The sequence below is a fragment of the Peromyscus californicus genome, unplaced genomic scaffold (genome assembly GCF_007827085.1).
Source record: "Peromyscus californicus insignis strain IS unplaced genomic scaffold, ASM782708v3 Scaffold_6__1_contigs__length_162567912, whole genome shotgun sequence".
Taxonomy (NCBI): domain Eukaryota; kingdom Metazoa; phylum Chordata; class Mammalia; order Rodentia; family Cricetidae; genus Peromyscus; species Peromyscus californicus.
The window spans coordinates 82,806,040-83,038,437 of record NW_026294584.1 but is presented as its reverse complement, the minus strand read 5'-3'; the positions used below and the strand labels follow the sequence as shown (position 1 = coordinate 83,038,437).

Sequence of the window (232,398 nt, the reverse complement as noted above, 5' to 3'; positions counted from 1 at the left end):
CCCTAGAGGCTGTATGGCTCTTGGATACCAACATGGCCGCAGATCTCAGGCATCCATGTGGCCTTTGGTGGCAACATGGTCTGCAGACATCAACACTGACCCCAGTTGTGGTAGAACTATGGACTTGGACATGATCCTCGACAGAAGCCCGGCCTTAGATGTCACCATGGCCTCAGACGGCAACACAGGCCACTCCGATCAGCATGGCCCAGTGGCAGCATGGCCATTGGGCGCTGACTTGGCCCTATGGCATTGGCATAGCCTTCAATGGTATCAGGAGCCACCTTCGATGGTATCAGAGCCACGGACATCAACAAAGACCTTGGCTGCAACATGGCTATGGACCCAGATATGGTCCTTGACAGCAGCTCAGGCCTGATGTCATTGGGGTCCTGGGTGGTAGAACAGGCCACTCAGATTGGCATGGACCCAGTGGTGGCATGGACCTTGGACACCCACATGGCCACAGGTGGCAGCCCAGACTCCTGTCGTCCTTGTGGACTTTGGTGGCAACATAGGCCATGTATGTCAACACAGACCCTGGGTGCGGTAGGACCATGGGCCCAGACATGCCCTTGGCAGCAGCATCCCAGGCCCAGATATCAACCTGTCCCCAACTGGCAAGCCAGCCACACACATCAGCCTGCTCCTCATCTCTTTGCTTCTTCAGTCCTGCCTCTCTCTACAGCACATGAACTGTTCTGATTCTCTTCCTCTCCCATTTTTTCCACCATACAGTTGCTCATCATAATGGCACCTACCTACCTGGCGCCACAAGCCAGCCTGGGCCAAACGGTGCCAGATGGGCCTATGGATGTCTCCAGTCAGCCTGAACTGTGAGGACCCAGGCTGCAGAATCTCAAAGTTTTAATTTGCACTTCCCTGATATATAGTGATTTTGAGCACTTAAAAAAAAAAAAAACACTTACTCTTTGAAGAACTCTGTTAACTCCCTAAGCTTGTTTTTAAAAATCAAGTTGTTTGTATTCTTTTCAGGTATATTTACGTGTATGGGTATTTTGCACACATGCATGTCTGTACACCATGTGCATATAGTGCCCACAGAGGCTAGAAGAGGGTCTTGGATCCTCCTGGACTGGAGTTGCAAATGGTTGTGAGTCACCATGTGGCTGCTGGGAATTGAACCCAGGTCCTCCGAAAGAGCAGCCGGTGCTCTGAACCACTGGCTAGCCTCTCCAGCCCCTTGTTTGTTTTCTTGTTGTTTAGCTATTTTAGTTCTTTTAATATTCTAGACATCAATCCTCTGCCAGAAGTACAGCTGCCAAAGATGTTTCCCACATTCTGTAAGATGTCTCTTCACTTGATTAACTACTTCTTGTGCCATACAGAAACTTTCTAATTTCATGAGGTCCCATTCCAGGCCTTGTTTCCTAAGCAACTAGGGTATCCTATTCGAAAAGTTCTTCCCCATAGAAGAACTCAAGAAACAAAAGAAAGAGGAAGAAAGGAGGGAGGGAGGGTGGGAGGGAGGGAGGGAGAGGGAGAGAGAGAGGGAGAGGGAGAGGGAGACCTTGGAATAAATCTAATGAAGGAAATGAAAGGCCTCTATCATGAAAACTGAAGCTATTTTTTCCTGTAGAACTTTCATGGTTTCAGCCCTCACACTGAGGGATTTGATCCATTTGAGTTGATCTTGTGTGGTGTAAGAGATAAGGACGTTGTTTTATTCTTGTACATGAGGACATTGGATTTTCCCAACACCTTCTGTTGAAGAGGCTGTCTTTTATCCGGTGTATTTTGGCATCTTTATCAAAAATTGCATTACTCTAGCTAGTTTAGGTCAGGATTCTCCATTCTATTCCACTGGTCTATATAACTATTTTTGTGTCAGCACCATACTGTTTTTATTACAATAGCTCTGTAGTACAACTTAAAATCAGGTACAATGATACCTCCATTACCCTTTTTGCTCAGAATTGCTTTAGCTATCTGGAGTCTTTTGTGCTTCCATATGAATTTTAAGACCGTTTTCTCTATTTTTATGAAGAATGGCATTGGGATTTTGATTTTGATTTCTTTGGTAAGAAGGCCATTTTCACAATATTAATTCTTCCAATTTAGAAGTATGTAACATTTTTCCATCTTCTGGAGCCTTCCTTGATGTTTTTTCCTCCAGTTTTTAAGTTTGTTGCAGAGGGCTTTCACTTTGGTTAGATTTATTCCAAGGTGGTTTGCTTGTTTGTTTTTTAATCTGTTGTAAAGGGGATTATTTCCTTGGTTGTTTTCTCAGGATACCTGTGGTTGGTATATAAGAAGCTCACTAGCTTGTGTCTGGTCACCTTGCTGAAAGTGTTCATCAGCTAGAAGTTTTCTGGTGGGTTCTTTTTTTCTCTTATGTAGAGGATCATGCCATCTGCAAACAGAGATACATTGACTTCTTCCTTTCCTGTATTTATCCTATTTACTTGCTTGTGTTACTGCTCTAGCTAAGACTGCCAGTTCTACACTGACCACAAATGAAAAAAGTCTTGTTCCTTTTTTTTTGTTTTGTTTTGTTTTGTTTTTTCAAGACAGAGTCTCTCTGCGTAGCCGGGCATTGATGGCGCACACCTTTAATCCCAGCACTCGGGAGGCAGAGCCAGGCGAATCTTTGTGAGTTCAAGGCCAGTCTGGTCTACAAAGTGAGATCCAGGACAGGCTCCAAAACTACACAGAGAAACCCTGTCTCGAAGAAAAAAAAAAAGCAAAACAAAACAAAACAAAAAAACAGAATATGTAAGCCAAATAAACCCTTTCCTCCTCAAATTGCTCTTGATCATGACATTTCATCACAGCAATATTAACTCTGCCTAAGACACCAGGGAAGAGCACACCAATTGATCATCAAATACCAAATGATCAGCCCTAAAAGCATATATATGAATAACATTATATGAATTGAGTCAGTTGTGCTGATGTATTTAGAAATGTGTGTATGTCCTGTGAGTGTGTGTAATAAAAATTAGAGAAAAAGAGGTCATGAATTTGAAAGAAAGCAAGGGGGGATGTTGGTTAGGAGAGACATTTTTATTGCATATTTTCTTTTGGTCTTTTTGATCCCCAATAAACTGGAAATTGAGAGTATGCCTGCAACATAGACAACATATTTACAACTGCCCCACTTCTCAGGGAAACTTCAACTCTGTTTCTACAATGCTATTTTGGCAAAAAGTCAAGTGTTTTCTTTCTACAATTCTTTTGACCAGTGCTAATTGAATTGTTACACGGAATTATTATTATTTATACTTAATACTTATTACATTAGAAGTGCCATCACCATTGCTATACAAATCTCAGGTCTGAGTCAGCACAGAAAAATTCGTGAGTGGTTCCAGTCATACTTTTCTCCCCCGCCTTGTTGTTCCTACCCACTTCACCTCCCATCTTTGACTCTTTCATCCTGTATTTTCTGAACTTTCTGGGAACAAGTCTGAACCATGACATCTACCCATTTTGCTCTTAAGTATGTTGTTAACTTCATTTCCTTGAGTCTCACAGTATTGTAAGTTGCTGATCCTAAGTGGAAATATCTTCCCTTTTAGTATGGTTTAGAAGAAGGGTTTAGGAGAAGGGAGAAAATAAGAAAGTGGTTCTCAAGATACCACTAAGAAAGAGTAAGGGGAGAGATGCTGACACACAGTGGAGTACCTGCTCTGTACACTACAAGCTGGTAAGAAGAATAAGCAACAAAACAGAGGCAGACCCTGCCCCTCACCTGGGAGCGAGAAAGAGCTGGCCCCCATTGCTTGGGTGAGGGAGAGCTGACAGGCTGATCAACTCAGCTACCACCCAGGCTCAGATTCAGGGCTTTGAGTTGGCCCACCCCGACATCTTCCCCAGCTATAAGCTGTTGGAGCACCTGAAGGGGCCGGTCCTGTGGAGCCATAGCTGCAGGATCTCCATGACTCAAGACAACAGCAGGATATCCGAGATGAGTCTCAGTGAGGGTCCTGTACTGATGGTCTAACGGAAGCCAGAGGCCTTGAACCAGACTCATTGCGATACACAAAAGGGTATACTGCATGCCACACGCTTCCAACGCCACTGCAACGAATGAACATGTGATGGAGTGGTGAGAAAGACAGAGGTGCAGAATGGCGCATGCGCAGCACAGCTAGAGACGTGACAGCTGTGATGGGAGAGAGAAAAGGCTGCGGCTGATAGAACAGGTTGTGCACAGATGGGTGGGTGAGATGGTTTTGGTTTTTTGTTTGATTGGTTGGTTGCTTTTTGTTTTGTTTTAATTTTAATTTTTTATTTTCTTTGGCGGTACAGGGGAGGTTACAAGGGTGGAGGGTGGTTATGGAAAGACTGGGAAAGGAGTGGGATGATATGGAAAGACTGGGAAATGAGTGGGATGATATTGGGGTGCATGTTGTGAAATTCCCAAAGAATAAATCAAAAATTATGTTAAAAATAATGGAGGCACAGATGAAGTACAGTGGGGCCATTTCCTAGAGCAGGTTTTGTGTGTGTGTGTGTGTGTGTGTGTGTGTGTGTGTGTGTGTGTGTGTGTGTGTGTCTTTCCGTCTGTCTGTCCGTGTACTTTATTTAAAGTAGAATTGTTGTAGCCAGAGTTAAAAATATTGTGGAAGATACAATAAGGGATGTGGCTCCCGGCAGCATGGGTTGCTGGGTTGCACTCCCTGCACATCCCCAGCTTATTCTTTTCTTATATTTTCAGTCATCCTTTTTCTGACAGAGGGACTGCACGTGGCTGCATAGAGAAGAGGTTTTTCTAAGATGTGCTTCAGCAAATTTACCCCTTTCTCAAGCACAATAAGTTGTAGCATTCCAAAGAGTAAAGATGAGGAAGGCAGACTTCCTACTGAGAAGGTGCTGGAGACCTATCTGAGGCTTCCTTTCTCCATGTCTCCCTGCAGCTGCCTCTGAAGCAGCATGGAGAACCCAGACTGAACATCTCTCTCCCTTCCTGTGCACTGAGCCTGGCCTGGAGAAGCCTGAACCTCAGGACCAAACAGAATTTTTCATCCGATACCAAGTGGGCCAGCCCAGAAGGTTGATCCAGAACATTCCTAAACTTCTCTGCGCCATGACTGGGCCCAGGGGCTCCTCCCTCAGACAGCTGAGAGAGGCAGTCGGGCCAACGATGACCTAGCTGCTCTCTGGTTAATGTGGGATTTGTCTGGGCTGTGTTCACATTTGGGCTCTGAGAGCAGTGAAAATAAAATAGTGTATTGTGAACGTAATTAGATTTTATAAAGCTGGAGATTATGGAATCCTACTGCGGCTTCTCTCCATGTGAGGTAATTGTACCAATTACAGAGGGCTTCACCTTAAAGGGAATTGTTACCCACTTGGCAGACACTATTGATTTAACATGCAAGAGGTGATTAAAAATAAACCATGGCTCTCTCTGAGGTAAAAGCATGAAACTAATACAAAGTAATTAGATTCAGATTCATGAATAGATTGTGTACAATTCTATTTAAGTTAAGGTAAATTACAGAGGGCTACCAGAGGCTGGACAGAGCGTTACTATGTCTCTTCCCCACTACCAAGATTAACCATTAAATTCCAATTAATGTTTCATGTTAGTGCTCTTTTAGCCATTTTACTAGTTCCACTCAGCCTAACTCAGGATAATGACTCTACACACCTTGCATGTGTAGAATTCCCATAATTGCTCTGAAGACACATTCCGTTCGCTCCTATGTTCAGAAATACAAGCCCCTGTCTTTTCTCATAATTCACATTTAGCAAATATTAAGAATGTGATTTTAATTGGTCCGCTTTTACTCGGAGCAGTGAGCATGTTCTGGTTGAGTTGTGTAGCAGGAAAAGAAGATGAACAAAGCAGCATCAGGCTAGGCAGCAGTTTGTAGAACCGCTTTCTTTTTTTATACATTTATCAATTTTAGTATATAAGAAAAGAATGGTGAACATTCTTTCCTTAGCTCATTGTCTCAAGCAAAACAAAATACTTCCTTTAACCACAAAGACAAACTTAAAATTAGTTGCTCTCTCGGAGCACAGGAAGGAAATCATAAACAGCCCAACACGGGACCCGAGTGTGAGGTGCAAAAGTCAACGAGCTTTCTCTTCCGCTTTTCTTTGCTTCCTGCCTAAAAGTTTGTTTTTCCAAATTTTGTAATGGATAAAGAAAACTCAGCCTTTAAGACGTCCTTAAAGTCTTATTTGCTTCTGTGCCATTTAGTGCACAGGTCAATCCAAAATCAGTTCCTTGAAAATCTTTTTTTTAATTTTAATTTTTTATTTTATTTTTTTTTAATTTTTAATTTAACTTTATTTTATGTGCATTGGCATGAGGGTGTTGGATCCCCTGGAACTGGAGTTACAGATAGTTATGAGCTGCCATGTGGAATTGAACCACGGTCCTCTATAAGAGCAGCCAGTGCTCTAAACCGCTGAGCCATCTCTCCAGCTCCAATTTTTTATTATTTTATATTTATTATGTGCATGGGTATTTTGCTTGCATGTATGTATACGCACCATATACGTGTCTGGTGCCCAAGGAGGTCAGAAAAGGCCATAAGATCCCCTGGGACTGGAGTTACATATGGTTGTGAACTGTCATTAGGTGCAAGGAATTGCTGTGGAATGTCCTGTATGCTGTGAATATATGTTGCTATGATTGATTGATAAATAAAATGCTGATTGGCCAGTAGCCAGGCAGGAAGGATAGTGCAGGCAGGACAAGGAGAGAGGAGAATGCTGGGTGGAAGAAGGCTGAGGCAGGGAGACCCTGCCAGCCACCACAAGGAGAAGCATGATGTAAGATACCAGTAAGCCATGAGCCACGTGGCAAGGTATAGAATTATAGAAATGGGTTAATTTAAGATATAAGAACAGATAGCAAGAAGCCTGCCATGGCCATACAGTTTATAAGTAATATAAGTCTCTGTGTGTTTACTTGAGGGACACAAGTGGGAGAGATTTGTCCCAACTGCCGGCAGGACACAGGAAAACTTCAGCTACAAGGAATCATACCCACATCCTCTGCAAGAAGAAGTTCTCTGAACTACTGCACCAACTCTCCAGTCCCTCCCTGAAAATATTTAACGCTAAGAACAGTGTCCCATAAGTAGGCACTTAAAATTTCTGTTAGAAGGAACACATAGACAATGGCATAGACTATTAATTTCTTTATCTTCCTGTGAAAGAAAACATTCCTACCTGGAACCATTGGCAAGTTTTCAGACCTGTGTAATCTGAGGTTGCTGGTGGTAGTGGTGTTTTGTTTTCATAATACCCTTATGTTACATCTCCATCACAGATGTTTCTCTAGTTGCCCGTCACGTGATTGGTGTGAAAGCAACAATACAATGCACTTCATACGTTTTCCTTATCTACTCAGTTTTATTTTCTTGAGTAACTCCAATGTTGTAGCTAGAGTTTTCCTGGTCCTGCCTGGCCTACAGTCAGGATAAATCTCTCTTACCCGCCAGTCCCACAGCTGCTGAGACCCAACCAAGTAAACACACAGAGACTTAATTTACTTAAACTGTTTGGCCTAATGGCTCAGGCTTCTTGCTAGCTGTTCTTATATCTTAAATTAACCCATTTCTATTAATCTATAAGTTGCCATGTGGCTCATGGCTTACCGGTACCTTACATCTCACTTTCCATGGCAGCGGCTAGCAGCGTCTCTCTGCCTCAGCCTTCCACTTCCCCAAATTCTCCTCTCCATTTCCTGCCTATACTTCCTGCCTGGCTACTGGCCAATCAGTGTTTTATTTATTAACCAATCAGAGCAACACATTTAACATACAGAACATCCCACAGCACAATGTCACAGTCATTTTCAATGGATTTCTTGGCTTTTGACCCAAACCCTTTTTTTCAGGTGGATTCATTTGATAGAAATAAGACCCCACCAAGCAAACAATGTCCCTCACTGGGGAAGAAATCTGTCCAGCTCCCACACTAATTAGATAGCCATCCACCTCATGATAAGGCACAGGCAAGCAGTGCACTAAATAAAAGAAAATGAGTGAGCAAACCTACATGATCACCTTCCAGAACATTAATTAAATATCCTTTAACAGCTAAATTATAAAAGACAAAGCATTATTACAGCTGATAGGAAGTTTGGCATAAAGAAATATGTTGCTTCCATATATGAATTTGTAATTAGTGATAAAAACCTTGCCTTCATGCATGCCAAGCATGTATTCTACCACTGAGCTACAGCCTCAGCGTATAAGTTGCAAATCCTTTACTTCTAACAGTCATTTATTTTATATTACTGTTTGTGGTGGTTTGAAATAAAATGATCTCATAGGGAGTGGCACTATTAGGAGGTATGGCCTTGTTGGAGGAAGTATGTCACTGGACTTTGAGGTTTCAGATGCTCAAGCAGATCCAGTGTGTCTCTTCCTGCTGCCTTCTGATCTCTCCAGCACCATGTCGGCCTATATACCACCAAGCTTCCCACCATGACAGCAATGGACAAAACTTCTGAACTGTAAGCCAGGCCCAATTAAATATTTTCCTTTATAAGGGTTGCATGGGCTGGGCAATAGTGGTGCATGCCTTCAATCCCAGCACTTGGGAGGCAGAGCTAGGTGGATCTCTGTGAGTTCGAGGTCAGCCTGGTCTACAGAGTGAGATCCAAGACAGGTACCAAAACTACACAAGAGAAACCCTGTCTTGAAAAAAAAAAAAAAAAAAAAAAAAGAGTTGCCATGGTCATGGTGTCTCTTCACAGCAAAAAAAAAAAAAACAAAAAAAAAAAAACAAAAAAAAAACCCTAAGAGTTTTACTAAGACCAAGAGTTTTAATAAGATTTTATTTACTAAGATACTATTATAGATGACATCTAATTTGTTTAGATTCAATCCATTCATTTTCTGAATGAAGCTGAGCTTAGCCTGATGATTTACATATGGTTTGCTGGGCCAGACCCTCTCCCTCACTCCAGTCCAGGACTCTATTACAGCTCACACCAGATTAATGTGCTCACAAATAGATCCATGGTTCTCATTCTGTTTCAATTACCCAGAATCCATTTCAGAAAAAAATAGGGGGAAAAACCTTAATTTTTCCCAAACTCCTGGGAGCTCTGTTGGAACTTTCTAAAGGTTTGCTAGAGGTATTTTATACACTTCCAGGAACTAAGTTTCTGCCTCATGAGAAGGGGCTTTTTTACCTTTATTGACTATTGCTTGTCAGTGCCTTCCTTATCAAAGTTACAGATGACAAGCCATGAGGGCTTTATCATGCCACCACCAGTCCATCTACAAACTCAACTCCTTGTACCTTCTTGCCTTCCATAAAGCATAAGAAGCACACCCCTGCCATCAAATTTTGTCTCCACCTGCCCTGAATTCTCTCTACAACTGGTCTTCTGCAGAGACTGCCTGTGATTATGTGTTTATGACACACTTACCATGCTCCCAGAATTTACCACAATATTGGATTCTAATTAACTATAACAGGGACTATTAAGTTTCTGTCAATATTCTACCTAATGGAAGTGGCACACTCAGTTAAAACATACAGTGTTCAGCCTCTCTTGCAGCCAGGTTTGGCCATAATGGGATATGCATAGAAACTATTGAGAAAGGTTCTAGGAAATGTTGTTAAAGCAGTGGAGAGGTATGAGGATAGACAAAGAAAGAAGCCTTTTTTTTCCCTTTATCATTTTTGTTGACTGGAAAGTTGGCAGGACAGCTACAACTACAACCATCATCTAAATCCATAAGGTGACCTGGAAATTAGAAGCCGTACACCAAAGATGCTTGAGCAGAGGTAGTGAGATGGCACAGTAGGAAAAGGGAGTTGTTGCCAAGCCTTATAACCTGAGTTTGATCCCCAGAACCCACATGGTGGAGGGAAAGAATTGACTCCTGCAAGTTATCTTTTGACTTACATACCATACATGCAATGGCATACACACACACACACACACACACACACACACACACACACACACACACTAAAAATTTTAAGGTGGCGGGACAAAAAGAAACAGAGTTTCTCTGGACCAACTTCCTTAACCCTAACTAATATTTTGAACTTTTAATTTTTAAAAATTCCTTTTGTTTCTTTTTATTTATCTCCATGCATCCTGTGTGTGTGTGTGTGTGTGTGTGTGTGTGTGTGTGTGTGTGTGTACATGTTGTGGTAGTGTAACAGTGGAAGGTGACCTTGGCAGCTTGGAGCCAAGAGGCACCACAAAGCCACACCATGCAGCAGAGCTCATGTGAGAGGTTTATCTGGGGTGGGTTGGAGGGAGTGCAGAGGTGAGGTGGCCTCTGAGCAAGAGCAGAAGGAAGAGAGAAAGTGGAGAGAAGGACTTGCCTTTTATAAAGGGATGTAGCACATGCGCATCAAAGAGAGCTCTACCCAGTGGCTGCAATAGTCACAGTAACGCATCTTGGAGATTTGCTTACTTTCCTTCATCCATGCCAAGTACAAGGCTGTCTTAGTTACTGTTTTATTGCTGTGAAGAGACACCATGACCAAGGAAACTCTTTTTTTTAAAAAAAAGCATTTAATTGAGGGCTTGCTTACAGTTTCAGAAAGTTATCATCATGGCATAAAGCACACAGGCATGGTGCTGGAGCAATAAGTGAGAGGTTTACATCCTGATCCACATACAGCAGGGAGAGAGAGAGAGAGAGAGAGAGAGAGAGAGAGAGAGAGAGAGAGAGAGAGAGAGAGAGAGATTGGGCCTGGTGTGGGCTTTTGAAACCTCAAAGCCCACCCCTAATGATATATCTCCTCCAACAAGGTCACACCTCCAAATCCTTCACAAACAGTTCCACCCCCTGGTGATTAAGCTTTCAAATATATGAGCCTATGGGAGCCATTCTTATTCAGATTGCTACAGTGGCTTAAATGCAAATTGTCTTTGTTATGGAAAGGGAATCTTCCTTCCATAGGGCTGGTCAATTCTGGTGAACATTTATATCCAACAGCCTAATATTTGCTTGTCTCTAACAAGCCTGGCTAGCATAGTTCTTATCTTTGGGATATTTTAGAGGCAGTGTTCTTTTTGTTAAATTCCACTTGTGTGACTTCATTGTCTCCCAAGCAAATCTATTAGAAAATCCTTTGTAACACCAATTTTATTACTTTGGGTTTCTTCTATATCATTGAGACCAATTTTCTAAATAGTCTGTGCTAGCCTCAAACTTATGACTCTCCTGCCTCAGCCTTAGGAGTTCTGGAATTACACAAACAAGCCCCTATACCCAGCAATAATTAACAAAATTAAATATTCAAGCCATTTACATTTTTTACATTTTCTATATATCCATTTACCCTTGCTTGATAATTGCAGGGCCTACTTCTTCTATTCTGGCCATATGAATAAAAACAAGACTGACAAACAGCTTTGGAACTAGATCTCTAGTGTGTCACTGGGGAGCTTCTCTCTCACACACCGGACTCCAAACTTTCTAAGGAGAACCTTGATGCATCTAGCATGGGGCAAATGTACACAATTGTTAATGAAAGTCCTGGGAGAGGGCTTTGATAAGCTTATCTTGAAGCATATGTATACCCCGTGCCAGTCAACAGAAGCTAGCTGATTGGCTGACACTGATGGGAATGTGGGTAGGTAAGAGGGAACCAGAAAAGGGGAACTATAGAAACAGCACATCACCAGTATTGTGGACAGAACTGCTTCTCTTGAATGCATACACTGAAGCTCTAACTTCCCATATGAGAAATTTGAAGAATGGGCCTTCATGCTAGGGAATTAAAATTAAGTGCCATCATGGGGCTGAAGAGATGGCTCAGCAGTTGAAAGTGTGTACTGTTCTTTCATAGTTCCTAAGTTTGGTTCCTGGCACCCGTGGGGGCCCATAGTCATCAGTAACTTCAACTCCAAGGGTATCCAATGCCTCTAGTCTTCTTGGACACCAGAACTTACATACACATAACATCTCCCTGAAGTAGAAGAAACCCAAAGGTAATGAAACTGATGTTATAAAGGCTTTACTAGTAGATTTGCTTAGAGACATGAAGTCTCACAAGTGGAATTTAGCTAAGAGAGCACTGTCTCAAAAATATCCCAAAGTTAAGTAATAAGCTAATCAGGCCTATTGGCAACAAGGGAAATTTGGGATGCTAGGATGTAAATGTTCACCAGGATTGACCAGCCATTAGGCCCTGATTTCCATACAAAGGAATACCTCTAAAGGGCAGCTCAGGGGGCAGGCCGTGTAGTCACAATCACCAATAAGTTCAGGTCTGCCATTAAGACTGCTGTACTCTTATCAAGAAAAACACGATTCTACCAGGTGACCCTGGGTAACAACTATTGGTTGTTACACTGGCATACTTAAAATAATTCTGTCAATATGTAAAGTCTTTGTGGTGTAAATCTGCCTAATCGGCCAGACTTGCAGTTTCCTGTCCCTATTTAAATTGTTTGGAAGTGTAACCTGGGACCAAGCCCGAAAGAAATTTAAAACGACGTGTAAAATATATAAGCCTAAGGTAGATAAAAAACTAATGAAATCTTCTGTTGGGGCTCTTATTTGGTTGTTAGCCCCAGTTGGTCAAGGCCTAAAGTAAAGAACTTTTCCTTCATCTCTAAGCATGTGGAGTAATCCTCACTGAGAAGACATATTATTTTTATTACATAAAAAAATAAAATAAAACAAAGTTTGATTACAGGACTGGAGAGATGGCTCAGCAGTTAGGAGTACTTGATGCTCTTCTAGAGGACAGGGATTTGACTGCCAACATCCACATGGCAGTTAACAACCATTTGTATCTCCAGCCCCAAGGGTCTGACACCCTCTTCCAGCCTCTGTGGGTACTTCACACACATGATACATAGATATACATGTAGACAGAACACCCATATTCATAAAAACAAATATATAATTTTTTGAGACACTATCTCACTGTGTATCCATGGCTAGCCTGGAGCTTGCTGTGTAGACCAGGCTGCCCTTGAGTTCACACAAACCCTCCTGCCTCTATCCATCAAGTGCTGGGATTGGAGGTCAGCTATAAATACTTCCTTCAAGTTCAATCATGCTCATAACTGACAGTTCATCCTTCCATCATATGGTCTATTTTCCTTTGCTACTTAGAATCGAGCTTCTGTTATTTACAAGTGAGATTCTCAGCCATTTCCCATTTCCCAGGGAAAAAGAATTAAAGGAAAACTTCATGTTTGTCTTCTAGAATGTACATGATTTTGTGTTAATGATGGTTAGCAATAATTTGCAGTGTTTGCTTTGCCTTGTACTCTAAAGTGCCTGAACTTGAACAGGGACCACAGCCTAAGGAAACAGGATGCTGGGGGTTAAACCTGAAGCGACCCTCACATCTCCTCTTCCATTGACATCTTTGCAATTGAACAAGTGAAATCACACTGAGAAGCAATGAAAACACCACAGACTTACAGGCCCTCGAGAAGACACTAGCTCATGTTAGCAACTCACCGAACATCCTGCTTGGAAATCTGAAACCGACTGAAAGCCCTGTTGTTTTTATGGTTATAAATGACCCTACTCAGACCTTTATGTCTCTGGTTAAAACACTGTTCTTGGATAAAGATATCAAGCATCAAGTAAGAGGAAACCACCACCACCCCTAAAACACACAGCTAACTTTCAGAATGTAAAAAAATATGGTTAAACAAAATTGTCAAGCCAACTGATGCAAGTTTTCTTTCCTGTGACTACATAAGCAAAATTCTTTTGCATGATACTGAGTTTGATGTGGTATAGCACATAAAAGAGAAAGCATTGTATTTGCACAGAAACCAGGTAACTCTTCCTACAAACTGAGGAAGAAATTACCTACGTGTCAGCTCCTGCACCCCCTGGTGTAAATAAGCTTACTGGGGTACCAGGCATTATTATTACTAATACATAAACTTGACAGAAACTAAATCTCAGTGCACACGTTCATTCACACCAGATTCTTCACCTCCGTTGTTTAATTACTCTTCCTAACAACCTCTGAGGTATGTGTTGTCACCACCATTTGATGGCTAAGGCAACCAAGTATTGCCCAGCATCACCTACTAGGGTGTGGTAGCAGATAGATAGGGCTTTTGAAGACATGCCCCTTCATTCCTACCCATGTGCCTAATTCGGCAGTGCACCAGAAGTTCCTCGGTGAATCCCAGGGGCTGCTGTTTAAATTGTTTCTTGAAGTAGGCATGCAAATCTGGATCCTTCTTTCTAGTAGTAATAATAAATAGATCACAAAAAATAAGAAAGTTATACCAAGACAACATGAACATCAGCAGGAGTGTGAGTGAGTGTGTGTGTGTGTGTGTGTGTGTGTGTGTGTGTGTGTGTGTGTGTGTGTGGTGTGTGACATGTCCTGGAAAAGTTACTAAAGGCTCACCTGTGACACATTTCCAGATTGAGCCACAATAGATCATTAAAAAGAAAACAGTCCACCACTGAATAAAACACTTGAATTGGGACCAAATCCTGCACACAAGGAAGCATGACAGACTTTTCTGTCAGGTGCTTTTTGGGACAGTCACCGAAATTATGATGCCTTAGATTATAAAAAGAAGTGTAGAACAATGTTAAGTTTGTTTCATTTGATGCTATACTGTGAGCATTCAAAGGCATATTTTTATTTATATTAAAGCATATACAGGTTTTACAGCTGACTGTAACAGGCTGCTATGTCTGCAAGCACCCTCTTTTGAAGGTTCAGGGGAAAGAAAAAAGAGAGAATAATAAGGAATCACCCCCACAAAAATACAGCTCTCAACTCAAAGAGAATAAAAGAAAGTTTATTCTAGAACCAAAATTTAAATAACCATGCCCTGGGACACAATGTTCCAAATGGAAGCAGTTTCATGGAGCTTTATGGTAACAGAAGGAAGAAAGTTATAAATCAAGGCATTTTTTTCTTTCCTTCCTTCCTTTCTTTCTTTCTTTCTTTCTTTCTTTCTTTTTTTTTTTTTTTTTTTTGTGTGTGTGTGTGTGTGTGTGTGTGTGTGTGTATTGGTAGAAGCACCTGGGAGGTAATTTCTGCAAAATGGGAGAATCTCAACTATAGGCCTTAGATGTTATCTCCTGGCATTTTTCGCCCTTCCCTGCCCTTCCCTTGGTAGAAGATAAGGCTTTGTTAAGTAAATACATCCCAAGGGTTTTTTTTAATCTGTTTATCAGGATATTAGATCTGACACTGATGTGGGCAAGGAATGGCTCTTTGCGGGGCTAAAGATAGAGAAATTGTAGTTATACTCTGGGAGCTGCAATAGTCCAAACTCTCCATAGTCACTGAAGTTTTAGTAAATATTTGTGGACAGAGCTTCTTTTCCAGAACTCTGGTACACAGGATGAAGCAAATGTGACAAAATCTTTAAAAAACAGGTAATGGGGAAATGCAGAAATTATTTACATGGCCTTCACATTTGTTTTGGCTATTTGAATTATTTCAAAAAATGATGATTATGGTTGGCTAACCCAGGAACCCTGGTTTCAGGTTCAGCTTTCTCATCATCCCTCTATGACATGTATAATGGTCAAAATGAAAATGGCCCCTATAGATTCATGGGGAGAATTAAATGTTTCCCTTATAAGAGTTGCCAGCCGGGCGGTGGTGGTGCACACCTTTAATCCCAGCACTCGGGAGGCAGAGCCAGGCGGATCTCTGTGAGTTTGAGGCCAGCCTGGACTACCAAGTGAGTTCCAGGAAAGGCGCAAAGCTACACAGAGAAACCCTGTCTCGAAAAACCAAAAAAAAAAAAAAAGAGTTGCCATAGTCGTGGTGTCTCTTCACACCAATAGAAACCTAAGAGTCGAGAGAACTGGACCTGCCTGGACTGAATCTACCAGGTTGAACTCAATCCCCAGGGGAGTCTTTGCCCTGGAGGAGATGGGAATGGGGGGAGGGGCTGGGGGGAAAGGGGGGGGGGCGGAAGGGGGAAAAACAAAGGAATCCATGGCTGATATGTAAAATTAAATTAAATTATAAAATTAAAAAAAAAGAAACCTAAGAGTAATGTTTGTTCTTCCATATAACCTCTTTGGACCGTCCCTCTCTGGGCATCAAATACACACCTCTTTTTGAACTGTGACTTGTCATTCAATTATGCAAATAAACCTCTTTGTACAGGGTATTGAGTCACCTACAGAGTATTCAGGTGAGACTCCTTAAGGAGCACATTAAATTGGTGAGGATTATGACTACTCTTAGCAGCAGACTGGATCTGCTATGTAATACATGCACCATGAAAATGGGGGACTCTGTGCAAAAATTATTTACAGTTTCAGGAAGGTGGTAGTGGAGCATTAAAATGAGCATGGTGTTCCTGGAAGCCGGGAGCTGGCAACTTTCACATGAAGCCAACCTGGACTGCAGCCTTCTGTGTTGCTGAGCTAGAGTTGGGGCCAGAACTGGATCACCCTGAAGGGGAAGAGAGGAGAATACCCTGGAGGGCCTTCTGTCTTTTCAAACACATTGGGTCTCACCTTTCAGTAACGTCAATCAGTTATTTGAGCAGCATCTCTGCAGTAACACCAGTTACTCATCTGTTTGTGAAGCCGTGTGTCTCAGTCCTATTCTGTCAAAAAAGGCCTGCCACGCTCTCCCTTCTCTTTAATTATCATTGATGTTGCCTTTAATCTAGGCTAGATCATATTGCTGTGTGTTCCCAAAGTCACCTTCACAATGACAGTGCTTAGATCAGATTTTTTTCTTTTGACTGGTCTAGTCGCCTTTCCTCCTTCAGGGTCCATAAGTTCAAGGAAGGTAGGGCAGCCTTTGTTTTCTTTATCTCTGTGATGCATTTCTCTAGAACAGTGCCAAAGACAACCTATTGTAAGTATCTATTGAGCATAGCAATAATTATAGTAGTAGCTAAAATTTTTTACACCATCAGATATTTTAATTATAACCATTGTAGTAGGTGGGGAATGGTAGCTTGTTGTGGTTTTAATTTGAATTTTTCCGATGACTAATAAGTACCTTTTCATGTACTATTGGCCTTTAAGAAACCCTGGAAGTTGGGGTGGTAGGGTTGTCACAACAAAGTCCTACCACAAATGGGGTGGCTGAAATAGCAGAAATTTATTTTTCCCCCAGTTCTGGAGGTTGGAAGTCAGGCATCAAGATGTCTGAGCACTCTTTGACATCCAAATGGCACCCTTCCTGCATGTTCACAAGATTCCCTATAAATGTCTGTGTCTTTCAAAAAAAATAAATAAGGATAACCCTTCTTGGTGTACTCAATCCTCCTCCTTCACACCATCCCTTTGTATCAGCCACCAAGACCTAGAGGCATTCTGTACCTGGAAACCCACCGGACACACTAGCCTGGGAATCAGGTAGGTGATCCGGACTCTCCTTCCTGTCCTCCATTACTAAATCTCCAGTGTCATTCCCAGCCCTGTAGAAGACTACTTGCAGGAGACTATCCTCCCTCTCTGCCACCATTCCCTGGGACTTCACCACACCTCATGACAGACTCAGCTTTCCCCCTTCCTATGGAACCTCTCAGTCCCCTCTTCTAGCCTATCTCCATTCCTTCATGTCAACCACCAATATCTAGAAAACATTCTACCCCAGAACTCTGGGGGCCATACCTGGCAGAGACTCAGAAGCTCTCCTTATCAGGCAACCCACAGTCACCACACATTCCTAAGATCCAGAGAAAGCAGCAGAAACCAAGGAACAGAACATCTACCCAACAAAGACAAGACCATGTATCAACATCTAGAATTAGAATCATTCAAAATCCAGATGCCTAGATACCAGCGCAAAAACACAATTATACTCAAGACAATATGGCTCCACCAGAACCACACAACCCTAATATAGTAGGCCCTGAGAAATGCAATACAGCTGAAGCTCAAGAAAAGGACTTAAACGCTATTATGAATATGTTCAAGTGTTATGGAATATTAATTAAAGATGTTAATTCTTTTATGCTGTGGAATATTGATTTAATGATGAAAAGATGTGTTGCATTCTTTGATATTGCATTTGTTTAACTCTGCTAAGCTGTGTTACTTTGCCTGTCTGAAACACCTGATTGGGCTAATAAAGAGCTAAATGGCCAATAGCTAGACAGGAGAGAGAAATAGGCAGGGCTGTCAGAGAGAATAAAAAGAGAGAAGAGGAGGAAATGAGAAAAGGAGAGGAAGACACCAAAGGTCAGCCACCCAGCTATACAGTCAGCCACAGAGTAAGAAGGAATGAACGACATATAGAATTGAGAAAGGTAAAAGCCCAGAGGTAAAAGATAAACAGCACAATTTAAGAAAAGCTGGCTGGAAATAAGCCAAGCCCAGGCCAGGCATTCATAAGTAAAAATAAGTCTCTGTGTATTTATTTGGGAGCTGGGTAGTGGCCCCCAAAAAAGCAAAGAGTAAAAAGAGTTAGAAAAATAAAAACCCATCAATATTCAAGACCTTAAAGAGAATACGAATAGATCCATTAATGAAGTCTGTGAAAATACAAATGAACAGTGGAACGAAATGATGAATACCAGAGAGGGAAGAGAGAAACTTAGGCATTGAAGACAAGATAGAAGAAATAGATACCTCAGTCAAAGAAAATATTAAACCTTCAAAATTTCATGCACAAAACATCCAGGAAGTATGGGACACTATGAAAAGAAAAAAATCTATGAATAATAGAAAAGAGAGAAAGGAGAAGAAACCCAGATTAATGGCACAGAAAATATTTTCAACAAAATGAAAGAAAATCTCCCCAACCTAAATAAAAAGACACCTATCAAGGTCCAAAAAGCATGCAGAACACCAAATAGGCTGGACCTAAAAAGAAAGTCCCCTTGGCATGTAAGAATCAAAACACTGAACATACAGAACAAAGAAAGAATAGTAAAAGCTGAAAGGGAAAAAGACCAAGTATTACATAAAGGCAGACCCATTAGAATAACACCTGACTTCTCAATGGATACTCTGAAAGCTAGAAGGAGCTGGATGAATGTTCTACAAACTCTAAGAGACCACGTAGGCCAGCTCAGATCTCTTTATTCAGCAAGACTTTAGATCACAATGGATGGAAGAAAAAATCCATAATAACAGCAAATTTAAGCAGTATCTATCTATAAAGCCAGCTCTATAGAAGATGCTATACAGAAACTTCAACCTGAAGAGGTTTACCATACCCAAGAAAACACAAGGAATAAATAATCCCAGAGCAGCATATGAAAAGGGTGGGGGGCCCACACTGTAACAACAAAATATCAGGAGTCAACAAAGACCGTTCTTTGATAATCCTCAACATCAGTGGTCTCAACTCCAAATAAAAAGTCACAAATTAACAGACTGAATACTAAAACAGGATCTATCTTTCTGCTGCATCCAATATACACACCTTAACATCAAGGATAGACATCACCCAAGCGTAAAAGGATGGAAAAAGTATTCCAATCAGATAGACCCAGGAAGCAAGCTTGAATAGCCACTTTCATATATGACAAAATAGACTTCAAAATAAAGCTAATCAGAAGAGATAGGGAAGGCTACTACATACTGATCAAAGGGGGAAAAAATCCCCCAAGAGGATATTATAATTCTAAGCAATCATGCACCGAACACAAGGGCACCCAGTGTTTCTTTGAAAGAAACACTGCTACAGCTTCAATCACATACTGACCCTCACACAGCGATAGTGTGTGACTTCAGTACAGTTTCACCAATAGACATGTTATCCAGATAAAAACTAAACAGAGAAATTCTGGCACTAAACGACATCATAAACCAAATGGATCTGATAAATTGCAGGTGTCCATGTCAGAGGAGCACCAGTTGGCAATTGAAGTTCAAGGTGTCAGCCCACCAGGGGGCAAATCCCTGATGGGTGAATCTCAGATAGGCAAGGCCCCCGAGACCACATACTCCAGAATGTCTTTTGCTTCTGCTGTGCCTTTACATGCTGCTGCCATCTTTCTCTGGTACCTAGCATGGTCTGAATGGGTATGGGGAGATCCCCACTGCCTATAAAGTAGTGTGTTTATCTCATGGAAACATCATGTTCTACTGGGCATTTTTACCTGTGGATTATTATGAAGATAATTTCCTCTTAAGCTGTACTGTCTAATTTTTGATGATTAAAGATATATATAAGGAATTGTCACACAGCTAGGGTCTGTGAGTTTCACCTAAGGAGCTGAATGAATCATAGTTCAGGTTAATGATTAAGGAAAACAATTGAGTCCCAGGAGCCAAACAGGCACAAATTCTTTTAATCTTAATGTTAAAAGATGCTTTTGCAGGTTTCAGTGTGCATCATAGCTGAAACAAATCCTCAAAATAACACCAAGTTTGATTAGATGTTTTTGATAATAGCTTTGAGATGGAAAAACCCTAGAAAACAATCTAAAGTTCACAAGGATCCATAGCTGTGTTGTGGGTAGCCATTCCAACCTTGATCTGCAAGTTCCAACCCCCATTGAGGCTTCAGTAACTGTCATGCCTACAAGGCGGGGCCAAGAGAGGACCCTGAAGACCCAAGATCCAGATGCACCATCTCTCTTGGTTCCTGGACCCTGGACACTGGAGGTAGAAACCAGCAGAGTTCTCCAGAGAACACCACCGGACTGTGCCATGCCTTTCCTAGACCCTGCAACCTACCTATCCCTTCATTTGTAAGTTATGCCACTAAATAAACCTCCCTTTTAACTACGTGGAGTGGCCTTAATATTTCAACCAGTATCTGGCGCCCAACATGGGGCATGAACCTACGACCCTGAGATTAAGAGTCTCATGCTCTACTGACTGAACTAGCAGGGCTTTCTATAGCATTTGAGCTGAAGAGAGGAGAGTACCACAGACACAGAGGAGGCTGCCATGGCCGCTGAACCCATCCATGGCTGCCAGATGATGCCAATGGGCATGAAGACACCTGCGGCAATAGGTATTCCAACCATGTTATAAATCAGTGCCAGCACCAGATTGACCCGGATCCTCCCGACAGTCCTCTTGGAGAGATGAATGCTGGACACCACATCCAATAGGTCATTTCTGATAAGAACCACATCTGCTGCTTCGATGGCAACATCTGTGCCAGTTCCAATAGCAATTTCCACATCGGCCTGGGCCAAGGCTGGGGAGTCGTTCACCCCATCTCCCACCATGGCTACTTTCTTCCCCTCATTCTGGAGCTCCTGGACCTTGGCCACCTTGTAAGAAGGCAGTACCTTAGCGAAGACTTTGTTGATGCCAACCTAAGAGGCAATGGCTCTGACTGTCTTCTGGTTGTCCCCTGTGATCAGAAATATTTGATAACCTTTCCTTGCATATAGTCTTGTATTAAGTTAGAACCTTCTTATTTAGACAAAAGGGGGAGATGTAGTGAGTAGCCATTCCAACCTTGCTCTCGAAGTTCCAACCCCCATTGAGGCTTCGGTAACTGTCACACCTACAAGGCAGGGCCAAGAGAGGACCCTGAAGACCTGAGATCCAGATGCTCCATCTCTTTTGGTTCCTGGACCCTGGACGCTGGAGGTAAACCCAGCAGAGTTCTCCAGAGAACACCACCGGACTGTGCCATGCCTTAATATTTCAACCAATAAGTGGGTATGTACCCTAAAGATTTAATATAAAGCTGACTAATTGTTTTTCATGTATGAAAGTTTAGATTTGTGATTCCTTTAAGATTTCTTATAAGATTACCTTTCAAAAATAGCAGTAAAGGGAATGACTTTTTCCTTATAACCACAATATGCAGCCTGCCAGTAAAAGAAATGGCTGAGAAAAATACCCTGATTGCTCACACTCTGCTAATCTATAACAAGTTACTTAGATGTAAATTTATATGGGTTCTTGAGATCACTTTGTTTTAATCATGTAAGGGAAGTGAAAAACATGCTTTTACCCGTGTTCATTTATAATCATTTACTTGTAAAATAGAATGTAACTACATTGTAATTTTTATATTGCTTGAAAGATGCAAGCTGTAAAGGAAGAATAAAGATAGAGTTAGGCCGGTAGTGGTGCATGCCTTTAACCCCAACACTCGGGAGGCAGAGCCAGTCGGATCTCTGTGAGTTCAAGGCCAGCCTGGTCTACAGAGCAAGATCCAGGACAGGCACCAAAACTACACAGAGAAATCCTGTCTCTAAAAACAAACAACAACAAAAAGAGTTAGAAGGAAAGCTTCAAGAGAGACAGCAGGGACATTTCTGGGTAGGGATAAGAAAGAGAATATAGAACACAGAATAAAGAATACAAAAGAAGGAAACCATCAAGAGGGTGTGTGAGTGTCTTTTTCCTTGCCCCTTCAGATAAAAAAGTCACAGTACACTGACTCCATTGATTCCCCTTTGAGTCCTGCATTGCTGGAAGCTGGTCTCCCAGGCAGCGAAAACAAATATTTACAGAACATTTCACCCCAACACAAAAGAATATACCTTATTCTCTGCACCTCATGGAACTTTCCCCAAAATTGACCACATACTCATTCACAAAGCAAGTCTTAAAAAATACAAGAAAATCAAAATAACTCCCTACATACTATCAAACCATCACAGATTAAAACTAGATATCAACAGCAACAGAAACGAAAGAAAGTTTACAAACTCCTAAAAACTGGACAGTTCTCTACTGAATGAAAAATTGATCAAGACAAAAATAAAGAAAGAAATTAAAGACTGTCTAGAATTCAATGAAAATAAATACACAGCATACCCAAACTTATGGGACACAATAAAAGCAGTGCTGAAAAAAGTTTATAGTACTAAGTAACTACATTTAAAAAAATGGATCTTTCTCATGCTCATGGATCAGTAGGATTAAAATAATAAAAATGGCCATCCTACCAAAAGCAATCTACAGATTCAATGCAATCCCCATCAAAATTCCAACACAATTCTTCAGATATTGAAAGGACAATTTTCAGCATCATATGGAAACACAAAAAAAACAGGATAACTGAAACAATCCTGAGTTATAAAATAACTGCAGGAAGTATTATCATCCCCTTCAGGTTGTACTACAGAGCTATAGTAATGAAAACTGAATGGTATTGACACAAAAAAAAACAGACAACTTGGTCAATGGAATCAAACTGAAGACTCAGACATTAATCCACACACCACCTATGAACATCTGATTTTTTATAAAGAAACAAGAAATACACACTGAAAAAAAGAAAAACAAAATGCAGAAAAGAATGTCAATGCTCATCAAACTGTTCAACAGAGCTCTGAGAGGGGAGAAATGAACAGGGAGGGAAGAAGAGAAGGGGAAGGGAAGGAGAGAGGAGACCAGAAGGGACAAGGGAATATAAAAGGAGGTAATGAAAGAGGAAGGGGAGGACAGGGAGGGAAGAGGAAGAAAGGTGAGAGAGAAGGAAAGTGTGTGTGGTGGGGGGACCTAAACAGGGGATGCAGGTCAGTAGTAGAAAACATGCCTAGCATGCACTTGGCCCTAGGTTTGATCTTCAGCACTAGAAAACTATACAAACAAAGCCAACACATATAGAACATACTTTTTTAAAATTTTTTTAGTTTTCTGATACAAGGTTTCTCTGTGTAGCAACCCTGGCTGTCCTGGAACTCCATTTGTAGACCAAGCTGGCCTTGAACTCATGGAGATCCACCTGTCTTTGTCCCCTGAGTGTTGGGATTAAAGACAGGCACCATTATATCTGTTTGTGAAAATTTTTCCTTTTATGTGACTAGTTACCTCTCCTCTTCATAAAAACTTCTTAATGTTTTATGTCACCAACATGTCTGCTCCTGAGGACTGGGTAAGCAGCCTTTATATGGGGGGTGAAGGGGCACAAATCCAGTAATTCCTATGTCTAGACTTAACTGTTGAGACTAGCAGAGCCAGTGTGTAAACAAAGTTTCTACTGTATAGGGCCTTGTGCCATCAGCATTGAAATTGGTCTTAATCTCAGTTTACTCTTTAACCTCTATTTTCATTCAGTGTGGCCTTTAGCAACCTAAATACCTCTAGACAACCATTGCTCCTCTCTAAGCCATAAATTTTCTATGTGGTTTGTTCTTCCATAGACAATGTCTATTCTTACTAAATGTTATAATGCTGGGGTTATTCTCTTGTGGGAAGTTATAACTTGGGCTGGTGAGATGACTCAGCAGGTAAAAGAACTTGCCACTTGAGGCAGTGTAAATCTGAAGACCTAAGTTCAGTTCCCAGGACTCAGATAAAGGCAGAAGAGGAAAACTAACTTGACAAAATTACACTGTGACATGCAAGCCCCATCCCCCATGCCCAAACACAAATAAGAATATAATACTAAATAAAATTTTAAAAGAAATTATGACAACAAGCCACACTGACTATTTGAGGCCACACCAGCTACCAGAAATCAAGCCCTCCCGTGGCCCTCCCTCACTCTCTTGGTGGCCACCCACCCCACTCCAATTCCCCCTCCCCTCCTAGGCACTATGTCCCAACTCCCAACTTGAGTGAAGACCCCCTGCTCAACCAGAGGCCACACAAGTCAGAAGACAAGAGATGAAACAGAAACCAAGGAACAAAACACACATCCAAAGAGACCAACTCAGAAATTGGCACCTAGACCTAAAATCACCCCAAATCCAGATGTCTATTTGCCAACATAAGAATGTAATCAACAACAGTCAAGGCAATATGTCACCACCAGAACCAGCTATCCTACTACAGGAAGCCCTGAATATTCCAACACAGCTGAAGCACAAAAGAAACACCTTAAAACCAACTTTATGAAGATGATAAAGTTCCTTAAAGAGGAAATGAATAAATCCCTTAAAGAAAGCCAAGAAAATGAACAAACTGTTAAAAAAAAAAAGTAATAAAACTGTTCAAGACATGGTAATGGAAATAGAAGCAATAAAAAAAACTACACACACAAACAGGTAATTATGAAAATAAAAGAAATCTAGACAAGCAAAGAAGAATTGCAAGAGGCAAACATCACCAACAGAATGCAAGAGGCGGAAGACAGAATCTCAGACACTGAAGATATGATAGAAGAAATGATACATTGGTCAAAGAAAATGTTAAATCTAAAAAATTCCTAAAATGAAACATCCAGAAAATCTGGGACACTACGAAAAGACAAAACCTAAGAATAATAGGAATAGAAGCAGGAGAAAAATCCCAGCTCAAAGACCCAGAAAATACATTCAACAAAATCATAGAAGAAAATTTTCCTAACCTAAAGAAGGAGCTGCCTATCCAAGTACAAAGAGTTTACAGAACACCAATTAGATTGGATCAGAAAAGAAAGTCCCCTCAACACATAATTATCAAAACACTAAACATGCCAAACAAAGAAGGAATACTAAAAGTTGTAGCTGAAGTTTTCCTGTGTCCTGCCTGGCCCTCAGTCAGGACAAATCTCTCACCTGCCAGTCCCTCAGCCACTCAGACCCAAGTAAACATACAGAGGCTTATATTATTTATGAACTGTATGACCATTAGCTCAAGCTTATTACTGACTAGTTCTTACATTTAAATTACGCATATTTATTTATTTATGTTTAGTCACGTGGCTTGGTACCTTTTCTCAGTTCGGTCTTCACATATTGCTTCCTCTGTGTCTGGCTGGCGACTCCTGACTCTGCCTTCCTCTTCCCAGAATTCTTCTTGTCTGTTTATCCCACCTATACTTCCTGCCTGGCTACTGGCCAGTCAGCATTTTATTTATCAACCAATCAGAGCAACACACATTCACAGCATACAGAATGACATTCCACAGAAAAAAAGCTGCATGGGAAAAGGATCAAGTAACATATAAAGGCAGACCTATTAGAATTATATCTGACTTTTCAGTGGAGACTCTAAAAGTCAAAAGGATCTGGACAGATGTCCTACATACTCTAAGAGACCACAGATGTCAGCCCAAACTACTATACCCAGCAAAATTTTCAATCACCAATGGAGAAAACAAGATACTCCATGATAAATTCAAATTTAAACAATATCTATCCACAAACCCAGCCCTACAGACGGTACTAGAAAAAAAAACTCCAACACAAGGAGGTTAACTACACCCATAAAAACATACAAATTGGCCGGGCGGTGGTGGCGCACACCTTTAATCCCAGCACTCAGGAGGCAGAGCCAGGCAGATCTCTGTGAGTTCGAGGCCAGCCTGGACTACCAAGTGAGTTCCAAGAAAAGGCGCAAAGCTACACAGAGAAACCCTGTCTCGAAAAACCAAAAAAAAAAAAAAAAAATACAAATTGGAAAGGAAGAAGTCAAAGTATCATTATTTGCAGATGATATGATAGTATACATAAGTGACCCCAAAAACTTTACCAGAAAACTCCTACAGCTGATAAACACCTTCAGTGAAGTGGCTGGATACAAGATAAACTCAAAAAAATTAGTAGCCCAACTATATACAGATGACAAATGAACTGAGAAAGAAATTAGGGAAATAACCCCCTTCACAACAGACATAAATAACATAAAATATCTTGGGGTAACTTTAACAAAGCAGAAGAAAGACTTGTATGATAAAAGCTTCAAGTCTTTGAGGAAAGAAATTGAAGAAGGTATCAGAAGATGAAAAGATCTCCCATGCTCATGGATCAGTAGAATCAACATAGTAAAAATCGCCATCCTCTGAGGGGTCACCAACTGGATCAGGCCCTCTGAATGGGTGAGACAGTTGATTGGCTTGATCTGTTTGGGAGGCATCCAGGCAGTGGTACCGGGTCCTGTGCTCATTGCATAAGTTGGCTGCTTGAAACCTGGGGCCTATGCAGGATTGCTTGGCTCAGCCTGGGAGGAGGGGACTGGACCTACCTGGACTGAGTCTACCAGGTTGATCTCAGTCTGTGGGGAAGGCTTTGCCCTGGAGGAGATGGGAATGGGGGGTGCTGGGGGAAAGGTGAGGGGTGCGGAAGGGGTGAGAACAAGGGAATCCGTGGCTGAAATGTAGAACTGAATTGTATTGCAAAATAAAAATAAAAAAAAAGAAATTAAAAAAATTTAGGAGGAAGATAAAAAAAAAATCGCCATCCTACCAAAAACAATCTACAGATTCAGTGAAATCCCCATAAAAATTCCAGCACAATTCTTCATAGATCTTGAAAGGACAATTTTCTGCTTCATGTGGAAACACACAGACACACACAGAGAAAAGCAAAATAACTAAAACAATCCTGAATCATAAAAGAACTTCCAGAGTTATCACCATCCTGATTTCAAGTTGCACTACAGAGCTGTAGTAATAAAAACTTCATGGTATTAGCATAAAAATAAACACACTCATCAAAGGAATTGAATCAAAGACCCAGACATAAATCCACATCCCAATGAACATCTGATTTTTGATAAAGGAGCCAGAAAGAAACAATGGGAAAAAAAAGAAAGCATCTTCAACAAATGGTACTGGTTTCAATGGCTGTCTGCATATAGAAGAATGAAAATAGATCCATATGTATCACCCTATCCAAAACTCAAGTTCAAGTAGATCAAAGACCTCAACATAAAATCAGATACACTGAACCTGACAGAAGAGAAAGTAGGGAATAGCCTTGAATGTGTTGGCACAGGAGACAACTTCCTGAACAGAACACCAATAGCTCAGGCACTAAGGTAGATAGGCAATAAATGAGATCTCATGAAACTGAAAAGCTTCTGTAAGGCAAAGAACACTGTCAATAGGACAAAACAGCAGCCTATAGAATGGGAAAAGATTTTCACCAACCTCATCCCATAGAAGGTTAATATACAAAGTATATTAAAAAAAAACTCAAGAAAGTAGACATCAATAAACCAAATAATCCAATTTAAAAATGGGTACAGATCTAAACAGAAAATTCTCAATACAAGAATCTCAAATAGCTGAGAAACACTTTAAAAATGTTCAACATCCTTATCCATTAGGGAAATGTAGATCGAAACTACTTTTAGATTCCAACTTATACCTGTCAGAATGACTAAGATCAATAACACAAGTGAAAATTCATTCTGGGGAGGATGTGGAGCAAGGAGAATACTCCTCCATTGCTGGTGGGAATGCAATCTTGTTGAGCCACTATGGAAATCAATATGTGTTTCCTCAGAAAATTGGGAATCAATCTACTTCAAGACCTAGCTATACCATTCTTAGGCATATACCCAAAGGACACTCCATCCTACCACAAGGAAACTTGCTCAATTATGTTCATAGTAGCTTTATTCATAATAGCCCCAAACTGTAAACAACATAGATGTCCTTCAACCAGAGAATGGATTAAAAAAAAAGTGGCACATTTACACAATGGAGTATTACTTAGCTGTTAAAAATAAAGATATCATGAAATTTGCATGCATCTAGAACTATAAAAAAGCATCCTGAATGAGGTTACCCAGACCCAGAAAGACAAACATGGTATGTACTCATTAACAAGTGGATATTAGCTGTTAAGTAAATGATAATCATGCTACAATCCACAGACCCAGAAAGGCTAAGTAATGAGGGCTTAAGGGGGGATGCAAGAATCTCCCTGGGAAGGAGAAATAGAATAGATTTTGCTTGTAGGTAGACTGAGGGTGGGTGGAAATGGGATCGTTCCCAAGAGGGATCAGGTTTGGGGGGGGGGGGATTGGAAGTAGATGGTATGGGGAGAGATGACTGGAATTGGAGGACATCGGGAGAGACAATGTGGAAACCTAGTGCAGTAGAAACACCCAGGATTCTATGAGGATGACCCTATTGAGGACTCTGTCTTTGGATTTCTATTGCTGTGAAGAGACACCATGACCATGACAACTCTTACAAAGGAAAACATTTAATTGGGGCTGTCTTACAGTTCAGAGGTAAACCTGAATTATCATCATGGTGGGAAACATGGCAACATGCAGGCAGATATGGTGCTAGAGAGGTAGCTGAGAGCTCTACATATTGATCCACAGGCAGCAGAAGGAGACTGTGTGCCACACTAGGCATAACTTGAGCATATGAGACTTTAAATCCTGCCTCCACAGTGACACACTTCCTCCAACAAGGCCACATCTCCTAATAGTGCCACTCCCTATAGACCAAGCATTCAAACACATGAGTCTATGGGAGCCATTCCTATTCAAACCACCACAGATTCCTAGTAAAGGATACAGAGACTGAACCGGCCATCTTCTGTAACCAGGCAAAGCTTCCAGTGGTGGGACTGGGACACTAACGCAGCCACAAAACCTTCCTCTTATAATCTATCCTGCTGTCTGCAAGATGTGCTGGGGCAATGGAGCTGCAGAACTTGTGAGGGTGGCCAACCAATGACTAATCTAATTTGAGGCCCAGACATGAGTGAGAGCCCATGCTCTACTGTGCCTGGATGACCAGGAATGGGGGTGGGAACTGGATAGCCCAGAGACCTTGGAGCTTGGGAAACCCCAGGGAAGAAGGGGAGGAAGAATTGTAGGAGCCAGAGGACTCAAGGACACCAGAAGAACATGGCCCACAGAATCAACTAAGCAGGGCTCATATGGCTCACAGAGACTGAAGCGACAATCACCAGAGCCTACGTGGGTCTGCACTAGGTCTTTGTTTATATGTTAGTTAGGGTTGTTAGCTTAGTAGCTTTGAGGGACTCCTAACAGTGGGAGTGGAGGTGTCTCTGACTCTTTTGCCTGCTCTTGGGACCCTTTTCCTCTTACTGGATTGCCTTGCCCAGCTTTGATATGAGGGTTTGTGCCCAGTCTTACTATATCTTGTTTATCTGAGTTTGGCTGATATCTGTGGGAGGCCTGCTCTTTTCTGGAGGGAAACAGAGGAGGAGTGGCTCTGGGGATTAGGGAAGGTGGGGGCGGGAGGTGCTGGGGGTAAAGGGAAAGAGGAAACTGCTGTCAGGAGATATGAGAGAATAATAAATAAAAAGTAAATAAATAAACAAACAAATAAAAGGTTATGACTGTATTTTAAGAATGGAATTTATTAGACTCTAAGGTTGTTCCTGTATATATATGTAAGATTGCATATATTAGCCGAGCATTAGTGGTGCACACCTTTAAACCCAGCACTTAGGAGGCAGAGGCAGGCAGATCTCTGTGAGTTTGAGGCCAGCCTGGTCTACAGAGTGAGTTCCTGGACAGCCAAAGAAACCCTGCCCCCCAAAAAAAAATTTAAAAAAAGAAAGGAAGGAAGATATATATATATACCCTTTCCAACATTTGATAACCACAAGCATATTGAGGCGTTACGTTGATTTAGCACATTGGAGTGGTGAGTGAAACAAATAATTCAATGAGTACTGTTAAAAATAAAACTTTTTGAAAGCAAGGCAACAAGAAGGAGTGATTAATTTTAGATCTGGGTCTCATTGTTTGTAAAATGTTAAACTGGTGTTGACACCTTCTCTGGTGGTTTGAATGAGAATGGCCTCCTATCATAGGGGTACTTATTTGAATGTTTGGTTCCCTAAGGGGGCATTCTCATTCAAACCACCACACCTTCTTACCTCACTTAATGAGTAGCAGCACTAGCTAAGACTTCTTACCATGTTTAACTAACAGCAGCAAGCCGGGCGGTGGTGGCGCACGCCTTTAATCCCAGCACTCGGGAGGCAGAGCCAGGCGGATCTCTGTGAGTTCGAGGCCAGCCTGGTCTCCAGAGCGAGTTCCAGGAAAGGCGCAAAGCTACACAGAGAAACCCTGTCTCGAAAAACCAAAAAAAAAAAAAAAAAAAAAAAACTAACAGCAGCACTCTCTAATACCTGCAATCTCCATGTTGGCAAGCACATCTTAATATTTATCCTAGGGGCATTTTAAGCAGAGGACTCCATTACTCATAGAATGTCCAAGTAAGAACATTCAAGAAGCTTAGTGTCATCAGTGAGCCAAAGTAGACATTTGAAGGAATACAAATGCGCCAGAAATGGAAACTGAGCTAGTGTTTCCTAGAAAAGCCTCTGATGGTGTCACTGTGGTTATGCCCGTAGCTGAGTTTCTCATTTGCAGAAGGCCATGTCGCAGGCATAGGCTGACATTTGGGTTCACATGTTGGGCTCCTGCTGCCTTGCACGAACCGCCTCCTCTGCCTTAGGCTTGCTCTTTAGAAAGCACACCAGCAAGCCTCCCTCTCCTCTCTAACTAGACAGGCAGCCATCTACAATGAGGAGGGAGAGAAGGAGACTGGAGGGAGACAAAGAGAGAGCTCTGCATTGATGAAAGGGCCCCAGACTCGCTAAGAATATTGTCATTTTCCAACAACTTTGTAACTCTGTTGAAAGTTTTGAAAATTCTAAATACCTGTCATTTTGGTTGACCAAAGAGAGTGAGCTCTTTTGAAAAAGGGCTAATTTAACTCAAAAAAACTTTATTGAGCTTCCTGTCCTCTGCCCTCCATTATGCCATGTGCTAGAGGCAAGAGAGCAAGCAGGTGTGGCACACAGGATCCCTGGGCTCTAGGAACTTAAAACCTAGGGTGCAAGTAGGATCAGAGAGGCACTCTTACGTATAATCAGTAGCACAAGTTCTAGCTGACCTGAACCCTGAGTTAAATGACAGGGAACATTCTTCTATGCTATGGAAGAAAGGCCGTCTGATGGATTTGCCTCTGGAGAAAGAGAAAAACCAAAGAAAGTTGTATTGTCACAATTTGATGTACTTGCTTCACAATCTTTAAACTTGCTTCACAAAACTCTCATGTCTTACTCTGAGGTAAATAAAATGCCTCAGGGGCATTGAAAGAAATGGGCATCTGATAGTAATGCTGTAAGGTAGATGGAGGTCAGTAACCAGTGGTCTTTGGGCATTTTAGACTACACTCCTTCAGAAAAGAAAAAGGGATTTCTAAGACCTCAGTTCCAATATATGTTCAGCTGCTTTTCATTTTATATGCATAGATGAATAATTAATAAGCTAAATAAAATTATTGAAAAGCAACCTAACCCACAAAGCACAGAGTTTATCATCAATATTTGGCCACCATAGCTTTTATATCATATCATCTCTGATATCACCAGCCGTCCTTTCAACTAACCAGAAGCTACTGTGTACTTGCTTATTCATTATTAATTTAGTTTATTCTCACTTGGTGTTAGCAAAACCTATAAATTTGGGTTTTTTAGTGTTTTGAAGAAAAAAATAGATACCATATTATGGACAATCTTACAGAGAAATGAGCAAATTTGAAATATTTATTTCTATAAAAATAATTAGTGATTTCATTCTATCGCTCAGGCGGGCCTGGAATTTACTGAAGCCCTCCTGCCTAGGATCACAGCTGAGAAACGCTACACCTGGTTTACATCACCTACTTTAGACTGAGACAATTCTGTTAACTTTGTTACAAAAGATTTCCACAACTCTGAGCCATCTTGTTACAAAGCAGTGTTGATTCTGAAATTTAAAAGCTGTATTTGTGGCCCTCACGTAACTTACTAGAGAATGTAAATCACATGCGGCACAATCTATTTGCAAGTCGTAGATTCTAGATATACACCTTTCCCAACTTTAACTCTGGGCAAAGTAGAAGGCAGAAAAGCTGAAGTCCTAGATCAGCTAGTGGCCTGGGCGGGGCGGGAGGTGGGGGAGCAGGGGACTTGGGACCACACTGGGACAGCAGCAGCAGCAGCACACACACACACACACACACACACACACACACACACACACACACACACACACACATTCTTCTGAAGTTCTGCTTTGTTCATCCGCTGATAATGAGGGAAAGAAAAAACTTTAGTTAGGCGTGTTAAAATCTCAATGTGAACACAGATAAGAAATATTTTACCCAGTGTATTTTGTTTTGAGCCCCGCTTCTGTTTTGTGTCCTTAAAGGGACGTTTAAATAAATGGGATGTTAGTTAATGAGTTGCTAAGTGGCCCTGGGTCGGGTCGCGCGTCAGCCTTGTCATTTTCTGGCACACGCCGCCCTGCACTGGGCGGTTTCCCTCTGTTCTCAGAACCGCACTAAGCACGCGGGGCGCTCGCTGCTGGGGTCACACGCCCAGGTTCCTTTCTCACTTAAGTTTTAAACCCTCCCTCTGCGGCTCGCGGCGGGCGTGGTGAGAGCGCAGGAGGTACTTCCCCAAGGGTCGGGCACCCCCGCCGGGGCTCTTGCCGTGGCCACAGCAAGGGAGGACCACGCTGTCGCGCGGGCTCCCGCGGGTGGCGCGGCGCGGCCAGCGGGGGCCGGAATCCCTCTCCGCGTCCTGTGCGCGGGAAGAACTGGTGAGTGGCGGTAGCGGGCGAGCACCGAGCAACCCGGTAAGGCGGCCTCGCGACTCCCGGGTTCAGTGTCGGACTTCCCTTCACCCTCAGGTTCTGGCTGGTCCTCAGACTGAGCCTTAGCAGACTTCCCTGGGATAAGAATAGTGGTTGGCGCCCTTGACGAAGGTCTGGAGGGGAGCCACACCTCGGGACCAGCCGTGACCCTGGCCCACACTTAGGAGACTGAGGCAGAGCATCACTGCTTCCTTACAGAGTGAGGTGCTGTCTTAGAGAAGAGAGGGAAAGAGAGACTGGGTTCCCCGTTCTCAATCTGTCAGGAATGGGTACAGCGCCAGTTTCGCTGTGCATCCCCCACTCCTGATTCAGTGAGTCGTCCGCTACCCCGTTGCTAGGCACAGCAGTCCGCTCAGATTTGTGCCTCATGGCTCTTCAATGTCACCGTGGTTAGTTAGATAGGATGACAAACTCTGAACCTCAGTCTGACTTTAGAGGAGAAGAATCGTCTAAGTAAGTGTTGCAAATAGTTTTTCAGTAATGGGCTGGCTTTCCTGCTCCTGCACCTGGCTTGTTCTCTAGCAAAATTTTGCCGTCACTGCTTTTAATATGTAACCACCAAATCTCAGAAGAGATCTGGAACAACGGTTTCTAGTACTCTTCGCATATGGCAACAACGTTTTTTGTTGTTTTTAAGATAAAAATATGAATTGAACGTCCATTTTTCTCACTGCATTTGTGGGCACTGTAACCAATAGAAGACCTACTACATTCCTTCGAAGTTAAAACTAGAGATATAGTTAAGAGGATAGCAAACGAAGAGATGGCATCTAGCTTTAATCCAATTAATCTTTCAGTGGCACTAGATGAATGCTTAAAGAGGGAAATCAGAAGTTCAGGCTACCTACCTGAATTTTAACAATGTCCTTGAAAAAAAATTGGTGTTCTTTTTCTTTTCAGCATTGGAACAGGAGGGTTATTTACTGAGCACTTGCTGTATGCTGGATCCAGTGTTTAAGAGCATCTCATTTTAACCCCAAAATAGTCTCGTGACTAAGCAGGGACCATTTTATTTCTCATTCCATAGATAGGCCACACAGCTAGAATCATCAGCTGGGACTGCTTTTTTTTTCCCCCAGGTCTGCTGCTCAATTCTTGACTAGCCCAGTTGTTCAGGGGGCTCTTTTGAAAGCTTGATTAAAGTGTGAAGAGCAAACATTGCCCTATGCAGCTGTGAATTAGCTACTTTGTGGCATTGACTTGGGAGCACTGAGGATCACTGAAAATAGATGAGCTATATAGGCCAGTTCCCACAGAACTGCAAGAGGCAGCCTAAGAGGAATTGCTGCTGGCTAGCAAGCATCCAGAGTGATGGAGGAGTGAGAGGAAAGCATGGAACATGTTCAAGTGTGGTTCTGAATCTGCTCCTAAGTTTCCCATGCCATCTTGATCACTGCACGTTTCACCACAGTATAGAAATGATAATAGTTACTTTGTGTAGTCAAGCAAGGATTAAAAACTAAATTATACGCTCTGAAATATGTAAAATTGTTAACCAAGGCCAGAAAAGACGATCAACATTAGGTTAATCAGAATGTATTTTGTCATTGCAATGTCAAGGAAAGGAACTGGTTAAGCAAACGTCAGGCAGAGATGTTGAATGTGGGTTGTGAGGGCAGAAACTTCAGCTGAACTCTCTATATGAGAAACCCTGTAGGGTGGCTGTTCGTCTTGAGTTCACCCCACTTTATGAAAAGGCAGAGGGTGATGTCACAAGATGAAGCGAACTTGTCAGGATTTCCCAGTGCTCAAGAGGCAGAAATAAACCTCCTGCCTCCACGCTTGATCACACACAGAGACATCGGCACTGAGGTATCAGACAGAGGCCTGTCCAATAAACTGAGGAAGAAACATCTTGTAGGAGATTTGATGTTCTTTTTTAAAAGGATTTATTATTACTGTTTTTAATTATGTGTATAGGTGGTGGTGAGGAGTGGGTATGTACACGGGAGTGCAGATGCCCATGGAGGCCAGAGGTATTCAGTGCCCTGGAACTAGACAGAGTTCCAGGTTTTTGTGAGCTGCCTGGTGTGGGTGCTGGGAACTGAACTCAGGTTCACTGCAAGAGTGATTCCCACTCTTAACCACTAAGCCATTTCCCCAGCCTTATGGTTTAATTATCTCACTAAATGTTGGTTGCATTTGGTTTCATCTGGGGTCATTTCCCTTTGTTCTTTGTTTTGTATTCCTTGAGTTTTTGGTTGTCTTCTGTTTTGTTTGATTTGTTTCACCTTGTTCGCTTTTATTTTTACACCCAAACCAAAGTTTCCCCTCCCTCCCTTCTTCCCAGTTCCTCCCCTCACCTCCCCCACCCATCCACTGTTTCTCTTCAGATACAGGTGGGCACCCCATGGATATCAGCCAGCCATGGCATATCAAGCTGCAGTGAGACTAGGCACCTCCTCTTCTATTAAGGCTGAATAAGGCAATCCAGTAGGAGGAATGGGTCCCAAAAGCAGACAACAGAGTCACAAACAGTCCCTCCTCTCACTGTTAGGAGTCTCACATGAAGACCAAGTTACACAAATGTAACATATATGCAGAGGGGTCTAGGTCAGTCCCATACAGGCCCCCTGGTTGTCAGCTCAGTCTCTGTGAGCCCCTGTGAGCCCAGGTTAGTTGGTTCTGTGGATTTTCTTGTGATGCCCTTGACACCTCTTGGTCCTACAATCCTTCTTACCCCTCTTCCACAGGATTCTCCAAGCTCCGCCTAATGTTTGGCTGTGGGTCTCTGCATCTGTTTCCATCAGCTGCTGGGTGAAGCCTCTCTGATGATAGCTTGGCTAGGCACCTATCTATGAGTATAGCGGGTTTTCATTAGGAATCATTTCCTTTACTTTTTTTTTTTAGATGGACTTCTTGGCTGTGTTTCCCAGGCTGGCCTTGAACTCCTATGCTGTAGTGATCTGCCAATTTCAGCTTCCTGAGTGCTGAAGTTACATGTCTATACCACCTTACCTAGTTTGGCCATTTAAATCTTTTAGTAGTTGTAGTATGTGTTTATGTGTACCCTTGTGCACACCTGCTACAGTTAGCATGTGGAGGTCAGGGGAAATGTGTAGGCGTTAGTTGTTGGCTTCCACTTTGGGACCCAAGAATCAAACTCAGGTCATCAGGCTTGCACAACAAGTACTTTTAACCTCTGCACAACTTGCTAGCTCCCCTTGTTATTTGGTTTTGGTTTTGTTTGTTTGCTTTTTCCTTATGCCATCCTGGCTCAGTGATGATGGAATCTCAATGTGGTTTTTATTTGCATTTAACTGGTATCTGGAAATGTTAGGCACTTGTATATGCTTGTTAGCTATTTACACTTCATCTTTTCAGAACTGTCTGTTCTTTTCATTAGCCCATTTATTGGCTGAGTTGTTTGATTTCTTGTTGCTTAGGTTTCTTTTTTATTTTTATATATTCTACATACTAATCCTCTGGTGTATGATTGGCAAAGATTTCTGAGGACTATCTCTTCAGTTGATTGACTATTTCTTTTTCTATGCAGAAGCTTTTACATTTCATTAGGTCCAATTTGTCAATTAGGGTTATTTCTTGCATGACTAGAATCCAGTTGAGGAAGTCCCTGTCTATGCCTATGTCTGGAAGTATGCTTCTTACCTTTTCCTTAACAATTGTAAAGTTCCTGGTCTTTCATTCAGGCCTTGGCTCTGTTTGGAGGTGATTTTTTTTACAGGTCCTTGTTTCATTCCTCAACATGTGGATATCCAGTTTTCCCAGGACCACTTGTTGAAAACGCTGTCTTTTCAACATTATGTACTTTTAGCATCTTTGTTAAAAGAAAAAAAAATAGGTGGCTGTAGCTATGTGAGTTATAATCTATGTCTTTAGCTCCATAGATGTCTGTTTTGCGTGAATACTGTGCTCTTTTAGTTACATAGTCCTGTAGTACAACTTGAAATCAGGTGTGTAGCACAGCTAGCATTATTCTTTTTTGCTCAGGATTACTTTGGCTATCTGGGATCTCCTGTGCTTACAAACTAATTTCAAGATTTTTTTTGTTCTATTCTTTGAAGAATGTCGATGGAATTTGATTCATGGCTTTGTTGAATCTGAAGCTTGCTTTTGGAAGTGTCACCATTTTCCCAATATTGATTCTTCTAGTCCATGAACATGGGATGTCTTCCCATCTTCTAGTGGTTCTTTCTTGAGTGTTTTAAGGTTTTCATTGAAGAGGTCTTTCACCTCTTTACTTGGGCTTATTCTAAGGTGTTTATTTTGTTTTGTTTTGGTTGTGTGTGTGTGTGTGTGTGTGTGTGTGTGTGTGTGTGTGTGTGTGTGGATATGTGTGTTGAATGGGATTGTTTCCCCAATTTCTTTGTATGTTTGCCACAGGTATATAGGAAGGTTACTAATTTTTGTACATTAATTTTGTATCCTGCCAGATTGCTGAAGGTGTTCATCAGTTCTGAGCTGTCTGGTGGAGTCTATGCTTGTTTGGTTGTTTGGTTGTTTGGTTGTTTGGTTGGTTGGTTGGTTGGTTGGCTGGCTGGCTGGTTGGTTGGTTGGTTGGTTGGTTGGCTGGTTGGTTGGTTGGCTGGTTGATTGGTTGGTTGGTTGGTTGGCTGGTTGGTTGGTTGGCTGGTTGGTTGGCTGGTTGGTTGGCTGGTTAGTTTGAGATAAGGTCTCACTGTTTAGTCCTGACTGGGCTGTAACTGTCAAGTAGACGAGGCTGACCTCTAACTCACACAAATCAGCCTGCCTCTGCCTCCCCAGTGTAAGGACTGTCCCACTGAGCTATATTCCCTTAAGTATAGAAAGACGTCTTCTGCAAACAAGTATGCCTTGACTTCTTGCTGTCTTATTTGCTTCCCTGTTATTTCCTTCTCATGTCTTATTGCTCTAGCTAAGACTTTAAATACTTTATTGAGTAAGAATGGAGACAGTAAAAACCCTTGTCTTATTCCTGATCTTAAAGGAAATGCTTTGAGTTTTTTTTCCCATTTAGCATAATGTTGGCAATAAGTTTGTTGTATATAGCCTTTATTATGTTGAAATATATTCCTTCCATTTCTAATCTCTTTAAGGATTTTTATCATGAAAGGATGTTGGATTTTGTTTAAATGCCTTTTATGTATCTGTTGAAAAGATCAAGTTATTTCTGTCCTTGAGTTCATTAATGTGCTGTATTACATTTATTGACTTGTGTGTGGTAAGCCATCTGTGTATCATAGGAATGAATTGGCAAGACTTTTTTTAAGGATAAATGATAAAGAGATCCTAAAAGAGCTGAAAATAAGCAAGCAAGCAAACAAACAAATAAAAAGCAAACAGTACCGAGTCCTAAACTCAAGCAAGAAAGGAAAGTCCCTATCCTTGGGTAAAAGCTAAGGAGAAGCACAGAACTGGAAACAGTGAGATGAGCAGGAATCCAATGATGCCTCAGCAGCTGCACACAGATAGAAGACAGGTGTGTGTGCCAAATTTGGTTCACATCAGTGGTGTTTCAGCTATTGGGTAGAAAGAGAAAACTCTAAAGAAGGGTTGCTGGCTACATGGTGGTTTTAGAAACTGCCTACTAATTTCAGAAGAAGGTAGGAAAGTCTAGCTCTCTCAATTTTACTTAGCTGAAAAGCTTGGTTTGCTAAAGCTTGTGACACCATATGGAAAATTATAAAAGAACACACTAAAAGAATAGATATTGGGGTATCACAGCAGTTAACTATCATGTGATTGGAGCAGACCACCCTCATCAAACAGTGCAAGCATACATACCCTTCGCAAAAGGCCCCAAGGGTGTGTCAAACAGGAGCTATTGCCGCAAAGAAAAGGCCAGATCAGCTTTTTAAAGCAATATTTCTGTGCCAGACAAGAACATAACAAAGAAGGTTCCCCAGGTGTTCAGCTTTTGCCAGGTAAGAGGCAGGGATGACATACAAATTGCAAACTTAGACGAAGCTGCACAGATTGGTTCCAGTTCCCAGCAGGAAATGTTCACCATCCTCTTGCTGTTACAGCAGAGGTGAAACAAAATGCTAGAGCAACCTCCCACGGCTTGTAAGCCTTTGAGAGGCAAGCAAAGAGAACACAGGTGACGGTAATTTTTAGTACCTGTAATAGAAAGATTCCTGCCCCCATCACTTTCTTCTAGTGATATGAAAATGATATCATCTCTATCTTCTCCTCCAAAGAGAGGCAGATTTTTTTTTTTCAGTAGTGACTAGAGAAAACTTTACACTACCAAGGTTCAACCTTCGGTATCTGCAAATGTTAAAAGAAGAATATCAGAGAACTTTCGAGAATCTAAACTTTTGGATTATATATGCAGGAGGAGAGGGACGGACTGAAAAGAAGGCAGCAGCCAGAGGAAGGGCTGAAAGTGGGTGACTTGCAGCACAATGCACCTGGATAGTATCATATCTGTATGTGTTTCTCTTTCAGTTGTGTGATTTCATCATTTCATTATTTTATGTGTATGGATGTTTTGCCTGCATGTATGCCTGTGCATCATCATATCCATGCCTGGGGCCTGTGAAGGCCAGAAGATGGTATGAGATCCCCTGGAATTGGAGTTATAGATGATTGTGAGCCACCATGTGGATTCCAGGAATCAAATCCAAGTCCTCTAGAAAAACAGCCAGTACTCTTAACTGCTGAATCATCTCTCTTGCCCCAATTTGATAATTTTAATGTTGGTAAAAAAAATTATTTTAGGCCGGGCGGTGGTGGCACACGCCTTTAATCCCAGCACTCGGGAGGCAGAGGCAGGTGGATCTCTGTGGGTTTGGAGCCAGCCTGGACTGCAGAGTGAGTGCCAGGACAGCCAGGGATACACAGAGAAACCCTGTCTCAAAAAACAAACAAAAAAATTATTTTATGAGAGGCCAGGTGTGGCACATGCCTTTAATTCCATCACTTGGGAGGCAGAGGCAGGGAGATCTTTATGAGTTCGAGGCCAGCCTAGTCTACAAAGTGAATTCCAGGACAGCTAGGCCTACATAGAGAAACCCTACCTCAAAAAAAAGTTTTTTTTAATCTGGGAATATCTTAGAACTGAACATATGTTCCATAAACATATGTTTCTATTATGGAAAAACTTTTGACATGGCTTTCTTTCCTTTCTAACTCCCTCCTTTTTTGAGCATAATTTTCTAGTTATCTAATTCTTACTTAGATATTAAATTTTTCTGATTGGTTAGCATGCTAAGATTTCTCATTGTCTTTCCTTCTTTTTTTCTAAGCTATTTAAGTATTGGTTTTATAAAAGGTTTAGTATTTTGATTATTTAAAAGCACACAACTAGAGTATGATGTAGTGACTCAGGCCTATAATCCTAGCACTTGGAAGGGGGAGGTAAGAAGATAAAGAGCTCAAAATCAGGACTGATGAGATGGCTCAGTGGGTTAAGGAACTTGCCACCAGGCCTGGCCACCTGAGTTCAGTCCTGAGACCCACAAACTGGGAGAAGAGAACCAACTTCCACAAGAAGTCCTCTGACCTCCACACAATTGCCATGGCACAGGTGCACATGCACAAATAGATAAGTAGATAATAGACAGACAAACAATAGATAGATAGATAGATAGATAGATAGATAGATAGATAGATAGATAGAATTTTAAAGTTTAAACAAAGAGTCCAAGATCATCCTCAATGTATAGTGAGTACAAAACTAGCTTGGATTATACATGACCTTGTCTCAAAATTTTTTCTAATTACACAAAAATATTTGTATTCTTTCAAAGTTTCGAGTCATTGAACTTTTGTATTAGAACCTTGAAAGTTATAAAAGATTTGGTTTGGTTTTAATTTTTTATGACAAGCTTCCTTGACTCTACTGTTAATTTACAGCATGACTTTGTAACACAGCAAGCCCTGTACACATTCAGAGACAGTTCAGTGGTGAACAGAAATGTCACCTATCAAGAAGGTGGGGGGGGGGGGGACAGACAGAAGCCCATAACAGATATCTGTCAACCTTTGAGAGGCCTTCTTTCAATGCCTAACATACAATATTTTACCTCGTTCAGAAAAATGTACAATTCCCCTACACTGAAAGTGATTCGGAAAGCAACACAACCCAGGACTGAAGAGCAAATGAAATAGACAGTGGCCTCGGTGGACAGCTCACTTGGTAAGTCATGGGCCTGAGACACTACCACATTGATCTTCATGACACCTTTGTATGGGCAGGCATTACTAATGCCCACTGCAGGGATGAGGAAATGAGGCTCTCACACATAGCAGCACACAACAGAACTGAGATGTACTAGCCTTTTTTCCCTCACAATACCACCTTTTTCCTTCAACTCACTACAGTGCTACAGAGGAAAACAAATGTGGACATACAAAGTGTTCCTGTCTGGGTGAAATTATCACCTGTGGAAGACCAAGTGTTTGGGGTTTTTCCATAGTCTGCTGAAGGACAGCTTCAAAGAAGTTGCGTGTTTGGTGTTTGTCTCTGAGGTGACTGGGCAGAGACTGGCTGGGAGTAGCCGCTGTACCTTCCTGCCTCTGCGGGGTGGTGCTGCTTGGGGTCCTTCCCTGGCCTCCCTCTGCGCATTGTTTTCACTGTCTGGAAGCTGTGGAGTGAGGAGTCAGGGACAGAGTCTGTCATTCTGTGATTCATGATAGAGCTGTAGTTTTGATATTGACCTTAGAGGCAGGCTATGTGAAGGATGTTTACAGCCCGTATGAGGTTTCGTTTTATTGGAAGATGCCTCATTTACTTGAAGGTTGTTGAGGGGTTTTCACGTGGCTTTCAGGGACAGTCAATGCTTATGTTTACATCACTGTGTTATACTGCTTACTGGATTGTTCCCCCTGACTTGCTTAGCTTGCTCTCTTATACCAGCCAGTACCACTTGCCCAGGGGTGACACTGCCCTCAGTGACCTTGGGACCCCCTACATTAATCATTATACCAGTCATGACCTCCTGCCCAGAATTAGCACTGCCCCCAGTGACCTGGAACAACCTGTATTAACCATTAATCAAGAAGAAGAACCACAGACTTGCCTACAGACAAATTTTTTTCTTTTTTCTTTTGTTCACTGAAAATTTATACAATATATTCTGATCACAATTTCCCCTTCCTCATCTCCTTCCAGACCCTCCTTACCCTCCCACCCATCCAATTCAGCACCTTCTTTTTCTGACCAGAAAACAAACAGGCAAATAAAAAACAGAATTTTTAAAAATGAAAAATCATAAGAAACACACAGATACGAAAAAATTTAAACATATAATCAGAATCCATAACATACAAGCAAAAGGCCAATAAGATTTTTTTAATGCCCAAACAAAGCAACATGAAACAAACAAACAAACAAATCTACAAAAACACCTTTGAGTTCATTTTGTGTTAGCCATGCTGGGCATGCAGTCTACCCTTATATACCCAGTGAGATTCCATTGGAGAAAATAAATCTGTCCTTTGCAAATGGGGTCAGTTGGGGATCGCTTCTTGAGTAGGGATGGGAAGTGATGTCCACTTCCCCGTCTCAGCATTGGAACCTTGTCCAGCTTGAACCTGTGCTGGCCCTCTGTGAGTTCATATGTGCATCCTTCCTTCTGTGTCTGGAAGACACTGTCTCCTTTCTGTCCTCCATCACTCTTACAATCGTTTACCTCCTCTTCCTCGTAGCCCCAGAGCCCTTAGGGGAAGGGGATTGATGAAGACATTTCATTTAGGAGTGAGTGTTCCTCAGTCTCTCACTCTTTGCACATTGTCCAGTTGTGGGTCTCTGTATTAGTTTCCATCTACTGAAAGAGAAACCTTCTCTGACAATGACTAAGCAGGGCACTGATCTACAGGTACAGCAAAATGTCATTAGATGTCATTTTATTGTTGTGTTCCTTTAACAGAACAATTGTAACACGAATCTTAAAAGGTCTTATTAATAAAAACAAACCTGGAGCCAGGAATTGGGGTGAACGCTGAAAGATCAGAGAAGCACAACAAGCCACAGCTAACCTCACATTGCCAACTTCTCAGCCGATCCTGTTTCCTCAAACTGGAAACCTCTGTGTCCTCATCCAAATGGATCAGCTGAACTGCTGCTAAAAGCCTAAAAGCTTAACAAGCCTAGTTCCTGGTCCTCACGTGTTATATACCTTTCTGCTTCCTGCCATCACTTCCTGAGATTAAAGGTGTGTGTCACCATGCCTGGTGGTTTTCAGTGTGACCTGGAACTCGAAGAGATCCTGATGAATCTCTGCCTCCCAAGTAATAGGATTAAAGGCATGTGCTACCACTGCCTAAACCTATGTTTAATATAGTGGCTGTTCTTTCCTGTGACCCCCAGATAAGTTTATTGGGGTGTACAATATATCGACCACAAACAATAGTATGTTGTTTTCCCCTAGGTACATGCCCTATGTAATCTCAGGTCTTTGGCATCCCAAGCAGTGTTGGGCATGGGTTCCATCTCATGGAGTGGGCCTTAAATCCAAACACAGAGTGGTTGTTTACTCTCATAACATTTGCACCCTTATTGCACAAGAATATTTTGCAGTCAGGTCACCATTGTGATCGCAGGGTTTACTTTTTTCTCCTCTGGTACCATGCAGAATGCCTTCTAGTACCCTGAACACCAGACAGTAGGGGTAAAGTCTATAGTTAGACACCAGTTCAACTTCTTCATGTTTAATGAGATAGGTAAGTGTTGTCTTCAGCAATAAAGCCTTACAATTAGTTTGTGGAGAGCCACCAATAGCCTTGGCCTGAGTTGTTTGAGTGTTCCCATGGGGCCCCTTTGGCCAACAATTCAATTAGATGTAACCCATTCCTGTCACTTGAGTTACACTTGGTGCCAAAAGGTGTGTAGTTGGTGCATTGTCTTCCCTGTTATTTGATGACTCCCTTTAGAGTTACTTTATGTGTGTATATCATTTAAGAAACTTATATACAGTAGGTTTCCATGTACTCCAGCAAATAGCCCTTAGTGTTGACCCTCTCACTATTCCCTCCCTTACCCCCTCTTCTCCCCTCCTCCCCATTTAATCTTCCTGTTCCATTCTTCCCACTGTCTCTCCATAACTATATATTTTATTTCCTCTTCCTTGGGAAACCCTCCTCTGCCCCCCAAGTCCCTTACCTAGCCTCTGTGGGTATGTGAACTGTAGGATGCCTGGTGAAGGCTTAAAAGCCAACATCCACTTATAGGAGAATATATACTATATTTGTGTTTTGGAGTCTGGGCTACCTCACTCTGTATGAATTTTTCTAGCTCCATCCATTTACCTGTGAAATTTATGCTTTTATTTTTAACAGCTGAATAATAATTCCACTGTGTAAATGTATCACATTTTCTTTGTTCATTCATCAGTTGATGGACATCCAGGCCATTTCCAATATTTGGCTACTATGGATAGAGCACATGGATAAGCAAGTGTCTCTGTAGTAGGATGTGGAGCCCCTTGTGTATAGGCCCAAGAGTAGTGTAGGTGGATCTTGAGGAAGATCTAGTCCTAGTTTCTTGAGGAACTGAAGCTGCTCAAGTTTGCACTCCCACCCGCAATGGATAAATGTCCCCCTTCCCTACATCCTTGCCAACATGAGTTATGTTATGGGGGAATTTTCTCAGTTGAGAGTCTCTCTTTCCAAATGACTCAAGCCTGTAGATGTAATTCTGAATGGTCTTATTAAATAAGAAACACAGAGCCAAATGCAGAGTTAAAAGCCCAAGAGGTCAGAGCAGCAGCCAAGAACTAAGACCAAGACCGCCTTCTTACCCATCGCTGTCACTGTCGTCCTTCCCCTCAGAAAGAGACCTGCTTCCTGTGTGTCTGTCTTTTTATTGACTTTCTGTTCTGCCTTCTCATTGGCTGTAAACCCAACCACATGACCTCCTCGTCACTGCCTGTCTATGCAGACCTCCAGGTCTCTAGGGTTGGTACTGAGATGAAAGACGTGTGTCTCCATGCTGGCTGTGTCCTTGAACACACAGAGATTCTGTCTGTCATGTGATTGGGATTAAGGGCGTGTGCTACCACTACCAGACTTCTGCTTAATAGCTTGCTCTTAGCTCTGATCTCAGGCAACTTTATTAACATACAAATAAAATCACATTTCAGCACAAATAAAATATCACCATACTAGCCTGTCTCAAGTCAACATAAAACTAACCAGGACAATTGACCCCAGTCAACTTCATAAATAAACACGTCACTGTTAAACCATAACCTTCCTTTTCTTGCTCCTCCAGATTATCTCAATATTCATATTACAATATAAAACTTTAAAAATCTCACAGTCTAAAAATTCAAACACTTGAAAGTTAAGTCTCTTTAAAATATCCAAACTCTGTAAAATTCCAAAGTCTCTTTGCTGTGAGCTCCTGTAAAATCAAAAATAAGTTTAATACTTTCTTACTCTGAGGGAAAAATCGGGGCAGTCACAATCAGATCAAAGCAAAACCAAAATCCAACAGTGTAAATCACAGTGTCAGACTCTGAGACTCACAGTCTTCCAGGCTTTAAAGGACTTGCCGCAGGACACACTGTGCCCTATAGATTCAGGCTGACTTCACACACAGTCCCTGCTGTCCTTGCTCATCATCCCATGGTGCTAGCATCTCCACTGAAACTGGGCTACACCTTCACCAACAGCCTCTTCTGAGCTCTCTTCAGAGACCCTATGTCAAGCCTCAACTTTTCTCCATGACCCCTTCAACCCTAGGGCTTCGATTGCAACTGAGGGCACCGTCACTAATGAACTCTTCTGCCTCTCTTCAGGGACCCCTGCTCTGCCACACAGTGACAAGTCTCAGATGTTCACTGTGACCTCTTCATGCCTTCAAAACCAGTACCACCTAGGTGACTCTTACGTATTACCAAGTTCAGCTGCCAGCATGAGATACAGCCTTGGACCCTCTGGACCACAGCTTCTGTGTGCTTATCCTGAAGAAATACTCCCAGAAGATTTTACCTAAATGATGTTGGCCTCTTCTTAATCACAGCTGATTGTACTGATTGCCCAACAAAGCAAAGGTTTCCTCTTACTGGTTCTTAATTCAAAATATCATTCAAACAATACTGATAGAGTCTTTCCTTCCCTCTGAACCTTCACAAGCTAGCTCTTCATCATCTGGACTGCCTTCAGGTTTATCTTCTTAGCTCCCACAATAGTTGTCTAAACTCTAGATGCTCAATGACTTTTCCAGTACAAAGTTCCAAAATCCTTCCACAATCCTCCCCAAAACAACATGGTCAGGTCTGTCGAAGCAATATCCTGCTTCTGTTCCCAATTTTTATCTTAGTTAGGATTTCTATTGCTGTGATAAAACACCATGACTAAAAGCAATTTGGGGAGGAACGGATTTGTTTCATCTTACACTTGCACATCATAGTCCATTATTGAAAGAAGCTATGGCAGAAACTGGAGCAGGAACCATGAAAGAATAATGTTTGCTGACTTTCTCTACTTGGCTTGCTCAGCTTGATTTTTTTTTCCCCAATAGCACCCAGAACCACCTACCCAGAAGTGGCCCTGCTCCCAGTGAGCTTGGACCACCTACACCAATCATGAATTAAGAAAATGTCCCCATAGAGTCACCTACAGACAGATCTTATGGGGGCATTTTCTCAATTGAAAGTCCCTCTCCTCAAATGACTCTAGTGTATGCTAAGTTGACATAAAACTAACCAAGACAAAATCAAAATGACGCTCTGTTGTTGTTGAAATTTTGAGACAGGGGTTTGCCCAGGCTGGCTTCAAACCTGTGAAACTCCTGCCTCAGGCTCCAGAGTGCTGGGGTTGCCCACTTGTGCCACCATATTCAGTACAAAAATGACCTTCTTGTCGCTGACGTCTTTCCAGTGCTTGTAGTATTGCTGGCTAATGTCCTATGATAGTGTATTTTATTTAACCTTTTAACTACAATAATGAAAACCCACTAAAGATGCCAATCACAGTGTAGCAAAAATAAGCAGAATAAAATATAATGCAGTGTTAATGCTACCACACCAATGTCAGCCATTTTTAATCTGTTTTCAGAGCTACAATGAGATTAGAAATTCTCCCCCAATCAAAAGCTCCATTTAATTGTGATGATGCAGCCCCTTTTTAATAGAAAAACAAATTTTATGTATGGTAGAGTATGGACAAGTTAAGTAATTTCCATATGGTCACAAAGTATTTAAACCCATATTTTTAAATGACTTCAGAGTTTGCTTTGTTCGTGTTCCCTCAAAACCCACGTGTTTAAATGTTAATCCCCAACGATTGGGGAGATGGAGCCTTTGGGAGATGATCATATCCTAGAGCTCGGCACACATGGATGGGATTAGTGCCCCAGCTGCCTTGCTCCTATACCGTGGGAAAGCAAGCCCAGAAGTGTTGTCTATGAACTGAGAAGCAGGTCCTCATCAGACACTGAAGCTTCTGCCTTCTTGATCTGATGCTTCCAGTTGCTCCCCAGTGTCACTCTGGAGCTGTTGCAGCAGCCTGCACACAATGAGAAAGCCAGCCCCTTCCCAGTGTCTTCCCATTGTATCTTACACTTGTGCATCACAATTCATCATTGAAAGAAATTATGGCAGAACCAAGGTGGTTCACAGAGATGGGGGTAGGGGAGGGGCGCAGAAAGTGGCTATGATTCTTCAGTTTCCTGGTTTGGCAGTCTTAAGAACATGGGGAAACAGTAGTGCTTGAATTGTTCTGGAAAGTGGTGGTTCTGGTATTTTCTGAATGTACTTAACATGAATGAATTTGTCTTCTTTTACAAGGAGAACTTGAGTTGTATTCTGGAGTTGATGACTCATGGCGCACACTGTTAGAGAATGCTTGTTGGGACTTATTTTTTTATTCATGTGGCTGTTGGTTAAAGCAAATATAGGTAAGATATTTCTGTAAACCAATCTGTGGAAGGAATTGCAGTTTAAATTCTCAGGTACAAATGAACCATGCGTTGTGGTAAGTGTTGTAAGTGAATTTTGTGGTCAGTCTTTTACCATTTAATGGGTAAGTCAGGCTCTGTAGTATTCCCTTATTTATTTTAATAATTAATATAAGGATACACTCATGCATTTACTCTTGAGAAACTGGCTAAGAAACATAAAGCGTAATGGAAGCATATTTTACATTAAAATGCATCTTAGGACCAGAAAGAATGCTCAGCAGGTAAAGGCACTTGCTGTGCAAACCTGACCATTTGAGGTTGATCCTGTGAGCTCACACTCTAGCCTCCATAGGTGTGCTGTGCAGATGTGCACACACACATAAATAATTGATAGAATAAAAAGGTACAGTGTATTTTAGCAGGGGTATTCATGGTTGAATTCAGCTATCATACACACACACACACACACACACACACACATAAATACATACATATATATTGTGTGTGTCTACATTTTCCTGGCTTTATGACTAAGAGTTTGATTTTGGCTTTCTGGCCCATTATATTGAAAAAATTCAAAGAAACCAAGACCAAACATAGAAGAAAAATAGGAGAGGGCGATAGGCTCCATTTAGCTTTGAAAATAAAAAGGAGTGTTTTATTTTAAAGGATTGTTCAGTATTTCATCTACTTGATGTAAATAGTTTCTTTGCCAGTTCCTCCTGATGCACATTGATCCTATCGCAGAATTATCCCCAAAAAAGACTTCCAGTGGTGACTTTACATCACCTCTGAGAGTGAGAATGAATCTGGATTTTGTAGTTCCTTTTACTGAAGTGTGTCAGTGGAAGGCTTTGGGAGTGAGTTAAATGGGAGTTCAAGGAGGCACACACATGTCATTTACTTCAACCACACCACCCAGGGTCCTACAACTTGAAGAAATACCAAAATGCAGATTATTGGACCCACTCTGCGTTGTTTCTGTTTGTTTCTTTGGTACATTCTCTGACTACGTAGCCTGGTCTGTCCTCTAATTCATAATGCCTCATCTCAGCCTCCTAAGTGCTGGGATCATAGAACCGGTTACACCTGGCTTCTGGCTTCTGATTTTCACCCTGATGCCAATTAAAAGCACCCTTGAACCTTGGAATATTTTATCTTGGTTATAAAATGATATTACAAGCTATACTTATTTAATACAACTGATAAATTAAGAGAAGAAATTATTTCTAGATATGACTCTAAAGTCTTGTAACATTGTCTTTCTTTTTTCTTAATATGAGTATTAAAATAAGCATTTTAAATTACAAAGACAATGATAAACATGCAATTTATCATGGGAAGCTCTCTTTAAGTGCTCTGGTGTGAAATCTGCATGAAAGTCCCATGAGAGATTTAAGAACTGCATTCCAGAATGTTCTTTCAATGCTGCTTTCTTGATATTTTCCTCTTGTGGTTATTATTATATATAATATATATTATTATTATCTTGTGGTTATTAGCACGGATGTTTTGAGAAGAACATATATTTAATTCAAACACGTTAGTATGGCTGTCTTTTGTTCTCCAGCATCGCCAATACTGCTGGAGCAATGTAGGTTATTAATAGTTCTGTGATCTGATGAGTTTTGATTTCACCCTGCTGTGGGGGTTGAACAAACCCTCCATCTCGAAATGGATGTCTTCCTCCTAGCTGATTTTTGCGTTTGTCTCTTCCTGCAGATGTGTGCAAGCGAGGCACAGTGACTGTGAAGCCTTCCCCTGTGATTCCCCTTGGGTCAGCTGCCAATATTTCCTGCTCTTTGAATCCCAAACATGGCTGTTCTCCTCCTTCCAATTCTCAAACTTTAATCCTCTTCAAGTTTGACAGAAAGGTCCATTTCCACTATGGTAACTCCTCCACTTTTCAAGTCACCAACCTTCCCCTTGGTGTGACCTTATTTGTCTGCAAACTGGACTGTCGCAGGAGCCAGCACCGAGTGTGTGGGGTGGAGATCTCAGTTGGTGGTAAGCACTCCTTTCTGAACTCTTAGGAAGTAGTGTGTGTGTGTGTGTGTGTGTGTGTGTGTGTGTGTGTGTGTGTGTGTGTGTGTATTTGACATAACGTAAATAGAACCCAAACATCAGACAGATTTCTTTGTTCTTCCATAACATTAAGTATTTTATTGTGAGAGCAGCATCAGAATCTTGGTGTGAAAAGGCCAGAAATCATCAGAATTAGGATCTTATTTAGCAGCTCACAGTCTCTCCCCAGCTCTGGACCTTCACTCTCTCTCACTTCTTCTCCTTCTTCCTTTCCTCTTTCTCTGGCCATTGGGAGAATTTGCTTACTCTCTGCCCTTGGTTCTGCGGCTAGATTGCCACACCCTCTTGATTTAGGGAAACTGATTCAAAGGTACAAGCTTCTGAAGAGATGGGAGAGTGTCTCTTCCAACTTGCATCCCAGGCAGGCAGCACACTGGGGAGCACCTCCTCTTCCCTCACTTACTGCACAGCAAGTAGTTTTTCCATCTCCACTCACCCACGAGGAGTGGCTGTCACACGCCTGGAAATTTGCCCAATGCAAAACTGATAGGCTAATACTTCAAGAAGGGACCTGAGAGTGAGGAAAGGAGCTAGGAAATATAGTTAATGCATCATTTAGTATTGGAATGGTTCTAGAAAACGTGTCATTAATTTCACCGTTGTGCAAGCAGCATAAAGTAATCTTAAGCTAAAATGGCATCACCAGGTGACAACATCTCACAGAAACACTGTTACAAACGTGATCTGTAGACTGAAACACCATGATGTGTACGTGATGGTATATCATGGTGATGTTACTAAGCTGACAAGGCCTTGGCAGAAAATACTGCTAACTGTTTGGTCACTTAAGGACATTTCCGGGAAAAGCATATGGAAACACACTAGCAAGAAAAGGGGAAAAGCCTTTACCTAGCTCCTTATTGGTCCAAGTTTTCCCCATAGGAACTCTTTTACGCTACTGGATTGTGTAGTTTGACACTCCAGGCAACTGCTAAGAGGAAAAAACTAAAACATCACAACTGGCCTCTGCTGCATGAGCACAGGGAAGCCCGCAGACCCCTGCCTGCTGTTCCCAGCCAGCAGCCCACAGCTTCTCGGGTCCAGCTAGGCAAGCTGCTGAACATGGTTGTGCCCTGAAGGATTCTATAGCTCTTTAGTCTCCATTATTCTAGAGGTATATATGCCTAAATACATGTATGCAAGGAAATGCTTATTATTTTAGCAAAAGGAATAATTTATTATTTTATTAAATAGAACCATGAGTGCTATATATCATTATACCCAGTCAATAGACAGAACTAAATGCTGAGATGTTAACTTGTCCAAAACCACCCAACGAACACTACTGTGTACATATCTGTGGTGGATGCTAGCAAAAAAAAAAAAAAAAAGAAAGAAAAGAAAAAATGATATTTTCCCCATCAGTTACAGCTTTGGAAGAGATGGGGAGGATTTTGCAGTGTGCACTTTTTAATCTTGCCAAAGGCACATTTATCTGCATGGGAGTCTGAGTACAGTATTAGAATAGGGTGGCTGTTCAACTCAGTGTTTTCTTAAAGCCCTCTGTTAATTCTCTTCTTGCAGAGGACCTGGGTTCAATTTCCAGCACCCACATGGAGGTTCCTAACATCTATAACTCCAGTTCCAAGGAATTTGACACCCTCTTCTGTACTCTGTGACATGCAAATGGTGCCTGGATACACACACAGGCAAAACACCCATGCTCACTTTAAAAATATGTTGTTTGAAAATAGACCCCCTTTGCCTTGTATAACTTTGTTTCAACAGCCAGGCCTGTGTCTGGGGACTGGAAGCTGTGAACATCTGTATGCATAAGCTGTACCTGCTCATAAAGTGCTCCGAGCGATACAGTGTCTCAGCAGCCCATTTCATGTGCATGGAGACAAAGACAATCGTTGTTGTTGTCTTTTAATTTGTCACTGATGATAGAGATTTATTTTTGTTTGTTTGTTTTTGTTTCTTTGTTGAGAGGGGGTTGATCTATGCAGCTCAGGCTGCTCTTGAATTCCCAGTCCTCCTGCATCAGTCTCCTGAGTGAGAAAATTAGAGGTGTGTGCCACCATGCCTGGCTGAAAACTTCTTATAATTAGCTGCTATTCCTCTGGCATTGTGGGTCTCCCTGGGGTAATAGATGTTTGTCTTTCCACACACACAAAAAAAGGTAGAATTATGGCTTACCAGCCACACCTGAACTAGACCCCTGATTCTGCCCTTCATAGTTTTGTAGTCTGGGCCAGATGTTTTGCCTAAGTCTTAGTTTCTTCTTTGATAAAGTGAAAAATAATCTTACCTACTTTATGGAGTTCTCTGGCAGGGAGCTGCCTGTAAGACACTTGGCACAGGGCTTAGACTATAAGAAGTGATCAATATCCATCACTATTGCTTTAATTATTAGAGAAAAGTCATGCTTTGGAAGCAAGTATGAACATGTTAGAATATGACTTCATGTAGATTTGCGGGCATGTGGAAAGCATTATCAACATACTGCAAATAATAATAATGTGATCTTGAAATCACCTACAGAATGTTTCAAACTCCAAGTCTTGCTCTTCCTTTTTAAAGTTGCTCCAGAGCCACCTCGAAACATATCATGCATCCAGAAAGGAGAGCATGGGACTGTGACCTGCGCCTGGGACCCTGGACAAGACACTCATCTGAAAACCCACTACACGTTACAGTGAGTCAGGGACTATGTGGCTGTTTTGTGTATGTTCTATCTTACATGGCTTTCATCAGTATCAAACATTTTGTTATGTGCCAAGGAGAAGCAGCAATGACTTCCTCCCCTAGAGTTTAAATATTGTTCCCAGTGTCTGTCAGTGAGAGCTGCCCCAGTCATTTGAAATATGAGGCCTGATATCTTGGTCCTACATTCTCATTTAAGGTTTTCTTTGGGTCATCCAAGACCTCGGTTAAGATGGTCTCCCTGCAGTCGGGTTAAGCTGGCTGTGTAAAACCCCACCTCCTCTGAAATCTTACACTCTTGGGCATCTTGATACATAAATGGACTCCTCCTTGGAGGAATTACATTTTAAAATACAGTTGGCTGATGTGAGAGTCCACAAGAAGAGGGGATATGAGGAGCCTCCCTTCCTGGAATATATCCCACAATCCCATCACAAGTCCAGCTGTGCCTAGGTGGACAGAAGATAGAAAAGACAATGGGGCCGGGATTGGAGTCTTCCTACCATCACACTGTGAGCTCACGCCGTACTTCCATCCAATGGAGGTCAGATGCTCAAAGGTCCTTTGGATTAAGGTTGGACCTGCCTTGAGGAGCTGAGATGACAGCCAGTTTTGGGGGAATTGAACAGTGTAGGCAAATACCCCTCTACAAGAGCATTCATTTAAAAAGATTTCAGTTGTACCAAAAAAGGGGAAAGGAGGAGACATGGTCTTATACATAAGAACAGGATTCAAGTATATCCCCTAGTAATAAGACCAGCCTTGAAATGTGTCTGGAATTTTTGATGTTACAACATTGTATTCTTTTGTAGTAATTTCAGGAAGCAGCATGTAAAGTATATTGCTAAACAGCCTTGTGTTTGGATTACAGGTTAACTGGACCAAACAATGTGACCTGTCAGGGCCTATGCAGCTGTCAGAATTGTAGTCATTTGAATCTTGGAACCACTCTAACTTCTGATTTAGCTGAATCCACGTTCACAGTCAGTGTCACTGCCATCAATGACCTTGGAAACTCTTCTTCATTTCCATTTACATTCACATTCTTGGACATAGGTAAATTTGCAGTTTCTCAGGTTCGTTCACTGGCACGTGAAAAGTACCTTAAAGCTCACTCAAATCTTCTATGTGTAGTTGTTTTAAAGGAGACAGGAGCTGATGGAAAACAACCAATGGGTACAGACAAAGTTCATGGCTTTTTGATGCATGAGAAAGAAGGACTGGCCTGTGGCCGTGTAGGGGTGGCTGCAGAATGGGACCTTCAACTTCATTCTCTTAGAGAAGTCATGAGTTTCTGACTTCTTCCCATGACAGAAGCAGCTGCCAGTGACACCACTAACTGAAGAGTGTCCCGGGAGGTCTTACAGGTGTCCTTTTATCCCATTGGCTACCCTCACTGTGCACACTCTGCATACAATGTGCCAAGATGCAGATGTATCTGCTCTGAGAATGCTAGCCTCTAGTCCTGGTCCCTGAAAACTGTAACGAACCAGTCCCAGCACATGTGTGAACAATAGAACTGGCCTAGCTAAATTAGAGGCCAAGTTCAAGTATCCCAACTGGCAACCATCCAGATGGACCTGCCTGTCTGTCCTGCCTATAGTTCCTACTCACACTGTGTCTCTCTCCCTTCCTGTGGTATCTCTTTGCTATTTGCATACCTATTTGCTCTCCACCATTCTCCTCATCCTTCTGTCTCTTGAAAAACTGTTTGTGTCTACACCACCATCTTTCCCTGTGCTTTTCTGGTTTTCCTGTATTTTTTGCTTTGCTTTGAATTTTCCTAACATTTTTTTCTCCTGAAGTGGTCACTACTCGCCACCTCTGCCTTTGCAGTCCTTGGCATACTGGTTTTCTTTAAATCCAGTAAGTGGGGTCAACACATCCACTACTTGGTAAAGATGAGGTTGGGTTAAGGGCAATTATCTCAATGGCTGAGAAGTGAAACCAACATTTTAAATAGCTCATGTCAGTCCTTAAAGCAATAGCCGATCATAAAGCCTGACTTGAACATTTTGATTTGTTTCGGTTACCAGTGAGGCCTCTTCCTCCGTGGGACATCAGAATCAATTTTCTAAATGCTTCTGGGAGCAGATGTATCCTGCAGTGGAAAGATGAGCAGCAAGTGGTGTGCAATCGACTCAGATACCGGCCTCGGAACAGCCGGTCCTGGAATATGGTAAGAGTGTTCAAAGGGAAGGGAGAGAATCAGTAAGGGCCTCAACATTGCTGCACAGACTTGTCATGTCAACAAAGCAGGGAGTTTAAGAACTTCAAGCCTGGAAACACATATTGGAAACCCATCAGAAAGTTGTTCATACTTCCGTGTGCTTTTTAAAAATTTTGTGTGTACAAGCGTTTCCCTTGCATATATGTGTGCCTTGTGCCCCCAGAGGCCCGAAGAGAGCATCAGATCCCCTGAGGCTGGAGTTGCAGGTCGTTCTGAGATACCATATGGGTGCTAGGAACCAAAACTTGGCCCTCTGCAAAGGCAACACGTGCTCTGAATCACTGAGCCATCTCTCTGTTTATTTAGAAACACTGGAGGGGCTGGAGAGATGGCTCAGTGGTTGAGGGCATTGGCTGCTCTTCCAGAGGACCTGGGTTCAATTCCCAAGCAACCACATGGCAGCTCACAACTGTCTGTAACTCCAGGTCCGGAGGATCTGGCACCCTTGCACAGACATACGTGCAGGCAAAATACCACTGTACATAAAATAAAAATAAATCATTAAAATTTGATAAATTCTAAGAAAGAAAGAAAGAAAGAAAGAAAGAAAGAAAGAAAGAAAGAAAGGAAGGAAGGAAGGAAGGAAGGAAGGAAGGAAGGAAGGAAGGAAGGAAGAAAGAAAGAAAGAAAGAAAGAAAGAAAGAAAGAAAGAAAGAAAGAAAGAAAGAAAGAAAAAGAGAGAATGTGAGCCAAGCAGTGGTGGCACATGCCTTTAATCCCAGCACTTGGGAGGCAGAGGCAGAGGGATATCTGTGAGTTCAAGGCCAGCCTGGTCTACATAGTGAGTTCCAAGACAGCCAGAGCTACACAGAGAAACCCTGTCTTGAAACAAACAGAAAAAGAAAAGAAAGAAAGATTGGGGTAGGGGAGATGGGTCCGTGAGTAAAGAGCTTGCTGAGCAAGTGTGAGGACCTGACTTTGGATCCTCAGAACCCTCACTAAAAAGTGGGGCGTGGCAGCATATGCATGTGATCCTAGCACTGACACAGAGACAGGGGGACATCTGGAGGGCACTGGTCAGCTCTCCCAGTCAGTCAGTGAGAGCCACCTTCAGTGAGAAACTTTCCTCAAAAAAAAAAAAGAAGAAGAAGAAGAAAAGAAATACAGTGGAGAAGCAGTTGAGGAAGACACTTAACAATGACCTCGGGTCTCACGGGTACATATACATGCAAAGACACATGTATGCCCCCCACACAATGCACACTTATGAACAAGTATACACACACACACACACACACACACACACACACACACACACACACACAAGAAATATCTTGATCCCTGATCTTGAATTTTATTTTCATTGTTCATTTTTGTTTATTTACTTATTTATGTGGTGGTGTGTGTATATATGTGTGCGTGTGCGTGTGCGTGTGCGTGTGTGTGTGTGTGTGTGTGTGTGTGTGTGTGTGTGTGTGTGTGTGTATGTGTGAGAGAGAGAGAGAGAGAGGCATGGAGCAAGGAGTGGGAGGCATGTAGAGGTCAAAGGACAGCTGATGGGAGTTGGCTCTACCATAAAGATCTTGGGGATCAAAATCAAGATGTCAGACTTGTCAGCAAGCCCCTTTACCCACGGAGCAATCTCAAGACATCCTTAAAGTCTTTTCTTTAAACAGCAGGTTTGGTCGGTTGATTGGTTGTTTGGTTTTAGGGGTGCTGGGAATTGAACCCAAAGCCTTGCCTGTATCAGACAGGTGTTCTGCCACTGTGCTACTTCCCAACCCTTACATTTTATTTTACTGTTGTTGTTGGTGGTGGTGGTGGTGGTGTGTGTGTGCGCGCGCGCACGCGTGCGTGTGTGTATGTGTGTGTGTGTGTGTGTGTGTGTGTGTGTGTGTGTGTGTGTGTGTGTGTACATGTGTGCTGCAGTATATACGTGGAGGTCAGAGGTCAACTTTTGGGAGTCCATCCTCTCCTCCCACAGTGAGTCCTGGGTGTGGAACTCAGGTCATGAGGCATACCCAGCAAGTACCTTTACCTGCTGAGTGATCTCACAGGTCCTTATTCTGACTGTTTTAAGCCAAGGGCTTTTATAAACCTATTTTTAATAAATAATTTGTTTCTCCTTATTCTTCTATCCCCTTTCTTGTTTTTCTTTTTTAACATTAAGAACATATTGGAGGGGCTGGAGAGATGGCTCAGAGGTTAAGAGCACTGACTGCTCTTCCAGAGGTCCTGAGTTCAATTCCCAGCAACCACATGGTGGCTCACAACCATCTGTAATGAGATCTGGCACCCTCTTCTGTATACATAATAAATAAATAAAAAAAAAAAAAAGTAGGTTAAAAAAAAAAAAAAGAACATATTGGAAAGAAATATTAGAGTATGTACTCAAAGGCTTATATGGAACTAGATATTCCCAAGGAAAGGATTGCAGTTTGATATATTAGGCACTACACTGTGTGTATGTTGGGGGGGGGGGGTGTTGGGAGTGCATATGTGTCATGTGGAGGTCAGAGAACAACCTTGAGTGTCAGTCCCCACCTTTCAATTACACCTCATTTGAGACAGGGTGTGTTTCTGGTTCTCAGATGCATATAACAGGTGAGTGGTCCATGAGTTGTAGCATTCTCCGGTCTCCTGAACTACCTCACTGCTGGAGCCTGGTGTTACAAGTGCCTGTGCCTGAATTTACACATGTGCTGGAGATTTGACTCGGGCCCTCACATTTGATCAGCAAGAACTTTACCCACTGAGCCGTTTTCCCAACCTGGCACTACCATTTTTTATAATAATAATTAAAAAAAAACGTAGGATTATGATTCCTTCAAGAATTTTTGTAAAGTACAGTGGCTTATGATAATACAAAAGGATTGGCTCCACATATAGTTGAGACTCAAGAGAACATGAAGGCGCACGCCTTCAATCCCAGCATTAGGAGGCAGAGGCAGGCGGATCTCAGTGAGTTCAAGGCCAGCCTGGCCTACAAAGTGAGTTCCAGGACAGCTAGGACTATTACACAGAGAAACTCTGTCTTGAAAAAAACAAAGAACAAAGAGAGAGAGAGAGAGAGAGAGAGAAAACAGGACTAACATTTTTTTCCTGAAACCAGTTTTATGTCTATGGTGTAGAAATTTTCCACGTGGCTTTAAAAACAGATTTTTGGACTAGTGTGATGGCACACGCCTATAATCCCAGTACTCTGAAGGCTGAGAGAAAGGGTAGAGTTCAGGCCCGTCTGCGCTGTGGACTGTGTGTGCCTGTTGCTCATGGAAGCCGGAAGAGGGAGGATCCCATGAGACTGGAGTTACAGACAGTTGTGAGCCACCATGTGGTACTGGAAATTGGACCCTGGTCATCTGCAAGAATATCCAATGCTCTTAACCAGTGAGACATCTCTCCAGCCCCCAACAGACAGACTCTTAATCTCTAGAGATTTTTTTTAAGAGAAACTACTATATTAGATTAACATCTCATATTCAGTAACCTTACAATTATTCATTCTCATTGAATGGTAGATCCAGAGAATTAAAAGGTCATCTCATCTAGATTGTCCTTTCAAGTTGAAATTCTCTGTATCAGGCTGGAGAAATACCTCAGCAGCAGAGAACCTAGCTTTGGTTCCCAGCACCCACACTGGGTGACTTACAACTGCATGTAATGTCAGTTCCAAGGGATCTGATGCCCTCTTCTGACTGGCCTCCTCGGACCTCCTGTGCACACATGGTGCACAACCAAACACTCAGGCATATATATACATGCATGCATACATACATGCATACATACATACATCAATCAATCTAAAAATTCTTTGTATTATCCTTTCTGTATATGAGCTTTGTACTTGCTGAGGACACGCTGCACCACTGAGCTGTCTCCTCTTTACGTCCATTTGCTAAATGGGCACTTTAGTGACCTTGTCTATTCTGCTGTTCTATTCTGTCCTACAAGATTGCCTTAATGAGTAAGAGCATGTATTTGTCACTAGAGCCTGTGGAGGGTAGAGTGGAAGGAGGAGACTGAGGAAAGGAGTGACATCAGGCTCGCCCTTAGCATGTTAACACCTAAACAGCTGGAGTGACCTATGATGTACTTCAAAGCAATCAAAAGAGTGTGAAAATGCTTACTATTTTCAGATTTTTTTAATGTCTATGGTTGTTGTGCACAATTTATTTCTGTATACCACATGCATGTTTGGTGCCTACAGAGGCCAGAAGAGGGCATCTGATTGGATCCCCAGGAACTGGAGTTACAGATGGTTGTGAGCTGCCATGCGAGTCCTGGGAATGGAAACCAGGTCCCCTGCAAGAGCAGCCAGTGCTCTTAATCACTGAGCCATCTCTCCGGTCACCATGCTTACTGTTTTGTGAGGAGAGGAGCCTTATCTCCTTGCCTTGGCCATTGCATACCCTCTGCCCATACTAGACTGGCACAATACACAATCCACTCTCTAAAAATGCACAAGCATTGTCTCTCAGTGAAACAAATCTCATCTGATTCAAGGTTAACACTACAAATGCCAAAGGAAGACACAGCCTACAAGATCTGACACCGTTTACAGACTATGAATTTCAGATTTCCTCCAAGCTACATCTCTCTAAAGGAAGCTGGAGCGACTGGAGTAAGTCACTGACAACGCGAACACCCGAGGAAGGTAGGCATCCAGCCAAAAATGAGGTGGAGGAAGCAGAAAAAGGGGGCGGGAAGAGGCAAAGTCTCCCTTGGAGTAGACTCTTCCGGGGCATGGGCTACAGAAACTGCCCAAGAAGGTACGTTTATGGTGCTAAGCAGTTGAGCATGAGACTGGTCCTACCCCTGTTCTCCATCAGTCAAACCATGGCTTTGTTAGTGTCCAATTAAGTGTGTTCTTATTCCTCTTTCTGTCTCAGTACCTGTTATTCCCCAAAGCTGTAGCCAGTAATTGATCTCATTTCTTTGATGTATTTTATCTCTTTGGTTCTTTGAAAATTATAAATGATTATTTAGAAACTATAAACCATACTAAAAGTTTGAAAGAATTTCTGAAGACAGTATCCTGAAATAAAAGGATTGTCCAACAATCCTCTTTCTTCAAATGCTGCATTGCACTTCTTCAAGCCTGTGATGTTATCCTGCTTAAAGGAGCCCGTTGTGCCAGGACTAGGAGCAGCATAACCAGTTCAAGTCTTTATCTAATTAGTGGGCTTTTCCTTTCGATAATTATTGAGAAGTCAATTTCATTGAAATATGAGCAAACATTTTATTGAAACAGAAATTCTTACATAATCTTTCTGTCATATTAACAAATTGTTCTCATTTTTATTAGTTCCTTAAGAGTTTTGTGTAATATATTTTGATCATATATATTACTCCCTCCCCCAACTCCTTCCAGATTCATAACTAACCCACACAATTATGTCTTCTTTTTCCTGTTTGTTTGTTTTAAAAACCCATGAAGCTCCATTCGTGCTGCCCATATACTCTAGGATGTGTGGCCTTCACTGGAGAGTGGTCAACCCACTGAGAGCCACACACCTTTAGAGAAACCTGACTCTCCCTCTCCCAGCAGTTATCAATTGCCAAGAGCTCCTCAGCAGGAGACGGGACTCCATGCTTGCCTCCCCTCTCCATGCTGGAACTTTGTCTGGCTTGAGCTTGTACAGCTCTTGTGCATGCTGTCTCAACCACTGTGAATTCAAATGGGCACTGGCCCTGCTGTGTCTGGAAAACACTTCCTTCCCGATATTAACAACCCTTGAATACACAAGAATCCTGTTTCGTTTTGTTTCTTTAAGCACTCGGTAGTGGCATAGTATAGAACTTTTCATACTCTTGTGGGTATTCACTCACCAGAGAAGATTGCTCGGACATGGGTTTAAGCCAAGAGAAACTCTATTAGCTGGCCAGCGACAACACTGCATGTTCAGGATCCCAGTGCAGCCCTGAGCCTTTTTCAGGGTGAGCTCTTAAGCACAAAAACCATGTTCTGGGTTGACACAGTTCAGTTAACATGAACAGTTAGCCAGAAGCAGAACTACAGAAGCTAAAAAGCAAGGCCAAAACATTTTGAGACTTTCCCAGAACTATATGGGCTTTGATGGATTAGGTCTTTGTTTTAGTTGTGGCCGGTGGTGCTGAGTTTAACAGCCTGAATGGTACTTCCATCATGGAGTCAGTTGTGCTAAGGTTTGGGGGCCTAATCAGGTCTGAGGCACTGTTATGATACTTCATGTAAATTTAAATCAAAGAAAAAATTACAGGAATGTAGTCAATTGCTTATTACTATCTAGAGTTTTGTTTTGTGAGACAAATTCTTAATGGATGGCTTAGAACTCACTGTGTAGACCTGGGTGGCCTTGAACTCACAGAAATCTGCCTGCTTCTGCTTCCCAAGTGCTAGGATTAAAAATGTGCACTGCCACACCCAGCTGGAGTTTTTATAATACTGATGTGAACAACTAAGTGATTATTTATGAAGGTGGGAGTATGTGTATATGGGAAGCAACCTTGTGATTGAGCTGCACTCTTTGAGCTCCTAATAGTTGGGGGTTTTGTTGGTTTTGTTTGTTTGTTTTAAGACAGTGTCTCACTCTGTAGTTCTGTCTAGCCTGGAACTCAATATGTAGACCAGGCTGACCTCGAACTCAGAGACCACCCCACTGCCTCTGCCTCCTGAGTGCTAGGATTAAAGGTATGTGCCACCACAGCCCATTTCTTAATAGTCTTTTGGTAATTGATGATCTATCAGTGATGAGCTGGTGGCATCCAAGGCCCCAGAGAGGCCTGATACCTACTATGAGACTATTACACCCAATATAGAGTTTGGATAATAATCTTCATGTCTTTTGGTAATTGCATTTCTCCATGTAAGAAAATATTTAAAATGGATTTATCTAGTGAGTGATAATACCTCGTTTTCTGACTAAAGATCACATTAGTGACCCACGTGCCCCTCTGTAGTCTAGAGATTTTTCTTTGCACTCTTTAATGTAGTTGGAGTAATTTTGGTTTGTTTTTTTGTTTGTTTCAATACATGGTTTCCCCGTGTGGTCCTGGCTGTCCTGGAACTTGCTCTTTAGACCAGGCTGGCCTCAAACTCAGAGATCTGCCCCGGCCAGCAGGGTGTCAACGGGGGTGACCCACCTGCGGAGAGAATGAAAGGGACAGGGATACATGAGAGAAGACAGCAAGACAGTGTTCTGATCAAGCTGCAAATTTTATTCTCCTCAGCAAGGCTTATATAGCATGGGAGGGGGAGGGGGCAGGAAGGAGGGAAGGGGTGCACGACGTGCCCTACGTGCAGGTGAAGGGAGACGTGCAAGTCATGAGGGTGTTGTGCTAGGTGGTAAGGTCACTGGTCAGGGCCCATTGTTCTGTTGCTATGCTACCTGACCTACCTGACCTGTTCTTTATCTTTGGGAGCATCTGGTTTAGGGCAGGGGCTTGTTCTCTGGCCTAGCTAGTACTTTTCCATGGTCTATGTTTGGTCCCTGACAGAGATCCATCTGCCTCTGCCTCCTGAGTGCTGCGATTAAAGGCATGCACCACTCCCCTCAGTGTGAAGTAATATTTTTTAAATACTTCATAGACTTGATTTTGTTTGGACAATGCAGATAAGATTTTTCAAATGTGTCATATTTGATATTCAAATCCAAAAGAAAATATGGGTCTAGACATCTGTAAGCTACATTATTACATCACATGGGTCTGAGCTATAAACTACAGAACCTCAAGGCTTATGAATCCTTGTCATTTATACACAGATTAATGGCTTACTTAGATGTATTGAAAAGGATTTATTTTTTTTTAGCACTTACCTGATAAATTCAGACTTCTCCAAGGCAAGCTAGTAACTCTAATATACTATAAATAAGCCCCCAGTCACTGTGAGGCTTATGTGTGTTCAGAGCAGGGCAGACACTCAGAGAACTGAGGCGTGGTTTACCTCAGCCTGTAGGCTTCCTTTCGACGTCTGCGTCTTGCTTCTCTGTGTTTGATCTTTCTGTGGGTACTCGCTGCTCTTACTTTAAGCTCTGTGGTTGACACCCCTTACCACTCTTTTCTGTCATCAGTTTCTTTTTGAAACACCAACTGACGTAAACCTAAACGTGTGAAAATTTTTTTTAATACTTCTTCCTTTTAACCCTTCTAAGTGTCTAGTCATACGTAACTCGCTTTACTCTCTGAAACTGTGAATGATTTGTGAGAGGGTTCTTTTTCTGAGGGCTAAACTTCTAAAACCTGGGAGGAGCATGGTGTCCCCCGGTGGCCCAGGTGTGGCTATTTGTGTCGTTCCAACTGAGTGAAGACTCTCTTCACTGCACGTGGGCCCCTTCCTTTGGTGTTAAATTTGACTCCTGTCCTGGTCTTCAGAGAAATGACCACTAAGGAAGGGGAGGAGGAAGGAAACCATGTCACTTTCTGAGAAACAGTTTCTCATTCAACATCCATCAAAAGCAGTGTTGACTCTGGGGACTTGAAGCCAAATTTTCTTTCTAGTGAAAGAACATTCATAAATTTGAGCTCAAAAGTATGCAGACCTGTGCACACGCAACACTCACAACACCTAGCAGAAGGCTCCACTAAGATGAATAGGCCTCCTTTTATGTACGTGACTCTCTGTGTACAGGTTTGAGTGCTACTCGCCTCAATGAATTTGGGGGATTAATTATGGAGGCATGGCATGCTTATCTTCAGATCAGAGTGGCAAAGAAGTGCCTCATGTTGTTCTGACAGCACAGATGAGTGAAAGATGCCCAAGAGAGAGAGATTTAGCAGCCCATTACAGCCACCCTTCCTCACATTGAGAAGCCAGGAAATTCATTCATTCATGTGTTATACTAAACTATTATCACCATTAGGGTAGATGTAAACAATTAAATACCAGAGTTATTCTAACATCTTAGAAAACAAGCCTTTCATCACAATGAAGCGTGGGAGTTAGCAATCAGTTTATCTGCAGATCCAGGAAGTTAATACTTGTAGCTTTGTAGACCATGTAGTCTCTGCAATTATTAAAAGTCATTCTTGAAGCAACTAAGTAGCATTGGCATCGATCAGAGATGTGACTGGATTCCAAAAAACTCCATATATGAGTACCAACATTTGAACTTTACATAATTTCCATGTAAATTGATATTTCTGATGTTATAACCACTTAAAAATGCCAAGCAACTATTATTGTTTACAACTTTACAAAAATGAGAATCAGGCTGGAATTGGCTCACAAGCCGCGGTTGTCAACCCCTAGAATAAGCTCAGAGATTATCATGCTTCTATCTCTTTGCCTAAGGTTGGAGAAAATGAGAATGAAGGTCTTAGTATACTACTAAAAGGATTCACATGCAAACATTTCATTGGGGAAGTCATTTTTGATCTAGCCAGAGTCCAGACCTTTGCCTCTTTTTCAGTCTTCCCTAAGGTTGTCCCTGTCTCTAAGGAAATAAATGCCTGTGCTCAGTTATTTGATACACGATGGCCACCCCAGTACTGGAAAGTGCTTTCTGTTGTAATTGAAAGCATGGCCTACAAGAAATGTGTTTGCATCAGGAGCTACAGCTTGTGCTGGGACATAACAACAACCAGTCAGAACTTCAGACTCCAGGAGCTGCAATTTATCTTTCAAGGATATAGCAAAATTCCTGGGGGAGGCAACGCCAAGGTTAAGCATAACCCCAAGAGGAATCTGGTAGCCTTTTTACATTTCTTCACTGCTAAAAACTAAAGTTCATGTTCCCATAAAATTCATATAATGAAGCTCTGCTCTGATCCCTGATAGGATAGAATTAGGAGGTGAGACTTTTGCTGGTAACTGGATTATGAGTATGAAGATGTCAAAAGGAGAGGAAAACATATCTGTCTCCTACTCACCCACTTCCTGTGTGAGGATTCAGCAAGAAGACAGCCACACCAAGCAGGCTCTCACTAGGTTCAGATCTAATAGCACCTTGATTTTCACTTCCCAGCCTCTAGAACCATACAAACAGACGTATGTTGTTCAAGCCATCCATTCTATAGATTCAGTTAACAGCAGTCTGACACAAGGTGTTTTGTCTGGGATTTACAGTCTTCAAGGTCTTGCAGTGAGGAAAGGAGCAATTGCCCTCTTGAAATGTGTAATGTGCTTGAGTTCTCGGAAATCTCATGGTCTTGGTTTTTTGTTGGTCTCTTGCGCTATCTTTCTCTTCTCATTCTCATCCGTGATCTCATCACAAGTAGGACAACATTAGCACTTCCAGATTCAACACCTGTCATGTCTTCCCACTGGTCGCACTCTCCCGGGCTGTGTATTTCTCATCCATGTGTCTCTAAACAACATCTAGCGTTCCTTGTTTGAGCTTTCTGAAAGTTGCACTCTCTGTATTACCTACAACCTGCTTTTCCCATCATTACTCTAATTCCTTCATAGTAGAGTGGATGAAGCAGCAGGAGAGAACTCGAAACCCTGGTTCCCTCAGCACTTTCTCACACATAATCATGTCTCCAGAAAAATCCTTGCATCGGAAAAATAGAATAGAAACAACTTCTTGACTTGGGATGCTAAGAAATGCAACGAAATGAGAGCGGAGAAGTATCCACTAGACCTGGTGACTGGGACAGCCTGTAGCTGTGCGATCAGTGTGCATGGAGGAAGCGATGTCACATAACATGGGCGGAGAGTGCATGTGTAGTGCGGGAATGAAGGCAGCCACAATGTTCAACTCCTTCCAAAAAGTTCTGTGAAAGACAGAGATGGGAGCAATATCGAAAAAGTATATGCTATTAAGAAATTCCTTGTTTTTCTCTTGGGGATCAGACCCAATGCAGTACATTTGCAAGAGAATGATGAGGGTCTGAGGGAGGGGCCGCTGGTGATCCAGGGAAGGCAGTCTGAGTCCTGTGCTGGAGAGCACCACTAAAACTTCATTTACATTTGTTCTGGAGTTTGTAGAGGGAGCATCAGTGCAGAATTTGATTCCCAGTCTGTAATAATCTGTTAGGTGCTAGATCTTTAACAAGCAATCTAGTGAGCAATACCTTTAAATCTGTTGCCAATATGTAATTAGTTGAAGGTGTTATTGCTGTGAACAAGCCAACTGATTTGATACTGAACACACCCAATCCTAATTACATGGTCAATGCCTGGACGATGTAATTTGTGGAATGTTCAATACAGATCTTTGTTCAGTATAGCAAACTGCAAGGGGAAAAGCAGGCTCTTTGGAGATAGCAAGAGCTGGCCGCAGCTCTCAGCTTTGTCAGGTATCAGCTCTGAGTCTTTTGTCGATCTGGTCTTTGCCAAGCTCCTTGTCCACAGCTGTACAGCAGATGTCATCATGCGAGTCTGCTATATCAGAAGAGGGCTCAGTGAGACCATGTACACGGCAGTGTCTAAACTTTCCCTTGCACTTCGCAGTGGTTAGTGTCAGTTGCCTGTACTTTTTAATTCTTGGGACATGAACTCTCAGATACAAGGCCCAGGCTCAGTTCCTGTGGCACTCTTTCATGTCCTGAAGAACTGAAAGCATTTCAGAATGCTTTATGAAAGCTTTTCTCATTTTGTTGTCTTTGCTGAAAGAGCAATGTTACCCCTAATAGGAAGAGAGAAGGGAGAAAGGGGCTTTAGATAAATAAAATAAATAAAAAAAGCAAAACAAACACACACACACAAGTAGAAGACAGAAGAGAGAGAGAAGAACCACAGAAGAGGTCCACCGGAAGGGGAATGTGAATTTCATAGAGAAGTCACAAGCTTTTTCAGAGCCAAGTCACTGCCTGCTGCAAAGCCCAGACCGGGAGATAGGATCAAATAGACCCATGCTCAGAGCCTGACTTCCATAACTATTAATTGTTAAGTTTCTTAACCACTCAGCCGCTCAGTCTTCAAATGAGAAAAATGGCAACAGCTAAACACCCCGTGGAGGCACTCTTCCTCTAAGTCCTCAAAACAGCCCCCATGATAGAGAGCCATCAACACCATCTGACAGCTGAGGAAACCTGCTAAAGGGCGTGTCTGTTAAAGGTCACACAGCAGGGTTCTGTGGTAGACAGCCTGGTTCCCTGGTACCCCTTGCGCTCCATCTTCAGTCCCAGCAGGACATGAGGAAGGTGGTGCTGCGAAGAGCCCTGAAGAGCCCGGCAGGCCCTTGAAGGGTGCTGGCACAGGGCTGCCCGCTTTGCCTTCCCTTTCCCACTGCTAGTCTCTCCCCAGCTGTGTAGCTTTTGTTACTATGGTTACTGCCCAGGTAGCAGGCGTTACTATGCTAGAAAGTTCGTTCAGGGCTGAGAGGAGCTACACTCCAGAAGGAACCCCAGTGCGGCCTCACCTCAAACATACTGCAAGTTCCCTGTGAAGGAAGATGGGTTGGGGTGACAGCAGATAACTTCAGTGGTTGTTTGTACCGGTTGTACACCTGGCTAAAAGCAAATCTGTCAAGTTGGAGAGAAACACACACACACACACACACACACACACACACACACACACACACACACAGACATACACACACACACACACACACATACACACACACCCGCACACAGACACACACACACACACATACACACACACATACACACACATACACACAGACACACATACACACACACATACACACAGACACACATACACACACACATACACACAGACACACACGTACACACACACAGACACACACACGCACACCCACACACGCTCTGCACAGGGCTGATTATTCTCTTTTTCAAGTGTGTTTGCTTTTCTCAAGTTCAGTTGTACTATATTCAACCATTGTCTTGTGGCTTGAAGCTTATTTCTTCTATTTGTTCGGCTTGTGTTTTGACATCAAATGAATAACATTGCCTGGTTTGTACCTTCATCACTGAACAACACTTACTACGTCCTAAATACTCTACTCAGCATTGTGGCTTCTAAGTAAAGGAGATGTGCCTTTGCTCCAAGTAGATCACACCAAATAACCACGCTTCGGTCTAAGTTTAGGACTGGAGTAAAGATAAGGCTTGCTATTTGTACTTGTGTTTTGTGTTCTTACAATACCTTGGTTTCCTTTACATCCTTGCTTTCCCACATTCCAATAAAAAAAAATAATCACACATACCTTGAGTTTTTTTTAACTTAAATACTTATGAACAAATGAAATGTGAGTTAATATATTTTAAAGGTAAGTGAGGAAATAAATTTTCTTAGTATTTTTAATTTTTTTCTCTTCAAAGTATCCATCTTTTCTTTTTTTTTACTTTTGTGCCAAAGGTATACATGTTTGCTTTTAAATAAAACAGGAAATACTAGATTACAGTGAAAATTGAAATTAGCCTATAATCCTATTTCCAGAATTATCTATTGACTTCTAAAGGTTTTCTACTGTGTATATATCTATATTTACGTGAATATGTGCTTTTCACCCCTCCCTCCATCAGAGCCTGTTGGGACATTAGACATCTGGTACATGAAACAGAACATCGGCTCTAACAAACAACAGATCTCTCTTTTCTGGAAGGTAAGCTTTCAATTTAAAACTCAAGGAGAGTATATACTTAATAGAGTATGAGAACATGTCCTTCTGCTTCCATTGTGGCTTCGATGTGGCACTTTAGGGACATGGGAGCTCAGACGATTCCGTGATACCTGACTTAATGTCATCAGCACTCCATTTGAGTTCCCTCTTCCAATGTTCGCATCCTTGCTTCATCCCACTTCCGTGACCAGCATTTCTGTCTCTAAACTATACCCTCCCCTTAGCCACCACTCCTCCAAAACTGTGCTCCGCAGAGACTTTCTGTCTTATTGAGTCATCCTCAGGGAAGAAAAGATGAGAAAATTGAGAGTGTGGATGTTTAGGAATTTTTCCCACAGTTATTCAAAGAGAAAAGGTTTTAAGAAGTTGAAAATAACCTAAGTGGTAATGGAAAGCGACCCTCCTCAGCAGGAACAACAGAACACTAGAACCCGCCTTTCTTATGAAGAAGCAAAGTTGCATCTGGGCTGAAAGCCAGTATCACTACCTCATTTAATTCTCTCAACCGCCGTGGGTTAGGTACCAGATAGGAATATCTGAAAAACCAGAGAAAGGTAGTGCATGCCTAGGGTCATCCAGTCACTAGGTGGAGACGGGGACTTGAGAGCCTCTCTAAATCTTTTTCTACTACTTGATGAGTCATCTTGGTTGAGTCAAAATACTGTTTGAATTCAGCTATGACTGCATGCTCACAGGACAAGGTTTCCAGGTGAGGTGTACTATATTTTATTTCTCAAAGCTCCTTCCCACCTCCCCCTACCACACACACACACACACACACACACACACACACACACACACACACACACACACACACACACACACAGTGTCTGGTACAAGAGAATCTCTTAAAAATAACTTGTTGCATCATGACCAAGCCCTTCACTTTGAAACTAACATTGCAGTTCAAAATGAAGCTGCTTCCAAGAACAATGTTCAAAGTAAGATATGCTGAGAGCCATAATTTGTAAATGAAAAATCCAGATTGGATGCTTTATAATAAGGCCCAAGTGGTACTGCACTGGAGGGAGGGCTCAAGGGCATGCATATGAGGGTTCTTTAACAACACTGGAACACCCCATAACTGCAAACAGGGGTACCCAGGAAGTTCAAAGCAGAACTCCACCAGCCTGTGAAGACAATAACAGAGTGTTATTCTTGAATGAAAGGAAATGTGAAATTGGTCTTATACTTTTATAGGGTGTTTATGTTGAGTGGGTGCAACCCCTGTAGGGAGAGAGTGTGTGTGGGTGCAGGTGTAAGTGTACTCCCATGAATATCTGTGGGTGCGTGGGTGGGTGGGTGCATTATGAGATTGTGTCACGTATGTGTGAATGTGTCTGTATGGATATAAGGATGAGTGTGTACATAGGAGTTTGTATATATAAGGGAGTGACTTGTGAGCCTATATGTAGGAATGAATGTGTGCATGCAGGTAAGTGTGTATATGAGTGAGGATGTGAGTGGGTAGAAGGTAGCATAAAGTGTGTAGATGTGTGTCTATGTGAATGTGTGGAGTGCTAAGTTGAAGAAGACTTTACTTCACTCTTACGTTTCCACAGTTCATCATTTTCTCGTATTTCAGTTTCTCCTGAAAACTCCACTTCCTTAAGAAATATCTGTCCTTTGTAATACTTTTATTATTGTCGCATGTGTGCACATGCGCAGATGTGTGCAGAAGTCAGAAGACTTGGGGGGATCAGTTCTTCCCTTCCACCATGTGGGTCGCAGGGATCAAGCTCAGTTCATCAGCCGTGGCGGTAGTGCCTTTTCCTGCTTCCACCATCTCACTGGCCCAATAACCTGTCCTTTTTCTTAATTCATAACTATTTTTAAAAGTAGGCCCTATCTTGAAGCCCAAAAGTTTTAGGTAATCTAAGAAATGGAAGAAATGCAGTACAGAAGAAATGCTGTTGAATCTGCGGCAGGTTCTGCACTTGTGTGGCCCTACACCAGGAGCATCCCGTAAGCCACTTCCTATTGTCCAAGGCTTCATGCCATTTGCTCTGACTGCACACCTGTTTGAACCCATGACTCCTGTGTGCCTTTCTTCCAGAGCACACATCCTTTAAAGGAAAGCTCTCTTCAAAGTGTGGGTTTAGATGGAGCCCGAAAGAAACATGGCAATGTGTTAAAGTCACATTGGCCTTTGTACTTGCCTCTTAATTTCCTCAGTATTGACCACAAAAATTATGGTTGAGGCCCACTGATATGGGAAAGCAATATCTGTGTCCAGATGAAGCTCTTTCGCTGCCTGGAGGGCCAGCATCCAGCAGCACAGGGGATGCCAAAAAAAAAAAATCCATGAAAGTGGTGAGAGCTAAATCTTTCTATCTGAGGGGGTAATAAGAAAGAAAACACACTCTTTCTGGTGGTGACTGTCTCTTCTAGTTCATCTTGAAAAAAATCTTCTCTCCTCTCCTGATGATCTCTCTGTCTCCACACGGCTACATCTCTCTTCTACACAGCTACACACCTCTCTTCACACATGTCTCTTCTACATATCTCTCTCCTATACATCTATCTTCATCTCTCTCACAGGAGAAACTCTGGACAAATATATGAGTTACATTTTGAGGGTCAAATAACATTTTTTTGAGTAAACAATAAAGAAACAGAGCCATTTTTGTAACACATGAGAAATCACAGACTAGAGAAGTCACACTGACTGGGCATGGTGAGTAACCATGGCAACTCTTAGCTATTAGCCAAGTTCCCTGATGCACACTCTGTAAAGCAAGCATGTAAAGTTGAGTGGTCAGTGTTCCTTGAAAGAGAGTGACATTTCACTGGGCGGTGGTGGCGTACGCCTTTAATCCCAGCACTCAGGAGGCAGAGTCAGGTGGATCTCTGTGAGTTCGAGGCCAGCCTGGGCTACCAAGTGAGTTCCAGGAAAGGCGCAAAGCTACACAGAGAAACCTTGTCTCAAAAAACCAAAAAAAAAAAAAAAAAAAAAAAGAGAGAGAGAGAGAGAGAGAGAGAGTGACATTGAAATTCGGGACCTAAACAATAAACAGTTAGTTGGCTGAACCTTAAGCCTCGTATCACAAAAGTGAGATTAGGAGTGTGTGCAGAGTCAGTTGCCGAGAGAATCTGTGCAGGGAGTTATGTCATTAATGTTATTAGCCAGGCTTTTGCAAGCAAAGCAGTGGCACTAAAGTTGTTTCATGCCTGACCTTGGGAGCTTGTCCTTGTGCATTTCATTTGCAGGGGCAACGAGTCTGCTTTGAATTTGCTCTGAGGTCTTAAATCAGCTAATTGTGTAAAATCTACAACTGTCTTTGTAGCTGAGAATATTGTCATTTTCCTATGTCAGTCTGAGCTATGAAAAATATCCTGGTATTATTTCAATTCATCAAAATTATATAGCTTAAGAAGAAATAATCTTCCTGACCATCCACAGATATATGTGTGCCCAGTAGATGGAACATGTATATGAGATAAACACACAGGCAATGGGGAAAATAACCATAGCTGTTTTTAGGGAAGAAATGTAGTGGCACATGAAAAAAAAATAACAGACAGAAGCAATCAGTTTTCAGAGGTTCCTCCATCACAGAGTTATTCATCTGGTGGGTCGACACCTGAATTACTGATTGCCATCTGTTGTATTTATGTCATAGCCCACGAAAAAGCTCTGCTTGCTCAAGAGCTCATCCATTCTGCCATCCAAACAAGTGAGCAAGCAACTCAGAGCTAGACATTTGCTGCCTGATAGAATATGGAAGCTCCACCCAGGCCTTGCATCCCAAAGTTCACAGACCATCAGGGGAACAGACATAGGAGCAGGGTGATAAGGATATTTGTGGGCTAAGGAAGAGTTCAAGTGTGATCAGAAAGGCATTCTTGTCCATCACCCAATAGATCAGGAATAAACAGTGAGAAGCAGGGAAAGGATGTCACAGCCAGTAAGACTAGAGCTAGACCCAGAAGCATGAGTTCCCAGGACAAGGGTGACATTTGTTGGGAGACCTGAGACTGAAACTTCATTATGGAAAGCACCACCTTGGTGAAACATTGCCCTGTGGAAATGGAAGACAGACAAGCCACTTAACTTATTTAGAGATTGTTTTTAGTTTCAGGGATTGTATTATTGTTCATTATTTGAGACAAGGCTTCACTGTGCATCCCAGGTTGACTTTGAACTCACTATGGAGTCCAGGCAGCTTAGAACTTGCAGCAGTCCACCTGCCTCGGGTTCCTAAGTGCTGAGATTACAGGCCTTCTCTAAACAACAATGACAACAAACAAAAAGCAGCAACAAGAGTGCCCTGGGGTTTCCATTGCTGCTACAAACACAATGACCAAAAGACAAGTTAGGGAGGACAAGATTTATTTGGCTTATACTTCAACATTGCTCTTCATCACTGAAGAACGGGACAGGAACTCAAACAAAGCAGATCCTGGAGGCAGCAGCTGATGCAGAGGCCATGGAGAAGCGCTGCTTATTAGCTTGCTTCCCCCTGACTTGCTTAGCCTGCTCTCTTATAGAACCTAGGACCACCAGCCCAGGGATGGCATCACCCACCATACGTTGGACTCTCCCCCATTGATCACTAATTGAGAAAATGCCTTACATCTGGATCACATGGAGGCACTTCCTCAACTGAGGCTCCTTCCTCTCTGATGACTCTAGCTTGTTTCAAGTTGACACATAAAACCAGCCAGGACAACTGGCCCCTTGTCAACTTGCCACGCAAACCCATCACTATTGAGCCACAACTCTTCCTTTCTTATTTATCCCCAAGTTCTCACATTAAAAATCATAAATAATTTTAAAAGTCCCACAGTCTTTACAAATTCAAACACATTAAAATTTCAGCCTCTTTAAAATATACAATGTCTTTTAAAAGTTCAAGTCTTTCAGTTGTGAGCTCTTTTAAAAATCAAAATTAAATTAAATACCTTCTTCAAGAGGGAAGAACCAGGGCACCATCACAATCTGAATCAAGTCAAATCAAACTCAAACAGTATAAATAACTTAATGTCCAATTATCTGGGATTCATTCATGATCTTCTAGACTCCTGAAAAGGGCTATGGTCACCTCTCTAGCCCTACCCTCTGCAGCACACACAGGTTGTTTTCTAGGCTCCGGCTGGCTCCACTCCACTGCTGCTACTGCTCTTAATGGTCTTCCCATGATACTGGCATCTCCAAAACACTGGGATCTTCTGATGCAACTGGGCTGCACTTTCACCAATAGCCTCTCATAGGCTTTCCTCATGGTGCCAAGTGTCAACGTCCTGGGCCTTCAACTGCCATCAAGGCTGCACCTGCACCAAAGGCCTCTCCTGGCCTCTCACAGTGACAAAGCCTCAGAAGCTCTCCAATGACCCCTTCATACCTTTAAAACTAGTACCACTTTTGACTCTTATACATTACCAAGTCCAGCTGCCAGCACAAGATACAACCTTGGCCACCCCTGGAACACACCTTCTCTGTGCTCTCAGGAAATACTTCTCAGATTTCACCTCAGTGATGCTAGTCTCTTCTTAATCACCACCAATTTCTTAGCTCCAGCCAACCAGCATCAAGTATCCCAGCAAAGCAAAATATTGCTTTAGTAGTTCTGGTATCTTGTTGATTACAGCTGATTCTTCAGCCCCAGCTAACCAGAAACACAGGATCTTAATTAAAAATAACAAATGACCCTAAAAGAGTCTTTAAACTTCCCTCTGAAACTTCACAATCCAGGCCTCCATCTTCTGCACTGCTCTCAGCGTCTTACCTTCCAAGCTCCTAAAGAACATCCCAGAGAGTTTTTAACACTCAATGGTTCTTCTAGTCCCAAGTCACAAAGTCCTTCCACAATCTTCCCCAAAACATGGTTAGGTCTGTCACAGCAATACCCCACTCCTGGTACCAAATTGTCTTAGGGTTTCTATTGCTGCTACAAAACACAATGACCAAAAAGCAAGTTGGAGAAGAAAGTGTTTATTTGACTTACACTTCCACATTGTTGTTCATCACTGAAGGAAGTCAGAACAAGAACTCAAACAGGGCAGGATCCTGGAGGCAGGAGCTGATGCAGAGGACAGGGAGGAATACTGCTTACTGGCTTGCTTCCCTGGCTTGCTCAGCCTACTTTCTTATAGAACTCAGGACCACTAGTGCAGGGGTGGCACCACTCACCATGGGCTGGGCCCTCTCCCCCTGATCACTAATTGAGAAAATGCCTTACAGTTGGATCTCATGAGGCATTCTCTCAACTGAGGCCCCTTCCTCTCTGATGACTCTAGCTTGTGTCAAGTTGACACATAAAACTAGCCAGTACAAAAAGCAACAGTAAAATATTGATGGTTTGTTGTAAGATTCATGCTCTCTTCTTTCTTTTCCAGTCCTTGCCCTATCACAGACGGACACAACATTTCCAAAGACAGTTATTTGTGAGAAGAAAGGTTGCTCTTCTCCAACTGCTAATTATCCATTATTTCATCTGAAAGGTAGAGGGTTCTGGTTAGGGAGCAGAATGTAGCCAATGACAGAAAAAAGAGAGTCAGGGGAAGAGAGTTACCAAATTAGAAAGCAGAAACAGAAGGGAAAATAGAGTTTTGCTTTCATAAAAGTCTCCCTTATTTTACAGCATTTCTAGTTGCAAATTGAGATAGAAATTATGATTCCAGGGCAACACTCATGAGATTTCATTCTTGGTTCAATCAGCACAGAAGCAGAGCCCCTAGGGAAGAGCTCAGGTAAGTGCAAACTTGTCCAGCTAAGAGTCCACCCTCTAGTCTAGATAGAGCTGTGCTATCTGGTTCAAGTTCTGTTTCTATCATGTGATCCATGTGTTTTTGTGTGTCCATCCATATGTGTCTGTATGAACTTGCATGTGTATGAGTGTGTGTGTGTGTGTGTTACATGTGTGTATGTTTGTGTTACAATTTTTTAATTTATTTTTGAAAATTTCATACAAATATTTAATGTGGGGGTTTTTATGTCATATATGCACATACTGTATTATGCTGAGACTCACACCCATTATTGTCCGTTGCCAATCCACTCCGCTAAACTCCTTTTTTCACGTGTATGTGACCCATTGGATTTAATTGAGGTTGCATGCATAAGCATGGGTAGTGTTATTTACTGAAGGTCGAGCAATTTCCCAGGGGAAATTTCCCACTAAAGAAAATGACTCCCCTGCCACAGCAACCCACTATCAACTGCTCCTTAAGGAGGGGTAAGTACTCATGAGTCCCTGCCCTGTCCTTGAGGGAATGTTGATGGGCCTAATCTCACACAAATCTTGTTCAGGTAACCACAGCTACTGTCTCATGATTGCATTTGCCATGTCATTCCAGTGTTTTACTGCACTCTCCCTCATCCTACATTCTTTCTGCTCCCTCTTCCCCATTTTCACTGGGCCTTGAAGGGAATGATATAGCTGTCCTGTTTAAGACTGATTTTTTTCTTTTTATTTTTTTATTAAGAAAATTTTTATTTGTTTTACATACCAACCACAGATCCCCTTCTCATCCCTCCTCCTGCTCCCTCACAGCCTTCCCCCGAAACCACCCCTCATCCCCTCCTCCAAAGTGGCAAAACCTGGTACATTCAGTTGAGGTAGGTCCAAGCCCCTCCCCCCTGCATCAAGGGTGAGCAAGGTATCCGACCATAGGTAATTGACTCTAAAAAGCCAGCTCATACACCAGGAATAGATCCTGATCTCACTGCCAGGGTCCCTTAAACAGACCAAGCTACACAAATGTCTCGCCTACGCAGAGGGCCTAGTCTAGTCCCATGTAGGTTCCACAGCTGTTGGTCTAAAGTTTGTGAGTTCTTAGGAGCTTGGTTCGTTTGTCTCTGTAGATTTCCCCATCATGATCTTGATGCCTCCAGCTCATAAAATCCTTCTTCCCTGTCTTTGAATGGACTCCTGGAACTCGGCCTGGTGCTTGGCTGTGGATCTCTGCATCTGCTTCCATCAGTTACTGGATGAAGGCTCTATGATGGCAGTTAGGATATTCAGCAATCTGATTACTGGTGTAGGCCAGCTCAGGCACCCTCTCCACTATTGCTAGTAGTCTAAGCTGGGGTTGTCCTTGTGGATTCCTGGGAACTTCCCTAGCACCCAGTTTCTCCCTATCCCCATGATGTCTCCCTCTATCAAGATATCTCTTTCATTGCTCTCCCACTCTGTAGGACTGATTTTTATATATTTATTTCATATCTTGCCACTTGGTTGAAAACGCTTATCAGCTCCTGGAGTTTTTCTGGTAGAGTCTTTATCTTATGCACTAAATCATATTATCTGCAAATAGGGAAACCAAATTCTTCCTTTCCTATTCAAATTTACTTTCATTTCCTTCTCTTGTCTTATTACTCTAGCTATGACTTTATATTGAATAAGGGTGGGAAAATGACACCCTTGTCTTGTTCATGATCTTAATAAGTTTGCATATATAGCATTTGTTATGTTCAGAGATTTTTTTTCTTCATCCCAATATTCTCCTGGACTTTTAAGGCCATTTCTGTATCTATTGCAATGACCACGTGATTTCTTTCCTTTGCATGTGTTGAACAATCCCTGAACCACTGGTGTAAAGCCAACTTGATCATTAAGAATGATATTTTTATTGTGTTCCTGTGTTCTGTTTGCAAATATTTTGTTGAAAATTTTGTTCATTTATGTTCTTCAGAGAGATTGGTCTATAGTTGGCATATACTTTTCTTTTGTTGTTATTTTTATCTGCTTTTGGTATTAGAGTAAATTGGCTTTGTAAAGAGTTTGGAATCCTCCTTTCTCTTCCATTTTTCAGAATAATTTAAGAAACATTGGTTGTAGTTCTTTAAAGACCTTGTAGAATTCTGCAATGAGTCCATATGGACGTGGGCTTTTTTTTATTACTGCTCCAATTTCATTGCTTGTTATAGGTCTGTTTAACTTAATTCTCTCATCTGGGTTTAACTTTTGTAGGTCACAGAAATCTAGAAATGCATCCATTTCCCTTAGGTTTTTCCAATCTAGTAGGATATAGCTTTTAAAGATGTGTCCTTATGATTTTATGCATATCATCGGTATTTCTTGCAATGTCTTCTTTTCTTCTCCAATGTTATTATTTGAGTCTTTTCTTTCTTTTGGTTAATTTAGCTAATGATTTGTTACTATTGTTTATCTTTTCAACTAACCTGTTCTACTGATTCATTTTCTTAAAATCTCAATTTTAAAATTTGTTAGATGTTGAAGTAATAGTTGACTATATTAGGCTAAAGAAAACACAGCTTAAGATTAATCTCACCAATTTTCCTTTTTTTAATAGAATATTTTTTATTTATACTTTGAAAATTTCTTACATGTTGTGGTTGTTTGAATAGGAATGGTCCCCATGAACTGATGTGCTTAAATGGTTAGTCATAGGGAATAGAATTATTAGGAGGTGTGGCCTTATTAGAGTAGATGTTTCTTTGTTGGAAGAGGTGTGTCACTACACAACAGGTTTTGAGGTCTCAAGTCAGGGCCAGTTTGGCAGTCTCTTCCTGCTGACTTCACATCCGGACATAGAACTCTCAACTACCTCTCCAGCACCATGTCTGCCTGCATGCCACCATGCTTCCCATCATGATGACAATGGACTCTGAACTGTAAGCCAGTCCAATTAAATGTCTTCCTTTATAAGAGTTGCTGTGGTCATGTTATCTCTTCACAACAATAGAAACCCTAAGACAAGTTGGTACCAGGGACTGGGGTACTGTTGTGATATGCCTGACCATGGTTTTTTTTGGAGGAATATGGATTTGGGGACTTTTGATTAGAAAAGCAGTTGAACACTTTAAATGGGACTTAATGGGCCATAATAATAGGAACATGGAAGACAGTGGTGCTGAGGGTGACTTGAACTCTGACAACCAGGCTCAAGAGGTTTCAGAGGAGAAGAATTTTAGTATGTGGCCTAGAGATGTTCTTGTGATATTTTGGAAAAGAATGTGGCTACTTTTTGCTCTTATTCCAAAAGTCTGCCTGAGGCTAAAGTGAAGAATTCTGGATTAGTTCCATTAGCAGAAGAAATTTCAAAACAGCCTATTATTGACACTATCATGTGGTTACTAGTGTTTACTCTTACAAAGATCTATAATGAAAAAGAGCAAGCTGAGCAAGTGAAAATACAAAATGGACAGTTCAAAGGGAAAGGGGGCACCAGAAAGTGAAATGGAGCTAAATCCTGTGTTCAAGGAGACAAACAGATGAAAGAAAAGCCTGATATTAGATAGAATAAAGAGAGTGGTGACTTTAGGGCAAGACCCCATCCAGCTAAGTTTACAACTTGAGAAAAAGAATTAAAGAAAAACTTAGGGCCAGGTCAGATGATCCAGACCCTTAATCCCAGCACTCCAGAAGCAGAGGCAAGTGGATCTCTACATTCAAGGCCAGCCTGGTCTACAGAGTGAGTTCCAGGACAGCCATGCTTAGGCAATAAAGGAAACCATCAGAAACAAAAAGCTGGTGAAGACATAATTGAGCAAGGTGACCACGTTCCAGCCCCAGCAAAGCAGCAACAGCTTTGGCCATGTGTTTCTGAGTTTAGAGACAAGGATAGAAGAAAGGGGTTATGGAATCTCCCTCTGCAACTAAGGAAAGCCACTGAGGCCAGATATGTGCCAGGGGTGTCCCTGCATGGAGGCCTAGAGAGACCATGAGTGAAACTGTGAAGGTGAAGCTTGGATTGTGTTTGAGACCCCAAGATGTTGGAGATGCCAGAACTGTGGGAAACCTGCTGAGGAAAGCTGCTAACAGGGAGTGGAACCATCCCAAGAGAAAGAAATATGTTGCAGTCAACAAAGCTGAAAGGAGTTGGAGATCCAAAGAGCTCTTTGACACCAGACATGGAGATGCAGGGTTTGAAGTCTGCCCAGCTGGTTTTTGGTCCTGTTTTGGTCAAGTATTTCCTCACTGTGCTCCCTTTTAGAATGGCAATATATATCCGGTGCCATTATATGTTGGAAGTATGTGATCCGCTTTTTTATTTTGCTTTTACAGAGATTACAGTAAAAAGATTGCATGAATCTCGGGAGTCTTTGAACTTTGGACTTTCAAATGAGTTTGAGACTGGTATAGATGATGGAGACTTTTGAAGCTGAACTGAATACATTCTGCATTATGTTATGGCTACAAGCTTATGGGAGTCAAGGAGGGTAATGTGGTAGCTTGAATAGGAATGGCCCCCATAGACTCATGTGCTTGAATGCACAGGGGGTGGCACTATTAGGAGGTGTAGCCTTTTTGGAGTAGGCGTGGCTTTGTTGGAGGAGGTGTGTCACTAGATGGCAGGCTTTGAGGTCTCAGATGCTCAAGCCAGGCCAGGTATGGCAGTCTCTTCCTGCTGCCTTCAGATCCAGATATAAAACTCTCAGCTACCTCTCCAGCACCATCTTCCCACCAGGATAACAATGGACTAAACCTCTGAACTGTAAGTCAGCCCCAATTAAGTGTTTTCCTTTATAAGAGTTTCTGTGGTCATGGTATCTCTTCACATCAATAGAAACCCTAACTAAGACACATGTAAACAGTGTATCTTGATTTTATCTGTCCTTAAGTCCCCTTTCCTACTTCCCCCAGGCACCCATCACATCTCCCTCCCCACTTCATGTCCTCTCCTTTTTTTTTTTTTTTTTTTTTTTTTGGTTTTTCGAGACAGGGTTTCTCTGTGTAGCTTTGCGCCTTTCCTGGAACTTGCTTTGGAGACCAGGCTGGCCTCGAACTCACAGAGATCCGCCTGGCTCTGCCTCCCGAGTGCTGGGATTAAAGGCGTGCGCCATCCTTTTTTTTTTAAATAATGCAGTGAATCCACTATTGACTTACATTGTTGGCTTGATCTTGTGCAGGTCTTGTGCAGATCACTACAATGAGTACATGAGTGCAATGGCCATGTTGTAGTCAGAAGACAGCATTTCACAGTATTTATTCCCATCCTCTAGCTCTTACATTCTTTCTACCTCCTCTTCTGCAGTGTTTACTGAGTCTTGAGCATGTGGTTGATACAGATGTCCCACTTAGATCTGAGTACTCAATATTTTCAGTACTTTGACCAGTTATGAAGCTTTGCTTTAACTGATGACCACTGCAGAGAGATGCTTCTCTAGACAAGGCTGAGATAGCACTAATATGTATATAAATATTTAGAAGCCAGTTTAACAACATGTTCATTTATCAAGACAACAGTAGTAGGGTCCCTCTAGGGCCTTTGACCTCCCTTAACCATGGGCTTTTGACCAGGTTAACAGTACCAGGCATAAATTCACTCCCATGGAGCAGGCTTCAAATCAAATCCCCATAAACTTCAAGTCACTGTTTCATCAGTGGATATGTCACACCAGCAGGTCAGCATTGTAACATGCAGGGTTTGCCGTAAGTAAACAGCATGGATGGCATTTCTCCAAAGCTGTGTGCTTAGCACCTTCCAACACTAGAACACTGGCCAACAGAGAGGAAGTTTTGGAGTCAATTCCAGCTTGATTTCTCTATGTCCCATAATCAAAGTATTGTATGTTTTCCCATTTCGTTCTGGTGGGCAACCAAGAGCAATGACAACAGCCTTCCTTGTTTTGGAAACATCTGGGGCCTCCCTATCCAATAACTCATAGGGAAGAATCCTATAACTGGCACTGAGATTTTCATTTAATAAATGTCTTCTATGGAAGCATTGCCACCCATGCAGGGCACCTGTGTTCAAGCTCCTTTTAAAAATTACTGTAGATGTAATGGTCTTACTAAATAAGAAACACAGAGCCAAATGCAGAGTTAAAAGCCTAAGAGGTCGGAGCAGTAGCTAAGAGCTGAGACTAAAACTGCCTTTTTACCCTTCACTGTCACTGCCGTCCTTCCCCTGAGAAAGAGGCATACTTCCTGTGTGTCTGTCTTTTTATTGACTTTCTGTTCTTCCTTCTCATTGGTTGTAAACCCAACCACATGACTTCCTCGTCACTGTCTGTCTATACAGACCTCCAGGTCTCTATGGTTGGTATTGAGATTAAAGGCGTGTGTCTCCATGCTGGCTGTATCCTTGAACACACAGACTCTGCCTGCCATGTGATCGGATCAAGGGCATGCACCACCACCGCCCAGTTTCTGCTATGGCTTGCTATTAGCTCTGACCCCAGGCAACTTTATTAATTAACATACAAATAAAATCACATTTCAGCACAAATAAAATATCACCATAAATTACTATATTTTTCAATTGCCTACAAAGTAGTGGGCTTCCATGAGAGCTCTTCATACATCTTTAGTTTTAGCTAACCTGCACAAACTTGCTGCTCTCCTCTGTTCCTCTGGTACTATCCCTGCTTAAATCTTTAACCCCAGTATTCTCCCTTCTGCCTCTAGATTATATATGCTCTATTCTTCCCATCTCCCTCACATAGACCCTTTTCAGCTTCTGGAGATCTACAGATACTCCAGACTAAGCATATAAATCTAAAATTTCAAAGCTAAGATTCACATATAAGAAATAATAGGCCGGGCGGTGGTGGTGCACGCCTTTAATCCCAGCACTCGGGAGGCAGAGCCAGGCGGATCTCTGTGAGTTCGAGGCCAGCCTGGGCTACCAAGTAAGTTCCAGGACAGGCGCAAAGCTACACAGAGAAACCCTGTCTGGAAAAACCAAAAAAAAAAAAAAGAAAGAAAGAAAGAAAGAAATAATAGGCAGTATTTTTCTCTCTGGGCTTACTTTACTTAGTATATTTTTTAGCTCCATCCATTTTCCTACCAATTTCATTTTTCTTTATAGCTGAATAAAATTCCGTTATGCATTTGTACCACATTTTCATTATCCATTCATCAGTTAATAGACATCTATTCCATTTTCTAGCTATTGTAAATAGCACAGCAATGAATATGTATGCGCAAGTTTCTCCACAGGACAAAGAACCTTTTGAATCTGTGTCCAGGAGTGGTACTAATGGATCATATAGTATTTCTATATTTAGCTCTTTGAGAAACCTCCATGTAGACTTCCATAATAGCTGGACAAATTTACACTCCACCATCAGTGAATAAGCATCCCTTTTACCTACATCCCCCCCCAACATTGGTCAAGTTTATGGTTGTTGTTGTTGTTATTTTCATGATCACAGCCATTCTGAGTAGAAGGGATAGAATCACATAGTACTTTTAGTTGGCATTTCTCTGATAGCCAATGATATTAAATATGCTTATTAGCCATTTGTTTATCTTCTTTTAAGAACTCTCATGGTTCTATTGTTGAGTTGTTCATTTTCTTAATGTTTAGTTTCTTTTTGTTTTATTTTGGTTTGTTTTGTTTTTTCAGGTAGAGTCTCTCTATGGAGCCTTGGCTAGCCTGTAACTTGCTCTGTAGACCAGGCTGGCCTCAAATTCATAGAAATCCACCTGCCCCTGCCTTCCAAGTGTTAGAGTTAAAGGGGTGCAATACCACACCCCATTCAATGTTGAGTTTCTTGAGTTTTTTTATATATTCTAGATACTAATCTTCTGTCAGACATATGACTAGCAAACATTTTCTCCAATTAGATTATCTGCATTTTCACTTGTTTGACAGCTGCACAAAGCTTTTTAATTTCATGAAATCCTAGTTATTTATCATTGGCCATATCTCCTGGGCAACTGGAGTCTTACTCGGAAAATCCTAACCTATGCCTATATCTTGAAGTTTGTTTCTTATTTTCTCCTCTAACATTTTCAGAGTTTTAGGACTTGAGGTCCTTGATCCATTTGATGTTAATATTTGTACAAGGTGAGACAAGAATTTAGTTGTTTTTCTTCTGCACATCCAGTTTTCTTAGACTATTGAAGAGGCTGTCTTTTTTTCCAATGTGTATGTATTTTTGGCATCTTAGTCAAAATCTAGGTGATTGTACTTACATGGACTTGTGCCTGGGTCCTCTATTCTTTTTCTTATAAAAAAAATTATTTTTAATTATTTATATGTGTGTGTGTGTATGTGAGAGGGGGGAGGGGGAGGGAGAGAGGACTATAATGTTCACAGAGGCCAGAAAAAAAGCTTCAGATCCCTTGGAGCTAGAGTTACAGGTGGTTGTAAGCTACCCACATGAGTGCTAGAAATAGAACTTGGGTCTTTTGCAAGAGAAGTATGTGCTATTGTCTACTGGCATCTACTTGGATCCTCTATTCTGTTGATATATATGCCTGGTTTTGTGTCAACACCATGCTGTTTTTATTAGTATGGCTCTATAATATAGCTTAAAATCAGATACAGTGATGCCTTGAGCAGTCTTCTTTTTGCCTAGGATTGTTTTGGCTGTCCAAGGTCTCTTGTACTTCCATAAGAATTCCAAGATTTTTTTTTCTATTTCTGTGAAGAATGTGAATGGAATTTTTATTGGGATTGCATTTAATCTGTAGGTTGCTTTTGGGAAGATGACCATTTTTACATCATTGGCTCTTCTAACTCATGAGCATGGGAAGCCTATCCATCTTCTAGATCAGTGGTTCTCAACCTTCCTAAGGCTGTGACCCTTTAATACAATTCCTTATGTTGTGGTGACCCCCAACCATTAAATTATTTTTGTTGCTATTTCACAACTGCAATTTTGCTACTGTTATGTATCATAATGTAAATATCTGATATGCAAGATATCTGATATGTAACCCATGTGAAAGGGTCTTTTGGTCCCAGGGGGTCATTACCCATGTGTTGAGAACCACTGCTCGGTGTCCTTTTCAATCCCTTTCTTAAGTGTTTTAAAGTTTCTTCTATGGGGCCAATGAGGTGGCTTTAGAGGGTGCCTATTGCTAAGCCTGATGGCTTTAGTTTAATCCCTGGAACCCCATGTTAGAGAAAAAACTGACGTCTACAAGTTGAGCTCTGGCCACCACACATAAACTGTGGTATGCTCAACCAATACTACACAGGCTTGTACATACACAGACACACAATAAATAAATAAAATGTAATCTAAAAAAAATGTAGTCAAGCAGTGGTGGCACACACCTTTAACCCTAGCACTCGGGAGGCAGAGGCGAGCAGATCTCTAGGAGTTCGAGGCTAGCCTGGTCTACAGAGTTCCTGGACATTCAGGTCTGCTACACAGAGAAACCCTGTTTAAAAAATATCAAGGGAAAAAAATTAAAGTTTTCATTATAGAAATCTTTCATATACTTAGTTTATTCCTTAGTTTTAGAATATCGTGAGCGAGATTATTCCCATTATTTCTTTTTCAGTTTACTCATCTTTGATACAGAGGAAATGTAATGACTTTTGTGTGTTACTTTTGTATCCTGCCAATTTGATGAGTGTTTATCAGTTCTGAATGTCTTCTGGTAAGATCTTTAGGGTCTCTATGCAAACAGTTGTATCATCTGCAAATAGAGATACCTTGACTTCTTCCTTTCCTATTTGTACCCCTTTTATTCCTTCTCTTGTCCTATTGTTTTAGCTAGTACTTCTAGTACTATGCCAAATAAGAGCGGATTAAGTAGACACACTTACTTGTTCCTGTTAGTGGGAAACTTTGGATCTTTCTCACTTTGAATACAATGCTGTTTATGGGTATGTCTTACATAAACCCTGCATTATGTTAGATATGTCATTTCCATTTCAAATTTCTTCAGAGCTTCCAACATGAAAGGATGCTGGATTTTGTCAACGCTTTTTTTGCCTTCATGGAAGTGACTTATGGTTTCTGTCCTCAACTCCTTTTATATAATTTATAACAGTTATTGAACCATTCCTGAATTTCTAGAATAAATTGTAATTGATCAAGGTAAATGCTCTTTTTTATATGTTCTTGAATTTGATTTGCAACATAGTTTCTTTGTATTGTGCTTATTTTTATTTTATTAACTTTTGCACCACTCCAAATTATTTCTTCCTATCTGCTGCTTGAGGTTTGGTTTGTTCTTATTATTCTAAATCCTTGAAATTTATTGTTAAATTATATATTTCAATATCTCCGATTTTTTAATGTGGGCATTTAAAACTACAAACTTCCCTCTTAGGATCACCTTCATTGTATTCTATACATTTTGGTGTGTTTTATTTGTGTGTGTGTGTGTGTGTGTTTGTATGTGTGTATACATATATATGTATATATGTGTGTATGTATGCATGTATATATTTGTTGTTTTATTTTAATATTTATTCATTCATTTAACATCCCAACCACAGTTTCCTCTCCCTCCTCTCCTTTCTGTCTCTCCCCCCCCCCTCTGCACCCACCATCCACTCCTCCTCTGTTTCTATTCAGAAATGGGCAGATATTCCATAGATATTGACAAAAGATGTCATATCAAGTTGAAGTTAGACTAAGCACCTCACCTTTTATTAAGGCTGGGCAAGGCAGTATGAGGAATAGGGTCCCAAAAGTCAGCAAAAGAGTCAGATACAGTCCCTGCTCCCAATTAGAAGTCCCACAAGAAGACAAAGCTTCACAACTGTCACATATACGCAGAGGGCCTGGGTCAGTCCCATGCAGCCTTCCTGGTCATCATTCAGTCTCTGTGAGCTCCTGTGAGCCCAGATTAGTTGAAACTGTGGGTTTTCTTATGATGTCCTTAACTCCTCTGGTTCCCACAATCCTTCCTTCCTCTCTTCAGCAGAATTCCCCAAGTTCAGCCTAATGTTTGGCTGTGGATCTCTGCATCTGATTCCATCAGTTGCTGGATGAAGCCTGTCTGAATACTGGGTTAGGCACTAATCTACGAGCATAGCAGAGTATCATTAGGCATCATTACATTGACTTTTTTTCTCTAGTCATGTTTGGTTCTAGTCTAGGTCTCTGGATCATCCAGCCTCTGGGTCCTGGTGCTTCAGGCAGTGTCAGGGGTGGTCTTACTCTTGTGGCATGGGTCTCAGGGTGGACCAGTCTTTGGTGGGCCACTCCCACAATTTCTGCACCACTGTTACCCCAGCACACCCCATAGGCAGGACAGACTGTAGGTCGAAGGCTATGTGGCTGGGTGGGTGTCCCAATCCCTCCAATGGAAGTCCTTCCTGGTCACAGGAGATGGCCAGTTTAGGCTATGTGTCTACTATTGCTAGGAGTCTTAGCTGGGGTCACCCTTGTAGACTCCTCGGAGTTTCCCTTGCACCAGGTTTCTACCTCACCCCGAAATGCTCCCCTTTCCAATTGACTCTTTCAGTATTCTTCCCTCATCCCACCCTACCTGATCCCTTGTGCTCCCATCTCCACCCACTCCCAGTCCACCTATGAAATCTCTTCTATAATTTGAAATATATCTTTACAAGTTTTTCAGGCTTTTTTTTCTTGTTTTGTTTTGTTTCAAGACAGGCTTTCGGGCTGGAGAGATGGCTAGTGGTTAAGGGCACTGGCTGCTCTTCCAGAGGTCTTGAGTTCAATTCCTAGCAATCACATGGTGGCTCACAGCCATCTATAATGAGATCTGGTGCCCTCTTCTGGCTTGTAGGCATACATGCAGGACATATACATATATATATAATTTTTAAAAGGTCTAGGATTTAAAAAAAAAAAAAAAAGACAAAGTTTCTCTGATTAGCCCTGGCTATCCTGGAACTCGCTCTGTAGATCAGGCTGACCTCAAACTCAGATTTTCCTGCCTCTGACTCCCAAGTGCTGGGATTAAAGGCATGCACTACCACTGCCTGGCTCTTGTTTCTGGTTTTTAAAGTTTCTATGTTTGCTATGCCTTTGGCACAGCATTCTTCTCCTTCCTTTATTCCCATAGTGCATAATTTGGCCATCTGAAAGTGTCACAAAGATCTCACATGTCTGTTCTTATGTTTGTAAAAGTTTACCAATAGGGCTGAAGACATGGTTCAGTCTTTTTAAGAGTACTTGTTGCTCTTGCAGAGGAAATGGGTTCAGTTCCCAGCACCCACGTGGTGGCTTACAACCATCTGTAACTACAGTTTCAGGGGATCCATACCCTCTTCTGACCTCCCTGGGCACCAGGCATGCATGTGATATACATAGTGTACGTACACACATGCAAGCAAACACTCACAGTAAAATAAATGAACCAGTCTTTAAAATGTCAGTGATTTCTTTAATTGAAGGATCCAGTCCTTTCATTGTCTTCTAACCCTGATACTCCATTCTCTACATAGTCCATTTTACTGGTGAGGTTTTTCCACTTGAATTTCTTTTTATCTGACTTACTTAACTTTTCATTTTTATACATTTCAGGTTGCTTCTTTCCCAGTATTTCTATTTCTTCAATGAACTTATTTTTGTATCCTGAATTGACTTCTTTATTTTATTCAAGCTGTTTGTACAAACAAGTTCTCTTGGAATTCATTTAGGAGTTTATTTCAGTCCTCTTCAAGTTAATTTTGGAGTTGATTTATGTCCTCTTTGAATCCTTTGAACATATCAATAATTCTTTGGACCACTTTGTCTGGAAATTCACCGAAGTTGCTCTCACTAGGGACCATCACTATGTGATTGGCCGTTTGGAGAGGAGACATATTGTCTTGGTTTTCTGAGTTGGGATTTCTACATCTGGAACTGTTCACTGGTTTTCTTTTTGTTTGAGTGTCTAGCCTACCTGTGTGGGTGACTGTTTGGATCCATGCTTGGAATTAACCCAGCTTCTCTGGTTGGGGTCAGCTGTGCTCCTTCAAGTCCGTTCATGGAAACACACAGCACTGGTATGTGGTAGGGTAGCTGAGGTGGCACCAGCTTGTCTAGAAGGGGCCCGACCTCTGACCTCAGAAGTGGATAACCTGTGTAAGTTGGCAAGGGAGATGCCTGAGTAGTGGGAGTGACCTCTGACCTCATGAGCTAGCACTCAATGTGATTCTGCAGTATCAAAGAGACAGGGTGCCAGAGTCAGCTGTGATGCTCGCCTTTCACCTGATGAACCCATGGGATCCCTATGCAGTTCTGTGGTAGGGTGGTGGGGTGTCAGGGTCATCAGAAGTGCTGGCCTTTGATCTGATGAACAAGTTCACTCGCTGCATGGTTCTAGGGCAGCTGAGGATGAGATGCTAGAGTGTCAGCTTCTGACCTGAAAAGCAGGCCAGATCTCCATGTGGTGTCTGGGGAGATGCTGAAGTTTTGGGTCAGAAGGGGCACTGGCCACTGACCAGACAAGCACATGGCTTCTCTACATGGTTTCGCATGGCTGGGGGTTGGGGTTCTGGGAACAACAAGGGTGCTGGCTGCTGACCTAATGAACTAGGTTCTCCACTCAGTTCTGTGGCGGTAGAGGGGCATGCCAGGGCTGGCAGGAGTGCTCACCTCTGACCTCATGAGCAAGCAGGACTCTCTGTGTGGTTCTGTTACAGCTTGGTGGGGTACCTCACGTGTTCTTGGGCAAGGTGTTTAGCCTCCCTGGACATACTTTCCTCATAAGCAAACTTAAGATAATACTAGTGTATAGCACATGAGGCTACCATAAAGATTCACAAGGTAATTATGAAAGTCAGGGCCACATTCCTGTTACTAGGCACACATTGTGCAAACCCGTGAGGATACAAAGGTGAACTGATAGTCTTCAGGGGAAGGGAGAATAAAAAACATCAAAGATTTCAGTGGAGTGATGTTTAAAACTTGAAATCAAAATTAGAACACAGTTGTCATGTGCCTGTAGTCCCAACTACTAACGAGGCTGCAGTAGGGGGATCATTAAGCCTCAGAACTTAAGGCTAGCCTTGGTAATGTAGAGAGGCCATCTCAGGAAAGCAAACAAACAATGAGCACTTCTTGCTATTTCTCCACTTTGTACTGGGGTTGATGAATGTAAGCCATGATTCCAAAATGAAATACTCAGTTTGTGAGGGGTTGTTGTTTTGTTGTTGTTTTACATTTATTTATTTTTTGTCATGTGCATGTGACATTGACAGTATGGATATCTGTTCTCTCCTTCGACCATGTGTATTTCAAAAATTGAACTCAAGTCATCAGGCTTTCCAGCAAATGCCTTTACCCACTGGGCTGTCCTGCCAGCCCAGTATTCTGTTTTCAACTCACAAACTGTATGAACTTTGTGATCAGGTCGGACATTAGAAATTTCATAGAGAGCTAAAGGATAAGCCAGGAGTTTTTATTATCCTTATTTTGAAAATAGGGATATTATGTCTCAGAGTGATAAAATATCTCTGTGCAATAGATGCTACACAGAGAAGTGAGAAAATCAAAGGTCCTTCCTACTAAGAATCGAGGGTGGGGATACAGTTCAGGGCAAAAAGCACGTAGTAGCATGCACAGGACCTGTATTCAATCCCCAGCATCAACCATGCACAAACCCAGCAACAATCCAAAGCTGAAAGGAAAGGAAAGGAGAGCTGTGACTAACACATTGAATGTCTGAGCTTCCAAAGGGGTCTTGATGACTGCTGCTCTTCTTTGACATAAGCAAAACTCTAGTGGCCTTCCCTTTCTCTCATTAGAGGCAGTGTTCTGGCTGCCGTACCACATAGCCACGCAGTATTTCTTCTTTTCATTGTTTGTACTCAGTGCTACTAGAAGGGATCCAAATGTCAGAAACCCTGCCAGGATCGGCAACTGCACCTTCCAGATAACACCCCTCCCTGACATCCCCCAGGGGGCGCTCTATAAACTCATCGGTCTTCTCTGGGGTATGGCTTGAGCTAGTTACTCAGCTGCTCGAAGACTGGGCTCACACCTCAGAAAGGGAAGAGAGAAGAGCTACACATGACAAGGAACGTAAAGCACATGATTAACAAACTGTTATTTTCTCCCTTATCACCTTCTCAAATGAGTAGCACTGGACTACGACTGTTTATCTGCAGTCAGTCGCTTGGTCAGGATGGCTATCTTCAGAGTTCACTGCTTGTCTCCCGTGACTCAGAGCCTTCTGGCTCTTGGAGAAAAACTCCTGTCTCCACCCTTCCCAAATTGCTAAAGTCATGCCTTCTGTTGACGCTGTGTGTCAGAATGCATCATAACCCCACGGCTGGAGAAGGTGCTTTGCAACATTGAGCTGAGAGGGTGACTGGGATTCCATCTGTAAATTGCAGCAGCCCGAACCTCCTCCCTGCCTCAGGCCTGAGGAGCACCACACATCACGGCAGAGGGAGAAAAACACTATAGATAAAAAAGCAGGTACTGGTTACAGAAAGGCATCCCCTCAGCTGTCTCTCACTCCATCTTTCCCTGACAGCCTTACAGGTTCAGCGATAAATGTATCTAACATAGACTGTCCCAAGTTCTCCCCACCGAGTTACTCCTCAGAAGTTAACTGCTCACATTGCCCCCCATTCCTGCCAGAAGATGGCTTCCCTGACAAGTGTTTGGTCCATCTATGTTGTTTTTCTCCTTTGATGAAGGCCACGTTTATTAATATGATGTTTGTTAGAACATCAGACTTGAAAAAACATTTGTGTAGCTGGGTGTAGTGGCACGTACCTATAATCCCAGGGGCAGGGGCACTAACAAAAGTTTGAGGTCAGCCTGCTTTATGTAATTAGTTCTAAGCCAGATGGAGCTTCACAGTGAGATCCTGTCTCAAAAAAAAAAAAAAAAAAAAACCGGGGAACATAATAAAAAAGAAGAAAAAAAGCAAATACTTAAGTAACCCTCACAAGAGTCAATGAGATTGATTGTAATGAATGTAATGGACATCTGAAAAGATAACTTCAGGGACTTGCTGAGTATTCTCCCAAGGTTCCACAGCAGCACCGTACACTGGACCTGGCTAAGATCTAGTTTAGGACTCGTGGACCAAAAGTTTCCCCCAACAGACTTGCATTAACTAAGCTCTAGAAGTGGCAATATACAGAGCTGAGAGCTCAATGATTAACTACAGTAAGAATGTAGCTATTGGTCCAATCAGAAGACTTGACTCAGCAAATCAAAACATTCTCTCTCCGGTACTAAATGTCTCAGAATCCAAATTATAATCAGGAAGGCAGCTTATTCACTTAAAGTTAAAGAATTGAAGTGTGCCAGATGTTCATGTCCAAATTCTTCTGATAGATAAACCACATAGGAAACCAAATTATTCAGCCTCTTGGTAATCAAGGAACCAGAACAAGGGCACTTGCTGGTCCTCAGGGGATCTCCCAGTAAACAGTTTCCTGCCGTGAACAAATGGCTGTGCCCAGAAAACTATGCCACTTAAACATGTTAGCCAAGCCTTCTTAATGCAGTAGGCAGGGATGGGCACTGCCAGGGTTAGGCCTCACAACTCTTCAGGTCTGTGCTTGCGCTTGCCATGGCCATTGTACAAAACAAGAGAAAAATAACAGATGCCTAATTGAAGTCCCCAAGGATCATTTTACTAGTTTAGCTCCTGAAAGTGGTAGTTTTGATGTTTTAAGCAGCCTTGCACTTTCTATATTTAAGAAGGCACCCTCACCAGGTGGTAGTGGAACACATCTTTAATCCCAGCATTCAGGAGGCAGAGACAGGTGGATCTCTGAGTCTGGGGTCAGTCTAGGGCGACACAGAGAAACCCTGTCTCAAAAACAAACGAACAACAAGGTACCCTCTCCCTATCCCCCCACCCACGCCCATGCCTTCTCTGAAAGCGTGTCTCTCTGTGAGTCTCTCTCTGCGAATGTGTCTTTCTGTGTGTCCCTCTGAGTGTCTCTGTGACTAGGTCTCTGTGACGTGTCTCTCTCTGAGTATATTTCAGAAGTTTAAAAACAAAAACCCAGAGGAACTGAGTGCCTGTTCCAAGATCTGAGTGATGGTAAATTCGAAGCTCAGAGCCAGCGCTTCTACAGTCAGATTCCACAGTTCTCTCATTAGTTTTATTTACCATGGGTAAGCTTCGTTCTGAAGAAAGAAAAATCAATGTGTTTTGAAGAGTTATCCTTTTAAAGTGTTAACCTTTTAAAAAAAATACTAAATAGAAGGTGTGAGGATGTGAATCACTGAATGAAAGTGTGGAGTGGAGATGGGAAGACATAAATTAAAAACTCACTAAGATAGAGTGACCTGCAGCCGGGACAGGTGGTCTAGGCATTAAGAGCATCCAAGATCTTGTCTGGGAGCAAGGGTATGTGCATATGCTTTCTTGCAGAGTCTGAGTCCATCAGAGGCAAGGGGGGAAATCCTCTGCTATCAGGTGACCTTACAGGAGGTGACAGGGGAAATGACACTGGAGAACAGTACAAATCACACCTCCTGGACTGGGGTCATTCCTGGAACTGGGGCTTGGACTGCATCCGTGTCTGCAGCCAATTCGAAAGGCACTTCTGCGCCCACTCGAATTACCATCGTGGACCTGTGCGGCACCGGTAAGTACCCAGTCGCCTTAACACTGCCCGTGGGAAACTGTCTCCCTCACCTTTTGTCTCTGGCAGCTGCAGGCCAGAGTCTGGTGTGAGTAGCCAAGAGTTTACACTTTGGAGTCAACAGCTCTCTTTTCCTGTTACCCTGGGGATGACCTTGAGCAAGTGAATTAAAATGAACCCTCTGTGCTTCAATTTCTTTCTAAGATGGAAATTATAGTTACTGTCTTCCAAATCACTATAAGATTATAATCTTACATATAAGTGTTGGAAAACATTACTCTAATGTAACTTTACTAATTAGACTAACTTTTACAGATTCAATAATAATATACATTGTTAAATTCTAGACAAAAAATTTAGACTTATATTTAAAAGCTGAGTATTAAAATGAAATTCTGACCTTAGTGAAACTGTGATAAAATTTTCTTTATTACATACATTTAAATATGTATCTAATTGTCTTCAGTAAAATAATCCCAACTAGATGTAAAGTCTCACATTTATAATCATATCTTCTAAAATTATCTCCTCAAAGAAAAGACCATAATTAGCTAAGAAAATGGATCTTATGCTATGTCTCAAGGTCTGAACTATTAAAAAAAAAGTCTAAGCAAGATAAAACACTGTAATTGGACCCTCTCTTATAACTTAGGGTCATAATGTTGTATATACATGAGTCCAGCAATCATCAATTTGAAGAAATTTCTGACAAAAGATTGTTGTTTTTAAGATTTATTTATTATTTTATGTGTATAGGTCTTTTGCCAGCATGGATGTCTATGTACCATTTGCATGCAGTGTCTATGGAGGCTGGAAGAGGGCATCAGATCCCCTAGAAACAGGGTTACTAATGGTTGTGAGCCGCCATGTGGGTGCTGAGACCCATCGAACATGGGTCCTCTGGAAGAACAGCCAGTGCTTTTAATGGCTGAGTCATCTCTCCAGTCCTAAAACATTATTGTTTTAGATGCACCATTAAATCTTGGTTATATTTTAAGAGCACATGATGAAAACAGCTAGAAGAAAATACCAGTAAACGTGGGTATCACCTCAATTTAGCCTCTGAGTTAGGAATTGCTCCTCAGAGTCAAGTCGGACTACTGTGGCTCATTTGCCCTCTAAGTAAAGGAGATTCACAGACAGATAGCTCCGGGTGGTGACATCAGCACTCCAAGCTCCTCTCTCTTTCCGCTGCCGACGTTGACGTTCACCCTCACATGGAAATGGCCCAAAAGGCTGCGAGAGCTCTAGCTGCTTCTCTGTAGGCAGCAGAACAGAGAGGAGGCAGAAGGGAGTGACCCCAGTCTGCAGGAGTCTCTAAAAACCTATTAATTAATTAGTGGTAGATGTGATAGTGCACACCTGTAACCCAAACAGGAGGTCTAGGCAAGATGTTTGCAAGCTAGAAGCCAGTGTAGGCTCTGTAGTAAGATGCTGTCTCAAAAAGAAGAAAAAATGCAAGCAAAGCTTAAAATGCAAATAAGAGCTTAAATATATATATATATATATATGTATCATATATATTATACAATTGTGTGATTATATATCACATTTTAGTATAAAGAGAGTTGATATTGCCTATATGTCTATGTTAATCTTTTTAAATTAATTTTTAATTAATCTATACTTTTTTTTTCAAATACATGGGATATCGAGGATATGAACACACAACTCAAAAAAAGAAACTATGAGAGCCCAGCCTGTATACAGACTGAGCTATAGCTCAGAGAGTGCTTTATAATATACACAAGACCCTAAGTTTGACCCCCATTGCATCTCCATGACCCCACCCACCAATTATGAGAGGAGCAATAAAGATATGAAAATGTTTAACTTAGCTAGCAATTAATGAGATGTAAATTTTGAAAAAGCATGGAAAAATCAAGTCAGTCTGACAGAATGAGAAGAATGAGTGTGCTCCAATTCGGTGAAACTGTTTTTGTGTGTTGTTCGTAGGTATGTAAATCAGTACAACTTTCTGGAAAACTATTTGGCAATATATAAAAAATGCTAAATATGATCATGCCTTTTGTCCATAGAATTTCACAAGTCAATATGTATTGTCAGGCCAGGTGTGTTGTTTCCTGCCTGTAATCTCAGCATTCAAGGCCAGTCTGGGCTACATAGTGAATTCCAGACCAGCCTGGGATACAGAGTGAGACTAACCTCAAAAATAAATAAGACGAAAAGAAGAAAGGGAGGGAGGGAGGGAGGGAGGGAGGAAGGAAGGAAGGAAGGAAGGAAGGAGAAGTGTATCTTCAGGAAATAATAGCATAAATATTAGAAATGTAAATGCAGATGTTTGTTGAATAACTGCTTGGGGGCTGGAGAGATGGCTCAGCAGGTAAAGGACTTGCCCCAAGCCTGATAACCCGAGTTCAATCCCCACGATACTACAAGGTAGAAGGAGAGAACTGACTCCCTCAACTTGTCCTCTGACCTTCAAACCTGTGCTGTGGTACACACATATGCACAAGTAAATAAATAAATATTATGTTTTGTAAAAAAAAAATTTTTCTTGAAGCAGTATAACACTATAGCTGACCTAAATGTCCAATAGAGAACAGACTCTTAAATACGTCTGACCTTTGCCTGTCTTAATCACACATAGCATGCCATTAACTATTCAGTGGGAAGATTTACATTACAAGCAACAAAGTAGTCTTTGAAAGTATACATGGTCCCAGCATTTGGGAGGCAGAGGCAAGCAGAACCTCATGAGTTCAAAGCCAGCCTGGTCCACACAGGGAACTCTAGGCCATTCAGGAATACATAGAGAGACACCTCACACACACACCAATAAATAAATAAATAAATAAATAAATACATAAATACATAAATACATAAATACATAAATAAATACATAAATAGATAAGTAAATAAATAAATAAGTAAATAAATAAATAAGTAAATAAATAAATAAATAATTTTTTTTAAAAGATATATATTGGATAATTCCATTTAAATCTATATTTATATGAGCAGATTTTTTTCTATAGTTAAAAACACAGGTCGGGCGGTGGTGGCGCACGCCTTTAATCCCAGCACTCGGGAGGCAGAGCCAGGCGGATCTCTGTGAGTTCGAGGCCAGCCTGGACTACAGAGTGAGATCCAGGAAAGGCGCAAAGCTACACAGAGAAACCCTGTCTCGAAAAACCAAAAAAAAAAAAAAAAAAAAAAAAAAAACACAAAGACTAGTAGAAGCCATGTAAATATTAGCAGGGATCATCTTTGCCTCATATGAATTACAGGTTATTTTTCTTCAACCCCCCCAAACACACTTTTTGGTACATTCTTTCCTTTAAAAAATCTTTTTTAAGATGGGCATCGTGATCCATGCCTTTAATCCCAGCTCTTAGAAGGATCTCTGAACCAACCCAATCTACAGAGCGAGATCCAATACAGCCAGAGCACCACGGAGAAAACTTGCCTTGAAAAACCAAAAAGAATAAATAAGTATTTTATTTTATGTTTTCCATTTATTGATTTAGCATGTGTGTTTATGTTCATGTCACAGTGTGCCTGTAGGTCAGAGGACAACTTTGGGGAGTAAGTTCCCTGCTTCTACCAAGTGATCCTAGGGATCAAACTCAGCTTAACAGCCAGCATCCTGCATGCTTAGCCATCCTACAACCTCCTGGTTATTTTTTTTAATATTTCTTCTCTGTGGATAAGTATTACACATAGACTTTTTAAAGACTTATTTTTATTTCACTTGAATATGTGTTTTGCCTATGTAAAACATTCATATATATGCACACCCCAAGGGACAGACACACATACAGATACAGTCAGATAGACACCATTCACACACGGAGACACACACAGTACATACAGACACATACAAGTCATGCAGCAGACAGACACAGAGACACATTCAGCTCATGTGACAGACACACACAAAACTCACAAAACAGACAGACACACAGGGACAGACAGAGGACAGAAGACAGAGAACATGAAGTAGAGAATTCAAATCTGTTCTCTTGGTTAAATGACTCCAAGAGGAAGTGTTTTATTTCTTTCGATACTGATGCATTACTGGTGACTTAAAGTGAACCACTAATGAGAATAATCCGAGCAATCCGAGATCAGACATCCAGTAAGCAACAGAGCAGAATAGAAAAGGTCGCCTCCTTTCTCTTAGGTGGTACCTTACAAGCATCAGAACGCCACAGAGTGGTTCTCGGGAAACAAGGAGATAGGATATTCTGATTGAAGTAATTTTGTTTTGTTTTTGTTTTCTGACACAAGGGCTCACTCTGTAGCCCAACCTGTCCTTGAACTCACAGAGCTCCACCTGCTTCTGCCTCCCAAGTGCTGGGATTAAAGGTGTGCATCACCATGCCTGACATAAAGGGATGATTCTGGAAGGTGACTGAGAGAAGGTGCATTATTAGCAGGGTCCTGAAGGGAAGAATGCGGTCTGGCAGACATCCTAGAGAAGGAAATTCCAGACTGGTGCCTGGCAAGAACAGCGACCTAGAGGTTGAAGGAGTACTGAAAGGTGCAAGCTGATTTGCTTGGCAAATTCCGGATAAAGTAGAGATGAAAAGGGCTTTTTGGAGATTTTAGCACAACCTCAGACAAAGAGTCTTGCAAACTGTAGCACTCAGTATCTATGGAATGAATAAATTTCATTCTAAAAAAAAATACCCTTGGGGGGGGGCTGGAGAGATGGCTCAGAGGTTAAGAGCACTGGCTGGTCTTTCAGAGGTCCTGAGTTCAAGTCCCAGCATCCACATGGTGGCTCACGACCACCTACAATAAGATATGGTGCCCACTTCTGGCCTGCAGTCATACATGCAGACAGAACACTGTATACATAATAAATAAATAAATTAATTAATTAATTAATTTAAAAAAATACCCTCAGGCTGACAAGATGAGTCGCAGGAAAGGGCTTATGCTGCCAAGCCTGACGACCTGAGCTCTAGGCCTGAGATCACATGGTGAAAGGAGAGACCCAGCTCCTGCAAGGTGTCCTCTCACCTCCATGCATATGCTTCGACACTAGCGTGTAAGTACACACACACACACACACACACACACACACACACACACACACACACACACAAAATAAAACACACACATAAAATAAAGGCAGCCACAGTAACCATTTTGAAAACGAAAGCTACCTTACTCCCACCTCTATGCTTTTTAAAATATGCCCAGGCACAAACTACTTTACAACTGAACCCTGAAAAAATACATAACCTTATTTTATTAAAGTTCCTATAGAAAATAGAAAACAAGGAAAGCTGTCCAATCTGTTTTATGGGATAAATTGTTTTATGATCAATTTTATTTTATTAATAAAGGCAAATAAAGACAGTACAGGAAAGATTATTGTTTAAATCATTTGTGCATACAGACACAAAATCTAAATTAATTATTGGCAATTTAAATCTATATAGACGTATATTAAAAATTAGTGCCAATAGTTCCAACTTCCAGGTAAGCATATACAGCATTTGAAAATTATTACTCTGTCCTCAAACAAGTAAAGAATAGACAAACTAAAAAGGCAATAATCCTCTTCCTCCTCCCTCCCTCCTTCCTGACCCCCACTGCAGATAGAAATAAATGTCTGCACATAGGAAACTTCTTTTGTTGTCATTAAGTGCCTTTTGCTTTATAGTTTTCTATTGTTCTTCAAGTAAATGCTTCATTCTTAGGGTATGAAGGCTTTTTTTTCTAGCTAGTAATATTTCTACTTGTAACTGGAGGGCTAGCATAAAATATCTTTCTTTCCTTTCTACTTAAGAAGAATTTTTCTGCTATTTTTATTAGTGTATATTCATAGGTTTCATTGTGACATTTTCATACATATTTACCATGTACTTTCACCATACTCTTCCCATTACCCAATTCTTCTTTTACCCATCAGAGAAGTAAAACCCCAGGGAAGCCACTACCCCCAGAATTGAAAGGAAAAGCGAATATCTAAGGACCAGCAGGTGAGGTATGTCTGTGCAGTTTACCACACAGACTCACAGGCCCTGGAAATCATAAAGAAATAATAGCATTTCCCTTTTAAAAAATAACCCTTTTAGCTTATACTTTGGACTGAAAACCTAAGCATAAGAAGCAGAAGTAAAGGCCAATAGAAGACAATGTAGTTGAATGTGTTTATAGCCCCAGGGTGGTGGAATTTTACAAACAAGACTCAAAATCAAAACTGAGGTAAATTTACCAGCACCACTGTAGATAACAAAGTTGTCAGAGAACTAACTGACTGTATTGAGAGTAGAAAACTGAAAAGTAATTAGGATCATCAGAGCTACCTGTCAATCATAAAAAGGCAGACTCACAGAGAAAAATGAGCCAAGTCCACAAATTGTCACAGAAGGAAGGTCAATGAGAAGCTTGGCCTTATGAAACCACAAACATGAAAATCAAACCTCTAATCACATATCATTTTATGTATATCAAATTGATAAACATAGAAAGTAGGGAAATACAAAGTGTAGGTGAAGTGAGAGTCCTCCGGCTAGCTACTTTTGGCGAAGTGTCAACATGCTGTTAATTTTTTTACCTTCTGGGCATGTGTCCAGCGCCTTCCTCAGGCTGGGCAAGAGCTTCACCCTCCTCTCATCCATCTGTTTTGGAGATCAAGCAGAAGGACACTCCCTAAGCAAGCAGTTTGGCGCATGTTCATCCAGAATGGTCTTGGATGTGCACAAGAGGGACTGCAGAGACCGGTCACTGTGTCTTTGTGTCAGCACACTCCTGCTGGCCACTGGAAAGCAGATGAGAAAAGGGTGTAGGCAGAAGTGTGAGGGAGTGAGCTAGGTTTACAGAGAAGGAGGATGAATCTATCCCAGAAACAGAAAGCTAAGCGAAAAGGTTTGACAAAATAATCCGTTGTGTAAAAACATAACAGCCAAGCAAAGGGTCATACTACATTTCAGTGATACATTTCCGTCTAAGGAGACAGATGGGAGGTCATTAAAAGGGTGTATATTACATTTAACGGAGTAAGCACTTTGAGGAAATGAAGTAAGTGAAGACAAAGAGGAAATAAATCCACAAAGAAAGCTACACAGGATTATAGGACAAGCTGCTGAGGCTAATCCTCCATGAACTGAAAAGCATAAACTTAATCCTTGACCTGGAAGTCCCAAAAGAGAGATTGATGGTTTCTAAGACTGAGCTGGGATAAGCTGTCGTGTGTGTGTGTGTGTGTGTGTGTGTGTGTGTGTGTGTGTGTGTGTGTGTGTTCATGCATGAACAGATGCATGTGTGCATATATAGGCACAGGATAACCTTAGGTAGATGTCATTCCTCAGGCACTATCTACCTTGTTTTTTGTTTGTTGTTGTAAAAAAAAAAAAAAAAAAAAAAGGTCTCTCACTGGCTGGAGCTTGCTAAGTAGGCTAGTCTGCCTGGCTGGAGATGCCCAGGGATCTTCCTGGCCCACTTCCCCAGGACTAGGAGTACCAACGTGCACCACCATGCCAACCACGTCTAGCCCAGTGGGATATGGGGACTGAACCCGTGTCCTCAAACACTTGACCGACTGAGATGTCCCCCCAGTTCCTGTTTTCATCTTTATCCATTCTCATTTTGTCCTTCCTCTTCCTCACCCCCAAAGGGTTGCTGGCTCCTTCCCGGGTATCTGCAAGGTCAGCGGACATGAACAACATTGTGGTGACCTGGCAGCCTCCCCGGAAAGCTGCCTCTGCTGTTCAGGAGTTCATAGTGGAGTGGAGGGCTCTACAGCCAGGAAACACCAGGAGGTCTCCCCCACACTGGTTGCGGATCCCTCCCTACAACATGTCTGCTCTGATTTCAGGTACCTCACTGCTCACGTTCCTTCTAGAGAGCCACCAAGTTCCTTTTTTTTTTTTTTTTTGGTGTGCTGGCTAGTTTTGTGTCAACCCGATAACAAGAGTTATCTGAGAAGAGGAAACCACAATGGAGAAAATGCCTCCATAAGATTGGCCTGTAGGCAAGACTATGTCTAAACAATTGATGAGGGAGGTCCTATCCCACAGAGGGTGGTGGCACCCCTGGGCATGTGGTTCTGGTTGCTATAAGAAAGCAGGCTGAGCAAGCTGTAGGGAGCAAGCTAATGAGCAGCATTTCTTCATGGCCTCTGCGTCAGATACTGCTTCAAGAATCACACCTTGAGTCCTGCCCTGACTTCCAAGGATGGCAGAGTACAAGCTATAATAAGATGGAGTAGGCCCTTTCCTCTCCGTGTTGCCTTTGGCCATGGTGTTTTATCACAGTAATAGAAACCCTAAGACATGTGGGGAGATTTCAGGAAATTTTGCCTTCAGTTACAGAGGGTTACATGGTACACTACAATCCTAAACAGTGGGAACCTGGAGTCCATCAAGACTGCCCTGTAAGGCAGATGTGGTGGTGCATGCCCTTAATCCCAGCACTTGGGAGGCAGAGGCAGGCAAATTTCTGTGAGTTCAAGGCCAGACTGGCCTATATAGTGAATTCCAGAACAGTAAAAGCTATATAGTGAGACTTTGTCTTGAAAAAGCAAAGACTGTCCTTAGGACTAATTTGAGGACCAACTAACTGAAGAAGTCTTATGTTTATGGAATAACTATGTCCCCTAGCACCATACCCAGTAAGATGAAATAATAATTGAACCAAATAAGCATGGCAGAAACCTAAATTAACTTGTCGATGTAACAAATACCTTTATCTTTGCAAAGTCATTTAACTCAAAATAATTTTGTGCATTGAGTCATTATTTTAAACCCATGATACAGATAACAAAACCAGGAGATTCTCATTCCCAATCCTGCTATTTGTCATTTGAACTATTATATCATAATTGGGATCTCTATTCCTAAGTGAGGTTTCTGTCGGGGGTTGCAATAAAGTGAGAGAAAGTCTCTGAAAACATATTAAAAGGACTAGAGAACCTAATGTCATATTAAATGTAAGCTCAGCATTGTGGCTCACAGTCTGGCTATACAGACAACCTACGCAGGTCTGAGTCATGGCTCCCTCACTAACACTTGTGAGATCTTAGGCAGATTTCTGCTATGCCCCTCTTTTCTCATCTGAGTGGTGATGAGGACTGACTGCATTAATATATGGAAGATGTTCTGAACAGTGCTTAGCATATTTCAAGTACTGAATAATATAGCGAACAAGTGATTATTATTAAATGTGTCAGAAATAAGAACTGAATAGGTTTACAAGCTCCAAACATTAAACTATGTTATTGTTCCACCATGAAAATCATTCCACCTCTCCAGAGGGATGTATACAATCTGCTTAAGATAAGCTTTACTTGGAGAAAAATGTATTATACAATAACATATGAGCTGGTCCTTAAATGTGTGCTTCTATGACCTGCCTGCCCAAACTTTAATGGGTTACGATCTCCTTACTAACCCTTAAGGAGGAGGCCAAGTAAAGTGAGTATCCAGAAAAAGAAAAGCAAGACACAGAGAATCTAGAACTTTTCATTTGGAAACCATTTAGCCCATAGAAGAGATTTTAGAAGGGATGAGGCAGCAGTTTGATTATTGTTGCTGGTTTCAATATATGTATACATCCAAAAGTATGTGTGTATTTCCTTGGTTGCTCAAGAAAGCAAGATTCAAATCCTGGAGTGAAATGGTAAGAAAAGAAAGCATCAAGTTTTGGTGTTGTTTGAAATAGGGTCTCACTCTAGTCCTGACTGCCATAGAACTCACAGAGACCCTCCTGCCTCTGACTGCTGAGTGGTGGAATTGAAGGCTTGTATTCATTACTACACCCCAGAAGGAGGCATCAAATTTGAGAGCAGCTTTGTGACTTTCTTCTGGGATAGCTGGAGGCTTTGCAGTAGTACCAGTCTCCCTGGAGGGTGAGGGGGGTGATATCACACCCACCAAATTAAATGGCATACAGATAGGAAAAGCAGTAATTCATCTGTGAGGTAATATCAAAATTCATCCCTCATGGACAATTTGAACCTTGCCTTTCTTTTGGAAATCAGATAATTCTATACAAATACCATAAAGTAGATGACAAGCATGCTCTCCATACTTAGTAAAATAAAATATTCTGAGTCACTTTTGAATTATGCATTTGAATAAAACCAACTTAATAAAGTTACAAAATAACTGATTATGATTGTTCTGCCACTTGGGAAATATTTTAGTTTGCTATCACTTTCTGTTGAATTGAAAATTTCACTAATTCACGAATTCAAATGTTATTCCTAATGCCACTGGATCCTTACAAGCTTTTTCTTACTCTGGCTGTATGGACAGTGTCAGATGTCCTGGAATGAGTCAGAATAAACCTGATTCCTAGACTGTGGGACAGTGGAACTAGAGACTACCAGCCCCATCCTGTCTGTCCACTGTATCTCAGTGTCTGGAAGTTTTCCCAAGACCTAGGGTAGCTGTGTCCCTCACAAGTTAGTCTTGGTATGTACAGAATGACTCTTGGGTACATTATTCATGGAAGAGTTGCTTATATTCTCCCACACCTGACGTGAAACTAAATCTCTGCAGAGAAAAAAAAAAAGTCTGTAGATTAGCTTATAAACAAAGACAAGGCCTTTGCCCAAGGGTGTTGAGCATATAGGTCAGCATAGTAACATGAAATGAGCTTGGAAACTGGGCCATATTGCAAAGGAAATGAGAGTCTTCCGCTGGTGGGCTTCCTCCACTGAAGGTTCTTAAAGTGGGGAATAGATACCCATGGGGGGGGGGGGGGGGGGGGCAGGGAGTGTTCATACAAAATGATCCAAAAAAAAATGTGTCTCCTTAAGGCCAAAATCAGTAAAAAGTTTGCTAGGAATGTCAATGAAGATGCACAGCCACATATCTTTCCTCCTTGACTAAGGGCAGGCAATTCACAAGGGGAAAAAAAACCCAGCTTCTGATCAGTATAGTAGTGCCCTCACTCACATTTTGCTTTGCAAGGCTCATCAGGAACTCACAGATCTCCACACGGCAGTGGGTGGGTTGGCTCTTCTCAAGACATGAGACAGGAAAGTAAACCAAACACGGAAATGAGAGCCACTTGCCAGACCCTTCCCAAGAAAGTGTGATTCCATACCCTCTGTCGCCTTCAGCATGGATCCCATGGCCCTCTACAGACTAAGGTGGCAAGTGTCTTCTCCACTTTCTCTGGTTTATGAACTCAAGTTGGCACCCACTCTCATGTGAATCTGATCTTGTCAGGCTCGCTTCCAACAATGGTTGTGTAATGATTTAATGGGCTTTCATGTAAACACACACACACACACACACACACACACACACACACACACACACACACACAAATTTAATCAATAATTGTGTGAGGTAAAATTCCTCTGCACCCCAAAAAGACATTAAGTCCTAGTCAATTATCAGAGTGGAGGTACCCAAGTAAGCCATCAGGCAGCATTAAGCACCTGATACTGTAGTTACCTAGTGAGAATCATCTCTCTCGTGCCTTCAAGATTTGGAGTTTAGGAGCTAGAGATAGCTCAAAAGTTAAGAGCACTTCCTGCTCTCCCAAAGGAACCATATCAGGCAGCTTACAACAGCCTGCAACTCTAGCTCTAAGGGATCTGATGCCTTTCTTATTCTGGTTTCCTTGGATACACCAAGCCACCCCCCATCCCCACCCCCCCCACCCCCCACCCCCACACACACACAAAACTAAAAATAAGCTGGGGTGGGGAGATTTGGAATTTGTGGGGGGGTGTTTTTGGGTTTTTTTGGTTTTTTTGTTTTGTTTTGTTTTGTTTTGTTGGTTTTTTTGAGACAGGGTTCTCTGTGTAGCTTTGGAGCCCTTCCTGGAAGGGCTCCATTCTGTAGCCCAGGCTGGCCTTGAACTCACAGAGGTCCACCTGCTTCTGCCTCCTGAGTGTTGGGATTAAAGGTGTGCACCACCACCACCCGGCAAATTTGGGAATTGTTTGGTTGGATGGTTTGGTTTGGTTTTTCAAGACAGGGTTTCTCTGTGTAGCCCTAGCTATACTGGAACTCACTTTGTAGACCAGGCTAGCCTCAAACTCACAGGGACCCATCTGCCTCTGCCTCCCCAGTGCTGGGATTAAAGGTGTGTGCTACCAGGCCCAGCAAGATTTGGAATTTTAAAGGCACATCATGGGCAGTGTTATAAGGACTTTACCATCCTTCACAGGCAGTACAATAAGGACTTTGGGTGGGAAAGAGGCACTGACTTTTCCTCATGACTGACAAAAAATTGCAGAATATAGCATTTCAAAGCTAGAAAGGAGCATTAACATTCCTGGAAATCACCAATATTTGAGGCTGTAAGACAACTGAGATCTAACTGGAGAGGAGTCGAGAGCAGGAACCAGGGGCTGGCTTGCACTGCATATACCCCTTAGTCACAAACCAGTGTGCCATATGAAAGCCACTGAGGTGCTATGCCTGCAAAAATCCAATAACTCCATATAAACAAGTGACTCATCTGTAGAATCCAATATTCGGTATGCTTGTATGGATATGTTTAAATCCTCATTAGAGCTTTTTAAAGGCCTTTATCTCCTTTTTAAGAGCAGCTACTCTGGTCACTTAAATGAAGAAACTAGACATAGTAATGTATGTCTGAACTCTTGGCCTACGAAGGCTGAGGCAGGGCGACTGCTGTGGATTTGAAGACAGTTTGGGCTACACAGAAAGAATTTATTACAAAAATAAATAAAATCCCTTATGTTTCCTGGAAGTGGTACCTAGAAGCTTGCATCATGGACATAAGATGCTGGGAAATTCTAACTTAGGCCATCCCTTTATTCTCAGTCCAGACTGCTCTTCAATCTTCAAACTAAAGAAAACTAAAAATGACTTAGATGCAGGTATTAACATGACTTTTTCTCGTGCAGAGAACATCTGTCCCTACACCTGTTATGAAATCTGGGTGCATGCACTGTCAGAGGACCAAGGGGGTTGCAGCTCCACCCTGGGTGACTCCAGCCACAAAGGTGACCTTTAGGATCTTTCACTCAAGCTTCGTTCGGTTAGTGGTTTGGATTTGGAGGGTGACAGAAACCTCTTGTGTCCTTTTCCCCAGCACCACTGACTGGCCCTCAGATCACTGACATCATAGAGAAAAAGGAGAGCCTTTTGATTTCCTGGTCCCATATCCCAGTCCAGGAGTCAGTGGGCTGTATCCTCCATTACAGAATATACTGGAAAGAACGAAACTCGACTGTGCAGCCTGAGCTCTGTGGTATGTGTGAAAACCAAGTGCTGTGGGGCCTCCTGTTTAGATATTGGAAAAGCACAGATTAGGCATGTCTCCACTCTACACAAGTGCTAGCACTAAGTCAGCACTTGTGAAATGAGCTGAATTATGAAAAATAAAACACACTTAAATGCACACATGAAAAGTTATTGAATATGTGTTACATGCTAAGCAAACTGTTAAAAATACAGAAATGAAATGAGTGGACTAGGTTCTCACAGCGCCTGCTCACAAAGACCAAACTAGGATAGCTAAGGCAAGACAAGGTGGGCCTGGGCTACACAGTGAGACTCTGTCTCAAAGCAGATGACAAATAATAACACTTGTGTATTTGTTGAACTGGTTAAAAAAAAAAAAAACATAAAGACAGGTAAAAGGTAAAAAGAAATCCAGTTTTACAACCCAAAACTCCTGGGTTAGCATGAGTTTTTAAACAAGAGGAATATGACACTCAAGAAAGTTCAGACTTATAATGTCATTGATGATGTTGATTGTCAAAGTAGAGCTGGCAATTTAATGAAACAGTTAAGGCACTTCAGTGCTAATCATATACGTCCTCGAGGCTCAAAACATTCAGGCACTTCTTAACTCTTCACATTTGTAATTATCATATTATTTTCTTCTTGGAATAGATAAAATACAGCACAATTTAGATAACTTTTTATGACCTATAATTGTTCTATAGCTGGAAAAGCAAACACAATTACAATAAATTCTGGCTGCAGCATTATCTCAAATGGTTTCATGAATCATTCCTTCAAGTAACTAGTCACTTGAGTTCTGCTCTTCAGATCTTTGATCTAATCAGAACTGCTTTGTTTTTATTTTTGTTGTTTCTTGGGTTGGCCCTCTCTGTTTCATAAGCAGTTGGCTTTCTTTCAAGAGCATTTGTTAGAAAGAAGGGGCATTTTCATCCCTTCATTGGAATTATTGGCTCAGAAATATAAGACTACTTGAGTGGTAGGCTCCAGAGTGTTGCCACGGGAGAGCTTTTTGCCTAGGAACCTTAAGAAGAGTTGTCTTCTCTGTTGACCTTTCTCTCAGTTATGACTCTCACTGTTAATTTTTACATTAGTTCTGAGAGAAAATAAAAGTTCTCAGGCTGCTCTGTGTATATTCCTCTGGGGGGAAAATAACGCACACACAAAAATGTGCTTGGGATCTTTTTTTATAGGACCTGCACTTTCGATGATCTTTCCACATCTATCTCTGTGAGTTGATTCATTCTTAATTAACAGCTCTGTAGACTTTCTGTCATTTGTTAGCTAATCTGTCACCAGGCCTGTCAGAGTAAGACAGTTCTGAGGCCTCCTGAAGGCTGGTCAATCAACTGGCCTTTTCATGGGGTATTTGGGATCCTTCCTGTAATATTTGCCCCAGAAATGATTTTCCTTTTGGCAAAATTTAAGCCAATGCCTATTTACAACCACAAAGATCAGTGTGGTTAAGTTGGTCCTTGTAGCTGTTGCTGTAGATGTTGAAAATAACCTACTATATTTTCTCACAGATCTGATGCATGTAGAGCCTACACAAGGGTATTTTTAAATAAGCTAAAAGGCAAGATTCACAGTCTGATTTTTTACTAGTCTAGATTAAATTCCCACTTATTCCAGTAAGCACACATTAGTGACTAAGCCCCATTCCCTATCCTCACAGCCTTCAGTGTGCAGAGGAACTAGAAAAGTCTAGTGGTATTTACTCCACCCATGACCTTGGGCTATAGGGTGCATTGTACAAGAGATGGCTCTATGGTTAAGAGCACTGACTGATGTTCCAGAGGACCCAGGTTCAGTTCCCAGACCTGCTGGTGTCTGATCATGCCAGAGTTAAAGAACATGTGACCCTTCTCCCTCTCCTTTTAAGAGGTTGTGTACGGACAGGAAACACCACCTCCTTCAGGCCCTACAGCCCAAGGTCATGGGCGGAGCAAATACCACTACATTACTCAGTCCCCAAGTGCAATGCAAACGCATGTGGAAGTATCAGTTCTTTGTCACTACACTAGCTTTACAGGGACAGGTGAGGTGAAGAATTAAGAGTGCCCTGGCATCAGTGCACAGCCTGCTGTCAGGATATCTGCTGGCATGGCCACATGCACTGGTGCTCCAACAGCAAAAACCTCCCTTCTGCAGGACACTTGCCTCTGCTTGCCTGTTTTTGCCAACAAGTTCTGAGCATTCAAGGACACAAGCTATAGCAATTCAATCACCATTTCTCTCCTCTAGAACACAACCAGAGAGATGGTAGGTGTACTTACTAAGTAAGCCAGGTATCCATTGAATAACAAATGGTTGAATTCATTCCCAGAATCAGTGTAACTGTTCAAGTCTACTCTTCTTGACCTTCATAGGCACATTCTTTCAGAGAGTTGGCAGCGATCACATCCTTCTAAATTCATCCCTTTATCACTGAACCACCTGAGTTTAAATTTCCATCCACTGAGGCTTGAAGGGACCCCTTTATCTCTCCTGGGATCACAGCCCAGAGGCAGCAGGACCAGTCTTTCTTGTTTGACTTCTCTCATTACACAACTCAGCCTATTTTCCCAACAAAACTGCTGACTCTGCCACTCTCACCTCCCCACATCAGCTGCTATTTTTGTTCTTCAAATAGGCATGTGCGAACCAGCCCAGCAAACCATAGAAATCCCTTCCTTTCTGTTCCAGTGTCTCATCTCGCTTCCTCAGCTCAGGACACCTCACACAGTTGGACAGCTGACTCCCTGGTGCCTGCAAGATGAACAGAAGCGCTTCCTAAAAGAACGTTTTTTTAAAATCCCCTCCTTTAGGAATAGGGATCCCCACACACCCACTTAATCATCTCTGTAAGCAATTATAGCAGACCTTGGAATTTTCCACAAGATATTTTTCTCAACAGGTTGTAAAATACAGTTTATAAAAGACAAAAAAAAAAAAGTTGTAAAATACAGCCTATGAAATGATCTGCTCATGCCTCAACCCTTTTTAGTGGGGCAGAGGGAATATTCCAGGGCTCCTTCTTACTATCTACCCATAGTTAAGTAGAACAGAAGAGTGGACAAAGTCTGTTCTTCCTGTTACATGGTGAATTCTCTGAGGTGATGCTGTGTGTTCAGAGCAGGCAACACGCATCTGTGACTGTTCATGGGCCATTGATGAAGTTGGACCCAGTCCTAAGTTCCAGTTTCCACTATTGTCCTCAGCATAGGCACAGACTGGCTGAGTGAGCCAGCAGCTACTGCTATTCACATTCTAGCTTGACAGATGCTGAGGATGCAACCCAGGAGATTGTACATAGGAGGCAAATATGCTTCTCTCTCAAATTAAATGATGCATTAAAAATAGAAATAGGTGAGTACCTACATTGGCTATTTTCTTTACACAGCCTTCTTTTCCTTTGTCTTCCTTTCAGAAATTCCGTACAGACACTCCCAAAATTCATATCCAATAAGCAGCCTGCAGCCTGGAGTGACATACGTCCTATGGATGACAGCTCTGACTGCTGCTGGTGAAAGTCCCCAAGGAAACGAAAGGGAATTTTGTCCACAGGGTAAGAAACTGAAGACAGCCAGTCCACTGTGGACTCTAACATAGACACATTCCTACTCGATTTTTCTTACCTCACTGCTGACTTTCTTGCAGGCACTTCACACTTGTTGTTAATCTCTACGTTGCCCTCCCACCACACTGTCTACTTGAAGACTGTCAACTCATTTTTCAAAATGCAGTAGAAATATTACCCCTCATCCAGGAAGCCCTGTGAGGCTTATATCCACCACTGAATACTCTTTCCACATCTGTGAGCTGGGGGAGCCCTTGCAGGGCTGGATGCCTCTTAGAATATATACAGCTGGGTCCCCATAGTGTCCTTCTAACTGAATAGTCAAAAATGAGTTGACTTTGTTCCTAAACCCAACTACCCAGGCACTGTGGGTTAAGGTCTAGAGGATTCACGAAAGTCAGACTTTTGAAGTCTTTCCTGACGATAACACCGTAACAAGATTTGCTAACTTTGCAGGCAAAGCCAACTGGAAAGCATTTGTGGCATCAAGCATTTGCATTGCTATCATCACGGTGGGTCTTTTCTCAATCCGTTCCTTCCGGCAAAAGTGAGTTGAGTTTGTTACATCCCCCAATTTAATACGTGCGTGCGTGTGTGTGTGTGTGTGTGTGTGTGTGTGTGTGTGTGTGTGTGTGTGTTATACATATGTGTATGCACATACGGGGAAATTATGCATAGGTATGTGGAGGGCAGGGAAGGATGTTGGGTGTCTTACTATTTATCCACTAAAGATAATATTGAAGTTAGAGGTAATGAATGCTATTAGTTTTTAAATTTTGCAAACCGTATTTACATTTTGAAATAATCCATACACAGAAACATGTCACATACACAGTTGAGGTGAGCAGGCAATCTGACATCTGACACTCCACTAATCACCAGGGTGACTAAGCTCATCTGACTAACTAGGAAGAGGTAGGTCCCCTTCCTCTCTCATCATTCTATGCAGTGCCTCCCAAAGGAACACACCAAGAGTCATTTTCCAAGGTAGAGGACTGTTCTTCCATCAAGGGTATGTGAGTAGTTGTGTTCCTGTTACAACCTCCAAATAAGCTCTCAATACGCAGTTGGTTGTGTGTACTCTATCAGCTTGAATCTATATAAGCTGTGTAGCACGTTCTCACCTGGGTAAAGGGCTGCTTTGGTAGCTCCACAGTTGACAGCAACAAATTTTCTATCCTGATTTGGATGATATATTGCACTCTATTATCCTACAGCTTCTGCATGACCTTTCACCCTGTGATCTCACAGCTGTGGGAACTACCGATATTGTATTCTACAATGGGGTAAAAAGGAAAAGGTGTCAATTCTTTCCTTTTAAGGAGCTTGAAAGTTGCATATGATACTTTCAGTTTTATCTCAAAAGACATAACTCAGTGAGGCAAGAGTGGCCAACATTATGGTCTTTTAGCTGCATTCACTGTCATTTCAATAAATCAAGATCCTGAATTGAGGAAAAAGGAGGAAATAAAATATTAAGTGGCAATGAACACTCTGCTCCAAAGATACACAACACAGAATTAAATGGTGGTTATATTTGGGAACCATAGGTGAATTTATTTCTACTTATTTTATAAAAATTGGGCCGACAAGACAGATGTCTCAGTGGGTTAGGCACTTGTCACCAAGTCTGATGACAGATTGATCCCTGGAACCCACTACACCAAGTTGTCCTTTGACTTCACATGCATGATAACACATGTGCACCCACACCAATACAAAATAATACTTTAAATCATTTTTTAAAAATTAACTTTAAAATATACTATTTTGCAAAGGAAAAATAATCAGTTCATTTTTCAACACAAAGCTTTCTTTAGATGCCAAGTAATACAACTTGGCATTCAAATATAACAAACTTGACATTCTGCCAGACGGTGCACTTTGTCTGGCAGATCTACCCAAAGATCACCAAAGCAGAGCTCTTTAGACTTTGTAAGGGGCTGGAGACATGGTTCAGCAGTTAAAAGCACCAGTTGCCCTTGTAGTGGGCTCAGGTTCATTTCCTAGCACCCACATGGTGGCTCACAACTGTCTGTTACTCTAGTTCCAGGAGATCCAGTGCCCTCTTCTGGCCTCTGTGGGCACCAGGCAAAACATTCATACACATAAAAAGACAAAAACAAATAACTTTTAAAAATACTTTGATAAAGTTTATCTCAGTAGTAAAAGAGAATCATATCCAAGCTATCACTACCCACCATTGCCACATAGCATATCTAGTTATCTAACATAGTGGTCCTCAACCTGTGAGTTAGCAACCCTTTCACAGAAGTTGCTTATCAGATATCCTGTGTATCAGATATTTACATTAAGATTCATAACAGTAGCAAAATTAGTTATGAAGTAGCGATGAAAATAATTTTATGGCTGAAGTTATCACAACATGAGCAACTATATGGAAAGGCTACAGCATTAGAAAGGTTGAGAATCCCTAATTTAACAGTTAAATCATAGCTGGCCTTTCTTCATCAAAGCTTATCAGTCTTTGAACAATACTTTATATTGGGTTTGATTTTTTTTTTCCTTTTTTTTTTCTGTGACAGGGTTTCTCTGTGTAACCACCATGGCTGTCCTAGAACTCACTCTGTAGACCAGGCTGGCCTCAAACTCACAGAGATCCACCTGACCCTGCCTCACAAGTGCTGCGATTAAAGGCATGTGCCACCACTGCCTGACTGGTTTTAATTCTTTAATGGCCAATAGTTTTAAGTCATGTGCACTTAATAAGCTTCTTGAATTTTTTTCTCATCACATTAAGACCTCCAATTTCCTCTGATCACAAAGTGTAATCACCGTTAACAGATATTTCTCTAAAATACCCTTTTCTTGGTATTTTAAACATGATTATAATCAAGATATTACACTATTCTATATCCTATTTTAAATCTTCATTATAATAATTATTTTAATTAGCTCACTAGCAAGATCCCCAAGCATATGAACAATATCTTGTTTTGCTCTTCTATTTCCAGCATGTGCCACTGTACTGATCACATATTTAATGTTACTTGCTGAATTAATGCATGGCTAAATAGTGAGGGACTACTAAAAATTTAGTGGAACAAAAATTTTTAGTTTATTTAGCAAACTCTAAGTGGTTGTATCCTGACTTATTGTCATCAATCCAAAGAACTCCTGCCTTGGACAATGTTTCTTTCAGGGTTTGTCTTTTACTCGTTTCATACAAAAGAATCCTCTCCCCTAAAATAACTGCACTGAGAGCCTGTGAGACTGTGCCTTTGTACACACATTTAATTGTCACTGTTTTCTTATTTATAGGTTATTTGCTTTCCTTTCTACTCTCAGACCTCAATGGTACAGCAGAACCATTCCAGATCCAGCAAATAGCACATGGGTAAAGAAGTACCCCATTGCAGAGGTAAGGTACAAAGTCACATTGCAGCTAGTATAGTGCTAGTGAATGACCACATCTAAAGAAATCCTCCCAGGAATAAGATGCTGTGGATGAGCTGAGTTGATAATGAGTTATCAGTTTTCTTCTGGACTCAAGAGCAGTCCATGCATGAGAACTTCTGAAGCCCATGAACATAAGACCTACCAAACTTTATGACTCCATGAGCTTTAATGCCCCTCACTTCAACTTATTTCAAAAGAAGATAATATGTATTTTTGGTTGTTTTTTGTCATTTGGAATAGTACCCTGATAATTAACTGATCCAAATTCAAGCAACTGAATTTAACTTTCCCAATCCTGTTGGAGGACAGAACAAAGTAAAAGCAACCCTTAGTTTTGATTTTTGTGGGAAGCCATTATGTATATAAAGGAAAGGCTTTATGGAAGAGATGGCTCAACATACAAATGAGAGAGCACTGGGGATAAAGAAGCAAAGGGACTTTGGCACGGAAGGGGGCAAGATGGGATATCTCTGGAGGAGGTCAGAAAGTTGTGGCATCTGAAGAACAAGAGGGAAAGGAAGCCACATGCCAATCTTTCCTGTTGCTGTGAGTCCTGAAAGCCTTTTTTTCAAGATTCTTTTGATTCACTTCCTTAAGCCAGAAGCCAGTGGCCTTGCCTCTGCTTAGAGGAACTGCTCCTAGTCACCTCTGCTTTAGGAATTGAAATCACTGCAGTTCGGCATCTTTGCAGTTGGTTCTGGAAGAGCCTGCTGCTGTTGTTTACCAGTGTGCATCTTGGATAACTTGCCCGACTATCTGAGTACCAAGTGCCATCGTTTCACATTTTATTACTAAGAGTAAGAAGATACCCTGTGAAGCAAATGCTTTTTACTTTTTTGTTGCAGTTTGTTTTTGAGATAGCTTTTCACTCTATAGCTCAGATTGGCCTCAAACTCATCTTCCTGCCTCAGACTCCCAAGTGCTGGGATTATAGGCATCATCCACCATGTCCACTTCTTTTCAGTTTTCATTTCTTCCCAAGAACAACCATACTTGGAGACTTCTCTCTATTGAGGGATTTTTGTTTACAATAGCAAGAGTAGTGACAATGATAGACGTACATTCACCATATACTATACTATGTACTAGTCAAGTACATAATTAGAGTGAATCAACATTATATTTATACATAACCTACATATTACTTCCTATGTAGCAGGCACTTTTAATTTCATGTATCAGCAATTTATTGGCAGCTACAAGTCAGTATTATCTTGATTTTTCAGATGAGGAAACTGAAGCAGAGGACCAAATAACTTGCCCAATACTAGTGATAAACAATGGATGCTAAATTCATTTCCAAGCAGGATATGAAGACATTACACCTTACAACAGACCTTTAAGCACAGTATGAGGAGTGTTTCTAGTGTCCCATACTGCAGAGCTGAACACTCACTAGGGAGGTATCCACACACTGGCCCTCACTGGATGACCATAATCTACGGGAGTATATAATGAGCCACAAGGCCTTAGAAGTTGCCTTGCTGGCATAAGAGTATTCAAGTACCAGGATTTGAACCAATTAAGCTTGACAATCTAAGGCTAAAACACAGTGGAAGGCAGCTCTGTGCTGGGTGAAAACACTGGCCTTCACACCATGGACTCTGACCAGGAAATAGAGGCACACAGAGATGCTACAGGCTGGACAAAACCTCAAATAAGATGCACAAAAGTTTAGAGATAGTACAGCAGCAAAAACTGGCATATAAATAGATGCCCAAAGCCACATGGCAAAAGTACACTAGTCATAGCAATAAAACAACACGCATAAAGAAAAGTGAGACCAGCCGGGCGGTGGTGGCGCACGCCTTTAATCCCAGCACTCGGGAGGCAGAGCCAGGCGGATCTCTGTGAGTTCGAGGCCAGTCTGGGCTACCAAGTGAGTTCCAGGAGAGGCGCAAAGCTACACAGAGAAACCCTGTCTCGAAAAACCAAAAAAAAAAAAAAAAAAAAAAGAAAAAAGAAAAGTGAGACCTGTATGTGCTTAAAGGTTTTTAAACCACTTACAAGTGGGAGGTAAAAGGTACATGCATATCTCTGTACTGGGGAGGCTAAAGCAGGAGCACTGTGAGCTATCAGGAGTCTCACAAAAAAGTCAAGTTTGTAACAAGTGCTTAATTTAGTTTTCATGGGTATGAAGGAGATGGCTTTTACAGAAGTCTGCCAAATACATAAGCCCATTATGGTGGCTGCTTCTGAAGAAAAGTTGAAAATAGGAAGCCTTTTGATTTTTATTGCATATTCTTTTTGACCTCTGAATTATTACTTTGTAAAAATAGTCCATTGGGGGAAAAAATTAAGTAGCTTTTAGTGGCTGGAAAGATGAATCAATGGTCAAAAGCACACATTTTTGCTTAGGAGGACCTAGGTTGTTACTGGCACCCAAAAGGTGGCTCACAACCACCTCTGGGGTCCGATGTCCTCTTCTGACTTCTGCAGGTACTTCACACATGTGGTACAGAACATACATGAAGGCAAAACACTCATATACACAAAGAATAAATAGCCTTTAAGGTTTTTTTAAATTTATTTGTTATGTGTAGTGTTCTGTCTGCATTTATGGCTGCACACCAGAAGACGGCACTATATTTCATTAGATGGTTGTGAACCACCATGTGGTTGCTGGGAATTGAACTCAGGACCTCTGGAAGAGCTGCCAGTGCTCTTAACCTCTGAGCCATCTTTCCAGGCCATAAACAGCCTTTAAAAATTTAGTTGAGCCGGGCGGTGGTGGCGCACGCCTTTAATCCCAGCACTCGGGAGGCAGAGGCAGGCGGATCTCTGTGAGTTCGAGGCCAGCCTGGTCTCCAAAGCGAGTACCAGGAAAGGCGCAAAGCTACACAGAGAAACCCTGTCTCGAAAAACCAAAAAAAAAAAAATTTAGTTGAAGACTTTGAGGCAACCCCACAGCCTGGATGGTTTGACTTCTTAAGTACATAGGTAGTCTGTTTCTAAAAAACTATATTATGCACTTTGTGCCCGACTGAGGCAGAAAATAGATTAGAAATAAAGATATACCTTAAAACTCTGAAGGAAAAGGCCAAACTACACAGAAGATCACTAAAATCAGTGCCCATGGTGTTCCTGAACCATAAGGTTAAAGGAACTTTCCCTGGGCTTTCTAGAAGCCAGCCCCAAGAAGTGCTGGAGAGGTCTGTCAGTACTGTCCCACAGAGGCAGAACAGCTCATCTAGTGAAAACAGCTTCTCCCATCCTGTTAATCTCTCCCACATGGTAGCCTTGCTTTGGCACAGCTGCCATGCATGTTCCAAGACAAACATACACGCCAGGACCAGCTTGAGGATGACCATGGGAGAACCAACTTTTAAGAGAATGGAAGCCTTTCATGGAATTCTTGACATTGTCATCATTCCTTTCTTGACACTTGTCATGCCCTCACAAAAGGTGACCATATCAGAGGCTAATTATACCAAGAAGTGCAACTTGTCATTTAATAAGTGAGAAAAACAAGGCAGAGATTGATCAAAAATTCCCAAAGACTATCAAAGCTGGGACTCATCCTCAGAATTTGCCTATTCTCAAAGATCCTCCTGGGTGGTCTGAATGCACTGCTTGAGTGGAGTGCAAATAGGGAACTAATGGAAATGTCAGATGCCAAACAGATGTGTTGATCCCACTGAGAAACTATGTGGAAGTAAAATGGGAAATAGATGCAGAAAGGAGCAGACTAGGGGCTGAAATCTTTTCATATAAGCCTAGTTGTTAACAGCTCTACCTTGGGAAGCCCAAGCAAACTGTGGAACAGAATAAGATGTAAGAACTCAACTAAAGCCTGGTAGGAGAAATGTTAATCAAGTGCCAAGGACTTGAACTTGAGAACTGGCAGTAAACTTATTAAGACATGGTAGAGCTGGTGACCAAAGAAATGCTGAAAAAGTTAACAGAAAAATTTAGTAATGCATTATCAAGACTAGCTAAAGGGGAAGATGAAAATCTGTTACAGAAAAGCTATTCAAATACTTTTTTAAATCCCAATCTGACAAGAACATTGCCTTAACTGAAATCATCTAATTCCATCAAAGCCCAAACTCCTTAGCATGCTTTTAAAGGGCCTTAATGACACGATGCACACCTTTAATCCCAGCACTCAGGAGGCAGAGATCCAGGCTGGTCAGGACTACATAGTGATGATGCGGTCTTTAGTAGAAGTCCTTCATGAGTAGTCTCGCCCATTTCTAAACTCTGTTTTTTTTTCCCCCAGTACTAACAAGTAACAGGGTTAGGGATGTGACTCAGTAGTAAAGCACTTGCCTTAGCACGTATAATCCCCTGGATTTGATTCTCAGCAATGAATGGTAGAAGACAACAAACCAGCAGGCTCAATACACTAATTTCCCTCTACCACCTCCAACCTGGAAAATATTCCATCTCTCCAGACTCCGCTCTAGCTTTCCCGTTCTGTCTCCAGGCCTATGCCACTAGAAAAAAGCAAATGGTATAGCTTGATTCAGAGACTGAAGGTTAAGCTCATCAATCTGTCCTTAGTTGGAGATTGGCAATGATGAGCAGGGCATGGATATCTGGCTCTAGTGCCTCCAAAATTTAAAGGTCCAGCTTCTCATCTGAGGCTGAGACGAGGCAGGGTGCAAGGTTTTGGAAACTCAGAGATACAGGTTGTCAAAGTGACCTACATACCCATTCTTTCTTCTCCCAGGCCATGGACAGTCTCCTAATGGCCTGGCCCACTCCCGAAGAGCCTGAGCCCCTGATCATCAATGAGGTCCTTTACCAAATGACCCCAATCTTCAGACAACCCTATTGCCCCAAAAGAGGACAAGGGTTCCAAGATCAATCTACCCCCAAGGAAGACACAATATACATTGCCTCCAGTCTACAACCTACAGGAACTCTCACAGCCAACACAAGACTAGTTCATCTATACAAGGTGCTGGGAAGCAGGGAACCTGACTCAAAACTGGGCAACCTGACCAATTCCTTGACAGTCACCCCAGTGGACTACCTTCCCAGCCATGAAGGCTATATACCCTCCAACATAGAAGACTTCTCTCCACATGAGGCTCCTTCAACTGATTCTTTGGAACTGGAGCACCAACACATCTCTCTTTCCATTTTTGCATCAAGTTCTCTTCGCCCACTCACCTTCTGTGGCGAGAGGCTGACTCTGGATCAGTTAAAGATGGGGTATGACTCCCTCATGAGTAATGAGGCTTGATACCTAGAAAGTCAGTGTGCCCATTAATTATAATCACAAGAGCAGCACAACATATCTAGTTACCCAGTTCCTACTCCAGTGGTCACCATCTTTGGTAGTAGAAGACCTGGCTGTAGCTTCAGGACAGTGCAGACCAGACAGCTATCTCTGGACTGTTAGTTTCACCATAGGGACTTCCTGCCTTTAACACCAGTTCCCTCTGGGTCTAAAAGCTCAAGCCACAAGAACCTGGACCTTGCTGTTTTGCTTCTTTATCTATTGTAAATTTGTACTTCCTTTTCTAACCTACTAAATTAGCAATGTGTCATATAGCCTAGTCTTGTAAACTGTTCTCAGCCTGTTTCCTATGCAGCTCTAGAAACTGAACATATCTGGTCAGTTTGCTCATAAACATCGTTTCCTGCTGCTATTCCAGACTTAATCTGCACAGTCCTTTTCAAAGTATGAGGCTTTCCATTACATTTCTATTCTACCCTAACTACTGTATAGCTTTGGCATCTCTGCACACATCAAGTTTCCTTAGTTGATTGCCATGACAAGGTTCTATCTAAGGCTGACCGTCTCTTCCATGCTTTTCCCTCATCAAGATTCTCATGTTACTTTAATCTACAACCTTGGAAAGGTCTTCCAAGTATAGTTCCTGGTCATGTCACCTGTTATCATTTCCGTTGGCCGATCCAACTTGCTTCCCACCCACCGGCTATTATAGCACAAGCTTTACAAAAAAAACAAAATCACATTAAGAGACTTACATTACTTTTCAGGTACATTAAGCATGTCTCTCTTTGCCTGATAGATTTGACAGATCTTGATGAATGTCAAAGCCAACAGGTAACCTTTGCCCACTACTACAAGTAGTTGTTCTTCCCCAAGTAAAACTCCAAATAGTTAAGTCTTTCATTCCTTGGTATTTTTAAAGTCTAAAATATATTCCACCAACACCAACTAAATCTACTTTCTAACTCGTAAAATTCCACAATTCTCCGGAACCTAAATACCATAGTGTACAACACTAAAGGTCAGGGAAATCTTCTTGGGTTTCTTTTGAAAGTGTGGGGGTAGGATCCATGATTCTGTTAGACAAACTCTACTGTGTCCAGACCTCAAGTTCAGGTAGGGATTCTCACAGTGCCCTGAAAATGTCCTTTCCCAGAAGCCAGGGATTTTTTTGTTTTTTTTTCCTAGTCCTCTCGCAGGCAAGTGGGATATCAAACTTAATCTCTCATTCCCCCACACCGAACCCCCGAGTCCTAACCCTATCATCACTTTTCATCTCCCACTAATAGCTGCAACCACAGCTCACCCATGTCCTGGAGCCAGGAAAAAAAAAATGCCACTAGCTACTCTCTGTGTTCCATTCTTCTAAGTAGGATCTGTTCTTGAGTCACCTGAAACTTGCCTCCAGTCCCAATATCAAAGATCAAGCCCTCTCAAAGTTTATTTTTCTTCTATCCTGCACTGTCCACTTTAAAACTTCCAGAACAAAGCACTTTCAAAGAGCTTCAAATAAAGACCTTCCTTCTTCCCTCAAATAGAAAAGCAATTCAGACTAAAAGGCATAGCTCTATGAGAAGCAATAGCCTACCACTTGGATTTCCAAGTTCTTATATGTGGTAGAACTTTTCAATCTGAGTGATTGAAAGAAGTCAAATTGGAATTTATAGCTTATACCAAAATAAATTTCTAATAAAACGAGTTCCTTTAATAAGGCACTTGAACAGGTACCCCGGAAAGACTGCACTTCAATGACACAAAGTACATAATTAACTGTGGTCAACTGTAATTGAAGAAATGCAAACCAAGTACTATCTAAGTAATTCCACCAGTTTAGCAGCGATTACAGAACAAATTAGCCAGTATTAATCAAGAGAAACTGGTGTTAGTAGACAATTCTGAGGGGCAGCTAGACAATGTTCAACAAAATTCTAATAGCCAACTCAATTCTCATCAACATAGCTAAGAGCAGCTTAGTATCTTAGGAACACAGGATTTCTCATCAGTGAATTGAAATGGTGGCCCTTCAAAAACTAGTAGTGCCTATCTGTACAATAAAAATACTGTGGCGTTCAAGGAATTCGACTCTACATGATTCTGAATTCTAAGCAAAACCCTAATTAAACTGTATTGTGCCATTGGTCTCAGTGTTTTCTTTTTAGTGGTGGTAAGAATAAAACTGGCCTTGTGCATGTTAGAGGCATGTAGGACTTAGCCTTTCACATTTTGATATCCCTAAAATTAAGATAGGGCATAAAACTGATGATAAAGAATACTATAAAGACAACTCAGTGGCTTAGAGCAATTTGCTTTTGCAAAGGATACAGGTTCCACTCCCAACACCAAGTTGGTAGTTGTTTCTCCATGGCTACAGCATGCACAGTGCGCACTTAACATGCAAAATACTCATACACATAAAATGAAGTCTTATTAAAGCATGGAGTGCTACTATAGGGGACCAGAGTTTAATTTGCAGCATCCACACAGGATGGCTTAAAACTGCCTATTAAGTCTAGCTGGGGGGTGGGGGAGCACAATGCAATGCCTCTGCTTTCCACACTTAAGTGAACATGCTCATACAAGTACATTGGACCTATCTATGTAGATTCAAACTCTACTACTGGTACCAACTTCTGTATGATTGCTTTATTGGTATGATAAAACATCATGGACCACTACTGAGAAGCCATGGCAGGAATAGAAGTGGAGACCATGAAAGAAAGCTGCTTTCTGGGCTTTTTCTCAGCACTTCCAAGCTCCCACACAACAGCCCATTTAGCTTTGAGCCATGTCTACAATATTCCCCAAAGCAACAAGGTCAGGTCTGTCTGTCACAGCATTATTACACTCCTGGTACCAACTTGTGTCCTAGTTTACTTTGTTGTTATGGTAAAACCCTGAAAGCAGACTGGAGAGTAAATGGAGAGTATATGATTTGTCACACACATTTCAATCACTGTTCATCCATTACGGAGGAAAGTCACAACAGGAACCTGGAGGCAGGAACTGAAGCAAGACACCATGAAAACTGTTCACTGGCATGCTCAGCTTGCTTTTTGTAATACAACCCAGAGATACAGGGGTGGCACCTCTTCCTGTAGATTAGGACAATGTTCCCATAGATTTGACAACATACAGGCCAATCTAATAGGTGCAATTCCCCTCTTCCCAGACAACTCTGACTGTGACAAGTTGACAAAACCAAAAAAATCTATCACACTGATAAACAAAATAAAACATGCTTTTCTTGGGAGGTGTAGAGAAATGGGTTTTAAGGTAGGTCCTTCTATGCAAGAAGACTGACCTTCAGCTTGTAACTTTAAACTCAGCCTCAAGAACCACCAAGCCTAGCACGCCTTTTAAACACTGAGAATAATCTTCTACCTACTAATTCTACCCAATTTATACATTTTGAAGTGTGGCTTAAGTTATTTAAGTCAAAAAAGGATGCCTGAATCTTGTGCCATGAATAATTTTTTCAGTCATTAAAAAAATGTCTTTTACTTCACTCTAGATATCATGAGCTATACTTTGCAGTAACATTTCCAGAAAAAATGGGTAACCAATTATGAAGACTGATTCTCATGAACTTATCAAAAATCATCAAGAATATTTTCACTAAAACACTAAATCCAGTGCAGTGGCTCATGCTTTCAATGCCACCACTCAAGGCTGGTCTGGTCTTCATCTACACAGTTCCTGGTTTTAAAAACTGTAAAAATACCTTCAAAACTGAATATAAGCAATGAAGTTCATTATTCACTTGCTAAACTTCAGATTTAATCAAACCTTTCATTAATACGTGGGATTCTCTAAGATGTCACTTGGAAACAGAAGTTACAACTTTTTTTTTTTTTTTTTTTTTTTGGTTTTTCGAGACAGGGTTTCTCTGTGTAGTTTTGCGCCTTTCTTGGAACTCACTTGGTAGCCCAGGCTGGCCTCGAACTCAGAGATCCACCTGGCTCTGCCTCCCGAGTGCTGGGATTAAAGGCGTGCGCCACCACCGCCCAGCTAGAAGTTGCAACTTTTATTCCATCACAACAAATTAAAGACTACTGACCATCTGTTTTCTTTACCTAAAACTATAGTAAAACACTAGTTTCCCTCAACATTGGACAATTTTTAGATTCTTTTCAGTTCCTGTAAACAATCAGAAAAGTGTCTTTCTCAGGAAAGTGATACTTTAAAATTGCAATAAACTCTAAATATCAAGAGACTGATTGATGAAGCTGAAAAAAGAAAGCATCCGTGCTCTCCTGTAACTAGGAAGTGCTAGTAAAGCTTTGCAGCTGTTTACTGGCAACATCCTCGACTTCAGGAAAAATTACCTCTACTTCTCGACTCTTAAAATGAGATGCATGGAAGCTAGGCCTATCACCAATAAAAAAAATTAACTTAGAGCTTTCTGATACAGTGACAAAGTGTCATCGGCTTTTAAAGGCATAGTAAGTATACTGTTAAGAGAAAAAATTAATGTGAGGCACATACGACATAACTGAGAATATGAATTCACCATAACTTCACATCATATTGCAGCACACTGATAAGAGGGCAATGAACTACCCAGGTCTCCCACATAGCAAAGTTGTCTTACTTGATGTTAGATGTTAACACCCAAGTAAACCCTTCATAAATACATAAAGAAAACACTTACAAAGGTATATAGAATAAAGTTGAAGTTAGTAGAAATTCTGAAAATCGGGAAGAATATGCAAAAGAACTGCCAGGCATGGTACTGCCTATCTATAACCCACTCAGAAAACCCAGGCTGGAGATCCCCAGTTTCAGGCCAGCTTGCAATCCTGAGCAAAGCACTGCCTCTAGAAAAACAAAACACTCAAATCCCACTCAATTGCCTATCTCTAAAAATACATTTAACTTCACATCATGGAGACATAAGCATGTTCATGTATGTGATGGGAGAACACTAAAACATCTTCTTGAACGTATTTTTTAAATTCATTACTAAATACTGAATTACTAAAAGAGCCCTGTCAAGAACTTCCACAGAAACTGTCATCCAAACCAAACATTAGGTCTCTGTGGATTACAGGTATAAAAGAACCTTTGTATGTGCTCTAAAATTTAGTGAAAAATTAAATAAAATTAAATTGTCTCAGTACTGACTAGAAGCATTTAGTCCCTAACAAAATCCTAGTCAAATAAATTAATCTGGAGTTTACAGATTTTTATGTGTATGTAAATAAATTTCTACAAATTAGACATCACTACTAAATTTTAGAAATAACTGTAAACCAAGTATTGTAATGCAAACCAATTCAACTAATGCAAGCTATAATATATTGTTTTAAAATAGCAAAATCAGAGGCCAGAGTTCTAATTACAGATCTAGGGGATCTAATGTCCTCTTCTGGACTTAATGGGCATCTGCAGTCTCACATGCTCAAAGACACACAGACACACACCACTCTTCTCTCTCACACACATAAATCTTTAAAAAAAAAACAAAAAACTAAAAACTAACAGATACTGCCTCTATAGTTTTTTGACTATGGGCAAGTTAAGTGGCTACCAGATAGACACTGTACCCAACCCCACACTTTGGATTAAAGTGACAGATTGTTTTAAGAGTAGCATGACTTAATGGATACATAGAGGTAAACTTTTATTTTAAAGGAGCGTTTACATTCTGGCCTGGGATGATCAGTAACAGCACACAGTCAGGAAGGACATAGCTAGCAAACCCCACTCACACTTCAGAAAGCAGCCAACTAATTTATCCCAACAAAACCTGGCAACTCATGTTAAGGAATGCTTGGTGGCAAAACATGTGCCTAGAATACACAAATCCCTAGCACTTCAAATCAACCTTGAAAAATACCCGACAACTGGTTTTGCCGATGCAGATAAATTACTAAGGGTGTTCAATAAGGTAATACTTTACTGTCTTGTTATTAGTCATACTCTTCAAAGCATACTAGTAGTCTGGTTTCTGGGCTTTGAGTTACTGTGAAGATATGACATTCAGATTTAACATTTACATATTAATCTCACTATAATCACAAAGGTTTGGGCTAGAATATATTCACTAAACTTTTCCTTTACTGTGGTACTGTGGTTATAGCTCAGCATACTTGCCCAGCAGATACCCAGCACCAAAGTAGTCGGGGAGGGGAAGCAAAACGGCATGCATCATAGGTATACTATACCAGTTAGTTCAGTGTTGGGCCACCTGTCCAGAAGATGTGCCTGCATTGTCTTACCTTTAGAGTCAACATGGGTAAGGTTCTGGCAGCTTCTCATTTTTAACTTTTAATACCTGGTTTCTTCCACCTGCTAATGCTCTGAAGACGTTTTTAAAAATTTAACACAAAATACTTACACTTCACTTGCAAACTAAGTATAACATTTTCTCTATTTCATCAATCATCTCTAGTAATTATAAAAATAACAATCAGAAGGAATATGTAATAATCTCTCCAAACCCATACCCAAAATAAACGAAATACATTCACAACTCTGGATATTACGTGTCTTGAACTGAATAAAATGAACTGTAGTACCTGCTGGTACATTTAAGATCTCTGGACAACTCCAAATAGTATTCAACTAATAAATTTCATTCTCCCATCAATCCAAGCTGGAACTATACTAAAAATTTCAACTGACACCATTTATATTTAAAAGCATTTAGGCCAACTATTATATCCACTCTTGAAATTATTGTACTAACTTTCCCAACTTTGTCATTAAGTATTCCTCGCATAGGAGTCAGCGGTTCATTTAAAACCTCACATGATATCTAAACATTCAAAATCTTAAAAGTAGCATTATCTTGACAGTGCACAGAGATCAGAAAATGGGAAGCCAAGAAACATATATAAAGGGGCTCCCACTTGATTGCTTTTTTATCTTTCAGGAAGTGAACATGCAAATAAATTGTCATTTTCAATAAACAAAGTCTACGTTCAGTTCTTCACATAAAAGTGAACCTGAAAGCAAACTCACAGGTTATCAGAAAGAATAGACCTACCTCTTCAAATTCAACCTACTTTGAAAGTTGCAACAATGTTACAAATGCCACTGTGTTTTCTGGTGACAGTGACTCAGTAAAACCTTTGTTTCTAAGAGAAGGTGTTTTCTGCAATATGTTGCTGGAAATCTGAATTTATAAAGGTGTTACTATTAAAAAGCCAATTAAGATACTTGAAAGTTTAAACATACTGACTTATGGGTGCATATGCTGCACTCTCAAAGGGCCAACAAGTCCACATGGGCTAACCCTTACCTCTGGAGAGGTGTCTTAACATGTGAAAAGTCAGGTATCGGCATTAGTACAGAACTTGTGCAGCAAGTTCTATTAAAAAAAAAAACCTTCTTTTCAAGCTGTCAGACTTGCTGGCAACCAGATAAGTAAATGCAATTAAATGAATAACTAAATGTACTATACAATATCATTTAGATGTGTACATAAAAACCAACCATCTAACTAGCAAATGTAAGATTTAAGATCTCCACTATTTCTAAAATTACAACAGATTTAAAAAAACTGACAACTGACAAGTCTTAAAAGCTTTGAATAAAATTCCTTCCCTGGTTAATTAATAAATGTGAATAAAAATATCCTAGAATACTTGTTTTTTAATAATTCTGTGTACATACTTTTTAATAAGCAGTGATGCTTCTATTCAAAAATCCATTAATTACCTAATTTTCTAATGGAGGAAATGGAAACTTATAGCACTTTCTGAGAAACATTTGTCTATCAACCCAGGGCAAAATCATAATATATAAGAAGTTCATAAACAAGATATTGTTTTGTATTTTATGTATGGTGTTGCTGTTCCAAACTAAGTAAAGCTGGTTTTGAAATACTACAAGATAGTTTTCCATCTCAGCATAGTAACCAATGAGTGCCCTTTGGTTTATATAAATCAAAAATAAAGATTATTAATTACAGATAACCACCTTGATTTGGGGACCTTTCGCACACAAATATCAAATGGCTAGGCTCTTATTTTACACAAGTCTAACTGTTAGGCATTATCAAACTAACTTACTCTGCCCACACCCACAAAACTATTTTACTGAACACAGGCTGTATCTGTAAAGTAGTAGCTTACACAAGTTCCAAAAGCAGTGTTTAGTTTTACTTTTAAAATGGGGAAGCCACACATTTTAAAAGTAAATATAGGTGAATCAGATGTAATTTGAACCTAATAAACCATGCATGAGCCAAGAGTTAATAAACCAATGTGTTTTGAATTCATTCAAGTACTGATAATTCTGTATAAAGATTTAGTATATATCAGCTATCATAAGTTGTGGAAAAAAAAATTCAACTCCCAAATAAAAATATATAGTTAAAATACATAGTGGTTAGTATTTCACGCAGCATAAAATCTGGTAAATCAGAAGTTTACATGTCCCAGCTGACCATGTGTGAAAATGCAAAGCAGATATTAAAACCAGTCTTGTGTCTAATATTTAAAACCGGCTTGTAATTGAGGGAACATCTAAAATCCTTAATTAAAAAACACAAATGAAGTGAAAGCTTTAAACTGGTACACACTGTTCACACCTATATTTCAAGTTTGGAAATGCATATTTGCAAGCAGCAATACAAAAGTATTCATGAAGAATGCATAATCTCTGAAAATTATGAAAACATCCCTGCTACCAATACATTTCTAAATACAAAACTGACTAACATATTTGTTACTTCTGTGTAGCTAGAGAAGTTCATTTTCAAAACAGATAAAATTCAGTCTTTAGGTGTGAATGGTATGAATGACAGTCTTTTCTTTTTTAATTCTTAGTTGTTTGGGATCCTTAAGCATGCAAAAGCTTTGAACAGGAGGGTCCACAAAGGAACCAGTGTTGTATTATGGCATCCAGTTAGGCCAGAGCTGGGAATGCCTCTGGGTCATCTACATCAGGAGCAGAAGCACTTGACTGAGGAGGGAAAAAAAAAGAAACAAAAAATTAACCACAATTCTCAAATATTAAAAATAGGCTGTTAGTGTCTATATTTAGACACTGAATTCTATAAAGTCTTCAGGTTAAAACACTACATAAAATCGATTGAAGCTTTTAGACACAAAATTATACATCAAAATGAAACTATACATACACCAGCAACAAGTCTATTTCTCCAATGAAATACTTTAATTATCTGATGTGCTAGGTCTCATGTACAGAGCTTGTATATTGCTAAGTTAAGTGTTCTACCACTGATTGATACGTTCCCTGACCCCCTCCCCATCCTGTTTCGGACAAGATTTTGCCAATCCCAGCACTTGGAAGGCAAAGGCCACTTGGTCTACAGTGAGTTTCAGGACAGCCAAGGCTATGAAGTGAGACCCAGTCTCAAAACAAAAAAGCTCCAAAAATAAAATAAATATGGTTTGTTTTTCAAACTGGACATTAAAGTTATCCCTAATACTTTGTCAACAGACAATTCTGAATTCAAAATCAACTCCTTGAGCATCTATCAAAATTCTCATTAAGAACTTGTTTTAGAGCTGGATGTGGTATAAAGGACCTTTGGGAGGGTGAGGCCTGACTGCAAGTTTGGGAACAGCCTAACATAGCACCCATAAACAAATTAATATTGTATCCCACTCTTAAAAATCACAGCATAGAGTATGTTCCATGGAAACTTTAGCAATCCTAAGAATTTTCTATGCCTCAATTTACTCAGCAGTAAGGATAAACACCCCAGAGTAAAAGGAAATTATGCCAGCATGCAAAAAGCCTAACACAGCACCCTGACAAGCATAAAATAAGAATTCAACAGTATGCTTAATTCAACTCAATGGCAGCACTACTATAATCATTAAAGTCCTTTAAACAGAAATAAAACTAATGCCTGGTGTGACAGTGCGTTATGTTTACCAGCACTTCACAGCAGATCAAAGAGTTCAAAGATAGCCTGGTCAGCACAGATCAGTTCCAGGCAGGCTGGAGCCATAGTGGAACTGTTGCAAATTGTTGTTTCTTGAAAATAAGTCACTTCTTTCTTTAGTTCTGTATCCCCCACCCTCCAGAATATCCAGCCAGTAATCTCTTACAAGTCCTAAATTGCTTAAGACAGAAAAAAAGCATCTTAAAATCACCTTATCAGTCCTGCTGCCACGGTTTGGACGTCCACCACGGCCACGGCCACCACGTCCTCCCCTGCCACCACGTCCTGGGCGGCCTAGGTCTCCGAAATTGATCTCCAATTGAGACGTTATATCATTTGCTGGCTTCCGGAAATGATGGTCCATAACTGAATCTTCAGCATGAGCCTAAAATGGTAAGTGAAGGCCCTTGGGTTAATTAATATAAAAGAAATGCTGCAAAATTTCTAAATGTACTTTCTCTCTAAAGACTCAATTATTAATCCCGTACTTTGTGTGAATGAATACATCCACTTGTGGCTAAAGTTTTCCTGTGTCCCAGCCTGCCGGTGGTCAGGACAAATTCCTCTCACCCGCCAGTCCCGCAGCCGCTCAGACCCAAGTAAACACACAGAGGCTTATATTATTACAAACTGTATGGCCATTAGCTCAAGCTTATTACTGACTAGCTCTTACATTTAAACTAACCCATAATTCTTATTTATGTTTAGCCACGTGGCTTGGTACCTTTTCTCAGTTCTGCCTTTACATCTTGCTTCTCATGGGGCAGCTGACAGTCTCCTGACTCAGCCTTCCACTTCCCCAGAATTCTCTTCTCTCCTTATCCCGCCTACACTATACTTCCTGCCTGGCTACTGGCCAATCAGTGTTTTATTTATCAATCAATCAATCAGAGCAACACTTTCACAGCATACAGAAAGATACTCCACAGCATCCACTTCTAGCTCTACAGGTAGTACAGTTCACTTGGGGGTCAGGTAGTGACTTTGTTGTGGAATTCTTTTAACTTTCCTTTATCATCAATTTCTCTGAATTGCAGGTGATAATCCAAGTGACAAGTTCCCACTCTACTAAATCTTCAGCACTTAAATCTATGTGACATTCACAACAGGTCCTTAAAATTGGAATGCCAATGTGAATCCCTGATGATCTTTGGATAGAAGACATATAGTTTTTACTAGTGATAAATCTGAGGTTTTTGTTAATCTATACTCTTCCAAACTAGACCCTCCTACCCAAGAATGAATATACACATTTAAGTTTTGTTGTTTACATACAATTGTAAATTGAGCAAGCATGCCTACCTCAAATACTAAATTTTTTGTGCACAACTTTCAAATTAGCAATGTTCTGCACAAATCTCCCAAAACCTGAAACATGTTTGGTTTCAGCAATTCTGACAAGGATTACTCACTCAGCCTTCATTGCTCCTCCACATAAATTGCCAACTTCAAAAGTCAAACAATATAAACTTTATGTAAGAGATTCTTAGAACTATACGTAAGTCCACACCTTAAATGCACTAAAAGCACTTTACTAATAAATGAGACATTACAAAAGTATGATGTCTCAGCCTGGAAGGAGGAATTAATAGAATTTAATACTGCTTAATGCCTCTAGTTTTATATATTCTGGATAAAATTAGTTATACTCCTTGGCTGAAAAGTTTGCTTTATGCTAGTAAGTCTACTTTTTATTTATTCTTAATACATATAAAATCTATTTTGAAGGATAACAAGTACACTGTCCTTTATAGCCTGTATCACAGCTGCTAATAACTACTTTAAAAACACAAATGAACATTGTTCACATTAATGTTTCTATATACTGATACCCAAATTAAATTCTATCCCTTTAGTTATGACAACTCAATTTAAAGACAATAGTTTCTCAAATATAAATTTTAAGGAAATCTAAAAATCATTAAATATAAATCTACAAAAGCACTAGGAAAATTAAAAAATCATTTTTATAGCTTGTCTTTTATCTGGGTTTAAATGTTTGGCATTTCAAACCATCGATGTCAATAACTTTCTAGAGCACAAAACAAAACAAACTTAAATCTGGATGGTTTACTAAAAAAAAAGTTTTGATGTTTAGGGCACATTTCTAACTTTTAGGTTGACTTCTAGAATGTGATGAAACCAGACAGATTTACTTATCTCTCTAGAGCATTTAGGATGTCAACTTGCTCTGACCTCACATCTGTCAGTACAATGACTCAGTCTACCATTCCCCAAACCACATTTCTTCCTTCTCAGAACCACCCCATTATTTGTCATACAGGTAATATCAGTGTTAAATAAATCAGTAAGCCCATATTTGTGTAAGTATTCACATCACAAAGGCACAATAAATATATGAACCCAAATATAAGTGATTTGATAAATAAGAATGTCAAAGTTCCAAATTTTTTCAGAAGCAATTTTCAAAAATTTCTTACACCTTACCTTGCATGATACAGCAGTCCCTAGGATTTGCAGGACATTAAACTCAGGAGACGCCTGAAACCACAGCACCAAACCCTACACTATGCTTTTACCTATATATGAGCTATTAGTTAACGAGTGGGCAAATAGTATACACAATGCAGATACAGTTGTAAATCGGTAATTCATACATTCAGAGAGTACAAGATATTGCTAAGCTTCTACAACACTATTTAGAATGGCGTGCAATGTAAAATTATGGATTTCTACAGTTTTCCACTTACTATTTTTGGACCGTAGTTAACTATAGGTTAACTGAAAACAAGGTACAAAACAAAAAATCAAACAAACAACACACAGCAAAATAGGACTGCTATCAGAATAAAACATTTCAAATTGGGAAACATCTTAACATGCATGTAACACACAAAGACTTCAATACATTAATGAATTACCTAATATTTCAGCTAGATTTTAATGGGAAAAGCCAGAGCCTAGGTAAATCTTTTTCATATTAACATAGGCCACTTATTATTCTAAATGGAAACTCCTACATTAATTTTCACTGTTCAATCAATAACACTAACAATTTTATCTGTAAGAACTGGGATAAAAATGTTTTTTAAGACCTGACATCTAAGACAATTTTCTCATTTATATTTTTATGGAGTAAATATTAAAAACCATGCCTTCTCTAAACTTAGAAAACCAACCATATCTAACCTCAACTTTATCGAACAGTGTTTCCTATATTGGTCTCAGCCATTTGTAAACCAAAATGTATTAAGAAATTGAGTGACAGAAGTTATGACTCAATGGCAGAGCATGTGCACGTTAGCATGTTCCTGGGTTCAATTCCCAATTTCAAAAATAAGTGACACAGCCCAATTTATTACATGAATGAATACATGTATCAAAAAAGCCAGCAAAGGCTGCTAGAAAAAAATTTAAGAAATAATTTGGTTAAATTCATATTCAATATAAGCCCCTATCAGCATGACTTTCTGAAGTATTTACATTAATTTCCATGTTTCTTACATAAGAAACTCTAATCAGTCTTTATAAGAAAGACACCATTCCATAACAAGGAAAAATACTAACATTTTCTAAGTCCTGAATATTCTTTCTTTCTTTCTGAGCAAGTTTTCTACACCAAATAAGTCTAAAATAAAGCTTAAAAGTTATCTGTATTAGCTGGGCTGTGGTGGTGCACGCACTTGGGAGGCAGAGGCAGGTGGATCTACGTGAGTGTGAGGCCAGTCTAGTATACAGAGCAAGTTTCAGGACAGCTAGAGCTAAATAAAGAAATCCTGTCTCAAAAAACCAAACAAAACAAGTTATCCATATGAAATTTAAAACAAAAATTATAATTCAAGGCACAAATGAACAAATTCAAACAATTTTACCTCTTCACTTTTTGATTTATGCAGAACAAATCCCTTTTTCCATTGTCCATCAGCACCTTCATTTGGTTTTCGGATATTAAATTCTACTTTCGCTCGGTCTTTATTTTGAATAGCTTTCCACTCATCCAAAGTCATCTCTTTTGGACCCTCTTCCTTAACCTCTTCAACTTCATTCTCCCTGTGAAAAAGATATTTAAATTTTATGCCTGATGGTTCTTACAAATTTGTAGAAAAAATTCTGGGGGACTGAAGAGATGGCTAAGAGTTTAAGAGCACTGGGTACTCTCCCGAAGAACTGAAATTGAAGTTCAGTTCCCAGCACACATGGCTGCCTAAAAACCCCGTGACTCCCGTTCCAGGAGATATGGAACCCACTTCTGAACTCCATAGGCAACAGGCAAGCAAATGGTACACATACATACAAATAGGCAAAACACCTATATACATTAAAAAAAATTTTTAAATATACACACACATATATATATTTCAAATTACAATAAGGAAAATGACCCTGACTCTTAGTATCTGTTAAAAAGACTATTGGAGAAGAATTGCACCTTTCTGTTATAACCCAGCAACCAACTCCAAGAATGGTAGAGACCAGCTCATTTGCATATTGATGTGAATACAGATTACTTTACAACTTGCTTTCTTAAATGATTATACCATGAATTGGCCTTATCAACCCGTAATACACATTTCTTTGAAGCTATATTTTAAACTGCACCCTCTCGTGTAATTGATTTCATGTTCTACTTTCTCCTAAACTGCATATGGTGCATGCATGCATGTGCATGCAAAGGTATGCCAAAGGTCAATGTTGGTATTTTCCATGATCACTCTCTGCTCTATTTTTTGAGACCAGATCTTTCACTGAACCTGAAGCTCACCAACTAGCTAGGTTGGATGGCTCTAGAAAATCTTCCCACCCACACTGGGAGGGTTAAGGTTGGTCAGGTGTGCACCCACGCCTGGCTTTTATGTGAGTGCTAGACCTAACTTCGGTCTTAAAGCTGGAGCAGCAGGCGATTTACTGACTGAAACACCTCCATAACCCCACCGTTTTCATTTTATATATAAAGATCATTATCTGCTGCTCTTCTACTTCAGTTACTAGCATTCTAGCAAAGTATACAAGCCTGATTCCTACAAATCTGAAACTATGTAACTCCAACTCTCAAATCAACCTCTAACATATGGGCAGAAGACTGAGGTTTCATCAGTAATGGAACTGTCCACAAAACAAATTGCTTTCAATATTTATATCAAAATATTATCTGTCCTCCTTTCTACATAAAGCACTGGCCTAGGAATCCATTATCTTAGTCCAATTCCAAATGTCACCAAACAAATCATTTGCTATTTTGAGAGCTCTGCTTTCTTCCAAAGATAGCAAGTGATTTAGTTTAGCATCATTGCTAAAATATCTTTATGTAATTCTTTATATCTCGACAGATTCTATCTTACAACTTCCTGAAACAAATTTACATTCGCTCTTGATAAGACATTGGACATCAAATCTGTCAAGTCACTTTTACATATGACAGAACTAAAGCTCTGGAAAACTGTCCTCGTGACTCACCAGTCGACAGTCCGTGATACCTACCTTTAAAGACCACTTTGCTTCTTAAACTTATCCTGCAAATAAAAAATTATAATCCATTTCCCCCTACTTTCTAAGAATAGACTGCTCTGAAATGGTGACCATCATCTTTGTTAGAACAATTATCCCCAACTGCTCCTAGGTCCCAAGTAGAAGAATCCTTTCTAATACCCCATGAATATATCATTTCCTTCTGAGAAACACAATCTTTGAGGATCACCCTGAAAGCAACAAAGCGACTCAAATATGTTTAATAAAAGAAAAGGATGTGCTGAGTATTGTGAGGTACCATTAATCCCCATTATGCTTACCCCTCCAAAGTAAAACACACACACACCCCAATTCTTAATGCAAGAGACCATCTAATTCCATTACTTTGATATACTCTAGTGATTGTTTCCTTAGCTCAACAAGCCCACAAAATACAATGCTTCCTCTCATCATTAAGAGTTGTTCACCAAAACAGCATTTCACATTTCTAATTTTTTTTTATGTAGTCTCAGAGGTTCCAATTCAATCAACAGTTAAAAATTTTAAATAGGGTTGGAGAGATGGCTCAGAGGTTAAGAGCACTGACTGCTCTTCCAGAGGTCCTGAGTTCAATTCCCAGCATCCACATGGTGGCTCACAACCATCTGTAATGAGAGCTGGCACCTTCTTCTGTATACATAATAAATAAATAAATCTTAAAAAAAAAAAATTTTAAATGACTTGAACAGGGAGTGGCAGCACATGCCTTTAATCCCAGCACTAGAGACAGTTAAGCAGATAGATCTTCTTGTGAACTAAAGACAGTCTGGTCTAGAGAGTTCTAGGCCAGCACTACAACATAGTGGACCCTGTCTCAAAAACCAAACAGGACTGGACAAATGGTACAGCAGTTAAGAGCACTAGCCAGTCTTCCCAATGACCTACATTCAAACACCTACATACAGGCTATCATCTACAACTCCAGACCCAGATCCAATAACTTCCTCTGGCCTCCATGGATACCACATGCATGTAGGCAAAACATTCATACACGTAAAATTAAAAATAATGAAGTTTAAATGGAGGGTGTCCTTCAGGGAACTGGCTGGCCAAAGAAACCCCAAAGGCAAGTTAACAAAAGCAAAATCTGACTAATGGAATTACATCAAACTAAAAGACAATGAGCACAGATGGAAAAAAAATACCTGTAACCCATTCAAGTGACTAATAGAAAGTATGTAACAAATCCAAAACAGCCCAAAAGACCCCCCCAAAAAAACCACCCACATAATCTAACTTAAAAAAGGGGGGGGGGAATGTGGGTGGGCCAGCAGAGTTCAAGGCCAGCCTGCTCTACAAAGTGAGTTCTAGGGCAGCCAAGGCTGTTACACAAAGTAAATGAAAACTATGGTCCTGGGGATGTAACTCACATGATAGTGCATACCTAGCATGTATGAGGTCCTGAGGTAAGTCTTAGCAATGCAAAACAGACATGACTGAGCACACCCACAATCCCAGTACTTGGAAAGAATCATACATAAGTAATAATCCTCCACTACATAGTTCAAGGGCAGTCAGACTACTTAAGACCCTGACTAAAAACAAAACAAAACAACATCAAAATCACAATGAGATCATCTCACCCTTGTCACAAATGGCTATTAACAGAGAAATAAATGCTAGTGAGGATGCTGAGAAAATACCCTCAGAAATGTCATCAATACAACCACAAAGGAAATCAAAGATTCTCAAAAGAACAAAAACTAGAAACAGATCAAAAATTTTATCATTGGGCATATATTGTGCTGAGCTTAACTTTTCCTGGGTAGACATGAATAAACATGTATTCACTCCAGACAAGCACACACACCAGTTAAGAAAATTATTCCACCTGCTTGGTGGACCAATGAGTTTCATTAGTTATTTATAGGAGCATGGGTGAGTGGTTATTTACAGGAACACAGAAAACCAATGAGCAGTAACACCAACAGAGAAGAGCCCCCCCAACCCCTTAGCAATCATTAAAGACTTATGCATACATACTCAAAGTAGGGGTCCTCAGACCACCTGCAAGCCCATAAATAAATGTTAGTTTAGCAACAGGTGCCACTATTTCAGGACAGCAATGCTCATGTTATGCCCCAGTAGATTGAGTTCCACAACATACCCAAAGGAAATAAAATCAGTATGCCAAAAATACACCCACACCCCGTTGTTTACTTGTAGCATTACTTAACAGTCCAGTTCCAGGGGATCCAACACCCTCTTCTGGCCTCTGTAGATACTGCATGAATGCAATACACTTAACACACATGCAGGCAGACACTCATACACATGAACTTTTTTAAAAGAATGCTAATGAGCATTCTCATCATTGCTTTTCAGTCTGAGCCTAATTTTTTACAAAGCTGTTTTTCAAGTTTTAAGATATAGTATTTAAAACTGATAATGTTGAGATTGCATTGAACTAAACACTACAAACACCTCTTATACCAACAATTTGGTTAAGTTTGGTTTTTTCTCTTTTCTTTTTGTTTTTTTGACACAGGGTTTCTCTGTGCAGCTTTGGCTGTCCTAAAATTCACTTTGTAGCCCAGGCTGGCCTTGCACTTAGAGATCCACCTGCTTCTGCCTCTCGAGTGCTGGGATTAAGAGGAGTGATCCACCACTGCCCAGCTTAGTTCAGTTTACCACACTCCACCTATTCAGAATCTCAGCGTAGTACAGCTATCATTAGAATTACCCTTCCTAAATTCAAATGCAAAATACTTTGCTCCTTTCCTTCATACCTGGGTAACAACAGCTGATTTTTACGATCAGGGCTTAAAGATTTTACTTAAAATACATATATTCCTTAATTTTTCTAAGGTGTATAAAAACAGTAAAATTATCATATCAACACTTAGTCAGGCATGGTATTACACACCTGTACTCCCAGGACTGAGAAGGTAACACAAGAGAATACTGAGTTCCAGGTCATCCTGAACTACACAGCAAGACAATGTCTCAAAGCAAGAAAGTCTCATGACTGTGCCATCAAATGAGTTACTTTATTGGTAAAAATCCAGACAAATTCCCGGGTTGGAGCATTACATCTCCACACATAACCACTTACTTATTTTCAGTGTCTGCCACTGGGTGCTCTTCACCTTCAGGTGTTTCCTCAGTCACATTTGATTGATCCAAATCACTGCAATTATAAGATATTTGTTTCTGAATGTATTTGGGAGACTCTCTAAGGAAAGAAAGAAAAAGAAAGGCATCTAGGTCCATTTACATGTAGCCAAAAGTCCATCATAACAAAGTAAAAACTTTTACATTCTTTATGTATTTTATTACTAATTTTATTCTATTCTATTCATTTTACACTTCAGTAGACGTCTAAGAGAAAACAAATTATTAAATTAGTTTACACACTTTTAAAACAAGATTTTGTAAGTCAGATGCAATAGTAGATACCTGTAATTAACTACACAGCAAGTTCAAGGCTGGTCTGGAGTATCTAAGACCCATTTCAAAAATACAAAAATGGGGGTGGGGGGGGCCTTACCAAATTTTGTAAGGAAGACTACGATAACTAGAGTTCAAACAATTAAAGTCATAATACTCCCAGTATCTTTATCATGGGGCTTCAGAAAAACTACGTACATCCATCACTAAAATAAAATTATTCATATATTTAATTATTTTTATTTAAATATAAACTTCCTGTAAGACATTATAAGGCTATAGCTTTGAGACAGAACATCCATTCTTATCTCCAGAACAAAATTTAAGTACTGACAAGCCTCTAGTAAGTTAAGCGTTTTGGTTTCAAATTATTTAACTTTAAAAAAAAATCAGAATACCAACGTTAATTCATCTTTGACAGTTCCCCAGTTGTGAGATCCGCTACCTCCACGTTTGTCCTCATGCTTCAGGCCACTGTAATGCGAAAAAGAACTAACAAAACTGAGTTAACATTATACTCTTTAGTTCTAGAAATTCAAATTTTGTTTTTATTAAATAAGCACATTTAAATTTAAAACATACAACAATCAGTGAGACTTACGATCTATCACTTCCACTATGCCTATCAAATTCACGTTTGCCACGAGAATCAAATCCATCGCCTCGGCCCATTCCACGTCCACGGCCTCCTCGACCCCTTCCAAGACCACCTCGGCCTCGGATAGGCCGTTCAATAATCGGTCTACAAAACAAATTTAAAAATTATACCTCTGATGTTTCTAGAAAAAGGAACAGGGAAAATCCACTCCAAGGCTCAAAAATATAGACTATGCTTACTGGCTTATAACTCAACAAATAAATATATGTAATTCCAAGTTTATTTCTACACATAAAGGAAGAATTAGAAAGAATTAGAAACTTTTACTATTCTTTAAAGCATTGCTGCCAGTATACTTTTTCACTTACTGACTCACTGCATCAGTCATACTTGTATTCACCAATACTCTTAACTACAATTATCATATCTAACTTGCACGATGAGTGACAGACAATACCACTATCCTTTTAAACTCAGTATCTGGACAAAGGGAGGAAAAGAAACTGGCCATTGACTCAAAATATTTACTATTAAGAGATTAGAACATGTTATCCATAAATATAAATGCAACAACATATACTCACTTTTCTCTGAAATACACCTAAGTAACCACCCCAACTACTACCTGGCAATTATGCTCAATTTACAGCTTTACATTAAGATCTAACTATAAGAGAACAAAGCGGGAAAAGCTTGTTTAAAGCTTACCTATCAACTGAAAATTCACCACCTTCAGAACCCTTTTCTTCAAGTGGCTTTTCAAATCTTCTTTCCCGAGGTGTTCGCCTTTCTGGTCTCCTATCAGTTATTTTCCCTTCTCCCTGAAGTTGTTGATCAGGTCTTCTTCCAACTCGCCTTATTCCTTATGACAAATAACCAGCATAAGCAAATCACTTTTACAACACAAAAGTTTAGGCTAGACTATTAAGGCTGATGGGCATCACCCATGTGTAACAAACTGCTTTAGGACATTTTTATTCAACAGTAAACATCTCAAACTTCATCTACAACCTAGAACTGACTTGGAAATCACTGGGCACCATCACACCTTTACTTTCCAAGAAGTCAAAAGTCTACTACAAAATTTTAAACTTACAGATATTTCAGTCCTGTATTATATTTTTGGCTTTAAAGACATCAAAGCTAATACCAGTAGCCAGTAATAAATAACCAAGCACTGAACATTCACTAAATATGCCCCTTAGAAAACACTGAAATTCACACTATTATTTTTCTATATAATCTGCAGGGGGGAAGGCAGTAAAGAACTCTTAAATCTAGAGAATTATAATTCTGAAAGAAAAATAAAAGACATTTATGAGCTCTAGGGAAAAAAGCCCTAATTTAAAATAGCTATTTGAGCTAGACATGGTGCATACAATATTAACACTAGAAAAGAGTGGGGCACAAGGCAGGTTTGGAAGTTCAAGGCCAATCTGGATTACAGAGACCATGTCCCAACTCCACCTCAAGCAAGCAAATAGAGCTATTTAATAAAAAAAAAAAAAAAAAAAAATCACCACTTTCCTCATTAACATTGAAAGTCCAAGTATGTATACACAAATCTATATACATATTCCCAATTCTAACTTTTAACACTATTATGTAACCATTAGGAAATACTACATAATTAGTATGGATAGAAAGCTTTTTCTATGTCTGCTCTTTCAAGTATCTGTTTTCAAAGCATCTTCACAAATCACACACAGAAAGATCCTCATTTAACAATTATGTACTAAGAAGGCTGCAACCATCCAGAATGATAGTACCATGGGAAGGCCTGAGTTCAGTCACAGTACCCAGCCTCAAAAAACAAAACAGAATTTTCTTTAAGTGACACTTAAAGCCTAAACTAATTTTTCTACCTTCATTTTTCTTTCTGATAACATAGGAAACTCACAAAAAGAACCAATATGAATTGAATTATTGGTAGTCTTAAGGATAAGTTGATGGTAAATTTCAGGTATGCTCTAATTACCAAACCACAGGTTTTGACAGTCAAAAAACTGCTCAGAAATTGTTTTTTAAGTTATGTGACTTAGTTTAAGAAAATGGAACACCATCAGGATATACCTATTTGTTCAGATATCCCTAACTAGTCATACAGTAAAGATGAAATTAATATTTAAACTTCATTCTCTGTAAATTCTCTGGACAAGACCTAAATGTAGACCTTATACCAAGACTTTTACATAAATTTCATCAGAGGTACAGTGTGTTAGGGTGGAGCTATGGAACCTGCTCAGTCCTTGTAATGATAACCAAGCTAAACACACCCAAGGAACAATGGCTTGCTTCCCCACCCAATATTCAATGAGGCCTACATAATCAGAAAAACTTATTAAACTCATTATGGGGTTGGGAGTGTTGCTCAGTGAGAGCTACTATAGCCGAGTGTGCAAAACGCTGGGCTCTACCAATATCACCACAAAAAGTAAATTCATCTAATGAAAAATTATTGATACTTTTTAAAACACGCAACATTTTTTTGATGTACTTACCTATACTTGAATTGTAACTGCAGTAGAATCCTGGTGTTTTTTTAAATCCAAAAACCTGGTCTACACTTAACATTTTGCCAACTCTCAAGTTCTTCAAACAGACACCATTACATTCCAGCATTATGTTATCGAGACACGGGACACACCATAGGTTAACAATTCTTTCCTTTCTTAGAGGTACCAACTACCACCCAATACACAGACCTGACATGTTTATTCAAAATTTCCCCTTATGTATACCCTTGTTTTAAGAAACTCTGGTTTTAGAGTGATCTAAGAATTGGGGATGTAGGAAACAGCTTTTCCCCAGCATGGACAAAGTCCCGAGTTCAATCCCCAATACCAAAATAAAATTGAAATACTAATGCTGATAATGTCGACCAGCAATGTGAATACGTTTTCCAAAGGACTGAAGTAAATGACAAACAATCCTGGCTATAATAAAAATTCCCTACATTTATGACTTACAATGTTAGTTTCCAGATAAGACCATAGATTGGATTCGTGGTGAAAACTGAGTAATTTCAATTAAGCTTCATGCTTTGAACATTTTAATGAGTGAGCGCATCTACCTGGCGTGTTTTAGACACAACTTTTTTTTAATTAGTGCACTTTCTTTTAATTAGTGTCATCAAAGAAGTAAACAGTTTAAAATAAATACACCAGCCAATTTCTTAACACAAGAATTAAATGCCTTATTCAACTGTGTGATGTCAAGAAGCTTAATCGGCTGGGTACTTTTGCCCAGGTGATATTTCCTAACACTCCAGACTATGCTGCCCTTCCAAATCTCTCATTTCAGCACAAGAATTCTTCCTTTTATTCAACCAACTAGGTTTACTCCAAGCCCTACAGAGAGAGAGAGAGAGAGAGAGAGAGAGAGAGAGAGAGAGAGAGAGAGAGATCCCCCCCCCGCGCCCAAAAAGATACCTTAAACCAAAACCTAAACAATTCCTTTCATGAGCACGTGGCAGGCAGTAAGAGGCAACTTTAACATATAATGGCAATTATAAAGACTCACAGCTTAGATTCTATACCTACCTGCTATTGATTTTGCACTTTCTTAACCCTTAATTGCTTTGCCTTTCCACCCACAATAAGCCGGTATTGGGGAAGAATGCTACAAGAAAATCAAAACAACTACGAAACTTTCAGCGCCCTGGAAGGCACTATTAACCGCCAATGAAGACCTGACCACGCTTCACGCACGTGCGGAGGCAAAGCTGCAGACTCCAAGGAGCTCGGCTGCCGGGACGTGACAGGCTGGGCACTCATTTTACCCACCAAGCCAAAAGCAGGAAAAGCCCTATGACCTGGGGGCTTCAGGGAGTTGGAAGAAGGGATCGCGACATGAGAAGGGACCTGCTCATGACCGGTCTTCATTCAGAGCTCCCTCTAAAAAGAGTGGGGCCAAATCCCTCTCCTTCCCAACAGTTTCATTCACGCCAGGAAGTTACAGTAAGTTTAACGCGAGAGCGAAAAGGGGTGCAACAAAAAGCGCACGTGGGACCCAAACAGCACCTCCCTCCCCCTAGAACGGTGCCCCCAAACTGAGACGCAGCCCGAGTGGGAAACTCCAAGCTCCCCCCGGCCTTTCCTTGAAGGTCCGCGCCATTGTGGGACAAGATGGCAGGGCAGGAGCCCAGAGCGGGCAGCAGCAGCCCCCAGGAGCACGCCGGGCAGGAAACGTGCCCGCGCTGCTCCCGGGCACCGAGAGGCAGGCGGCGAACGCCCGGCCCGAATCGGCGGGAACGCCCGGGCCGCCCTCTCCCAGCACGCTCAGCCAGCCCGAGGCGGGAAGGCTCCCACCGAGCCTGCGAGCGGCGGCGTGGGCTCGGGGTCAGCCACGCTCCGGGCACCGGCAAGGGACCGTGAGGCGGGCTCCGCGGGCTCCGCGGGCCCTCCCGCTGCACAAGCAAAGCGGCGGCGCACGCCCCCGTCCTGCCCGCCAGCCCGGGGCTCCCCACCGCCTCGCCCGGCTTTACCTTCTTTCTTAAGCGCCACCGGCGGCTGCGTCTCCTCCTTTTTGTCAGGCACGCCGACGCTGGGGGGCAGCGGGTTCTTGCGGTCCTTCTGGGACTCTTTCCGCAACTGTTTGCCCGCCGCGTTGGAGTTGGTCTGGGCCGCGGCCTGAGCCGCGCTCTTGGCCCCAGGGCCCCCAACGCCGCCCCCGCCGGCTTCTTTTTTCTTGTTCTCTGCTGCCTTCAGTACCTCGAAAGGGTCCGATTCGTCGTCAAATAGCTGGTCGAATCGGTTGGTGACCACGCAGCCGAAGCCTTCCTGTAGGTGCCCAGGCATGATGGTGGCTCGGCGGCGCGTTCCTCCACGGATTGCAGCGGACCGCGCCGAGCCAAAAGCGCCTGCTTCAGCTCTTCCCACAAGATGGCCGGGCCGAGAGAGGGGGGCCGCCTTCTCTTCCGGCGCTAGGCACACATCCGGGAGCGGCCTGCGCCGCACAGCACCATGGGGCGTGTAGGCCACACCCGATCATCCTGAGACGGCTGTGCGCTCCTGAACCACAACCCCCAGCGTGCACCGCGCAGCAGCTCTTCGCGCGCGCCTGGGAGGCGGGATCTCACGCAGAGAGTGAAGCGTGCTCGCTGAAGGTGGAGAAGCGTGTGCTGGGCGGAGTTCTGCCACCTGCTCTTGTCACCCTTAAACTCTCTCGGTCTTTAGCTACCCCTGAAAACAGGAAAACGTGAGCGTGTGTTCTGCTCACGAAAGTGTTCTCTGTCTTTGGTTTCGCCCACCCCGCCCTTCTCCGGCCGAGGACTTTCTCCACCTTTCTGAGAGGGTCAAGGTGACTCCCAGACCTAGTAACTGGAGCCTCAAAAACTTCCGGGGGGGTGGGGGGGGTGAGGTGTCACACTACCCTCCCGTAGGTTGCAGGTTGCGGCCGCTCGGCTGCACGTCCCTAGCGTTTGGGGTTCGGAGCTATCATCCTCCACCTTCGCAGCGAATCGAAGCACTTGGGTTTAATGTGGAACGGAACTCGGAGTTTGCTCTCACCGAGACGTGAATTTAGGTGGCAGAACGAATCAAAAAGACGAGTTGAACTATCTGGGTTGCGCGCCTTTTCCGGTCATTGCGACCATGCTTTGAGAGCTGTTAACTCCGGACTACCGCACTGGACGCCCGGCCAGCCTCCAAAAGGCAGTGCTTGGAAACGCTTTCTAGAATCAATCCGATTAACGGATCCATCAGTATCTGGCCACCCAAGGCTTAAGAGGCAGCGGTATTAGTAAAATGTACTGGAGAGCCTGGAGGTGGTGGCGCATGCCTTTAATCCCAGCACTCCAGAGGCAGAGGTAGGCAAATCTCTGAGTTTGAGGCCACCCTGGCCTACAGAGCAAGTTCAGGGAAAGCAGGGGCTACACAGCGAAACCCCCCCTCCCTCAAAAAAAAAAAAAAAATGTGCTCAAGAAGAAATAAGTATAATGCATTGAGTATTATGTGTGAAGGGAGGAAAATTAATCTAGTAACCACTTGAAAACACTGACATTAGTTGGGTACTTTAAATCCCATTAAGGCAATCCAGTGCCAATACATGTTATAGTTTTTAAACCTTTTCCATTGACACAGAATGTAATAGAAAACGTATCTCTCAAGTAGCAGGTGCTAGGAAATGTTCGGTCCCCACATCTTTTTAGGTAAATAATTGTCCCCTTTCCGCAAGCGATGAAATCATGTCAGAGGTGCTATGACTTGTCAAGTTCGCACTTATGTTAAGTGCCAGTGGCAGTCTTCTAACTGCACTATGAGATTGTTGACATCAATTCTGTAAACCAATTTCTGTCCTGACAAGTGTTGAAATTCTGATAACGAAATCAAGTTTAAACAACATGGTTGAAGGTAATAATTTCTGAGCATAGTTTGAGTCAATGCCTTGAGGAAATTAGCATACAGAGTTTTATTACAGCATCAGCAGCATGCCTCCTCCTTTTCTTATCTTCCATCCTCCCAAATGGCACAAAATCATTTATCTCTCCATTGCTTCATTCTGCCCCCACATCCACACCTTCTCTCTCTCCCACAGCCTGTGGCTCTTACCCACTACTAAACAAGCAGCTCTGGGCCCCAGACCTTAGCACCACTGACTCCATGGTGGAAATACCATTCAGGCTGTAAAACTCAGCACGCAGACAGCACCACCTGACAAAACTAAAACAAAGACCTAATCCATCAAAGCCCATATAGTTCTGGGAAAGTCTCTAAATGTTCTAACCTTGCTTTTTAGCTTCTGTAGTTCTGCTTCTGGCTAACTGTTCTTGTTAACTGAATGTGTCAACCCAGAACATGGTTTTTGTGCTTAAGAGCTCACCCTGAGAAAGACTCAGGGCTGCACTGGGATCCCGACCACCCAGTGTTGTGGACAGACGTCTAATAAAGACTTTCTATTGGCTTAACCTGTGTCCGATCAGTCTTCTCTGGTGAATACAACACTCTTTCCACCCTTTGAAAAGAGCTCAAGTACAATTTGCAAGATCATACTTTAACAAATGCTTCCTCTTCACAAAGTATAGTAACTATCTATAGTTCTGAGGCATCTCCAGAAACTCTGACCTTTCTGACCACTGCCACAATAACAATATTAATAACTAAAACAATATTTTACTATGTGCCTAATGCACTTTCAATATGGGATCCCATTTAATCCCATTGGCTCTGTCCCTAAGTAATACTCTCATCTTAAGATGAAGAAAATGGGGACTGGGGATATGGCTCAGTAGTAGAGCACTAGCATGTGTGAGATGCTTCAGTCCCCGGAGGAGTGGGGGAGGGGAGGAGAAAAGTGAAGAAAATGAGGCACAATGAGGTTAAGTTACTCCTTAACCACATACCCTGGGATAGGAAACCAGAGGGCCTCTGCTTGGTCTGTTTTCATTGACAGTTCATTACTTTCCTTAAACAGATCTTCACAGGTGCCAAGCATTGTTTATCCTAAGAACATAGATTATACATAGAAATGGCTACCTAGAAATATATAAGATTGACCTACTCCAGAGAACTTACCTATTGTGATAACTTCAAAATGTTAGGAATAAACATTTAGAGAATGGTGAGAGCCTTCAAAGAACCTGTCAATCTAGAATTTAGTTAATCCAGAGAAAAAGCCCATTTCTAAAGTGTACAAATAAAGCCCAGGGTGTTAAATCTTTTACAACTTAAGATCTATTATTGAGATATTATTTCACAACTATTAGCACTAATTTTGCCTTTATCCTAAGAAATTAAGGTGGTCTTTAGAGCTAAGTATATAAGCTTAGTGATAGACCATTTAGTTAGTAGGTAGAAGATGCTAGGTTTGATTCCCAACACCATACATCCACAAAGTATACACACATATAGACTTTAAAATATTAAAATACTGGGCTGGCAGGGTTACTCAGCAGGTAAAGATGTTTGCCACCAAGTCTGACATCCTGACTTCTGTCTCCTGTACCCACAGGATGGGAGGAGAAAAGGGACTCCCATAAGTTGTTCTCTGTTCTCCACGCTCATGCTGTGGCACACACACACACACACACACACACACACACACACACACACACACACACACACACAAAATGTTTTTTAAAAAAAAAAAACTTCTAGAAAAAAAGTGGTTGCTTGTATCACTAAGAATATTGGTGGGACAATCCTCACAGGAAAAGCAGGGGAGACTCTCCAACACTCCCATTCAGATTCCAGGATCTGCAGCATTACTGGAGCCACATTATAGTCTCTTTAAAACACTCATGCGGCATCACAGTTTACACACAGCAAGCTTCTCTCAAGAATATTCTATCCATAAATGTGAAAACTCTCCAAATACCTTGACTAAATATATAGCATATTTGTCTAACACTGGCCTAATAGTAAAACTCAGAAGTACTTGCTTTTTTGATGCTAATACTCAATTCTCAGCCACACTGCAATTTTGTTTTCACTCATTTTTGTGTGTGCACATGCGTGCACGTGCCTTCGTGCATTCGCACATGGAGGCAGAGGTTGATGCTGGGGATTTTCCCCATTCGATTCTCCACCTTATTTTTTGAGATAAGAGCTCTTGCTGAACCTGAAGTTGTCCTATTGGCTAGACTGGCTTGCTAGCAAGCCCCAGGGGTTCTCCGTTTCCCTCCTTTTCAGTGCTGGGGTACCAGGTGCACTCCGCTTTTACATGGGTGCTGGTGATCGAATTCAGGTCCTCATGCTTCTGCGGCAAGCTCTTTACTGATAGCCATCTCCCTGGCTCTGCTCACACATTTCTTAATAACCTCAATCCTTTGTCACTGTTCCTATAATTAATAACTAAGGACAATTATTACTTTAGCATTCACCATGTTCTAGACACTGTGCTAAGTATGCTGTATGCCTCATTTCCTTTAGTTCTCAGAATAACATGAAATAATACTACTACCTCTATCGGTTTTTTTATTTTAATTATTATTTATTTTACATGTATCGGTGTTTTGCCTGCATGTATGCCTCTGCACCACCTGTGTGTCTGGTGCCTTTGGAGGGGAGAAGACAGCATCAGATCCCCTAGTACTGGAGTGACTGAGTTTGTGAGCCTTCATGTGGCTGCTAACAATTGAACACATACACACCCCTCCTCTGGAAGAGCAGCAAGGGCTCTCAACTGCTGAGCCATCTCTCCAGCCCCTCCCTCTTCTTTTATGTTTAGTGAATTTAAGTACTCCCATAAATTCACATTGACTAAGAGCCCAAGCAGTCTGATTTTTTTTTTTAGATTTATTTCTTTTTATTTTATGTGTATTGATGTTTGCCTGCATATATGCATGTGCACCACATGTGTGCCTAGAGGCTAGAAGAGGGCACTGGAGCCCTTGGAACTGGAATTATAGATGTTGTGAGCCAACATGGGTACTGGGAACTGAACCCTGTTCGCTTGGAAGACAAGTGCTCCTAACTGCTGAGCCATCTCTCCAATCCCAAGCAGTCTGGGCTTATAACTTGGTAGAACCCAATCTTTATCATTGTGAGGGCCGTGGTCCAGGAAAACGTTTATCTTTACATTGTTACCACGAGTACCAAAATAAAACTATAATTCTAATTTAGTAGAACACATTGGGGAAACAGGCATCACGTAAAAAGTAAGTAGGAAACCGATAAATTTTAGTATTTACCTAATGTATAATTCATTTTTTAAAAGCAAATACATTGAAGATGGTTTTTATGAAAAGGACCAATCTAATGTGTATGAGGATGGAACGCTTTCAGCATAGTACTGCAAGTCTGAGTTCTCGCTAAAATTAGGGACCTCAGAGCTGAAAACAGAAACATTGTACTCCCTGTTTTGCTACGGTAAACTTACTTTTGACTTAAACTTCAGGTTTTTATTTTTCTTCCATTTTGCTCTTAAAACAGAATTAAGAATATTGTTGACCAGACCCACAAAGCTAGTGTTCTAGTCACACCTGCAGTCCCAGCACTCAAGAAGTTAAGGTAGGGGTGCCGCCGTGAGTTCAAGGCCAGCCTGGGCTAGAGAGTGATACTTTGTTTCAAAAGAATGAAACAACAGGGGCTGAAGAGACGTCTCAGAGGTTAAGAGCATCGACCGCTCTTCCAGAGGTCCTGAGTTCAATTCCCAGCACCCACGTGGTGGCTCACAACCATCTGTAATGAGATCTGGCACCCTCTTCTGTGTACATAATAAATAAATCTTTAAAAAGAAAAAAAGAATGAAACAAACAAAGAACGGAAAAGCAACTTTACTGAGATATAATTCGTTAACTATATAATTCATTCATCTAAAGGGTGTTGTTGTGTAGTTATTTCATGCATTTTTAGTATATTCACACAACTGAGACCATCCATCCCCAGCCTTAGGCAATCACTAGGGTGCTTTTCTTAGTGTGTATCCATTCTCTCTGTATAAATAGAATCATACAGTGTGTGTCTTTTTATGACTGGCTGCCTTCTCTCATGTAATGTTTTCAAGGTTCACACTTACTGTAGCACAAATCAATACTTCATTGCTTCTTATGACTGAATAATGTTCCACCGCAAGAACAGACCTATTTTATTTATCTCCTTTTCAAGTTGGCAGAAATTTAGGTATTCTCACTCCTTGTCATTTATGAGTAATGCTGTAAGAATGATGGTTTACAGATTTTGTGTGACTATATTTATTCAGTTCTCTGGATATTTCACTGGATATACCAGGTAAGAATTTCTAGGTCATACAGTAACACTGTGCTTAACATTTTTGAGAAACTGTTCAACTATTTTCCCAAAAGGCCGCTCCGTTTAAGGCTCCACCAACAATGAGAGGAGCCCCAGACCTTCATGCCCTTATCGTGCCTTGTTCTGTCCTTGGTCATGGCCATCCTGCTGGATGTGACATGGGGTCTGTGGGTCTTGGATTTGCACTTTCCTTAAAGCTGATGGAACTGAGTACCTTTGCTCCTGCTTATTGGCCTTTTTACATGGCCTTTGGGAAATGTCTACTCAGATTATTTGCCTTTTAATAATTTCTGTGTTTATCTTTTTATTGTTGTCTTGTAGGACTTCTTCATATGCTTTAGATGATTGTTCTATCAGATATAATATCTGTGAATATTTTCTCCTAGTCTATGGGCTGATTTTTCACTTTCTTTTCACTTTCTTTTTTCACATAAAGTCTTTTATTTAAGAAACCATTCAAGGCCCAACAAGATGGGTAAAGGTACTTGGTTAAAGTGGGCAAAGGCACTTGCTGTCAAAATTTACAAGTTGAGTTTGATTTCCAGGACCCACAAGATAGGAGACAATTGACTGACAAGTTGTCTTCTGACCTACACACATTTATAAATAAATAAATGTAGTAAAATTAGATTTTAAAATTCCAAGGGTAGCCACAAAATTCCATATCCTTAGGTTTACTTCGGCTTTGTTTTGGTTTTTTTTTTTTCTTTTCTTCTTCTTGTTTTTGTTTTTGTTTTGCTTTTGGTTTTTGGAGACAGAGTTTCTCTATGTAGCCCTGGTTGTCTTGGAACCAACTCTGGTAGACCAGGCCACAAACTCACAGAGACCGTTTGCCTCTGCCTCCCATGTGCTGGGATTACAGGCGTGCGCCACCACTGCCTGACTTAGATTTACTTTCTGTATTAAAGCTGGATATTTGTGTTTAGAATTCTACTACGTTTAAAAATAAGGAACATTTCCCAAATCTGCATGCTGTCCTTGTGCCTGGGTAATTCTGATCTTTCCATGTTTTGTTTTTGTTTTGTTTTGTTTTGTTGATCTTCTTCTTCTTCTTCTTCTTCTTCTTCTTCTTCTTCTTCTTCTCCTCCTCCTCCTCCTCCTCCTCCTCCTCCTCCTCCTCCTCCTCCTCGTTCTTCTTCTTCTTGTTGTTTTTGTTTTGTTTTTTGTTTTTCAAGACAGGCTTTCTCTCTGTAGCCTTAGCTGTTCTTACATGTCCTGGAACTCACTCTGTAAACCAGGCTGGTCTTGAACTCACGGAGGTTTACCTGCTTCTGCCTCCTGAGTGCTGGGATTAAAGGTGTGTGTCACCACTGCCCAGCATCCTTTTTTTTTTTTAGTCATACTTTATATGCTGTTGAAGCTAATGTTTACTTTTGACTTTCTCTGTAGTATCCTTTGCAGCATAGAAGGATTTTTATGATGAAGTCCTATTATCTTTATTTTGTTGTTTATGCTTCTGTTGTCACACTTAACAAGGCTTTGCCCAAACCAAGTTTAGATGTTTTCTTCTATGTTTCCTGCTATATTGCCTGTAAGGCCACTCAAGAGACAGGCACAAGGAGCCACACATTCCATACTGTTTCAAAACACCAGGGGTTGTGAATATAACACAGTGGGTGTATGCTTGCCTTTAAAAAAAACTTATTAATTTTACATCTTGGGATTCTAGGGATCAAACTCAAGTTATCAGGCTTTTTACATGGCAAACACTTTAGCCATTGACTCATCTCCCAGCTCAAGTTTTTCAGTTTAAACGCATCCAATAATGTTTCCATTGTGCTTATAGAAAGCATTTTGAAAGTAGGTAATAGATTTCATACTTCCCGCTCTTAGGTATTCTCATAGTTATTCAACAACTATTATTAACAACAAGTTATTTAATTCAACAGCTGCTGCACATAGTCCAGGGTATTGATCTGATTTGACAGATTCTGTGGGGAACATTACAAACAAGGCCTTTGTTTTCTATTTGTTTTCATACAATATCTTCTGATTATGGTTCTCCCTCTCCCAGCTCCTCCTAGCTCCTCCCCACCTCCTTGGTCACCCAAATCCACACCTTTCCTTGTTCTCTCTCATTAGAAAACAAGTAAGCATACAATAATAATGATAATAATGATAATAGATAAAATCTTGGGTTGAGGATTTAGCTCAGTGGTAGAGATCTTGCCTAGCAAGTGCAAGGACCTGGGTTCGGTCCTCAGCTCCAAAAAAAAAAAAAAAAAAAAAAAAAAAAAAAAAAAAAAAAAACATAATAGATAAAATAAACACCAAACCTGAGTAGAACAAAACAAACAAACAGAAGAGTAAAGAGAAAAGAAAAGCTCAAGAAACCCATATAGACACAGAGACACATTGGCAAACAGAAATTCCACAAAAATACAAAATAGGAAATCCTAATATGTAAGCAAAAGACCAGTAGGATAAAAAATAAAAATAAATAACAAACAAACAAACAAAATGAAAAAAACCATTGAGTTCATTTTGATTTGGCCATCTACTGTTGGGTATGGGGCCTGGCCTTACGAGTAGTTGGTATCCCAAGTGAGATTCCATTGGAGAAAAATAATTTTTCACTTGCTAGTGGTTATCAGTTAAAGATAGCTTCTGGGTTATGGATGCGGGCTTCTGTCCATGTCCACACTCAGCACTGAGGCCCCATCAGCCCCAAGTCTGTGCAAGCCCTGAGCATGCTTCCGCAGTCTCTACATTCCTATGTGCACCAATCCTGCTATGTTTAGGAAGGCCTTGTTTCCTTGGTTTCTTCCATCCCCTCTGGCTCTTAAAATCTTTCTGCTATCTCTTCCACAGGGTTCCCTGAGCCCTGAGGGGAGGGATTTGATGGAGACATCCCATTAGAGACCAAGTGTTCCAAAGTCTCTTCCTCTATGCACATTGTCTAGCTGTAGGTCTCTGTATTTATTCCCATCTACTGGGGGAGGACGCTTCTCTGATGGTGGCTGAGCAAGACACTGATCAATGGGTATGGCAGAAATTTGCTAGCCAGTTTGTTGCTACATTCCATTAGCAGAATAGTAATATCTGGTTTTCCTCTAGTTTCCTGGGCTATCTAGTCTCAGGTTCTTGGCCATCTGAGAAGTTTACAGGTGTTAAATTCTCCCTCCCCCAGCAGCTATCAACTGCTGGTAGCTCTTAGTAATGAATGGGGCCTGGAATCATCTACCCCATCTATGCTGGAATTTTGGCCAGATTGATGTTATGCCAGAACCGCCACAGCTGGTGTGAGTTTCTGAGTGCTACAGCTATGTCAACTACAGAAATTTGCATTTTGAAACACCCCCTCCCCCACCTTCAGCTCTTACATTCTTCCCACTTTCTTTTTGAGCTGTCCCCTGAGCCTTGGTGCCAGGACTTATTTTCGAATCTCAGAACATTCACAAATACCACACTCTGAGTGTTTACTATGTGTCAGGCACTGTATTAGACACTTTACATATAGTTAATCAACGGTCGTAACAAACTATGAAGTTTGTTGTCTATGCAGAAACATGAAAAATATAAAAAGAAAAAAATATGGCTGGTTAGAATTAATTCGAGATAGCAGATGGCTTTTTGTCTTTTGACTATATTAAACGTTGTAATGCATTTTCAATCAAGATAGAAATCAGGTTTTGGTGCCTGCCCTGGATCTCACTCTGTAGACCAGGCTGGCCTCGAACTCAGAGAGATCCACCTGGCTCTGCCTCCCGAGTGCTGGGATTAAAGGCATGTGCCACCGCCATCCGGTGATGTACTTTTGAGGGTATCTGTTCTTACATGTGCATGGACACATACACATAAGTAAAAATAAAATAAAAAATTTAAAAGAATAAAAAATAAGTAAATGAAGTAAGAAATGGGATAGCATGTTAAATTTAGTCATACCACAATGTATATATTTCAAAATACTGAAAATCATAATTGTACATCCATTTTATTTGTCTTTTTAAAAAATGAAATAGTGGGCAAGCAAATGACTTGTTAGATAAAGATGATCGCTGCCAAGCTTGACAACCTGAATTTGAAGCCCAGGCACCACATGGTGGGAAGAGAGAACCACAAGCTGTCCTCTGACTTACACACACACACACACACACACACACACACACACACACACACACACTTAAATGATGTAAATTTTTAAAGTTTCAGATGGACAGGTAATCTTCAAACACTTCATAGACCTAGAGAATATGGCATTTAAATAACTTAGAATTCTGTTGATGTGAGACATAATTGCTCCTGGCTGCACCAATTTGATCCCGAGAGAATGTTGGGCTTCTAAGACATTTCCATTTGGAAGTTTGTCTTCTTGGCACAAAATGGCCTACTGGGCAAAGAACTGCCCTTGCCTCGACGGCTGACAGTACTAATGCAATGCTATCCTTTCTGGACAAGCGGGACACAAGGAAAGCGACCACTGTACTCTGCCAAGACAGGGTAAGATGGTCTTTCAGAATTCCTGCTTCTGAAAATGGTCTGTCAGATACTTTAGGCCTGTAGCCAATTTGAATGCACCAACAATGCTGAGAAACATTAGGTGACTGTCCAGGCTGCCAGCTGTCTCCGTCTACTCTCGCAAGATTCCCGAAAGTTGCTTACATCCATCTACCATTTCTCAGGTACCATTATATTCCTTCTCAGGTCTTTGATGGGATTGAAGACTAGCAGTTATACTTACAACCTAGTAGATAGAACATATTAAGTATTAGATTCAGGTTCTTTAGGATAGGACACCTTTTGGAATGATCTTTGTAACATGCCATTTACCTATGCTCTATACTTCTCTGGATTATAGTATGTGTTTCTTGCTTGATATTGTTTGCATTGGTTGTAGTTCCATCTTATCTAGGTCATTATCCCTCAGTATTCCTGGACTATATTTGATAACCATTCCTTTGTATATAGTCTTGTATTAGGTTAGAACTTTCTTATTTAGACAAAAAGGGGGAGATGTAGTGGGTAGCCATTCCAGCTTTGATCTGTAAGTTCCAACCCCCATTGAGACTTCGGCAACTGTCACGCCTACAAGGCGGGGCGAAAGGAGGCGCCTGGGGACCTGAGATCTGGATCGGCGGGCTCTCTCTCTCTGTTGCGGGACCCTGGACTGGAGAGGTGTACCAAGCAGAGCTCCAGAGAACACCGCTGGACTGCGATACACCTTCCCCAGACTCCGCGACCTACCTATCCCTTAATTTGTAAGTTACGCCATTAAATAAATCTCCTTTTATCTACGTGGAGTGGCCTTAATAATTTCACCAATAGAAAACAATGATAAAGCCTAATTTTCTTAACTTAGAACCTGGCTTAGTCCTCAGAGATTTCCAGATCTAAAGAATATGCTGTGAATGACTTTCTGGGTCTCCTGAGAAGGCCCATGGGAGTGGCTCAGCTTCTCCAGAGATTTCTCCAATCACTTATTCTTGAGATACTCTTTCTGATAAACCTAAGCAACACAGAGAAGTCATGTGCAGTGACTCCGGATGACAACCACAGTGAGCTTCCAGTCAATAGCAAGCCTTATCTGCCACCTATGTGAAGGGGACATCTTGGAGGCACAGACTAGTCACACTTTCAGAGAAGAACAGCTACAGCAGAGACCAACAATATAATTACTTGCCCCAGCAAAAAAAGAAAAGTCACAGATCTGCCTTCAAAAATTTGAAGAAATGGCCAGATGATGGTGGCACACACCTTTAATTAGGAGTCAGAGGCAGGTGGATCTCTGTGAGTTCAAGACCAGCATGGTCTACAGAGCAAGTTCCAGGACAGGCAACACTACCCTGAGAAACTCTGTCTCCAAAATAATTTTTTTTGAAGAAATAAATGTAAAACAGCAAGACCAGACCTCTGAGCTGAGCCTGAGACCCTTCTAAACAGAAGGTCCTGTACATGGCCCAGGTGATGGGCTGTGAAACCAGCCCCGGCCCAAGTGGACTGACTAAAAGGACTCAAGACACCTGGACTGAGAACTTGCCAGGCCAATCAAGCTATAGAATCATAAGACTCAATGATAAATTGTTTGGAAAAAGCATGATAGAATAGGTTGTGAACTACTAAAGGAACAAATATTGATCACAAAGCTTATTCACTGGGAATAAATTATGGAAGACACAATCATACAGAGGAAATAAGTCTCCTCTTGGAGTTCTTACTCATTAATAACAAAATTTGAAAATAGACTCAAATGTCAACACAACAATTTTATTAGAGTTTAAAAGAAGACCTGCAGGGTAGGAAGACTCTAAAACCTAAGCTTCTGCCCCAAGAAGGAGAATAGAGGGGAAAAGGAAAAAGAAAAAGCCATGCCATTTTAGCTGCCGAAGAGGTCAGATATGTGGCCCACAAGCAGCCATAAGGCAGGGAGAGAAGCTTCAGAGAGAGTAAGGAAGCCTAAAATTTGAAGAAAAGCCCAAAGTGTCACAAAAATATGCAGTGTTCTATTCTGTTCTGTTTTGTTTTGTTTTCCCAACTAAACGCAAGCTAGAGTTATTTGGGAAGAGGAACATCTACTGAGAAAATGCCTCCATCATATTGCCAGTTGGCAATTCTGTAGGGCATTTTCTTGATTATTGACTGATGTGGGAGCGTCCAACACATTGTGGGTGGTGCCATTCTTGGGCTGGTGGTCCTGGGTGGTATAAGAAAGCAGGCCGAGCAAGCTAGTTAACGGCTTTCCTCCATGACTCCCTGCCTCCAGATTCTCATCTTAAATTCTGCATTTGCTTCCCTCAATGGACTTCGACTCAGGATATGGAGGCCAAATAAACCTTCCTTCCCCCACTGCTTTGGTCAGGTGTTTATCATAGCAACAGAAGCCTAATTAGGACACATGCTTAGAAAATTCATAGAAGGAAGAAAAGGTAATGTTATACTTTTCTGAATAGTTCAGAAATGCAAGCATATTTATGACCCCACATGGCTGTGGCCCGTAAGATTCTGTACTAGGGGTGGGGATTCTGGGAAGGAACAGTACAGTATCTCATCAAGGAGCTAATTATTCCATCTATCTCTTTAGCTTAAGTTAAGCCCACCTTCCTAGGGGCAATCTCTTAGCAAAAGTAAATGAACCAGCCCAACCGGAATTTTGGGTCTCCACCCAGGCCAGAGATTCCATTCTCTTGACACGGAACTGTTTTCTACTCTAACAACAGGGTACCCAAAGAAAAAATTCTCTGAGTTAGTTTCTTTATCTTCTTCGTGTGTGTGTGTGTGTGTGTGTGTGTGTGTGTGTGTGTGTGTGTGTGTGTGCCTATACAAATGCATAGAGGACAGAGAAGGACGTAGGTTGTCCTGCACTATCACTCTACTTTGAGACGGGATCTGTCACTGAATCTGGAGGTAGGCCATTAAAAAACAGTGATCCCCTCTCTCAGCCCACCACAACATTGCGGGTGCCCATAGCCAAATCCAGCCTTATGTGCGGGTGCTGGGGTTTGAACTCAGGTTCTCAGGCTTGTGCAGCAAACGTTCTTAACCAGAGACCCTCCTTTTCTGCTTGTTTGTTTGCCTGACTTCCTTCCCTTCCTTCCTGTCTTCTATTTTTGTTGAGACAGGTCTCACTATGTTAAGTGCAGTCTGGCCTCAAACTCATGATGCTCCTGTCCGTGAGTCTCCATAGTGCTGGGATTCTAGACATCTACCTCCTTGGCCGTATTTCTTTTTACCGATGAAATTGCCACACATTTCATAAGACATTCAAGGCATTTACCAAAAACTTTATGAATTCACTGAGGAAAAGAAAAAGATGTTGCTCTGTTCTGATGAATTGTGAACCAATAGCTGAGGAGCCCCCATGGAACTGGACCAGGCCCTCTGGATAAGTGAGACAGTTGATTAGCTTAAACTGTTTAGGAGGCCCCTAGGCAGTGGAACCGGGACCTGTCCTTAGTGCATGAGCTGGCTGTTTGGAAACTGGGGCCTATGCTGAGACACTTTGCTCAGCCTTGGTGTAGGAAGGAGGGGACTGGACTTGCCTCAGCTGAATCTACCAAGCTGGGCTGACTCCCCAGGGGAGACCTTGCCTTGGAGGAGGTGGGAATGGGGGGGTGGATGGGGGGGAAGGCTGGGGGGTGGGAGAAGGGAGGACAGGGGAATCCGTGGCTGATATGTAAAATTAAGTTAATTATAAAATAAAAATATTAAAAAAGAAAAAGATATTGGCTCCTGGCTGATAGAGTTAGGTGTTTTGTAGTTTAAGTTTTTCAACAATTACAAACACTGTAAAAGTCAGAAGGACCAGGCCACCAAGACAAACTATTCATAGGTGTTTGATCAAGGGTCCTTTCCACAGACTTGCTGCTTTTACCGTTTTCCCAGTCAAGGGTAGCTGCAGTCATTTTGTGGGAATGTTCTCATTATTCCTACATAATAAATTTACCCCTAAACTTAGTGAACTCCCTAGCCCAGTAGAATGAAGAGTAGCTTTGAGTGAAGGTACTCTGCAGTTTGCTAGCAGTAACAATCATTTCCCATATAGGATGGTCGTGAAGTAGTTCAGCAGGAAATCTGAAGCTAATTAATTGCCTATATCCAACTCCCAGAGATCCAAGACAAGCGGTTCCTCTATCAAGGGAACGGTTGCAGTGAGAGGCAAAAAGAAGCCCACAAGGAAAGGGATTTTAAGTGAGAGGAGAGCTTTTAAAGCAGCACCTGGCCCAGAAGATGGCCTTTTGTCCAACAGACTCATTTTTTTTTTCCTTTCAAACCCAGGGATTGTACATGGCAGGCAAATGCTCTGCCACTGAAGCGCACCCCAACACTTGATTTTTGTGACATGGTCTTAGGCAGCTAAGGCTGGCCTTGAGCTCTAGACACCCCTGTTTAGCCTCATTGTCAATGTAAATAATATAAATTCAGCACTAGAAATATATACTACAAAGAAAGCCTATGCTTGAAGGAATCAGCTTGGGACAGCTTCAGCAGAGTTCTGCCAGATTAGCATTAGGACAGCAAAGCAAAAAATTCCAGGACAGTATCACTTAGAGACTAGACTGGAGCAGCCAAAGACTGCCCTGGAGCCCAGCCTCCTTGGCAGACTTGGACGTGATCGCAAGTGAGGTTGTATATTTGTTGTCAGGACATGCAAGAAGAAGTTCATATTCATCATGCAGTTGGAAACTTGTGCTCCACACCTCCTGTAAGGCATAATCAATCAATATTGTGGGTTAACAAAGCAATCATCAAATTATTCCATATATAGACAGGTATATTGCTTTTATGAAATTTTAACAAAAAAGTTTCTGAAATCTGAGGTTCCCCTACTTCCCCACGGTCCATTGGCCATTGGGCCATGAGGGCAAAGGGCGTAAAAGCAGAAGGTGGGGCCTCATCCAGCCTGTGAGCACGATGGAAATAGCCTTCTGGGAGACTGCTTCAGTGTTACAGCTCAGCTTTATTCCAGAGTAAGGGGAGATGTAAAGGTTGGGGACAGTGGCTGGAACACCACTTAATTTGCATTATACATCACGCTCCTATCCTAAGGCTCCCTGTGTGGCAGCAGGGTGCATTCATAAAGCTCCTAACATGATGTCTGCTTACCATATGGACAGCAGGGGGAAACTGTGTCAGGGATCACACTAGAGATAAGTTAGGCATTGGGGCCTAGAGACATTCTCCAGATAATATCAGGTAGAGAGTAGGAAGTCCTCTGCTGCGGGGGGCAGGAGTCCTCCGTGCTGCTGAGCTCAGCGAGAGCTGCCAGGCCATGGTAGACTGCAACCTCTGACTAGCAGGGCCTCCCAACATAAATCCACTTAATACCACAGATGTGTGTGTGTGTGTGTGTGTGTGTGTGTGTGTGTGTGTGTGTGTGTGTGTGTGTGCGTGTGTTCATGTGTACACACAAGGTCACACATGACCTAGACTTCTCTCTGCTTCTGAGAGAAGGTAGACAAAACCTAGGCCTGAGCTACAAAATTGTTCAGAATAAGACATCATAAGAGTTCTTAGCTGAATTTCTCCAGAATCTGTGGGTGGCAGTTTCCTGCTGAAAGACTACACTTCCCTGTTGTTATTTGTTTTTTGGTCTTCTGGGGTGGTCTGCCACCCAACTCCCAAATAAATCACACATGGAGGCTTATAATTATAAATGCACAACCTTAGCTTGACTTGTTTCTTGCCATCTTTCCTTAACTTTGAATTAGCCCCATCTATCTTTTGCCTCTGGACTTTTCCCATTCTCTTACTTCTGTAAATCTAATTCCTACTCCATGGTTTGCTGTGTAGCTGGGTGGCTGGGTGGCTGGCCCCTGGAGTCCTCTTCCTCCTCTTGCTCCTTCTTCCTTCTTCCCAGATTTCTCCATCTATTTATTCTCTTTGCCTGCCAGCTCCACCTATCCTTTCTCCTGATGATATTGGCTATTCAGTTCTTTATTAGACCATCAGATGTTTTAGACAGACACAGTAACAAAGCTTCACAGAGTTAAACAAATACAACATAAACAAAAGTAACATACCTTAAAATAATATTCTACAACATGTCCCAGCTTCCCTGTTAGACTATGGAAGTCATTTCTGCCCCTATAAGGTGCAGCATCCCATCTTCTGTAGGCATTTGGCCATCTATACTCAGGGGTGAAAAAAGTGACCCCTTGCCATGAATAAACATGGTCCTGCCTGAGATCAAGCCAGGCTTCTCTTCCCACCTTCCATCTCTGTAGCTACTTTAAAATAATCTGACATAAGGTCTGAAACCCAGGATGGGAAATCTGAGCCTACTAGGGGCTCAAGCCCACCCACAGAAAACCTCCATGGCTCTCATATGAGCCTTGGCCAACCCCAGAAGGCTAGACAGGGTCACCCATTTCTCTCAGAAAGCCTTTTCTTTCCACTCTCTTTCCCTGCCCTTTCTCTCTCATCTCACCGCCTTACACTGACACATTCAGACTTTCTAGGTGTAAGCCCATGCTGCATTCAACCAGAACACACATGCGCACAGCAAAATGTCGGGACAAGGTAATCCATTGGACCTAACTCAGAGACAACCTAGTTAGGTCTGGGAGGTCACTGGAGCTTTCCTCTGTCTTTTTTAAGACCATCTCAGTTGATAGCACTGGAGACTTCCCACTGGCTGTTGTAACAGGGCCCGAGACCTTAGCACAACTGACTCCATAATGGAAGTACCATTCAGGCTGTTAAAACTCAGCATGTAGACAGTACCACCTACCAAAACAAAAACAAAGATCTAATCCATAAAAGTCTAGAGAAATCTTTAAATGTACTAACGTTGCCTTTTGGCTTCTGTAGTTCCAACTCTGGCTACCTGTTCTCGTTAACTGAGGTATGGCAACCCAGGATATGATTTGTGTGCTTAAAAGCCTATCCTGAGGAAGGCTCAGTGCTTCACTGGGATCCTGAATGCCAAATGTAGTTGCCAGCCAGCTAATAAAGAGTTTCTTTTGGCTTAAACCCATGTCCAAGCAGTCCCCTCTGATGGATACCACCCAACAATATGAGAGAGTTTGGCTGAGAATTCTAAATCTGAGAGTTCTCCCCTGTCCTATTACTCCATCAGCTGAAAGTCCTGAGTACCGTCCACTGGCCCGGTAGCTAATTAACCCTGGAGTTGTAATGGTTTGGGGGTGTTCACTTGTTCAAATCTGTCCAAATCTGGCCTCAATACATACTGGACAAATGGCCACTCCTCGCCCAAATTCAGAGCTTTTGATTTTTAATAACTAAATTGATGTAGGTAACTCTTCAAGAAGGAATGTGAGTGTGGTTGAGGCCCCTCCCCCTTCTGACTCATAGTTCACACCAGTCTTTCTCAAGGCTCTGGCTTACAATCACACCCAGAGCTGGAATGCCCATCTTTTCTGCTGGGCCTCCAAATTTGAATCTTTACAATTATTCCTAGATGCGGTAATATAGAATCTTTTTTTCTTTATACCTCTTTGGCCTTATGCTTTTGGCCTACTTGTGTTTCTGGTTCTCCAAATCTGGAAAAATCCTGCTTGTATCTTTATCAGCTAAGAGGTAAAAGCATTTCGGATTATCTGCTCCCATCTGCAGACACACACACACTGTTTACAGATACGTTGATCACTGGGTTCAGTCTTACAGAGATTCAAATGTCTTTGGGGTATGGATAATACTGAAAAATTATTTCATGCTGTTCTACTCTACTGAGAAGGCTGGCTCTTCTGGAGTGGGAATTTGGCCTATCTGCCCCAGACTCAAGCATGTTTGTTTAAAAGTTTCCTCCAAAGTCTCTATTCTGGGTCACACTGGCCAGCTGACTCTGTGACAGGGAGAAGGAGAGCAAAACAGAAGATCCTAGGAAAGGACACTTTGTGCATAGAGGTTGCAAATGGCAAGGTGTTTAACTCTCTGAATTCTTCCCACTTTCCCTTGGTTTTGTTTACTATCTTTAGAACTTGGGTAAAACTTTAACTTTCTGTATTTTAGGATTTGTAAGCTCATTGAGCTTGATTTTAAAAGGATGTATATATAATTTAAATTTGTTATAACATACGATGTATGTAACTTGGTGTCAGCTCTTGTTTAGAAAAAGTGTGTGTGCATGACAGGCTCACCTTAGGGTACCATCTTGGCTGATGGAGTAGCAACCACATGGCTTGTCACCATCTTGACTGATGACCTCATCAGGATGGGAACATGCCATGTAACTTTACCATCATCTCGGTGGAGGTGATCACATGGTATCCCTATGCTTCTCATTGTATCTCCAAATGGTTTATTTTAGAACTGGTTCATATAAAAACTGTGATTTTTTTTTTTGCTATCTTTGTTAAGCTTTAGCTATTTGATGAAACTGAGTCATATAAAAAAACTATGATATTTTTGCTCTTCATTAAAGCTTTAGCTATTTGGTAAAACTGAGTCATAAAAAATGGATATTTTTGCTATCTTTGTTAAGCTTTAGTTACTTGGAGAAACTAAATCACATAAAAAAATGGCATTTTGTAAAAATACACTATAAAAGGATCATAAAAATGAGGTTCCTAGTCTCTCTGTGGATTATAAATTATGGTTTAAAGTTTATTTTAATACTAAAGGCTCTTTAAGAATTATAATTTTTTAAGGCTCAAATTTAACAGGGATAAAAGGGCAAAATCTTAATCGTGTAAAAGATACCAACTTGTTGTAAACTTTTAAAGATAATTAAGATATACAAGTTAATGATTAGCCATGCTAAGTGCAAATGTAATTTATTTACAGAGACAAGCTTAGAAGGTGAGACCAATTTATATTTCCTATTATATAGCTTTCTTATATATTGTCAAAGCAAGTAACTCAAAAACAAGTTTAAAGTAAACTTATCTTGTTTAATGTAGAATAATATTAAAAATCAGGTATATAAAAGCTGGTTATGAGACACTGAATGCCTGAGTAAAATGTGTTAAAAGTACAATACCCTTGAATAACCAGCAACCCCCAGGCTCAAAGAGTCCCCTTGGGTGGAGTTCCATCCCACCAGAGTAAGTTTCATGCTAGCCTCATTACAGGACAAGATTGCATGGGAAATAAGATCTCCCGCAAGTCTGCTGCTTCTGCCTCTGGCTGTGTAGGCCTGGCCATTTCTGGCTCAGTGGGCTTGACCAGCTCTAGCCATGAAGACTCAACCAGAAAGAAACCTCCTTATCCAAAGATGAGGTACATGATAGCAGGATGGATTCTCTTGCCCAGTGGAGGACCTCAGTCTTCACCCACACCCTAAATGCCTCAAACAATAGAGAGGCAAATAATAACTACTCTGTCCTCAGTGTCTCCCAAACTGACATATGAGACTGCTGTGAACAGGAGAAACTTGTATCAAAGCGTACCACAACTGGGATGGGACCTGTATCCTAGTTCAATTGGCTATTCCCTTTACCTTGGCTTTCAGTTCTTCCTCTTAGCAAAAGCTAATTCTAGGGTTCACTCCCTAGCCACCCATATTCCCTGATTAAAGGAGGATGCCAGACACTCTGTCATCAAACTCACAGCTTCGGAAAGTTATTCAGAATACCCAAGCGGTGTCTTTGACCATTGGTTTTATATCTGTAGAGTCAACAAATGATTCTATTAAATGATGTCCCGAGCTCTCAGATTCCTCAGGAGGAGGTGACTTAGATGAAGGAGATTCTCTCCAACCTGCACTCACCTGTGGTGCTGTGGGAATATGAACTAGTCTCTACCCAGAGGGAGAGCTCCAGGGCCAGTGGCTGAACTCTCACCTTGAAGCATACAAGGAGTATACAGGCTTTGGTAGTGATGCTTGGGATGCTTTCTAAGAAATTTTAAAAGTCAGTATTTGTTAAAGTTCAGTGAATTGTGTTATCTTGCTTTAAAAATTATGCCTCTAAACAATTAGTCTATTTTAAAATAGAATCATATTAAGTAATGTCAGTATGTGGTGACCTAAAGATTTGTCCAGAGACAAAAGGAGTAGAGTTGGCTTCAGCCTTCTTTGCAAAGTCCATGTTACATGTAAATTATTTGTTACAGACTCGACAGGACTGCCTGCTTTCATCTCTCATCTGTTGGCTGAGTGTATGGGATAAAATGTTGTAGAGCATTTTTTAAAGTTTCTATTACTAGAGTTAATTTTAGAAAGCGTAAATTGAATCGTTTACTCTTGACAAGGCAGTCATCTCTGGGAGTATATTTTTTAAATTGGAAGATGAAAATCACTTCTTTTGGGGGGAATATAACTTCATGTAGATTGCTATTTACAATCTTGGAATACAGGTATAACAATTTGATGTTAACAAAAATATGTATTAAGTCATGTTTTCAAATACTAGATATGGTCATTTAAAGTAATAGTTCAATTTTTTAAAAAAAAATTTACCTTAGCAAATTGTTTCTAACCAAAAATTATATTTAACTTGAGATTCTCTGTTTTTGTTCCATAAATAACAGCTGGGATTGTTAACATCTGGAACAAATATAGAAAGTGTATCCCACGTGGAAGCGAGAGATACCACTTGGACACTTTCTGTTCGGATTCATCCCTTGGATGCTGACTTGGACTTCTTTCACAAAGCTTCCACCTGCTTGTTCCTTATGCAGGAGTCTGATGTAAACAAACAGCTGATCACAGTCACCTTACTCTTCTCCAGAGCTCCGGTGTATGCTCCAGCCAGTTGGACAATTGCATTTAACCCACGTTAATGTTGGTACAGAAGTTTTCCTCATGTGATTTCATCTATTAACAAAGTGCTACAGTTAATAGGCCCGGCTCATGTTCTGAATTTTGCCAACTGTTCAGTTTTATCATAGCCCCTTGGGTGGACTCTCTTCTGAGGCACTCTACCTGCTGCTCCCCTGTCACTCTTCTGTCAGCCTTGAAGCAGTTATCAAGAGATCAATGGCCCCAGACCCCTAAAAGCAGTTCAGTGACTAATGGGCCATGGGCTATCCAATTCAATCCTCTTCTGACTATTCTAGACGTTGTTTGGGGAACTCAGAACTTAAACAGCTGGACTGAAGCCTTCTTTGCATCAGCTAACCTTTCTGTCTCACCAGCTCAGATCAGCTTAACATCCTTCAGGATCAGCTCAACTCCTTGACTCCTGCAGTACTCCAAGATTTTCACTCTCCTCCTCAAACAATACTGCTTCCATGCCAACAAATCCTAACTGGTTTAAGATGGTGCCTAGAGACATGAGCCAGACAAAGATGCAACCACAAGTCTCCTCCTATGTATGGGCTTCTGGCTCCCTACTACTCTAGGTCTTTCCATGGTTCATTTTTTTTCTTACTTATTATCCTCATAATTATGTTTTTACCCTGTCCTTTAAATACTTTACTTACAGAATTTCACCCTATATCCAAACAAAACGTTCCACACAAGCTCTCCCAATAGCTTTCACCCTACAATAGCTTCCACCATTTGTTCTTGATAGAGCTACAAACAGGCCTTTTAGACGATGTGAAGAAACTCTGGCTAAAAGGAGCCTCCACCTCTTTCACTGCAGGTCAGCTACAATTCTTTACATTAGTCCTCTGTTTTCTCCTGTTCCCTTCCTTCGATGCTCTGTAGCTCTCTGCTACTTCTGCCAGCTCATGTCCATGCAGCAGTTTGGCAATGGGACCAGTCATTGTCATTCTGAATCAACTCAATGCCCACTTTCTCTCACTGGCCTATTTTGTTTCTCCCAGCTCCACTCCTCTCCCTCCCCTATCCTCCCCCCCCTAAAATCTCTCAGTTCTACTGTGTAGTCAAATCATCTGCTTACAGGCCTCTAATAATTATTTTCCATGTCTGTTCATGAACACAAGGCAGCAATGGCCTGATTCGTCAAAGCCGATCAAATTAGGACTTATCCCTTGCTACATACATGACCAGAGGACACTCCCTTCAATGAACCCAGAACTACACCCTCTGACAAAGACTCAACAGAGAAGAGCTGTAACACCCCTGCCCTGAATTTTTTGTCCTCTCAGAGTTAGGAATGATAGTTTTCTGCTAAAAGACTGTTGTACCCAGAGTTCCCCAAAGACCACCAAGAGACCGAATCTGATGCAAAAGCAAAGAGTCTTTGTATTTTTATGAGTTAAATTTGGACTCTCCATCCATCTGATGAAGCAGCAGAGCAGAAGAGACCCCAAGTAACAATGGGGTAGGGTTTTTAAAGCAAAGGGGGCTTGGGGTCTACAGACTTCATAGGAACAGACTCAGGATTGGTTTATGTGAGTGGCAATCATGTAACTTTTAATTGGCTCGGGTTAGCTGGGGACTACAGTTATCCATTTTTGGGCAGTCCCTGGACAAGTCCCAGACTTTGTCCTTGAGCTGCCATGGAGGCTGGCTGGCCTTGCACATTCACATTGACCCATGCACATAGCTCTAAGTTTGGTGAGGGGTCCAAGGCAGTAAACAATTGACTGAACCTTGAGCGGTCAGAGTATGTGCAGAAAGAGAGCTACCGTGAGGACCATGTCTTTTGTTCATGGCCCTCCCAGAAACCGCTTGCTCAAGTCTCAGGAAACTGAAATTGAGGCCTGATCTCTGAGAGAAGACTGAGCAGCCTGTTATGGCATCTGCCTGGTTCTTTTAAGACTACATTTCCCAACTTCCCTTGGGGGCTATGGAAGTTACTTCCACCCCTATAAGGTGCTGCATCCCATCTTCTTCTGTAGGTGTTTTTCCCACAAGGAGAAAAGCATCCCATCCACATTCGTGGGTGACAAAAGTGTCCCCTTGCAGTGAGTAAATAGTCCTGCCTAAGGTCAGACCAAGCCTCTCTTTCCACCTTCCATATCTCTACAGCTGCTTTAAATAACCTAACAGTGGGGATGCTGGCAAACATTTGTGAGTTTGAATGTCAGTGGACACAATCAAACATTATTTCTGCAGTGAAGTGTGTGAAGGTTCCTGTGAGGTGAGAAATCAAAGACTATATATATATAGTCTAAAACATGTGAGCCCAGCTGAGTGCCTTTTAATGACACTGGTCAGGTTGTGTCTAGCCACCAAATGACTTCTAAAGAAACCAGAAACTATCAGCCAACTTTCAGTTGAGAATTCTTCACATCCTTGAGTTAATGCAGCTAATCCCAGCGCACCCTTAAATGCATACCTTCTATCAAATGAAATTTAGGCTTACCTAAGTTGTTTGTGATTGTGTGCCTTGCCCATTGCGGTTTCTTCACTGACCATTTTTATTTGTTTGCTCTCAAGAAGCACCATGCTAGGTGAGGTCCTTCTGAGATACAGAAAGGCATATGGTACCTACAAAACCAGTTTTCTGTTTACAGTGATACAGCACTGTGCCAGGAGCAGCACACCTGTGACTGTTGCCTTCCCTCGCCACTCCTAGAACTTCCAGGGTGTCCTTTTCTCATGCTGACTCGACTACATTCTAGGATCATTTATTTTAGTAGTGAACCTTCTTCCCTAGGCAAGAACCTCCTCCCTGGAGAGAGAGCAAAGCTTTGAGGACTGAGGAAATCTGGCCCTGAACCCTGCTCTTTCCCCACAAGGAGAAGCATTGTAGGTCAAAGTGTCCAAGAGGAAGCAGATATTTGACCTCTTGATTATTAGTTTTCTACAAAACGCCAGTTTAAAATACTTGCTGCTCACTCGGGAGAGTGGTCCTTACACCTCGACTGGGCAACACAGTAGGGCTGGCCCTGAAGGTGTGGGAGCGCCGACCCTGAGGATGTGAAAGTGGGAGAACTGGCCCACCGCCCCTTGCTCACTGCTGCAAGGGGTGAGCTAGCCAGGGCAGTGCTGGAGAACTCACACTGGTGGTGAAGACAGGGGAGAGCTGGCGGGCTGACCAGCCCTGTAACTACCCAGGCCCAGAACCAGGGTTAAGTGTTGGCCCACCCCAACGTCCACCCAGCCTGTGATCCACTGGAACACAGGTGTGACGGGCACGGGGGGGGGGGGGGAGCGAGGAGAGTGTCTGTGGACACAGGGCTACAGGATCTCCACGACACAGGGCAGCAACAGTATGTCCAGGAGGAATCCCAGTGAGGGCCCAGTGTCCAAAGTGTAGAAGAGACCAGGGACCTCGAAACAAACCAGCGATTCTTTGCGATGAACGCCTGCGTGTAAAGATGTGTGGATAAAGGGCTTTACTGGGTGTTTTAACTGTGCCACACTGCAACTTCCAGGACGAAGTGTTCCCTCTCTCCCTTTTTTCTTTTCCTTTTTTCTTTTGTTTTATTTTGGGGGAGGACATTGCAGGGGCAGACAGGAGATGCGAGGGGACTGGAGTTGGGTGGGATCAGGATGCTCACTGAAAGACACAAAGAATAAATTAAAAAGAAAGTTAAAAAAAATACTTGCTGCTAGTAACTTCACCCATGAGTAGTGGAGATAAAGGATGAAGCATCCTAAGGCAGGGAGCTGCATATCCATTTTCTCCTTACTGGAACTGTGACATCCACAAGTGAATAGAGAAATTACAGAAGGTTGGCAAAGCAGGCAAGAGATGGTGGAGCCCTGACATTTCCTACCTAGTCTTCTTAGACCCAAGGAGAAGGTTGTCTGGGGTACTTTTTGTTTCTGTTTTTTGTTACTCTCTTTTCTCTTGAACCATTTCATGCATACATATACACAGTCCATCTTGAACACGGCGACAACTTTTTAGGTGTGAAAAGCATCAGAAGGGAAGAAAAGGACAATTTACTAGAATATACTTACTTCATCCAAATTGTCTGACACATTAGACACAGCTGTGGCTTTTATTTGTTCCTCATTGCCATCACGACTCTTCTAACAGAAACACACCATGGCTATCAAGTGTCATCTCTATGATCTTCCCTGAAGGCAGTGGGGTATGAGGTCAGTGTTAGACTTTTTAGCCCAGCTCAGCCACATTTTTTATGCCTATGAGCACATCTCAAACCTTGCATTTGATCAAAACAAAATGGTATCAATGCTACCTCATTTACAGGACCATTCATTCACTCATAAATGTTTGGGTGTGCCTTTCAAGCATCAGGCATAGTGTTAGACATTGGGGATAGAGAGGAAACAAAACGAAATCCCTCCCTATAGTTTTTGTATTCTGATGGAAGAGCAGAGAATAAGCCAAGCACTGTAAATATGGCAGATGTAACTAATACTATGGAGAAAGACAAATAAAGTCAGGTGGGATGACTGGGATTCAGGGAACAATCTATCTTTTTCGTAGGGAGCTCTAAAAAGCCTCCATAATTAGCTGCCCTCTATGTTGAGTTTGAAATGAGAGTGAAGAGTACCCAGGCTGGCCTGAGAAATCTACAAAATAATGAGGGAAATTTAGCATAACGTTGGAATACACTAGATGCTGTATCCGTATTGTATATATAAATCTAGGAGGTATTCTGTGTCATTATAGAGAAGGCTGTAGGTGTTAGAAGTAAGTTTGGGGTGGCAAAGAAAGAGATGGCCATTCCAATTGATGTGTCTGGACAAGGCAAATGTATTCTTAATCAAGTGGGTGTACTCACAAGGGTGCACTTGGTTTTTATTCTAAGGAAGGTGGTGATCATTTCCTTTCCCCATTGGCTGATGTTTTCACAGTCTTTTTCAGTTGAGTATTCTGAACAGAATTGGTGCCTAGGAAATGCAAGTGACATCATGGAGTCACTGCTCTGAGGAGAAAAAGGTCACTGCTCCAAGCCATCAAATTTCTAGAATAGAGAGCAGTGGACATTTGAATAAACAAAAGTTTTACTGGGTGCAGAAGATTAAAACATTTGCAAGTATTACAAAATGGGAGAGACTAAAGGGTCTTAATTCCTTGTCCAAAACACAAGTTTTATAGTAGTTGATAGAAAACTCATATTTGATGTCTCTTACATAGATACATGGAAATAATTCTAGTTCCACAAAAGATTCTCCTAAAAGAACTTCAACCATTGTGAAAAAGAGATGACTCAGGGAACTTGGTATGCACTCATTTTGTTGCAGTTTATAGGCAAAAGCACCTCTGTGGGAGAGATATGTTTTCATACGGCACAAAGAGGCTGGAGAAATGTTCCCCAGAAGTTCAAGCTTCCAGTTCTCTGTAGCCAATGTTCCCAACTCTGAAGTCGCCATGTGCATTGAACTATTTCTCATCAACAACCATAATAATGCTAGTGAGGATATTAATCATGCTGTTTATAGGTTTGTAAATGCAGTTCTTCCAAAGACCTCGAGTGTTTAATGGACATGACCTAATTTAAACTCACAGGTCTAGCTTCATTTAATAGATGAGGAAACCAAGGCATAAAGAAGCTGAGTAACTTCTTCAAGGTCAAGCATGTACCCTGGGAACTGATCCAACTGCCAGACCTCTGCTATTTCTGTCTAGCTCAGTCTCTGTAGCTCTCAAAGATGATGTGTGTGCAACCCATGGCACTGGGTGTTTCTGTGTCTACCCCTTGCCCAACGCATAGTCGGTGATCAGGAAATGCTGTCTGGTTATTTTATGTTCCTTGAGGAAGAATTTTCTTTAGTATTACTAAGATATTAACTATGTAGCACATTTCTCTGAGAGATGCTTCTTACTTATATGTCAAGATGATATAAATAAATACAAATCTTGGTTGAGGATGGAAGCATAGTTTGGTAATATCTTTTTCTCAGTAAAAGTTAACAGGAGCTCCCAGCAAAGGAAGACATTTGAGTTGATTGTCTTTTCTATGCTCAGCATTGGACATACTTAGATGTTATTTAATCCTGACAACAAACTGCTGCAGGGAAAATGTTCAACTATACTCTATAAATTAGAAAACAAGTTATTCAAAATTTAAGCTAGTTATCTAATGCCACAGAGCTAATCAGTGACAAAGCTGAGAGTCAACCCCACATTTTTGTGATTCCTGAATCTCCACATCCTTCAGAAAGCCAGATGACCCAGTTCATGCATCTCATGTGATCTGATGATCTAGGGTGAGTCATAATCTATTTCTTCCCTGGCAGAAAATATTAGCAAAATTTTTAAAAATAAAATCATCATGCAAAATTTGAATACTTCAATTTTGCTGTTGCTAAACCTTCCTCCTAAAATGTTTCACAAGTTTAAAAGTTATACAGTTAAATATGGAACTTTGGAATTTTTGTCTAGGTTTTAATGATCTAATTTATCCCTTTCTCATTGGAATGGATAATGGACATCTTTCTACGTGGAAATTTCAGAGCATCTTTTTATATTTATTTATTTTTTGTGTGTATAGATAGTTGGCCTGCATGTATGTCTGTGTACCATGAACATGCTGGTACTCGTGGAAGGTGTCAGATTCCCTGGAACTGGAGTTACAGACAATTGTGAGCTGTAGGTGCTGGGAATTGAACCCAAGTTCTCCAGAAGAATAGTAAGTGCTTTTAACACTGAGCCATCTCTTCAGCCCCTTGGAGAATAGAGTTGCCAGAAGGGACCTCTGAGACCTAAGAGAGCTCTGAATCCTGCACCAATATGGCATCCCATCCTTCTCAGAAGCAGTCATATACTAAAATGCTAGACTTTGAACACCACTTATAAATTTGACTGTTCACATCATTCAAACTGATCGAATGATGACATAAGACAATTATGGGGTTGGGTGTGGTGGTACACACCTTTAGTCCCAGCACTTAGGAGGCAGACGCAGGTGGATCCATGTGAATTCTGCCTAGCCTGGTCTACATGGCAAATTCCAGACCAGCCAGAGTTACATGGTAAAACCCTGTCTCAAAAAGACAACAACAAAAAAAGGTGAATTATGTGTATATAGTCTAATAACTCAAGAAACCACACCCATGTGCATGAATACATGCACACACAAAGCTATACAAAAGCTACACTCAAAACACTATATGTAAACAAAATGAAATTATAAAAAATGCTCAACTACTGGACATTATGGTACACACCTGTAATTCCAGCATTCAGGAAGCTGAAGCAGGAAGACTATGAAGTTGAGGCCAGCCTGGGCTACACAGTGAGATCCTGTCTCAAAACCAGCAAGCAAACAAACAAAAATAACAAAAGTTTTTAACTAACTCACAGGAAAGCAGGGCAGAGAAAAAAAAAACTAAAAAGTAAAAGCATTTCAACCAGGCGTGGTGGTACATCCCATAGTCCCATCACTATAGAGGCCAGGATGGGAGGATCTTAAATCAGAGGCTAGTCTCACCCGCGGATTGAATTCAAAGCCAGCCTGGGCTGCATCACAGTGTCTTCTCCAACCACGGCGAAATAAAATAGCATAACAGAAAGACAACAAGCATCTCTAAACACATAAATGTCTGCATAAACAATTCCTGGATAAAAAAAAAAAGGAAGTCTCGAGAAATTTTCAAGAAGGCATTAGAAGAAACGGCAGTGCTAAATATTGACATGTGTAAGCTGTAGCTGAGACAGATCTTGGAGGCTCTGCTCTGTCCTCTGAATTCCCTAGTAGCTTGCCTTTCTCGGGAACAAAGGTTTCTGCTTTCAAACCATTTCCTCTGCATCCTCTTAGCTCCTGGGTGGCAATGTCTTACTCTTCCTACTGCAGTTGTCTCTGTCACTTTAGCAGGTTAATGACTAGACACAGCAAGCTGCTTAGCTACCTGGGGTGGAGACGAAATCAGTTCCTGGGTAGAGTTGGACAGTGTTTAGGGCTCTCCAGTGAGCGGTGGACCCTTCTGCACCGGGAAGCACTGCCCAGGCACCAGTCTAAGCAACGGCCTAGCCTGTCCCAGGACAGCTTCCTCAGCGGATAGCAGCTAAGGGTGCATTTTGGAAGTGAACAGTTAGAGGAGAAAATACTCAACACGCATAGTTCAGCATTTCTCTCCTCAGCAGAAAATAATTTCATTAGTTAAGTCATGTCCAAGGCCAAAGATCTAGCTCAATGAAGGGTTTGTCTAGCAGCATGAGGAACAGGGGTCAACCCAGCTCTTACAGAAAAATCGGGTTCACCTCTTCTCATTTACCTGCCTCAAGTCTCTAACCTTTCCCATGCCTCCTTCCTGCCCTTGCTCTATCCGTGGAACCATAAACCTTACCTTCAAAAGGACCATAAAGGCCATTTATTACAGTTTCCCATTCAATAACTGGATACACTGTAGTCAGGGAAGCATTAAGCTGCAACCTTATTTGGGAATGACTGGACTGAGGTTACTCTGAGAAAAGCATTTAGTATGAATCAAAATCTAAAGCATAAGTATGCTCAGTAAGTATGGAAATGACCCTGAACATGTAAAGACAGACTGAACATATATCTGTCTTCAAAAACTAAACAGGTCCCCAAAAGTGAGTATGCCCAAATCTGCTTAGAGTACCTCAAGAATGAGAAAACCCTGACTTGACAGTCTTGATACTCCATCTCTAAGGTCCTGTGGATGCTGTGACTTTTTAATCTATGTTTATCCAGAATTTAAAAATTTATTAATTTTTATCCATATAGGTGTTTGCCTGCATGTATGTGTGTGTACCATGTGTGTGTGGCACCTACGGAGGCCGAGAGTGTGGGATCCCCCAGAACTGGAGTTACAGATGGTTGTGAGCTGCCATGTGGGTGCTGGGAATTGAATTCAGGTCTGAAATAGCAGCCAGTGCTCTTAACTGCTGAGTCATCTCTCTAACCACTCCCCAACCTTTAAACAATGACATTTATTTGTGTATTCGTATGCGGATGTGCCACGGCGTCCATGTGGAGGTCAGGGGACAACTGCTGGAGTTTAATTCTCTCTTTGTACCATGTGGATCTTGGGGGATTCAACTCAGGTTACCAGACTTGGCAGCAGCGACTGAGCCTTCTCTCTGGTTCCTGAAGGCTTATTCTTTTCCTTCACAGTTGGTAATGCGTTCAATGATCTGATGCATCTTGTCCACTGCAGTGATGTTCTCAATGAGAATAAGTAAAAGGCTGTCTAGGGTGTGTGTGTGTGTGTGTGTGTGTGTGTGTGTGTGTGTGTGTGTGTGTGTGTGTGTGTTGACTCTGGTAAGTTTAATCCCTTAGTGTCTGATCTTTTCATGGTACATTTATAATTCAAGATATGAGATGCCAGAGTGGAAAAAAAAATCTGTCGAGAATATGCAAGTGATGTCTCTCTGGTATAATTTTGAGATTCTCAGCCACCTTGCTTTGCCCAAGCTTTATCCCGATTGCATCTAATAACAGGTCACACTGACTTCATTTGACTCCTGCTAGAGAGAAAAGGACCTTGGGAGTCCTGAAGTTGCTCTTTGGCTCTCTCTCTGTGTCTAATAAGGAAAAGCATTGACAAATAGTAGGCACAAATATCAGTCTTTTATTTATTATTGTCATGATCACTATTTCACAGTAATTTATTTATTGTGTATGTGTATGGTAGTCAGAGGACAACTGATAGGTATTGGCTCCACCATATGGGCCCTGGAGTTTCAAGGTTAGGTCATCAGGCTTGATGGTAGGTACCCTTATCCATGAGCCATCTCACTGGCCAATGCTTCATTCTCCTCGTGTTTTCCTTTTTATTGTCGTTGTTAATTAGATCCAGAGACTTGTGACCCTTAGATATTCCCTCTACCTCTGAGTTACATCATCAGCCACCCTTTCGTTTAGTCTTTGACTGACATCTTTAGAAATACTAAAATTTGCCTCTTTTTCCTTTTTTTTTTCCCTCCTCAATCTACCCTCGTTCTATTCCTTGGATGATGGTGAGAAAATTTAAACTTTGGTTGAATTAAACCTGCATTAAAAACCTAAATTGTCAAATTAAACTGAAATAAAATAACTATACAGCAGCAAGCACAAACAGTGGGTTTTGCTTTTCTTCCGTAATCATTGCAAAGCAAGAAAAGTGCAGACACTTCAATCATCACCCCATCAAAAAACTCGAAGGAGGCACAATCCCGGTAAACCAGGATCTCGAGGGAGTCTGGGCTGTAAACCCGCAGCAATTACCTTTCTTTTCTGAAGTCAGCAGGACTGGAGGCTGACTGCTTCCCTAGCCTCCCTCCAGGTGTCGGGGAGCTGGTGTTAGTATCGCCAAGTCAGTGCAGCCTGTCAGATTCTGCGCATGGACAGAGAAAAACCCGTGGGACTTGTTATTCAGGTGCCCGGCTACAGTTTTCCACAGAGCCATGAGTGAAGCAGCAACATCAGCAGCATTGAATGGTGGCAAGAGAGACTGGATCAAAAGTGTGGCTGGAGCAGGGTGTGGTGGTGCAGGTTTGTGGGATGGCTAGGCTAGCCTGAACTACTCTGGCGGCGGCTGGGGTGGGGGAGGGGGAGCTCCTGTTTCAAAACTCAAAACACAAAAGCGAAACAAGTCTATCTCTTTCCTCGGTCTTAAGGCACGCGCGCGCGCACACACACACACACACACACACACACACACACACACCGTTATTTGTTTGTTGTGTATGTGTTCACGCACGTGCCAGGGTGCAACTGTGGAGGACAGGGGACAGCCTGCAGGAGTCAGTTCTCTCCTTCCACCATGTGGGACCTGGGCAGTAACTCAGGTCTTTAGGCCTATTGACAAGTCCATTTCTTCTAGGTGAAATTTCTCAGCTGCTGAGATGCTTAAAGTGCCTGAGTTTGGGATCTGTGAGGCTGTCTCAGGGCTTTCAAGCATTTGTAACTGTGACTCCGAGAACGCTGATGACCCGCACTAGCTGGCTATCGATGTTAGCAGAGGAGGAAACACCTTTCCCAGTTCTGTGTCTCAGCCCAGACTCCCTGTGAGAACTCTCCTCCCCCGGGGGCTGAAAGATCAGTGTTCACTTCCTTCACCTTTCTCTTCTGATAACCTATTGGCTTTGGTGGGGAGAGTTCTCATGTCTGAGTCTCCAGTCCTACTACCAAAACTTTACCCATAAGTCTTTTCACCAGACCACCAAGCTAAAGTAAATTAATTAATTAATAATTAAAAGGCACCAATAATTTTACGTCGGAGCAAGAGCCTGAGAAACTTCCAGATTTTTAGCTACATATTTATATTGTCTGTGGCACTCTTCACTAGTATGAACGACCTTTGTGATTTAGAACACATTGATTTTCAATGGACATAGGAGCAGGGAGTGTTCTTCAGAGAGGAGTATTTGATGAGATGGGACAAGGGTGGGGCTGAAGCATTTGGAAATAAGTACATTTTCACATGCGACATAATCCAGGACCAAACTCGTTCCCCAGGGGGCTGAATCGGCAGGACTGGCTTCTATAAATAGACGGGCAAGCTGGATTCTTGTACAATATCATCTGACAGACAGGATGGATAAAACATGCTGGCAGAGGACTGAGCAGGGGAAAGGAGAGAAAAGAGAGGAAAGTGCCCAGCCAGTCAGAAGACCCCTCGGTGGGAGACTTTCGTGTTTCTGGGTTGTCTTTTTCAGGTCTCACAAACCGGCTTACAGTCTTGCAGGAGCACCAGCGGGGCTTTCTGGCTCTCTTCCTGTCACACGTCACAGGTGCTATTTACAGAGCCAGCCCCAGGGGTCCAACTCCACAGGGTGCTTTTGATGCACTCTACTAAGGCTAGACAATTTCTAAGACAGCCAACAGCTACTACCGGCATCTAAAGAGAAACGCTAGCAGGGCAAAGGAGAACGACAGGGACTCCTAGGAGTAAAAGCTTTTTCATCGCTTTCTACTGGCCCCTGGCTGGGTGCTACCACATAGCAGCTTTTCATGAGCCCAGTGCCCAAAGGTTGAGAGGCCTTGAGTGGCAATCTTTGGGCTGTGCCTCAGTCACAGCTTGGTTCCTCTTCCCTGCAATTAGCGCTTGTGGGGACTCTGCGATTAGGCCACAGGCGTGTGTTTGCTTCCGTGGTCAGATGAGTTGCTGAGGTATGGAGAAGTTTCTGGAAGCCTTACGCAAACTTATCTTCATTAATGAGTACCTGCTTCAGCAAGAGCACGCAGATTATATTTAGAATGAGCAAGGCACTACGAACACAAGACACAGTAAATATCTGTTGAATGGCTAGTGGAACATGGTGTTTAAAAGCAAACGCTCTTAACCTTCCTAAGGTTCAAGCTTAGTGTAGCTTATTGACCTCTGTCAAGTTCAAGCTTTCTAAGTAAGAACATTTGGTTTTCTAGTTCAGGCTCTAGTTTAATAACTGAATATATAATTCATTTAGCTTCTCCAAGTCTTGGTCTTTCTCATCCATAAAACAAGATAATTATACATGCCTTGTCTACAAAGTTGTCAGTGGGATCAAATGAGATAATGTCATAAAAGTCCTTTATAAATTAGAACATACTATATAAATGCAAGCTATTATTATGCCTAATTCTAGTGACTAGTGAATAATAAACCGGTGGAACCAATAATCCTATTGTCCCTGACTAGTTCCACCCACTCTACCTTCTAGGCACTTCCGTCTACTTCTTCCTATGCCTTTAATGAAAGACAGAAAAACACCATAGCCGTTTCCTAGTTAAGTTCCTCAATCACAGCTCTATGAAGATATAGCTAAAAGAAAAGAAGAACGTGTAGTGGGGTGCTTACTTTTTTGTTACCTCCTTATCTTTTTTATTATTGTTATTTTCATTTATCTCCGAGTTTGAAGTTATTGTCATGCTGCCATGTGGGATACATTAGCACGGTAGGATTCTGGTCCTCTATGGCCTTGCTTTAGCCATTTGTAAGCTAGAGTTCAAAGGAGATGACCCATTAGTCTCTTCCAGTCCTAAGAGTCTGTAGCTGTTTATTTTTTATTGCAGGATTTGAACTCAGGGCCTGACACATGCTGGGCAAGCACTCTGCCACTGCCCAGACAATTTTGGCTCCCCTCCTCCCAGACTTTTGGTGGTGATACTTCTGATCTGTGCTGAGATGGGATTGAAGACAAAAGGCAAAGTCAAAACACGGTGCTTTCAGGGAATGTCTGCTGGGCTTCTCTCAGACCCTCCTTCCATCTCTTGTAGCTCTCTACTGGGGCTCTTCCAGAGGTCCTTAAGAAAGAAGTGAAAGTCAGTTTAGGAGGCTGAAGGGAATTTATAGTGACAAACTAAATTAGTTCTTCAGACACACACACACACACACACACACACACACACACACACATACATGTAGCAAGTTCATTAGTTCAAGTCTGAGTTTCTTCTTCTTCTTCTTCTCCTCCTCCTCCTCCTCCTCCTCCTCCTCCTCCTCCTCCTCCTCCTCCTTTCGAGACAGGGTTTTTCTGTGTAGTAGCCCTGGCTGACCTGGAACTCACTATGTAGACCTGGCTGGCCTTGAACTCACAGGGAGATCTGCCTGCCTCTGCCTCCTGAGTGCATGCCTGACTCGAGTTTCTTCATCTTTAAAGTGGAGGAGTTTCTTCATCTTTAAAGTGGAGTTTTATCTATTTTATGGGCTGTTGCAAGATATAAAAGAAACCCCTTGGCCATCATTATTTATAACGCAACAGGGGTTGCTTTTAAATTGAGGAGAGTATAACAGGTAACTTGGACTCATTCAGATTGAAAGCCAAAGATAAAATCACACAAAGTCTAGAATTAAAGTGTAGTTACCTTTCCTCCTTTCACCCATAGCAAGTTCTGCTACTGCTCATAGCAAATTCCTCTAAGACTTTATCCCGAGTTAGCTCTTCTTTTTATCGTATTTTATTTTTCACACATTTATTTTGTGTATGTGTGTATTGTGGACATATGTATGCCATAGTAAATATGTGGAGGTCAGAGGAAACCTTGGATGACTTGGTTCTCTCCTTTCACCGTGTGGGTCCCAGGGATTGAACTTAGGCTATTAGGCTTGGTGGCAAGCACGTTTACCCACTCAGCCATCTCAATGGCCCTTAAGTTAGTTCTTGACTATCCCCATTCTCAGATGATTTAGACCTGCATTCTTTGAAATAGCTCAGATGTTACACGCACGGCTTCCCAATATCTTAAGGAAACTCTAAACAGGAACGTAAAATTTAGAGTGGCTTACTGAATCCAAGTCCGAAGCACAATTGCCAGCTCCCTCATTGTATAACCATTTGATTTCACTACACCGATAGAGCCAGGAGTAACATGGGCCAGCAGCAGGTGCTCGTACTGGCTGGAGACTTGAAGAGAACTAGCTAGGACAAGCCAGCTTGCCACTCAGTGTAATTACTCTTCGTAGCTAAGAGCTGCCGCTCTGAAAGAGAGAATAACTTGGAGTTTCTGTGAGCAACCTTGCATTTTCGCACTCCTCACTCACTTCTGGGTAATCTCATGCATTCTTAACCTTTTCTGGTGATTCCCAAATCTCTATTATCAATCTAGGAATTTCTCCTAAGTCTAAGGTATCATTCATGGTCCTCTGGTCTCATTTAGATGGCCCATTGGCACCCAAAACTCAAAGCACCCAGACTGATGTCCTCACCCACATCTCCACAGAATCACCTCTACCCTGTGCTTGGTGCCTCCCATCCAGTGATCTCTATCTTAGTGAGTGATGCATGCTCCACCCAACTGTACTAACAGCAGGTGGTTCTTGGCATCTCCCTCCCACATTCAGTCTTTCATCAAGCCCAAGCATTTCTACTTGCTAAATATCTCTGGATTTCACCTTCTCCTCACCCCTGCTTTCATCAGCCCAACTTCAGACTGTGATTATCTTTTGCCTAAATTATTGCAAGAGCCTCCAGACTGGTTGTCTTATGCTCACCCCACAAACCAATCCGTTGCCCACAACAGGAATATTCTGAAGTATACAAGTCTAATCCTGTCATCATTCTTTTATTAAAACAACAACAACAAAAAAAAAAAAAAAAAAAAAAAAAAAAACCTCTTTAGTTTCCCAGTGCTGAGGGAGGAAAATGCAAGGTCTTCTAAGTCTTGTGTGATCTGTTGAGATGACTTCCTTAGCATCACCTCTCATTATCCCTTCTCTTTTATCCATGCTCTGATTCTTTTTCTCTCAACCTTGACTACCTATGAAGGTCACCTGGGAAGTTTTTAGACCATCCTCAAGGCTAGGCTCTGTTGAAGATGAGTAAAGTTGTCCACCCCCTCATATTTTATCCTTTGAACATGTTGTTGGCTTTACTGAAACATTTTCTTTATCGTGATTTCTCTTCCGGCAACTTAGATGTGGAATTCATCCTTTATCCCTCAACTGGGGCATTATGTTGTCCTCACTCTCCCAAGCTTGGTGCTTTTGTCATGAAATGAATTTGGACATTCTCAAGGGAAAAACTCCCCACAATTGGGTCTTGAGATATATCTAGAGAGAGCCAAGGACAGGGTTTCGCAGTTTAATGTGGATGAATCACAGAACCAGAGATAGAATACCTGGGCATCTTCTAGGCTTGTGCCTACCCTGTCTTGTAGCTGGAGAGTTTCTCTTCAGGTCCTGCAAAGTCCCCCTCAGTCTCACAGCCTACTTATAAAATAAATACACAGATGCTTATATTATTTAAACTTTTTGGCCTAATGGCTCAGGCTTCTACCTAGCTGTTCTTATATCTTAACTTAACCCATTTCTATTAATTTATAAGTTGCCATGTGGCTCGTGGCTTACCAGTATCTTAATATCTTCTCATGGTCTCTCCCCCTCAGCCTTCCACTTCCCAGACCTCTCCTCTCTCTTTGTCCCACCTATACTTCCTGTCTGGCTACTGGCCAATCAGCGTTTTATTTATCAATCAATCATCCACACAGTGCCTCTCTTCCTTCAGGGCACCAGAATTTGAGGATAAAGTTTAGAATGTGGCTATGCTGTGCTTGCATGGTGTGGAAGGAAGTAGGAAGGAATTAATTGCAATCAAAGTGAATGACAAAATCATGGAAGAAAGCAGAGAGGGAAAGGGTAGGGAGATGAGTCTACTCAGCAACACTCTACTACAGATTCAGTGGTGAAGATGACAGATCAGGCAGAGGAGAATGAGCAGCCATAGTTATCCTGCAAGTACCCAAGAAAAATGCTAGAACGTGGAGAAGTGTTGATGAGCGAGAGTGAGGACTTTGGATCGTGTGTTTCTGGAAGGCTCCTTGTTTATGTGGACTAGGAAAGGCAAGGTGTCAGTCATGCCACAATCCGAGGGAAGAGAATTTCCTACACAGATAACAGCTGGCACAAAGGCCTGCACAGGAGGGAGCCCAGTATGAGAACGCCTAAGGCAGAGGCAGTGCAAACATGAACAGCCAGAAGATGATGAGAGGAATGAGGACTAGGGACTGAAGTGAGCCAAGAGCGGATCACGTGAAGCCTACTGTCCACAATTTATTGTTTGACTTTTAGTCTTGAGGCAGCAGGAAGATACAAGGGGTTTAGCTGGCAGGGAGGGGGTCTGATGTGTCCTCTGTCTGTGCATTTATACATGGTATCTTAACTCTGGAATGGCAACAAACTAGAGAAGAGACACAGGGCCCCTGGAAGAAATAAACCATCTATCACAAATGGCTGCTTGGTTTGGTTTAGTTTGGGTTGCTCAGATCTCGAAGTAGAATGCATTTTCTTTTTTCTTTTTTTTTTTTTGGTTTTTTGAGACAGGGTTTCTCTGTATAGCTTTGCGCCTTTCCTGGAACTCACTCTGTAGTCCAGGCTGGCCTCGAACTCACAGAGATCTGCCTGCCTCTGCCTCCCGAGTGCTGGGATTAAAGGCGTGTGCCACCACCGCCCGGCTGTAGAATGCATTTTCAAGGGTCCACTCCCAAAGCTCCAGAATCTTTAGTTGGCTCCCAGTGGCTGGTGTTGAGGAAGTCCAAAAGAAGTACAGAATAAACTGCTAATTATGGGGAAGAGAGTGTGTGCATTTATCCTTTCTCCTAAAAAAGAGAAACCAGATGAAATGTATTCATCTGAATCTTTCCCTGAAGTAGACAGTGCATACTCTGCCCCCTCTCCCGAGTCACCTGGAGTCCCTTGCTCAGTGTCCTTCCGATAGCTAACAAGTTAACCCTTTTCTGGTTTCCTGAAGTGATTTCCCTAGGACCTTGGGCCCTGTCTGATTTCCCTGTCACTGTTGTTAACTCATTGACTTTGTTTTCCTTTTCTGCCTCTCCACAGAGCTATGGAGGTAGGAATTGTTTGCCTGGCTTCACAACTTTTCCAGCCTTTGGAATGTCCCTCTGTGGCTTCTTTCCTCCACTCCACTTCTTTCTACCAGATTTCATCTGGACGATACTCTGCGTGAGAGAGGAGGGATTGGACTATTGCAGCTCATAGATGTGCCTCTGCTTCCCAGGCAACTACCACCCCAGCTTCCCGAACCCAGGAAGGATGTGCCTGGTCCAGCTTGGTTTCTATAAATAACCTGTCATAAAATTACCAAGGGAAAATTTGATGATTCAGAGCACAGGGCCAGGCTTTCCTGTTTCTTCCTTTAGTACTGGTTGTCATGACACCATGCTGAAAGTCACATATAGGAGTGGCTCACATTAAATGGGGATATGCTGTGTACCTGACTCTATACAGGGATCCCTGTAATCCCAGGGGCTTGTCATCTTTTTACAACACCGGGCTTATCATCATTTTTATTGCCTAGGCCCTGTGGAGTTGAGTTTCCATTTGCTGAAAGTAATAGAGACGGGATTCTTACTGAGTTGGCCAGGGTTCAAAGCCTCGGGGAACTTAGCTACAACTTGCTTATCCTGGCTGTAGCCTTCACATCTCTCCCCCTATGAGTTCATTACCTGATATAATTCTTTCAAGATCATAATTACAAAAGATTATCCACTATGGACGTAATGGTAGTTCCTACTGATTGCCAACACGACAGAATCTCAGTCACCCAGGAGGCAGGACTCTGGGCATGCCTTTCAGGGATTATCTAGATTAGGTTAATGGAAGTGGGAAGAGCCACCTTCATTTCAAGTGACATCATTCCATCAGCTGGGGCCCTAAACTGAGGGAAAACAGAGAAAGTGAGCTGAGCAAAAGTGCTCACCATACTCTCTTCTTGACTATAGATGCGATGTGACCAGCAGCCTCCTCAAGCTCCTACTGCCAGGACTGTACTACCCTCAAATAGTGAGACAGAATAAATCCATTCTCCCCAGGGTGCTTTGATCCAAGTATTTTATAACAGCAATGGGAAAAGTAACTCATATGAAATTATCCATGCTGAGATAGTTTTCTTCTGAGATTTTATGAGGGAAGGAAGTGCTGGTTGATGACAGATTCAAGGTCCTGAGTTTCAGTTCAAGCAATTAACAGACTTTCAAGTGTCACATGTGAAAATTTTATTGTTGGAGTTATAGGGAGCGCTGTCAACATTTAACTGTTTTTCTATAGTTTTTTCTTAATTAAATTTGTACTTTACTATCAAGAAAGAAGAAAGGAAGTTAAGTTTAAAGAGAAAAAGTGGGAAATCAAAGAACAATGGGATAGGGAAAATTCATTTAGCTTGTTCTTAAGCAAGCTGATAAGTTACTTGTGTGGAAGATCTGGTTGTAGTCACAATCATGTAGTCATGTTGTGGTAGATTATTATTATTACTATTATTGTTTTTTTTTTCCGGACCTGGGGACCAAACCCAGGGCCTTGTGCTTGCTAGGCAATGCTCTACCACTGAGCTAAATCCCCAACCCCTTTTTATTGGTTTTTCAAGAGACAGGAGTTTTCTGTGTAGTTCATGCTGTCCTGGAACTTGCTCTGTAGACCAGGCAGGCCTTGAACTCAGATCTGCCTACCTCTGCCTCCCAAGGACTGGGATTAAAGGCCTGCATCACCTCTGCCTGGCTTGTAGATCTTTCTTAAAGTGAGTTCATATCTGGTTGAAGGCTGACCTCTGGGTTTGCACTCTGTGGTCAGTGTGTTCAACAGAGATGGAGCTCAGTGAAGCTAGCTAGTTTCAGTGGCCAGACAGTATTACATTAAGTAAGGCTTCTTACACACTTTAAAAGTATCTATCTATCTACCTACCTATCTATCTATCTATCTATCTATCTATCTATCTATCTATCTATCTATCTACTTACCTATCTGTACTGTGTGTGTGTGTGTGTGTGTGTGTGTGTGTGTGCACAAGTGTCTATGCATATGCCACAGTATGTGTGTAGAGGTCAGGGGACAAATTTTGGGAGATGGTCCTCTCCTTGAATTATGTGGGTCCTGGGGATCAAAGTCAGGCCGTCAGGCTTAGTGGCATATGCCTTTACCTGCCATCTCACTTTCTGGGGCACAAGCTCAGCTGAACTTAGATTTGTTGGTTAGTTAGTTAGTTAGTTAGTTAGTTAGTTAGTTAGTTAGTTAGTTTTGTTTTGTTTGTTTTTTTGAGACCAGGTTTCTCTGTATAGCTTTGGCTGTTCTGGAACTCACTCTGTAGCCCAGGCTGGCCTCAAACTCACAGAAATCTGACTGCCTTGCCTCGAGTGCTGGAATTAAAGGTGTTCACCACTCTGACCGGCACTGAACTTCGATCTTTAGAGATGTGAGAAAAACAAAACAAAACAAAACTGGTGTTATGGTTGAATGTAGTTCTTGAGGAAACATAGAATATTTTGGCCATACATTCTCAAAATTTGGTTCATCTAGCATAGCTACATGTTAACCTTAAAAACAATGCCGAACATCATGATTATGTAAGTACAAATTCATCTCCCACTAATGGATGTTCCTCAACTGGAAAAAGACCAGATGTTCTCTAAGAGGTTTTCTGGTTTTTTGTTTTGTTTGTTGAGTCCTGCACATACTAACTAGGCATGGCCCAACACTGAGTTATAACTCCTGAGAGGTGTTCTGTCGCTTGCCTTCTCTTGTTTATTTATGGAATATTGTATTTCATTTTATTTTGTTTACTACAGACTAAAAAGAATGAAAAAGGATAGCATCAAACTCAAGCTCTCAGCCATGTTATTGTGGACCTACAAGTTGGATGACAAAGGCTTCAGCAGTATGAAAAGGGTGGGTCTACCTCCTAAAACACCTAGATTTTGCCCTTCTACTTAAGACCCCATGCCCAAGCATCTGCAGTAGCTGTCCCAGTCACAGAGGAAAGTACTCTCATGCTTGTGGAGGTCTCTGTAAAGAAGGAATGAAAATAAAGTTCTACATTAGATCCCAACAGTACTACTTTCTTTGCTTTACCCAGAAAACGTGTGTGTGTGTGTGTGTGTGTGTGTGTGTCTGTGTGTGTGTATTTTTCCCTCTCCAGATAATCCATAGTGGCATTTATTAGACCTCCTTTATTTTAAAAATTATGTAAATTATAGATAGGCTTCCCGGCACTCAAGCATGGTTGATGTGATGTTTAACAGCAGAGGCTGAGAGAAGTCTTGGAACCCTGAAGCTTAATTAGCTATGCCGACCTGAGCAGTCACCCACCTCCCCTGCCTCTTCATCTGTGAAATGGAGAAAGTAATAACTCTTCATTCCCTCTTTCCCCTTCTTCCCAACTTCTCTCCCTCCCTCCCTTCCTTCCAGAAATAACTTCTTGAACTCCTGCAGTAACAGCTCTGGAAATAAACACTGCAACGGGGCAGGGGGAGCCATTTTCCTTATACATCTCTCTATCTAGTTTGGTGAAACAGATTCTCTGTCTCTCTGTCTCTCTTGCTGTCTCCGTGTGTGTGCATATGTGCCCAATGCAGTCTTTAGATTTCATTCTAAATGAGCTGGGAAGATGCTGGAGTGTTCGCAGAATAGGACCAACATTATCTAAACTATGTGGGGGAAAATCTACCTTCCAGGTTGTTTTTATCTGTGCCTTCAGACACTTGGGATAGCCAAAGTCTATGGTTCTCCAACAAGGCCACACCCACTCCAACAATTCACGCCTCCTAACAGCGCCACTCCCAATGGGCCAAGCATTCACACACAAGAGTCTATGGAGGCCATTCTATTCAAACCAGCACACCGTACCAGACATGATTTACCTGCATGTTAGCCAGTCTTCAGTGCTTACTGTCATGGTGTAGCCTCTTGTCCCTGGGGTGTCCTAGGCTTCAGTGGTTTAATAGGCTCTGGTTTTCATTTGGTTTTGTCTTATTGTTTATTTTTTTAAATGTCCTCTTGAGGACTGGAGAGATGGCTCAGCAATTAAGAGCACTGACTGCTCTTCTAGAGGACCGAGGTCCAATTCCCAGCACCCACATGACAGCTCACAACTGTCTGTAATTCCAAGATCTGTTACCCCCACACAGACAGACATGCAGGCAAAACATCGATGTACGTAAAAATAAATAAATTATTTTTAAAAGTCCTCTTGAACTCAGCTTTCCAAAAGCACACCTATTGCATAAAATGAGGAACAAATATCTACAATTGCAGTTCCATTTCACTTATTCTTCATTTAATCATTGAGTAACAATACTGAGCACTTCTTACGTGACAGACAGGGAGGCCATAGAAATACATAACAGATCATCATCATGTCCTTACCCCAATGGAACCTCTAGTCCAGAGAAAAAAAGCCTCTGAAGGTCAGTAAATGAATAGGAAAGCAAGAGAATTTCAGACAGGCCCGAGTGCTGAGAAGATGGAAATGTCATACTGTAACAAGAGTGAACAGAAAGAAGCAGGTCTGAGGAGGTGTTACTCGGAGTGAGCTTAAGTGACCAGAAAGACTCAGCCCCTAGCACTTCAAGATGAGTACTTCCACAGAGGGGTAATAGCTGGTGGTGATATGCTGAATTGTGTTTTTTAAAACATTTTTATTTATATGTCTGTGTGTGTCTGTCTGAGTGCGTGCCACATGTGTGGAGGTGCGTGCTGAGTCCAGAAGGTGTGGGATCCTCTAGAGTAGGAGTTATAGGTGGTTGTGAGCCACCTATGTAGATGCTGATGCTGATGCTGATGCTTGGATTTTCTTTAAGAGTAGCAAGTGCTCCCAATTGATGAACCATCTCTCCAGCTCCAAAACATGCTTTACTGTGTTTTCTTTTAAACCCAGAACTCCCGGTTCAGTCCTAAATACTGGGAATAAATAAAACAGAAGCAAAACAAAACAAAACAAAAATCCTTTAACTTAAGTGTTGGAAAGCTTTCACAGGAGATTAAAATGATTTAGTGAGGCTCATCTCCAACAGCATGGACAACTGGGGCCAAACAAAGATGGACAACGTAAGGACTTCAAACAATAGAGGGAGAGAAACAGAGGAGTGTAGACAAGACAGAAACAAAAGTTTCACAGAAGTGTTTGCATCAAGTTGTTCACAATAAGAAGCAACACTAATTCCTTCCTGATTATGAGAGGGAGACTTCTCTCTATGCTACTGAAGGCATTATCAGTCAACACAGTAGTCTGAAAAGGTCACGTGCTGACACAGATTTAACATCTTTGAAAAGATTAACCACTTTGATGTGACAGTTTTGTTTACAGATTACTATGCGTCCATTTATAGACTTTACTGTATTTTATTGATGTATTTGAAAAACTTAATTTTTGCAGGATCACCATAGAATTTATTATAATAGTTTGGAGTTGGAAAGATAAAAATATCTTCAAACTAGTGACATATTTTGCAAATATTTAAAAAATGGCATTTGTGGCTACAGATATGGCTGAGGCTTGCTGCTCTTCCTGGGGATCTGAGTTGGTTCCCAGCATCCACACTGGGTGGCTCACAACTGCCTGTAACTTCAGTTCCAGGAGATCGAATGTATTTTTCTCAACTCTGCAGGAACTTCACATGTAAATATACCTAAAGATTAAACGTGAAAGACATTTGCATCCAGGCATGGTGGTATGCGTCTCTAGTCTCCAACACTTTGCAGTCTGAGATGGAACGCTTGAGCCCAAGAGTTTGACCAAACCTGGGCAACATAGCAAGATGGGATGTTTGTTTGTTTGTTTGTTTGTTCATTTAAGGAGGGGCTGGAGCAATGGCTCCATGGTTAAAAACACTTGTTTTTGCAGGAACCGGAGTTAGGTTGTCAGCACTCGCGTGGTGGTTCACAAACCATCATAATTTCAGTTCCAGAGGCTCAGATGCCCTCTTCTGACTTCTGTAGGCACCAGGCATACACACGGTGTACACACATACATGTAGGCCAAACATGCATACATATAAATAAAATTTAAAAACCTAAAACACATGTTTTTAAGGAAAGAAAGAAAAAATGAAAAGAAAACTTTTGTATGGTGATGTATTACGTCCCCCAATATACTGTGTCTCCCGATAAGAGAAAACTTGCCTGGAGATGAGAGGAAAAGGCCAGCCATTATAAGTAAACACAAAAGTCATGCAATGTTAGCACAAGCCTTTAATCCTATCACTTGGCAGGCAGGGATCTGTCTGGATCTCTGTGAGTTCAAGGCCACACTGGGAACAGAGCCAGGTGTGGTGGCACACGCCTTAAATTCCAACACTAGTTAACCATGGAGGTCTGTAGGTCTGTACAGACAGACAGGAAGTGACAGAGCTGGGCAGGAAGAAGAAGTGATGTAGCTGGACAGAGAGCAAATCAGATGGCAGAACAGCAAGGCATACAGGCGTGGGTAGACAGGAAGTCACTCACATTTGGAAGCTGCGGAGTTGGTGAGGTGAGGTTAGCTGTGGCTTTCCCTATTTCCCTGATCTCTCAGGTTTTCACCCCTATATCTGGCTCTGAGTTTTTTGTTTAATAAGACCATTTAGAAATTCATCTACACTTTTGTGCTTCAAAGAAGATAATGGAAATAAGAAAACAATAACATACAAAACAGGAGAAAATATTTTCAAAGTCCTTATTGAGTAAGAAACTTACCCCTAGAGGCTATTAAAAACAAACCCCTTAAAATTCCAAATGAAAAGACAGTCTAATGAAAACATGGAAAACAAGTGATTTACCAAAACAGGAATAAGAATAGCTAAGGAGCAGACTGAAAACAGCAGCAGCAGCAGCCACCAGGAGAACGAAAGTGGAAACTACACTGAGTTACTATCTCACACGATAGTGTAAGTGTAATAATAATAAAAAACGAAGAACCATAAAGTGGTTCAGCCCCGGCAGTTCACAAAAGGTTAAACATGAGTTATCATAGGACCTGGAAATTCCACTCCTGGGATTACATACACAAGAGAAAAAAATACCCTTGTATATAACCATTCACAGCAGCATCCTTCACAGTAGTTAAGAAGTGGCAACAGAGCTGATGAAATGGGAAAGTGGGTAAAGTGCTCGATGCCCAAGCCTGGTGGCTCAAGTTTGATTCCCCAGAATAAAGGTGGAATCAAGGACTGACCCCTGAAAGTTGTTCTGTTGACCTCCATACATGCACTGTGGTAGATGTGCACGCACACACATGCGCGCACACATACACACCAATAATGATAATAATCAAAAAATAATTTTAAAAATTGGGAACAATCTAAAAGTTCACCAACTAATGAAACAACTAATAAAACAGAATGCTACTTGGCGACCAAAAGGAATGATGGACTGACACATGCCACCATCTAGGTGAGCCTTGAGAAGACCATTCTAAGTGAAAGAAGCCAGTCTCAAATGATCAGACATCATACAATTCTATTGATATGAGATGTTCAAGACAGGCTCACACCTGAGATGGAAAGGAGAACAGTGGGTCAGAGTGCTGGAAGTAGGGCAGGACAGAGCAGGGAGTGACTGCTAGTGGTTTTACTTAGGTGGAAAGAGAAAAGAGCTTTTTACAAACATCTGGCAGGAAATGCACTAAGAAGTTAATAAAGTTAACTTCATTAATTCCTCTAGGAATTCTGTTCACATAAATAGGGTGTATGATGTGTGACCACTTGAAACTGGCTTGGTCTTCTCAAGGCTCATCTACATGGTGGCCTGAGATGATTCCTTTTGGTTGCCAAGTAGTACTTTGTCTTACAGGGTGGAGGACAAGAGCTGTTCTCGCCTTTGATGAGCAGATCCTTTATAATAGGGGAAATGTTTGCTAATGGGAGAAATGAAGAGCCCTTCTTTCCCAAGGAGTCCTAGCACATATTTGTGGTGATATTGTGTTCCCCAAAATATTGTGCACCCTAATAAACTTATCTGGGGCCAGAGACCAGAACAGCCACTAGATAAAGAGGCCAGAAAATGGTGGCACACACACCTTTAATCCTAGCATTCTGAAGGCAGAGATCCATCCGGATCTCCGTGAGTTCAAAGCCACACTTGAAACAGCCAGGCATGGTGACATATGCCTTTAATCCCAGGAAGTGATGGCAGGAAGCAGAAAGGTATATATGGTGTGAGGACCAGGAACTAGTGTCTGGTTAAGCTTTTAGGCTTTTAGCAGCAGTTTGGCTGAGATCCATTTGGATGAGGACACAGAGGCTTCCAGTTTGAGGAAACGAGATCAGCTGAGGAACTGGTGAGGTGAGGTTAGCTGTGGTGGTTCTATCTCTCTGATCTTTCAGCATTCACCCCAATACCTGGCCCTGGATTTGTATTATTAATAAGATCTTTTAAGATTCATGTTACACATATTCTTCATTAAATATGTCCAGACAGACAGCAACTGATGAGTAACTGACAGTCCACAAAAACAAAGTGTGGCTGAGGCCAAAGAGGATTCCCATACTCCCTGCTTCCTCCCACCCTAACACACCTCCAGGCCCAGGAAAGCCCGTGATTCAAAAAGTCCTCAGCAAGGGCTAGGGATGTGGTTCCTTGGTAGGGCCCTTGTCTAGCATGTACAAGGCTCTAGGATTCTCAGCACTGGGGTGCGGGGGGAGGGGGGAGCCCTAAGCAAGTGAAACCACAAGTGTGCCATGCCCTGGAGATGCTCACAGGCAGCAACCACAGGACTGACAGGGAGCCTGGAAAGAAGGGGCCATGTCTTCGTGGAAGGAGGAGATGAGTTTTGGGTTTGGTGTTTGCTCCCCTAGATTCCAAACTACATATAATTGGCTGTCTGTATCCTATTCCACATTCAACCAACCACGCATCAAGGAAGTAATGAGTGGCTGGAGAGAGGGCCCAGCGAGTAGTAAAGGTGACTGCTGCCAACACTGATGACCCAAGCACAGTGCCTGGGGCCCACGTGGTGGGAGGGAGAGCTGTCGGCCTCAAGCTGTCCTCTGATCTCCGCACGCTTGTGCATAAGCTTGTGCATACACATACACACACACATACACATACACACACAGTAAAACTATAACAAAACATTTAAATGTATTTATTTTAAACTTTATTATACAAAAACATTGCAAACATACACACAGAACAACCCCCCCCCCATTCTGACACACACACACACTAAACTTAAGCAGACACAAAGACTATACAACTCAGTGAACTTCTATGCAGTTAGAGTAGCCATTCAGAACAGAAGATGTGGAGCTTCACATTAGATTTTCCACTTTCACTATCAAATATGTTTTTATGTTTTTACCTATCACCCAAATGCAAACTCCATAACAGAATTACAACCAGAAAATCATTAGCTTTATCTCCACTTTCACGACTCATGCCCATTGCCCAAATTCAGTCCTTCCTCATGCCCTAATAGTTAGCCTTTCTTGTTCCCCTTTCTACATGCTATTCTGCACCCACATGGCATTTGCTTACATATGTATGTATATTATTGGCTAGAGTTCACATATATTGGCTAGAGTTCAATAAGGAGAATATGCAGATTTTTCTTTCTAAGATTGTGTAACTTCACTTAATATTACGTATTCTAAGAAATCCACCCATTTCTTACAAATTTTGTGATTTCATTTTTCTTTAGAGCTGAATAGTATTCATATAAATAATGGAAATTTGGTATATCATTTATAGATAGATAATTTTCCTGTTGATGGGCATCTAGGTTGATTCCAGTTCTCTGCTGTGGTGTATAAAGCAGCAATAAACGTAGTTAGATCTATGATGGTGATGTCTTTACTAAGTATGTACAGACTTTTCTTCATTTTTCCCTAAGTAGTACAGTATAGCAACTATTTACATGGCCTTCAGGTATTATAAATAGTCTAGGGATGATTTAAAGTATATGAATGGCTGCCAGGCAGTGGTGGCACACGCCTTTAATCCCAGCACTCAGGAGGCAGAGGCAGGCGGATCCCTGTGAGTTTGAGGCCAGCAGAGTGAGTTCCAGGACAGGCTCCAAAGCTACACAGAGAAACCCTGTCTCAAAAAAAACAAAATAAATAAATAAATAAAGTATATGAATGAATATGTGTAGTATCTACATAAGGGATTTGAGTATCCTTGGATTTTGGTAACTGGGTGTCCTGAAGGCAATCCCTCAGATATCAATCTCTCTCTCTCTCTCTCTCTCTCTCTCTCTCTCTCTCTCTCTCTCTCTCTCTCTCTGTCTCTGTCTCTCTCTCTGTCTCTCTCTCTCTCTCTCTCTCTCTCTCTCTGCTAGGAAAACCAGGTTTTCTTTCCCAAATCAAAAGAGGAGAAACTATGCTAGATTCATTCCCTAGAGGGGATTATACCCCCTAGCTGGCCTCTCTCCAGGCAACCAGTTGTCTGTCTTTATCTTAGAGAATAGCTTTGACAAAGCCTTGGCCCTATTTGGAAATCGCTTTTCCCTTACTCTCTTAAACAAAATTATTTGAGATGGTTAGTCTAATCTAAATTTCTTCTTTTAATCTAAGAAGCGTGTGTTCAAAGAGGAAGGGCACCTCTGCAGACAGCCTTGGACTGCTTGTTTGAGAACCATTTTCCTTCCCAGTACTGATGACCTGAAGCCCGCAGAGGAACATGAGAGAGGTTGGAGTCCATTTATTTGAGGACTGGTCGAGGAACTCAGAGGTTCCTTAGCTGGACAAGGGAAAACCAAGGAAGATTCTGAGAGTTGAATCCATGAGCTGTTGACACAGGAAAAGCTCCTTTGGAATGTTTCCAGGAAAAGTGGACTAATACTGAATTGTTCCAAGAAAGCAAACTGCTTTAAAATCACAAAGAAAGAAACTTCAGTAGCTGACTTGATCCAGGACACAATGGGTCCCATCACTGAGGCGATGAGTTCTGATCTAGACAGTTTATGAAAAAATGTTTTATTCTCCTCAGATATGGCCAGAGTTGGAAGAGGACTTGTGGCCTAGAACATCTGAGCTCTTCAAGCCTGCAGTGGGGACTGGGTGGGACTTCCTGGGAAGATGGAGGATAAGATGAAGCCTATCTATGGGAGTCAGAGTAAGAAAAGAGGAACTGGAGCAGCGGTGGGACACACCTTTAGTCCCAGCACTCGGGAGATGGGTGGATCTCTGTGAGTTCGAGGCCAGCCTGATCTACAGAGCTAGTTCTGGGATAGCCAAGGCAACATAGAGAAACGTTGTCTTTAAAAAAGAAAAGAAAAGAAGAAAGGAAGGAAGGATGAAAGAAAGAAAGAGAAACTATATTCCAAAGAGAAAAATAGAGGAAGAGCATCAGAAAACCACAAAGGAAGTGAAAAACACCAGAAAAGAGCACAAAAGGCAAGATGAAGAGAAGCAAGCTGAGCTGAGCAGCCTCAGCAGCAGTTCCTCCTGGAGGGGACTTAGATGACAGAAGGTGCTTCCAGATGAATGCTGAGTAATCATATACTCAGGACAAGACCAGAGTTCTCACAAACCTCACACCCAGTGGTTCTTCCATGTAAGGGACAGTGGTAGAGAGAATCCCGTTTTGTGTCGTTATCTGATCCAGAGTAGCAGCCACACACCATTTTGAAATAACCCTGTTCTTAGAAGCTGAGCTACTCCAGGGGATTATGAGCAGAGAACAATCAGAAGTCAGGGATCCTCAGTTTGGTCATCTACAGCTCTGGGCACAGGAAAGCCCAGAGAGGCAGCTGTGGAGAGCAGGCACGATGGATGCTGAGAAGCCCTTGGGTGCAGGCCACGGCAGGCTTGACTCAGGTGGGCAAGTGCATATCAAAAAATAGGTCTGCCTTCAGAGGCAGGAGCATAACTCATCAACTGAGACTAACCCTGGACTTGAACCTGAGACTGGCAGGTTCACCAAACCCTGGGATCCACCCATTTGTCACTCATTATGATAAACCCTGAAACTCTGAGGTTCCAGGGGGTGTGCTTGATAGCCCTATCAGCATCCCTCCAGCAGGATGAAGGACGCTTAGGAAGTCTTAGAAGCAGGAAGACAGGTACTCACACTTAGAGATCTCAGTGTTATGATTGCTTTCCACTCTCAATGCACTCAGGAGACAACCCTCAGCTAGAGCGTTAGTCATCAAAGGGAGTATGATCTGGGAAGTTTTAGGAGGGTGGGAGAACCTTCCCAGCTCACAGAACGCAGAGGCCTGGGTACCCAAAGAAGGAAAACTATCGAGATGAAGACAGCTCTGGTGGACACTAGCCACTTGTCCAATACACACCCAGCAACAGCATAAACAGCAGGATGGACAAGAGTCCACACATTCAAGAGAAGCCGCTCCATGCATAGAACCAGAAGTCTCCAACTTCTGAGGATCTAGAAAGAAACTTTTCCAACATCTATCTCATCTTTATTTTTTCCTTTTTGTGTGTGTGTGTGTGTGTGTGTGTGTGTGTGTGTGTGTGTGTGATGCTTTTGATTATTTTTTTGAATACATGTTTAGCAATAATTTTACTTTGCTGTATTTTTTTTTAATTTATTTTGCAATACAATTCAGTTCTACATATCAGCCATGGATTCCCTTGTTCTCCCCCCTCCCGTCCCCCTCACTTCCCCCCAAGCCCCCCCCCCCCATTCCCATCTCCTCCAGGGCAAAGCCTTCCCCGCAGACTGAGATCAACCTGGTAGACTCAGTCCAGGTAGGTCCAGTCCCCTCCTCTCAGGCTGAGCCAAGCGATCCTGCATAGGCCCCAGGTTTCAAACAGCCAACTCATGCAATGAGCACAGGACCCGGTCCCACTGCCTGGATGCCTCCTAAACAGATCAGGCCAATCAACTGTCTCACCCATTCAGAGGGCCTGATCCAGTGGGGACCCCTCAGCCATTGGTTCATAGTTCATGTGTTTCCATTCATTTGGCTATTTGTCCCTGTGCTTTATCCAACCTTGGTCTCAACAATTCTCGCTCATATAAACCCTCCTCATTCTCGCTAATTGGACTCCCAGAGATCCACCCAGGGCCTAGTCATGGATCTCTGCATACTTTGCTGTATTTTTAAAAAAATTATGTCTCGGGGTTTGGGAGACGGCTCAGTGGGTAAAAGTGCTTGCACACAGGCCTGGGGACTTGAGTTCAATTACCAGACTCCACACAGAAGCTCAGGTGACACATATCTCTAATCCCGGCACTCTTACTTTAAGACAAGAGGTGGGACAGGAGAATCACTCAGCAGCTTGCAGGCCAGCTAGGCTGAAATCCACCAGCAGGGGAAAAAAACATGAGAGTCCCGTCTTAACAAAGCAGAAGATGAGAACTAACTCCCAAAAATTGTCCTCTGGCTTCCACACATGGACATGACACAGTACATGTGTGTCTGTGCACACACATGCAACCATAATTGACATTTTAAAGTTTTATGTTTTTGTTAATTCTACTTTGGAAGTTCACATTATTTTGTTTATTTTTCCCCCCATTATTGGTCAGTATTTTTCTTTTCCTTAATTTCTGTTTTTCTTTTTTTTTCTTTTTCAGAGCTTGTAGCTGGAAGTGTCCCGTGTGTCCCGCTCAGCCACACAGTCCCTCAGCTGCTTATAAAATAATCATTCAGAGGCTTATATTAGTTATAACTGCTTGGCCATTAGCTCAGGCTTATTACTGACTAGCTCTTACACTTAAACATAAATTCTTATTTATGTTTAGCCACTTGGCTTGGTACCTTTTCTCAGTTCTTATTCCTCTGTGTCTGGCTGGCGACTCCTGACTCAGCCTTCCTCTTCCCAGAATTCTCCTCATCTGCTTGTCCTGCCTATACTTCCTGTCTGGCAACTGGCCAATCAGCATTTTATTTATTAACCAATCAGAGAAATATTCATATTCACAGCATACAGAGCGATATCCCACAGCAAGAGCTGAGGACCGAATCCAGGGCCTTGCGCTTGCTAGGCAAGCGCTCTAACACTGAGCTACATCCCCATCCCTCTGTTTTTCTTTTTTAACTCCCTTTATTTCCTCCTCTCCTATACATTTAGTAGTTAGAAAAACTTGTAGATATTTGTATCTTATTTTATGTGTATGGGTGTTTTGCCTGCATATATCCATGTTCACCACATGCATGCTGTGCCCATGGATGTCAGAAGAGAGTGTTCACTTCCCTAGAACTAGAGTTACAGATGGTTATGAGCTACCATATGGTGTTGGGAACAGAACCCAGGTTCTCTGCAAGGGCAGCAAATACTTTTGATTTTACCTTATTGTCTTTAATACTTGATTTATTTTTAAGAAATATTTACTTAATATTTATTTAGGTGTGTGTGCATGCATGCGTTTGTGTGTGTGTGTGTGTGTGTGTGTGTGTGTGTGTGTGTGTGTGTGTGTGTGTGGTGCTGTGTCAGAGGCTAGAAGAGGATATTACATCTCCTGGAGTCGGAGTTACAGGCATTTGTGAGCCACTTGACATGAGAGCCAGGAACCAAATTCCAGTCCTCTGAAAGAGCAGCGAAGACTCCAAGTTGCTGAGCTATCTCTCCAGCCTCTTACTATTTATTTTTTTAATTGTATTTAAATTTTTTAAAAAATTGTTTTATTGTGTATGTGGTATGTATGTGTGGGTTCATGTGCCACAGGACAGGTGTGGAAGTCAGAAGACAACCAAACGGCAAATCAGCCAACAAAATTATAGGAATTATTAAATGTCTCTCATTAGAAACTTTAAATGGAAATAACCTCAGCTTACCAATAAAGAGATGGACACTGGCTGACGGGATTAAAAACTAGATACAACTATCTGTTGTCTTCAAGAAACATCCATCACTTGGTAAAGACTCCACAGACTGAACATCAAAGATGGAAAACAGCCTTCGAAGTGGTGATGGTTAAGAGCAGAATGGCTCGTATATCTGAAGGCTTGGTGCCCGTTGATGGAACTGTTTGGGAAGGATTCAGAGGTGTCCTTGGAGGAAGTGTGTCACTGGGGTGGGCTTTGAAGCTTCAAAAAGCCCATGTCATTCCCAACTAGCTCTATTTCTCTGCCTATTTGCAGATAAAGATACAAGCTTTCAGCTACAGCTACAGCACCATGCCTGCCTGCTGGGTCCCGTGTTTTCCTCCATAAGGGTCATGGACTCACCCCCTGAAGCTGTAAATCCTCAATAATCTCTTTCATCTATAAGTTGACTTGGTAGCTGTGTCTCATAACAGCAATAGAAAAGTATCTAAGACAAAGTGAATGGAAGCTGAAAACAAGCTGGTGTGTATAGTGATATTTATTTGTGCTGAAATGTGATTTTATTTGTATGTTAATAAATAAAGTTGCCTGGGGGTCAGAGCTAATAGCAAGCCATTTAGCAGAAGTCTGGCAGTGGTAGCACATGCTCATAATCCCAATCACATGACAGGCAGATCTCTGTGTGTTCAAGGACACAGCCAGCATGGAGACACACACCTTTAATCTCAATACCAACCATAGAGACCTGGAGGTCTGTATAGACAAGCAGTGATGAGGAGGTCATGTGGTTGGGCTTACAAACAATGAGAAGGCAGAACAGAAAGTCAATGAAAAGACAGACACACAGGAAGCAGGTCTCTTTTCTGAGGGGAAAAATGACAACAACAGTGAGGGGTAAGAAGGCGGTCTTGGTCTTAGCTCTTGGCTGCTGCTCGATCTCTAGGCTTTTAACTCTGCATTTGGCTCTGTGTTTCTTATTTAATAACAGAAGGGAAAGGAGCACTGTGAAACTCATGCTACAAAGCCAGCGTTACTCAGTCACCAAAACCAGATAAGGACACAAGAAAGGAAGAAAACTTCAGACCAATTTCCCTAACGAGCTAGATGCAACAAGTCTCATTACATTTTTGGCAGACTGAACTCAAGAGCACATTAAAAAGGTCATACTCCATAACCAAGTTGGTTTCATTCCAAGATTGAAAGAATAGTTCGAGAACGTGTAAACCAGGAAGTATAATTCAGCACCTAAGTACTCAAGGACGGAAATCTCTTGATCTCAATCAGTGCAGGGGGGGCCTGTGATGAAGTTTAACATTCCTTAATGATAAAAGCCCTGAAGAAACTAGGAAACAAAGGAACATACTCCAACATAATAAAAACTGTATCCCACAAACTCATAGTAAGTAGTATACTAAATAGGGAAAAACTGAAAGCATTTGTTCGAAAGTCTAGAATAAGACGTGCTCATCTTTCCATTTTCATACAATATAGTACTTGAAGCTAGAAATAAAAAGTAAAGAAACAACTACAATCGTCCCATAGACAACATGATCCTGTGCTAAAAGGACTATGAAGAGTTCACCAGAAAACTCCTAGACCTGATAATTACTTTCAGCATAGTGACAAGATAAAAATCATATGCCGCCTTAATTCAGTTCCAGAAGACTGGCGCCCTCCTCTGGTCCCCATCAGAACTGCAAGCACAAGGCATACACCTGAGTAAGAAACTAAAATATAAAAATGAAAAAAAAAAAAGCATCCAATCAAACTACATCCACCATCCCCCCAAAGCAGGGGAGAATCAGCATGGAAACTGTGAAAAATTGGAGATGCAGAGCCTGCAGAATCTGTGGTAGAAACACTCTGGACGGACACACAGACCACACTCTAACTGGGACCCTTAAGAATGTTTAGACTGCTCTAAAGTTAACTGAAACATTTCTGGTTCTCAAAGCTAGTAAGGAGAATGATGGTATAAGAAGGAAATCTTTATCTGATGGCAAATGCGGTGATAGCAAACTGAAGAAGAAGAAGAAGAAGAAGAAGGAGAAGAAGAAGAAGAAGAAGAAGAAGAAGAAGAAGAAGAAGAAGAAGAAGAAAAGAGATATTAACAAGGTTTATCCATTGCTTCCCTCCTTTGTGTGATTAAATACCTGACAAAAGCGAAGGAAGGAAGGAGGGAAGGAAGGAGGGAAGAGAAAGGGAGGGGGAGGAAACAAGGAGGGGGAGGGAAGGAGGGAGGAGGAGGGAAGAAGGGAGGAGGGAGGAGGGAGGGATTTGGTTCATAGTTTGAAGGTTCAGTTAGAAGTTGGTCCCATGCCAGGCAATAGTGGCCTTTAATCCCAGCACTTGGGAGGCAGAGGCAGGCGGATCTCTGTGAGTTCGAGGCCAGCCTGGTCTACAGAGCAACTTCCAGGACAGCCAGAGCTGAGAAACCTTCTCCTCCAAAAACCAAAAGAGAGAGAGAGAGAGAGAGAGAGAGAGAGAGAGAGAGAGAGAGAGAGAGAGAGCGCTCAGTTACCTTTATTCCTCTCAGCTGAGTCCTATCACCTGAACAACCAGAGTAACTTGAACAGCCACAGTCCACTTGCCTCTTTTCTCCTGACCACAGCAGTGAGAACCCGGAAGAGTGGTGCTGCTTCCGGCTGAGGCTAGGAGACTCTTGGAAGCTTATGCTCTGGTGCCCAAACGTCGTTAGGAACGGAGTTGATCCAGGAGCTGTTGGCTTTACCAGTAGTCTCCATCCAGTTTGTCTCTAGGACCAGACAGTGGTTATACCATAACATGCCCAGCAAATAGAAAACTGGGTTCCAGGTCAAAGTTTATTTACTTCTGGAGAGTACTTCAGTCATGAAAAGAAAAGAATGGAGGAACTCGGGGCCTCAGCAACGAGCCACTTCTTCAAGGGAGAGTCGGGAGTGAGCCTCCTGTGCTGGACCCTAGCAGCCCGTGCTCTGCAGGAGATCAAAGGGAGCAAAGATGCCGATACCAACTAGGTGTCCACGTAGTGTCTTTCATGATTAAAGGGAGGGCTGTGGGCCATTCCTAATTTCTGAGGATTCTATGATCCTGTCTGGCTGAAACAAGAAACACAGAGGGAGGGACACATCTCACTGGGGTCATGGAGAGGGAGAGGGAGCCAGCCTCAGGTGATAAACAATGCAAAGAGAGTACTTTCTGTCTATGGTGAATTTCCTGCTACAGTTACACAGTTCAGTAGTCTCTAGACTTGGGGCTCACTGAGCTGAAAACCTTACTGTTCTGTCATTCATACAGACTTGCTGAGTCTGTGCTATGGGAACTAAGAGTCCAATAGGAAACATTCTCACACATAGGGGGGTACCTTCTTCCCACCAGAGTCTAAAGTATATAGGTGGACTCCAACTGCCCAGGGAGCCCCGAACCTTCTTTATCTGTCCAATCCTTCTGTATCCTTCAAAACTCAGTGCCAACGTCACCCCTTCAGTTCCCCTTTCCTTCCCTCCCCTAAAGCTGGGCTGTCTGTGACTTTATTCTCTCGTCCCCTAAAGCTAAGTCTAAGAGTATCTTTTTATAACCTTAACCCACCATAGATGAGGTGGTTTTGTTTTGAATAAAATGTATTTTATTTTTATGTGTATGGATGTTTTGCTTGCATGCATGTATGGCTGTGCATCACATTCATGACTGGTACCTGCAGAGACCAGAAGAGGGTGTTGGATCCTCTAGGACTGGAGTTACAGAAAACTGTGAGCTGCCATGTGGGTGCTGGGACTTGAATCCACGGCCTTTGGAAGAGCGGGCAGTGCTTTTAATCTGTGAGTCATTTCTCCAGGCCAGGATGAGGTTTTCTGTGGTGACTTTCTCCCGACTCTGGAATTTGAGATCTTTGTGAACAAGAACTGTATGTCACACATTTGAACTTTCTATTGCATTTGTTTGTTTGTTTATGAGTGTGTGCACATGCGCATTTGTGAGAGCACACAGGTGGAGGTCAGAGGACAGCCTGCAGGAGTCAGTTCTCTCCTTCTACCGTGTGAGTCCTGAGGACTGAACTCGGGTCATCAGGCTTGGCAGTAAGCACCATTATCTGCTGAGACATTTCGCCAGGCTTATTATGTATTTTAAAATCTTAGAATAATAAACTTGGCTTCCGTATTCCTAAGCTGTTCATCTGTAGATTCAGCCAACCACCTATACACTTTTTTTTAAAAATTTTCTTTGTTCTGAACATGTACAGATTCCTTGTCATTGCTCTGTAAGCAATACAGTATAGTGACTGCTTACACAGCCTCCACAGCCAGGCCCTGGCAGTCACTTAGAGATGATCTGATGTGTATGGACAGTGAGCACTAGTTGCGTGCAAACGCTACACCACTTTACAGAAGGGACTCGAGCATCTGCAGATTCTCGTATCTGTCCAGGGCTATGGAACCCCAGGGATCAAAGGGTGACTGCCGACCGTGATTACTGAACACAGTACTTATGGATTCAGACACCAGGTCACACAGAGAAGAGAATGCGTCCTTTTCTTTCTTCCTTTTCTTTTTTAATGTGTATGGGTGTTTTGCCTGCCAACATATCTGTGCATGTCTGGTGCCCACAGAGACCAGAAGAGCCAAGGACTTACCCAGTCACAGAGCTAAACTTATATATACATATACATATATATATGTATATATATATATACATATACATATATATATGTATATATATACATATATATATATATTACATCAAATGAAATTTCAAGCAACTCCTTAGTTAACTAATCACAAGTCTCAGAAAGAAGCTAAGTCCACGGCCCTGGGACAAGCTGGTTCCTTTCCCTTTGAACTGCAAATGGGTGGTTTCTGTCAGTCTGGAAATCCCTGCTCCAGAGGCTTTCTGATGACTTGCACTGGGCTGGCATTGTATTTCCAGGGATTGCCTTCTGGGAGACTCTGCTGTTTTAATGATCATGTCAGCTGGCTTTCCTCATTGAATTACGCCATTTGCCACTTTGAAGTCAGCCTGAGTTATCAGATTTACTTTCCCAGGGTGCCACAGAGGAACACCACAGCGAAAGAGTTACTCCCAGTCCCCCAGTTCTGCTTTCACAGATTTTTCTCTTGCTAAGGTCAGCAGGATTGTGGATTGTGTGCAGCCAGAATGCTGTGTGGGCCCGTCTTCTGTCATCGCTTGTCTCTAACTCCCAGCCCAGTTGAGAATTAACATGTTTTATGTAAGGGTGTCAATAAGGTCAATGAGCTGGCTTAAAGATATTGGTGCTGAGCCAGGTGTGGTGGCACACACCTTTAATCCCACCACTCAGGATGCAGAGGCAGGCGGATCACTACTAGTTTGAGGCCAGCCTAGTCTACACAGAGTTCCAGGGTTACATAGAGAGACCATGTCTTAAAAAAACAAAACAAAACAACAATAACAAAAAAAAAAAAAACCATTGCCGCACTGTATGACTTGTCAGACTTCATTTCACTTTCTGCCTAGGAATGAAAATTTCAGAGCTCCAAAGCTGGTTCTGATTAGAAACATGGTATCCAGTGAATGGCCTGTGCTGCCACCTGAGGCAGTGGTGATGTCCGGGTCTATGCTGTTGCCCAGGGCCATGTCTGGGTCCTACTGGGGCTGAGGTCTGTGTAGATGTCCCAGGCTCTTGTTACCACTGAAGGCCACGTTGATGTCTGTGGTCTGTGCTGCAGCCTGAAGCCATGGTGATGTCCAAAGGCTGTGCTGCTGCCTGGAGCCATATTGATGTGAGTGTCCTGAGCCTCCACCTGAAGCCATGGTGATGTCCAAAGGCTGTGCTGCTGCCGGGGGCCATATTGATGTGAGTGTCCTGCACTTCCACCAGAGGCCACGGTGATGTCAGTGGTCCGGACAGCCTATGACGGCCGTGTCTGGGTTCATGGTCCTACTACAGCAGAGGGCCATGTTCATGGTCTGTGCTGTCACCAGAAACCATGTGGAAGCCCATGATCCGTGCTTCCAATGACTATAAAGAGCAAGGAAGTTACTTTTGCAGTGGTATCGATGACTGCAGATGCACATTTGAGAAAGAGGGACGGGGAAGGCTTCTGTGACAACCCATACCCCCAAGCCCCCCCTCCCCAAAAAAGTACAGCCTAAATAAGAAGCTGTTTATGAGAACTCCTAAAAAGTGTGGTAAAGATACTGAAGAGTAGCTCTCCACAATCAATGGCTTCTGGTGGGGTGTGGGAAGGAAAAAATTCAGTTCTATTTAAGGGGCAGGCCACTGAGAGTTTGATCGTGTTCCAGTGAGTATATAGACAACACAAACTGGATTGTTCTGTTGTTTTTTTTGGTTTTTTGTTTTTAATTTTTCTTTCTTGTGGGGGTCACAAGGGTGGAGGTGGACATGGAAGGATGGGAAGTGAGTGTGATTGGAGTACATGGTGTGAAATTTCCAAAGTATCAATAAAAATACTATGTTGTAAAAACAAAAAGAAACATGGTATCCAGAGCCACTTTGTCCATCCTGTCCTGGTTGCTGGGTGGCACTTGGTGCCGCCTTCCTCCCAGATGACGCCTGGACTCTGAGGTGAAGACCTGGAGCAAGAGGCAGGAGAAGTCTGCTCCTGAGGACTGAGAGAGTTGCTGGAGCTGCAGTGTCCCTTGCCTCAGCCGGGCAAATCCCCTCAGACAGTCAAGAGGGCATCAGGCTAAGGAGAGGTGCTCACGTGTGCAGAGAGGGAGGGCCGGCGTGTCCATTCCAGCTTTCATCATGTTCACATATGAGTCAGCATGTCATCACCACAGCCAGGCCTGGCTGGGCTGCTCCGGGCCCTAGGGGAAGATAGACATGATTTCGGTCATCCTGGAGCAGTGAGGACTAAAAGCATGCTGTACAGATGATTGCAGGTTATGATTACAGGACTTTAAATAGGCTATTATGAAGTATAAGCAAGAGTGGGGAATGATATGAACTGTCTATTTGGAAGGGAAGAATCAAAGATGGATGAAAAAGACTGTGTTGAAAGATGATGGGCAAGTCCAGGAGAGGGAACCAGGGGTGTGAGGGCTGTGGTACAGATGTCAGCTCAAGCTAATTGAGATAGGTTCACTTTCTTTTATACTGTATTTTCTGAGGCTATGGCCTGGAGCCCACCACCATCACTCTGCCACTGAGCTACATTCCCAGCCCTCACCAGCTCTTGAGCCTCCAGTCTCCTGCCCTTATTTCATGTAAACTCACCCCTGGTGAGAGCCGAGCTTTATCCTCAGAGTGGAGGACATGTTGGGACTTGGGGTTCCTCCTGTCTTGTTTGAAGGTTAGCAGAACTTACTACTATAAATTATTCTGGTTGTCTGGGGTCAGATGGTCTGCGTTCAAATTCTGACTCCGCCACTTATGGCCATAGCTTTTGAAATGTTATTTAACTGCTCCATGCCTCTGCTCCCTCATCTGTGAAATAGGTCCGGAAAGAAAAGCATCTCCTTTGGCATCTTATTAAGAAACTTTGGTGGGCCATCTCCAAGCAGTGGGGCTCTACTTGTCACACTCAACAGCCCCACTGCTTTTCACGTGTTGGTCATTGTTCCCACCATGGCTTTGAGGGGCAACAAGGACAGTGCCGTGCGTTTCCAGGTACTTGCCTTGGTTACACAGTCCAGTGCAGAGCCACGTTTAAGCCGGGTTCTGTGTTGCATACTTTGCCTCCTTTGATCCTCCCAACAGCTTAAGAAGTCGGCATTACATCTTTATAGAAACTCAGCTTCCAGGGAGACCAAGCCGTTGCTGAACCTAGGCACACCCCTGAGCTTTGGATTCAGGAGCAATAGGCAAGGCTTGGGAACCTTAATTACACCCACTCCCAATTCCATTCCCCACAGTTTCCACACTTACCAGCTAAGCTCCCGGGGTTGTCTCTGGTTACAAAGTCCATGTGTGCTAAGTGTGCAGTTTAGCAAAGGAGGCAGGTAATTTCAATATAAAAACATTAAGGATTAAAAAAAAGATTGTGTGCATGCACGTGTGTGTGTGTGTGTGTGTGTGTGTGTGTGTGTGTGTGTGTGTGTGTGTGTGTGTGTGCAGGTGTCTGTGGATGTCAGAAGGTGTCAGGTCCACTGGAGCCAGAGGTACAAGTGATTGTGAGCTATCAACATGGGTGCTGGGGAACTGAACCTGGTCCCTTTGTAAGAGCAGTCAGTGCTCCTAACCACTAAGCTATGTCTCCAGCCACTTCTCAGTTTTTGTTCTGGGAATCAAACCCAGGGCCTTATGCATGCTGAGTATACACTCTGCCATTGCATTTGCTCCGACTCTAAAATTCTCTTCTTAAGACTAGAGAATGGGTGAGCAAGCCAAGCCTGACCTAACCTGGAATAAAGTGATTGACAGGTGCTGAGAGCATCTATGTGCTTCACCGCACAAAGCAACAATGTGCTGGACTGGGAGCTTGAGTCAGTTGTCTGTTGTTAGGTAGCGGATTGCCCCAGAGATTAGTTGTTGTTTGTTTGTTTGTTTGTTTGTTTGTTTGTTAAACAGCGAGCATTTATTATGTCAAGAACTCAGAAGCAGGTTAACTTGGTGATTTGGGCTCAGAATCTCTTATGGCTGCTATGGTAACACAGGCCTGTGATTCCAGCACTCTTGAGGGGGAGGCATGAGGCTCCCTGGTTAAAAGCCAGTCTGGCTGCCTAAGGAGTTCAAGGTCCGCTAGGGCTACATGACCTGATCCTATCTCAAAATTAAGTAAACTGGGCTGGAGAGATGATGACTCAAGTGATCAAGTCACTCGAAGTGCTAGCATGAGGGCCAAATCCCCAGAACTCACAAGACAGTCAGGCAGAGTGCTCTCACAGAGAGGTAGGAGGGTGGTGCTCCTTTGTAACTTCAGGGCTCCTATAGTGAGGTGGGAGGTGGTGCTCCTCTGTAACCTTAGTGCTTCCACAGTGAAGTGGGAGGTGGTGCTCCTCTGTAACCTCAGGGCTCCTACAGAGATGAGAAGGTGGTGCTCCTCTGTAACCTCAGTGCTCCTACAGTGAGGTGGGAGGTGGTGCTCCTCTATAACCTCAGGGCTCCTACAGAGATGAGAAGGTGGTGCTCAGCTGTAACTTCAGGGATCCTATTGTGAGGTCAGAGGTGGTGCTCCTCTGTAACCTCAGTGCTCCTACAGTGAGGTAGGAGGTGGTGCTCCTCTGTAACTTCAAGGATCCTATAGTGAGGTGGGAGGTGGTGCTCCTCTGTAACTTGGGGATCCTACAGTGACGTGGGAGGTGGTGCTCCTCTGTAACTTCAGTGCTCCTATAGTGAGGTGGGAGGGTGGTGCTCATCTGTAACTTCAGGGATCCTACAGTGAGGTGGTGCTCCTCTGTAACCTCAGGGCTCCTATAGTGAGGTGGGAGGGTGGTGCTCATCTGTAACTTCAGGGATCCAACAGTGAGGTGGTGCTCCTCTGTAACCTCAGGGCTCCTATAGTGAGGTGGGAGGGTGGTGCTCATCTGTAACTTCAGGGATCCTATAGTGAGGTGGTGCTCCTCTGTAACTTCAGGGATCCTATAGTGAGGTGGGAGGGTGGTGCTCCTCTGTAACCTCAGGGATCCTATAGTGAGGTGGGAGGGTGGTGCTCCTCTGTAACTTCAGGGATCCTATAGTGAGGTGGGAGGGTGGTGCTCCTCTGTAACCTCAGGGATCCTATAGTGAGGTGGGAGGGTGGTGCTCATTTGGGAGGCAGACACAGGACCAGCATAAGCAGCAGGAGGCAACAGAAGAGACCCTGATCTTATTCTGGAAGGTGAAGAACTGACTCCTCGGGTTGTCCTTTGACCTCCGCTCAAACACCTGCAGTCACACATACCAATGAGGTACACACACACACACACACACACACACACACACACACACACACACACACCCCAAATAAAGAAAATAAAGTAGGACTGGAGAGATAGCTCAGCATTCAAAGAGTGCTCGTGTCCTTCCAGAGGATCTGCCTTTGGTTCTTAGCACCCACATTAATTGGCTCACAACTGCTTATAATTCCAGCTCCAAAGGATCTGACACCCTCTTAGGAGCACTTGGACGCATATGCACATATCTACACTCACACATGAACATAATGAAAAAAAATTTAAAACCTTAAAAAAAAAGTTTTTCTATAAAAAAAAAAACTTAATATATTTTAGGGTATTTTTAAGCTGGAAGGAACCTCATGAATCACCCAGCAGTTGGATTCCAGCGTCATCTTCTTCACGCTGCAGATGAGTAACGAGATCCAGAAAAGAAAAAAGAAACATTTGCTAAAAACACATGTCCTGTATTTCAAACACGGCACTGGGTGTTTCAGCTTCTGCCTTCATGAAAGTCTCCCAGCATATTTCTTTCTATTCTTACTTTATTCATAGGAAAATGAGGCTTCCAGAGACAAACACCTTGTCCCAGAGCAGACTGCTGCTGCTTCCTGGAGACAAGGTCAAACTCTATAGGATCCACATGCCTGCTGGAACCCTCTCCATTTATCATCCTATCACCCTAGAGTGAGGCAGCCCAGTATCCCTGAGGATCAGGCTAAGGAAAGCTTTCTGCCCAGACAGCCAAGGGTCTCCCAGAGAACACCTCACCTGACTTCTTTAGCCAATGGCCCACCTGAGACAAGAACATCAAAAGTTACAGAGGGCAGCGTCCTATGCTTACCTCTCAAAGAGGGGTCACAGATTTCAGAGCATGAGGTACTATCAGGTGAGGGCCTTAGTCTACATGCTTGAGTCCCTGTTGTAAATGACGCATGTCATCCTGACAGTTATTTTTGAAACATTACTCTGCGGTTTCCCAAGTGTCTTTCCTCACCACCGCTTTCCAGCCTGGAGTCGGCTGTCATTATTGCACAGAAAGGCATCTGAGGCACAGAGAGGTTAAGTCGTTTTCCCATGCTCACTCAGCTGCACAGCAGCAGAGCCAGGCCTGAAACCGAGGCACCAGAACCTTCACTTATCCATGTATTCAGCGCACATGTGTGAGAAGTTTTTTTGTGCCCTGACACAGAAGATATCGTCAATGTAACCAGCATCAAGCTGTCTGCCCTCAAGATGGAGTAAGAAAGAAAAATAGAGGCAGGGATTGAGTATCTGCAAGCATTTAAGAATAGTTTACGGCTGGGCGGTGGTGGCGCACGCCTTTAATCCCAGCACTCGGGAGGCAGAGCCAGGCGGATCTCTGTGAGTTCGAGGCCAGCCTGGGCTACCAAGTGAGTTCCAGGAAAGGCGCAAAGCTACATGGAGAAACCCTGTCTCGAAAAACCAAAAAAGAAAAAAAAAAAAAAAAAAAAGAATAGTGTACGAAGGTGGTCAGAGCGATCCAACAAGGTTAAGAAGATGCTGGAGGAGGCGAGTTTTAAATGGGATCCTATCAGATCAGTTACAGGGAATTCACATTGAAATCTGCAGAGGCATAAAGCTGAAAGCCAGGAACGGGGGGTGTGGGGGGTAATAGAGCATGACTGTTTCACTGGTATAGGTTTATTTTGGGGGTGATGGATATTCTGGAATTAGATAATAATTGCAGAAGATTGTGAGTATAATTGATGTAACAGAAGTGATTGGATTAGATACTTTAAAATGAGAAATATGCTATGAGAATTTTGTGTCAAGAGTGGGAAAGTAGCTGATGTCTATCATTCACAAATCAGGGCATGGGCTTGGGATGTGACTGGAAACCACAGAAAGATCTAAGAGTGATGAGCTAGCCCAGAATGACTGGTGTCAGGAGCCTGGGGAGGGTGGGGTAGATACAGATCTTGGAGCAGATACTTGAGGCAGGCCGGCAGCCCCCAGGACGTTTTCAGAGATCCAGCTTTCCTGAAACAGGACCCAACATGCTGAGGGGTGATTTTTTTTATTATAATGTTTTTTATTAATTGTTTGATAATCTCATAAAATGTATTTTGGTCATATTCTCCTCTTCCTCCTGAGAAGTACTTTTTAAAAAAGAGGAGTCTAACTGGGCATGGTGGTGCATGCCTTTAATCCCAGAAGAGGCACACAGATTTCTGTGAATTCAAGGCCAGCCTGGTCTATATAATGAGTTCCAGGACAGCCAGATCTACATAGTGAAACACAGTCTCAACCCTGCCTGCCCCCTTACCCCCACCCCGCCAAAGGAGAAATATGATCCTTTTGTTAAGAAGGGCACTTGAGGTAGAGATGAGATTACTCAACTGCTCAGGGGAGTGTGAGACCTTCACTACACGCCAAGAACAGAACTTTGATCATCCCTACGACTTTCATTCTTTCCTTTAAGCATTCCTTCAGTGAGAAGAGGTAGGTTTCCATCTTGTTCATCCCCTGGATGTTCCTCTGCTGGGGACGGCACTGTGGGCAACATAGACATGGTTCTGGCTGTCTCAGAGCCAATGGTCTGGACAGCCAGACAGGCAACAGTGCACTGGTAATGACATGGTTAATAGACTATAATGTGAGAGGTGCTGTGAAAATCCAAGGCTGAGGTGCTTACTCTGCTGTGCCTGTCACACTGCCTAAAGTTAGAGGTCCTGAGATCAAAGCCATGCCCCTTAGGCCAGAGGTCATGAGCAAGTCTTTCAAGCTCTACTTGCTTTCAGTGTCCACATGAAAGTACAACAGCAGTCGTGTCTGCTCAAAGGCCTGGAGGGTGGGATTAGAGTTAATGCTGCAGGTATAAATAAAGGTCAATCTCACTGATAGAAGTTCAAGACAGCTGACTCTTTCCCACACAGCAAATCCTGATCAGGTAGCCGTACTGATGACCTTGAGTCTATCAGTAACTGACATCAAGATTGAAGACCCTTCTAGATGCTAAAGTGCAATATGTACAGTAGACTCTGAAGAAGTGTACATTTGGGTGCAGGCAGAATTTTTCTGTGAATCAGGTCTGTCCAGCCCTCCATTCCCCAAATAACCATACTGAGACTTATTATTAATTATAAATGCTTGGCTGCTAGCACAGGCTTGTATTTAGCTAGCTCTTATAACTTAAATTAACCCATTTCTATTCATCTATGTGCTGCCCTGAGGCTGGTTTACCTCATCTATGTACTTCCCATCCTGCTCGCTCTGCATGTCATGGGTGTCTCCTTCAACTCCACCCTTCTTCTCCCCAGCATTCTCTCTGCCCCGAAAATCCTGCCTAGCCGTTGACCAGTCAGCTTTTTATTAACAATGAGAGCAACACATCCTCACAGTGTACAGAAGGATTATTCCACAGCATTTGGGGAAGGAAGTGAGCATCAACACTGTGAAAGACACTGCCTTCTCTGCTCTCCCCCATGCCAGCCATGAAGGAACAGCCCTAAGCTTTATGATTTCCCAATCGTTTACTCCCCAAGAGAAGGCTATTCCCTGATATCTTACAAAATAACCCTTTTGACCTTAAAAGGGTCAATATGTCGCTATTATTTTTGTAATTATGATGGAGCTCATACCTGCCGGGATCTTCATTGCACAAGGTTCAGCCTGGCTATAAACTCCCCAAGCACACATTGTTAGCATTCAGGTATTTACACTGGGCTGCTCTCAGGGACCTAGTAGGACACAGTAGCAGCAGCAGCAGCCGAGATGTGACTACCACAGCCACCAAGTAGAACACTCTCCCTATGCGCATGCGCTATATCCCCTTATAAAAGGCAAGCCCTTCTCCCCGCCCCCCTTTCCTTCTGCTCTTGTTCAGAGGCCGCCTCTGCACCTCCCCTCAATAAACCTCCCACACGGGCTCTGTTGCATGGTGTGACTTTGTGGTACCCTTTGGTTCCAACCCACCAAGGTTGTCTTCCACCGCTCAACTATTACACACACGCCTTCATCCCATAGGCAGGGGTTGAAGCTTCCACGTGCTAGTCATTGAGCCAGAAGTTGCGACTACAACAGAGAAAAGAGAAAGCCCTAACCCAGGCTCAAAGGATTCCTATGGGAAGTTAGGGAGACAAGGAATCAATGCCATCTGCATTTTGGGGACTACAGCAGAAGCACAGAGGCAAGCCGAAGCATCTGGCCTCAAGTGCAGTTCAGATGATCAGAACAAGGTCAGGCTCCAGGGTCCAGGCCTGGATGGTGATAATTGCACTACTATGCCCTCGGCACAAAGAGACACATGCTTGTGTTCTTTAATTTAATCCTCCTGACAATTCCATGCAGAGTGTATTACATGAGCATTAACACCGGGCAGCATTTTCAAAATGCCTGATTTAAGTCACCGCTCCGTACACATTAGTTACCCTGGTGGTGGATCTGCACGTTCAACAGGAGAGCTGAAACCGGATGATGAAGCTCAGAAGTTTATAGAGTCCAAGCACATGTGTGGGCAAAGTGCCAGCAAGGCCCAAAAAACCATTTGGGTTTTTACTTCTGGTAGAGTAGGTGGGTACGAAGCTGTGAATTCACCCAGTGGGTTACTCTGGATCGAGACAGAAAGAACAAATAAGGCGCTAATGTGAGTAGAGGGTTTTCCACCACTGACTTCTTCGAGGGCAGAGTGACAGGCAGAATGTCACTCAGCACCTGTCCCGCCCTCCTCATCCTTCCTGAGTCCTGAGTCTGAAAAGGAAAAGCCACCATTCTCAGCCTCCTTTACGGGTTCTGTGTGCAATCAAAGTCTACCAGTGAGATGAACCCACAGAAGACTCAAAATGAGAGTGGAGTTAGGGGATGAAAGGAGAGTCACCCAGGGTCCTGCTGCACATACACAGCCGTCGTTGTCTATGCAGACCAGGCCGGTCTTGAACTCACAAAAGTTCACTTACTGGGATTAAAGACATGTACCACTATGTCCTGGTCATTATGGATTTTGCAAACAAAATGTGTTCCACTCGCTTGTCTTCTTCCTTCGTCCCCACATTCATTCCCCCCCTTGTATCCTTCCTCCTCGTCTCCCTTATGTTCTCCGACCACATGGGTCCCCCTTCCTTTGCACCCCTTTTGAGCCTCTCTTGGTCTCCTTTTTCCTTTTCCAGGCGTTACCCTGTTTATGTGCAAACGTGCATACATCATTAACTAGGATCCACATGTGAGAAAGAACATGTGTTTTCTGCTTTTCTGAGTCTGGGCCACCTCCCTTAAAACTTTCCAAAGTCATCCATTTTCCTGCAGATTTCAAAATTTCATTTTTCTTTATGCCCGAGTAAAATTCAATAGCGTGTCTATATCGTATTTTCATTATCTATTCATCTGTTGATAAGCATCCAGGCTGGTTCCATTTCCTTGTTATTGTGAACAGAGCAGCAGTAAACACACAGACATGTCTTTGCGGTAGGGTACGGAGTCTTTGGGGTATATGTCCAGAGTAGACATACAGTAGTTCTCTTTTTTATTTTTTTTGAGAAGCCTCCACACCCATTTCCATATCAGCAATACTAATTAGCACTCCCGCCAGAAGTGAATGAAAGTTCCTCTTTCTCCTCATCGTAGTCAGCATTTGTTGTTAGTTTTATTTTTAACTTTATGTGTATGGGTGTTTTGTCTGCACATATGTCTGTACACCACATGAGTGTCTTGTGCCCACAGAGACTAGAAGAGGGTGTTGGATCCTCTGGGACTGGAGTTCCAGGCAGTTGTGAGCTGCCATGTGGGTGCTGGGAATCAGGCTCAGGTTCTCTGGAAGACTAGTCAATGCTCTTAACTGCTAAGCCATTTCTCCAGATCCTTCATTTTCCTCATCCTTCTTGTTTGTGTTTGATGTGTGTATTAGAGTGCAGGTGTGCAGATACCACAGCATGCATGTGGAGGCTGACAATGACCTTTTTTTTAGGGTTCACATACTTTATTGGCTCAACAATAAAAGCAAAGGAAACACGTTACCTATCACTCCTGGGGCATCATTCACAGATGTGAAAAGCACCCCTTGAAAAAAGCAAAACCTTTTTTTGTTTTGTTTTGTTTTTGAGACAGGGTTTCTCTGTGTAGCCCTGGCTTTCCTGGAACTCCCTCTGTAGACCAAGGTGGCCTTGAACTCACAAAGATCTGCCCACCTCTGCCTCCTGAATGATGGGATTAAAGGCCTGCACTACCACTAACCATCCAGCCTAAACCTTTATCTTGACATGTAATCTCCATGTTTTCCTCTGGCAGTTTTGGTGTTTCAGGTTTTGAACCAAGGTCTTTGATTCACTTGGAGTTGATATTTGTACAGGGTGAAAGGCATAGGTCTAATTTTATTCCTCTGTAAGTTGATGTCCAGCTTTGTCAGCACCATTTGTTGAATAAGCTGTTCATTTTCCTCCACTCTATGTTTCTGATGCCTGTCAAAAATTAAGTGCCCTCAGCTGTGTGGATTTATTTCCGTGTGGCTCCTCTACTCTGTTCGGTTGATCTGCGTGCCTTTTTCTGTGCGGGGACCAGGCTCTCTTTGTCACTGTAATACTGTATCGTATTTTGAGCTCAAGTGCGATACCTCCAGCTTTGTTCTTTGTCTTTGCTTTGGCTATTTATGGTCCTTTGCGTTTCCATAGGAACTCTGTGAATGCCATCATCTCCGTAGCCTACTTTTGTCAATACGGTCATCTTCATGTGGGGTAGATATTTGCTGACTTGTTGATGGCGAGGCTGACTGAAAAGTAATGACTTAGAGACACAACAAAGAAGGCAATCCTGCCACCAGCCACGCTCTTTCCCTTCAATACAGGGGAAAACAAAACTGTCAGGTGTTCTGTGTTGCACGGGTCAGTCAAAGAAAGAGGGTCACTCCGAGATGGAATTTAGGCTCTCTGTGGCGCTAGGGAGGAACAGTCTCTGTGAACTGAACCCCAAACAGCTGTGCAAAGGCATATTTATTTATTGCTCTACAAAACTTGTTTTTTGGGTAGAACAAGTTCCTCATACCAAAGCCCCTGATCTAATCTGTATGTTTTCTGAAGGAAAGCATCATACTCCTCACATTTTAGACCTTACTGTGTACTGTTTGCAGGACATCATAATGTAAGGTGCTCCAGGTGTGCCAGGACGGTCTTGTGACCAAAGTCACGCCGAGGCTGTAAAGCTCCTTCAGAAAAACCGCTCTGTGGGTAACAGAGAACAATCACTTTGCCACAGTGCTTTCTTCAAGGTCTAAGGACTTCTAGAAAACAGCTATTCCTTCTGATGTCTACCCTCGATGCAATGATTCTACAGATTTCTACTATACAAAACAGTATTCTGGTGTGGAGGCCGATCCGCTCACACTTATTTCCTGGCGCTAACCCCTTTCTCCTGCCATCCCAGGCGTGGCTTTGCCTGATTTGCTAAGATGTGAACATCGCTCTAAGAGTGGACAGGGGGCAGGGTATGCTCTCTGAGAGGCGGCAGTAAGTGTCAGTAAAATGGAAAAGGGGAGGGAGGAGTAGTGTGGGCACTTAGAGGTAGGTTGGCTTGTTAAATCAGCCGTAGGAACCTGGTGTTATCTGTGGTTGAGAGTGGCCAGATAAAGTCTCTTGTATAATATTATAAGGACCACCCTTAATATTATACATCCCAGGGGCTCAGGAGAGAGAACTACTAACGGCGAGGACTATTTTCAGGAAATACAATCTCAGCACACCGAGCTCTATAGTCCACTTGCTTTAATTCCTCTGGCATAACATCCACATATACACAGCTTCAGTTCTGTTCTCGTGCCTAGCTCCTTTCTTGCCTGATTTCTCTCTGTTTATCTACTGTTCCCTCTTAAGTTCTATCTTAATTCTCTCATCTTAATTCTGCCTCATCTAAGTCCTTTTCATCTTGTTCTTACCCAGCTAGGGCTTTCCCATCTGACTCTTCCTCATCTTCCATCTCATTCCTCCAGTACTCTCTTCTAGCCCTTCAATCTAGTTCTTCCCCATCTCAGTTTGTTCCTCTCAAGTTCTTACCCGTCTAGTTCTCCCATACTCTTTTCTCTTCTCCGTCCCCCTGTGCCCTGGAAGTCCTGGTATGTATACACTTACAAGCAGTATTCCCTAGCAGTGCAAAGCCAGGCTTCCAGGGTCAAACAGAGGGGTGATAAGAATCACATAGGGAGGCAATAACCGTTAATTATCATTTGCAACCCCAAAGGAAGTAACCAATGGGGAAATGAATTAACTAAAGGCTAAATTCAGGTAATATCTAGGAAGAGGGCTCTTACGTGCTCAACTATAATCTTAAACGTGATTGGTAGAAAATGTTAAGAATCTATAAGTTGGTAGGTCAATGGGAGAAAATAAAACTGTCTTCTTTTTTCCTGTGGCTCCTATCTGTCCAAGCTATCTGCCGTTTTTCTGCAGGGTGTCGCTAGGCAACCTGTGTACAGCTGGATGCCTCTGGTGATAGTTAAAGGGAGGTCTGGAACCAGAGGTAAGATTTGGGAAAGGAGGAAGTAAAGCTTAATTGGCACATCCGCCAGGCCTTCTCAAACAGGTAGCCTGGATGCTTAAGTCTGTTCTTAGAGAGTACAGAGGTATCTCTGATAAGGTACTTTCCTCCATCTGGAGATAGACCTGGCCGGATGCTGCCAATGATGATAATTACAGGGAGGCTTGAACTGGGGTTCTGGCTGAGCATAGCTATCAGTGCAGAGGGTTATCTAAATATTCCTAGAAGTGGTTAGGTAAGGAGTTAGCGGTCTATAAAGTTAGTAAGGCTGTAAGAAAGGAGGGTCTGAGCTGAATTGTGTAAAGCTATTACTTAACGTCCACCTGACGTTAAGTGTCTCTTAAGACTGGGCAGTGTCTCTTCGTGGAATTTACCTTAAATCAGGAATCTTTCATGTGGACTGTTATTACTGCTAGTCCTTGAAAGTGAAAGTGGCTAAGGGAGATAATCTGATTTCAGAGAAAGCCTTTCCTGAGGCAGTTCGCCAAACACCTGGAATGTGTATGTCCAGAGAGTGATCAGTCCACATTGTTAGCCCTTCTTAGGGAAAAGTCAATTGGGAAAACTATGAAGGCACACATGACTTTCATAACAGAAGACAGCTGATATATAACAAGCCAAGTAACACCAAAAGCTCCTTGGGATTTGGCTTCCTCTGGAGGAATTCCCTGATTCCTCCAGGTGGTGACTTTGCCATAATCAGCTGAGTTCTTATGATACATTCCTGCAGCCTGCAGCAAAAGTCAGCAGATGGAGGAGACTAGAGGCTAAGAAGAACAGAGAGAGTGGGGAGACACAGAGGCCAGTTTAGGGTTGCATGCAGCCACTCTTGCAGCTGATGAAGAGACGATGGAGGGGTGCTGCTTACTGGCTTGCTCCCCATGGCTTGCTCAGTCTACTCTTCTTTTTAAAGGTTTATTTATTTATTATATATACAGTGCTCTGTCTGCATGTATGCCTGCACACCAGAAGAGGGCACCAGATCTCATTACAGATGGTTGTGAGCCACCATGTGGTTGCTGGGAACTGAACTTCAGGACCTCTAGAAGAGCAGTCAGTGTTCTTAACCTCTGAGCCATCTCTCCAGCCCCCTCAGCCTGCTTTCTTATAGAACCCTGGACTGCCAACCCAGGGATAGCACCACCCACAATGGGCTGGGCCTTCCCCTCATCAATCACTAGTTAAGAAAATGCTCTACAGTCTTGCCTACAGCCAGATCTTATGGATGCATTTTTCTAATTGAGGTTGCTTCTTCAGATGATTTTTGTTTGTTTTAAGTTGACATAAAACTCTCCAGCACAGGGTAACAAGCTCCAGGTAGTATGTGTGGGGGTGTGTTTTAATCATTGAGGCAGGAGGAGAATATTTTAGGAAAAGTTGCATGGCATAGGAGGAGAATAGTCTAGGAAAAGTTTCATGGCACAAGAGAGAACCTGGAGGCTTAAGAAGGTAGGGCAAGTTTCAGCTCTGCTGGAGGGCAAGATTCAAGAGGAAGTGGTGGGAAGTGAAATTTGAAGCAAATTGGAACTGGATCTTGCAAAAACTTATCATTCTAAGTAAATGTCTTAGTTATTTTTCTATTGCTGTGATAAGACATCACGACCAAGGCAATTTCTAGAAGGAAGTTTATTTGGAGCTTACAGTTTCAGAGAGTTAGAGCTCATGGGCATCTTGGCAGGGAGCATGGCAGCAGGAAGGCATGCATGACTCTGGAGTGGGAGCCGAGAGCTCCCATCTTGAGATACAAGCATGAGGCACAAAGGAAGACTGAGAAGGTTATGAGTCTTTTGAAACCTGTGAGTCTTTTGAAAGCCTGCCCCAGTGACACACCTCTTCTAACAAGGCCACAACTCCTAATCCTTCCCAAATAGTTCCACCAACTGGCAATAAATATTCAAACCTATGAGCCTATTGTGGCCATGCTCATTCAAACCAACACAGTAAAAAACTGGCTCCATTGTGAAGGCAAAAAGACTTTAAAAATGCTTTTAAAGAATAATGGCTTAAGGTAACAGTTACACGATTAAAAGCAATTAAGAAATCTTCACGCACTAAACAGTCACCCAAAATACATGCATAGCTGTGACATCTGCTGTGCAGAGGACTCCAAGTCACCCTGAGTTAAAGCGCTATAATAATGGCTAACTCTAACAGTTCCAAGCATTTGGTGAGTGAAGGCTGTGAAGCTGTCCTCACAGTTCATGGGGATGGTGCCACTCCGTCTTCAAAGCTATCACAAGTATTACCTCGTGGAGGGAGGAGTCTGTGTTCCTCTGCATCCAGCACCACTCACGGCTGCTGTGATTTGGCTTTCGTCTTTGGGTATTAGCAACTGTGGGCGACTGCACGGGGCTGATCACATCCAAGTCCTAATCTCTTAAACCTGCGCTTGACACTCCACACGGCAAGAGCTACACCGAGGATATGATCAAGCTGGACCTGGATTTACCAGGTTAGAAAGGTGCTTATGGGACCGCGTCTGTTGCTGCATTATGGAATGGGGTGAGCGGCAAGAGGAGAAAAGGAGGTAGGGAGGGGGAGAGGGGAGGAAAGAAAAGGGGAGTGGAGGACCGACCAGGGAGCAGGTAGGGAGAGGAAGAGGGAAAAAAGCAGGAAAGAGAAGGAGAGGAGAAAGGAGAAGAGGAGGAAAGAGGAGGGAGAGGGGCAGAGGGTAAGGAAGGCAGGGAAGGAGAAGAGGAGGTGAGAGGAGGGAGAGGGGCAGAGGGTGAGGAAGGCAGGGTAGGAGAAGAGGAGGTCCCGAGTGGAAATGTAACCAGCCTGGCTGGCAGCTTCCCTCTGACTGTTCAAACTGAACTTAAACAAAGCAAGTGCGGTTTACCAAGTCTGCTGCGGAGAGAAAAGTCAGAAGCCCTGGGGACTGCTAGGGGATGAACTTGTCTGCTAGGGGAGGGCCTTGTCTCCAGGAGAGTGACTGACAACTGAACAAGGGCCTAGCAGAAGAGAGCTGAGACAGTAGTGGACAGGTAGCCACACCTCGGCCTGACTGCTTAGTGTGCCTCTCTCCGCCTTCTGTGTTAATCTTACCCTCTTGGACTTGGGGCCACTGGATCTCTTTGCTCCTTTCCCCCAAAGGCCACATGGAATGGATCTCCCCTTTTCCCTATTAAATTGGCACTTCTAATTGGCTTTTCCAAGATCAGTGGCTGAACCTGGCCTATTGGGGCACAGGCTGCCACTCTAAGTCAGGTCATAGGAAGAGATTGTAGTGATACGTTTTGAAGAAGGGAGGAGAAACCACAGGAACTGGAGATCCCCCTAGAGGAAGCAGCTCTGCCAACAACCAGTCATCACCAGAACTGTAAGGGGAAAGAATTGCCATTTAGGGCCGTGGCTTGTTTCTTTATAGCGGCAATGGCCAACTGATAGAGTACCTTTTGGAAATAACTGTCACACAACAGCCAGATTCTAATCCATCATCAGAATGCTGCTAGGTCCTGGCAGGGCTGGATCTGTGAGAGGCTAGCAGTCTGGATTGCCTGGGTGCAGGCACAACACTCAGCACCACAGAGGGGCAGGTTCAGGCTGCCCTCACAGGGCCCTGCCTGGAACAGGAGCTCTGGTAACTAGGTGGAGGAAAAGCCATCTGAGGGTTTGGAGACTAAGGGAAGTGTGGTGTGGAAGCCACTTCAGAGCCTTCTTCTAAGCCAGCTTCCTACAGTGTCAAAGGAAACCTGGCTAGCAGCTGTAAGGACTGGAAAGTCGCCTTGCTATAAATAGTACTGTGATAAACAGTCTTGTATGCCAGCCAGCTTCTCTCTAAAGGTGGCCCCAGGACCCGTGTGTGTCCCTGAAACACATTCAGGTAGTCCTCAAAGTCAAAAGATTTAGAACATCAACAAAACACGGTCATCCTCAAAGGGGAGGTTTTTTTTATTATTACATTAAAAAAACCCTTCATTATTATAAAAAATGTTGCAAATGAAAAATATCAAAACATCAAAATTAACCAGAACCAATTATTATTAACTCAATAATCTTCTACAGAGCAGCCATTCAAATGGAAGCTGTGGAACTTGACATTGGATTTTATACTAGGAAATATGTTGTTATGCACTTATCCATCACTCCAAACAAGAAATCCACAACAGATTTAGGACCAGAAAAACAAATTACCCTTTAAAGAAACATCCATTTATATCTCCTTTCGTGATCTGTGCCCATTACTTGCATCCAGTCCTTCCTCATCCCTCAATAGTTAGCCTTTCTTGTTCTCTTTTCTACATGCTGTACCGTACTCACATGTTCATTTGTTTCCATATATTATGGGTTACATATCATATACGAGGGAGAACATTCAGCTTTTTTTTTCTTTCTGAGAGTGTATGATCTCAATATTATATGTTTTTAGGCCATCCATTTTTCTACAAATTTTGTGATCACTTTGTTTTTTCTTTAGAGCTGAATAGTATTCTATTTTTTAAAGATAGCAAATTTTTATTATCCACTCACGTGTTGATAGACAGGATGTTTCTACTTCTTTGCTCTAAGGGATAAAGCAACAGTAACCATGGGACTTGAATACCTCTATGGTAGGATTTGGAGTTCTCTGGACATATGCCAGGGAGTGAAATGGATGAAGTCAAATGGCAGTTCTATTTTTGATTGTTTGGAAAATCTCCAAACTGGTTTCCACAATGGCTGTTTTCATTTGCACTCCCGCTAGCAGTGAATGGGGGCTCTCTTTTCCACATCCTCTCCAACATTTGTTGTCAGATTTATTGGTGACAGTCATTCTGACCAGGGTGTTAATTTGCAATTCCTTGATGGCTAAGGACACAAAAACGCTTTATTAAATAGGTATTAACCATTTGTGTTTCTTTCTTAGAAAGTACCTGTTCGTTTACCCATTTGGTGACGGACAGTTTTTATTTCCTTGGTATTTCATTTCTGTAATTCTTTGTAAATTCTGGATATCAGCCCCTTGTCTAAAGTGTAGCTTTTCTCCTATCCTATACACTATTTGCTCTCCTGGTTGTTTTTTTTTTTTTTCCTGCATAGAAGCTTTATTTTCATATAGTCCCATCTGTTGATACTTGGGGGTAGTTCCTGTGCTGTTAGTGTTCTATTCAAGACATTCTTGCCTGTCTCAATATTCCGAAGGGTATTATTTAAGTTTTCTGCTAGAAGTTTCAGTGTTTCAAGTTTTATATTAAGACCTTTGATCCATTTTGCATTTATTTTTGTGCAGGCTGAAATATAAGAATCTAACTTCATTCTTCTGCAGCAGAAATCCAGTTTCTCCTGCATCATTTGTTGGATAGGCTTTTTTCCGATGTATGTTTTTGACTCCTGTCAAAACTTAAGCGCACTTAGCTTTGTATTTTATTTCTGGGTATTCTATTCTATTCCATTGGTCTACCTGTCTATTTTTATGCCAATGCCAGGCTATCTTTATCACTACCGCTCTGTAGTGTAATTTAATGGCGGGTATTGTAGCACCTCCCACCATGTTCTTATTCTTAGGATGACATTGGCTACTCATGGTCTTTATGGGTCCATGTGAATTCTTGTATTATTTTTTCTAAACTTACGAAATATGATACCAGAATTTTAAAGTATTGCATCATATCTGTAAATAGATTTTTAGTGATAAAGGCATTTTCACAATATAAGTTTTGCCAATCCAGGAGCATGGGATATTGCTCTATCACGTACTAATTTCTATGATTTCCTTTTTCAATATCTTCATGTTTTCATTACAGAAGTCTTTCACTTCTTTTGTTAGAGAGATTTCCATTTTCTTTCATTTCTTTCATTAGATATATTTCTAATACTTCTCTCTTTAAGTTATTTTGAATGGAATTTTTGTGTTGTTTGTGTTTTTTTAAGTAATTTTTCTCTTTGAGAGTACACTGCTGGCATAAATAAAGAGGCCTTTAAAAAAAAAACTTTGATTTTTCTTTTAATACTGCAATTTTGCAGTGTTCATTAAGTCCAAGAGATTTAGTAAACTTATCAGGGTCTTTAGGTAAAGCACCATGTTGTTTGAAAATAGGGATAGTTTGTCAGGTTCCCGTATTTTTATCCCTTTTATGTCTTCCTCTTGTCTAGTTGCCATAGCTAAGACTGTTAGCACTGTATCAAATGAGAGGGGAGCGGACATCTCTGTCTAGCTCCTGGCTTTAGAGAAATGCTCTCTTTGTGTAGTTTTGGTGCCTGTCCTGGATCTCACTCTGTAGACCGGGCTGGCCTCGAACTCACAGAGATCTGCCTGGCTCTGCCTCCCCAGTGCTGAGATTAAAGGCGTGCACCGCTGCCACCTGGCCTAAAGGTTTGTTTTATGTAGCCTTTATTATTTTGAGGTATGTCCCACGAATTCCTCAAGTCTCCGGAACTTTTGTCATAAAGGCATGTTGGACTTAAGCAAATGCCTTTTCAGTACGATTGAATGATTACGCAATTTGTCACTTATTAACTTCTTCAAAGAACCAACTCTTTGGGTGATTCTGTCTATTGTTCTTTTAATCTCTATTTCATTAATTTCTTCCCTAATCTTTATTATTTTTTGTTATTTACTGTGTTTGGGTTCTGCTGCTTATTGTTTTTCAAAAGCCTTGAGGTACCTAATTACGTTGTGAGGATATTTATTTTATATCTCTCAGATTTTTTTTTCTAAACATGGCACTTACCTCTGTAAACTTCCTTTTTAGGACTGCCTTGGCTACATCCCCAGGGTTCTAACAGGATATGTTTTCATTATCATTTGTCTCTAGAAATTTTTATTTCTCTCTGATTTCTTGGATGATTCACTATTCATTAAGAAATGCCTTGTTCAATCTCCAGTATTTTTGTGGTTTCTGTAGTTTCTCTTATTACTGATTTCCAGTTCTAATGCACTATAGTATGAAAGGATACAAGGAATTATCTTGATTTTTTTTATTTGCTACAGTTCATCTATAGTTTATTTTAGCTTTGAGCTTTCTTTACTTGTTTTTAGTTTGGAAGACCTATCTAAGTATGAGAGAGGAGTATTTAAGTTCCCTCTATTATTATATCAGGATCTAGGTGTCTTTGAATGTCTGTTTTTATTAAATGTGGAGTTCCAATTCTGTGCATAAAGGTTTACAATTGTTATATCTTCTGAATGAATTGTTCCCGCTTATCTCTTCTAATGAGCTCTGACTTGAACTTTATTTTGTCTGATATAAGGATAGCTATGAGAGCTTCTTATGTTTTCCACCTGCTTGTAGTTTGTTTTCCGTCCTTTAGTGTTAAGTTTGGGGTGTCTTTACTAGTCAAGTGTGTTTCTTGGATACAGCATACAGTTGTTGCTTCTTGTTTTTTAATCTACTTCATTAGTCTATCTTCTCAGTGATGAGTTGAGGCCATTTACATTTAAGGTTATTACAGAAAAGGATTTGCTTTTCCTGTGAATGTGTTGGGTGAATTTCTGTTTGGCTGGATCACTGGTATCACTATCCTTCCCCTCTATTCATTTTTAGGGTCTGGTGAGTTGCTGTTTTGGTTGTTTTTTTCCTTACCAAGTCTAGTTTGCCTGTAGTCAGGCTACCTTTCCTCCTCCTCCCTGTATTCCATTAAGAATGTTCTGTAGTGCTGGCTTGGTTGTCATGAATTGCTTTAATTCGTGTCCTTTCTGTTACTTTTCCATCAGTTTTCAAAGATAGCTCTGCAGGTTATAACATTCTTGATTCACAGTTGTTTCCTTTCAGAGCTTGGCCTCAAAGTCTCAGAGATCTGCCTGACTCTCCCTCCCAAGTTCTGGCATTAAAGGGGTGCCCCACACAACCTAATTTGCTTGTTTTCAATCTCATTGCTAAATTTTTCTTCCACAATTTGAACTTTTGCCTCCAATTTATTAACTGTTACATTCATTGGAGGTGGTCTTGTGAAGGCCTTGGGGTAGATTTCCTTAATTTTACATCTGTTTGTTTGACTCTTCTACATGATTGTTAATTCTTTTGAACAGTAAGACTCTAAACTCTTTTTCTGACATTTTGGTTCTCTCTGTAAGTTTGGATTCCCTTACAGGAGAGTTCATCAGTGGCTAATGGGTCATGGATAGGGGTTGTGTCATTTTTTTTTGTGGGTTTCTTTGTCATGTTTTACACTTCTCTTGAAGGGGATTTCCATTGACTCCATCTTCTTTAAATCTCTTGGTATTCTGGTTTCTGTGACTCTTCCTAGAGTAATAGGCCACATGAAGCTCAGCTACCAGGACTACTGAAACTTGATGTTGACTATGGAATGAGTTGCTGAAGTGATTCTGTCTTGGCTATGTGCCAACAGGACCAAGAGTGGGGGTGGGCACTCAGCACCAGGATGACCAGATGGACTCTAAACTTTGGTCACCTGCTGGAGGCAGAAGAACACATTTTAGACCCAGTGGTATCCATCTACTATGGGGGGGGGGGGGCTGTGGGTAGAGTCGCAAGCTCAAACCTGTGGGACCACAGTAGTCCAGACTCCACATCCTGCAGTGATCCCTAGAACCTCAGGACCATAACTCCAAACCCAAAATGACCTCAGAGACTTCTGAAACCAAACTCCAGATTTTCAGGGGACCTGGACACACTGGAATGAAACCTCATGTCCTGTACTGACCTCTCAGGCAATTTTACTGAAGTCCTGGTCACCCCAAACACTTTAGTCCTGCAGAAGCAGGAATCTTGACCACCAGTACTCTCTAGTCCAACAGAAACTGGAGGTGTGAAGACAGACACTCTGGTCCCAGAAGAAGGCTGAGACTTGGCCAACCAATGCCATCCGGTCCTGCAGAAGCTGAAAGCCTCTATGTTTGTCTATTTATGTAGGAGGACAGCATGCCCATGCATGTCAGCAGACAACTACACATGGGCTCCAGGTGTAGCTTTTACAGGTCCACAATGTGTGAAATTGTCATGGACTGAATGCAACAGGAATTCACCTTTTTAAGATTAGGCCACATAGTAAAAAGAGTGGGAACCAATTTTTGTTTGGGAATTTTTTCCCCCCACAAAATGCTATTTATTTAAAAATGCTATTTAGGGCTGGAGAGATGTAAGCTCCAAAGGTGATTCCTGGGAACTGAACTCCTGTCCTCTGTAAGGGCTCCACATTTGGAGCTTACATATGCCCCTAATTTCCGTTCCAGGGTATACACCTCACTTTTCTGGCCTCTGTGGGCACCTGATCACATGTGCCAATACACACAGATACACATATACACAAGTAAGAATAAAAACCTTTAAAATGTTATTTATGCTAACATGTAAGGATGTATGTTGCTATTTTAAAAAGAGTATATACTTTAAACATTGTGATGATGATAAGGAGGAGGAGGTGGAGAAGAACGGAGAGAAGGAGTAAGAGGAGGATGAAACACAGCCTTGCTACATCACCCAGGCTGGCCTCCAACTGAAATTAGCTTGTCTCCACTTCCTGAGTGCTGTGATTGCCGAGCATGTGCCCCATGCCAGGCATCAATCCTAATCTCCATTGTTAAGTATTAGTAGAGAGAACTCAGATGAATAACGGCTCTTTGGGTTGCTTAACTTTTCTAGGAATACAAAGGAGTCATGAGACCAAAAGGCATGCTGTCTACTGTGGCACACAAACACTTGAGACAAGTCTCCACTAATTTATTTGAAACGAATTCATAGAATTTAGTCACAGAATCTTTTTCTCATTCTGCAAAGAAAGATATGTCAGTTCCCAACTCACCAACAAAGCTCAGCAGCTGCTGCATGACACGGGTGCCCTCCAGAGGGGTTTTCATGATGACTTCTAAGCAAAGACCCACTTATGGGCAAGAGACCTGGGATGGATGACTCCCTGTACAAGCTGGGTAGAACAGAGGTTCTGTAGGACAGGCTGCAGCTTCCCTGCCTGGCTCAGAGCTCCCTCTGCAGGCTGGTAATAGGTTATACATTATCCTTGCTTAATCTTACTGTTTAGCTTGAATTTTTAGGGCGAGTTTGAACTTCACAGATAATCAGAGCAGAAACATGCAGAAAGTTCCAATTTCACATAAAGAGTCTCCAGAGCACAGAAGTAACACTTTGCAATGACCAAAAAATCATTAAAATAACTTGATCTTGGCCTGGGCTTCATTCACATGGCATCATTGGACTTTGTACATTTCTGTCACTCAGGAGAAAAAACAGCCAGGAAGATCCCTCCAGCTTCAGTGGCCTATGATTCTTGGTGGAAAGTGGTTCCCCGTGTCCCCCCTCACACACACACACACACACACACACACACACACACACACACACACACACACACACCAAGTCTCACAGGAGGAAGGGACTTGAGTCAGGGATCTCCTTGTGTTCATAGGTTTGGCTCACATGAATCCGCCTTCAGTCTGGATATCACATTTATGGGCCTCAGGGAGACTGCTCTTTAGCCACTACACATTTAAAGACTGTTTAGTTACAGTTCATAATTCAGTAAATAAGCAATCATAAGTTGGCACTGACTAAATTACAGGACCAAGGGAAATGAATACATCCATTTTCTCATCTCATCCATACCATAAACCTATAAAGTAGGTCCAGTGTTCCAGTGTTTTGAATAAGAATGCCCACCCCCATAGGCTCATCTAGTTCAGTATTTGGTGCTGCAGAATGTTTAACTGTGCAAAGATGTGCTGCATTTGTTTAACTATACAAAGATGTGTTGCATTTGTTTATGTTGCAGAATATTTGTTTAACCGTTTAGAGATGTGTTACATTTGTTTATGTTGTGGAATATTTGTTTAACCATGTAAAGATGTGTTGAATTTGTTTAATTATGTAAAGGTGTGTTGCTATTTTACCTTGCCTGCCTAAGGCACCTGATTGGTCTAATAAAAAGCTGAATGGCCAATATGGAGGGAGGAGATACAGGCAGGACTTTTGGGCAGGGAGAGTAAGTAGGAGGAGGAATTTAGTCTTGAGGGAAGAAAGAAAAGGAGACGCCAGGGAGATGCCAAGAGCCAGCCACCAGACATGGAGGAAGCAGGAAACTATGAAAGAAAGGTAAAAAGCCCTGAGGCAAAATATAGATGAATAGAAACAGGTTAAATTAAGTTATAAGAGCTAGTGACTGGCCAAGCTGAAGCTAAAGCCAAGCATTCATTATTAACAATAGGCCTCTGTGTCTTTATTTGGGAACTTCTTGGCAGCCCAAAGAAAATTCCAACTACAATTTGGTTCCCATTTAGTGAACAGGTTAGGAAGGATTAGGAGGTATGGCTTTGTTAGAGGAGGTGTGTCACTCGGGGTGGGTTTGAGGTTTCAAAAACCTACACCAGGCCCAGTCCCAATTTTTCTTCCTGCTGCCTGGAAATCAGGATGTAAGCTCTCAGCTACTGCTTCGGCGCCATGTCCGCCTACCTGCTGCCCTGGGCCCTGCTATGCTGGTCATGGATTCACCCTCTGAAACTGTAAGCAAGCCCCAGTTAAATGCCTACTTTTATTAGTGGCCTTAACCATGGCGCTTTTCTGTGAATTCCTTTGGTCATTTTCTAAGTATCAAAAGTCCCTCCTTTTTTTATTTGTCTCTTCCTTTTGCATGATGTCCTCCACATAAGCTGTGCAATCTGGGTAGCAAGTTCCCACTCATGCACATTGTGGAGTTCAAAGTGACGCCCACTGTGAAGCTCTGAGGCAGGTGTTGCCCTTGGGCTTTGGGTTGATAAACCTTGCTCCTATCAGTGTTTGACAGTAGTGTCAAGGAGACTAACAGCTCCTCCACCACCAAGTTCTTCAACTTGATAACTTACTAAAAATGACTGAATAGGATCTTGAATTGTACAAGGTGAATTTTTATTATATATTATTTATACCTTAATAAAGTAAACAAACAAAAATACCACCACCATCACCACCACCATTCTTTGCCATTATTCTCAACACTGTCCCTAAACACATCAGTTATTCTGTAATGATGTTATATGCTATAACCACCAGCCATCCAAGGATGTCTTTAGAATGATGATCACTGCCCACCCCCACAGTCATTCTCTCCATGGTGGCAGGAGAGGTTGCCCAGTATTAATTACTACTTCCAGTCAGTGACGTTTGGTCAGAAGTAACTAGACTGTTCTAAAGAGACCTGTATCCTTCACTTTGGCTACTACTGAAATAATAGATCTTAAGAAACTGGAATTCCCCAGGAAGAGAACGTTTAAAACCTGGGACAGTAGAAGGGAAACTTTTTTCCAGGATGGAGATTTGCAAGTTGGCAGACCGCCTTGCAGGAAAATGGAGCCTGAACAAGGATGGGTCACTGGTGGGCAGGACCATACCAGGACTGCTTAGATATGCATGACTCTTATTAGATTTTTCAATGGCAGCTTAAGAGAAATGGAAGGCAGAAAGAGAGGCATTTGATCTTAGACAGGTGGAACCCTGTTCTTTGGCGGACACACACTGCAGAGGGGCATAATCTCAACAGTGTGGACGGTAGAGAGTGCCTGTGGGTGGGGTGGGATGGGGGGGCATAGCTGTGACCCTTTAATCGGAGTGGAAACGTCAGTAGCACATTTCCTCCCAGAGTCCCTCCCTTCCAAAGTGGCCTTAACTGGCTGCAAGGGAAGCTGGGAAGTGTAGTTTTTTGGGTTTTGGGTTTAGGGTTTTTTTTTAAGCAGGAAACTATCAACTCTGGTCTCTATTTAAGCCCTAACCTCAAAATGGGCCCCAGAAGAGGAATCCTGATCAGCTGGATCTCTTTATTTCTCTTTCATTTTCAGCTTTTTCACTGTTAATTTGGCTATTTTCATTGCTCACAGGTAGCAGACTTGGGTTTGCTGTGGCATAGGCTGTGGCAATAACGCTGGTAACAAGAAGACACTGCATTTGGCAGAGGCATTTTATGGGTATACTGTCTTGATGCAACAGTGCCCTGGTCCACTGCAGCGCTGTGAGTTGCAACCTGCTCTGCTGGAGCCCGAGCAGCTAGTGACTTTCTTTTTTCTTTTTCTTTTTCTTTCTTTCCTCCCCGCCACCTCCGCCTGCTGAGACTGGAACTCAGGGGTTTATGCATGCTAGCGTTCTACCACTGAGCAATATCTCTAACTGCTGGCTGCCTGCGTTTCAATGGGAAAGGCAAGATCATGGCAAACAAAAAGGGTAACTTGGTGGAGAAAAAAGTGATTCAGAGAGGAAAAACACAACTATTAGTCTCTTTCAAACTTTTCCATCCTTTCCCGTTTGTTTTCTCTTTGAACTCGGATTATCCCTCTCCCAGATTTGCTTTGTTAGAAACATGAAGGAACTTAGAGCCTTGCACATACTAAGCATCACTCTCCCATTGAGCTGTGCCACAGACCTGCTTTACTGTGTTTTATCCCGACCCCCACTCCCTCACATCCCCCTTACCCCCCACACCTAAACCCCCTAATCCCACCCCGTGCTTGTAGCTGCAAGAGCACCTCGGTGTGCTGAGGCAGCCATCCATGCAAACACTTGCAAACGGTGGCCACTTTACTGATCAGCATCAAGTAGCTTCAAGTAGATCAGCTTCAAGTAGATTGTCCGAGTTTCTTCATGGTCAAGACTTGCCCTTTGCTGACATCGGGTAGATGATAAGAAACTACACACATCTTCCTTGGTAAAACAGAATCTAAAGGTGAAAGACAGAAATGTCAGGTAGAATTAAATGACAACAAAGTAGACACAGTCAGATCACCAGCAATGTGAACTCCTGACTGATGGCTGATAGTGCAGGCCAGTGGATGAGCACTGGGAACCAGGGTGATTAGAGCCCCACATCCATTAGCAAATGTGGTGTTAGGCAACGTTCCCACACTCTCTGAGCCTATCCTCTCTACGTGTGCGTGTGTGTGTGTGTGTGTGTGTGTGTGTGTGTGTGTGTGTGTGTGTGTGTCCTGGGATCAGAACCAGGGCATAGTGCATGCTAGGCAAGCACTCTTCCAACCGAGCTACATCCCCAGGCCCACTTTGTGGTTTAGGTCTGAAAATTAAATGAGATAACCCAACTGAAGGGTTTAGTGTAGTGCTGGGTGTTTGGAAACATTGGCTAAATGCCAGGCTTGGTTTCTTAGGTTTTTGGTTTGTTTCTTTTTTAAGATTCATTTAAAATTTTAAATGATGGGCATGTGAGTGTAGGTGCATGTGGAATCCAGCAGCTGGGGTTACAGGAGCTGTGAGTCATCTTCTGTGGGTGCTAAGAATTAAAGTTAGGTCCTCTGCAGGCACAGCCAGTGCTCTTAACCCCTGCCATCTCTAGCTGTCAGGCTGGCTTCTAAGACTTTAGTTTCTCTTTGGAACTCCCTGCTGAGAAAGAAGTTTGACATTTCCTTGTCTGAGGCCAGGGCACTGGGTGGCCGGCTTGCCCTATCTAGCCTTATGAAACTTGAAAGGGCCTACAGAGGTGGTGCAAAAGAGACTTCTAGGTAAATATCTGTGGGGTAGACACACCAGGCCAAGTGACTCAAGTGTCAGTGGTACCAGCCCCACAGAAGGACGTACACTTGCTATTTTCACTAAAATGATGCTGATTTTCTTTTATAAAACTTTATTATTAAAAAAAAAAAAACCTTGAAAATACAATCAAACAAAGAAACCAAAACCCCAAACTGCACTCGCGTGGACACACACACACATACCAAAATTAACCAAGCTCAAAGTCTATACAATGAACTTCTGGTACAGTTTGAAAAGTGATTCTGAAGCCATGAGGTTTCACACTGGAGTTTACACTTTCATTATCAAATATATTTTTGTGCACTCTTTAAACAACAAAAACAAAACCTTGCACACTGTGGCTGCATGTTTCTTAGAAACGATTGCTGATTAGGTAGATGTAGCTATCCCGACATATCCAGTCTGATATATACCTTTTGTCTTATTCCTGGAACCTGGTTTGGGAAGACTGTCTGAGCTGCAGGCTTGACCCTTGAAAAGCGCAGGGAAAGCAGCTGAGGCCTCTGGGGTCTGTGCATCTTTGCAAGTAGTTTTGATCTCCCAAGCAGGGGACATTCCAGGACTCTTTACAAAAAGGCTTTTTCAGGTCTAGTGTGGAGGATGAAGATACTCCTCAGAGATCGTGAACAAAGGGCCTGGCTAGACTCCAGTGTGTTGAGCCCATACCGCTCCTCCCTATCCTGTCTTTGGTGGCACTGTGCCTGCTTCTCAGATTAGTTCCTCTGCCACTGTCCCCTGCCATGGTGAATCAAGTTACCAGCAGTACTCAGTTCCTGGTATACTTGCCTTCCTCTTTCCCCTACGCTGCCTTCTTCCTTCTCCTCCAGGTCATTCATAAAATCTGCCTAAGACTTTCCAAATGCTGGCTTGTGATTCTTGTCAACCACTGATGGAATGTTCAGCATCCCTATCACCTTGACCTCGGCAACGGCTTCTATCTCCACCAAGACTCCAGAACTTTGGCACTCGGTGAAGAAGAAGAGCTGTGAAGCAGAGGCTTGAGGATTTCAAGTTGGGGGACTGACACACCATAGGAAAGCAAGCTGCCTTTGTGGAGTGCAATAGGAGTGAGCAGGCACTGTGTTTACACAGACCTCACCTTCATCAAGATGCACGACAAAACAATACATACCGAAAGTGGCCTCCATGCCACATCCACCCCCTTTCCCTCAGTTATCCCCTGCTCAGGTAACTTCCTGCTTCAGGCCCCAGCCCAAGAGACCTTTGCTCAGTGACTGGAGGAGTTTCCTTGTGAAAAAAAAAAATTATTACTTTCCATTTAAGGAATAAGAAAACAGAGGCTTAGAGAGGTTAGGTAACTTGCCAAAAGTCACAAGTGAGTGATGAAACTTTAATGCTATCACAGGTCACCTGACTTTGCAGGTCTCATGTTTTGCCATTCATACTAAAGTAAGAAAGACAAGCAAGGCCCTTGCATAGCAGCAAACCTGTGGCAACAGGAGAGACAGACAGAAACAAATAGCTGGTAGAGCATGGTACTTACGTTAATTAGTCACCATAGACATTCTGGAGCCCTAAGGAAGAACTGGTCAGCTGTGTTCATGACCTGGGCACACCTCAGTCTGGCTTTTGCAGGGTGTCACTGTAGTCGTCAATCGCTAGGTCTAAATACTTCCATAAAAGCACTAAAAATAGTATACACCTGGGGACTGGCCCCGTGGGAGGACCATTTCTACCAACTCGGGCTCTAAACCTAAAATTCCTCCACACAGTACAGGTCCTTTTAACCTGCTACTGAAATCATGAGCAGGCTCTGGGGAAGGGTGACGACCTTGGGCCCTAGTAACAAGGAAAAGGTCTTTCTCCTTCTGAAGGGCTATAGTAGGAAGTTTCAGGTCACAGAAATAATTGTCACAGAACCATCTGTCAGCTCTTCTCTCTTGAAAAAAGCAATGGTCTAGCTAGCAGATCTTGGCCTTCATTTCCATGGGAACACCACATGGGGATGATTCTGAAGCTCCTCTGTCTCTCTTCTGTCCTCTCCTCTCTCATTTGTCTCTCAACATGTTGTGATGATTTTAGTCTGAAATGTCCCCCAGAGGTCCATGGTTGGAACACTCAGATTCCAGCTTATGGTACAATTCCCCCAAAGGATCCATGGCCTGCTTGGTGGAATTCGATCACTAGGCCTTTGGAGGTTATATTCACTGCTGGCTCAGCTATCATGTTCTGTTCTTGGCACGCCCCAACGGGAAGCCTCTACCACATACTTCTGCTGCTGTGACTTCTCATCTGTGGTGGGCTGAAACTTCTCCAAAAACCATGAGTCAAAATAAAAACCTTCCTCTCTTAGGTTCTGTCAGGTATTTTGTAAAAGCAATGGAAAAAAAAAAGTAAACTACTGTGCATATGTTAAGCATTCATTTCTTCTAAGTATAGAGCTTGGAGCAAAATGAGAAGCAGATCCCCCTCCTTTGGAGATCCAGTATTCCTATCAGGACAGGAAGAACAAGGACATTGGGCCCCAAGCCTGTCAATCATGATTCCAGCTCCAGAATTACAGTGGTAGCTATATGATGTTGACAAGCTAGTCTCCTGTCCTCTCTGTACCTCGTGGGGTTGTTGTGCAATGACAGGAACATATAGCATTCATGGGGAATAGTGCCTGGCACATGAAACACTATAGATATTCATAAGTTGCGTGTCCCTTATCTGAAATGTTTAAGGCCACAAATGTTTCAGATTTAGTTGTTTTTAAATTTGGAAATCTTCCTATATATGCATATATATATATATACATACATATCACATACACATACCTATACATATATACATATAATATACATTTATATATATGAAGACATATCTTAGGGATGGGAGGGACCCAAGGTGAAAAACACCTTTTATTTATGTCTCATCTATACCTGATACAGCACTTGAATGTATTTTCACCCACACTTGCATTGAGACTGTCACATGGGGTCAGACGTGAAATTTCTGCCGACAACATCCTGTTGGGATTTTGGAGCGTTTCTGACTTCAGGTTCTCAGACTGTCCGTCTAATCTGCACTGCTATTTGCACAGAGTGGCTTTGGTCCTGGAAGCCACTGTGTTCTGTCGCTTATATCCCCAAGGAAAGTCACACTGTGTGTTACGAGTAGCTAGGCCCAGCATGGCCCCCAACTAGTGAAGTTAGCAGCCCTGACTATGGTTGTTTCATTTTAAATGGAAACTGTCATTTCTGTCCTCAGTGCCAACATGTAAGGAAAACACGACACACGTCTGTTAGACACATTGTTTGAGCATGGCATCTTTCATATAAAAAGATAACTCCATGACTGAGGAGAGGCCAAAAGGCTCAACTATGGAAGGAAAAATGTCACGTTTGTTTTAACCAGGGAGCCAAAAAGTGGGTAAGCCATGACCAAAACCTCCTACGACTGAGTGCTGGGCTGGCAATTAGTCAGGAAGAGGAAGAGTAGCAGTGTTCAGATTTCCAGTTCCCAGATGAGATCATCATGGAGCTTTGCCAACTGCAGGACCCACATGGTGTGCACATGCATGTACACAAATGTCTACTGATGTACCTGCGCGTAAGTACATGTGTTTACATATGTATAGTATGTACATGTACATAAATGCATGTGTATACATATGCATACAGATGTATGATTGTGTTTGAAGGTACGGGTATGTGTAGCTGTGTGCATGTGGGTGTACAAGTATGTATATAGGTGTTCTTGTGGATATATGTACGCATATGTGTGAGGATATGCATGCGTGTGTGTCAATCTGCTTTGGTGGGTGCATGTGTGTGTGCCTGTGTAGGCAAGTTTATATGCTCACATGTGTTTACAGATGAATTTGAGTATGGCCATGCATATATGCACGAGTGTGTGTGGTTTGGGGTACATATGTACATGTGTATCTGTGCTTCTGTTTGTAAGTATATGTGTACAAGTATACCAAGTACATGTGTGTGTTCATGTGCATATCCGTGTGTGTCTATGTGTGTGAATATGCATTGATATACAAGTATGGTTTTGCATGCCTGTGTGTATGGTGTTTGAGGTGTGTTGGGGTTGGGTGGAAGAGGAGTCTGACTCGGTATTATCTGTAAGTAAATACCGAAAATATTGTTGGACTGGTATTTCCACGTCTGTTTGCCAGACCCTTTCTCTTAAACATGCTCTTAGGGGTAATTATTACTCTCTCGGGACTTTGTTGTGTAAGTTTAAGTCATTGCACGTGTTTTTGAAGCTGGTCAACGAAGAGGCACCGTCTGGTTCCGCTGCCTGAGCAATGCTGCCTGTGCTGTCGTTTGCATGGCTCTTAAATTCGAACCCTTCCAGCTCCGCATGAGAACTGCACGGTCCTGCTTGCCATGGCTTACATATTCACACTAGCAGAGGCCTCAGAATTGGCATGCCATGAACGTGTGGGCCAAACAATCATGCAGGTCCTGCTGACCTCAGCCTCTGCTACAAGCGTTTCCACAGACAGTGGGTGCTGCAAGGTGATACCAAGAGTCATGCTGTTCCTCGGGGATAGGAAGGGCTCAAGTGCTTTACCCAATCAAACCTGGAACAGAATGTTACTGAGTAAGCAAGACAGGCCAGCGCACGCTCTGATTCCAGAGGCACCACTTACCGTGTGTCTCAGATCAGTTTTTAACTCTTCGGAGCTTCTAGTTTCTTGTTGTTTTTTTGAGACAGGACTACGTGTAGGCCAGATGGGCCTTCCGATGCAGTTGAGGTTGGCCTTGAATTCCTGACCTTCTTGCCTCTACCTCTCTAAGTGCTGGCACTTTAATGCCACCACCAGCTTCTGTCTTCATTTCTGCGAAAGCCCTCAACTTCTTACCTTTAACCCCGATGCTGAGAGCACAGAGGCTCCTCCCTTAATTCACGAGGCAGTGGCATTTTGTCCACCCAGAGCCGCTTGGCCGTGAAAACCAGTCCTAAGTGGACAGAAAGGTTTTTTATTCTGTTTGTTTTACTCAATATGATTTTATTTTTTTTGAAGACAGTAGTTATGGAGTGCAGCTCCAGAACCTACTAGAAAAGATAAATAATGTGTGATATTCAACTCATAGCACATTGTCTCTCTAAAATCAGACGGTTTTGAATTCAAAGAAGACAGGATGCTTGGAACATGGG

At 42.1% G+C, this 232,398-nt stretch overlaps 2 protein-coding genes and 1 long non-coding RNA gene across 8 annotated transcripts; 1 reads left to right on the top strand and 2 right to left on the bottom strand.

The window, feature by feature from the left end:
- The first annotated feature begins 32,774 nt into the window (after positions 1–32,774).
- Il12rb2 (interleukin 12 receptor subunit beta 2) lies at positions 32,775–119,824 on the top strand. Of its 3 annotated transcripts, XM_052721316.1 has the most exons (18): positions 32,781–33,017; positions 41,051–41,154; positions 45,758–46,012; positions 47,750–47,859; positions 49,585–49,869; positions 52,471–52,585; positions 53,465–53,649; positions 54,630–54,772; positions 59,267–59,417; positions 68,138–68,217; positions 92,142–92,358; positions 99,953–100,153; positions 105,173–105,271; positions 105,361–105,519; positions 108,925–109,062; positions 109,531–109,621; positions 112,357–112,483; positions 117,170–119,824. In XM_052721316.1, exons 4-18 carry the CDS (start codon positions 47,784–47,786, stop codon positions 117,686–117,688), a joined length of 2,586 nt encoding a protein of 861 aa, XP_052577276.1. In that variant the 5' UTR covers positions 32,781–33,017; positions 41,051–41,154; positions 45,758–46,012; positions 47,750–47,783; the 3' UTR covers positions 117,689–119,824. The 3 variants fall into 3 exon arrangements, with proteins under 3 accessions (XP_052577274.1, XP_052577273.1, XP_052577276.1); XM_052721314.1 differs by lacking the exon at positions 117,170–119,824 and having other exon boundaries at positions 32,775–33,017; positions 112,357–114,116; XM_052721313.1 differs by lacking the exon at positions 117,170–119,824 and having other exon boundaries at positions 32,775–33,053; positions 112,357–114,116.
- Positions 54,654–100,070, bottom strand: LOC128099412 (uncharacterized). The gene is made up of 3 exons (XR_008214510.1): positions 98,894–100,070; positions 64,613–66,312; positions 54,654–54,762 (listed from the first exon to the last, which is right to left on the bottom strand). It is a non-coding gene; the product is annotated as an uncharacterized LOC128099412 (long non-coding RNA).
- A 6,388-nt stretch (positions 119,825–126,212) lies between the features above and the next one.
- Serbp1 (SERPINE1 mRNA binding protein 1) lies at positions 126,213–141,916 on the bottom strand. Of its 4 annotated transcripts, none has more exons than XM_052721319.1 (8): positions 141,491–141,916; positions 137,713–137,866; positions 137,008–137,148; positions 136,809–136,898; positions 136,072–136,146; positions 131,384–131,561; positions 127,762–127,935; positions 126,213–126,598 (listed from the first exon to the last, which is right to left on the bottom strand). In XM_052721319.1, the coding sequence occupies exons 1-8, from the start codon at positions 141,801–141,803 to the stop codon at positions 126,542–126,544; spliced, it is 1,182 nt and encodes a 393-aa protein (XP_052577279.1). In that variant the 5' UTR covers positions 141,804–141,916; the 3' UTR covers positions 126,213–126,541. The 4 variants fall into 4 exon arrangements, with proteins under 4 accessions (XP_052577279.1, XP_052577278.1, XP_052577280.1 ...); XM_052721318.1 differs by having other exon boundaries at positions 136,072–136,191; positions 136,809–136,880; XM_052721320.1 differs by having other exon boundaries at positions 136,809–136,880.
- Positions 141,917–232,398: the final 90,482 nt, after the last annotated feature.

Bases quoted from the DNA above. Each gene is read 5' to 3' on its own strand.
- Il12rb2 (XM_052721316.1), top strand. From the start codon at position 47,784: ATGGCGCACACTGTTAGAGAATGCTTGTTGGGACTTATTTTTTTATTC. The intron at 54,773-59,266 runs GTAAGAGTGTTC...ATCTGATTCAAG, and splicing joins ACAGCCGGTCCTGGAATATG to GTTAACACTACAAATGCCAA. The intron at 105,520-108,924 runs GTATGTGTGAAA...TCTTCCTTTCAG, and splicing joins TGTGCAGCCTGAGCTCTGTG to AAATTCCGTACAGACACTCC.
- Serbp1 (XM_052721317.1), bottom strand. From the start codon at position 141,803: ATGCCTGGGCACCTACAGGAAGGCTTCGGCTGCGTGGTCACCAACCGA. The intron at 137,149-137,712 runs GTAAGCTTTAAA...TTTGTTTTGTAG, and splicing joins GGTGAATTTTCAGTTGATAG to ACCGATTATTGAACGGCCTA. The intron at 127,936-131,383 runs GTAAAATTGTTT...TTACCATTTTAG, and splicing joins ATAAATCAAAAAGTGAAGAG to GCTCATGCTGAAGATTCAGT.